This window comes from Podarcis tiliguerta (genome assembly GCF_965153285.1).
Source record: "Podarcis tiliguerta genome assembly, chromosome: 12".
NCBI lineage: Eukaryota > Metazoa > Chordata > Lepidosauria > Squamata > Lacertidae > Podarcis > Podarcis tiliguerta.
This window is the reverse complement of record NC_139545.1, coordinates 51,018,667-51,303,324: the sequence shown is the minus strand read 5'-3', so window position 1 is coordinate 51,303,324 and position 284,658 is coordinate 51,018,667. Positions and strand designations below refer to the sequence as shown.

The following is a 284,658-nucleotide window of genomic DNA, read 5'->3' as shown; positions in this document are numbered from 1 at the left end:
TTAGTGAGCTATGTCCCATGTGTCCAGATTCTGCATGCAGATAATTCTGGATTCCGCAATGTCAATATCTTGAGCAAATCTACACGTCTCCTGTTAAGCGCAGCTCGTGAATGCTACTTCTGCTGGCAGTGGGAAGAGGTGAGTTAACACAAGGTTTTTAAAATCTGCCTTCTGAGTACAGTGGTACCTCGGGTTAAGTACTTAATTCGTTCCGGAGGTCCGTACTTAACCTGAAACTGTTCTTAACCTGAAGCACCACTTTAGTTAATGGGGCCTCCTGCTGCTGCCGCGCCGCTGGAGCACGATTTTTGTTCTCATCCTGAAGCAAAGTTCTTAACCTGAAGCACTATTTCTGGGTTAGTGGAGTCTGTAACCTGAAGCGTATGTAACCTGAAGCGTATGTAACCCGAGGTACCACTGTACTGCTCCTGTCTCGCTTCTTAGATCTCACCAGGCCATGGGTAGGCAAACTAAGGCCTGGGGGCCAGATGTGGCCCAATCGCCTTCTAAATCCAGCCTGTGGACGGTCCAGGAATTAGTGTGTTTTTACATGAGTAGAATGTGTGCTTTTATTTTAAATGCATCTCTGGGTTCTTTGTGGGGCCTGCCTGGTGTTTTTACATGAACAGAATGTGTGCTTTTATTTTAAATGCATCTCTGGGTTCTTTGTGGGGCATAGGAATTTGTTCATTTTTTCTCTCTTCAAAATATAGTCTGGCCCCCCACAAGGTCTGAGGGACAGTGGACTGGCCCGCTGCTGAAAAAGTTTGCTGACCCCTGCACTAGGCACTGCACATATTTTCAGTCAAACCTCTCCACAGGCCCAAGAGCTGGAAAGGAACTTTGTTTTTGTATGTGTTTTATGCTAAGGCCTCCACTAGGCTGTGGGTTTGTTTGTTTTTTGTACATGTATTCTGCAACATCTGATGCAATAAGAGTGCACCATCTACATCTCATTCCACTTTGTTGGCTGTTCTGCAAGACTCCCCTAAAGTCTGGAGGTACACTCTTGGATTCTAGTTTAGCAAAAACAGGAGAATCCAGAATATTTGTGGTATAAATGGATTTCAGCAGGAAAATATAGGACATGCACTGGTTGGAAACAAAGAAGTTTCTGCCCCTGAAAGTTTTGGAGCTGCAAATAGCAGGGAAAATCACACTTAACCACCCTGAGCACAAATAATCGTGAATCATTTCTATTTCAGCTCTAAGATCCTCAAGATGCAGTGAGGGGGAATGCAAAGGAATGAAAGACACGCGGCCTTGATTCTGGATGGTTAGTATTTAAATCCTGCAAAACAAAGACATTGCTCCAAAGAAAAGGGAGTGATGCTTGTCCTCCTTGACAGCCAAAGCTGCAGAGAGAAAGGACCTAAAACTCAGAAATGAAACTTAATCCTTCAGCGACACCTACTGGTGATTGCCTTTTGACAAAACTGAACCCGTAAAACACACTTTTTTGAGCCACTTCACGTATGAGGTTTTTTGCTGCCTCTGCATTTTGGGCTGCAGGTAGATGTATTGGGGAGCAGCTAAGAGGAATGTGTTGCCGAAGTATATTGTGGTTAAAATGGGCACATTCACCTTTTCCACACGCTGGCACACAACCAGGGCTGGCACACAACCAGAAGTGCCTTGTGTCCTTGAAGGAAGAACATAAATATTGTTGTTGTTTAGTCGTTTAGTTGCATCCAACTCTTCGTGACCCCATGGACCAGAGCACGCCAGGCACTCCTGTCTTCCACTGCCTCCCGCAGTTTGGTCAAAGTCATGCTGGTAGCTTCGAGAACGCTGTCCAACCATCTCGTCCTCTGCCGTCCCCTTCTCCTTGTGCCCTCCATCTTTCCTAACATCAGGGTCTTTTCCAGGGAGTCTTCTCTTCTCATGAGGGGACCAAAGTCTTGGAGCCCCAGCTTCAGGAACTGTCCTTCCAGTGAGCACTCAGGGCTGATTTCCTTCAGAATGGATAGGTTTGATCTTCTTGCAGTCCATGGGGCTCTCAAGAGTCTCCTCCAGCACCATAATTCAAAAGCATCAATTCTTCGACGATCAGCCTTCTTTATGGTCCAGCTCTCACTTCAATACATCACTGCTGGGAAAACCATAGCTTTAACTATACGGACCTTTGTTGGCAAGGTGATGTCTCTGCCTGGATGCAAAGATACCCAGGAGATCAAGGAAACCTTTGCCCATCTCTGACCTACAGAAAACATAACTCTTTACCCTTTTATATCATTATTTTCATTATTATTTTTTTTATGTTATAAAGGTAAAGGGACCCCTGACCACTAGGTCCAGTCATGGCCGTCTCTGGGGTTGTGGCGCTCATCTCGCTTTACTGGCTTCTGGGTCATGTGGCCAGCATGACTAAGCCGCATCTGGCAAACCAGAGCAGCGCACGGAAACGCCGTTTACCTTCCCGCCGGAGTGGTACCTATTTATCTACTTGCACTTTGAGGTGCTTTCGAACTGCTAGATTGGCAGGAGCAGGGACTGAGCAACGGGAGCTCACCCCATCGCGGGGATTTGAACCGCCGATCTTCTAATCAGCAAGTCCTAGGCTCTGTGGTTTAACCCACAGCGCCACCCACGTCCCTTTTTAAGTTATAGTTTTGTTCAATTTTCAGCGAGACAGGGGCGCTGTGGTCTAAACCACCAAGACCCTTGCGCTTGCCAATCAGAAGGTTGGCTGTTTGAATCCCCGCGACGAGGTGAGCTCCCATTGCTCTGTCCCAGCTCCTGCCAACCTAGCAGTTCAAAAGCACACCAGTGCAAGTAGATAAATAAGTACCACTGCGGCAGCATTTCCATGTGCTCTGGTTTCTGTCACAGTGTCCCATTGTGCCAGAAGCAGGTGTCTGTGGACAAACGCTGGCTCCCTTGGCCTGAAAGTGAGATGAGCGCCGCAACCCTAGAGTCATCTGCGACTGGACTTAACCATCCAGGGGTCCTTTACCTTTTCACCTTTACACAGTCACTATGGACATACACAAAGTGCAATTCTGAGTGCAATATTAAAGGAACGGGTTATTTGCCATGGGACCAAATTTATCTGTGAACTGCTTTTGTTCCTCAAAACATGGAAACAAAGACAACTAAGGCAATGGTACCCACCAAAAACACAGGAACTAATCTAAAATGACCAACCAGTTGTTGAATGCCCAAGGCCCAGAGTCTAAATGCAGACCTCGATGGTTTTTATATCTGGTCCTCAAAGCTGTACCCAGACCTCACTCAACCCCAGACCACCTCTCCTGCTTCGCACCCCAAGTGGGTTGAATTTGTCCTTAAACTCCGATGATGATGCCTCTTGCTAGTCTGGACGCAGAAGGAAGGTGTCTGTGCAGAAAAATAGCTTACTGTCCAACGGTAAAGTTTACCTTCAAGACCCCACCCACTTTTGCCTATGGCCCCGCCCACCAATGACTCTTAAAGAGCATGATTCTCTTCATCTCAGGGCTGTGGGTTCAAGCCCCACATTGGGCAAAAGATTTCTGCTCTTATGCGATCTCATAATCATAGAATTGGGATGAAAATGATGGACTATATAGAACTTGCCAAACTGACTGGGAGACTCCGAGACCAGAGAGAAGAGATGGTGGAAGAAGATTGGAAGAAGTTTAAAGAATATTTGAAAAAAATATGTTCATATTTAAATCTTAGAATAGCTTTGGAAGTGGATACAAGCTGTAGGGTTAGAAGCAGAAGATAGTGTATTTTAAAAGAGTATTATTTGTAAAGGATAAAATGTGAAGATTATTATCGTAAAAGTAAGTGTGATTTTTAAAAATGGCTAAAAATTATGATATATGTAAACTGCTAAAGATGAGGTAAAATGAAAATCAGATGGGGATTTGGGGAAGCTCACCTAACAATGTTAAGAAAAAATAAGGATAAGACAAGAATTTGTTTGTATTGTTTGTTTTTCTGTTTGTGTTGTTTATTTGTGTTATAAAATGAATAATTTTTTTTGGAAAAAAAACCTTAATTATAGAATTGTAGAGTTTTAAGGGACCCTGAGGAATACGCAGTTGTCCCATACGGGAATCAAACCTGCAGCCTTGGCATTATCAGCACCACGCAATCTCAGCAGAGAGGAGCATTTGTGAGCCTCCTTGGGCTAAAGTTCCCAAATCATGAGTTCAATGTCAGAGGTAATTGCCTCAATTTCCCCTGTGATTGTTGTCCAAATGAGCCGTCCTAGCCTTCCCACAATCTCACACGAAGTTACATTGCCCAAATCAGGCTGTTTTATGGTAAGTCATTACTTAAGCCACTTTACGTCAGACGTGAAAAGCGAGTGAACAAAGGCAGACTTTTAAGATGAGACGATTACCTCCCTGGTGAACAATACAAATATGGTAGAAGTGTTAAATATAGCTCCATTGCAAATAGGAAGTCGAATAAATCAACAGGGATAGAGGAAACATGAATAATTTTTGCTTTAAAAAAAGAATGCTTAAATCTACTTTGCAAGAGGGTGGATGTTCAGACCCACAAAAGAATGAGGACAATATCTAGGATTTAAACAATACCAAAAATTTGGTTAATGATTTGGCATTTGACATATCCATTCATGGCAAGAGATTTACGGTGAGCTTACACCAGTTTCCAGCAAGGCAGTTGTGATAGTCTTTAAGGTGCCATGAGACTGTTCCTTGTTTTTGCTGCAACAGACTGACACCTTTTATTATGGCGCAAGCTTTCCATATAATCATTGAATGTTACCATGAGTAGACCGGGGTATGAGGCAGTACTTCATTCCATTTTCTTTTTTAAAAAAATAATTTTTATTAATTTTCAACACAAGTATACGATCTTATCCAAATTTTCACAAATTTAACTCTGTTTGGACTTCCTTCAGCTCCTCTGACAATCATCCGTATTTACCTCTCAATTACACATTTCTTCTGTTTTTTATTGCCATTAGTCTTCGTTCGCACCATCAATTTCTTTTTAACAATATATCTCAACTTTCACAGCGCTTCTTTAAAACCCACTAGCGTTGTTTGCACATCACATATACTTTTCAGATATTCAACAAATTTCCCCCAGTCCTCGATGAACTTTTGGTCTCGAAGATATCTACTTTATTCCATTTTCATGACATCTCCTTCCTCAAATAATTTTCACATTTTATGTGATCTTTCACATGGCGGAAAGCCAATTCTGGAATCTAGCAGAATCTAGTGCACATTTCTGGGTTAACTGCTTCCCGAAAAAACCCCATTAACCCGGAAAATTGTGGGATGGAATTGGGGGCAGGATTCCAGAATGCAGCCCTTTCCTGCCTTCTTCGAGGGGAAAAAAAGAAGAAGCATGCATGTACTTGAGGGGCGGTGACATGCCGAACAACGGTCTACTGTTGCGTCACACCACAAACACTGCTGCAAACTTGGTGCAACTTGGTGGCACATTGATCAAAAAGCCACGTTCCCAAACACAAGTAACGCAGTACAAAAGAAACATGAGAAACTGCAGCAGAATTGCTAGCGGTATAACCAGCAAAACAATAATCCCAATGTCTGTATGCACTCTTGAGTGCGCAGTGTACACACAGACACATACACGTGTGTGAGTACCGGATACTGTAGATGAAAGGTAGCTCTGAGGTCGGAGGGGAAACAAAATACAGGCCATGATCATTGTGCTTAGATGTAGGTGATAGAATCAACACAGCTTTGTGCAATTATTGTCACACAAATGATGGGTCCTACTAGTAAACGTATACTGCATTTTTCCAGTCTGGAAAATAGTCTGCATTCTTTATTTTCCAAATATACTTTTTGAGAGAGGAACATCTTCCTGTTGGTCCATCAGGTAAGCTTATTCAAGCAGCTAAGTACAGTGGTACCTCGGGTTACATACGCTTCAGGTTACAGACTCTGCTAACCCAGAAATAGTACCTCAGGTGAAGAACTTTGCTTGAGGATGAGAACAGAAATCGTGCAGTGGGAGGCCCCATTAGCTAAAGTGGTGCTTCAGGTTAAGAACAATTTCAGGTTAAGAACAGACCTCCAGGACGAATTAAGTTCTTAACCAGAGGTACCACTGTATAGGAAAGCCCAGGTAAGCTTTTTTGAACAGATAATATAGGGAGGGCCCAGTTACTTAACTGGAGGGCTGAGTTACACAAAAGCTTCATACAGCTGTCAGGCTGCGTTAGTTTAGCTCCGCAGTGCAACCAACTCTGTAACATTGTCCATCACTGTAGGATAAAAGGGACAGCTGTCGCTTGATGGTAAATGCCAACGTGCATGTGAAAGTATCCGCATGGGACATTGTTTCCCATGTCCAAACATGACTAAATATAAAACTTCATTGTGCAACCATAGACTCTCGAGGCCGGCTTGAATGAATCAAATCAGCGTCTGACTAGATGGTGAGTCACATAGTTGCTCTGCACATTTTAATTATAGGAACAATGGAATGGAAATCAAGGAAGCTCTCGACTCCCAAAGGCTCTTTGAACTGCCATGCTTTGGATAGCTGAGACACAGCTCTCTTTAGCCCATTAAAAAGATTTCTTTGGGGAACGTGTGTGAGTGAATTATCTGCCTTGGTGGAGGCTGTTCTTTGTGTTTCAGGGAATCATGCAGAGTTGCAGCAAGCACCTGCTCCTGCAGGATGAGTAATCTCAGCTCACAGAAGTCTTTCCCTAATGGCAATTTATTTCCGGTGACAGCACACAATTTGAGAGGAAACCGTTCCGTAACTTATTTAAGTAACCCAGCTGCAATCACCGAAGCATCAGTCTGCATTCCAGTGAAGGCAGCATAAGTTACCCCTCTCCTTTGTGTTTACACTCTGGATGTGCAAACACAATCCCTGGAATCCTTTAATCCAGGAATGGGGAGCTAGATCTGGCCCTAACCCTTTTCTCCCACACTGGCCAAATGTGGGGGTCTTCAGATGGTTGTTGTTGTTTAGTCGTTTAATCGTGTCCGACTCTTTGTGACCCCATGGACCAGAGCACACCAGGCACTCCTGTCTTCCACTGCCTCCCGCAGTTTGGTCAAACTCATGCTGGTAGCTTCGAGAACACTGTCCAACCATCTTGTTCTCTGTCGTCCCCTTCTCCTTGTGCCCTCCATCTTTCCCAACATCAGGATCTTTTCCAGGGAGTCTTCTCTTCTCATGAGGTGGCCAAAGTCTTGGAGCCTCAGCTTCAGGATTTGTCTTTCCAGTGAGCACTCAGGGCTGATTTCCTTCAGAATGGAGAGGTTTGATCTTCTTGCAGTCCATGGGACTCTCAAGAGTCTCCGCAATGCACTAAATAAATGAGGGGCCAGAGGGGCCCCAGAAGTGACTTTAGTCCACCTTGCTTAACATTTTTGGGTCTGGTAAGCCTAATTTCATCATTATATGATGCATCATGCATGTATAAAATTCTCCCTAATTTTCAGCCACCCACCCTTAACTTGGAAAATATAAGGCATTGGAATTTCTTATTCACACCTGTTGACATGCGAGATAAACCAGCAGAGCAATTCTAATCAAATTACGAGATGCGGCTGATATTTTTAAAATGTGATGTGTCGTGGAACCCCGCTGAGGATAAAAGGAGTCCCCATAACAGCTCAAGCTTCAAGGCGCCCGAAATGTCCAAAAACGCACTCTTCCACTGTCTCCCAACGGATGCCAAGAAATGGGGCAAGTCATCCCTGCAGCATTTGGAGACCCTTCATGCTCATTCTGCTATGTGCGGGGGGGGGGGGCGGTCATAGACCTTTGCCCCGCAGTCCTTGCCCCGGAATAGACTCTTCACACAGCTCCGCTTTGGCCTCTGAACGCGCCAGGCGCGCGGCTAAAACACGCCACCCCACCACCCCGCGCCTCTCCAGGGAGTCCTGCAAAGGGTGCGCCGCGGAAAGAAGCCGGGTGCGGCTCCTCCCCTGTGGGCGGCGGGGCTTGAACACCTCCCGCCCCCTCGCAGTGCAAGGCCGGGGCGCTACAGCAGGCTCCGATCGCCCCCATGGCCGCGCTGAGGACAGCCCTGTGCGTTTTGCGGAACGACCTGCGCTACCACGATAACGAGGTACGGGCTCGGACGGTGCGCCCTGGGCGCAGCCAAGCGGCAGATCGCGGGGAAACCCCCCTTCAACAACGCCAGAACAAAGCAATTGGGAGAGACATGGGTTGTCTAGGAGGGGGACCTCGGTCCGGGGGAAGCAGGGAGGGACTGGCCCTCGGCGGCCTTCAGCGCGCCCCGCTGGGCTGGCCAGAGCAGGACCTCTCCAAGAGCCTCGCCGGTCCGGCTTTTGCGCTCCAGAAAGCGCGGCTCCGAAGTTTATGTAACTTTGCAGCTGGCGCTCGAAGCCCCGCCTCCCCCATGTGCTGCTTTTGAAGTGCCCGTGACGTCACGAGTTAAGTTATCAAACAGCGCGGGGGAGGGGACAGGGCGGGGCTTGTTATGAAGCGCAGGGACCAAGGAGGAGGAGGCTGCCCTGCCCTTCCACTGAGCAAAAGCATCTTTGAAGAAGAACTGGATAGGCTGGGTGTGTTCATCTGTGGAAGTCAGAAGCACCTTATCTAGCCCTTGGTCTAGCTAGCTGAGCAGTGTGGTGTAGTGGTTAGAGTGTCACACTAGGACCTAGGAGTTGTTGTTTAGTTGTTTAGTCTTGTCTGACTCTTCGTGACCCCATGGACCAGAGCACGTTGGTAGCTTTGAGAACACTGTCTAACCATCTTGTCCTCTGTTGTCCCCATCTCCTTGTGCCCTCCATCTTTCCCAACATCAGGGTCTTTTCCAGGGAGTCTTCTTTTCTCATGAGGTGGCCAAAGGTTTGGAGCCTCAGCTTCAGGATCTGTCCTTCTAGTGAGCACTCAGGGCTGATTTCCTTCAGAATGGAGAGGTTTGATCTTCTTGCAGTCCATGGGACTCTCAAGAATCTCCTCCAGCACCATAATTCAAAAGCATCAATTCATGCTGGAATGAAGTTATATGGTTTTAGCAGAAATGTAATAAAGACTTAAGTAAAAGTGGATTGATAACGGGATAAAATGAAAAATTTAAGGTTAGATTGTTAAGATAAATTATAGAACAAAAATTGAGTAAGATGGAAAGAATTTGCTGAAATAGTTAATTGAAATAGAATACAAAAAAGGGAGGTGTGAGGAGGTCGATGAACCAAGTTAATGAAAGGTAAAGATATGGAATATTGGATGTGTGTGTTTAATGTATTGTTTTTTTTCATTTCTCTCTCTCTCTTTTTTTCCCTTTCTCTCTTTTTTTGTATTGTTGTAGTGTTTTTTTATTGTAACTGTAGTGTATGTTTTGTTAAATTTATATTGTCTCCTTTTTTCTTTTTCTTTTTTCTGTAATTGCCAAACCTCTAATATATATATATATTTAAAAGCATCAATTCTTCGGCGATCAGCCTTCTTTATGGTCCAGCTCTCACTTCCATACATCACTACTGGGAACCTAGGAGACCAGGGTTCAAATCCCCACTTGGCCATGATGGTCACCGTGTACCCTTGGGCTAGCCACTGCTTTCCCACCATCCTAACCCTACCTCACAGGCTTGTTGCGGGGATTAAATGAGGAAGGCGAGAGCTGCTGCCAGTCTGTGTTGACAGTACTGAGCCAGATGGACCAATGGGCTTGAGTGTTCCTGTGTTTTTGACGCTAATCCCATCTGCCCCCGCAGGTTCTCCACTGGGCACACAGCAACGCAGACTTTGTCATTCCACTATACTGCTTTGATGCCCGGCACTACGCAGAAACCCATTGCTATCAGTTCCCCAAGACTGGCCCCTATCGCCTCAAGTTTCTGCTGGAGAGTGTGGAAGATCTCAGGGAGACGCTCAAGAAAAAGGGCAGGTGTGTGCAGCCTCATCAGTACTAGTTTCGAAACCCGTTTTTGTATACAGTGGTAAAGGTAAAGGGACCCCTGACCATTAGGCCCAGTTGTGACCAACTCTAGGGTTGTGGCGTTCATCTCACTTTATTGGCCGAGGGAGCCGGCGTACAGCTTCTGGGTCATGTTGCCAGCATGACTAAGCTGTTTACCTTCCTGCCGGAGCGGTACCTATTGATCTACTTGCACTTTGACGTGCTTTCGAACTGCTAGGTTGGCAGGAGCAGGGACCGAGCAACGGGAGCTCATCCCATCGCGGGGATTCGAACCACCGACCTTCTGATCGGCAAGTCCTAGGCTCTGTGGGTTAACCCACAGTGCCACCCGCATCCCAGTGTATACAGTGGTAAGGTAAAGGTAAAGGTACCCCTGCCCGTACGGGCCAGTCTTGCCAGACTCTAGGGTTGTGCGCTCATCTCACTCTAGAGGCCAGGAGCCAGCGCTGTCCGCAGACACTTCCGGGTCACATGGCCAGCGTGACAAGCTGCATCTGGCGAGCCAGCGCAGCACACGGAACACCGTTTACCTTCCCGTTAGTAAGCGGTCCCTATTTATCTACTTGCCCCCGGGGGTGCTTTCGAACTGCTAGGTTGGCAGGCGTATACAGTGGTACCTCAGTTTAAAAACAGCCCTGTTTATGAACTATTCAGTTTACGAACTCTGCAAAACCGGAAGTGGTTTCCCAGTTTGTGAACTTTACCTTGGTCTAATAACGGAAGCCGAATGGTGCAAGGGCACTGGTGGCGGGAGGCCTCATTAGGGAAAGCATGCCTCAGTTTAAGAACAGTTTCGGTTTAAGAACGGACCTCTGGAACGGGTTAAGTTTGTAAACCGAGGTACCACTGTATTTCGTTTGATGCAGTGGCGTAGCGTGGGGGTGCAGGGGGGGCCGGCCGCACCGGGCGCAACATCTGGGGGGGGCGCTCGCACTCGCAGCTCTCTGCCCCTACCTGGCTCACTCACTCTCTCTCACTGCAGTGCTGGCTGTGCAAATCCGATCCGAGCCGCCGGGTCGCCGCCCACTGTGGAGGGGGGGGTGCCAGGCGTGGGGTGCGGTGCGGAGAGAGAGTGAGGGACTATCTGGGGGAGGGACAGTGCAGCGGGGGGCGCAAATTACTTGCCTTGCCCCGGGTGCTGACAACCCACGCTACGCCACTGGTTTGATGCAGTTTGCCGTTCCAGACACAGCTGCACTTCATCCGCTAAATGCTGTTTCTAGTACAGTGGCCAGCAGACCAGAGAGCTAGGCAGCCTGATCCGCTCCTGCCCTCGCAACCGTAATTTGATCTGCCGGATTTAACTGATGAAGCTTTTCACAGCACGGAGGCATTTCTCTCCTGCTAATGTCTGCAGGTGAAGCTGCTGTGGTCTAACAATCAACCCTTCTTCCTAGGGAACTCTGGGTATTGTAGTTCTGTAGAGGAGTCAGGGTCTTCTGACTACTCTTAGAAGTGTCAGCAAACTACAGTTCCCAGAATTCCTTGGGGGAAGCCGTGGCTGTTTAAAGTGGTACTCTGCTGCATTCCATGTCTTAAGTGCAGATGTGGCCAAGTGGTTTCCGTGGGATCATGCTGCTGTTTAATTCTCTGCTGGTCGTACTTCCTCCGTAGTAATCTGGTGGTGCGAAAAGGGAAGCCAGAAGATGTTGTCTGCGATCTTATTGCCCAGGTCGGTTCCGTGGCTGCCGTGGTCTTCCACGAAGAGGTAAGGAAAGATCTCCCACGGTTTCAGAGCTTAAACCAGTGATGGGGTATCTCTGGCCCTCCAGATATCCTTGGGACTCCAACTCCCATCAGCCCCCAGCCAGAATAGCCAATACAGTGGTACCTTGGTTCTCAAACTTAATCCATCCAGGAAGTCTGTTCCAAAACCAAAGCGTTCCAAAACCAGGGCGCGCTTTACCATAGAAAGTAATGCAAAATGGATTAATCCGTTCCAGACTTGTAAAAAACAATCCCTAAAACACAATTTAACAGGAATTTTACTGTCTAACGAGACCATTGATCCATAAAATGAAAGCAATAATCAATGGACTATAATCCATGGTACTATAAAACAGTATTGTAGATGATAAAAATTAAAATTAATTTTTTTTCTTACCTGCACTGATGATAGTCACTGTTTGGATAGGGGGCTTTTATCCATTTCTGCAGTCACACAATCAATCAATCAATCAGTAGCTGAACTGGGATCCACACAGTCACGAAAACAAATTAACTGAAAATAGTTTTTACAGTTATATCAAAAATTGCCGATTTGGTTATACTATTAGAAATACATAGATAATTATGAAATTATTGGGAGGTTAACCGTTTATATTTGGACAACTATTCTGCTGTACTTTATTGGAAGGAGAAAAAGAATCATTTCCTTAATAACAACTTAAACAATTTATTTAACTAAATAACATTGTAGCATATGTATCCATGTTTGTTAACTGATGTGGTTAAACAATGAAAAAAGAAACCAGGCTGAGTTTCAGCACACATGAAAAACTTAAAACAAATCCTTATTTCCTCCAAGATGCACAGTGTGATTTATTGCTGGCTCGCTGTTGCAGTTGTTGCACAGATGGGAGAATGTCTCTCTCTTTTGCTTCCCTCTTACTCTAGGCGACAAAGGAAGAGCTGGATGTGGAGAAGGCGCTGCTGCAGGTGTGCTCTGAGCAGGGGGTGGTGGCCCAGAAGTTCTGGGGGTCAACACTCTATCACCGAGACGACCTGCCCTTCAAGCACATTTCCAGGTGAGCTGAGCCCTTAGCCCTGAGCTTATAGTAGTGACTGGGAACCTGTAGCCCTTGATATGTTAGTGGGACTCTGTTTTGCAGGTTGCCCGATGTGTACACCCAGTTCCGGAAAGCCGTGGAGTCCCAGGCGAAGGTCCGGCCTCTTCTGCAAATGGCCACTCAGCTGAAGCCGTTGCCTCCAGGGGTGGAAGAAGGGAACATCCCCAAACTGGAAGATTTCGGGATGCAAGGTAGGGATGGTTCCGCCCAGCATTTTCCACTGCACTGGGGTCCTCTTCCACCGGTGTTTATGGTGGAATTGGCACTGCTTATGCACATCATAAGGACGCGGGTGGTGCTGTGGGTTAAAGCCTCAGCGCCTAGGGCTTGCCGATCGAAAGGTCGGCGGTTCGAATCCCCGCAGCGGGGTGCGCTCCCGTTGTTCGGTCCCAGCGCCTGCCAACCTAGCAGTTTGAAAGCACTCCCGGGTGCAAGTGGATAAATAGGGACCGCTTACTGGTGGGAAGGTAAACGGCGTTTCCGTGTGCGGCTCTGGCGAGCCAGAGCAGCTTCGTCACGCTGGCCACGTGACCCGGAAGTGTCTTCGGACAGCGCTGGCCCTTGGCCTCTTGAGTGAGATGGGCGCACAACCCTAGAGTCTGTCAAGACTGGCCCGTACGGGCAGGGGTACCTTTACCTTTATGCACATCATATAGAATCATAGGGTCCTCTAGTCTCAGGGCCGTCTTTACCCTTGGTTCAAGGGGTGCGGGGCATCTCGGCGCCGAATTCTGGGGGGCGCCAGGTGGCTGGTGGGCATGCAGCTTCCCTCCCAAACCTCTGCGGGGATTGCTCTCCTCCTGCAGTGGCATGAGCTGCAAAAAAACTAAGCAATGGGCGGTTTTTTGCACCCCGGTGCCACATATGCTAAAGACAGCCCTGTTTAGTCTGACCCCCTCCAACGCAGGAATCACAGCTAAATCTCCCCATCCCCCACCCACCCCGGCAGCAGATGTTAGGATATTGATGTTCCGTTCCACCCTAAGACAGTAAGAGCTGTTTGACAGTGGAATTTGCTGCCAAGGAGTGTGGTGGAGTCTCCTTCTTTGGAGGTCTTTAAGCAGAGGCTTGACAACCATATGTCAGGAGTGCTCTGATGGTGTTTCCAGCTTGGCAGGGGGTTGGACTCGATGGCCCTTGTGGTCTCTTCCAACTCTATGATTCTATGATTCTAAGAGGAACAGATATGTGGATTGTTGTATGTTACATGTTGTGCTGGTCCTGAGGGTTAACCGTGCTGCGAGGTCCGAGTCCAGTCCGAGGTTGAGGGTGTGTTATGGAGGCTGTCCGTCAAAGCTGAAGCCGGGTCCAAGGCAGGGAGTCAGGTGAGGTCAGGAACTCTGGCAGAAGAGCAGGACAGGGTGCAGGCAGGAACAGGCTACCAACAATGTTGCTCCCGCAACCTGGGACTGGGGCTGGCTGGCTTTTATCTGCCCCGAAGCATAGGGCGGCCCCAGTCCACAGGTGACTCGCCCCTCCTGTCCTGGAGGCAAGCGCTCCTCCTGCGGGAACTTAGTTCCGTCCGCCTCTCTGCCCTGAGCCTCTGCAGCTCAGGAGAGGCTGGAGGGTTACCGGATCCAGAGGCAACCTCAGCTTCCCCTGACGGGTCTGAGAGTGGAGCACCTGCAGGCAATGGGTCCCCCATCACCTCAGGAGCCAGAGCAGACTCAGCTGGTGCCTGCACCTGAGGATCCAGCACAGGTGAGGACCCTTCAGGCTCAGGCCCCAGCCCCGGCTCAGCTAGTTCTGGAAGCGGGGACTCCTGTTCAGGCTGGGATTCCTCAGGTTCAGCCTCCGAGTCTGAATCCCAGGCATCCCATCACACATGTCTGTTTACATTCCAGCACAGCTTGCTGGGTACTTCTGTTTACGTATTGTTTTTGCTTCCTGCTTCCTGCTCTTGGACATGAAAGAGAGCAGACATGTTTTTCTTTGTCCTGAGCTATGCTGAATAAACTGCTTGTAAATTTGCTTTACCTATACCTCTGTTCACCACTTCTGTTGCGGGTTATTCACTCTGCTGGTTAAGGCGTGCTCAAGTTCTTGAAGGCTTCTGAAGCTGTGAGTCGCCGTTTGATGCTGTTCCAAAGGACCGGAGTTTGCCCGGCTGCCGGCCGGTGGGTTGGGGCCAGCTGGGGGCCTGCGAATTGCCGCCATTCCCTTGGACACATCTCGACAGCATCTCCATCTAAACGGGAGAACTGCGGCATTATGTTGCAAATCCTGCTTTGTTTGACTGGATAGCCAACCCCACCCCCAAATGCAGGATTTGGAGGGTGTTTTCAGGGCAGGAATCCCCCGCTTTTTGCTCAAGTTGATTCTTCCCCTTTCTTTGGCAGATCCGTTAGCCGATCCCCGCACTGCCTTCCCTTGCGGCGGAGGAGAGACACAGGCCTTAATGAGGCTGCAGCATTACTTCTGGGACACGGTAATTCATAGAATTGTAGAATTGGGAGGGGGCTTGTTTTGGTTTTGAGAGGAGGGCAGTGGAGAAGACAGTGCTTTGCGTTTGGGCAGGGGGGCAGCCTGGCTTAGCCCCCAATAAAGGTAAAGGGACCCCTGACCATTAGGTCCAGTCGTGGCCGACTCTGGGGTTGCGGCACTCATCTCGCTTTATTGGCCGAGGAAGCCGACGTACAGCTTCCGGGTCATGTGGCCAGAACGACTAAGCCACTTCTGGTGAACCAGAGCAGCGCACGGAAACGCCGTTTAGCTTCCCACCAGAGTGGTACCTATTTATCTACTTGCACTTTGACGTGCTTTTGAACTGCTAGGTTGGCAGGAGCAGGGACCGAGCAACAGGAGCTCACCCCGTTGTGTGGATTCAAACCACCAACCTTCTGATCGGCAAGCCCTAGGCTCTGTGGTTTAGACCACAGTGCCAACCGCGTCCCTAGCCTCCAATATCTCTAGCTAAAAAGTCTGTATTAGCAAGGTTGCAGAACAGTCCTGATCTGGAACCCTGGAAAGGGACTGCTGGCCTGTGCAGACAATCCTGGACTAGATGGAATAATTTTCTGACTCGGCGCAAGAGAGCTTTACCTGCTTGTCCGTCTGTCTGCTCTCTACACCGCCGGGGGGGGGGGGTGTACACATGCAAACATGGAGCATAACCTTTATTTGGGGATTGCTAATCCCCGTTTAGCTCAAGGGCCACATTCCCTTCTGGACGACCTTCTGAGGGCCAGAGGCAACAGAGGAAGACTAGCTTGAAAAGCAAGCCAGTTTCTATGCACACCTCTCTGTCCTTCATGTAGGCAAGCAAGAGGCACGATCCAAATTCATGGACACATTTCGGCGGGGCCAAAACTCTTCAGGCATGAGTTGGGGTCAGTGGAAGGTAGTGGTCAGGGGAGAGTTTTGAGGGCCAGATGGTGGCCTTCAGGGCCTCTCTATCCCCCCCTTCCCCCAGGCCTGACGTTCTTCACCTCTGATTTAGTGAATTGCGGTATTGTTTACTGGCAGCTTTTAGGGACCCTTGTTCTGCAATTGTTTTATTTGTTTTATTCTTGTCATTTTACTGTTGCAAATTCCCTTGGCATTTACCGTATTTTTCGCTCTATAAGACGCAGCAGACCACAAGACGCACCTAGTTTTTGGAGGAGGAAAACAAGAAAAAAAATATTCTGAATCCCAGAAGCCAGAACAGCAAGAGGGATTGCTGTGCAGTGAAAGCAGCAATCCCTCTTGCTGTTCTGGCTTCTGGGATAGCTGCGCAGCCTGCATTGGCTCCATAAGACGCACACACATTTCCCCTTACTTTTTAGGAGGGGAAAAGTGAGTCTTATAGAGCAAAAAATACGGTATTTTTAAAATGGAAAATGTCGCAGAGATTACCTGTTTAATCGTTGAGATCTTTGTATTGATTGAAAGTCACGCAACACCCCCCACCCCAATTAATCAGGCTGCAAATTCTGTATGTGTTAAAAATGAATTTTATTTAATAAGGGCAATATGGAAGTGCTTCCTTAGAAGCTTTCCATGAAATTGAAGTGTTGCTAATTCACTTGCACATTTCTGCAAATTTATTCGGTTAATTAGTTAGCTAACTGAAGACCTTATGGCTTGCTAAGGGTTCTTTATCTGCCGATCTCATTTACACAAACCTGCCTGCCCACCTCCATATAAATAATGGAATCCTCTTGCCCACTTATTCTGATTAGAGGGACCCATTTCACGGCTGCGTAACCCCTGATCCCAGCCACCAGAGGGCTCTCTTAGATGTGGAAATCTCTGTCTCAGAAGTTATGTTCATAAGCTCGATTTGTTCTACGCTGTGCAATTTGCAATCTCTGGCATTTATAGAAAAAGTGTTGCTGTTTTTAAAGCACTTTTCTGTTTCCTTGTAAATGCCTGACGTGTACGTCCTTTTTCACAGAACCTAGTCGCTTCGTACAAGGAGACACGGAACGGATTGATAGGAGTGGATTATTCGACCAAGTTTGCACCCTGGTAAATGTCTTCATGCGCTTAGGATCGGGCAATTCTGTTTCAGCGACATCCGCCTTCTCAGTGGGCGTCACTCAACGTGCATCCCAATGTGGCTTTGGACAAAGAGCAGCCCAATTGCCTATTGATATGCTTTTTTTGCCTGCATCCATTGCAATGTTGTACGAAAGCCCACGGTAAGGTTCGCTTTGCATAACCTCACAGCTCTGAGCCACGTGATATGCGAGTAATAGAATTCCAATTGTGGTTTTCAGTTCATTTAATTAAATATGAACTGGGATTTAATCAATATGAGTGGGTGGTGGTCATCGAGCGTGTTGTTATGCACTTAAGATGGGCTATGCCTCAAATTAAACAAACAGGGGATGTTCTGAGTTCTTGGTCCACCACCTAAATGATGGCATTCCACCCTCAGAGATCACTTTCTCTCATGACATCCTTGATTTGTCTTCTAGGCTGGCTCTGGGCTGCATCTCGCCCCGGTATATTTACGAGCAGATCCGGAAATACGAAAAAGAGAGGACAGCAAATCAGAGTACCTATTGGTAGGATATGAACGACATGGCCTGCTTTGGAAACATTAACATGGGAGAGAGAAAATTATCCTCTTGTTCACGTTCTGCCTGCCTCTCCCCCTCCCTCTCTTTCTTAGACACACACATACATCACTCTGCAGCCATTGGCTGGGTTTCTGTGATGTCACGGAATGACAGTGCGGAATGTGGATAGAGCAGGTTCAGAGAGGGAAGTGAAAAATCAGTTTTAAAGAAAACCCTCACACAAGATGCCCCCCAGATGTTTTAAAACAAAGGTTAAAAAATTTAAAGTTTATAATTTGTTGGAAGCTGCTCATAGTGGCTGGGCAACACAGTCAGATGGACATCATATAAAAATTATTAATATTATTATTATTATTATTATTATTATTATTATTATCATTATTTTTATTATCATTATTAGTTGGGTGGCTGTCTGTCAGGAATTATTTAGCTGAAATTCCTGCATTGCAGGAGGTTGTAATATATGTGTGTGTTTGTGTGTATTTTTTCTCTCCCAGGGTGCTTTTTGAACTGGTGTGGAGGGATTACTTCCGGTTTGTGGCTCTGAAATACGGCAGGAGGATTTTCTTTGTGAGAGGTAAGCGGGTGAATTGCCCTTTCCGGTCAAGATGGTGGAACGGAGCCAGGCTTCTTTCTTGCATGGATGAAAAACAAAAACCTCTGACTCGCAAATGGCTGACGCCTGCCACATCTGTGGCCACGCCCACTTTTGCTTGTGCCACGCCCACTTCCTGCAACTGGCCCCTCCCACCAGGGTCATGTGACCTCTCAGAAGGTTGGCCAAGAGGGAAAGCTACCTTCGGGAAGGAAGAGGTTTCTCATCCCTGATCCAAATACAAGGAAAGAATTCTTGCTTCCCGTTTATTCCTAGGCAAATTCGTTCAGATCTTATCAGTTAAAAGAGCAATTAAAACCCACATCTTTTTAACCCCCCAAGAAAATGCAAGGTTTGCAGTGCAGTGCCCTGGCTGCCTATGCATTTGTCTCCATTGGGTTTTACCACTCTGCTGTTGACTCAACAATATCAGTTATGTGTCGCCAAAAATGTAGTTTATTATCTGCACTGGGTCCTTAGCGCTGGAGAAGTTCCTCTTCACTTTTTTTTATTGAACTTGGGCAATAAAGTCCAGCCTGGGTGCAACTTGAAGAGAAATGTGTTTTTGTAGGGCTTGGAGGAAGCTGGGTCACATTTAGCAATTACCGTATTTTTTGCTCCATAAGACTCACTTTTTACCTCCTAAAAAGTAAGGGGGAAAGTGTGTGCGTCTTATGGAGCGAATGCAGGCTGCGCAGCTATCCCAGAAGCCAGAACAGCAAGAGGGATCGCTGCTTTCGCTGCACAACGATGCCTCTTGCTGTTCTGGCTTCTGAGATTCAGAATGTTTTTTTTTCTTGTTTCCCTCCTCCAAAAACTAGGTGCGTCTTGTGGTCTGGTGTGTCTTATAGAGTGAAAAATACGGTATATTCAAGACCCTGCCACCAGAAAGGAAAATAAAAATAAAAATTTGGATGAATATTCCCTAAATATATGCAGGAGAAAAATGTGAACCCTAGTCTGAGAAAAGTGCATCTGCATACATTGTACCTCTTGGTTTTGAATGGCAGCCTAAGTCTCAGTGCTGTGCCTGAACAGGGTTCTTTGAAGACCTGCAGTCTTGTATGGGAAATCCCACCTGCCACTTCTGCAATAGAAACCCCTTGTCACCAGGCAATGCCCCTAATGCCCTGCCAATCCTGTCTCCCCACGTAGGGCTCCAGGATAAAGCTGTTCCCTGGAAGAAGGACCCCAAACTGTTTGACTCTTGGAAAGGTCAGTAAACCAACGAGGGGCAAGAGATCTGCTGGCACATCCGTCATCGCCTGCTTCTCCTCCACGGTCGCCTACCCTGCTCATTCCAATGCTGACAATCACTTTCTCCTTTAATTCCCTCTCTCATCTCAACTGGCAGAGGGAGGTGCCGTTTTGTGGTTCGCCTCGGGTGCCAAAATGTTTTGGGCCAGCCCTGGCCAGCCCTACCATTAGGCAGAATGAAACCAGTGGAGTTTGGTCCATTAGAGGGTAGGTTGGTCAGAGTGAGACCAGTGGAGGCTGGTCCTCTGCCTGACCTCCAGCATCTTTCCCCACACCTGCCTGCCTTCTTGGGCCACAGACCCTCAGCTTCCTCCTCCTTATTCCATGTATGAAGAAAGGAAGGGAGGAAGATGGGAAAATCCACTTCTGGGAATGCAGAGGAAGCTAGGCGTTCATTTCCTTGTTGATTTGTTTCCTTTAAAACAGGCACAGGCAAACTCGGCCCTCCAGATGTTTTGGGACTACAACTCCCATCATCCCTGACTGCTGGGCCTGTTTGCTAGGGATGATGGGAGTTGTAGTCCCAAAACATCTGGAGGGCCGGGTTTGCCTATGCCTGCATTAAAAAGCCTGTTTGCAACCCCGTTAATTCAGGACGTTTGCGTTGCGATTCCGCATGATGGAATCTGAGGCGGCCTCCCATCATACGGTTATTTACTGCAGTTTACAATTTAACACGACGTGGTAGTATATCGATCAAAAGGCTGCATTTACATAGTGCAACAGGTACTGCAGTATAAACAGAACGTTAGAAAACAGTGTTATTACCAGTAAAATTGAGGCAATAAGCCTAGTGTTTATTGTAGCCTGAGTTGGCTCCGCCCACCGTTGGCTGTGGCTCCGCCCACCATTGGCCTCCTTATCTCCGGCCCTACCAGACCCTGGTGGCACCAGCCACCACAGAGTGAGACAACTGCCTTGGACTGCAGAACAGCAGGCAGGTGTCATTCGTGCCCCCATTTCTCCTGAGTCCCTTAAGCTAGGCTACCCTCCATCTCTCGAGCTAGCCTGCTATCCTCAGGTGACTAGTCCATCACCATCTTTCAAGTAAAATTTGAAGTGCTGATTCGTTCAGATTATGTAGGTGGAGAAACCAAAATGTTAAGAACCGGACTATAGCACGAAAGCCCTCTTTCCCACTTCTCTGTTTGCAGAATGAAGCAGTATCTCAGTATTTATACAGGCACTGTTGGTTAAACCGCAGAGCCTAGGACTTGCCGATCAGAAGGTCGGCGGTTCGAATCCCTGCGATGGGGTGAGCTCCCGTTGTTTGGTCCCTGTTCCTGCCAACCTAGCAGTTCGAAAGCACGTCAAAGTGCAAGTAGATAAATAGTACCGCTCTGGCGGGAAGGTAAAACGCTGTTTCCGTGTGCTGCTCTGGTTCGCCAGAAGCGGCTTAGTCATGCTGGCCACATGACCCGGAAGCTCTACACCGGCTCCCTCGGCCAATAAAGCGAGATGAGCACTGCAACCCCAGAGTCAGCCACGACTGGACCTAATGGTCAGGGGTCCCTTTACCTTTACCTTTACCTCGGGCTAAGAACTTAATTCATTCTGGAGGTTTGTTCTTAACCTGAAACTGTTCTTAACCTGAGGTACCACTTTAGCTAACGGGGCCTCCCGCTGCTGCCACCAGCGCATGATTTCTGTTCTCATCCTGAAGCAAAGTTCTCAACTCGAGGTACTATTTCTGGGTTAGCGCAGTCTGTAACCTGAAGCGTCTGTACCCAAGGTACCACTGTACAAAGGTGTGTGTGTGTGTGTGTCTGTGTGACTTCTTGCTCCCGCAGATGGAAAAACGGGGGTTCCTTTTGTCGACGCCAACATGCGTGAGCTGGCTGCCACGGGCTTCATGTCGAACAGAGGGCGCCAGAACGTGGCCAGTTTCTTGACCAAGGATTTGGGTTTGGACTGGAGGATGGGAGCGGAATGGTTTGAGTCCCTGCTGGTAAGATGGGAGCAACTTTGTTTATATCTTAAGGCCAGCTGGTTGCTGGAATTTGCCCTGGGTTTTGAGACGTATGCAGGGTTGGAATAAGTTCCCAGGAGTCGTAGAATGGTAGAGTTGGAAAAGGGACCCTGACAGTCATCTAGTCCAACCCGCTGCAATGCAGGAATAATGCAATACATGAGGAAGTATTGTAGAGTGTGCACAGCCTCACAGGCACTGTGGAGATATAGGTGTGTGGTGTATTTTATTATTTATCCATTAGAATATTATAAACGGCTTAATAAAGATAATAATCTCTAGCAGCAGCCACCCAACTGGGGTAAAGCCAGGGGCAGAGGATGTTTTCTTCAAAGAACTGAATTATTATTATTATTATTATTATTATTATTATTATTATTATTATTAAGACCCCACCCATCTAGCTGGGCTTCACCAGCCACTCTGGGCGGCTTCCAAAAAAATATTAAAATACTGTAATACATCAAACATTAAAAGCTTCCCGAAAGATAAAATGTATTTTCGGCTGTGCACCTCATGTCATGCGCAGCTGGGAGGTCAAGATACCTTCCCGAAATCCCTTGGAATCGTCAATGCACCTTTAGCAAATTGGGAGCCATCTCAGAAAAGGAAGAGGAATGCACTGAATATCTGATCAAGCCCCTTTTAACAAGTCATTGTGATATATATATATATATATGTATATGTGTGTATATATATATATATATATATATATGTATATGTATATGTGTATATATATATGTCTGTGTGTGTATATATATATATGTATGTGTGTATATATATATATATATGTGTGTGTGTATATATATATATATATATATATATGTATATACACACACACATACATACATACATACACACACACTTATACATATATGTGTTTCCTAAATTCAAGGTGGATTATGATGTCTGCAGCAACTATGGCAACTGGTTGTACAGCGCTGGAGTCGGCAACGATCCGAGGGAGAACCGGAAATTCAACATGATTAAACAAGGCTTGGATTACGACAGCAACGTAGGTTCTTGCTGGGAAACCCTGACGCCGAACACACACGTCATCCTGCTTCCTTTGTTGCATTAGGCTGAAACCCGGTTTTATGGGATGCCACCAGGTGTAATAGGGTGAATTTGGTATGGTCCACCGTTTTGCTTCATTAAAGTGTGTGAGAGGTGTGTTCTCTTAAATGGCCCAACAAAACTGGGGAGGGTCAGGAAGACCTCTGTGGCAAAGCATCTTTTTGGAAGTGCGTAAAGGCCTCAAGTCCAACCCCTCACATCTCTAAGTAAGACTGACAGCGATAAAGCCAGCATCTCAGGAAGAAGGCTAGGTTAAAACCCTGGAAGGCTAGCTTTCCATTTGCAAGGAAGTGCTTTGTTTTACGTAATGGGCAGAGTACTCAAATATGTGATTCCACTTTCCTAGCCAGTTTGCACTCCGGCACAGAACAATCCAGGAAAGTTTATACTGAATATTTTTCTCTGTATGGCTGCTCTCTGGTGGTAAGTACAGAGGAGCATAAAATAGAGCATCTCTGATAGCTGCCAATGTACTGGGGGCGGATAGCCTTGCTGGCTTTATAAGGAGCTAACATACTGTACTGGGACACGGGTGGCGCTGTGGGTAAAAGCCTCAGCGCTTAGGGCTTGCCGATCGAAAGGTTGGCGGTTCGAATCCTTGCGGCGGGGTGCGCTCCCGTTGTTCGGTCCCAGCGCCTGCCAACCTAGCAGTTCAAAAGCACTCTTGGGTGCAAGTAGATAAATAGGGACCGCTTACCAGCAGGAAGGTAAACGGCGTTTCCGTGTGCTGCGCTGGCTCGCCAGGTGCAGCTTGTCACGCTGGCCACGTGACCCGGAAGTGTCTCCGGACAGCGCTGGCCCCCGGCCTCTTGAGTGAGATGGGCGCACAACCCTAGAGTCTGTCAAGACTGGCCCGTACGGGCAGGGGTCCCTTTACCTAACATACTGTACATACTTGTAAGATACGGATTTGGTTTTTTTTTGTATGTTGGTTTTTGTGTATTGTTGTTTTTCGATGTTTTTTGTGTTGTTGTGTGGAAAATACTAATAAAATTTAAATTATTAATTAAAAAAAAAGAAAGACAGGCGCCAGAGATTGAACCAGCGATCTTCTGCCTTCCGAGCAGGTGTTCTGTCACTGAGCTGCAAGCCTTGCCTCACCAACAGGCAAGGACCAGACTGAATTGTTTGCCTCTGCAGGGAGACTACGTCCGACTGTGGGTTCCGGAATTGCAGGGCATAAAAGGAGGAGACGTACACACCCCCTGGGCCCTGAGCACCGCTGCCCTTTCTCAGGCTGGCGTGAGCCTCGGGGCCACCTATCCTCTGCCAGTCGTCATGGCCCAAGAGTGGAGCAGGCACATCAACCAGAAACCGGTATGTGCTAAGTCAGTCAACCTTACTTGCCTTGCCCTGTGCACCGCTAAAAACCGCCCTATGATCTTCTGATGAAGGGCAGTCTATAAACTTTTTAAGAGGTTTAATACCTTTTGGAGACCCACCCTGTTCTAGGGACTGCAATTTGTTTTACCTGGTTTTTTTAATATTTCTCACATTTGTATATCGCCTTTTCCTTCAAGGAGCACCAAGTGGTGTACAGTTTCTATCCATATGCGATTTGGGTTTTAAATGCAGTGTAAGGTAGTCTTTGGGACGTGGGTTAAACCACAGAGCCTAGGGCTTGCCGATCAGAAGGTTAGCGGATCAAATCCCCTTGACAGGGTGAGCTCCCGTAGCTCGGTCCCTGCTCCTGCCAACCTAGCAGTTCGAAAGCACGTCAAAGTGCAAGTAGATAAATAGGGACCGCTCCAGCGGGAAGGTAAACGGCGTTTCTGTGCGCCTGAAGCGGCTTAGTCATGCTGGCCACATGACCCGGAAGCTGTACGCCGGCTCCCTTGGCCAATAAAGTGAGATGAGCGCCACAACCCCAGAATCGGCCACGACTGAACCTAATGGTCAGGGGTCTGGGGTAGTTTTTTTCAATTTCGTTGTTCTGTATGGGACAATGACAATAAAGATTATCGTATCTGTTATGTACTGAAGTTCTCACCCTGGGCCAGCAGGGGGATACTGTAGATAGTTATGCAAATGAAGGATCGAAAAGTGACGTTCAGTGATTGGATAGTTTTAGAATGTTGCAACAGTTACAATTGTTCTGTGGCTCTATATAAGCAGGCTGACTGAGCTCCTCAGCCAGTTCTGTTCCAGCTTACAAAATAAAGAGCTGCTTTGGAGAAATCGCTGTGTCGTCTGCTATGTCAACCCACAACTTAACAGTATCGTGTACACGGTTCTGCCCTTTTATTCATAACGGTCCTGTGGGGTAGGTTACGCGGAGAGGCAGGGAATGGCCCAAGCTCTCAACCAGTGAGCTTTGTGGCTGAGTGGGGATTCGAACCCTGGTCTCCCAGGTCCTAGTCCAGTACTCTTAACCGCTTTACATTGCTGTAACATGCTCTGGGACTTTCTGGTGCAGGGCAGGTAAAAAACCGAATTAAATAATAATAATGGTAATAAATATAAGAATTCCTGACCATTTCCCTCTTTCTTGCAGAACAGCCAAGGTCCCGCTCTGAAGGGGAAGAAAGGTCCTTCGCACACCCCAAAGCAGCACAAAGATAGAGGAGTGGATTTTTATTTTTCTCGGAACAAAGACTTTTCCTGAGGAGAGTGGCTGTGGTTCCCTGGGAAAATGACCCAGAGGTGAAGGGTCCCAATATGCCTCTGCTACTGGGTATAGCTGGTAGCCTTTTTTGGCCCTTCAGGGGCTGGGAAACCTGTGGTGTGGTAGGCCACTTTTTGGGGCAAAGCTTTGTGTGTAACTTGAAGGCTTGCAGAGGCGAAAGCTACTCAAACTGAAAATTTGGCCTCCTCTGGAATCTTGCTATTCTGACAAACTTAATATGGCAGCCCCTTTGTAAAACAAACCGAGGGATTCCAGTGCATTCTGGGGGAATTCAGGGTTGCACAATTAAAGCAGATCAAAGTGCTCAGTCGTCCTTGTGCCACAAAGCGGCTTTAAGAAAGAAACAGGCTTTTGCAGTTAGGAAAGTGATAGGGAAATGCATTGAAAAATGTGGAGAGAAAAAGGATTAGCAGGAAGATGTACTAACACCCTGCAAGCAAATCAGAACAACTGCTCAACAAAGCCTGGATATATTCTAACCACTGCACAAACGTCGTGCAAGCGAATCAGTATGAATGATGGAAGAAAAAGGAATCCAAAGTTATCACTCACATAGGAGTTACAAATCAGTTGTGCTAAATGCTGTTCTATGTAGTCTTGTTTTTAGCTAGGTGTCTTACCTTTGGGGGAAAGCATGGAGTTCAGAAAATAGTTTTTGATATTAGCATGGGCTTTATTTTCTACCGCAGAAATGGTTTGGGCTATTAAAAAATGATCATGACAAATAAACTTGCTTTCGGCATCAAGATTTTCCTGAGTTTCTTTCCGTTTTCTTTTACCATCCATTGATCAACATTTTGCAAACGAAGCAATGAAGCTTGCTGGCAGGGCAGTCAGCCCCAGAGTTCAATGGGGTGGGGAAGTTTTTTCAATAGCTATGGATGGCTCTCTCCTCTATCAAATTTAATAAATAATAACTGTGTGTTGGAGGGAAGGGGGGTTATTGGTTTATCTTCGTTTTGTATTTTGTGTTCTATTTCCTTGTTGAAGTCTTTGGGCTAAGGCAGAGCTTTCCAAACTTTTCCTGATGGTGACATGCTATTTTTGCACGCATCATTTCACAACACAGTTATTCAGTTTTACTTGCAAATTGTCGGTTAAACTAACCCCGGGAGGAACGTGGGGAGCGTTCGCGCGACAAACCTACACACTGCAGCTGTAACGACACCGTTTGGAAAGCTCTGGGCTAAGGACAATACTCAAATTTTAATAACTAATAACAACAATTTTAGAGCCGTCTAGCTTGGCGTGGCCATACCTGCCTCTCGCGGGAGCGCGCGTCTCATAGCGTTAACCACTAGGCGCATCTATTCTGAATCTTCCAATCTGCTAGACGGATGCATCCCGCAGCTGAGCCGGCACCAAAAGCGAAACCGGTTTGGAGGCTCATCATCTCCTCCTCCTGTTCCGCCCCGTCGGGGAAGTTGCGAAAGCGGCCGCGGGGACAGGAAAGGGAAGGCGGCGAGGCGCGAGAGAGCCAGGCGAGCGATGGCGGAGGTCGCTGCTGTTGGCGCCGCTGGCGCGTCTCCGTCCTCCCCGTCGGAAGAAGACTCGGTGCCGCTGGTGGCGCTCAACTACTCGGTGCGCCGCCGCCTGGGGCTGTTCCTCAACCCGCGCGCCCCGGTGGCCTCCGACTGGACGGCGCTGGCCGAGGAGCTGGGCTACGACTACCTGGAGATCAAGCACTTCGAAGGCAAGGCCGACCCCACCGAGAGCCTCTTGGCCGACTGGCAGAAGCGCTGCCCCGGCGGCGCCACCGTGGGCCGCCTCCTGGGGCTGCTGCGCCATCTCGGCCGCCGAGACGTCTTGGCCGACCTGGGGACCAGCATCGGTGAGCAAACAGGACCCGGGGACGCCCCTGATTCTCGCCCTCCCCCCGTCCCGTCGATGCCCCCTCCGCCCCAGTCCAAGGGGGGACACCTCTCTCTCCCCGCGCTCCGTTTTACGCACGGCCTCTCCAGAATGAGCGCCCTGTTTTACGCACGGTCTCTCCTTTCTGTTGCGCCCCAATACCCAGTTCCCAACAGAGGAGGCATTGCGCCCATCCTCGGAGCGGCCGGGGCGTCGCCGGTTGGATTTCTGCCTGTAAGGTAACAGTTTCCCGGAGAGAGAGAGGAAATGGCCACTGATATTCTTCCTCCCTCTTCCTAACGTCTTGGTTTTGTTTCCTTCTTGACGCTTCCTCGTTGTTTAACACTCCTGTTTGAAGCTGTTTTGGTTCCGGGTGTGTTACTGCAATGCTGTTGCTTTTTGTTTGTTTGCTTTAACTTAAAAACATTTCATAGGATCATAGAATTATAAGGTTGGAAGGGGCACCCGGGGTCATCTAGTCCAACCCACTGCAGTTCAGGAATCCCAACTATTGACAGATGTCCATCCAGCCTCTGCTTCTAAACCTCCATTAAAGGAGAGGTAAAGGTAAAGGTACCCCTGCCCGTATGGGCCAGTCTTGACAGACTCTAGGGTTGTGCGCCCATCTCACTCAAGAGGCCGAGGGCCAGCGCTGTCCGGAGACACTTCCGGGTCACGTGGCCAGTGTGACAAAGCTGCTCTGGCGAGCCAGAGCCGCACACGGAAACGCCGTTTACCTTCCCGCCAGTAAGCGGTCCCTATTTATCTACTTGCACCCGGGGGTGCTTTCGAACTGCTAGGTTGGCAGGCGCTGGGACCGAACAACGGGAGCGCACCCCGCTGCGGGGATTCAAACTGCCGACCTTTTGATTGGCAAGCCCTAGGCACTGAGGCTTTTACCCACAGCGCCACCCACGTCCCCATTAAAGGAGAGTCCACTCCCAAACAGCTCTTACTGGAAGACCTTTCAGTGGGTGTTGGAGCTCTCTGCTCTTAGTATCAGAAAGTTCATTGTGCTGTTTAGCCAGAATCTCTTTTCTTGTACAGTGGCACCTCGGCTTACAGACACTTCGGGTTACAGACTCCGCTAACCCAGAAATAGTACCTCGGGTTAAGAACTTTGCTTCAGGATGAGTACAGAAATCGCGGCCTGGCGGCAGCGGGAGACCCCATTAGCTAAAGTGGTACCTCAAGTCAAGAACGGACCTCTGGAACGAATTAAGTTCTTAACCTGAGATACCACTGTAACTTGAATCCATTGGTTCCAGCCTTACCAGAAGAAAACACACTTGCTTCATCAAGAGAAAGCAAGTCTTTCTTTATTTATTTCTGTAGCTGAAGAGTTTTTAGGGAGCTGTACAGCTGAAGGGTCCCTGCTCCTGCCAACCTAGCAGTTCGAAAGCACGTCAAAGTGCATGTAGATAAATAGGTACCGCTCCAGTGGGAAGGTATACAGTGGTACCTCTGGTTAAGTACGTAATTCGTTCCAGAGGTCTGTACTTAACCTGAAACTGTTCTTAACCTGAAGCACCACTTTAGCTAATTTTTATTCATTTTAAAACATTGATTGTCATAAACACCACAAAATTTCACATCTTATACAATTTTCTGGACTTCCATCAGCACCTCTGATGATCCCCCATTTTTATGATTTCTTCTGCATTTCTTAAATTCATATTGCCTTTAATTATCTTAACTGACATCGTCCTTTTCATCCAATTATGCAATAATTCAAATTATTCACCTCACAAAACTTCCTGCAAACCTACAAATGTAATCTGATCATCACAATTACTTTTCAGATAGTCTGTAAATTTACGCCAGTCTTCTGTGAATCTCTGGTCCCGCCGGTTTCGAATTCTTCCCGTTAGTTTATCTGATCCTGTATAGTCCATCAATTTCATCCTCCAATCTTCTTTTGTCGGTAATTCTTCTTGCTTCCATTTTTGTGCCAGTAATATTCTTGCTGCCATCATTGCGTATAAAAACAGCTTACAATCATTTCTATTTATATCATCCCCTACAATGCCCAATACAAAAGCTTCTGGTTTTTAAATAAATGTATATTTCAACATTTTTTTTCATCTCATTGTATATCATTTCCCAGAAGTTTTTCACCTTTTTACATTCCCACCACATAACGGTTAAATGTTCCTTCTTTTTCTTTACATTTCCAACATTTATTGTTTACCTTGTACATTTTAGCCAATTTAACCGGTGTAGAGATTGAACTGATTCAGGGTTGGTTTGGGCTTGTGAGTCCCCATCATTGGCTTTAGGGTATTGGCCTAAAGAGAGATTTAACCTCCTCTTGCTCCCTCTAGTCCAGTGTTCCGCAACCTTGGGCCTCCAGCTGTTTTTAGACTACAACTCCCATCATCCCTCTCTAGCAAGACCAGTGGTCAAGGGTGATGGGAACTGTAGTCCAAAAACAGCTGGAGGCCCAAGGTTGGGGAACACTGCTCTAGTCCACGTTTCCTGTGTTTGTGGTTTAGCACTGAGCAGAGGAGGCTGTCGTGCGGACAGGCCCCGGACCGCAGACGAAGCATACCCAGAAACAGGCCTTATTATTATTATTGTTGTTGTTCTATGACTCTTTGCAGAAGAAGATTGCAAGAAGTACCTGCGGAGGAAAGAGCAAGAGGAGGCGGAGAGGCCTGTTCAGGTACCGGCGGTGGACAGCAGCATCGCACGGTCATCTGAACTGCAGGGCATCACTACGCGAGATGACCCCCTTGGTAAAAGAAAAGACCATAAGATTATTTGATTCAGAAAAGATTGTACAGTGGTGCCCCGCAAGACGAATGCCTTGCAAGACGGAAAACCCGCAAGACGAAAGGGTTTTCCGTTTTGGAGGCGCTTCGCAAGACAAATTTCCCTATGGGCTTGCTTCGCAAGACGAAAATGACGAAAATTTTTGAGGTTTTTTTTCCGCTCCCCAACCCCTTTTTCTGAAGCGCTAAGCTGCTAATAGCCTTTTAGCAGCTAAACCGCTAATCCCTTAAGCCTTAAAACGCCGTTAATAGCCCTTAAACTGCCAATAGCGCTAATAGCACTAATCCGCTAATGGGCTTGCTTCGCAAGACGAAAAAACCACTAGACGAAGAGACTCGCGGAACGGATTCTTTTCGTCTTGCGAGGCACCACTGTATGGGTGTGAAAGAGCAGTGTTTATGCAGCCACTGAAAGGAAGAGGAAATGAGATAACTTTCCCACCTTTTGTGGCTAGGGTTGATGGGCACCTAGTTTTCTGGCAGGGCTCCTGAACCTTTAACGGTTTTGCAGCACAAGCAGAAATTCAATAGTAGTAGTAGTAATAATAATAATAATAATAATTAATAATTTATTATTTGTACCCCGCCCATCTGGCTGGGTTTCCCCAGCCACTCTGGGCGGCTTCCATAGAAACCAAAAATACACTAAAATATCACACATTAAAAACTTCCCTGAACAGGGCTGCCGAGGTAAAGTTCCCGGCCTCGCACAAATTGCACCTCTTTGAAGCGCACCTGTTGAATTTGCTTGTTTTGCAGCTGTTCAAAAGCACCAGGTAAAATGCCGTATACAACGCTGACGTCTCATATTAAACGTAACTGACCTGCAGAAAAGACTTTATAACCTGAAAAAAGAGACTGATGCACATACTTTTGCAAACAGAGAAAATCTTTAATAAAAATTATTTTAAAAAGAAACAAACACTCTTAAAAAAAATAAAATAAAATCATGGTAGCTATTGGGAAATTAATAACACTATTGAAAAAAGAAACAGTTAAAATGCTGCATTTTGGGAAACCAGTGTAACCCTTGAGCACAGCAACACAGCGATAAACGTGCAGCTAAACTAAGAGGGAAGACATGTGCAAGCAAGTTTTTCTTTGACCTCGGTGTTACCGCCCATGGAGGCGCCTCCATAGCTCATCAGCCTGTCTAGAATTCTTCCTGGAGGAGGGTGCTCTGTAGAGCAATGTGTTAAATGGATTTCGAGCTACGTGTACCGTATTTTTCGCTCTATAGGACGCACCAGATGATAAGAGGCACCTAGTTTGGGGGGGGGAGGAAACAAGGGGGGGGGATTCTGAATCTCAGAAGCCAGAACAGCAAGAGGGGTCTGGCTTCTGGGATAGCCGCTGAAGCCTCTCCCGGGCAGCGGGATGAAGGCTCTCCCTGCCCGGAAGAGGCTGCGTGCAGGTAAGCTGCCCTCTGTACCTTCCCTTATCTCCTGCAAGAACTGAGCATTCTTTAAAGGGAGCGTGGTTCCTGGGGGCTTTTCTGGGAGGTGGGGGAAGGGACAGAGTCGCACGCTCTGTCCCTTCCTCTAAGAGCCACGCAAAGCCTCTGCAGGACAGCGGGGAGCCTTCGTCCTGCTGCCCTACGGAGGCTTCGCGGGGCTATCCAAAAGCCAGAATAGCTAGAGGGAGCACTGCACAGCGCTCCCTCTAGCTGTTCTAGCTTCATGTGAAAGCTCCGCAGGGCACGGGGAGCCTTCATCCCTGTGTCCTGCGGAGGCTTCTGGGACAGCCTACGAAGTCTCCGGAGAGCAGCGGGATGAAGCAGCTAAGCCTGAAGCTAGAACAGCAAGATGGAGCGCTGTGCAGCTGTTCTGGCTTCTGGCTTAGCCGCGCAGCCTGCATTCACTCCATAAGACGCACACACATTTTCCTTTACTTTTTAGGAGGGGAAAAGTGCGTCTTATAGAGCGAAAAGTACGGTAATTGCCAAGCATCTGTTACAACCGGGATAGTTTACATCCGGTTTGCAAGCAGCTACTTTCCTGCTCTCCTGTGGCGAGCGGTTACATCCTCCAGGTGACTAGCAGGGAAGGTATACAGCCATTTTCTTTTAAGTCTGAGGATGTTTCACAGCTCTATGTGAGCCGGTGGACGGTAATTTTTGAGAACGTGTGTGCAAGGCTGGCTCAGACGGGTAACATTTCCCTGCTCCCTCGATTCGCGCATGTGTGGTGTAGTGGTTAGTGCATTGGGCTAGGACCCGAGAGACCAGGGTTCGAATCCCCACTCTGCCATGAAGTTGACTGGGTGGCCTTGGGCCAGTCTCTGCCTCTTAGCCTCACCTACCTCACAGGGTTGTTGTGGGGTTTAAATGAGGAGGGGGGTGGTCCATGTTTGCCACCTTGAGAAAAAGGGGGCATATTAATGCAATGAAGGCATAAAAGGGACGTCCAACAGGGCGATCGTTATCTACTGGTGGTTCCCCACGAGGTTTTGTTAGATCGCGGTCGATCTCTGGCTCCCTTTTCTCCTGCCCCACCCCTTCGCCCTGCCCATTAACCCCCCCAAAAGGAACTCCCCCCCAAAAGGTTTAACCCCTAAAAAATTGGGCTTTCCTCCTCCCTAAAAAAGCTCAATTATTTTGAGCTGAACCCCCCCAAAAAGGGGGCAGATTACTGCCAGTTTTTAATTCTGAAAGTCGATCTCTTGAGAGCTGGCATAAATGAATGCATAATCTCATCTAGTGTTGTTTTCGTTGTTGTTTTAATTCAGGACAAACGGTAGAGATGTTTGATGCCTTCATCTGCTACTGCCCGAACGACCTTCACTTTGTGCAAGAGATGATCCAAGAGCTGGAACAGACAGAGCACAAGCTGAAGCTCTGTGTGTTCGACCGGGATGTCCTCCCCGGAACGTGTGTCTGGACCATCACCAGCGAACTTATAGAAACGCGGTGAGTTGAGGAATATGCACCCAGGGGGGCAGCAGTGGAAATATCCACCGTGCTTCCCGCAGCTCTCTTGGTTTGTTCCCAGTTACCGTCTTTTTCGCTCTATAGGACGCACTTTTCCCCCTCCAAAAATTAAGGGGAAATGTGTGTGTGTCCTATGGAGCGAATGCAGGCTTCTTGGCTTCAGCGATAGCAACGCGAAGCCTCCAAAGCGCAGAGGGAGTGCTCCCTCAGCGCTCTGGAGGCTTCAGGTTCTTTTCACTGAAGCCAGGAGAGTCTTGCACTCCCAGCTTCAGCAAAAGGAACTGGAAGCCTGCGGAGCGCAGCGGGAACTCGCGCTGCGCTCCGAAGGCTTCCGGGATCTTTGAGGCTGGCGGTGGGGGAAAGCAGCCAGGAGTGCCTGGCGTGCTCTGGTCCATGGGCCACGAAGAGTCGGACACGACTAAACGACTAAACAACAACAAGTGAACAGGCCTAGTTTTTAAAAACGTATTGCATTCCTTTCGTATTATTTTAAGGCTGGGGAAAAGTGGCTGTAATATTTATTTGCTTGAGGAACTTTTATGCTGCCCATGAACACTTATTTTATTCATTCATTCATTCATTCATTCATAATAGAATTTATAGCCCACCTTTTCCTCCAAGGAGCTCAAAGTGGCTTACATGTTTCTCTTCCTCAGTTAATCCCCACAAGTAGCAGGCAGAGATAATCCATTGCTGTGAGTTAGGTTAGGCTGAGGGGCAGTGAGCAGCCCAAGGTTACCCAGTATGTTTCATGACAGAGTGGGGATTCGAATTATGGTCTCCCAGGTCCTAGACTGACACTGTAACCACTACACCACACTGGCTGCCAAGGGCATTTCCACAATGTATTTTTATTATATCTACTTGTTTCTAAAGTTTGATTTTTTACTGGTGTTTTAAATATTTTGTGCTATTTTATGTGAATCGCCTAGAGTTTTCATTTCTTGTGGTCTATAAGTTTTGTTGAATAAAAATAAATAAAACACTATCTCTCAAAAAACTACACAGTAAAAATAGTAGTGATAAAAAAAGGAATTGGCAGCATAGAAGAGCCCAGAAAAAAATGAGAATTAAATCGGTGCTGAAAAGGTTGTAATTTAATGGATTTTATCATTATCTATTCAGTCCAGCATCCTATTCTCACAGCGGCCAACCAGATTCCTGTTATTTATTTATTTTGTTTATGAATTGCTTCCAGTGAGGCATCCCAAAGCAATTTAGGATATGAATTAAGTAAAACAGTTACATTTTTTTTAAAAAAAAAAAACCCCACCTGCATGTGTCATATAGAAAATTAATTGTAAGGCTGTTGTCATGCTGCAGTTCACATGGCTGCCTGTTGGTGGCTGTAGCAACTCCAGCATGACGACAAAATGGCAGGCAGGCAAGTCAGCCAGCAATGTGGGTGGAACATAAAACCAATGAAATACAATAGACATACCAATTGGAATGAAGATCTCCATTTAGAAGCCTTCCTATGGCAAGCCCACTAGCAGGACCTGAGCACAACAGCACACACACACACACACCCCTGCAATTTACAGCAATTGATTCCTTACTGTATGCCATTCCCAGGCGCCACCTGGATATCGGGAGAATGTGGTCCATGCATTTTTAAATAAATGAATGGTCTTCAAAGCCCAGTGATGTTTAAGAGGGAGCAGCTTTTCCTAAGACTGTGTAAACAGTAAGCCAGAGATTTGGGATCCATATCTACCTCTGCAACTGGTCCCATCACCTCCTGGCAAACAGAAGGGGAAGAAATGGAGGCAGTGAGAGATTTTACTTTCTTGGGCTCCATGATCACTGCAGATGGTGACAGCAGTCACGAAATTAAAAGACGCCTGCTTCTTGGGAGAAAAGCAATGACAAACCTAGACAGCATCTTAAAAAGTAGAGACATCACCTTGCCAACAAAGGTCTGTATAGTAAAAGCTATGGTTTTCCCAGTAGTGATGTATGGAAGTGAGAGCTGGACCATAAAGAAGGCTGATTGTTGAAGAATTGATGCTTTTGAATTAGGGTGCTGGAGGAGACTCTTGAGAGTCCCATGGACTACAAGAAGCTCAAACCTCTCTGTTCTGAAGGAAATCAGCCCAGAGTGCTCACTGGAAGGACAGATCCTGAAGCTGAGGCTCCAATACTTTGGCCACCTCATAAGAAGAGAAGACTCCCTGGAAAAGACCCTGATGCTGGAAAAGATGGAGGGCACAAGGAGAAGGGGACGACAGAGGACGAGATGGTTGGACAGTGTTCTCGAAGCTACCAGCATGAGTTTGACCAAACTGCGGGAGGCAGTGGAAGACAGAAGTGCCTGGTGTGCTCTGGTCCAGGGGGTCATGAAGAGTCGGACACGACTAAATGATTAAAGCACAACAACATCTACCTTTGCATATGGTCACAGAGAAGAAGAGGAGGAGAGGCTGACAAATACTTTACAGTCAATATTTGTATAGTCAGGCTCTGCTTTGCGGTTTGGGTCAGATGCAGTTTTGGGGCTATATTAAGATGTTTATTGCCACTTTAAAGTATTGGGACTAGGCAGATGCAGAAAGGGAAGGCAGATGTGTGGGGACTTAAGAGAAGATGTGCATATGGTGGGGAGGAAATGGAGTGCCTTGTGGCCTTTGACCCACACATCTTCCAGGCTCCTTGTTACCCACTAGGCCAGAGGTCCTTAATCTTTTTTCTCTGGGCCACACTTTCAGAGTAAAAGTTTGCTGGCACCGCACCAAATATTTTATCAACAAGAAATACAGTGGTACCTCAGGTTAAGTACTTAATTCGTTCCGGAGGTCCGTTCTTAACCAGAAACTGTTCTTAACCTGAAGCACCACTTTAGCTAATGGGGCCTCCTGTTGTTGCCATGCCGCCGGAGCACGATTTCTGTTCTCACCCTGAAGCAAAGTTCTTAACCTGAAGCACTATTTCTGGGTTAGCGGAGTCTGTAACCTGAAGCGTATGTAACCTGAGGTACCACTGTACACTGGGAAACAAAAAGAAACAACTTGATTTAAAACATACAACACAACCGCTTTATAATGTGATCACGGGACATCCAGGAAGTATAAAACAATGCAGCTACAGAAGAACAGGAGTCATTCTCAAAATAGAATATTGATTGTCCTTCAATCTTCCTGCCGTTCTTGCCATTCTCTCCTTTGAGGACCACTGCACTAGGCCGCATCTAGAGCTCCAAAAACGCCCCGTTCCCTGTTGGTCAGAATGCTCCCAGGTGCCTAGGCTCCATCTTCCCTGTTGTCCACTCACTTTTCACAAACGTGTTTTCTCTGTTCTGTTTTTTTTTTTTTTTAACTTCAGGTGCCGGAAAATGGTGGTAGTGATTTCGGATGACTACCTCGATAGCGAAGCCTGCGACTTCCAGACCAAGTTCGCCCTCAGCCTCTCCCCAGGTAAACACCTGCATGGCCTACCTGATCCATATTGTTGCTGCTTGTTTGTTAAATTTATTATCCGCTTCCTGTGAGGCACCCTGGAGCCTGTGTGTGTGTGTGCGGGGGGATGGAGTATAGGTAACGGGACCCCTGACCATTAGGTCCAGTCGTGAACGACTCTGGGGTTGCGACGTTCATCTCGCTTTACTGGCCGAGGGAGCCAGCATATGGCTTCCGGGTCACGTGGCCAGCATGACTAAGCCGCTTCTGGAGAACCAGAGCAGCGCACGGAAACACTGTTTACCTTCCCACCAGAATGGTACCTATTTATCTACTTGCACTTTTGGCGTCCTTTCAAACTGCTAGGTTGGCAGGAGCAGGGACCGAGCTACGGGAGCTCACCCCGTCGCGGGGATTCGAACTGCCGACCTTCTGATCGGCATGTCCTAGGCTCTGTGGCTTAACCCACAGCGCCACCCGCATCCCTAATGGGGGGATGGAGAGGAAGGGGTAAAAGGGAAATTCTCAGAAAAAGGTTTTCTGAGAAATTCTGACTCGGCTCTGATGCAGAGCCTCGTTGGAGCTCGGAAAGGAAAATGGGGGCAGCTGTTTCCTGCCTCTCTGCGAAAGAGCGAGGAAGAAGGTCCTCAGGCCATGTCTTGTTATGTCACATTCCCATGTCGGCTTCCTCTTTCAGGAGCTCGCCTCAAGCGCCTCATTCCAGTTAAGTGCAAAAACATGAAGAAGGAGTTCCCGAGCATCCTCAGGTTCATCACGGTTTGCGACTACACCAACCCCTGCACCAAGAAATGGTTCTGGATGCGGCTGGCAAAGTCCCTGTTGCTCCCATGATGCAAAGCCCTGAGGCCGAGTGTCTTGCGTCGTGACTTGAACTGCGTCTTGAGGAAGGGAAGTTTTGGGGGGGCGGCTAAATCTTTATTAGCCTTTGCCCACTTGTGCTAAACCCTTGCCTCACCCAGTCTCCGAAACAGCCCCATGCCTCGGAAGCCAGTCCGTTTTAAAAAGGAGGGCTAGAAGGTACTGAGAACTGCAGCTGCTCCTGAGGTTTTGGGTCGGCGTTTCCTGATTTCAGCTGATTTCCTCCTTGCGAAACAGGGGAATTGAGAAAGAATGAACACGAGCGGGAGAAAGCTTTCAACAGCTGCGGTTCGCAAAATGGCGGTGATCTTCTGCAAAGTGTTCAGCGGCCTCTCTTTCTGACAACTCAACAACCTTTTTTTTTACTAGCAAAACCAACAAATGGACTAACGCCCCCCTTCCCCAGTATCCCGTTTCTGACAAGCCTGAGTTCCTGGTGCCTTAAAAAATAGAGATGGATCACTGGTCTCCCAGATCCACAACTTAAACCTGCTATTGTACAGAAGGATAACCAGATTCTGCAACTCTCACTGCCTGCCATTTGCCGTGGGGTGGAGAATTATTTTATGTGTATGTGGTGGGCATTCCTAAGGAGGGGTTTAAGTTTGAGGTGGGCGTTCCTGAAGGATCTTAGGCAGCTGCCAAGGTGTGTTTGATCCCACCCTCACCCCAACTGCATGCCTAGAATTGGACCAACAGCCTGTCAATCCATTCCATTATCACTTTAATCAAAGCACTGCCTGAATCTGGGTGCCACAAGACTTCTCAACATTTTATAATGGCCAGTGGGGAAGTGGGTTGAAACTGTGGCCTCTGTTTTCTTTCAAGCTTTCTGCTTCCTAAACCTTGCCCAAGCACTTTTAAAAGCACGTTGGGATTTTCTGCTCTTTGGGTCCGTCGAGTTTCCCAAAAATCTGTCTGCTTGCCTGCGAAGCTGTGGATAGGAAAGAACCCCTACAATTCAAACAATATGTTTGCACTGCAATATGTTGGCAATGGTCATTTGCATTCTTTGCATGTTGTTGTTTAGTCATTTAGTCGTGTCCAACTCTTTGTGATCCCATGGACCAGAGCACGCCAGGCACTCCTGTCTTCCACTCCCTCCCACAGTTTGGTCAGACTCGTGTTTGTAGCTTCGAGAACAGTATCCAACCATCTCGTCCTCTGTCGTCCCCTTCTCCTTGTGCCCTCAATCTTTCCCATCATCAGGGTCTTTTCCAGATAGTCTTCTCTTCTCATGAGGTGGCCAAAGTATTGGAGCCTCAGCTTCAGGATCTGTCCTTCCAGTGAGCACTCAGGGCTGATTTCCTTCAGAATGGATAGGTTTGATCTTCTTGCAGTCCATGGGACTCTCAAGAGTCTCCTCCAGCACCATAATTCAAAAGCATCAAAAGCATTCTTTGCATAGCAGGCCTTAATTTGAGGAATTGCCGTCTGACGGTGCTAATCAGCACTGGGGCGCTCGTCCTTTTTAGATATCGCACTTTGTTTTACAGTGTTTTGCAATCCTCATGGAAAGGCAGAAAGACTAGCAGTTGTCTGACACAACCTATTCTCCATGCTCAGAAATGCACTCATCCTGTCTGGTGGCAGAAGAGAATTTTGCTCAGTCCACGTTTTAAAGCGACATGGCCTGATTTCACAGTCCCTGACCTATGTGGACTGTAATGCAGTTACCAGTCAGATTGTTCACTTATCTGAACTTTGCAATGTGGTTTCAGTTTTTTTAAAAAATGCATTTCCAGACACATTTTCTTTTAAAGGAGGCAGGGAACTGCGTGGAAAAGCGTAACGTACATAATTTGGAGGGAAGCGCAAAACGTGTATTTTGTGAGGAATAGGTAAAGGTAAAGGTACCCCTGCCCGTACGGGCCAGTCTTGCCAGACTCTAGGGTTGTGCGCTCATCTCACTCTACAGGCCGGGAGCCAGCGCTGTCCGGAGACACTTCCGGGTCACGTGGCCAGTGTGACAAGCTGCATCTGGCGAGCCAGCGCAGCACACGGAAACGCCGTTTACCTTCCCGCTAGTAAGCGGTCCCTATTTATCTACTTGCACCCGGGAGTGCTTTTGAACTGCTAGGTTGGCAGACGCTGGCACCAAACGACAGGAACGCACCCCGCCGCGGGGATTCGAACCGCCGACCTTTTAATCAGCAAGTCCTAGGTGCTGAGGCTTTAACCCACAGCGCCACCCACAGCCAAAAAGCAAGCCCATAGGACAGGATAGATGTAGGACGGTGTGTGTGAAATTGGCACAGACCTAGAACTGGCTCATCCATCCATAATTTGTTCCTTCCGCCCCCATCCATGTTTGCCATCTGGACCACTCTGCCACAGTAAGTTGCAATTGCTTCCCTTGTACACATGGGGGTGTTGAGACTTTCAGGAAGCAACCTCACCCCCCCCCCCCGAATGAGTCCATGGCAGAAGTGAGACTTTTAGGTCTTCTCTAGATCCATTAATCTACCAGCAGTGGTGAGGACATTCTTCCCCCATAGGCTAAGTAGGGGGTGGGAGGAATGCTACATATATTGCATACTCCTTAGTGCTTCATTGGTAGCTGGTGCAATCAATCAGCCCTGAGTGCTCACTGGAAGGACAGATCATGAAGCTGAGGCTCCAGTATTTTGGCCACCTCATGAGAAGAGAAGACTCCCTGGAAAAGACCCTGATGTTGGGAAGATGGAGGGCACAAGGAGAAGGGGATGACAGAGGATGAGATGGTTGGACGGTGTTCTTGAGGCTACCAGCATGAGTTTGACCAAGCTGCGGGAGGCGGTGGAGGACAGGGGTGCCTGGCGTGTTCTGGTCCATGGGGTCATGAAAAGTCGGACATGATTAAACAACAACAGTCAATCACAGTTAACAGCACACCATGGTTTGGTGTTACATGTTTGAGCCTTGGCTCCCAAGCTACTTCTCCATTCTCCCCCCATGTACTCTGCTTAATTAGTTTATTCCTGGTTTGCAACTAACCATAATTCGCCATTGCATCTGGACCAGCAAACTATGGCTTGTCCTTGTTCTGCAAAACTAGAGCTCAAGCGATGGTTTGCAGGGGAAGCACAAGCTATAGTTTATGGAATCATAGAGTTGAAGGGAAGCAAGAGGGTCATCGGTCCAACCCCCTGCAATGCAGGAATCTCAACTGAAACATCCCTGACAGATGGCCATCCAGGTTTGCTGCAAGCCAGGAAGTAACTGAGTAACTGGATCTTGCGAGGGGAGGAATGAGTGTACGAGCGCTGAGTTGAGGACCAGGGGTTAGCCAGTCTTCTACTATTATAAAAGCACAAAAAGAGATCTCATAGATGTGTCCCATGCTGTGCCAAACATTTCCATGAGTTCTAGCCCAGATAGCAATATTGACAATAGCTCGATAGGAATAAGGGCATTTTCAGAGAAGATAAATTGTGGATATTATAAGGAAAACAAGTGGGTTGTACAACAAAAAGTCACATTCTGGAATGCTGCTGTTCAGGATTGCTCTGTTTCTTCTCCCTCTGTCCAACAACCAGCATTTTTTTGTGATGGAATATGCTTAGCCCCCTTCAGGCCTTTTATTTTTAAGGCTAATCCTCTCTTTCCCTTACACATTTTTTGGTACTTCTGCAAACTTTGGGGTCTCCACAAGCCTTCCTTCCTTGTGCGCGCGATGCCATTTTGGCACACATGCTTAGGCAGACACAGGCTGAACATCAACAACAGAGGGAACCATTCTCTCCAAATAATGTGGCAAGTCAAAATAAAAGTGCCTTAGTTTCGTTGGGGCAAATTGAGTTAGAGAACAGTTCTGCTGCATTTCCTGGTAGACGTGTCTCAAGTTTGCATCTGGGAGGCTGCCCTCAGGAGACAATAGGAGAGCCAGTGTGGTGTAGTGGTGAAGAGCAGTGGACTCATAATCTGGGGAACCGGGTTCGATTCCCCGCTCCTCCACATGCAGCTGCTGCGTGACCTTGTGCCAGTCACACTTCTTTGAAGTCTCTCAGCCTCACTCACTTCACAGAGTGTTTGTTGTGGGAGAGGAAGGGAAAGGAGAATGTTAGCCGCTTTGAGACTCCTTCGGGTAGTGATAAAGCGGGATATCAAATCCACTCTTCAATGATTAGAGTTCATTGAGGCTCTTTTTTATTAAAAAAAATCCTGATTGATCTACCTCTCCTTGCGTGTGTTTACACAGGCTGGATTTGGCAGGGTATTCTAACCGCACCCTGTTGCTCACCATTTCCAGTTCAAATCGGCCCACTTCGTGCTTGCTTTCAAATTTTTTGAACTCCACTCAACCCTGCCACCCCGAAAACGTTTTCCCTGTGACCTCCAGAAATGAAAGACGTGGGGGAATGGGTGCTCGGTTAATCCTTGGATTTTTCTCTGGGTGTGCATTCCGTATCTATGTACGGAGACATATCCGAGAATGAGGATATATTATGTGCCCAAACAGAATAATTCTAAGCCACGATAGCTGATTGGAACCTCCATAGAGAGGGGCACTGTACCTCTGCTTACCAAATACTGTGCGAAACAAGAAGGGCAGGCTGGCCCTGGAGTTGCTTGTGGTATTCAGGCTATTTGTGGTGGTTTGCAAATAATAATAATATAATAATAATAGTAATAATAATAATAATAATAAATATACCCCCACCCATCTGGCTGGGTTTCCCCAGCCACTCAGGGCAGCTCCCAACAGAATATTAAAAACATGATAAAACATTAAAAACTCTAAACGGCTACTTTCAGATGTCTTCTAAAATTCAGATACAGTAGACGCTCAGGTTGCGAATGTGATCTGTGCGGGATGCACATTTGCAACCCGCAGTGGTGTGTCTGCGCGTGCACGGGTTGCAAGTTGGTGCTTATGCGCATGCGCAAAGCGCGATTTAGCGCTTCTGCGCATGCACGACCACTGAAACCTGGAAGTAACCCATTCCAGTACTTCTGGGTTTTGGTGGGTCCGTAACCCAAAAAAACTCAACCTGAAGTGTCTGTAGCCTAAGGCATGACTATAGTTGTTTATTTCCTTGACATCTGATGGGAGGGCGTTCCACAAGGTGGGTGCCGCTACCGGGAAGGCCCTGTGTCTGGTTCCCTGTAGCTTTACTTATCGCGGTAAGGGAACCGCCAGAAGGCCCTTGGAGCTGGACCTCAGTGTCCAGCTCTGCTACTGGTATACCTTCCAGGGAAAGGTGAATCTTAAGATAAACGCAAGCTCTTTACAAAATGGCGGCTCTCGGCATTCCGAAGAAGTGGGCTGCAGCGCAATTATTCCTAGGCAGGGAATAATTCCCAATGTGATGTCTGTAAACTAAATTGGTGCATTGTCTGTTGTCCTTGTGTTGTATTACATTCCTGAATGTTGCAGAGACCTTCCTTCAGATCCCATGCACTTTGAAATAGTTCCTATCATTATATGTGAACGAGAGAGACGGCGGCAGCTACTTAGAAAACAGGGAACTGTGTTTTCAAAGAAAATAATGATTGAAAACTGGGTATGCACTTAAACCACTTAACTCAGTGGAACTAACTTCACAGTCATCCCCTCCCCTCATGATTGCATGGTTCAGTTCTGCAATCCCAAAATGGTTTATAACCTTTCCCCCACTTCTTCACATGTTAAACTGTGGATCTTACAAGGTGTAAGGATGGCCACTAAAAATACATGGAGGACAAGGCTATGAATGGCTGCCCACCATGATGGCTGTGTTCTTGGAAACCATGTGCTGGGAATCACAGGTGGGCAAAATGTTTTGCATTCATCTCCTTGCGAGCTTCCCCTAAAGCATGGGTAGGCAAACTAAGGCCCGGGGGCGGAATCCAGCCCAATCGCCTTCTCAATCCGGCCCATGGATGGTCCGGGAATCAGCATGTTTTTACATGAGTAGAATGTGTGCTTTTACAGTGGTACCTCGGGTTAAGTACTTAATTCGTTCTGGAGGTCCGTTCTTAACCTGAAACTGTTCTTAACCTGAAGCACCACTTTAGCTAATGGGGCCTCCTGCTGCCGCTGTGCCGCCGGAGCGGAGCACGATTTCTGGTCTCATCCTGAAGCAAAGTTCTTAACCTAAAGCACTATTTCTGGGTTAGTTGAGTCTGTAACCTGAACCGTATGTAACCCGAGGTACCACTGTATTTAAAATGCATCTCTGGGTTATTTGTGGGGCATAGGAATTCGTTCATATTATTTTTCAAAATATAGTCCAGCCCACCACAAGGTCTGAGGGACAGTGGACCAGCCCCCTGCTGAAAAAGTTTGCTGACCCCTGGCCTAAAGCAACTGGAAGAACAGGACGTTGGAGATGAGCCTTTGGTCTGATTCTTGTTCCTAAATCACTGCTGAATTTCTGAATGTTGAAGCACTTTCTTGTGTATTTACCTTTGTGCATACATTTAAATAATCCAGTCCCGGGTTGATCTATTGTTGGCAGAGTTCTGCCTTTGAGGAATTCAGGTTCAAATGTAGGTCCAGGGTGGCCCTGGGCAAGCTGCTTGCTCTTGTGTTTATCTCGGCTTAAACCAACCACCCAGGTTTGCGATGTGAGGACCCAGGACTATTCTGAGCTCTTTTAAGAAAAAAGAGATGTACAGTGGTACCTCAGATTAAGTACTTAATTGGTTTAGGAGGTCCGTTCTTAACCTGAAACTGTTCTTAACCTGAAGCACCACTTTAGCTATTGGGGCCTTCCGCCGCCACCACGCAATTTCTGCTCTCATCCTGAAGCAAAGTTCTTAACCCGAGGTACTATTTCTGGGTTAGCAAAGTCTGTAACCTGAAGTGTATGTAACCTGAAGCGTATGTAACCCGAGGTACCACTGTAAATGTATTTTTAACATTAAGGTCAAGGAGAATGCTTTGTATTAAAACCTTGGTTTAGCCACTTCGAAAACACTGGTAATAAACTGGTTTGGTTTAGTTGTTTGCCTTTGGGGGAGAACTGCTTGTGGTTTAGAAAATGCTTACTAGCAATTGTAAGATGGGTGCAGAGTTGCACATACTTTATAGCAGCCCTCGGTAGCCATATTTTGGGGGGAAACAATGGCTCATTCTGGCTGCTGCTGATGGGAGTTGTAATCCAGAGCATCTAGAGGACACAGAAATGAAAAACCAGTGTTGGAATTGTGCTCCGAAATGAACCAGAAGCCAGCGTGGCTGTTTTAAAATGGGCAAGGTAAGTCTCCGTACCCAGCAATCTAGCTGCAACATTCAACAGCCTCAACTGTTTCTAGTAAAGGGCAGCCCTGTATATAATTCAATGTAGTAGCTCAAACAAGAGGTTACCAAAACATGTCCTCAAAAAGAACGCACTAGACTTGGAAAGGGTTTGGGAAAGTGCAAACGCAATGATAAAGGGAATGCAGCGATTCCCTGGTAAGAAAAAGTTGCAGCATTTAGAACCTCGTAGTTGGGATGCAGGTGGCGCTGTGGGTTAAACCACAGAGGCTAGGACTTGCCAATCAGAAGGTTGACGGTTCAAATCCCTGTGACGATGTGAGCTCCCGTTGCTTGGTCCCTGCTCCTGCCAACCTAGCAGTTCGAAAGCACATCAAAGTGCAAGTAGATAAATAGGTACCGCTCCAGCGGGAAGGTAAATGGCGTTTCTGTGCACTGCTCTGGTTCGCCAGAAGCGGCTTAGTCATGCTGGCCACATGACCCGGAAGCTGTACGCCGGCTCCCTCGGCCAATAAAGCGAGATGAGCGCCACAACCCCAGAGTCGGCCACGACTGGACCTAATGGTCAGGGGGCCCCTTACCTTTACCTTAGTTTAGAGCAGGGTTTCCCAAACTTGGGTCTCCACTGTTTTGGGACTACAATTCCCATTATCCCTGACCACTGTTCCGGTTATCTAGAGATGATGGGAGTTGTAGCCCCCAAACAGCTGGAGACCAAAGTTTGGGAAACCCTGGTTTAGAGTGAAGGCAAGTTTATAAACTAGGACTTGCCGATCAGAAGGTTGGCGGTTCGAATCCCTGAGACGGGGTGAGCTCCCGTTGCTTGGTCCCTGCTCCTGCCAACCTAGCAGTTTGAAAGCATGTCAAAGTGCAAGTAGATAAATAGGTACCACTCCGGCGGGAAGGTAAAAGGCATTTCCGTGCGCTGCTCTGGTTTGCCAGAAGCTGCTTAGTCATGCTGGCCACATGACCTGGAAGCTGTACGCCGGCTCCCTCGGCCAATAAAGCGAGATGAGCATCGCAACCCCAGAGTCGGTCACAACTGGACCTAATGGTCAGGGGCCCCTTTACCTTTACCTTAAGTTTATAAAATTATGTATGCCATGGGGGAAATGGATACAAAAATGTTTTCCTCCCTTTTCGGGATTCGTGGACACCCAGTGAAGCGGAATACTGGGAGATTCAGGACAGATAAAATAAAATACTTGACTCACTAAGAACTTTGCTCCTACAGGAGGCAGTGTTGGATCACAGCTTGGATGGTTTCAAAAGAAGTGGACACCTCCCCGGAGGATAAGGCTATCCGTGGCTACTAGTCATGATGGCTATGTTCTGTTTCCACCGTTAATATACTAATAAAACAACTTTTATTTATACCCTGCCCTCCCAAGCCAAGACCAGGCTCAGGGCGGCTAACACCAAATATAAAAACAATTTATTGAAATACAGCTTTAAAAACAAGATTAAAGTACAACATTAAAATGCATCAGATCAAAACCTTTTTTTGGGATAAAAATGTCAAGTCTTCACCAAGGCTAACTATTCAGACTGGTCCTACATGGGTCAGAAAAAAGCCAGGGAAGTCCCCAAATAGGAGTTCCAACACAGAAGGAGAAAGGAAAAAAGAAAGAGGGGGAGGGAATCAAATTGATTTCAAGCCAAAGGCCAGGCGGAACAACTCTGTCTTACAGGCCCTGCGGAAATAAATCAGATCCTGCAGGGCCCTGGACTCATGAGACAGAGTGTTCCACCAGGCTGGAGCCAGTGCTGAAAAGGCCCTGGCTCTGGTTGAGGCTAATCTGACTTCCTTAGGGCCCGGGACCTCTAGGGTGTTGCTATTTATGGACCTTAAGGTCCTCCAAGGGGCATATCGGGAGAGGCGGTCCCGTAGGTAGGAGGGAATGAGACAGAATGCTTCTGAAACCACCTTTTGCTCGGAATAACAGGTGGGGAGAGTTGTGTTTCAATCCTGATCTGGCCATAGGATGCTTGGACTAGATGGCCCACTGGCCTGATCTTGCAGGGCTGTTCTTATAACAAGCTCACATTTTGTCATATAGCAACTGTTGGCCGATCTCTTATTACACGGGCCTTAATCATTTGGCTGTTTCGTCTTGCTTCTCTTGGGGTAAAGCCAGGCCTAGTTGGGTGTAGCCCGCATGCTCATACAACATGCTCAGAAAGGCATAAACGTTGACTACAATAGCCGAGAGGTACGCATTCTTGGATGTATCGGGAGCAGCCTCGACCTTATTGGAGGACGAGATCCCTTTCTTCCTAATATAGTCATTCGTTTTGAAACCTCAGCTGCTGTGAAGCTCTTCCATAACTATCCAGAGGTTGGTTCCGTCCTCAGCCTGGGGGAGTAGGTTTTGCACCCAGCCCTGAAAGGGGGCTGCAGTGTGGGGATGGAGGGGGGGGAATAAATTCAGTTTGCGTTTAAAGGCAAACTGACTTAATGTGCGCTTTCCAAAACAGCATGCAAAGAGAAAGACAGCCATCTTTCGAGATTTATCCAAAATCTGGCGGTGCAGTTCTCCGGCTGAGCAGTGTGTAGAAGAATGTGTATGCTAAAGAATAGAATGCAGGTATTAGTAGCGATATACAAAAATACATTATAGCATATAGATGGAAACGGCTATGTATAGTGAATACCGTATTTTTTGCCCCATAGGGCGCACTTTTTCCCCTCCAAAAATGAAGGGGAAATGTGTGTGCGTCCTATGGGGCAAATGCAGGCTTTCGCTGAAGCCTGGAGAGCGAGAGGGGTCGGTGCGCACCGACCCCTCTTGCTCTTCAGGCTTTGCACAGCTCTCCGCAAGGCGCGGGAGCCCGGCGCTGGGCTCCTGCGCCTTGCGGAGAGTTGCCTGCATGCCTGTTCTGGGGGCTGGGGTTGGGGGAAGCTTGGGCTTCTCCCGCTCCAGCCCCGTGCCTGGGGGGGGGGAAAGAATTCCCCCCCTTTATTCCCCCCCCCCCAAATTAGGTGCGCCTTATGGGGTGGAGCGTCCTATAGGGCGAAAAATACGGTACTTATCTCCTTTTAAAAATTTTCACCTATGATTCTTTTCTTTTACTTCTTTATTTTTTCTTTTTTCTTTTTTCTGATATCTATTTCATTTCACTCCTTTATTGTGAATAGCATTTTATAGAGGTATAAATAACTGTAAATAAGAAAAGAGACAAAATATTCTCTAATTTTTTTCCTTGGTTATATGTATTTTCTTTTTCTTTTGTATTTTCTTTTGTTGTAAATATGTATGTTTTCTAATTTATACTTAATAAAAAATATATACAAAAAATACAAAAATACATTATAGCAGGGGGAGTTGCAGAATTGCATATATTAGGCAAACTTGCATGTTAGGAGAAACGTGAAGTTAAAGGGTGAGGAATTTTCAGGCAAAGTTTTTTTTAAAATGAATAAATCACAAAGTAGTCGTAGTAGGAGTAGTATCAGACCAATCACTGACCCATAACGGCGCTAGATATGATTTAAAAGCCAACACAACAATTTCATAGAATCATAGAATCATAGAGTTGGAAGAGACCACAAGGGCCTTCGAGTCCAACCCCCTGCCAAGCAGGAACCACCATCAGAGCACTCCTGACATATGGTTGTCAAGCCTCTGCTTAAAGACCTCCAAAGAAGGAGACTCCACCACACTCCTTGGCAGCAAATTCCACTGTCGAACAGCTCTTACTGTCAGGAAGTTCTTCCTAATGTTTAGGTGGAATCTTCTTTCTTGTAGTTTGAATCCATTGCTCCGTGTCCGCTTCTCTGGAGCAGCAGAAAACAACCTTTCTCCCTCTTCTATGTGACATCCTTTTATATATTTGAACATGGCTATCATATCACCCCTTAACCTCCTCTTCTCCAGGCTAAACATGCCCAGCTCCCTTAGCCGTTCCTCATAAGGCATCGTTTCCAGGGCTTTGACCATTTTGGTTGCCCTCCTCTGGACACGTTCCAGTTTGTCAGTGTCCTTCTTGAACTGTGGTGCCCAGAACTGGACACAGTACTCCAGGTGAGGTCTGACCAGAGCAGAATACATTGGCACTATTACTTCCCTTGATCTAGATGCTATACTCCTATTGATGCAGCCCAGAATTGCATTGGCTTTTTTAGCTGCCTCGTCACACTGTTGGCTCATGTCAAGTTTGTGGTCAACCAAGACTCCTAGATCCTTTTCACATGTACTGCTCTCAAGCCAGGTGTCACCCATCTTGTATTTGTGCCTCTCATTTTTTTTGCCCAAGTGCAATACTTTACATTTCTCCCTGTTAAAATTCATCTTGTTTGTTTTGGCACAGTTCTCTAATCTGTCAAGGTCATTTTGAAGTGTGATCCTGTCCTCTGGGGTGTTAGCCACCCCTCCCAGTTTGGTGTCATCTGCAAATTTGATCAGGATGCCCTTGAGTCCATCATCCAAGTCGTTGATAAAGATGTTGAATAAGGCCCAAGACAGAACCCTGTGGCACCCCACTAGTCACTCTTCTCCAGGATGAAGAGGAACCATTGATGAGCACCCTTTGGGTCCGGTCAGTCAGCCAGTTACAAATCCACTGAGTGGTAGCATAGTCAACACCACATTTTACCAGCTTCTTTACAAGAATATCCCAAAGCTATTATAATTGGGGGCAGGGGGAAGCCTGTAGCTCTCCCAATGCTGTTAGACTGTGACTTCTATGAGCCCCTTCCACCGTGGCCATTGGTCAGGAACGATGGGAGCTGTAGCCCAGCAACATCCTTAGGCCCAGAGGGTCTCCTCTCCTCTTGCAGTCCAAAACATCTGGGACAGAAACGGGGCTGAAGTGAGAAGATGCCATCTTTTATTATATGACAAAGGCTTTTGGAGGGGGATAGGGCCATGCAGTCAGAATTCCCTTATTGCCGTTAATGAAATACAGTGGCACCTCGGGTTACAGACGCTTCAGGTTACAAACTCTGCTAACCCAGAAATAGTACCTCAGGTTAAGAACTTTGCTTCAGGATGAGAACAGAAATCACACGGCGGCGGCGGCAGCAGGAGGCCCCATTAGCTAAAGTGGTACCTCAGGTTAAGAACAGTTTCAGGTTAAGAACGGACTTTCGGAAACAATTAAGTTCTTAACCAGAGGTACCACTGTACACGTTCTACAGTCTCCATCCTACTGCTCACCTTTCAGGCGCAACTGTAAAAAATTAAGTAATTTTTAAACGGGTGGTTTTTCTTTTCTTTTTTTCCTCCCCTCCCCCCAACACACTCTGTAGTAGAAAGCCTTCTAATAGGTGGGTTGTCCTTGTTTTGCTTTTTTGGCAATGCTCCCAAATTTCATTATTGGCCCTTATTTCCTGCTTCTCTCCTGCATACCGGGTCTCTCTCTCTCCCCCTCCCTTTCCCCCCATGTGTTCGATTCTGATCCTTCCTCGGTTTTTCTATACACAGAAATGCGACTATTTTTAGCAGCCGTCACTCAGCTCAGTGACATTGTCCTTGGCCTTTAAGCAACAGCCACATCATAAGGAGGGGAGGGGGAAAAAAGCTTTTTGCAGTGTGCAAATTTGCTGAGAAGGCACTAAGAGAGGAGACCCTCCAACAAACCCGTATGAATTGATGAGATGAAAGCGAGATCGCTACTCCCGTGGGGAAGGCTGAAGATCAACCAGAGGTCAAGGAGAAGCTTGGAGGTTTTTTTTACCAATCTCTCAGGGATATTGTCCCATCATCCAGAAAATAGTCTCCTTTATTTAGATCCAGGAAGTTGGGGAGGGGCTACTATATGACCTTCCAGGTGAAGCTGGAACTGCAAGCACCACCATCGCTGACCATTGGTGATGCTGGCTGAGGCTAATGGGAGTTTGGGGGGGCACAGGTTAGCCACCCGGATTTAGGTTTCCAAGCTCCCCTAGCTTCAGAGTTGTCAGCCTGTGGCTTAAAATATATCTGGTCTGTGGACAGAACCAATGGAGAAGTCAAGACAGAGACTCCTTTTTCTTTGGCATTGGAGGTTTCTGTTGGGAGCAAGCCAGCAACAAACCACAGAATAAGCGAAGCGAACTCTTTATTAGAAGAAACAGGATTTCTACACAGGTGTGCCAGGTATAATGAGCACAGCAACTCTTCTTAGTAGATCGTGCCCCATGAAGAAGTTGTGGAGACTGAAGGTCCCCAACTTTCCTAAGTCTCCTCCTCTTGTGAGTCTTTCCCAAGCAATCTGAGATTATGTCTGCCTTTGTTCCTACCACTTCATACCTCTCCTGGTCCTGGGAGATGAGGAGGGAAGGGATTTCGTTGCAGCAGGAGGGGGAGACACCCTTGCTTCTTCTGCAGCCTGAATCATCTCTGCCCCTTGGCCTCCCTCCTCTCCTGTGTCTGATTCCAAACTTCTCTCTGCCACAGACTCTCCCCGCTCACTAAGCCCTGTTACCTCTTCATCTTCCGGCACCGCCTCCTCCCAGTCTGCTCTCAATGACCTCTCGTTGTCCCATCACCACTCCCTGGGCTCTGAACCTTCTTCCCTTGGGGGTTCCCCAGTTGCCTCCTACCATTCCTCTGTGTCCAGCTAGTCTATGACAGCTGCCACACACACACACACCCTTGGGACCCTCCAGCTCAGTATTTTTGGCATCCTAGGGACTGAACAGAACATTCTGCCTGCAAACAGATGCTCTACCACCAAACAGTGGCAACCAGGAGATCACGCAGTTGGTTAGAGTATGGTGCCGACAACAGCAAGGTTGCAGGTTCGATCCCTGCATGGGACAGCTGCATTTTCCTACCTGGAAGGGGTTGGACTAGATCCTTAGGATCCCTTCCTATTCTAAAATTCTATGCTTCTATAAGTACAAGAAGTGCCAGGGTTGCAATTGGCACCAGACCTTTACTAGGGCATGGACATTGGGAGAGTTGCTGCCGCACTCTTCCTTAAAAATAAAAAAGTGCCAACGTTCAGGATAAAAGCACACACAAATAAAATATGTCTTTGTGCATAACAGCCGGTGTGCATTATGCATTTGGGGGCTGTGGGGTTAGGTGGCGTTAGGAAAGGCCTGCGAGAAATGAATGGGAAAATAACCTGGCAGGCTAACAGAGCAGTCGGCCTGAAGGGCTCGGCATTACAGAGAATAATTGGTGCAGGAAACCTCCTTGGCAGAGATTATGCTCAGCGTTGGCTCCCGTTTTGGAAGCCTTGCCCTGCGAGCCGATGGCTGAGCAAAACCCCATCGAGAGTCAAGGGAGAACTCAAAGGCTCTGCTCCGAACACTGAGGTGGGGCTTTATAGAGAGTGTTTTACTGTTTCATTAAGCACAGAGCGGGGTGGGAAGCAAAACAAAAACCATCAGAGTCCACCAGCTCCTTGCAGGATTCATTGGGCTGCGAACGGAGACGGAGCTCTCTTGTTTAACAAGCCTGTAAATGTCCCCTTCAATGGAAACCAGGAGGCCCAGCGACAAGGTCAGGCATCCCGCTTGCCAAAAGCCGCTTGCTCTTTTTGTGTGAGCGGAATAACAGGGCAGGCATTGTTCACTGGGGAAAGAGTGGCTGCCACAGCCAGCGCCTTAAGCCCACAAACTGAAGGTTGCTAAGTTCAAATCCCGAGCGTGTTCCAGAAACTTTAAGGGTTATCTGAGGAGGGAAAATACCATCTAGAGCAGCTTCTCCTTCTTCATTTGGTCAGTGATCCTAGGAGCATGGGGCACAGGGGAGGAGAGCAAACTGGTCCTGTTCACTTGCACACTCCAGCATGGAGATTGATGCGCACACAAGCAGTGTCTCAGAATAATGCGCCCTGGAAGATGCTACCAGCCACTGCTTCATATTTTACTTAGTAGTTCTATTGGGGCAGTTGCCTCATGTGACGAGGTGGGGGACCTTCAGGCCTTCATTGCTGGACTACAATTCCCATCATCTCTGGTCACCAACCACACTGATGGGGGTGGCGTCCGGGAGAGCCACAGGCTTCCCCATCACTGCTCTTGGTGATGGATGATACATTATAAAACAAACATTAAACATATCGGCGTGCGAGCAAAATACAAACAATTCAAAATACCGTATTTTTCGATCTATAAGACTCACTTTTTCCCTCCTAAAAAGGGGAAATGTGTGTGCGTCCTATGGAGCGAATGCAGGCTGCGCAGCTATCCCAGAAGCCAGAATAGCAAGAGGGATTGCTGCTTTCACTGCACAGCGATCCCTCTTGCTGTTCTGGCTTCTGAGATGCAGAATATTTTTTTTCTTGTTTTCCTCCTCCAAAAACTAGGTGCATCTTGTGGTCTGGTGCGTCTTATAGAGCGGAAAATACGGTGGCCCAGTCAGCCGATGAGTAAAAAGCAAACATGCACACAACTTGCAAGATCCGCTCCGCTGCGTTGGCATTTCTCAAACCGTTTCACCTTCCAGTTTTGGCAACTGGCCCAAAGGATAAAATTGTGGACAATCCAGCACATTTCCGGTTGGGAAGCAAGCGGAACTAGCATGCCACACACAAACAATCGTGCAAGCAGATTAAGCAACGTGAGTGCCAGGGTGCGACTACGCGTACATATGGTGGTTTCTTTCCACTTCTCCTTTTCCGTACTGAAGGTTCTTGAATCCGAGGTCTGCTATTTATTTTATAACGGTGAATTGCACCTGTCCTCTAGAGTTCAGGGTCCCATGTTATCTCTCCATTTTTATCCTCAATAAAATGTGGCGAGGCAAGTTGTTTCTGCAGGTGTATTCTGCAGCATGCTCTCAGTGGATTGCCGTTCCGATCTCCCCCAGATAACCTATTTATTCAGCATTTTTCCTGATTTGTTTCCACCAAGAGACAGTTCAGCTATGTCCGGTGGGTTGTTGTTTTTAGCATTTGTCCTGAATTGTTCGCAGGAAGGTTATGTGACAACAAGCCTTCATCTGCATTTGTCTGTGGGCTGCTTTACACGTCTTGCTGTTTTCCACCCGCCCTACACTTTTCAATGCGTTTCCCTGTTATTTTCCAAACCTCAAAATGTTGTTGGTTTTTAAAAATGTGAATCTGCTGTGCTAGGATAAGAGAGAGAGCTTTAACTACCTAAAATTCAGATACGTGCTTGACTCCCTCCTGAAAAATGCAGAGTCTGGGCGCCCCCAAAGACTCTCCGACTACCTGAAGGTGAATCCAACTATTTCTATAACTAATAGAGAGAGAGAAAACATTTGAGACTGAGGGAAACAGGGAGAAAGAACCAAGAAAACAGTATTTGCTTTCCAGCCAGTGATAACTCAAAACCAGTGGTAACTGGTCCTCTCTGCCAGACTAGCTGGTCTTTCCAGCTATTCTGGTGTGACATAAACAATCGCAAGTCTTGAAACAAATGCAATCAGGACAGATCAGGTTTGGGACTCTTGCAGCCCAGCAATGATTACAAGGCTCTTTCTTAAGGAACCTGCATACTTCTATTGTGTTTGTATTGTTATAGGGTTTTCTGGAGGAGGGGGGACTCCCCTAAATCCTAGAAATTAATAAATGGTAAGATTTTGATTATTTGGGATGTGAAGGGAGAAATACAAGCTGAAGAGCCAATACAAAAAACAACAACCCACAAAACCCTGACCTGGCCAATCTAGGGCCATTAAGAAACAATTTAGGGCCATTTGCAAGAACAGGGGTATTTAAGGCAGAGCAGGTTGCCTTGTGGTGGCGCTGTGGGTTAAACCACAGAGCCTAGGATTTGCCGATCAGAAGGTCGGTGGTTCGAATCCCTGCGACGGGGTGAGCTCCTGTTGCTCGGTCCCTGCTCCTGCCAACCTAGCAGTTCGAAAGCACGTCAAAGTGCAAGTAGATAAATAGGTACCGCTTTATAGCGGGAAGGTAAACGGTGTTTCCTTGCACTGCTCTGGTTCGCCAGAAGCGGCTTAGTCATGCTGGCCACATGACCCGGAAGCTGTACGCCGGCTCCCTCGGCCAATAAAGCAAGATGAGTGCCGCAACCCCAGAGTCGGCCACGACTAGACCTAATGGTCACGGGTCCCTTTATCTTTACTAGGTTGCCTTGATAGCTGGCCTAGCAGGAGCAAGCCCACTTTAGTCTAGCCAGGTCTAGGACCGAGGCAATATATCAATTTATTTGTATACAGTTACACACACACACACACACACACACACACACACACTGGCATTAGTACAGTTCAAGGATCCTAACATAAAATCCCAAAGTTGGCCAGGAATCTGCCCAAAATATTTGGTCAAAGACAATACAAATATTTTACAGGTGAGGAAAACGTGAGGCATATGTGAGGTATTACCGCAAGGCAGGCCGAGTCAGAGAATTGTTCATTGTGCTATTGGTAAACTATTGTGAGTCAAAAATCCTTGCCTGCCTACTGTGGATCACCCAAAGATACCAGTAGATCCAGATCTACTTCCTGTCTACCCAGGTACAGAGTGATTTATTTATTTAGATGATTTCTATGCTACCATTTGTACTGGCCACAGGGTGCTTTGCAAGAAAAACAAGCAGGCAAGAATACATAAAATCCGCAAGAATAGTACAGCCCATTAAGAAACACACAACTATTCACTGAATGATAGTTACTAGTAGCAGCAGTTGCTCCTCCCCCATAAGCATCTCTTGACCAACCACATGAAGCGATAAAGAGATGAAACGAGACACACCTCAGTAGGGAGAGATTTCCATATGTAAGGAGCCACCACTGAAAAGGCCCTTCTCTGCTTGCTGATCATTGACCGTATTAAAGATATTTGATTTTGGCCCTTCTCTGGGCACTTACATCATCACCATTATTGGTTGCATATATTTGTTTGCTTACTACAAAAAAAATAGTTTCAAAGTGACTTATAATAATTAAAAAACACCAAAATCTCAAAATACATTATTGATTATAAGAGCTCATCCTGCAATAACATAAAAAGGATAAATGGATAAATAAAAACATATTCACCCAGCACCTAGAGGTTGACTGTGATGGTGCCAGGCACATCTCACTGGGGAGAGCATTCCATAATCTGGAAGCCACCACCAAGAGGGCCAGATCTTGTCTTGGCACCCTCTCCATTTTCCTCAAAGGGGATCATGTACCTCCTCCTACCTAGGGATCACTAGGAAAGCCTCTTTAATTTAAAGCAAGGGCAGGCTTTAAAGGTTATCTTACAGATATTTGGGTCCTGAGCTGTGACATGAATAATGTTATTATGTAAAACACTTAAGAGAGTTTTCTGACTAAGCAGCCTATCCATTCATCTAAATAACTATAGTAGGTACAAAAATAAATACGAATACCAGCACACTAAACATCACAATCTGGCCAGATCATACATATGGACAGTGGAGGTTTTCATCACTCCCTTAGACCTAATTTGCACTGTACATTTAAAACTGTATCCTATCACCTTGTACAGTCCTGGCTTCCCCCCAAAAATCCTGGGAAATGTAGTTCTTTGAGGGGAACAAGGCTCTCCTAAAAATTATCAGCACCCTTAACAAACTACATTTCCCAGAAGTCTTTGGGGGGAAAGTCATGACTGTGTAAAGTACAATGATACTGCTTTAAGACTGGTCTTTTTGAGAAATGGCACAAGCCCTACTAGGGCCTTGTTTATTTCTATTTTAATTTAAAGAAATATTTATAAACAGCTGATATAAAATACCAAAGTAGCGTACAGCAACATATTGCGAGTGAAAATAATAATGTGTCAGAAAAACGGTACAATAATAATCATTTTTTAAATGGCTGGCTTATCTGAACAGGCCTCTTGGCATGAAGAGACACCTGAAAACTAGGCTTGTGCCAAACGCCAGACTTTTAATGGAAGTCTTAGCAGATGTTGTTCAAAGCTTTGCAAGTTATTTTCTGCACACAATGAAGTTTTCACGGAGAAAAGGAGATAGAAAATAAGGTTGCAACACAACAGGGTTGCCAATCGCAGGGAGAAGCTATGCACATTCAACAGGCTTCCCTTTTACAGAGATTTTTTTAAAAAAGGAGAAAAGCACTCTGTGCATGCTCAGAGACACCTTTGCCCAAGTGGCAGCATTTGAAATACTGAGCAAAAATCTCCCGAGCTACAGTTCCTAGCTTGGCAAATGCTTTGCATTCCTACCCAACCCAGCTCAACTCTTCCTCCTTCCCAGCAAAAGGCAACATGAAGCCAAGCCCTCCTCTGTTCATCTCAGTCCTCCTCCCCAGCAACCAAGTCCTGCCAAGGGACAAAGGCGGGAACGAAGCGTGACGGACACCCAAGCAAGCCAATGCCCGGCAGGGTATCCATCCCCACCTCGCCCACTCACCAATCAGCGCCGCCCAGCCCCACAGGAGCGTGGTTCCTTCCCGGCTCGTTCGAGACGAGCGAAGACGAAGAATGCGCCTTCCGCCATCTTGGGTGCGGCGCCCATCGCCTCAGCCTCCTTTCCGCACTCGTGGTACAACCCGGCGCCGGGCGGGAGAACGGGAGTAGGTGGGCCCGTTCGTGGAGTATATACATATATTTATATATATTAGAAAAAAAACCTCACACCACCCGAAGTCATGCCCTTGTTTCATAATATACTGTAAGCGACAAGTCAAGCGGACGCCACGCTCAAGATGGCGTCGGCGTCCTCCCCACCTCGTGCGGAAGACGCGCGCCGTGCGGGGTGACGTCACCGCGCGCTTCTGGGCATGGGCAGGTGGGAAGAGCAGGCTAAGTTTGGCCCCTGTTAGGAGGAGGGAAGCGGGAGCAGGAGGCAGGCTGCTGTGCGTGGGAAAACTCAAGGCAGGCTCCGGTCTCATTCTTCTCCCTCCCCCCTTCTCTCCCCACTTCCCTGCCTTTGGGGGCCAGGCCTGCCAGCCTTCCCTTTTTCCTTTTTTGCCTGTGCTGGGGGAAGCAGCTGCTGGTGCCATGGCTGCTGAAGACTCCAGCTCCCTGCCCTGGTCCATCAACAAGGATGATTACGAGCTGCAGGAGGTGATTGGTGAGTGGGGCCGGGCACTTGGGGGGTGGGAAGGACGAGGAGGCCGGGGGTGCTGCTGCTCCCTCCCCACATCTCTCCAGCTAGGCCTGGCGTGGCCAAAATGCAAGGAAGAGGAGGTTGGATCTTGCATTTTCTAGGGGGGCTGCACTTTTGCACCGTGTGTGTGTGGAGTTGCTCTCCTCCCTCTCCCTCGCTTTCTGTGTGTTGGGACTCCCGTGTGCAGCATTTAATCCTGCCTTTCAGCTGGAGGAGAGGAGCACAAGGGGGTGTGACTCTCTGCCTGGCATTTTCGCGTGTGCACTTGGGAGTGCGTAGGTCTGCGAAGGGCTGGCCTCTCCAGGTCTGTGTCAGGGCATCTGACACTTTCTCTTTCCCCAGAAATCTGGGGCCAAAGGGCCCAGATGGGTTTACAGTGACTGTTTTGTGTCGACAGGGTGGCCTCCCTTGTGAAACGGAGTCCTCTGCCCCTGGGGAGGAAACACTTCTGAGCCAAGCATTGTGGGCACCTTATATGTCGTGCTTGCGGAGTGGAAATCATATATGTGATGTGTCTGTGTGTATGTATATGTGTGTGTATATATATATGTGTATACACACACACACATATATATATATACGTGTGTGTATGTGTATAAATATATGTATGGCACACCTTGACCCTGATCTTAAATGTCCTTTTCTGGCTGCAAGTCTTGCTGAGGTCAAAGAGGTTGTGAATAGTGCTCTGGATTGCAGCCCGGAAAGAACCAAAATTAATGTAGGGAATTGCGTGTGTCATGTTCATGCAACGAAAAGGACAGAGTGGGCATTGTGTGCTTACGGGCGTGTGCAGGTTGTGCATATATGTGAGGATGTGTGCCCGGCAGCTCTTAATGGTGACAGGCAAGCCTCTTTCCTGGAGCTGTGTGGGGGGTGGTGCTGGGTGGCGGTGCTTTGGAGGTGGGGGCTTTGCATGCGTTGCGCCTGCCGCACGTGTGCTTTGGTGCTGGCGGGTGACCCAGTTCCGGAAATAATAGTTTTTCTGGATGCCTTTTTTTCATTCATCTGGAGGACCATGTGTGTCTCCCGGGAGCTCATGGTCTATGTCAGTTGCGTCTGGGGAAAGGTTTTGCATTGGCATTCTTGCTTTTCAAAATACTGTGGAGCTTGCTGCTTCTTAGCTAGGTGGGAGAGTCATGCTTTCTCATGCGAAGTCGGGGCTAAGGTGTTAGTGCATGTGTGAACATGTGTGCCCTGAGCTGCTTGGCTGTGGTAAATGTATGAGATTCTGTGGAATTTGGAGTGTGCTGAAGTGATTACCGTGGACCTGAGAAATCAGGGCTTAAATCCCTACTCAGCCTTGAAGCTCACTGGCTAACCCTGGGCCAGTCACCATCTCTTAGCCTAACCCACCTCACAGGGTTGTTGTGAATATAAAAGGGGGAGAGCAGAACCATATATGACTCCTTGGGTTCTTTGGTGGAAAGGTGGGATATGAACGTAATAAATAAACCTGTGCCTGATTTGGAGGTGAAGGAGCACTTGAGTGTTCTCATGCATGATAGAATTGTATGCACCCCCATTTTGTACACAGTTAAAAGACCTGGATCTTATCTTGCAGGCACACAGCTATAGTTACATGCTACCAGTTCAGTACGCCTACTCCTGGATGTGTGTGTTCCTGTACGAAGCTCTACAGATGATATCTCTTGGCGTTAGCACTGTAGGCTTTTGTGGGATCTCTGTCTTCTCCCAGGGGAATGGTGTGTTGCGACTTTGTACTGGGTTGTAGGTATCTGCAGGCCTGCAGCTACTCTCCCTGTTAATGATGCTCGAGGGATGAGGTGCTTTGAATACCTGTGGTTTGAAAGCTCTGGGGGTGTGGCTCTGCTATCATTTAAGGTTTTTGTAACTGGATCCTTGCTCTCCGACAAACTTTCTCTTCCTGGAGCTGTGGAGATACAAGGTGCACAATAGAATTTTCATTTTTTATATTTCCTCTTTGCATCTTTAGTTTGCTGTAACAGATGCTCTCGCATTTCAGTTCTCGGAGGGGCATCTGTAAAGCTCAGGAAGAGGTCAAAACTCTTGAGGAGGTGTTAGCTGCTGGAGATTTGGGGGTCTGTTCATTGTGGAAGTCATTGTGGGCTTGCAAAGCAAGCATTTTAGTGTTGGTGCAGCCTTGCAAATTTATAATGTATTGCTGATACAGTGTTTGCCGCCCTTCATCCTGACACCTACCCTTGTGTGGTGACTCCTCTCCCCCGCCTTGGGGTGTGAGTTCATTGGGAGGACATCAGCATTTGTGACCTTGGAATGGATAGTGGGTCCATAGAGTTGGTGCCCAAAGCTAAAGGAAGCCCTAGTCCCAAGTCCAAGGAAGTTTGCTATGTATTTGTGATACCTCTGTACCGCTCATCAACCAAGTCCTCTGGTTTTATCAAAATCAGCAGAGTCAGTCTAAAAAAGTGTTTGGACACAAAGCGATCTAAATTTTTTTTATAAAAGCATCCTGAAGCCCAGCATGGATTAGTGCCAATGATCTGAAATGTCCCCTCATCAAAACTATATAATTAAAAGTTATGGGATTTTTTTAAAAAACCAAAAAACAGATGTTTAGTTGGCACTGGAAAGACCATAACAGAAGTATCGGATGAGCCTCTCTAAGAAAAATAATATGCAACTGGGGTGCCAACACTGCAAAAGGCCCTCCTCCTGGTGACCTCTCACCTTGACTCATTAGGATGGAAACCTGGAGAAGCACCTCCGCTGAAGATCTATTCTTAAGGGATACCTGACTGGAAGTGATCCAAGCTAGTCACAAGCTGTTGAGGCCTTTAAGGGTGCTTTGGATTGGGCTTGGAAATCAGGGCTGTGGGTTTTCCAGAAAGCTGTGAATTGTAAATTTCTCCTGTGAATTTTTATCAACGTTTTCAGTTTGCATTGGAAAATGCAGATCACTCCCACAGGAGTGATCTGATTCAGCGTTTTCGTTCCACTCGCGTTGTTTTAAAAAGCCGAACTTTTCTGAAACTGCCCTGCTTGCCTAATTTTTTTATTACCGTTGGCATCTCTTCTTCGTTTCAAACGAACATATAAGATGGAATTTCCCCCGTGAGATTTTTCCGTCCCATATCCCTGGCTGGAAACCAGTGCAGGTCACCGAGCCTGGTGTGATGTGATCATACCTGCCAGCCCCAGTTACGATAACCCTGGTGCCCCACACTCTAGGCCTGTTGAAGTTTCCAGCCCCATGCATATCACTGTGTTGCTGTAATAACCTCACTAGGAGGTTACCAGAACCTCATTAACCGTTGTAAGGCTATCTCTGCCCAACTAAAGTTGTAGTTGGCCTGTCTGCCAAAGCTGATGAAAGTGACTGTGCTGAATCAAATAGCACCCCCAGTTGTCAAACCTCCTTCTTTGGATGGATGGAGCAGAATGTGAACCATTAAATGAGCAGATGAACCACCCACTAGTTCCGCTTCTTGAGATCAACTTGGCAAAGGCTGCACTAACAGCTCCTCTGCCTTGCCGGGATTGAGGCTCCATTCACGGGCTGTCATTCATTCCATTTCCATGCCAAAGCTGTGGTTCAGAACACCCACTGAGTTACCTGGATTAGATGAAAAGGAGATAAAGAGCTGGGTGTCACCCGCATATTGGTGACACACCAGCCCCCACCCCTCCGTGACCTCTCCCAGTGGTTTCATGTAGGTGTTAGATAGCCCGGGGGATAAAATGGAGCCCTGTTGAACCCCATGGCATAACTGAGATAGGTCAGGGCAATAACCCCCCAGAGTAATAATTCCTTGAATCAACCATCCAAGTGAGAGCACCATCGTTGCCGTGTAGGTCCTCTGGGCCCCAAACCAGGCAACAAGTAACCAGACAGATACTGTGATTGATGGTATCAAAAGCCGCTGAGAGGTCCAAGGGAATCAACAGGCACTTTGGTGAGATATCTGGGAAAGATGCAGCAGGGTGAAGTATGGGGATGGTAGCTGATTACAGGACCAGAAGGGAATAGACAGGCTGATGGTGATGAATGGTGCTGCAAGAGGGTGCATGCAAAAATCCAGTAGAATGTGAAGGCAGGGGAGATGGGAAGTGAAGGCAATGGAAGGCCCATGAGAGCAGTGTGTAGTAAGCGCATTAGGCTCGTGAGCATGAGTAGCCAAAATAGTGCTCTCCAGATATTGTTGGACTGCAGCTCATAATTCCTGGCCATTGCAGGCTGAGGTTGATGGGAGTTGGAGTCTTTCAACATCTGGGGAGTATTCTGTTGACTATCCTTGTCCTAGAAGATGGCTTTCCAGGAAAGGCCAGGGATGGAACCACCCTCGTTGCGAGAGTCTTAATCCATGGTAGTGTTGGAGGTCTTCACATTTCTTGGAGCTATCTTGAGGACAGATGGGGCATTCCAAGCCCACCTATTGGTTTGTTGGACTGTGGTAGCTGCTGTTATGCATCATAGCTGTGGAAGAACTGCCTCTTGGAAAATACTGGTGACACGGTCTCTCCTTTGAAGACTTCTGATTTCTGAACCAATATTGTTGGTTGGTTCCTCAGTAGGCTGTCCCACGGCACTCCCTTTTGTCTCTTTCCCCTGCAAAATTGTGAGTGACTCCAAACCCTCTCCTGGCTGCCATGTTTATGTGATCAATACCTTAGAGATAAGGAATTGTGTCACATTCAGTTGGGCTAGTAGTTTGACAAGTTAACTGTCCCGTTTTCATCATTCAGAAAAAGCTCCCATGCGCATCGTGGCTGAGCGTTGGGGTGTCAGCCCTGGCAGGCTCTCATAAGCAAATGAGTCACTTAAAGGTCAAACTCCACCACTGAGACCGTTGCTCTGCTATCTGTCTGTCCTGTTCCTCAGGTGATGGTCTGGAGTTTGCATGTGTGTGCCTGCTGTCCAATCCATGCTGTTTATTTTTAGTGAAGGCAGCAGCAGGTGAATAGGGCTGGTGCCCTTTGTCTGGCTTCTACAGCAATCACAAGTAACATGACTCATTTAAGAGGTGTGTGGGGAGGAAGAGGAAAAAGAACCTATCGGTTCAAATTTTAGAAGAAGGGAAAAGAGCACTTAAATGTTCCTTTTCCAGCAGCTTTCAAACGCCTTCGTTCCCAGATCTGCGTTGGACAGCTGTACCATGTCTGTGAGTTAGGTTGAGAAAACGTGGAGCCAGACAAGACAAGATACTGCTCTTCTGGAAATTGCTTTGGATCAAATGCTGTCCGTACTGTAATAGGGAAGTAGAAGCACAAACCTGCTAAAGAGGTCTGCTTCTGTTTAAGCATACTTGGTCTCTGACATGAATGTTGCAGGCTTGCACAGACAGCTTCACAGTATGAAAAGGGACCAAGTCCCCTGGAGCCAGTGTCTGATGCAAAGATGCTGAGCTTTATGATGCCATCACTGGTTAGGAAAGGCGTACAGATGCCAATGCTCTGCTTCTCCGCTGCCTGCAAGGGGGGGTCAAATGAAGTGGAGCGGGAGGCAGGGAAACCCTGATTGAGATTGGATGGCTTGGCTGCTTCAGCTAAGTTCTACTGAAGATGCCTTGGCTGGTGGTAGCTTGCATGTCCCATGTAATGTGTAGTTTGGTTGTAAGTGGTTGCTGCTAAGTTGGGTCCTATTTCCTTTAGTTTCCTTTAGTTTTATTTGTGTAGCTGAAGCCATTACAAAACAAGATGCGCAAAACAAAGCAAAATGTACTATTACCCAGTTAAAATTGTGATTAAAACTGGGCATTCTGTCAAATAGAAAATTGTTCCACTGAAGAATTTGACTTGTCGTCCCCACAAACTTCCCTCCTTAAAAATGCTGCTCTGGTAAAGAACTTCTGGGAAATGATTTATAACGAGATGAAAAAGATGTTGAAATATACATTTTTTAAAAAACCAGAATCATTTTTACTTGGTATTACAGGTCAGGATATTAATAGGCAGGATGTCAAATTGTTTTTATATGCAACAACAGGGGCAAGAGTATTGTTAGCCCAGAAACGGAAGCAAGAAGAAATTCTGATGAAAGAAGAATGGCAGATAAAATTAATGGACTACGTAGAATTGGATAAAATGACAGGAAGGATTCCAAACCTGCGGGACCAGAGATTTACAGAAGATTGGAAGAAGTATATGAACTATTCGAAGAGCAATTGTAATCAACAAATTACGCTAGTAGGACTACAAGAAGTTTTGTAAAGAGAAATATATGAAATGTTACAAAATAGGAAAAGAATAGAGATATTAGTTATGAGATTTAAATGTAATATATATAAAATGCTGCTCTGAAGGCAAAGCAGGTCGCCTTTTCAGAAGTGCCCCCCCCCCAAGAAAAGTTAATCAAGTGCCCTGTAAGTCTTTCAGCTGATAGATTTAAATCTTTGGACAAGGCTGCTCTTAGGTCCTCATAAATGGGTCAGACAAATAAGTAGCTAGGTAAATTTTCAGGCATACCCCCCCCCCCATGGACAAGCTCTGTCCCCATACAGAATCCAGCGATGGCGTCCTTCAGCTATAGCAAAGTGCATAGGTTGGAATTGCAGAGATGTAGAAACGTTTGTCTATTTAAACATTTGTCATGTTGGGACACAGGTGGCGCTCTGGGTTAAACCACAGAGCCTAGGACTTGCCGATCAGAAGGTCAGCATTTTGAATCCCCGCGATGGGGTGAGCTCCCGTTGCTCGGTCCCTGCTCCTGCCAACCTAGCAGTTCGAAAGCACATCAAAGTGCAAGTAGATAAATAGGTACCGCTCCGGCGGGAAGGTAAACGGCGTTTCCGTGCGCTGCTCTGGTTCGCCAGAAGCGGCTTAGTCATGCTAGCCACATGACCCGGAAGCTGTATGCCAGCTCCCTCGGCCAATAAAGCGAGATGATTGGCGCAACCCCAGAGTGGGTCACGACTGGACCTAATGGTCAGTGGTTCCTTTACCTTTACATGTTGGTTACATAGTAGGGATAAGGAGTCTGAATCAGAACTGATTATTTTGGTGTGTGTTTGCTCTTTTTTATATAATGAAGGGTAATAAAATAATTAGTAGGGGAAGAATCATATTAATTTATTTTTCCTGTAGACTATCTCCCTTGCAACTGGCTGCTGGTCTTCAAAGATTGCTTCAGGATTTTGGACTGCGTGTTAAAACACATGTTGACAATTGGTCAAGAAGAATGGGCTTGTTCTTATTTTCGTCCTTCTTACCTTCTCCCCCTCCTCTCTTGACCCTCAAATTCCTGAAAGCACTGAAATACTCAACCGTTGCAGGCTGTGACTAAAAGCTCTGCAAAGAACTCGTGTAATTCATAGGAGGAAAGGTGAGAGGTCATGGATCTTGCGGGATAGGGCAGAAAAATTCCCAGGTCTTTTTCCATTTTGTAAATTTGTTAGTAACAATGAATGGATGCTAATTGGAAATATTACGCAAGCTTGGCAGTTCCAAATGGTTTTGCTTTGACAAGTAAAATAACCTGGCTGAATTGGATAACACTCTAAGGCAAGTGGTTCTCAAAGGGTGTGGTAGGAGACAGTGTTAGAAACTCAGATTTTTTGTTTTCCAATGTATTTCTTATCAATAAAAAACTCAGTGTGGCACAAGCAATCTTTTGTTCTGAAGCTCAATGGCTTGAGAACCACAGTTCTAGAAATTACCAGTTTTGCCGTTCAGAATTTTCTAGGAAACCCACATTCCTGGGTGTTGTGTTTATTTTCCCCTCCACTGTCTTTTTGTTATGCTCAGTTATTTATTTTTTTGGGGGGGGGAGAAAACCACTTTCACTCTACCCACTCACCACTTCCCGCCCCCTTCCCACCCATGTCCTGTAGCTTGTACAGTATATCTAACCGCCAATAGTTTCTTTTGGGGGGGGGGCTCTTTGAGTTGTCATATTGGAGTTCTTGGTGCAAGGCCTTAAACCTTGCACCAGTATGCGAATGGAGAAACGGCTATCTTTAAGTTGGCAAACTGCTAATGTTGCTGCTCCGAATCACATTGATACAAAACACTATTACTAGGAAACTACTTTGTGGTTTCTTCCCTCCCCTCCTTTTTTTGTGTTAAAAAAACACTTCCTCATGCTGATTCTTTGCCTGAAAACCACCCACGAAAAACTCTTGAGTTACTCCAGTGGGCATTGTGCCATCTTGCCACCGCTGTTTGCTGAATGCTTTAAAGAGAGAGAGAGAGGAAATCCCCTTGTGAAATGTCCTTGCTTTATCTAGGGCCCAAAAGAGGAAAAAATCTATTACTCAGCACGGGTCTGATTCATTCCATTTACAAGGTATGCATTATATCTGTGTCATGATCTGGGATTAGCCTGGAGTGACTAACAGCTGCAGCGTCTCTGTGGACTTAGATCGGAGATCCTCTGCATGTGAAGACAGCAGCTGTTGGTGGAGGCAAAGATTATAGCCTGGGTTGTGTCTATTCCTTTCCCTGTATGGTTTAGTGCAGGGGGTCAGCAAACCTTTTCAGCAGGGGGCCGGTCCACTGTCCCTCAGACCTTGTGGGGGGCCAGACTATATTTTTTTTTTGGGGGGGGGGGGGAGGAATGAATTCCTATGCCCCACAGATAACCCAGAGATGCATTTTAAATAAAAGGGCACATTCTACTACTACTACTACTACTACTACTACTACTATTACTAATTTATTATTTATACCCCACCCATCTGGCTGGGTTTCCCCAGCCACTCTGGGCGGCTTCCACAAAGACTGAAAATACACTAAGATGTCACACATTAAAAACTTCCCTGAACAGGGCTGTCTTCAGATGTCTTCTGAATGTCAGGTAGTTGTTTATCTCTTTGACATCTGATGGGAGGGCGTTCCACAGGGTGGGCGCCACTACTGAGAAGGCCCTCTGTCTGGTTCCCTGAACTTGGCCTCGCACAGTGAGGGAACCACCAGAAGGCTCTCGGGGCTGGACCTCAGTGTCTGGGCAGAATGATGGGGGTGGAGACGCTCCTTCAGGTATACTGGGCCAAGGCCATTTAGGGCTTTAAAGGTCAACACCAACACTTTGAATTGTGCTCGGAAACGTACTGGGGGCCAATGTAGGTTTTTCAAGGCCGGTGTCATGTAAAAACACACTGATTCCCGGACCATCCGCCGGCCAGATTTAGAAGACGATTGGGCCGGATCCAGCCCCCAGGCCTTAATTTGCCAGCCATGGTTTAGTGAATGCATTTGGGCAGTGTGCAACACACACACACACACACACGAGTCAGTGAGTGCAGAATGTAATATTGGACTCAAATGATGATGATGATGATGATGATTTTTACTGTTGACCAGGTGGAAACATACATGATTTCGTTCAGCCAGTGTTAGAAACTCAAATATATAAGTTAGGCTCCAAATGGCTCCTTAAAGCAAGGTTGCAGTTGCCAGAACAGAATGTCTAGTTGCCATTTTGGACAAGGCAGCTCTTGGACTAGTCGTATTTTTCAAATGGTGCGCTGACTGTGATTGATGATCAGTTTAACATCTGGCTAGTTCAGAGGACAACTTTGAGAACTTCAAAAGAAAAGTCACTTGATCCAGGGACAGTCTGCATATATACAGTGGTACCTCGCAAGACGAATGCCTTGCAAGACGAAAAACTCGCAAGATGAAAGAGTTTTTTGTTTTTTGAGTTGCTTCGCAAGACGAATTTCCCTATGGGCTTGCTTCGAAAGATGAAAACGTCTTGCGCCTTTTTCTTAAAACCGCCAATGCATTCCTATGGGAAACCGTCAATGCATTTCCTATGGGAAACCGTGCTTCGCAAGACGAAAAATTCACAAGACGAGAAAACTCGCAGAACGAATTAATTTCGTCTTGCAAGGCACCACTGTATTTGCCTATTCTGACCTGCTTTTCTTAATGGTGACACAGACCATTCATAACGTAAGAATATCCTTCACAATATATTGGAGAATATGAGCAGGGCAGTGGGGTAAGTGGAGACAAGCTACAATTAACTATAACATGGTTTACTCCTCCTGCTCAGGCTGCACAGAAAAAGCGTTTTGATCCCTAAAGTTCATTCCACAGATACAATATAGCTGATAGAATTCTGCAGGACGTGATATTAGTGTGTGAAAACAGTCAAGATCCAATGATTGCCAGGCATGCACTGCCAGATGGCGGAGATGTCAAGTCGCAAGTGGACGATAGGTGCAAAGTGCGCCTGGGTAATTTTGAACACTGCCTACAGCCCATTTTACTTTTACTGTAGCGCTATGGGGTAGATTAGGTTCATTGGCCTAAGGTCACCCAATGAATCTTCGAAGTTGAGGCAGGATTCAAATCTTGATCTCCCTGTACACCCCCTTTTTCTAAGGCACTAAGCTGCTAATAGCCTTTTAGCAGCTAATCCGCTAATCCCTTAAGTCTTTAATAGCTGCTAATAGCTGCTAAACCGCTAATAGCGCTAATCCGCTAATAGGGTTGCTTCGCAAGACAAAAAAACCGCTAGACGAAGAGACTCGCGGAACGGATTCTTTTCGTCTTGCAAGGCACCACTGTACTTTCATGATAACAAACTGAGCAAGGACAATGTCTGATACGGGGAGAAAATAATTTTGCCTTTTTTAGGTCAGGTGCCTTCAGAACCACTTAACCCTTTACTGAATGGCCTGGCTGTTGCACTTGAGTAGCAGCATGGAGTGATACCAGCTTTGACGACTTTAGAAAGTTATTGTTTGTGCAGATCAAAGACCTGAATTTTTAACTTCCTTAAAAAACAATAGCAGCAAGAAGTTGTTAAAATTCTGCATATTTCTTTGACCTTTACAAAGAAATAGCAAGGCAGAAATGCACAAAATAATTGAGAATGTAGAATGCATTATAATAAATTTGCAGGATTTAAGTTTACATCACAGGTAGAATCATTACTTTGCTTTAGCACTTGAAACTTGTGAGCGCAGCTCTGGATATGTAACACTGCATTTTAGTTGGGTTCATATTTCTCCTTTGTGGTGAAGTTAGGGCTGCTTTGCTTTAAGGTTTCCAGAATCAGGGCTGAATGAAGCCTTGCAAGGGAGGGAAGCAAGGTGCCTGAGCTGCTCTGGTGCAAGCCAGAATAGCCAGACCAGCTGTAGCCTGAGGTGGAACTGTCTTGCCTGGGAGTGGAGCTGGGAGGGACCTTTTTAGCTAGTGCACCACCTCAACCATATTGATGCTTTGCCTATGGAGTGCCTTGCAGTCGAGCAGCAAAGGATGCCAGTTGCTGGAGCAGCAGAGACTTTCCATGCTTTATCCCCAAGAAAATTGCAAGGATTTTATGATCTGGCATTCTTTTGTTTGCTTTCTTGAAATCAAGACAGCTATTCGTGCCAATTAAAAGGACATAAAACATTAACATTATTTTTTTAAAGTGCAGTGACTAACAATGTTCAGCTACTGTCATGAGATTTGTGGCTTTGTGTTGCTTAATCTTATTTGATCAAGGCTTGTTTCCTTCAGTTACTCAACAATAAGAGTTGCCTCTTGATGTAGCAGCTTAAATACCAGATGTGTGCGTTCTGTGTTCTGCATCTCTAACTGGATGATCTGTGCATATGCATTTCAGCATTCTCCATGTAGTCATTTCCCTTCTTTCAATGTCCTTACAGCAAATATCTGCTGTAAATGGACACAAGAATGTCAATTTGCAGCAGCCTTCTGTTCCTCACGGTGGCCGGTGAGGTGCATCGGGGAAGCCCACAACCAGGATATGAAAGCAATAACCTCCCCAGCTCCCAGTATTTAAGAGATACACTGCTTTTGAGCCAGGAGGTTTTGCCTTCCGTTAAGAGTTTGGGTGTAATCCTTGATGCCTCCCTTTCCATGGAGGCGCAGGTTACAGCAACAGCCAAGGCAACATTTTTCCACCTTCGCCGCATCAAGCAGTTGGTCCCTTACCTTTCCTGTCCCAACCTGGCCACAGTGATCCATGCGACGGTCACTTCCAGGCTTGACTACTGTAATTTGCTCTACGCGGGGCTGCCCTTGAAGCTGTCCCAGAAACTCCAGCGGGTGCAGAATGTTGCAGCGAGGCTCCTCACAGGGTCTCTGCCATGGGAGCATATTCACCCAGTGCTTTTCCAGCTGCACTGGCTCCCGGTGGAGTACAGGGTCAGATTTAAGGTGCTGGTTTTGACCTTTAAAGCCCTTCATGGCCTAGGACCCTCGTACCTATGGGACCGCCTCTCCCGGTATGCCCCACAGAGAGCCTCAAGGTCCATAAATAGCAACACCCTAGTGGTCCCGGGCCCTAAGGAAGCTAGATTAGCTTCAACCAAAGCCAGGGCCTTTTCAACACTGGCTCCGGCCTGGTGGAAAGCTCTGCCTCATGAGACCAGGGCCCTGCAGGATCTGATTTCTTTCTGCAGGGCCTGTAAGACAGAGTTGTTTCGCCTGACCTTTGGCTTGGAGCCAATTTGATTCCCTCCCTCTCTTTTTTTTCTCTTTTCCTTCTCCTCCTGTGATGAGGCTACATTTTAATATTTTAATGTTTCAATATTTTAATTTGTATTTTAATTTTGTTTTTAAGTTGTATGCATTCAACTTGTTTTTATTATTGCTTGTTAGCCACCCTGAGCCTGGCCTCGGCTGGGGAGGGCGGGGTATAAATAAAAATTATTATTATTATTAATCATCATGGCCAGTAGCTACTGTGCTCCCATGTATGTTTTCGTCTTCTTCTTTTCTCGCCACAAAGTACCTTTTTTGTTTTGTTTTTTTAGGAACAGTTTGTTAAGGCTTTCCATATCAAAGAAATACAGACAACAAAAACCTGGAGCATATACACATATACACTTGGTTGCAGCAAACGTAAGACCAAAACAAGCAGACAGCAGAAAATCTCCCGCAAATATACAATACGCAAACACATGAACAAATAAGCACCCAGTGAAGCAATAAAAGGAGCTGTCTTTTATGTAATTAACTAGCCAAGCATAACAAGAAGGGAAAATAATTAACTCAGCCAGCCTGTAATAATAAAGCAGTATGAGTTGATGGAGGAAGCCAATCACCCTCTTTGACCGAAAAATATTTAATAAAACAGAACCATTTCACAGAAGACTTTTCCCCTCCGTGGACTCTTCCTTTCCCTCAGTTGACAAGTTTTTACATAAGGGCCACCAACTAAATATGAGAATACCACTCCTGTATCAAATTTGCTGTTACTAATCTCAAATATTGTGCTACCACTATACAGGCTGCAATTACAAAGGGAAATGATAATAAAAGTAAAGACGGAAACAAATAAACCAATAAACCCTTATCACCACATAGTTGAGAAGGTTTCCCTCCCTATATGCTAACAGAAGCCGCGCTGTCTGCTGAGTGACACTGTTGGACGCAGCCCCACGTGGATGATGCTTACCAGATTGCCCCTGCCTACGTATTTCACACTCTCACAGAATTCTTCCTTGTCATACTGTTGCTGCTTTTGTATTAATGGATTTTGAATTGAGTTGGTGCGGTTGGCATGCATAGTCCCTACCAAGAATCAAGGCACACTCATTCATGTTTTGTACAGCATATCAGATTGGCCGCCATGTTTGGTTGAGATGCTCACTCATCAGCTTATGTCAAAAATATAAGAAGCCTTACTCTATAGCTAAAATCAGCAGGCTTATGCTTTCAAGTCCAAGAGTCCATTGTAATTGCTTACATTTATATGCTGTCTCCCTTTTGCCATGGGACCAAATATGACATGGGGTTCCCAGGTAGTCAGTCAACAAGGTGCTGGCAAAACGCAGGCTTTAATGTGGCCATTGCTTCATGTTCCTTTAGAGTTTAGACTGTACCCTTAGACTGACCGAGAACCCTGCTAGACCAGTCTAGAGGCTGATCTAGTCCAATATCCTGTCCGTACAGTGGCCTATGGGATGCCCATGAGCTAAATACACATTTTTTAACCTTTAAGGTGCTACAGGGCCTTGCTTTCGGCCAAAATGCAATGATACTCTTGTTGATCACTCCCACAAAATGACCTTTTTTGCCCCAGTGGTCCTGTCCCACTTTTGTGTAGAGCATTGTGTGAAAACCCAATGTATGTGAGCCTGAACAGCAGATTGATATCTGGGAATCATCCTGGGCCTGCGCATGGTGGATTTTGTATGTCCTATTGATATATTAAAAAGGGATGCGGGTGGCGCTGTGGGTAAAACCTCAGCGCCTAGGACTTGCCGATCGCATGGTCGGCGGTTCGAATCCCCGCAGCAGGGTGCGCTCTCGTCGTTCGGTCCCAGCGCCTGCCAACCTAGCAGTTTGAAAACACCCCCGGGTGCAAGTAGATAACTAGGGACCGCTTACCAGTGGGAAGGTAAACGGCGTTCCGTGTTCTGCGCTGGCTCGCCAGATGCAGCTTGTCACGCTGGCCACATGACCCGGAAGTGTCTGCGGACAGCGCTGGCTCCCGGCCTATAGAGTGAGATGAGCGCACAACCCTAGAGTCTGGCAAGACTGGCCCGTACGGGCAGGGGTACCTTTACCTTTTACCTTATTGATACATTAAGCCTGTAGCATCGTGGTGGAGCAGCATGTTGGGTAGTTGGGAAGCAGAGGGAGGGTACATAAGTCTTAGGCATGTGGAAAAGGGAGGTGGGTATGTTTAGCCTGGAGAAGAGAAGACTGAAAGGTGATATCGTAGCCACCTTCAAATGTCTAAAGGGCTGTCACATGGGAAATGGAGCAAGTTTGTTTTCTGCTGCTCCAGAGGTAGGACCTGAAGCAATGGATTCAAATTACAAGAAAGGGGGTTCCAACTACAGTGGTACCTTGGCTCTCAAACGCCTTGGTTCTCAAACGCCTTGGTACTCAAAACAAGTTGGAACCCAAACACTGCAAACCTGGAAGTAAGTGTTCCAGTTTGCGAACGTTTTTTGGAAGCTGAACATGCTCCGTTTTGAGTGTTACACTTCCAATTTGAGTGTCACACTACCGTTTTGGCTGCCTATTTTTTCCATTTATTTTGCGTTTTTGTGGCTCTTTTGTTTTTGTGACTGTGCGGAACCCAGTTCAGCTACTGATTGATTGATTGTGTGACTGCGGTACATTGTTTATTGCTTTCATTTTATGGACCAGTGGTCTTGTTAGATAGTAAAATTCATGTTAAGTTGCTGTTTTAGGGGTTGTTTTTAAAAGTCTGGAATGGATTAATCCATTTTGCATTACTTTCTATGGGAAAGCATGCTTTGGTTTTGGAACGCTTTGGTTTTGGAATGGACTTCAGGAACGGATTAAGTTTGAGAATTAGGGTACCACTGTACAGAACTTTCTGACAATAGGAGCTGCTCTATGGTGGAACAGACTCCCTCGGAAGGCCATGGACCCTCCTTCCTTTTAGGTTTCCAAGTAGAGGTTTGATTGCCATCTGTCAGGGATTATTTAGCTGTGATTCCTGCATTGGAGGGGATGGATCTTTGGGTCTCTTCTGACTCTACAATTCTGTTATTCTATTATTCATTTTCTCTTGCTGTGGGGGAGCCATCGGGTAAGAGCATCATTTGAATCAGGCCTAAATTGCTGCAGACTAGCACAGCTATCTCTCTGGAATTCAAGGAGCAATTGGTAGATGTGAAGAGGAAATGGTTCAGCTCTCTGATCAATTAATCAAATTGAGGCTATTGCACAAGGGAATACAGAGAAGAACTTCATTGACTGATACTTCAGAAACCTGCACATTAGAGGCGGGAGTAAGTGAGTAAGCTTGAACTAATATATTACCCCTTTCCTTCTGCTTGTTCTTATTTGATGTAAAGTGAAATCTATATTAATATTTTTAATGTATGCTATGCAGTGTAAGGGTTTGCAACCTTTGGAGACTTGTGGAGACAATTCTATGAATTGCCTTCCCTCCATGCAAGTCTTTGCATATATGTTTCTATATGCAATATGTTGTCCATTCAGGAAATAGGGTAGTTATTATATCTGGTGGGTTTATTTAATCTCTCCCCTTCCTTAACCTGCTAGGTCATTAATACTTCAACTGGTGGTTTAATTTATGTGAAACATGACCAAAATCATTAGGTGTAATTGCATTTTTTAAAAAAGTTATCAGGCATGTGGTTGTGTTTTTTAAAAAAACGAAATAGGTTGGAAGCAAGGTACTACTTAGGGAGGCAGTGCTGAGGAAATTCAGGGTGTCTTTGAGTTTGGAAAGAAGACAAGTAAAGCAGGGGACATGATAGAGGTGTAAAAAATGATGCATGGTGGTGGAGAAAGCAGATAGGGTATAATTTTCCTCTTCCTCTTATAATACTAGAACTCAGGGCATTCAGCGAAGTTGAATCTAACAGAGCTGCTCTTATTTTCCTACAGCAATGTATTTGACTAGTCGGAAGAACCGGGAAAACTAGCATTGTGTGGAAGAGAAGAATCGCTAATGAAAAAAATAACAGGATTGATGTATAACAGCTGAATCTAGTAAAGGAAATTAGGCACTAGAACTCTTGCATCATATTTTGAAATACTTGTGTACTAAACCCAAACATTTTGCAGCTTGTGACGGGCCAGGAAAATTATTAGCTCATATGCTGGCAAATTGCTTTTGGAAAGAGTCGGTTTCCCCCCGTCAAGAAAAGTACATAATGCACTGGCTATGAGCAATAAAGAAAACTGCGCAATATATGCTGGCATATTAATAACACCCCACAAAGGTGCCATTAGAATAGCCATATTATTTCATAAGCTTTTTATTCTGCTTTTCACGTGGACCTTACAATGAGGTTTATTGATGGTCGTTGTTACAAGAATGTCAAATAGAAAAGACAAATGTTTTTGTTTTTAAAGGAAGCCGGTATCTGTTTCTTCTATTCCCTCAGGGCAAAGAGAGCTCTTCAAAAGCTTCTGTGGTGGAAATTGGGGAAGGCAGGAGCCACTCTTGGGAGCTGCATGATGGCAGCTCACCAAGAGGCTTCTGCTTTTTCTCTGTGCTCCTCAGGGCGAGGTGATTTCTATTTTAAAAGGCAGCCATATTAACAGTTTCTTAGGCTGCCTACACACCACACATTTAAGGCAGTTAAAGCGCACCGCCCTCAAAGAGCCCTGGGAACTGTAGTTAAGAGGGTGCTGGGAATTGTAGATCTGTGAGGGGTTCCCAAGATCCTTTGAGGAGGTCTGTAAAGACATGTATCGTGTTTACACATCTTAAATAACATGGCTTCAATAACCCATAATTAAGAGTGGACTGTCGAAGAGCTTATGGAATCCATTCAGCAAAAATAAAGCAATTTTGTATTAAAAATACTTCAAGGCTTCTGGCCCTGATGGTTTTAAACTATGGCTACCATGAAGTGTGCGTGTGGTATTTTGAAACTCCACTTAATGGAAGTGGGTGAGCATAGGAGGAAATGCGAAGGGAAACTTCTAGAAGAGAGCCTTCCTCAACATGGCGCCGTTTGGACGTTGTTGGACTCCAACCCCCCTCAGCCCCAGCCAGCATGGGAATTATAGTTCGACAACCAGGGTGCCAGGTTGGGGAAGCCTGGCCTAGAATCATGGACAGGAATTTGAGTAATACCGACAGCGAAGCTAGGGAAAGAGAGGGGTGCTAGGGAAAGAGAGAGTGGCGTTTTATTGTCCTCTTTTTCTGAAGTCATGGCTATAAAATGGCGGCAGCCATCTTGGATGGGGCGGAAGGGCCTTCAGCCCGAGAGATGAAATAAAGAATTAAGTAAAAACTGATTGTTAATGGGCTAAAGTGGAAAATTTAAAGTTAGATTGTGTTAAGATAAATTATAGAACAAAAAATTGAGAAAGATGGAAAGGATTTGCTGAAATAGCTAAATTGAACTAGAATACAAAAAAGGGAGGTGTGAGGAGGTAGATGAAACAAGTAAATGAAAGGTTGAGATATGGAAATACTGGATGTGTTTTTAAATGTTTTTGTTTTTTCTTGTTGTTTCGATGTACTGTTTTTTTGTTTTCTTTCTATTTTTGATGTTAAATTTTTTATTGTTTCCTTTTTTTTCTGTAACTATTAAACTTCTAATAAATATTATTTTTTAAAAAAAGAGAGATGAAATTTCCGCCCTTTCAAAAATTAAGGGCAGAGGGCTAAATGAGGATTGTAGAGAAGCGGGGAGTGAGTTGAAGGCCAGTCCTGGAAAACATTTACAGAGAAGCATTTTCTCTTCTGCGCATACGGAAAGCAACTCATTGAGAGAACGAAGGGTTGAGAAATTTCTTCAGGAATTCCTTTCCGCCCCCAACACAAATCAGTGTGCGATTCTTCCAGTCACATACTGTTAAGAAATAATTCGACTCATATTATTTCTTAACAGTGTGGCACAATGACGCATATGTTGTGACAAGACAGAGGGAGAGATTTGTGTCACAGTCTGTCAGCTGAAATATGGAAACTTTACAAGAGGCTTGCAGTTCTCAGGACCAAAGTTGAGGAGAAATTGACATAAAATAACACCCCAGTGTCGTTTGACTCCTTGAAAAGTCCACACAGTGTGAAATACTGATAGTGAAAATGGTTGCTTTGGGGGCGGGGGGGGGAGTTGGGAAAGGATTTTATCCTACATCTAAGGAAAAGTATGAGAGATTGGAGAGCCTTGGCAAAATGGCGCAAATCTGATTAACCTGCTCTTGTATCTTCAGAATGACATAAAACTTGAAATCCCTGAAGGATATGCTGGGTTTCTGTGGCATTTAGAAACACAATAAGCAGAGTCCTAGTATGTTAACATATTAGAATCTGTATGAGGTCCGTCATTAAAAAATGAAAACTATCTTAATTTCAGTTGAAAGATACTTTCTCGGTGATACGTCTTGATACGTTGCCATGGTCAAAAATGATGAAATGGTTACGGACTTCAAACCAGTTTTGGACGATATATCACCCAGCCCTATTGGATATATGTAGCCACGGTACAAGTATGTGGAAGGAGGTCTTCTACAATCTTATTTGGGAATTAGCTTTATCTCATGGTTTGCCCTGAAGTTGCAGGCTTATGATTTTATAAGGTAACCCTCCGAAAAAGTAGATTGAATGACTCCCAGCTGCTTAAATCTGTTTATTGAAAAGAGACGTTGGCTCTTTAACCATTGCTTTCGACTAACCCCTCTGCCCACCTGCTACGCTGCAAGGAACAGCATTTATTGTTTTGATAGCATTTTCTAGAAGGCAAAAAGAGTCTTTATTATTTTTCTCTCTTAGCCCAATGAGATATGGTCACAAGTTCCTGTTTTACTAATCTTCATCCAGTCCTGACCACTACAAATGTGGTGCAGGTTTGTCAGCTCATTGCCTGGACATCTTTTGGCAATTGAGAAGTGTGACACAGTTTTGAAAACCGCTGGGGTAGTAACCCACTAGCCAATTAAAATATTATTTATAACTGGCCACTAATATTTTGAGAAGGGGCAGTTCAGAGGCAAAGGAAGAATGGGGATCCCATTTTGACTACAGCAGTTCCTGTTTAATAATAAAAATAATAAAAAAGCATTGAGCCGCAGTAAGATGAGAAGTGGATACAGTGATCGTAGCGTTTATTATGGCATCTTCCATCAAGACAGCTGCAGGCGATTAAGGAGGAATGGTGTACCATTCTGATCTGGTCGCTGTGTGCTGGAAATGGGACGGCAGAATTGCTTTCCCTCCATCCCAGGGAATTAACGCTGAATAGTTTAGGTGCCCTTTAAATTGGCCCAGGAGGGAGCCTGGCCGAAGGGAAAGGAAGGAATATAATTGCTCGTTTTCAAATGGCAAATCTAATTTGAACATGTTAATAGTGCTGCGAGTAAATAAACACACGTGGCAAACGGCATACGGCTCGTCACTCTCGCTGCTTTCCAGAGCTGTCAGTAGCAAGGGGGCACATGTTATGTTGTGGGGTGTGTGTGTGTGTATACCTAGGTCATCTCTCAGATACTAGAGTTCTTAATAGGCACTGATAAAAACAGCTTTAAAGCCAGTGCAGCCACTCTCAGTCCTGTGTCCAGAGTAAAAATGAGCAAAATAACTGAATAGTTTTCAAGACCTGAGGTTGTGCAAATGATATAAAGGTGACCTGGAAGTGTTTTGGGGTGGAGAGGGGAATACAGTAGCAGAAAGTTCAAGAGGGAGAGAAATATTTTGATGGTTGGGATGAGGAACATGAAAGGACTGTAGCTAGGGGTTTTCTGACTTAAGTTTCTGGACTTTGTGTTTGCTTCAGTCCTGAGAGCTAGGAACCCCACTCCGGTTCTGAGGACGCCAAATCTTATGTTAGTTTGCATTGGGAGATTTGCGTATTTCATTTCCTCAGTGTTGGTCTCCTTTGCTAAAGTGCCTTGATGGGTGACCATCTGGGAAGTATATAAAAGTCAGGACTGGTTAGCTTCAGCAGCAAAATTGTTGTCAAAGTCAGCTTGGCCTTGTAAAGGGTGAGAGAGAAGACTTTGGGAAGCTTTGCCTCCCCTTTCAAAAAACTGTTCCTTGCCTCACAACAGCTTCCTCGTTGTCTCCTCATTGTAACCTTTCACTCTTCTTGCTATTAGCTTCGTGGTTTTGGTATGCTGTGTCTGTAGTGATACCTTCAGACTTGTTCTGCCTCTCTTGAGGAATGTTACAATTTAAATTCCATAGCAGCTCAGCCATCCCAGGAATTGCAGCTATGCCTTTATTAACGTTTTTCTTAAGACAGCCTGGCGATCCGCCTTAAGTTTGGTCTGGAAAATCCATGGTGTGCCACAGTCGCTGCCAAAGTGAGAATTCACATGTGTGTCTTGTTGCATTATTTTTTAAAAATACTTTGCAGAAAGTCATCCCTAGCAAGTCTCCTTGTTTGCTCTGCAACCTAATAGTTGGGGGGGGGGGATATGAACAGATGTAGTGGGGAGCAAGTGAGATATGGAGCCTTGCACATAAATCCGGCATGGGCAAACTCAGCCCTCCAGGTGTTTTGGGACTACAACTCCCATCATCTCTAGCTAACAGGACCAGTGGTCAGGGATGATGGGAATTGTAGTCCCAAACCATCCAGAGGGCTGAGTTTGCTCATGCCTGATTTAAATTCTGGCCTGGTAGCCATAGCTGAAAAAGCAATTGCATACTGACATTTGAGCTGGCCACTGGAGAAGAAATGGAGCGCCCATCAGAGAAGTGCAACTGGCTTCTACAAGAGGGGTGGAGTTACTGGCAGGCTAGTAATTTATCTTTCTTTTTTTAAGGCAGGACTATAGGTTTTCTGTAAGTTTGCGGGCAGAATATGCAATTTGAACATGCCAACAGTGTTCAAAAGCAGCACTATTTGTGAATGTATTTAAACAAAGAAAACCAGTGTGGTTTACTGGCTAAGAGCGTTGGACCAAGACCTGGAAGGGCAGGGTTCTAATCCCCACTCTGTCATGAAAACCTCAGCCTGACCTACCTCACAGGGTTGTTGTGAGGATAAATTGTGGGGAGGAAGAAGCACGCACACCACCTTAGCTCCTTGGAAGAAAGAAGGGCCCATAAATGAAATAAATAAATAGAATTCAAAAATGTAGTTGTCAATATTTCAGACCTCTCCTTGCAAAGAGATGCTACTCAGCAGCATCCTTAGCAGCTTCTTCCTAACTTTGTATTTTTCTGTGTTTTCTCTGCCAGGCAGTGGAGCAACAGCCGTGGTGCAAGCAGCCTATTGTAGTCCGAAGAAAGAAAAGGTGGCAATCAAGCGGATCAACCTTGAGAAATGCCAGACCAGCATGGATGAGCTTCTGGTACAAAAATCCCATCCATCTTCTTCCACAATTCATTTTAGGGTCTATAAATCACTGTTGCTCTATGATGGTGGAGGAGTTCCCCCCTGTGCAGGCAATTTATTAGACTCCCGGTGACTGTGCTGGGTTTTTGTGGTTTTTGGTTTTTGTTTTAAGGAAAAAGTTGAAGACCTCATGACTGTAAGCAGCATTTGAAAAAGTGTTAAAATCTTGTGGCTGCGCTCTCTCTCTGTGTGTTTAGGTTTCCTGGATTTGTGGGTAGGATTTCACCCTTGGATTGCATAAGAGAATGTTGTACAATTGCGGGAAACAAAAAGATGGAGCAGGGGACGACTTGATCAGTGGTAGGAAACCATTTTCACGTTGAGGGCCGCTTTCCATCATGAGCAGCTTTATGTTGGCTGTGTAGCATGGGGGTGAGTGGCCAGAGGCAAACACTGGCATGGCCTCGGCCCAGGATTACCTGAAGGAGCGTCTCCACCTCCATCGTTCTGCCTGGACACTGAGGGCCAGCGCCGAGGGCCTTCTGGTGGTTCCCTCGCTGCGAGAAGCCAAGTTACAGGGAACCAGGCAGAGGGCCTTCCCGGTAGTGGTGCCCGCCCTGTGGAATGCCCTCCCACCAGATGTCAAAGAGAAAAATAGCTACCAAACTTTTAGAAGACATCTGAAGGCAGCCCTGTTTAGGGAAGCTTTTAATGTTTAATAGGTTATTGTATTTTAGTGTTTTGTTGGAAGCCACACAGAGTGGCTGGGGAAACCCAGCCAGATGGGTGGGGTATAAATAATAAATTATGATGATGGTGATGATGGCAGGGGATGTGGCTCTTACATCCATACTAGGGCTGCGCGATACCAGGTTTTCAGCATCACAATACAGTCATACCTTGGTTCTCGAACGTAATCTGTTCCGGAAGTCTGTTCGACTTCTGAAACATTTGAAAACCAAGGCGTGGCTTCCGATTGGCACAGGCAACCCGGAAACAATAGCCGACAGCCACATCGGACGTTTGGCTTCCGAAAAATGTACGAAAACCAGAACACTTCCGGGTTTTCAGCATTCGGGAGCCAAAATGTATGAGTACAAGGCCTTTGAGAACCAAGGTATGACTGTATAACACCAGCTAAACATTGCATTATACTGATATATCACAAAGTCTGAAATAAAGATGAAACTATATAGAGGTGAACAGGAGTGCTGGGCGATATCTGGTTTTCAACATTGTGATATATCACCAGCTAAACATTACAATATACTGATCTTTCACAATGTCTGAAGTAAGGGTGGAGCTATGTAGAGGTGTTGGCTGGCTTCACGGTTTTTCCCTGCATCGTGATTTTTGCGTAGCGCACACACGCAAACCATGATTTGCCATATATTTCCCGGACAAAAAATTATGAAACTGCTATCATGATATGGATTTCAAACTGCTTTCGGGCGATATATAGGTATGTCGCCCAGCCTTAATCCTAGCAACGGAAAAGAATTCTGCACCCCTGCCCCATCTTAGCAAGTAAGGAACATTATCACAATTCACGGAGACATTGCAGCTTGAAAAAGCACTTGAGAGTATGGAGCAGGGCCTGTGAAAGGTTGCAAGGCCAAATGGAGGGGCCCGGAGAGACACATTCCTTCTCCCAGACTGTGAAGTGTTTCCTCTTGCTCTCAGGGAGTCAGACCACTCAGTTTTGTGGGCTTTAGTTCCACTGCAACTGTGAAGTAAGTTGTTACGGGGCAGATCTGGTTCAGGTGTATACAGGTTTGGGAAGTGATTCGATCCCTTAAAGATGAATCACATTTGCGGTACCCGTAGGGGGGGCCCCCACGATGCCACCGATGGAGAGGCTGCTGAGAGCAGCTTGCCCAGAGCCACGCCGCCCCCACCCAGCCACCCAAAACCTAGAGGCTGAGCCTGTGTATCTGAATGCCTTTTGCATCCGTTGTACCACTCGGCCCCATCCCCTCCTCTCTTTAGTCCCTTCCTGCTAAAGTAGTCACACATACTGTTGGAACTTGGGCACTTGCCAGCTCAGGGCTCAAAGAACCATTCAGAAAGCTCTGCAGCAGAAAACACAGATAAAACTCCTAATTAAATAATTTAATCTCCAGCTGACCCAGTCCTCCATAACAGCCCCCTATTTCATTGGCTAATGAATGGGGCAGCAATGAATTGCTTCATTTTCTTCTCAAGAGGTCCCAATTAGGTGACCTGATGGGCAGTTGCGTTTTGTTTACCGGGCTTTTCGTTGGGGGAAGGAGCCTCGTGCTTTTCTTCCCCTAGTGACTTAAACATAACAAACAAACTTTTAATATTGCATCCGAGCTGCACCCTGTCAGGATCAGGAAGATGGGAATTTTCCACCTTCAATAGTTTCTTGACCAGCCAGCCATTCCTCCTTCTGATAATGGATGATAGTGGTGAAATAATCAAGACAAACGCAGATTTTTTAAAAAAAGATCTGCCCAGTTTTCTTTCTCCAGCAGTGGCTGGATAGATGCCTCCAAGAAATCCAGATCTGGCAATCGTGGTGGTGCAGAACGCTTGTTGCAGGACTTAGTTTGAGCTGGGGCTAAGCCTGATCCCCAGCACATGTGAATGAAAATTGGTGCCACCATCTTGAGCATGTGCAGAGTATTTTTATTGTTGAGCTGTGATGTATTTGGCAAAGAATGGACAAAGTTTCCACACTACAGCTTAACTGCTTCTGCTTTTTAGTATTCCTATTTAACAGCCTTCCCCAAAGCCACTTGGTTTGCTGTGAGTGTATTTAAACATATCTCTTCTAAACACACCGCTCTTGCCAGCTGGGCCAGAGAAACTGCCCTGCATGATGGAATGGTTAATTAGCCTCCAGTGTTGTGGGTTTTCCAGGAAACTTTCCTTATTATATTAGAGTAATTTGCATTGGAAATTTTTGAGTTTTAATTAAAAACAACAACAACATTCTGATGCCCTGTGTTTACTAAACAAGGCTTAAAACTTTGAAACTGCCTGGCTTGCCTAATTTTTACTTGCAGCTGACATCCTTTCATAATTATTAATGAATTTATGGAGTGGAACATTTTCCATGGGAAAATAAAGTGCTGGAAAATTTTCCACTGCAGCATTTAATTGCCTGGTTACACTGATTAAAAATAGTTTGCTTGGAAACGTTTGCATAATTGATTGAGCAATGGATCTTAGAGTTTTTAAAAAACACACACGCAGGTACTACTTAACTACTACAGGTGGTCAGTGCTCTTGATTAAACACACGAGCAGGAATGATTCTTCTAACGTGGTGCGGACTTCAATTTAACTCGTGTGCAGATTTAAGCAGGTGACTCACTTCGTCACCCAAGGTTTCTTTAATCAAGTGACTGCCCTAATGCATTCTAAAGACGTTGTTTTTGGGAAATCATTGCCCTGAAGAAACATCAACTTAATAGAGCAATCCAGTTAACTCTGGAGAGAGAGAAAGAGCGAGCGATGAATTGAGAGGGGTCGAATTGGTGCCTCTTCCACAGCCCAGCCATTCTTGCGCACTCTGAGTGCTGCTCTCCTTGCTTATTCTGCTGATTGAGGGGGGAATCCAAGCCCAGTTGCCAGCTTGCAACACATTCCATCCAGTTTCTAGGCAACACAATCCTAGCTTTTGTGCCACATCAAAAGCCCTGGCCTTTCCACCTTGGTGGTGCTGGGGGGTGGGGTGGGGGTGGAGCAGAGAATAATGTATTGGGGAGGTCAAATAGACCAAAAGGTGTGTGTGGGGGGGAAACCATAGGCAGATTTTGTGTTGGGGTGTGTTAAGTCTTGTTGTGGGTGGAGGCGCAAGAGGCGCAAAAGCTTTGATCCCCTCCATCTCTCTCCCCAGGCAGCTGGGAAGCTAAGGCCCCCTTACTATTACTAGCTGCCCCAAGTTAATGCAACCACAGCAGGCATGGCTCCCTTCAGTTTCGACTTTGCTTGATCTTCTGGCACTTTGTACATTTCCCCCTAACTTTCTTAAGAACTCTGCCCCCTAACTGGGTTTGTTTGGGCTGCACTTCCATCCAGAATTTGTGGGGTGCAAGGAAGGATAGGTAGATAGCTGCAGTTTCTCACCACTGTTGCAAGGCAGGCATAGATTTGAAACTATAAAAAAATACTTGCTTATAACCAAATTAACTGATGGGTTAGGCCTTGGGGGTGTTGATGGTGCTGCAAGTATGATGCGGAATAGGGGTCTTTTTTTGAGGGGTGAGTTAACGTTAGATAGAAACTGAGTTTGAAAAGGCATCCTCCTTCAAATTGCTTGGAACAGCTTTCCTTAGAAGACCTATATGTCAGCAAGAGTTGTTTGACAGTGGGACAGGCTAATTCGGAAGGTGGTGGGCTTCTAAAACAGGTTGGTTGGCCAGAAGTCCAGGATCCTTTAGCTGTGATTCCTGCGTTGCAGGGGGTTGGACTAGATGACACTCAGGGTCCCTTCCAACTCTACAGTTCTCAGATTCATCCCAGGGCACTTCAAATGTTGCTGGACTCCAAATTCCCCATCATCTCTGACCGTTGGCCATGGTGGCTTGGTCTGATAGGAGTTTCAGCTCATAATCCCTTCGGGGGCACCAGGTTGTAAAAGCCTGCCTTGGAATGATAATTTCCACCCCACTCCCCCTCAGAAAAGAGCTTGCTGGGCATTCTTGGAAGCACTTAACTTGCCGTCAAAAGTCTCAAAATATACTCAAGGGGCTACGCGGCCTCCTGTGACCCTCACACCTTGTTGTCATGTGGCGGTTTGCGACGGCGACGCGTTTATAATTAACAGGCGTGCATTTCTAGATGAATGCCATCTTCATACACAGTGACAGTGTTTTAAATTTAGAAAGCTGGGGCTTGCCCACACCAGGGATTAGCGTGGGGGATTTAGTATGGAAATATGCACGCAGTAACTCAAGGACACCTTGGCTGTCAGGCAGAGCAAGGGGAAAAAGGGAAGAAGAAGAAGAAAAGATCATTGAGGTGTAGGCACGATCTTCCACAAAATGGCGGGGGTGGAGGGAACCGTGGCAGACACTTGTGGAATATAGTAGACAGGATGTGAAGCTACGGATTGCAGGTGGGCAGGGTAGTTGAGTGCACCCCTCTTGCAAGAGTGGCATTCAGGCTGATGTTGGGAATGCGCATAATTCTTAGGAGCCAGAACACAGGAAGCTTCCTTATACTGAATCAAGACTGTTGATCCATCTAGCTCAATATTGTCGACACTGACTGGCAGGGTTTCAGGCTGGATCATGTCCAGTGTCCAAAAAAGAGCATTGGAAAAGGGAGCTTTTGACTTGTATTTCTAGAGCAGCAGCTCCTCCACCCTGATGTCTTATGCTATAAATGAAGGCTCAGGGGCCGGATGCGGCCCAGTCGCCTTCTCAATCCGGCCTGCGGACGGTCCGGGAATCAGCGTGTTTTTACATGAGTAGAATGTGTCCTTTTATGCATCTCTGGGTTATATGTGGGGCATAGGAATTTGTTCATTCCCCTCCCCCCAATATAGTCTGGTCCCCCACAAGGTCTGAGGGACAGTGGACCGGCCCCCTGCTGAAAAAGGTTGCTGACCCCTGCTATATAGCAATGGTTCCCAAAAAAGCCAAGCCATGGACCACTTACTTTTGAAAAAGGTGTGGTAGTTTTTGTTGTGTGAATGGTGCCACCATACCTTCCAGCAAGTCCCAGTGCAGATCTGGGATGTGCAACTTTCCAGCTGCACCCTTGCATGAGTCGTGGCCCCCCAAAATGGGACGTCCTGGACAGTTGATGGGTATTAGACCCCCAGTTGGGAACCATTGCCATATAGCAGTGAAAGGGCTTTTAAAATGCAATGTTTGATGTGGCATTGGGGTCTGATATTCAAAGGGGAGAAAACCCTGCTCGATTATTCCCAGGCGCACCTGAAGCAGAAGATTGGATCTTTGTAAGGACAGCTGAGATTATGTACTAATGTGTATAAAAAGTGGTCCAGCTGTTGGTCTCTTTGGGGCGGTTGGGGGGGGGGGAAGTATTCAGCAAATGCTTTTAGATTGCGCAGCTTTTCCTACGAAAGAGCTGAAATTCCTAGAAAGAGTTCCTCATCCCTGTCCGGCGGACGTGGGCGACTTGTGCATCCCTGAGCACAACAGTAGATTCCATGTTGCTTTTTCATTTCGGAGGAGCTGTTACATTTGGGGCCTCTGGAGATGGAAAGGTAGAAACCCCGAGATCCCTTGCGTGCAACTCTGCAGAGAGATTCCTCGGGATTCGAGTCTGCCGAAGCTTATGGCTGAGCAGTCTTAATTACTCTGCGGGTTGATGTCTGCTCTTATTATAGCTCAGCCTCGACATCTGGGCTGGAGGAAAAGCCCCGACCGCTGCAAGGAAGCGGCGTTCTACATTTGCCTCTTCCTTCTGTCCGAAAGGAGCAGGTCCTGCCAGGTTGTGTGGGAGGCAGGCAGTAGGACCCAGGGAGCTGCCATATATGAATCAGTATATCAATCCACCTGAATCCGTATTGTCTTTATTGATGGCGTCTTTCCAGCGTTCCAGGCAGGGGCCATTCACAGCCTTGCTTGGAGATGATGGGGATTGAACCCGGAACCTTCTGTGTGCAAATCAGATTCTCTACTTCTGAGCAGCAGCCCTTCAGATTAGTCAGCCGATGACAGCAATTATATTAGCTGATGGACTGATAGCAAATTTTTGTGCCAGTAAAAACAATAAGCTTTTGTGGTACAGGTGTGGTGTAAAAGGCACGCTCCTAAGAGGCCTTCTCCTTCTTTCTCATGCACAAGGTGATGTCTCTTCCAAGATAGTCCTTGCAATCCGAAGCCTTTTAATTGTGCAAATTTTTATTAAGCTAATGCTCAGTTAATCAGGACACCTTTCCCCAGTACGTCAAAAGTTTTAGGTGTGTGTTGTTGTTTTAAAAAAAATCTATTTACCTGATTGATTTTTAAAAGATGCAACCCTCTATGCATTAAGAAGTATGCTTGAGATTTTGATTATCTGAAGCATCATTCTGGCTGGTTAAGAAGAGTGAATATAACCCATGGTGCAGTGCAACTCACCAGTGTTTGTGGTAGCTGTGTTCTAGGACCATTCTAGGAGCAGGAACCTTATCTGCCTTCAAGAGTTGGCTGTTTGAGGAAAGCTGTTTTCGGAGACTCTCGCCTCGCTAGGTTTGCTGTGATAAGTTACAGCCTGAAATAGACGAGGCAGCATTCACACGCTTTCCCGATTCTCGTTGTTTGAGGGGGTCAGAAGAATGGTTAGTTCTGGAGCCCACAATTTCTCCCCCTGACTGCTGCCCTTCTGCTAATAGATGACGGGAATTGTCATCCAGCGACATCTGGGGACCCAAGGTTGAGGAAGCCTGCTTTATGTGATCCTTGGGACCCTTGCAAGATTTGTAACTTTCATGAGGGGAGATGGAAGGAATTGAGAGTTGTGAAAGCTTTGCCCCGTGTGTTCAGCTTCTGTCAGTCTTGCAGAAATAAAGGAAGGCAGCATCCTTTCCATTAATAATTCATATCTTTACTTCTCCATTTTACAGATCTTTTTTTTTTAATCCTCTGCCTTCCATTATTGAATCAGCCTTATTGCAGATGGCTAAGTGCCTCTTCCTTCCTAATAGCCGCAGTGCTTCCCCCACTTCTTCTGTCAACCTAGCTGTGATCTTGAAATCTGGAGAAGACTGTCAATTATTCAAGGTTGTTTCATCTCTTGCCTTTCTATCGAGAAGCTTGTGCCGGAGTATGTGGTCATCCCTCCCACCGTAGAAGAAATCAGGCCTGAAAGGAGCAAATAGGTTGTGGTGTGTGCTTGGTTGAGGGGCGCATGCGTGGCACCCACAACAGCGCCTCTGGTTTACAAACATGCCCATGGGCCCAAAAATGTTGGTGACCGTGGGATCATGGGAAGTGTAGTTTGTTAAAGTTGAAGAGATTTGTGCATCTGAAGGCAGCCCTGTTTAGGGAAGCTTTTAATGTTTAATAGATTATTGTATCTTAATGTTCTATTGGAAGCTGCCCAGAGTGGCTGGGGAAACCCAGCCAGATGGGCGGGGTATAAATAATAAAATTATTATTATTATTATTATTATTATTATTATTATTATTAGGAGACTCCCCTAATCCCCTCACAGAGCTACAATTCTCAGAGGGGTTTAAGAGCCTGAGAATTGTTCCCAGGGAATTCTGGGAACTGTAGCCCTGTGAGGGGAATGGGGGAGTTAACTCCCCAACTCTCAGCACCTTGAGCAAACTACACTTCCCAGAATCCTTTGGGTGAAGCGATGCGTGTTTTAACTTGCGTTATACTGCTTTAAAGGTACAGGCCAGGTGGGGCCCAGGGGGTCCCTGGTTGCAGCTCATCACCAACTTCTCTGAAAAGAGATAGTGTTGGTAGTTGTAGACCAGATGTCTCACTGGCTGGTTAAAAGCTCACCTGTTCACATGGGTGTTCCCAGCCACTTGACCCTTAGTATAAATCCTTGGTGGGAAATTGTTCTGTGTATATTATTATTTTTATCATTATTTTATCGTATTGGTTTTGTTTTGTAAACAACCTTGCTTGTTTTGTTTTAAATTCCGCTTCTTCTAAGTTCTTTGTACCTCAAAGGAAGATTGAATAAAAACAGTAAAAAGAAAACCAATAGAAGAGAAGAATATCGCAAAGCAACCAAGCACCATACATCATATATGTTAACAGCAACCTTAGTTCTTGGCAGGCGCTTCTCTTTATGTAGCCAAAATGGCACCATTTTTGCACATGACAGAGGTATTGGCATGTGAGGAGATGGGAAGGCGAGATTAGTAGAAGTATATACTTAGTGGGGGGGGGATTTAACGTGGGGGGAGGGGGAAATAGTTGTGCTCATAATGGGATATGAATGAAATGGGAAACTGGAAGGGGGAGATGGGGAAATGCAATGGAGTATTTGGGTAACAGGCCGGCCTCTTGCACAGCAGCACTGGACACTGCAACACTTTGTTGCAGCCGCACACACCCTGCAGAAAACATTTCCAAATGAGCAGAATTTAAATATGCATAATCTGGGCACCATATTTCTAGAATTCTGTCTCTGTTCTTCTCGACTTGCATTCTTCATCCAGATTTCTCCACCTTCAAAGACTCAGATGAATTTTCTCCCTCAGTTTATATAATAGGGTTGCCATACATCTGGAATTTCCCAGACACGGCTGGGATTCGACCGCCAGTGTCCAGGTGTGTCGCATTTCTTGCAATTTTGCCAAGAAGCTCAACAACTTTGTCCAAAAAAAGGCTCAACAACTTTTCTGTCCGGATTTTTGCTTTTTGAAATATGGCAACCCTACCCTAGGAGTTGGCGCCTATGCTTCTTAATATACTAGTTTTTCTACATCCGGGGATCCTTTTTTAAAACACTGTTGAGCCTTCAGACATGCAGCAGCCTACCTGCAACCTGGAGCACTAGAGCAGGGTTTCCCAAACTTGGGTCTCCCAGCTGTTTTGCGGCTGCAGTTCCCATTATCCCTGACGACTGGTTCTGCTAGCTAGGGATGATGGGAGTTGTTCAAGTTTGGAGACAACCCTGCACTGGAGTGTAGCAAGGGTTGTGTCTTGTGTTTTGTGCTGACTCAGCTCTTATGGCCCGTTCCTGACCCCTTCACTTGCTTGCAATGACTGGGTTCATCTTACACACGTCTTAAGCACTCTGCCCAGTTCTCCACTACTTCTGCATAGAGTACTCAGCACATGGTTTTTTTTAAAAAAAACACACACGCACAATAGTAACAGCAGTTTTCTCTTTCTCCCCCACCCCCTTCTTTAGAAAGAAATTCAAGCCATGAGTCAGTGCCATCATCCGAACATCGTATCTTACTATACTTCCTTCGTAGTGAAAGATGAACTCTGGTTAGTGATGAAGCTTCTCAGTGGAGGTAAGTATAAGGTTATTAGGTGTGTCTGTGTGTGCTCTCAGGTTGTTTTGGTTCTAGTCTAGTAAAAGGGACTTTCAAAACATTGAAAGAGGTATTTTTGTTTCTAACACTGGGTAGCAATTTTCACTTTTTTAAAATAAAACATATCCTACCCTTTTCCAAAAAGGCATCTAAATAGAGCTTTAAAAGATAATCTGATAACTTTATTTGTCAGATTTTATTTATTTTAACCTGAGTGATTCCCAAATACACTTGCTTGACTTGCATTTAATGGCAAAGCCATAGCTAGGGTTGGACGATACCTGCTTTTCAACATCGCAATATATCACTAGCTAAACATCATGTTATACTGATATTTCAGACAGGATGGAGCTATGTAGAGGCATTGGCTGGCTTCACAGTTTTTCCTGCATTGTCATTTTTGCATAGCGCACAAACACATCATGATTCACAACATATTGCCAGGTCAAAAGTTGTGAAACTGATATCACAAGACAGACTTCAAACCGGCTTTGGACGATATATCGACATAACACCCAGCCCTAGTCATAGCTTGGGTATCCTCGAAAGATTTCATCAATGGTGTCTCCGGAAAATTTTACACATCACTTGGGAAGACAGGCAAACTAATATCAGTTTACTGGAAGAAGCAAAGATCACCAGTGTTGAAGCAATGACTCTTCAACATCAACTTAATTGGACTGGTCATGTTGTGTGGATGCCTGGTTATCGACTTCCAAAGCAACTACTCTATTCCGAACTTAAAAATGGAAAGCATAATGCTGGTGGTCAACAAAAAAAGGTTTATAGGCTCTCTCAAGGCAAATCTTTAAAAAAGGTAGTATGAACACTGCCAACTGGAAAACACTGGCCTGCGAGCGCTCCAGTTGGAACACAGCCTTTACCAAAGGTGTCATGGGCTTTGAAGACACTCAAACTCAGGACGCAAGGGAGAAACGTGCTAAGAGGAAGGCACGCTTGGCAAATCCACACCGTGATCAACTCCTGCCCAGAAACCAATGTCCCCACTGTGGAAGGACGTGTGGATCCAGAATAGGCCTCCACGGTCACTTACGGACTCATTGTTAAAACTGTGTTTATGGAAGACAATCTTACTTGGCTCCGAGGGATCACCAAAGAAGAAGAAAGATCATGATTATTATGCCTGAGGCCTGCAAACTTCCCACGTGACTTGGAGGTTCCCTCACTTCCTGGTTTGGCACACTATAGTTTGTGTTGACATCCATAATGGACAAATTGTAGCTTGCCTACTAACTAGAATTAGAAACAAACTATGGGTTGCGCCAAAGTTTGACCTATTTGGATGTCATAAAGTATGGTTTACCTTAACCAGGAAGTGATTTGGAAATGCATGGCCACAGCTACATGGTACGAGGACCCCTTATTTGAGCAGAGCTTCTGTTCTTGCTCCTCCCACCCACCCCTGACACTAGCAGCCCTGTAACCCTCAGGAATGGATCTTGGCAGAGGAGGGAGCAGTTGGTTCTAGCAGGAAAATGGAGAGGTTGCAAAGCCCTGTTTGAACACAACTTCTCCAGATGCTCTTTGGATCTAGGCCAATTACCTTAATTTTTTTGGTAGAAATTAAAAGGATGGCTTGTGTTCACTTGCAGACATTAATAATACCCTAGCTAAACCTACCCACTTATCCCTGCCAGAAACATCTTGTGAAAATAGCAGGAATATTAATGGATTACTTGATAATCCAGGAAAGCTTGAGGGAAGGTGACTGAGGAGGGAGAATCTGTTTCACCTGGTTGGGATGAGGGGACCTGATGCTCTTTCAGACCTGACTTTTCTTCACATCTTTAAAGGATGAAGAAAGCAGAGTAGGAGATTTCAAGAACCACTTTTTAATTTTGGCCGACTACCTGTTTCCTGGTATGCATTTAAACTTGATTTGTTAAAAGGCACAAGTTTAGTTGGCGAAAACGGCCTCAATCAGTTGGCATCCCTATTCTTGGACCCTCTTTCTTTCTTTCTTTCTTTCTTTCTTTCTTTCTTTCTTTCTTTCTTTTGTTGCTGCTTTGGTGTTCAGACCTGTTTACTTGGGATCCTCGGTGTAGCTGCAATTTGTCAAGATTCCCACGAGGTTGAGCTGGCAGCCTCCCCGCATGCAGCAACTTCAGATTCTATCTCCCTTTTCTGAGGAACGTTGCTTCCTGTCTTCGGCGAGAGTGCAGTTCTTAGTTACGCACGCAAGGCTCTTCCAGCATGTGTCATAAATCAGCTCTTTATTGACCTTTTCCTCTCCCTTAATTATCTCGTTAAGTCTCTTTTACCTGGCATTTGAAGAGGGAGGGGTAAAAGAAGGGAAGGGAAAGGTTCTTGAGTGATGACTGTGTGTCTTTCATTTCTCTCTCTTTCTCTGCCTCTCTCTCTCTCTCTCTCTGTTTCTCCCTCCTGCTGCAAAACTCTAATGCCTAGCAATGAGGAACACCAGTTGATTCCTTTAGAGTTTGTGTTCAAGCTGGTCATTTCCATCTCACCCTACTCTGCATTGACTTGTCTGCTTTGGAACCTTTGTCCATGACAGACAACTTCTTGATGGTAGGGCAGTCTGACAATGGACTGATTAACCTGATAGGGTCGGTAGTCTTTCCCTTCCTGGTGGTCTTCAAGCAAAGGCTAGACAGCCAGCTGTTGGAGATGCTCAAGCTGTGGACCTCCTGCATCGAGCAAAGGGGTTGGGGAATGTGGCTTGCAAGCCATCCCCTCAACTCAGATTCTAACCTAGATATCCTTGAATATTAGTTCCTTCAGATCAGCTACTTAAAACTCGGCACATTTCCTGGTTTAAAAGTGATCTGTGTAGGAAATAGTGTGTAACTGGTGTGCAGGTTGAAGTGCAGTGGTCTACACATACTACATATTGCATCAAAGTGCCTTCTGTGTAGGATTTTTGCTACGTGTGAAGCAGCCTTCAGCAAAGTGCTTGAGGAAGGGAGTTGTCTTGGGGTTTCCAAAGCTTTGGAGCTGAATCCCTCTTGAGTTTTATAAGCAGGTTAGTTTTCCAGAATAGCTTTCACGACGGAGATTCTTCTGCCAGTTGAGGAAAGCTTCTACAAGTCTATGATTCTATGAAACTTCCAAGTCAATGGATGACTTCATAACCAAGGAGGAAGTCACTGAAGGCCAAAGCAGTGTTTCGCTCTCAGTCTGCAGACTGTCTAATAACTTTCTCTAAATCACATTTCTTTCCCCGTGTGTCTTGTTAACTGCGATCATCTCTTTCCCACAAGGGAGTTCAGGGTGTGTCACTTCCTCTCCTTGGAAAAGAATTTTAACTACTCCGTAAAACTCCCTCTCTCTAGGGAAGGAAAAGTGAAGCCTCTCTGGATTAATATATGGAGAAGTTAAAGAATGGCTCAACAAAATGAAGTTGAAGTATGTCTTGAGCTGGGGTGCGATAGGTTCTGCTTTATGATAAACCTGCTGGATAGGCCTGTTCTTTGAGCCTCATAGCTTAATTTGTACTTATATCCCCATTACGTTTTCACTTTTTGGAAATGCCACTCCATTCTGTTCTGGAAGAAGTTTTAACATATAAATAAATGAATGCAATTCATGAGGACCAGAAACTTGATGTCATTGCTGCTGGTTGGCTTTAGAAGGGAGAAACCCATTTCAAGCACAGCTTTGCACAGATTAATAGCATTGAAGTGCCTATAATTGGACCACTGAAAATGAACAACCTTTCAGGGAGCATTATTGAGGGGGCTGAAGGGGGCTTGATGAAGTTCATCAAGAGAAGATGAGAAGAGCTTTTGAGAATGAGTCTTGGTGCGGCTACATAATGTCTAGACGCACCTTTTAAACTGGGCAGGTTGCCTTAGTGAAAAGCAGGTATGGAAGTCAGGATCCTGATCGATCATTCATTCATTCATTCATTCAGTGCCTGTTGCATCTATGGCTGTGTCTCCACATTTGCACATCCTAATCCAAACAGTTCTTTTTTTCTTTTCCTTTTTGGGGGGGAGCTGGGAGTCTCCAGCCTCTCCCATTTATTTCTCTTTCTGCTCACGACTTGCTTTCCTGCTGAGTGGCCCATGAATACCCACTTAGGTCTACACACACACACACACACACACACACACACTCCCCCTTCTCGCTGCCTCTTGCCCTATTTTTATTTCCAACATATGTCTGCAACCGGAGGCTAACTAGCAATTTCAGTGATGCATGAGGCAGCATAAATACGCCTTTTCAGATGTTATTGTGGGTCCTGGAGGCATAAACATTTATCTCTTGGTGATTCACATGGCATTTGCCATGGCAAGGAGGTGGCTTTTTTTGAAATTCCATTATCTTGTCAGCTTCCCCAAAACAGTGAAGAACATGTCAGAGGCTTTTGCTTGTGCCTTTGAATCTTTTTTCTAAGGAGCACTCTTGCCGATGCTTCCATTACTTCTTCAGCATCTTAACCTTGAACCTGGATGCTCCCAAACACCTAGGAGAGGCTGGGTTTGGTACCAGCGCTGCATCTCATGGCCTGTTATTTTCCTTGGATGCCCTGGTTATCTTCCCCTTCAATCTATATTTGTGTCTTCCCTTTAAAATGCTTTTAATGATGCCTGCTTTATTTGCTTCTTGCAAGATTGAGGCATTGCCATCTTTGGAAGCTACTGTTTTTGAAGGGCGGATGGGCTGAGGAGTTCCAGTGTGGTGTAGTGGTTAAGAGTGGTAGTCTTGTAATCTGGGAAACCGGGTTCGCGTCTCCGCTCCTCCACATGCAGCTGCTGGGTGACCTTGGGCTAGTCACACTTCTTTGAAGTCTCTCAGCCCCACTCACCTCACAGAGTGTTTGTTGTGGGGGAGGAAGGGAAAGGAGAATGTTAGCCGCTTTGAGACTCCTTAAAGGGAGTGAAAGGCGGGATATCAAATCCAAACTCTTCTTCTTCTTCTTCCACTATGGTTTATTTCAAACCAGGAACACAAGAGGCTGCCTTGTAACGAATAATAATAATAATAATAATAATAATAAAATTTATTTATATCCTGCCCTCCCCTTCCTGAAGCCGGGCTCAGGGCGGCTAACAACAATCAAATAATCCAACATTCCAAAAACATTTCATTATAAAAATTAATTAAAATCAAATTGATGGCAACCGTTAAGCAAAATTCTGTGCAGATTGCTGTGCGAATTAGCTATTGTTCCTTCCAGCTAAGAATTATGTACATAGTGCCCTCCAGATGCTGTAGGACTACAACTCCCATTATCCTTGACCATTGGGCAGTGCTGGCTGGTGCTTATGGGAGTCGTAGTCCTACATTTGTTGGCTGCCCTTGATCTACACAGGCAGAGCGGCTTAAGACGTTTTGTAGAGTTGCTAAAGAGTCAGAAAAAGCGCAGCCAAAACAATCAAGAGCATAGCCAACAAGACTGATGGGAGTTGTAGTCCTACAGCACCTGGAGGGCATTGGATTGGGGACAACTAGTGCAGTGGATAGTGGTGCACTTGAACCCTCTTCCTCCTTCAGGAAGTTTAACGTGGCACACGTGGGGATTATCCCACATTTATCCTCTCGACCATCCTGGGAGGCAGGTTGGGCTTAGAAGTAGTGACTTAGCTCAGTGCCCCCTGCTGACTTTCATGATTGGGCAAGAATTTGTACCCAGATCTTGCTGCTCCACACCCAGCATAGTTCATTATACCAGGCTTGCTCCTAGCTCAAGAGCTGTTGGTCATTCTAAGTATGGGGTGATTTCAGAGCCTTCTCCCAAGCAAGGCATTAGCTGGAGCTTTCCTGCTTAAATACAATGTTCTCCCATATATCCCTGTTCCCCCGGCTGGAGGAAGGGAATATCTTTTCCAAGAAGAAAGTGTAGGAAGGGAGAGGATATGGTTTGTTTGTGTTACTACTAGCTATGTCTAAGAATACAGTAATCAGCCCAGAAACTGGTTGTTGGATTAACACATAAGTATTGCAAATAAAGGGGACGCGGGTGGCGCTGTGGGTTAAACCACAGAGCCTAGGACTTGCCGATCAGAAGCTCGGCGGTTCGAATCCCCGCGACGGGGTAAGCTCCCGTTGCTCGGTCCCTGCTCCTGCCCACCTAGCAGTTTGAAAGCACTTCAGAGTGCAAATAGATAAATAGGTACCGCTCCGGCGGGAAGGTAAACGGCATTTCCGTGCTCTGCTCTGGTTCGCCAGAAGCGGCTTAGTCATGCTGGCCACATGACCCGGAAGCTGTACTCCGGCTCCCTCGGCCAATAAAGCAAGATGAGCGCCGCAACCCCAGAGTCGGCCACGACTGGACCTAATGGTCAGTGGTCCCTTTACCTTTACCTTTATTGCAAATAAAATTAAGGAATAAAATAGGTCTGGACAATCGGCAGAAACAAACACCCCCATTTGTGTTTTTTAAAGGTGGTTTCCTGCTGTTTCAGCTCACTGATTTTAAAACATTCCACAAAGTGAAAAGCACAGGAGCAAGTCAGGCAGTTTTCTTGGGTCAGTTGGCAGCACCGTGTGGTAGTCTTGCCACAGTCCTGAGCCACTGAGGAACGCTTGGGGGGGTGCTGGTCAAGGGTGTGTGTGGATGCTTATGTGAAAGCACTAAGGCAGTCTTGTCTGTGCCATACCTTTGACACACGTTTCCTCACACCCAAATAATTTGGGGCACTGTAGTTTGTTAAGAGTTGCTGGGAATTATAGTTGCTGTGAGGGGCAAACTACAGTGCCCAGAATTCTGGGATGTGCTTCAGATGTGTTTTAAAAGGGTTACTTCCGGGTTTCGCCGCTCGCGCATGTGCAGATGTGCAAAATGACGTCACGCGCAGAAGCGGGGAATCGCGACCTGCACGTGCGCAGATGCGGGTTGCGTTCCTTTCAGGTTGCGAATGATGCTCCGGGACGGATCCCGCTCGCAACCAGAGGTACCACTGTAATGCTGTGTGGTGCTCTGGGTTTTGGTTGACGATATGCAGGAATTCCTCAGCAGTCAAAAGGAGGTAGGAAAAAATCACCTCAAGGTAGAAAGTTTAGTAGGAGGCCGGGTTGGTTCCAGACTGAGCCACCTCCCCTTCCTGCATACATGTTTATTGGGTCTTAGTGGTGCTAACTGTCATTCTGGATTAATCGGCAATCCAAAATAAATACTGTTTAAACTTAATTTTCAATGGGGGTAAGTCTTAAGGATTCTAGGCTTTTGAAACTCCCCGAAACAAGCCTGGGCAGGCAGTCTCCCCCACCGTGAAACGTTAATCCCCAGGCTAAGCACAATGAACTCTCTGTAACTTTTATTCCAAATTAAATTGCTGCTGCAGTATCTGAGGCCTATAAGCACCCTAAGGTTTTTTATTGACCTTTTTAAATATATATATTTTAAAAGCTAGATTCGAACCAGCTCTTGGCACACTTTGGGAATGGCGGCTGGATTTCCTAAATCCTTTCCACAAATTACTGTTGCCGACACTTTGATTTAGTAGCATCGTCACATAAGTTGCATTCAAGTGAGAGAGTGAGAGGGAGAGAGAGAGAGAGAGAGAGAGAGAGAGAGAGAGAGAGAGAGATGGGAGGTGCTGGGCAGAACTGGTAGCTCAGCCCTAATTCTACCTGCTTAAATGTCTCACGCAAGATATTTTATTTCAAGGGCTACATAACTGGTGCTTCTGCAGGTATTCTGCAGGTATTGTGGGATAGCCAGTTCCAAAAATAGGTTCAGCTGATGGGAGATGAGAATCCCACATTAGCTGGAGAGCCACAAGTTCCCCACCCCTGCTTTCCTTTCTAACAGCCTTTCCTTGCTCCTTTTACTCTTTCGATAGTGTGGTCCAGCCACTACAGTCCAAGGGAAAGCTAAGCTATGGTTTAGCATTATGTCCAAACCATAGTTTAATATCCTTGCTCTCACACTTGGGTGTGCGCGCACACCTGTGCTGGGATCATGCTTAGAAGGCTAAGCCATAGTTAAACTCAAATATCCAAATGCAGGCAATGCAAAAATATAGCAAGCAGTAGTTTGTATGCTCCCATTGTTCAGCACCCAAACCTTGGTTTGAGCACATATAACAAGCAGATCATGGTTTGGAGCTGCTTGTTTGCCTTTCTTCTCAGCCATTTCTGCATTCAATAATTGGGAGGCAGGGCCATGGCAGGAACACAGGCTTGGCAGAATGTTTGAACAGAACAAATGACACTTGGCACAGGCCAGTTTGCCAGCCTACATGGTTTCTGAATCTGGCTTCCCAGCTAACTGCAAGCTGTTCATCTGTTCAGAAATTACACCAAACTGCAGGTAAAGCTTCCTTGAACTATGGTTTCGCTGATGTTCTGGAACTGAGCCATGACACAAGTAACTTATCAGGACTTGCCAATGCAAACTGGCAGCTGTGCAGGAACTAGGTTCCCTGGGGGCTTTCTGTGTCTGTGTGCTGGGGACAAAGAGGTAAGCCCATCGAAAGGCATTCAAGAGCATTCATTGAGTGAGGTGCAAATATCATTAGGTGGCTTACGAGTGACCCATTCCCTATCAACCGCATGAAGCTGGACGCAAACGAGAGGGTGAATGTCTTGAGATAACTGGTGGTATAATCAAGCTCTGCCCCCAATTTTACTAACACGTTTCTTCCCTTCCATATAGGGTCTGTTCTGGATGTTATTAAGCACATTGTGTCAAAAGGAGAACACAAGAGCGGAGTGCTGGATGAACCCGTGATAGCCACGATCCTGAAGGAGGTGCTGGAAGGACTGGAATACCTGCATAAAAACGGACAAATCCACAGGTGGATCTCTTACTGCATTTATAACTTGCTGTCTTATATCGTGCTTCTTGTGGGATCAACGTGCCTCCCAGTCTGTTCCTTTTGTGTGTGTGAGGCAGGTCACATTTGTTTTCATCTCACATGTTAAGATTTGTGGCAGCGGCAAACTTGATACACACACACACACACACACACTTTCTCTAGAACCGCCTTGCAAGCCTGAGTCGGGATTTGAATTAAGGACCCAGTGTTTGGGAGTGCCCCTGTGCATTTCACCCACTTTAGCACTTCTGACACATTTTGCGTTTGCTTGTTGTTGGTCTGGAATTAATATCCAGCCATTTACTGCGCTCATACACTTCTCATACAAGAGCCAGTGTGGTGTAGTGGTTAAGAGCGGTAGACTTGTAATCTGGGGAACCGGGTTCGTGTCTCCGCTCCTCCACATGCAGCTGCTGGGTGACCTTGGGCCAGTCACACTTCTCTGAAGTCTCTCAGCCCCACTCACCACACAGAGTGTTTGTTGTGGGGGAGGAAGGGAAAGGAGAATTTTAGCCGCTTTGAGACTCTTTCGGGTAGTGATAAAGCGGGATATCAAATCCAAACTCCTCCTCTTCTTCTTTCCTCCTGAAGTTTGAAGGCTTCTTTTTATTAATATTGTCTCTGCTTTTAAAAAATAAAATAAAATGCTGAACTGGTCCATGAAGCTCAACACTGTCTACTGGCAGTGGCTGTCCACTGAACAACAGCCTTTTCCGCCATTGACTACAACCTGCATTGCAAAATACCGGCAATTCTATGAAATAATGCATTTCTGAAACTTGAAGATGTTTCCACCCTCTCATTTTCCACTGGTCAGGCCATTCTTTTGATCATTTCTGGATTCCCCCTCTCCCAGCTTTTTGCATGCTGAGAAGTACTGCCAATTGCATTCACGATTGCCAGGTTTATGTGTTAAGTTTTCAATGCACGGGTGTCTCCAAAGACAGCTGTCACCGCATAGAGACTTTTTTTTCTTGCGGACCAGCTCCAAAAAGACGTTGTTCTTGGGGTGCGTCTGCTTGCCTGCTTAGAGGTGGAGCTGAATCGGAAGAGGAGTTTCAAGACTTTGTGGAAGAAATAAGCTCCAAGCAGCTTATCCAAGTTAGCACAATAAAACGATTGTTCGGGGCCTGTGCAGCGGAAGGCCTGAGTCATAGCTCACACCTTTAGTAGAAAAGCAGCCCAGTACCATCAGAGCCATGGCGTGGAGACAGGACGAATGCCTTTAGTACATCTGACCAAATTTGGCACCCAGCTTATTGGCGGAGTGAGAAGGGAGTGTCTTTCTGGAGTGGAGCCTGCCTTCCCCCTTAGTTATCGTATGTTTTGAGAGGAGACGGTGGGAAGAACAGGTCAAGCTGTTAAAGTAGTGCATCGGCAGGGACCTGACGTGTTTGTGTGAGAGAGGGAGGGACAGAGAGAGACATTAAGACCCTGCAGATGAGTGTTAATTTAAACACACTCCTTTCTTTTAAAATATAAGTTTATGGAGTAAATGGCTACATGTGGCTTTCTTGTCTTAACATTTTCAAAGATTAAGCCACGTTTCTTTTTTGTTTTGTTTTTACCCTTAAAAAATGTACTGGTTTCACTACCCTCCCTCAAGCCTTCAAGGGCAGGAGAAGTTCTACCTACTACAAGCTTAAAGGTGTAGGTGTGTAGGACCCCAGTACACTTTATAGCATCTTGCATTAGCTAGTTACTTGCTGGGCCTCCTACAGGAGTTCAGGGTATTAAAAAAAAAGGGGGGGGAGGAATTTAGGTATTTGTTTGCTGTCTTTGAGGGCTATTTGGCCTTCTCAAGGCGGTTCACGTCACAAAGAATAGCATATGACTTTCACAATAAAAGTAATTCAATTTAAAAGAGAGCAACAACAAAAACTGCAGCAGCAAATGAAATAATGCGTAAAAGTTCAGAGCGGCCTCAACTTTAATCAGTTAAATCTTGCTGGGCCTGTGGGTGTAATTAGGCCTAGTCTGGGTCCAACTAGTCCACCAGCTTGTTTTCCCCAAACCGTGGCCCCCTGCCCCTAACCCAACAACAGATTCTGAGCAGGCAAGGACAAAGGAACGACTAGGAGCTTAAAGCAAGCACCCAATCGTTCCTTTGCAAGCTCGCTGTCAGTTGCAGCCAGCTGATTGACGCTGTCAGCAAGTGCATCAGGGGCATCTTTAAGGGGGATCACTGTGAGCTCCTTTGAAGTTCACTTTCAGGTGCAGTTTGGATTCTAGCCACACCTGCAATTGGAGCCTTCAAAAAGGCTTGCAGTTGCTGCCATTCAACTGCCAAATTGGCCTTCGGTGGGTGGGTGAATCAGAGACCTGGCCAATTGGTCCAGTTCAGTTCCCCATATCTGAGATAAAGTAGGGCTGGGCGATACCTGGTTTTCAACATTGCGATATATCAGCAGCTAAACACTGCAGTATATGGATATGTTGCAATGTCTGAAATAAGGATGGAGCTATGTAAAAGCATTGGCTGGCTTCACCGTTTCCCCCACATTGTGATTTTTGCAGAGCACACCCACACACCCACACCCACACACCATGATTCACACTATATTGTCCAGTCAAAAATTATGAAACCAATATCATGATATGGACTTGAAACTGGTTTTTGGACGATATATCGCCCAGCCCCAAACACATCATGATTCATGATATATTGCCAGGTCAAAAACTATGAAATCGATCACAAATATGGACTTCAAACCGGTTTTGGATGATATATTGATGTATTGCCGAGCCCTAAACAGGATAAGGGAGAATTACCCACCATCTGATGCAAGTGACTTCTCTCTTCCTTAACACTGGGCTTCTTGCCATGAGCAACATTTCCCCCAAGCTTCTTTGGCAAGGGTTTAGGGGAGATTTGGCTTGGGAACTTTTGTTTGCTGTGGAAGACAGTCCAGTTGGGAAGCCGCCATTCATGCAGGAAGTTCTAGGTTCAATCCCCCGTATTTCCGGGTAGGACTGGGAAAAACTCACTGCTTGAAAGCCCAAAGAGCTGCCGCCAGCCAGTGTAAGCAGTCCTGACCTAGTTGGTCCAAAGGTCTGACTCAGATGAAGGCAGCACCCTATATTCCTGTGTAAAGTGCTGCAGGTGAGCAATCCCTGTTGAGCATCCAGGTAATGCACTCTGTACCACCTGCAAACTCCTCCACGGTCTTCAAAGGTTGCCCTGGTGTGCCAGAGGTGTGTTGCACTGCAGTTAATCCCAGAGACTTTGAAGGCCACGGAGTGTGTTCTGTGACTAAGGAGGCGAAAAAGGAGACCCACTCCCAGGCCTGAGTGACAAGAGGCAGTTGATGTGTTAAATATTTTGCACCACTCCCAATTCTGGACACTTGACTTGCCTTTGCATTTGTTCATGGATTAGCATGTGTCCAGTTGCTTGATGGATGATCCTCTATAATCTGTAACCAAAGCAAATGGGAGAGCTGCTGGGAAGTTACTGGGCAGAGTTTGAAACTTAAGCCCTTTCAGGTGGTGCTGCTTTTTCTTTTTTTAAATAGCTTTCTGACAAGCCAGTCATGGTTAGCTTAACTGGATGGAAGTTCTTGTTCTCTCTCTCTCTCTCTCTCTCTCTCTCTCTCTCTCTCTCTCTCTTGGATTCCTTTGAGCTTATGATCAGCCCTTGTGTAACCGAATATTTTGACAAGCTTGGAGAGGAAGCAATAATACTATGTGTGTTGTTGTTTTTGTTTTTCAAAAAATCTTAGCTTCGGGAGGTTTTCCTTTTTGGTATGCCGGATTGTTGGGGCTACACACAGGTGCTCTCTAAAGTCGGTCGACATGGCTGAAATATAAAGGTTTGCTTGGGACATTCTGAAAGCTGACCTGGGTACCATTGAAAGTGAGCAAACGTAGACTCAGGGCCTAAATCTCTTGCAGCAGAGGAGGGGGATCCTGTGGCTGCTCCAGATGTTGTTGGACTCCTGGTGTGGTTGGACTCAGGCTCCCATCAGTTCCATGCAGCATGGCCAGTGTCCAGGCACGGCAGAAGCTGTAGCCCAACAACACAGCCACAGCTCCCCCACCTTGTCCTACAACTGTTTTGGTAGCTTGGATCCAGCTGTGCTTGGCGGTGAAACAGCCTCTCCGCTCTAGAAATGGCTCACATGGAGGGACAGTTTCACACATTCCTTGGTGGTGCACCCAGTGTTTGAAATTCGCTACGTTTCAAGCGCATTTTGCACCTGGCTATCAGCCACTTGCAACCAAGTGAACATGGCTAGGATGGCGCTGGATGTCTCCATCACCTGGAGGTGCATGTCTGGGGATCCTTGGATCTCGCCTGTTTTCACACACCAGCAACAAACCCTGTCGAATTCAGTATGGTGTAGTGGTTAAGAGCGGTAGTCACGTAATCTGGTGAACCGGGTTCGCATCTCCGCTCCTCCACATGCAGCTGCTGGGTGACCTTGGGCCAGTCACACTTCTTTGAAGTCTCTCAGCCCCGCTCACCTCACAGAGTGTTTGTTGTGGGGGAGGAAGGGAAAGGAGAATGTTAGCCGCTTTGAGACTCCTTAAAGGGAGTGAAAGGCGGGATATCAAATCCAAACTCCTCCTCCTCTTCTTCTTCTTCTTCTTCTTCTTCTTCTTCTTCTTCTTCTTCTTCTTCTTCTTTCTGTGGTATTTTATCTGCACAATCAGAACAAATCTCAGGAACCAAAAATTTGTATTGAAAAATATGACTTTCAAGCCGCCTGGCCCCAAAATGGCAACTAGGCATTCCATTTTGGTGACTGTAAAAGGTAAAGGTAAAGGTACCCCTGACCATTCGGTTCAGTCATGGACGACTCTGGGGTTGCGCGCTCATCTTGCTCTACAGGCCAAGGGAGCTGGCGTTTGTCCGCAGACAGCTTCCAGGTTAGGTGGCCAGCATGACTAATCCGCTTCTGGCGAACCAGAGCAGCGCACGGAAACGCTGTTTACCTTCCCACTGGAGCAGTACGTATTTATCTATTTGCACTTTGACGTGCTTTCGAACTGCTAGGTGGGCAGGAACTGGGACCGAGCAATAGGAGCTCACCCTGTTGCAGGGATTCAAACCACCTACCATCTGATTGGCAAGTCTTAGGCTTTGTGGTTTAGACCACAGCGCCACCCATGCCCCTTGGTGACTGTAACCCTGGTTTAATGAGCCATTCGGCACCTATCAAGAGTTTCTATCACTGGGCACTCCCAGCCCTGGCAATGGGAGATGTAGCCCACCATCAACATGTGTGGCTGTAGGAGACGCACGTCTGCAAGCTTGTGTTTTTCTTGCTTTTGCGTTCTTCATAAGGCATGGCATTGATCACCAGCTCATATGCTACGTTGGAAAGAATTGGGACTAGGTACGGTTGCTTGTGCCATGTTTGGACAGAGACAGCATATTTCTGCCTAATGGGTGGTGAAGACCTTAGGGATGGCTGCTTCCACCTTGCTCTGCTTTGCAGATTCCCAGAGTCAGACCAGTTGGCCAGGCCAGCTCAGCAGCTTTGCAGGTTTTGGGGCAGAGAGCATTCCCAGCCCTGTGTGCTTGCCTGTGTTCTGATCTCACAGGGCTGCTTTTCTGTTTTATATTTTCCCTAAGTCTGGCTATCCCTGGTGATCCCAGGGCAGACAGAGGAAAACTTTTCCTGACTTCATACATACACCTCCCAAGAACATTGTTTTCAGAATCTGGGTAATTCAAGACATCGCGATTCTCGCTCCATTCTGCTCTTTGAAGTTTCCTGTCGTCGTAAAGTGTTGACATTTATGCATACTATTTTAATTGTTTGGTTTTTTTAAAAAAACAAATCCTTCCCTTTCCCCCCAAAAGCCCTGCAGGGATATATATTTTCCCACTGCTTAAATGCGCTCCTTTCTCCAGTCTCTCCTCCTTGCATGTCAGAAATTCCAAATCCGAGCTGCGCAAAATTGGGAAAAATGTCAGCTGTAATATTTGATTCCTCAAAAGATTGGTCAAGGCCCCCGGAAGCATAGGAACAGAACGCGGCTCTTCCCCTGTTGGATGCCGACTCATATTTCTGGGATCCTGAGTAATGCTTTGACAAGATTGCTCACAGATGCTGCAGTTGGGAGTGTGTGTGTTTTTAATTATGAAGAAGAGGAAAATCCATTCTCCACAGAATTGGAGACTATCAAGGACTGCAACTCTTGTGTTAACCATTGTCTCCTGTGCAATTCTTTTCTTTTCCCCATCCTCTTTCCGGCATCAGATGGTTTTTGCTTCAGGGGAGTTGTAAGAGGAGAAATCCGGTGGGAACAAGGAGGTCAGGAGAAAAGATTAGTGGGGAGGTTGGCATGAGGATGTGGAACCTGGTCTCTCCTCTCCTCTTGGTCTCCTGGGCCTCAAGGAGATTAGACTGGCTTTGACCAGGGCCAAGGCCTTTTCAGCTGTGGCCCCGGCCTGGTGGAATACTCTGTCACAAGAGACCAGGGCCCTGCGGGATCTGACATCTTTTCGCATGGCCTGTAAGATGGAGCTGTTCTGCATGGCCTTTGGCCGGGGTCCAGTCTGGCTCCCCCTCTCTCCTTATAAGAACTTGCATGAAAGTGGCACCCCAACTTTTTCTCATATAAGATCAGTATAAGATCAGCTGCGCTGGCTCCCGGTGGAGTACAGGGTCAGATTTAAGGTGCTGCTTTTGACCTTTAAAGCCCTTCACGGCCTAGGACCCTCGTACCTATGGGACCGCCTCTCCTGGTATGCCCCACGGAAGACCTTAAGGTCCATAAATAGCAACACCCTAGAGGTCCCGGGCCCTAAGGAAGTTAGATTGGCTTCAACCAGAGCCAGGGGTTTTTCAACACTGGCTCTGGCCTGGTGGAACGCTCTGTCTCATGAGACCAGGGCCCTGCAGGTTCTGATTTCTTTCCGCAGGGCCTATAAGACAGAGTTGTTCCGCCTGGGCTTTGGCTTGGAGCCAATTTGATTCCCTCCCTCCCTTTCTTTTTTCTTTTCCTTCTCCTCCTACAATGAGGCTACATTTTAATATTTTAATGTTCCATTATTTTAATGTTGTATTTTAATTTTGTTTTTAAGTTGTAATCATTCAACTTGCTTTTATTATTGCTTGTAAGCCGCTCTGAGCCCGGCCTTGGCTGGGGAGGGCGGGGTATAAATAAAAATTATTATTATTATTATTATTATTATTATTAACAACAGTTAGGCCTGGTGAGCATTTAAGGTCCCCATCTCTAATTTGCGGGTTGCCATCTGATTAGATTTCACTTTGATTCTGATTTGATTTTAGGATGTATTTTAATTGATTGCTTGATTTTATGGTAATATGTTATATATTTGATGTTAGCCGCTCTGAGCCCAGTTTTGGCTGGGGAGGGCAGGGTATAAATAAAATTTATTATTGTTATTATTATTAGTAGTAGTAGTAGTGTTGCTTCAAGGCCTCCACAGCTTAAAATTGATTGAAACTTGTTGCTGGTTAACAGCCTTACTCTTGCCCTTGTGAAATGTAGGGGCTGCTGCAAGCACACGCTGCTAACCACGATGAAGGGATTTAAGGGTTCATGGGGTTATTTGATTCTAGCCCCCTCTTGTCTTTGGGAGTGGATTTCCACCCTCCCCTTGGCCTTAACCTCACAGATAAGGGCTTCATTGGCACCCACCTTAACTATGGATAAGGCTAACCAAGTTTGCTCTTCGACTGTGGAAAGACCATAGCTCAGAGCATAGCTGTCAACCTTCCCTCCCCCCCCCCCGGGAAATTCCCTTATTCCAGCTCCATTTCCTGCTGCTATCCCGGATTGTTAGATATCCCGTAGACTGTCCCCGGGACAGGTGAGGCTGCTGATCCCTTATTTTCAAATCTGTAAGTTGACAGCTATGGCTCAGAGTGAGAGCAGTTCATAGAATCATAGAGTTGGAAGAGACCACAAGGGCCATCGAGTCCAACTCCCTGCCAAGCAGGAAACACCATCAGAGCACTCCTGACATATGGTTGTCAAGCCTCTGCTTAAAGACCTCCAAAGAAGGAGACTCCACCACACTCCTTGGCAGCAAATTCCACTGTCGAACAGCTCTTACTGTCAGGAAGTTCTTCCTAATGTTTAGGTGGAATCTTCTTTCTTGTAGTTTGGATCCATTGCTCCGTGTCCGCTTCTCTGGAGCAGCAGAAAACAACCTTTCTCCCTCCTCTAGGTGACATCCTTTTATATATTTGAACATGGCTATCATATCACCCCTCAACCTCCTCTTCTCCAGGCTAAGCATGCCCAGCTCCCTTAGCCGTTCCTCATAAGGCATCGTTTCCAGGCCTTTGACCATTTTGGTTGCCCTCCTCTGGACACGTTCCAGTTTGTTAGTGTCCTTCTGTTCATTCAGAAGGTTGCAGGTTCAGTCCCTGGCACTTCCAGTTGCAATGGCAGGTGATGTGAAAGCCATCTGCTGAGACCCCCAGCGCAAGGTTCGCTCATGTGGTTTCCTCTAGATCAGTGGTGTCCAAGCTTTTTTCAAAGAGGGCCAGATTTGATGAAGTGAAGGGCTGTGAGGGCTGACCAAAGGGCCAACCAAAGTTGTTAACCTTTTTTTAGGACTGAAATTGTTCAGCTTTTTTATGATTTTACCCCAAAGTTGTTGAGCTTTTTTGAAGTTGTTGAGGGTTTTTTTAGTATTTTATCCCAGGAAATAAGGTGCCTCAGGGGCCAGATTAAACCGACCGGCGGGGCGGATCAGGCCCCCAAACTGGACTTTGGACATGCCTGCTCTAGATATAATAAAAAAATTATTATTAGTTTTATTATTTGTACCCTGCCCACCTGATTTGGTTTCCCCAGCCACTCTGGACTCTGTCTCCCATCAGTGTGGTGAAGAGTTAGTTGCTCTTGGGCTGGATATGCGCAGGTGCAAAGGATGTCCGGCATGGAAGCCAACGTTCAGTTGGATGGTTGGCCCCACTGTAACACTGCCCCAGTTGTAGCTCTTTCCTGTTGCTCATGGGAATAAATGGCTGCCATTCATTTACGTGGGGGGAAGCGAAAGGGTGCGCATGCAGGCGTCATTGGGGTGATGGGGGGGTGGCAGGGCTGCTCCTGCCACTAGTGACCCCAGCCGTCGAGAATCACATCTGCTTCTGGGGTGGCGAAATTGACATGCTTAATAAGAGAAAAGTCATTGGTAACATTTACTAAAGGTTAGAAACCTCTCATAGACTGAAAAAGAAATACAGTGGTGCCTCGCAAGACGAAATTAATTCGTTCTGCGAGTTTTTTCGTCTTGTGAATTTTTTCGTCTTGCGAAGCACCACTGTGTATTGATGGTTTCCCATAGGAATGCATTGGCGGTTTTAAAAAAAAGGCGCAAGACGTTTTCGTCTTGCGAAGCAAGCCCATAGGGAAATCCGTCTTGCGAAGCAACTCAGAAAATGAAAAACTCTTTCGTCTTGCGAGTTTTTCATCTTACGAGGCATTCGTCTTGCGAGGTACCACTGTAGAGACATTTGGATTTGAGAATTGAAGATAATTGTTTATAGAAAGTGGCTTTATTAGGTGTCATACTGAAGTGGATGACGTGGATATGGTTTATATATAGTGGACAGATGAAGAATCGGAAGTTCTATACTTAACTTAACTCTCATTTTTCTCTCTTTTTCTCTCTTTTCCATTTTCTTTCTTTTAATTCCTTTGCAATTCCTTTTTCTTTATCTCTTCCTCTTTCTTTTTTGTTTTCCCCCTCTCTCTGTTTTGCCTCTGGATTGTTTTAGTTTGAACAACAACAACAAATACTTGGCAGTAATCTTTTGCATTTTTCTTTATAAACTCTAATAAAAATTATATTAAAAATTTATCAAGTCTGCTCCAATGTCCATCCAGAGTTCTCTCCATCCAGAGAAGTGCAACCGGATATTCTGATAGTCAGCCCAGCATGTTAGGAGCTGGTTTTAGCATGCTCTCTCTCTCACACAACGGTAATTAACGTGTGTTTCTGTGTATAGATTCTTGGCATCGTTTCCTCTGGCCAAATTAAAAGCTAGGCCATTGGAAATTTATAGTTTACAGTTCAGATACATTAGCCATTATGCCCAGATGACTCTAGCCCACTTTGACAGCCGCGCATTTGTACTAAGCGCTCAGACAGTGCACAGGAAAGATGGATGGCGCATGTCTAGGTTTACTGTAATTGGAAAGAGCCTAACAAGCTTTTGCTACTTTGGCAGTAATGTTTGGAGTTGGAGGGGGCCAATTACTCAGCCATTAAGAATGCAGCGGAACATATTATCTCTCCTTGGTCTATAAATAGCATTAAATAGAAAAGGAAAAAACTGACGTCCTGCATTTGTGTTGTGCTTTTGGTGAATCTAAGTGCACTCTCCCTGTTTCCCCCCCAAGATTAGAGGAGAAAACAAGTAAATGGGTTTTATTGGAAGTGTGGAGTGGGTTGGTTGCAGTCTGATTTGGGTATGGCTATAGCTGAATACATGGGTTTTGCCGGAAACCGCAGGAGGGGAGCGTGTTCTTGTGCTTAGGCCCTGCTTGCAGACATCTTCACTTACACATCCGATTGACCGCTGTGAAAACAGGATCCTGGACTAAATTGCCTGCTGGCCTGATCCAGCACACTCTTCTTATGTCGAAATATATAAAAAAATTCTCCAGTAGCACCTTAGAGACCAACTAAGTTTGTTCTGGGTGTGCACGCACACAAAAGCTTATACCCAGAACAAACTTAGGTAAAGGTAAAGGGACCCCTGACCATTAGGTCCAGTCGTGACCGACTCTGGGGTTGTGGCGCTCATCTCGCTTTACTGGCCAAGGGAGCCGGCGTACAGCTTCTGGGTCGTGTGGCCAGCAGGACTAAGCTGATTCTGGTGAACCAGAGCAGCACACAGAAACGCCATTTACCTTCCCGCCGGAGCGGTACCTATTTATCTACTTGCACTTTGACGTGCTTTCAAACTGCTAGGTTGGCAGGAGCAGGGACCGAGCAACGGGAGCTCACCCCGTTGCGGGGATTCGAACCGCCGACCTTCTGATCAGTAAGTCCTAGGGTCCGTGGTTTAACCCACAGCGCCACCCGCATCCCTAGAACAAACTTAGTTGGTCTCTAAGATGCATTTTTAAAATTTTTTTTATATATTTTTAAATTTTTTTATATATTTCAACTGTGTCAGACCAACACGGCTACCTTCCTGACTCATCTTATGTCTTAGGGAAATGCTAAAGGAGTGAAAGAGACAGTGCTTTGTGACTCCTGGTCTCATATTCTGGAGCTCAAACAAAGCCATTAGTTAGGGTCCGGCTCTATTTCCTCATTAAAATATTTGCACACCGTCTCTCATACTCTAAGCGTCGTTTACACATCATGAAAAGCAAAACAAAACCCATCTGCAATAAGAAGCACCAAAAGTTTGTTACAAGGCAGGGAAACAAGAAATAAACTGTTAGAAATAATAACAATGAAGTGAAACAGCAGAGCAGATGATAACAGTCAACACGCCATTAAGCAACGTTTAAAAATGGTTCTGATAAATTGTACTAGTAATTAAAAACAACCCCTGCAGCCAGTATGCCATGCTGGGAAAAATGCGAATAGTGGTTCCAGAATTTTGAAGATGGGTGTCTTCACCTCTTAGGGAAGATTTGTGGTGAGCTGGGACATCACTGGTGCTCCCTCAAGAATTCTGAAGCGTTCAATGGAAATTCCCTTTTGTTCTGGAGAGGAACCAAGCTCTCCCCCTCTCCCTGGGTTATGAAACAAAATGAAAACAAATAATAGAGCCATTATTCTGAGGACAAAAGCTTTTGCTACTCTTTGGCGCTTGCTGGAAGTAAATAGATGGGCCGCGGACAAAGAGATACAATGAAGTTTCCTTCTGTGTAATATTAAGCAAGCTGGTTCATGTGTTTTTTATTTAAAAAAAGCTCGTTTGAGTGTGGTTTGCGCCGTTTAATTTGTACACAGTGAGTTTTGCTGCAAGTTCTGGAAGCTCTTTTGGCGTTACGTTGGCCATAAATGCTTCTTTAAACCTATGGTGGGAAGGCTGGGCATTTCATCGCATCCAAATGAGCAAGAAGGCATTTTGGGATCCCGGGATCAGTGTTAGAAACTCAGATGTAAAAGCTAGGTGCCAAATGGCTCCTTAAACCAGGGTTATAGTCACTAAAACGGAATGCCTAGTTGCGATTTGGGGGCCAGGTGGCTTGAAAGTTGTATTTTTCAATATGACTTTTTACTCCTGCAACTCATTATGATTGCATAGATTAAATATAATGACCAGAATGTGTTGCTTTTCAAGATCCAATAATTCCAAGGCAGGCACCTCCAGATGGTGGAGACTATGGGTAGGCAAACTAAGGCCCGGGGTCCAGATCTGACTCCCAATCGGGGTCCAGATCCGACCAACAACCTCCAGGGACCCAAAGTTGAGAAAGGCTGGCCTCTGGAGCACGGTTTTCAACTGAGGGTTTCTGATGCAGCTATCCAGGTGATGAAAGTTTGGAAGGTGGTTAAAGTTTGGAAGGAGGCATATTTCCTTGCCCCCGAAGGGGCTGCAGACCTACAGGGGGCTGGGGAACTGGGGCTCAGTGGTTTTATGCCTATAGGGCAGGGGGGCGACCTTATTTCATATAAATCAGGTGAGCAGTACAGTGGTACCTCGGGTTACAGACTATCCTAACCCAGAAATAGTACCTCGGGTTAAGAACTTTGCTTCAGGATGAGAACAGAAATTGTGTGGCGGCGGTGTAGCAGCAGCGAGAGGCTCCATTAGCTAATGTGGTACCTCAGGTTAAGAACAGTTTCAGGTTAAGAACGGACCTCCAGAACGAATTAAGTTCTTAACCTGAGGTACCACTGTATTTGCTGAGCTATAAGCAGAACAGACCTTATCAGATAAGTAAACTTGTTGCATGTGCTTTCCATAATTTTTGCAGGATTGCCAAATTTAGGTCTCTCTCCCTCCCTCTCTCTCTCTCTCTCTCTCTCTCTCTCTGCGGGTGGAACTTTAATTTGAGTATTTACAGCCTCAGCAGTGGCCTTTTGCATTGAGAAGATCATGTTTGGATCATGAAGCAGAGTGTGGCAGGAGAGAATGGAGGGGCACTTCACAGCTTGTACTCACTGTGTATATCTTTTTGTTTTGTCTCTTCCTCTTCTCAAAAGGGACGTGAAAGCTGGAAACATCCTTCTAGGAGAAGATGGCTCGGTCCAGATTGCAGGTGAACCTTTTTATTATTATCATCATTATAATTGCCATTGTTGTTATTATTTGCCGTGTAGCTTGTTCTCTGTTTCCATGCCAGAGAGAGGACCCTGAGGACAACCATCTTTCAATATCACATGGAAGAGGGAACAAGCTTCTTTTCTCTTGCTCTGGAGGGCAGGACACGAACCAATGGCTTAAAGTTACAAAAAAGGAGATTCCAACTAAACATCAGGAATAACTTTCTGACAGTAAGAGCAGTTAGATAGTGGAACAGTCTCCCTTGGGAGGTTGTGGACTCTCCTTCCTTGGGAGGTTTTTAAGCAGAGGTTGGATGGCCATCTGTCATGGATACTTTAGCTGAGATTCCTGCATTGCAGGGGGTTGGACTAGATGGCTCTCGGGGTCCCTTCCAACTCTTAACTTGTAGCTCCACTATAATTAATTGGTTGTTAATCACCTTCCACGTATGTCCCAATGTGATGTACAAAATATAATAAGAACAGCTTAAAAACCCTTGGGGTCCCTTCCAGCTCTATGATTCTATGACCCTGAAGACCGTGGCATGGGATGGAAGGGGGAAACAATGTGCCACAGGTGTCTGGTTCTCCCTCCAACACGGGGACTCAGTGGTGTATGTGTACACATCATGCCCAACCCTAAAGGGCATTGCATAAGCCCTTCCCACCCCAAGAGTTGGTTGTGAAGGGTGGGTGTGGAGCAGATTTGTTAGGGTGAACCAGGGGTGTGGAGCCTCTAGACCTGGAGTCTGAATGTGGCCCTCCATCCCCTCTATCTGGATATGTCTGTTTGAATAAGGTGTGAGCCTGTGACCTGGCCCAGGAAATAAGTATTTTACCACTACAAAAGAATGGCCAGGCTCCCCAAGAAATCCAATCAAGTAACTTGCCAGACAGGAGATAAACTGTGACAGGAGAAAAACAACATTTAAATTTCTGTGATGTAGGTGGGATGTATCTGAGGGGTGGTCTTAGGTTACACCCCTTCTGTGATGAATGTATGATGTTTCTGGGGGTGGTCTTGATCTACAGGATGGGAATTTCAAAAGTCTTTATAAGGCTTTGCACACCACTTTTCTGGGTCCTCTTCCTCTCCTGCGTGTGAGGGGAGTACCCTGCTGCAACAGATCAATAAAGATCAGGCTTACTAGCTGCTTTGCTTCTCAATATTCTCTGGTTGGCCTCTGTTATTTTCTCCTACCAATAGGGAACCTATGTAAGGACTCTATATGGGCTCTTGGATACCCCATAAGGGAAAAGGGCATATTTTTATTTACAACAGCTTCACACCTCAAATCTTTTTCCCGGCTGGAATGTGTCCTTGAACTTCAGTATTGCCCCTTACTCTCCTGGATGAATGGTACAGAGAGGTGTGTTGAGTGTATCTAGAAACTAGCCTACCGTGTAAGGGTTTGCTGCTCCACCCACTTTTCCCATAACCCTGCCCACCACTGGGATGTGACCCCCGGAAGGCTCCACGGGAGGCAGTGTGGCCCTTGGACTGAAAACGTTTTCCCACTCTTGCTGTGCCGTCACACCCTCGAACTGCAAAATCTGAAGTGGCTTCCTTGCTGTCCGATTCTGCTGTTGTCTAGGAAGCCTTGTCGAGAGCAGTTTGGGTCCGTCCAGTTTTGTCAGGCGAAGACCCTTGCTGCCAGCCTTCCCTTGCTCTGTCCACGCTGCCTGTGTCAGATGTCTCCCTCCTCGGGTTCCCCCTTTGCTCACCTTGTCTGGCAAGAGTTTTCTTTGTGTTCTTGCCAGTAAACATTGGCTTGGAAGACAAGATAGTGAGGCAAGGAGAAGAGAAATAAAAAAGGAGCCGGTCCAAAAACTTTCTTGCATTGCCTGGTTTCCAATGTTGAGAAGGCTCCTGTCATTGCAGGGATTTTGGGGGGTGGGTATGAACCAAGGCTTTGTCTTGCACCTCTTTGATCCCCCAATCTATGGACCTTCTGTGGTTTATTACAACAGAGCTCTTTCAAGGATTCTTCTGAATGGGGGCGTTTTGCTCCGCCCGCCTTTTATCTGCAGAGGTTTATCAATTTACACTCAGTGGGCACTGGCTGCAGTATAAATTAAGGCTGCCTGCCTCTTTGTTTCATCCTCTTCCAGAATCACTTAGCCGTGTGAGATCATCTCAATATCAAAATGATTGTACAAGCAACTAGATTTGCCTTTTAAGCAACCTCCTGAATCCTTAATGATGCTTTGACCGGAAATCTATTGCCTATGCCCTAGAAGGGTCTTTGTGTTGAGAGTTAATAACCCTGTCCTTACCCGCGTTCTTTGATAATCTTATCTAAAACAGTCATGTGCCCCATTCATGTTGTATTTGGATAAAGGCGGAACCTACTGAAGGGTCTGTTTGTGTTGGATTAAACAGCTGTGCGAGTGCCACAATAGAGCCTAAGCTCAGAAAAGCCACAGAATTCAGTCCTGATTATTTTTCTCCTTTTCTCCCCCATTTTTGAATTATTTATTTATTTACATTTCATGGCTGCAAAGATAATGTATGTCAGTAGTAAAAAAAAAAAAAGAGTAAAGAGTATGGACATTTTTTCATACTGGATGCAAAATTCATTTAGCACGAATTGTGTTTCTGTCTGAATACACAAAACTATGGAACTAAGTATAGTTATAGGCTTGTTCACACAAAGGGCAGGTGAGGGGGTTAGTGTAGGATTATGGAATCATAGAATTGGAGAATTGGAAGGGACCCCAAGGGTCATCTAGTCTGACCCCCTGCAATGGAGGAATCTCAGCTGAAGCATCAATGATAGATAGCCATCCAACCTCTGCAGACCTCCAGAGGTTGTTAGGGCTCCAACTCCCATCATCCCAGCAAACATAGCCAATAAACAGGGGTGATGAGGCAACCTCGGGAGAGCCAGAGGTTCCCCATTCCTAGTTTAGAGCATCCTTCAGTTTAAAGATGTGAATGTGGCAGGCATCATACTGCATGTGTCTCTGCAGAGGCTTTGAACACAACTTTTGGGTTTTCCAAAGTTACTGTTTGTGATGGGACATTTTAATTCAGAGCGAAGCCTCTTGGCTACATACCTGGGAGTCTAAAGGAGTGGTAGGCTGAAGATAGGTTAGCTGTAGAACGTAGAATGCAGCCGTAGAACGTAAGCTAAGCTCTCCTTCGTGGGGTAATGGACTCTGGTCTGCAACTTGATTTCCCATCCCTTGGCAAAATGCTTAGGACACAGATCATAAGATGCTGGTATCTTGCTACTGCCTTCAAGACCCACAGCCTGTGAATTCCCATTGACTATCATGGTTTTGAAAGACATCTGTGGATCCCCAGAAATAAAGAATGCACAAGATTCCACTACTGGCAGGCCCTCCGAGAGGGGCTACATAAACGTAGAAGGCTGCCTTGTGCAAAGACGGCACCAGGCAACTTCAACAGAAAAAAAGCATCCGACGATGTAAAATATGACTTCTACTCTTGGAACTGCCCAATCTTCTACAGATTGAGTTTCTTCAGCTCTTTTTCCAAGGATATATTGCTTTTGCAACAGATTTTCCTTCTCGGTGGCAATTCAAAAGCCAGTATACCCAAGGTAAGGATGGGAATGTCTGCTTCCTGAAACCCTGGAGAGGTATAGCCTGTCAGTGTAGATGGCCCTGATCTGGATGGGCCAATAGTCTGACTCTGTGTAAGTTAGCTTTCTTTGTTCCTGTGAGTTACTGGATTGACATGCTGTCTCAGGCATTCGAGATGAACAGTTTTTAATTGTATGTTTCCTCCCCCTGGAATAAAAGTTGATTACTTGTGCTGTCAAAGTGATCTTACGTTTAGACAGTTTAAATGTGCAAATATTAGGAAACTCTTCTGCATTGAAGACATCCCTGTAAATGCAAGTGAGTTAATTATTTCCTATAAAAAGACTTCTTGCATAATACTTAATTGAGGGGGGATTCTCTGCAAAGCATCGACTTCTCCCCTTGACAGTTTTGCATGTAGCACCCGCAACAGCAAATCCGTTCATTGTGGTGAGACGTCTGCTAAACGACAAGAACTTTGTATGGTAGATTTGGGAGTGGGCATCTAGAGAGCTGAGTAGCTGCAAATGTTACTGGTGAACCTCTGGCATTTTCCTTTTTTTTTTTTTTTTTAACATTACAATGATGGGCTTCTAGTCCTTGTGGATGATATTGTGATGTTTACCATTGTATCTCCAAACACGGAAGGCTGAAGTTCTCCTGGGGGAGTGAACAGAAATGTGGAACCCCAATTAGGGATTCCTAATGTAGTGTGCTAGGGACGCAGGTGGCGCTGTGGGTTAAACCACAGAGCCTAGGACTTGCCAATCAGAAGGTCGGCGGTTCAAATCCCTGCGATGGGGTGAGCTCCCATTGCTTGGTCCCTGCTCCTGCCACCTAGCAGTTCGAAAGCACTTCGAAGTGCAAGTAGATAAATAGGTACCGCTCTGGCAGGAAGGTAAACGGCGTTTCCGTGAGCTGCTCTGGTTTGCCAGAAGCGGCTTAGTCATGCTGGCCACATGACCCGGAAGCTGTACGCTGGCTCCCTCAGCCAATAAAGCTGCAACCCCAGAATCATCTGTGACTGGACCTAATGGTCAGGGGTCCCTTTACCTTTACCTTAATGTAGTGTGTTAGCTTTTTAGCGGCTCAGGCAGAACTTGGCCTGAATCAGAGAGAGAATCTGCCTAGCGAGGTCAAGGGGAAAGGCCTGACTCTGGCCACCTGCTTTTCCATGCACGCAGGAAGTCCCCGCATCGCCAGCCAGGGCTGAGAGGACCCACTTCCAGGGTTACACCCTCTCCTTTGCGGCTGAAGGTGACACCGCAGTATTCCGCCGCATTTCCCCTTGGTTTGGAAATACTTTGTAAAACTTGCCCTCTCTTTCATCCTGCAACTGGCTGTAAAGAAGTATGACAGGATAATTAGTATGCTGCAGTTGTGATGTGTGGCTGCTTAAAATGCATGCATTCCAGGCAAGGCAGATTTGTCTCGGAACAAGATATCTGACTCCTCCCCCTCTCCTTGTTCTTAGAAACAATAGAAGCTTCATAAATCTGTGCGTAATCAGAGGAGCAACAGTGCAGAAATCTTGTGACCGGATGATGTGGGGTTTCTGGGGTGACACTAAGGGGTGGGATCTGAGGTTCTGTAGGGTCCTGGCATTATTGCCATGGCTGCTGGTACTATGTGCCCCAAACTCAAGTTTTAACATCCTACTTTCACCGAGTAAAAGCGTTGAATTTTTGCCACCTCTGCAAACATGCAAGCTCGCAAACTCCCCCCCCCCTTACTGCTTCCGATAGGGATTTCAGAATCATGAGATGGGGGTGCAACAAAATGTTGCAGTGCGAAATGCTCCTGGTTCAGGATTCCAGCTGCTCTGTTCTGATTTCTGCCCCCCTCACTCCAACCATTCAGTCATCATTACCTGAATGGGGTAACTGTGCCCGTGAAGGACCAGGTACGCAGCCTGGGAGTCATTCTGGACTCACAGATGTCCATGGAGGCACAGGTTAATTCTTTGTCCAGGGCGGCTGTCTACCAGCTCCACCTGCTACGCAGGCTAAGACCCTACCTGCCCGCGGACTGTCTTGCCGGAGTGGTGCATGCTCTGATTATCTCCTGCTTGGACTACTGCAATGCGCTCTACGTGGGGCTACCTTTGAAGAGGACCTGGAAACTGCAATTAATCCAGAATGCGGCAGCTAGATTGGTGACTGGGAGTGGCCGCCGGGACCACATAATACCGGTCCTGAGAGATCTGCATTGGTTCCCAGTACGTTTTTGAACACAATTCAAAGTGTTGGTGCTGACCTTTAAAGCCCTAAACGGCCTCAGTCCTGTATATGTAAGACAGAGTTGTTCCGCCTGGCCTTTGGCTTGGAGCCAATTTGATTCCCTCTCTCTCTCTCTTTTTTCTTTTCCTTCTCCTGCGAGGAGGCTACATTTTAATGTTTTAATGTTTCAATATTTTAATGTTGTATTTTAATTTTGTTTTTAAGTTGTAATCATTCAACTTGTTTTTATTATTGCTTGTAAGCCGCTCTGAGCCCGGCCTTGGCTGGGGAGGGCGGGGTATAAATAAAAATTATTATTATTATTATACCTGAAGGAGCGTCTCCACCCCCATCGTTCAGCCCAGACACTGAGATCCAGCGCAAAGGGCCTTCTGGTGGTTCCATCGCTGCGAGAAGTGAGGTTACAGGGAACCAGACAGAGGGCCTTCTCGGTAGTGGCGCCCACCCTGTGGAACACCCTCCCTTCAGATGTGAAGGAAATAAGCAGCTATCCTATCTTTAAAAGACATCTGAAGGCAGCCCTGTTCAGGGAAGTTTTTAATATCTAATGCTGTACTGTTTTCAGCACTTGATTGGGAGCCGCCCAGAGTGGCTGGGGAAGCTCAGCCAGATGGTCGGGGTATAAATAATTATTATTATTATTATTATTATTATTATTATCATCATCATCATCATCATACTGTGGCCGCTGTGCACGGCCAGTTCTCATTAGGCTGCTTTGTGGAGCTCCAAGTATGTTTTTGTACTTCTGAAGATCTTGGCCTATTGATGCCTCCTTTGTGTGGATGAGTGTGTGGTGAGTGTTTGTGCGCGCACACTATTACGTAAGCAGCGGCACGCATGGAATTGTAGCATTGGAAGGGACCCCCAGGGGTCATCCAGTCCAACCCCCTGAAATGCAGGAATCTCAACTAAAGAACCCATGACAGATGGCCATCCAACCTCTGCTTAAACCCCTCTAGTGAAGGAGAGTTCACTCAGCAACTTATCAGAATCAGTGGGAATGCTCTGGCATACTTGCATTCCAGTTGTTCATTGGGTGAGGCAAGTAGCTGTGCTGGGTTCTGAAATCCAATCCCTGTCCACTGGAAAGCATTTACAGCAAGCCCTTCAGCTCTTGATAATTCATTCAGGCATTGTCAGTATATTTCCAATCCTGTTTTCCTTTTTAAAAACAAAACCTTTGTTGACAAAGCTGAATTCTCCTGAACTCACAAATGGTGGGCTTCCCTCCATCTCACACTGACACTCAGTTTAATGATTTGCCACTCTTGTGTTTTTTCTTGCAACTGATAATGATTCGCATGGCCTGATCCAGTAAGGGTTCTTCTTAAGTTCTTGACATCTGATATGTTTTAAAATGCTTGCTTGGTTCACAGATCTTGGCCACCTTAAAATTGGTAAAAGTGCATCCTGTCTGTCTCCTAAATCTGTTGGTGGCTTGTTTATTCTATGGTACTTCTTTAGATGGGCGCCAGTGCAATCAAAGAGGTTGCTTGTTTGTTTTGGCTTCCTACATCTTTATCATAGGTGTGCAAGTTGCCATGTTTCACTTCAGACCAGAGTACAGTGGTGCCTCGCAAGACGAAAAGAATCCGTTCCGTGAGTCTCTTCGTCTAGCGGTTTTTTCGTCTTGCGAAGCAACCCCATTAGCGGTTTAGTGGCTATTAGCGGCTATTAAAGGCGTAAGGGATTAGCGGATTAGCTGCTAAAAGGCTATTAGCAGCTTAGTGCCTTAGAAAAAGGGGGTGGGGAGCGAAAAAAAACCCCCAGGAATCGCAAGACATTTTCGTCTTGCGAAGCAAGCCCATAGAGAAATTCGTCCTGCGAAGCACCTCCAAAACGGAAAACCCTTTTGTCTAGCGGGTTTTCCGTCTTGTGAGGCATTCGTCTTGCGGGGCACCACTGTACTTCCTGAGAGCAGATAGCAATACTATGCGGCTAAAGCAAAGACATGAATTTGTTCCCTGGCCCAGCCACACTTGGCTTGACAAACTTAACAACTGGGTAACTTCTCAGCACTTGTGATTTTCTTCTGCCCCGTTCGCAGATCAAGCAGAGCGATGGCTGGGAAGCACGCAGTCCAAATGGCCAAGGGGTGTCGTGTGTCATTCAGAAACTCCTCCTTAAAATGTAATTCTTTTTCAACATTTCAGATTTTGGTGTTAGTGCTTTTTTAGCCACTGGCGGCGACATCACCCGCAACAAAGTGAGGAAAACCTTCGTGGGCACCCCTTGCTGGATGGCACCTGAAGTCATGGAGCAGGTAGGGAAGAAAAGGGAAAAGCCTTGTTCAGAATGATTGACCTGCAACTTCTGCTTAAGGACTTTTGGCAGACAAGTGGATAGCTCAGTTGGCTGGAGCGTGGTGCTGAAAACACCAAGGTTACAGGTTCGTTCCCTATATGGGGCAACTGTATGTTCCTGCATTGTAGGGGGTCGAACTAGATCAGTGTTTCCCAGACTTGGGTTTCCAAATGCTTTTGGACTACAATTCTCATCATCCCTGACCACTGCTCTTGCTAGCTAGGAGAATAAAGGAAATAAAGATGATAAAGTGCATACAATACGTTTCCTAGCCCAATTCAAAGTGTTGGTGCTGACCTTTAAAGCCCTAAATGGCCTCAGTGCTGTATATCTGAAGGAGCGTCTCCACCCCCATCGTTCTGCCTGGACACTGAGGTCCAGCGCTGAGGGCCTTCTGGTGGTTCCCTCTCTGCAAGAAGCAAAGTCACAGGTAACCAGGCAGAGGGCCTTCTCTGTAGTAGTGCCTGCCCTGTAGAACACCCTCCCATCAGATGTCAAAGAAATTAACAACTATCCGACTTTTAGAAGGCAGCCCTGTTTAGGGAAGTTTTTAATATCTGATGAATTATTGTGTTTTAGTGTTTTGTTGGAAGCCGCCCAGAGTGGCTGGGAAAACCCATCCGGATGGGTGGGGTATAAATAATAAATTATTATTATTATACGAAGCTCATTGAAGGTGCTGCGTTAATATTTCTTCAGAAAAATGTGGGATCGTTTCTGTATATTTGGGTCAGTTCTCTCTCTCCCCTCCCTCCCCCCCCCCACCTGCCCGTTCCAGCTGCATAGTACAATATGAAGCCACCACTCTTTTAGTGGAAGAAATAGCTTTCTCCTTCCAGAGCAACACTAAATTAGTGAAGCAACACACTCCTATGGCATTTGCAAAGATGTCAATTTTTCGACGAGTCCAGGGGCAGTTAATTCCTCCCGTTTGGCCCAAACTCTTGCAGTGTAGAGAATACGCAGAGTCTTTTCTCTGCCGTTGGGAGAGAAACTCAGTGTTCTGGATAAGATGCCTGGCAATAACTCATTGCCAGAAAAGAAATGGCTTTCTTGGGATATGGATTATCTCTGCTTGGTGATAGTGAGCAGAGCAGAGCTTCTAGGTATGATTCCAATCTATCGTTAGCATGGAGTTGGATCAGTTTTGTGACCAAGAATGCAGGAAAAGCCTGGAGGCCTATGTAGATTAACTGGAAAGAAATGCCTTGTTAACCGTCTCTTCACTTTCTAGGTGAGAGGTTATGATTTCAAGGCGGACATCTGGAGTTTTGGAATCACGGCAATCGAGTTCGCGACAGGGGCAGCTCCTTACCACAAATACCCACCCATGAAGGTGAGTCACTGATTGACTAGTTCAAATAACTGTGTTGGTTCCTAGGAATCACCTGTGTTCCCCACCAACCCCACACCCAAAAAACCCCAGCATCCTAGAACGTGCTGCTTCTGGAAGTAAGCGATAACCCGAAGGGGTGGCAGTGGGGAGAGCTTCGGAAGCCTGGGTTTTGTCAATGAGGAAGGAAGTTGGCAAGCACGAAGCAAAACTATATTATCAGAATGCAGAGCGAGCGTCACGGCATACATAGGTTGGAACTGTGCTTTACCAACAGGAAACCCCGAGGCTTCCCAGAAACTAATCTGGGGTCCCTCAGTGAGAAGATTTGTGATGGTGGGTCAAATTCCTGAAAAAATTGCCTGCCTGCTGCTGATCTTCTCTTCTTGAAAGACCTACATTGGCTCCCAGTACATTTCCGAGCACAATTCAAAGTGTTGGTGCTGACCTTTAAAGCCCTAAACGGCCTCGGCCCAGTATACCTGAAGGAGCGTCTCCACCCACACCCTTCTGCCCGGACACTGAGGTCCAGTGCTGAGGGCCTTCTGGCGGTTCCCTCACTGCGAGAAGCCAGGTTACAGGGATCCAGGCAGAGGGTCTTCTTGGTGGTGGCGCCCGCCCTGTGGAATGCCCTCCCACCAGATGTCAAGGAAATAAACAACTATCTGACTTTTAGAAGACATCTGAAGGCAGCCCTCTTTAGGGAAGCTTTTAATGTTTAACAGACCACTGTATTTTAATACTTGATTGGAAGCCGCCCAGAGTGGCTGGGGAAACCCAGCCAGATGGGCGGGGTATAAGTAATAATAATAATAATAATAATAATAATAATATCACTTGCTTTTGAGACACTCAGCAGCTCAACCCTTCTGAATCTACTCCCCATGCCAAGCAAGCCCTTGATTCCTCACTGGATTCCCGTGTAGACTCTTCCGCCACCCCTCCCTCTTTCCTTTTCTTGAAACATTCCTCCTTTTATCCAGCATCTCCAAATGGCCCCTCCCAGGCTGCATCTAGAATTCTTGCCTCAATAATTAATGCAATCATTAATATTTCAATTTATACGCTGCTTTTTGACCTTCAGGAAACCCTTAAAGCAGCGAGCTTGAGGAACGATACAGCCCTATTCACAATTAAGAGAAAACTATAAAATCAAACAATTTAAAAGCAGGAGGTGACCTAGCTTTTACGCCAAAAGCATGCAGTAGTCCTCAAACCCTCGACCAACTGAGGCTTTTGACCAAACTAAGAAGGCAAAACAAAGTGGACTACAGTAACGTTAGCAGGAGCACCCCCTAATTCCATCACTGATGTTTGATGTTGTGGTTTCACCTGGCTGAACTGATTTCCCCCATTTTCCCCATCCTTAACACTTTGTGTGTTTTTCCCCTATGTCTTTTTTTTCTTTCCAAAAGCATAATTCCTATAAAAAAAGCGGGGGGGGGGGGGGAAGCTTTAATCCCAAACATGTCTTCATCTAATTGCATCTTATTTTTAAGTTGCCGGGCATTTTGAGCTGGGACCTTCTCTTTTTGGAAACTACCAGATAGGCGTTTTGGGTGCTAAATTGTAAATTAAGGCAGTCATTCCTGCTACTCACTCCAGTGTTCAGAGTCAGATGGTGGAGTTGAGGAGGGCAGTTGCTTTCAAGCCTCCCTGGAGTTTTCCAAAATAACCTCTCAGTGGTTTGGGAATTAGGATGCTGAACTAGACATCACCCCAGTAGAATCCAGCAAGTCTTTTTTTAAAAAAAATATAATGTACAGTGGTGCCCCGCAAGACGAATGCCTCGCAAGACGGAAAACCCGCTAGACGAAAGGGTTTTCCGTTTTGGAGGTGCTTTGCAGGACGAATTTCTCTATGGGCTTGCTTCGCAAGACGAAAACGTCTTGCGATTCCTGGGTTTTTCCCCCCGCTCCCCACCCCCTTTTTCTAAGGCACTAAGCTGCTAATAGCCTTTTAGCAGTTAATCCGCTAATCCCTTAAGCCTTTAATAGCCGCTAATAGCTGCTAAACTGCTAATAGCGCTAATCCGCTAATGGGCTTGCTTTGCAAGACGAAAAAAACGCTAGACGAAGAGACTCACGGAACGGATTCTTTTCGTCTTGCGAGGCACCACTGTACCTATTGTTCTTCCACAACCTTTCGCTTACCTTGCTTGTCTGCTATAAGCTACTTGCCACCTTCCTTTTGCTCAAAGAGGCCATGGCATCTTTTTCAAAGGGACAGCGCCTGCTTAATGAACTTGAGGTTTGTCTTGGTGCTTCTAACGGGTGCAATTGTTTCAGGTCTTAATGTTGACGCTACAGAACGACCCGCCCTCGCTGGAGACAGGTGTGCAGGATAAGGAGATGCTGAAGAAGTATGGAAAGTCTTTTAGGAAGATGATTTCACTGTGCTTGCAGAAAGACCCCGAGAAAAGGTACGCAGCAAACCGTCTTGTTTCCACCCATTGTGAACCAGCGTTGCTTGATGAAAGCTTATTGTGAGAGTGGAAGACTTAAGTACTTAATTCGTTCTGGAGGTCCGTTCTTAATCTGAAACTGTTCTTAACCTGAAGCACCACTTTAGCTAATAGGGACTCCCGCTGCTGCTGCTGCGCTGCCGGAGCACGATTTCTGTTCTCATCCTGAAGCAAAGTTCTTAACCCGAGGTACTATTTCTGGGTTAGTGGAGTCTGTAACCTGAAGCGTATGTAACCCGAGGTACCACTGTAATGCAAAGAATGCAGAAAAGCAATTTTCTACACTACTTCTAATTTTTAATGCACATTTTCCTTCTTACTTTTAATTCGGCCACTGCAGACTTGTTCATGGTCACTGGGTTCCAGTTACATACCCATCCCCTTAGCAAATCTCACTGAGTCCAGATCTTAGGAGCTTCTGTTAATATTGTCAACATCTGAACTAAGATGGCAGGAAACAGCAGTCTCTGCCATAATCCAGTTTGGCCTCTTCTATCAGAGATGGCGCCCAGCTCTTTAAAGATTCCTGCAATCTTGTTTTGGCGCAGCAAGAAAAAGCAACTCTTGTGACGTCTTCTAATGACACCCTCCTTTTCTTTTCTTTTCTTTTTAATAGACCAACAGCTGCTGAACTTCTAAGGCACAAATTTTTCCAGAAAGCAAAGGTAGGAACTTAGCTTGACCTTTTAAATAAATGAACAAATGATCAATAAATAATATATTTGAAGAGAGGAACAGTTTACTGGTGTGCAGGTAATAAGAGCTCATTGCAGCAGAGATTCCTCCCTGGTTTTATTCACCAGTGGAATTTTGTCTGCCTTAAGATCTTCCGGGACTCACTGCTGAGTTGTGGCCTGATCTAAAGTGGGTCAAACCAGCAGCACTAGCACCATAAAAATAAATTGGGGGATGGGAGAAATGGGACCCCAAATGAATGTTTAAGATAAGTTTGAAATGTTGAAGACTTCTGCATTAGGCCTTTCCTGGTGCGGATGTCAGAATGCCTTGATTATGAAACTACTGAGCTGGAATCTGCTGGCAAATCTGGCTGAGTTTCTTTTGGCTTTGATTGAGACTTAACACTCAAGGCAATTTACACTTATTCAAAATGAAGTAACCCAAATAGGAATATCAAAACAGTTACCAGGTCTGTTCCTGTACAACATAGAAAAATGTATGAAGTCAACAGTGCAGAATTTAGAAATGGGGGAAGTATTTTCACCTGAAGGCTAGTAACGATGTGAGGCAGAATGGGCTATTTGGAAATTGTGGTGTCGGGGCAGAGAAGACTTTGCCCCAGGCCTCACGAGGTTTTGCTTCACATACAGAAGCAAGCATTCTCCCACAGTTTGCGAAGAGCTAGGACAGGGGTCAGCAACCTTTTTCAGCCATGGGCTGGTCCACCATCCCTCAGACCATGCAGTGGGCCGGATTATATTTTTTTTGCAGGGGGGGGTAGGGAATGGACAAATTCCTATGCCCCACAAATAACCCAGAGATGCATTTTAAATAAAAGCACACATTCTACTCATGTTAAAATGCCGGGCAGGCCCCACAAATAACCCAGAGGTGCATTTTAAATAAAAGCACACATTCTACTCATGTAAAAACACCATGCAGGCCCCACAAATAACCCAGAGATGCATATTAAATGGACACATTCTACTCATGTAAAAACATGCTGATTCTCGGACCGTCCGTGGGCCGGATTGAGAAGGCGATTGGGCCGGATCCGGCCCCCGGGCCTTAGTTTGCCTACTCCTGAGCTAGGAGGTTTATGTCAGAGCAAATGTTCCTGCAGACAAGACACAATGAGCTCAGGGATTTTAAGTCAGGGGGAGGCCTGCAGTCTCCTGGCAGCTGTGTATGGATTTTGAAAACACTTGTGGTGAAGTTTACGTGCACTCCTCTCTGCAACCACCTCAGGATAATTTCTAAGGAGTGTGGCACGGACTACTCTTAGGAAGAATCTAATGTGTTGGCTTTCCAACACTTGTATCAAAGGACCCTCTTGTTCCCTTTCAAGTAACTCGAGAGCTTATCTCTCTCACACACACATAAGCGATGACGCTTGAGCCAAACGGTGGCCTTTGAGGAGTCGCAAAGCGTCGATTTGATTCCCCTCCCTTTCTTTTCCAGAATAAAGAATTTTTGCAAGAAAAAATGCTGCAGAGAGCCCCAACCATCACGGAAAGAGCCAAAAAGGTACTAGTTAAAACAGTTTGAAGTGGGAACGTGCACACCGCGCTTCTTAAATTTTCCATCAACCAGCTCTCCGGTTGCTCTAGAAAGGGCACGCTAGAATTCTCTGTATGAAATTCTGCCGGTGACTTTAATGGTGGCTTTGTTGAAATACAGGTCCGAAGAGTCCCAGGCTCCAGCGGGCGCCTTCATAAGACGGAAGATGGCGACTGGGAGTGGAGTGACGATGAGCTTGATGAAGAGAGCGAAGAAGGCAAAGCGGCAATTTCACAGCTCAGAGTGAGCACCAAGAGTCACCATTTGCCTCTTAAAATTAGCCCCAGAAAGACAGTCTCTGTTGTGAAAGCTGTTTTAAGGGTGCAGTTAATGCATTGATAGGATTGCAAGAGGGTTTCTCAGTAAAAAATACAAATACCGCATCTTTCACTCTATAAGACTCCCAAGACCACAAGCTGCACTTAGTTTTTGGAGAAGGAAAACAAGAAAAAAAATATTCTGAATCTCAGAAGCCAGAACAGCAAGAGGGATCCCTGCGCAGTGAAAGCAGGAATCCCTCTTGCTGTTCTGGCTTCTGAGATAGCTGCGCAGCCTGCATTCGCTCCATAAGACACACACACACATTTCCCCTTACTTTTTAGGAGGGAAAAAGTGAGTCTTATAGAGCAAAAAATACGGCAAATAAAAATTATTTATTTATTTGGTTTTTCAATTTAAAATTTTACAGAGGTATATCTTACATAAATCATAACAAAACAAGGAATCTCCATATTTCCCATCAGTCCTGACTGTTCTGCACACTGACTGTGGCTATCAGAAGATGAACTCTGGCAACATGGGGAGACACACACCACCTCTCTAAGGACAGGAGAATCTCTCTCTTCGAAAGAGCGCTTCTCTTCCATTTCAGTCTTCATAGCCATTGCCAATGCTTTGCAGGAGAAAGGCTGTTGAGTAAGCATTTCGAACAGGATGAACTCCTGTTATTTATTAAAAACAAATGGTAAACCATTTTGACACCCCTGCTGCAACACCCTCACCAGCTTAAGACCTCTGAGCTCCTCTGTTTCAAAGATCTTCTGGGATTTAAGAATTACTGCCCACAGTTAGACTTGGAACACATTAAAATGAAATTGTGCCAAAAGCTGCCGTTTTCACCGTGTCTCAAGGGCACGACATTCGGTGTGGCGTTGCATGCTAATTGCGCTTGTCTGTTTCTTCCCCTTTTAGTCGCCCAGAGTGAAAGAATCATCACAAAATTCCGAGGTGAGTTATTAACCAGTCATGCATCTTGAAGCACCGGCCTGTCTTCTGTTTTGAGAAGTGCCAAGTTCATTATACGCACACAAACAATAGTAACAATTAAGGTAATGTTTTAGCTCTCTGTTAACAGAGCGCTGACCTACAGACTGACTTCTGCTGGCTTAAAAAGTGGGGCGGCCACGTTTCAGGACAATAAAATAAGCGTTGCTAGCTTGAAGCAATTGCCCGGCAGCATTTTATATACAAAGATACGTGCAACAAATCTCGACTTTTAAGTAATGGAACGATAACTGCTGAAGCCAGTTAAAATATTGTCATTTTTAAATTATGGTTCGTAACAAAATTCAGAGCATGTTCTGAAAGTTCATGGAAAGCCACCAGCTTGTTGAAGCTGAAGCAGATCTGGGTGTAGGTGCCTGGATGTGTGAGTGCCAATGAACCACACCGCCTTGGGTCCCGTGACAGAGGAATGATGGGGTGTGAATGTAAGACAGTAATAAATTGTGGCACCTAATCCCACTGGCAAGTCTTCAGGGTGGGGGAGTGTGGCACAATGGACTGGCGAATGTATTTTTCCCTTCCAATGGGAGGACGGAAATCCTTTCTGGAAAAAAGGAGAAAGGCTCCTGAAAAAGGGAGACGAGGTAGATGGAAGCATCTTCTGCCCTGTAGGCATAAGCCCAAGAGGGCTGTGGATTTGGCCAGTATAGCATACTATGCGTTAAATGTAGGAATGTATGAATTGTTATAAGCGGCAGTGAGTTGATACATAAACAGCAAGGACTCGTAAAGAAACTTTAAATCAATTGTTCCTTGGGCTCGCAGTGTTCAAGCATTTTGGAATAATAATTGAGTTATCTTTGCTTCATTCGGTCACAAATTCATACCTGGTTTTTACCTTCATTGTGTTGAATTTATTTAATTTTATTTATTTATTGAATTTATACCCCACCTTTCTCTCCAAAGAACTCAAAGGCAGCACACGAGGTTTTTCTCATTCAATCCCCACAACAACAACCTTGTGAGGTAGGATGGCTGACAGGCAGTGGCCCAGTGAGCCTCATGGCCAAGTGGGGGCTCGAACCCTGGTCTCCCAGGTCCTAGTCTGACACTCTAACCACTACACCACCCCTGGCTCTTACTTACTTACATACTTACTTACACAATGCTCTTAGTTAATTGTTCACCGCTTAGGGACAATTGTAATTAGGCGGTAAAAGAAATTGCCTGAATAAGTCACAGTATTGGAAGACTCAACAGCTACCCACACTGGAAGAATGGCAGATGAAAGTTATTGACTATATGGAACTGGCAGAAATGACCGGCAGAATCAGAGACCAGGGAGAAGAGACGGTGAAGGAAGACTGGAGAAAATTTAAGGACTATTTACAGAAACATTATAAGATAATGAACGTTTGATGACATCGGATTGAGGGTGAATGGGTATTTGGGAAAAAGTGATTAGAGAAAGATTTAATATTTTGTCAGACTTAAGGAAATGCAACTATCTACTAGACTTTAAGAGTATCAGAAAATCAAAATATGATAGAGGGAAAGAATTTGCAGACAGAATATTTGATTTGGAATACAGAGAAGGAAGGTCTGGGGAAGTCGGAGAAATAAGTTAATGTAAAGAATACAAGGAGACAAAAATTGTTTTTAATATGTTTATTTTCTTTGTTGTATTTTGCTGTTTTGTGTTTGTGTGTTGTAGTATCTATTTTTCTGTTGTTTTTTCTTTTTTGTTGTGAGGTGTTTGTTTATTGTTGTTTTATGCTTTTTTGTAAAACTTAATAAAATATTATTCAAAAAAAATAATAATAAGTCAACAAACAAGCAGTTCATCGTTGGTATTTCTGACAGGTGGGCCCCCCTCATTCTCCCATACCCATCTCCCTTCCTTTCTGATTTGCAGCTCTTTCCGCCAGCGGAGCAGCCGGCAAGCCCTTTGCTCAACGTCCCGGCCCAGCCGCCTCAACTACCTCAGCCTGCAGGACAAGCACCCGCACAAACTTCTCCCGCTGTCCCTGCTCCAGCTTCTCAGGCACCTGCAGCAGGAGCTCCTCCACCTGCGCAGGTAAGACCCACCAGAAGCGGAAAGAGTTTGCTTTTGCATTTATATCCCACTTTTTCCTCTAAGGAACTCGAGGCGACACACAGGGCTCTCTTCCTTTGCAGTGTATCCCCACAGCAATGCTGAGAGCCAGTGGCTGGCCCAAGGTCACTGGCCCAGGGAGCTTCCTGGACAAGTGGAAATTTTAACCCTTGTCTCTCAGGTCCTACTTTGGCACTCTAACCCATGGGTAGGAATACTAAGGCCCGGGGGCCGGATCTGGCCCAGTTGCCATCTAAATCTGGGCCGCGGGCAGTCCGGGAATCAGCGTGTTTTTATATGAGTAGAATGTGTCCTTTTATTTAAAATGCATCTCTGGGTTATTTGTGGGGCATAAAAAGGTAAAGGTAAAGGGACCCCTGACCATTAGGTCCAGTCGTGACCGACTCTGGGGTTGCGGCGCTCGTCTTGCTTAATTGGCTGAGGGAGCCGGTGTACAGCTTCCAAGTCATGTGGTCAGCATGACTAAGCCGCTTCTAGCAAACCAGAGCTGCGCACGGAAACACCGTTTACCTTCCCGCCGGAGTGGTACCTATTTATCTACTTGCACTTTGATGTGCTTTTGAACTGCTAGGTTGGCAGCAGCAGGGACCCAACAACGGGAGCTCACCCCGTCACGGGGATTCAAACCGCGACCTTCTGATCAGCAAGCCCTAGGCTCTGTGGTTTAACCCACAGCACCACAAATGCCTTAATTTCCCCCCCAAAATGTAGTCCGGCCCCCCCACAAGGTCTGAGGGACAGTGGACCGGCCCCCTGCTGAAAGGTTTGCTGACCCCTGAGTCACTAAACCACACTGTAGGACCAGTGGGAAAAGGGGTTAAGCAACAGCTGGCCATGCAGCCTTCCCCAGACTGCTTTGGCTATAAAACAAGTGCATGCATTCTCTCTGGCGAAGAGGCCATGAATTGCAAAGTTCCTGGCCGAAATGTCCCTTCAGCCACGAGCAAAATAGGTGGTCTAGCTGTCCTCCCCCCCCCCCCCAGTCTCCTGGTCTGTGAGACAGGATCGAGAGCAGCTGGCCTACCCTATAGGGCTGATTGGAGACCTTTCTGCCGCAAAAACCATCACCACCCCAATGTCCTCTGCTTTTCAGGCGACGGAGTGCTTTAATGCAAGCCCTGCCTTTTGCAGAGGGTGTGGAACTCAGCAGAGGAGCAGCCAATGAGATGGCTTTCCTCACCCAGGGTGAACTCCTGCCAAAACCAGCCCGTTCTGGAGCGTGTCCCACTGCTTGCGGGTGCTCTGGAGGCAGCCGGACGGCGATTGCTCGTGTATTATAGCAAATAGCTGTCCTTGGAGCCGGGGTGAGGCCTGCAAGGCTGGAGGGGCGGGGGAAGCTTCCTCACCCCGTGATCCTAATAGGCCTGCTGGGAATGGTCCGGCGGTGATTTGTGGCCAGAGCAACACTCGAGGGCTTCAGCGTTTTTCCTAGAAGCGTTTTCATGGGTTTTTGGGAAGGAGGCTATATATAAACCCCTCTGCGCTCACAGGGCTCCTGTTCTCTCCCTGACAGCCCATTAATCTTGGGGAGACAAACCTTGGCGCCCTACGTTCCTGGATTCCAGCTGGCTGAAATTAAATAGGACGGACTTGGCTTAGGGTCTGCAGATGTTCTCTGTGTGAGCAGGCCCAGCAATTAAACGCTTGAGGGAGCCCCCGGCCTCCGCTTTGAAACAATCCCTCAATGTGCGTGGTTTTGCTTCTCTGCCACTTCCCAGCAGCTGGAAGGTACGGCAGCTGTGGCTTCGCTGACGTCAAGGGAGCGCGATGTGGCTCCCCAGCGCAGGATTTCAGGGAATCTCTTAATCTCACCCCCCTTGTGACCTAGGCGGCCATTTGTGGGCTGCGTCTGATCCGTGTCCTATCTTCTTCTACCCCCCCCCCCCAGCTCTATTTATGGCTCCTGTATATCAAGGAACCACTTCTAAGCTTGTAGGCACCTCTCCTCTTGTGGAACTAGGCTGGGCCAGTGGTTGTGGGACCATCCTGGGAGATTTTGAAGCATAGGAAGTTGCTTTACACCAGCTCAAAGTATTTGTCCCCTTGGCCTGCGTATTTAACTGTTCGCCATCCCTGAACTACATCAGCTGTTAAGCGAAGAGGGCTCTGATGCAATAACAAGCGCTTCAGGCCTATGTTGAAATGAATAAGAGTTGGCAGGTGCCTGAAAATCTGAATACCCACATTTCCTTGCAAACAGGGGCAGCCACCCATCAGCCCCTGCCCCAGTGCACAAAGCTGAACATACTCAATCCATATTAGAATATAGCACCTGCAGTAAGTATGTTCTCTGCGGAAAGTATTGCTTACTCATTGCGATTTTATTTTCCTTGGTGGGGCAAAGGATTTTTGTGCCGCTGCTTCTTTTTAAGAAGACTGTCTTGCTCTGGGTTGGATCAATGCTGTGCCGGATTTCTCTGTGCTTTAGTTCCTGAGAGAGCTGCAAACCATTGTGTGGAAAAATGGTTTAATAAAGGAAGAAACATTAAAAAAAAGATAAAAAACAGGTTCCTTCGGAGCAAATGATTAAAACAAACAAGTGAAGCCATGTACTGCAATAAGATGCCAAAATAATAAGTAGTCATAAATTAACCCCATCGGATCAGTAGCCAGTTTGACTCGGGGCACAAGAGGCCTGTGTTTTGGGAAGGGGCAGGGAGAGAGATCTGCTTTACGGAATATTGTTTGAGCTATTGCCAATTGTGAAACACTGAAGAAAATTCATCCAGCGAGTCGTCCCAAGGGAGGTTTTTTAAATCAGTTCCATCTCTGTGTCACCACATTTGTTTGCTCTCTGCCTCTCCAAAATTGTCTCATTTGCTGCCTGATCATCTTACAATGCTTTTGTGTGGTTTTTTAAAAACAAAACACACATTTATTTTTTTTAAAAAACACACAAATTTATTTATTCTTTAAAAAGTCGACCCTTCCTCTCCCCCCCCCCAAAAGGCACCTCCTGCAACAGCCCCAGCGCAAGAGGAAATGAAAGTCCCCATCAGCCTCGTTCTAAGGTTAAGGTAAGCATGTTCTCGCAAACGTCTTCAAGGCTTAAATCACCCGGCTCTTGTTCGACTCCCATCCTTGACAGGAGAGGCTTTTTGGGTGGGGTTTCCAAGATGGCAGCCTCCCTGCGTTGTTGCACTGCAACTCCCACCAGTCCCAACTAGCATTGCTGCTGGTTTAGGTTTGATGGGGAATTAGAGTTCATCAGCATCTTTCAAAGGCACCATGACATCCACCCTTGCTCTCTCTGTGGTCCACTGGGTGGGGCTTGACTTGGCCCCAAGGAGAGGAGGGTTCAGATCTCATGAACTTTCCATGGTCATGTATGCCCTAAATTCTCCTCACCTGTAAGTATATCATTGCTGTTAATATTTTCAATCTTGGGAGCTTTTCAGCACCCCACTCTAGGAAACGGGCTTAGTACCTGGGACCTCTTTGTTGGAGCACAATATTTCTTTTTCGAGATTTCACATCCAGAAAATCCAATTACCGTATTTTTCGCTCTATAGGACACACTTTCCCCCCTCCAAAAATTAAGGGGAAATGTGTGTGCGTCCTATGGAGCGAATGCAGGCTCCTTGGCTTCAGCGATAGCAACGTGAAGCCTCCAAAGTGCAGAGGGAGCGCTCCCTCCGCACTCCGGAGGCTTCGCATTGCTTTCACTGAAGCCTCGCTCTCCAGGCTTCAGGGATAGCCACCTGAAGCCTTTGGAGTGCAGCGTGAGTTCCCACTGCGTTCTGGAGGCTTCAGGTTCCTTTTGCTGAAGTCGGGAGAGCAAGGCTCTCCTGGCTTCAGCAGAGAGCGAGAGCTGCGCAGTGCCCCTACAGCCAAGCGGGAGGAGAAATGGAAGGGGCTCTGTTTCTCCTGCTGCTCCGCTGAAGGGGCGCTGAGCAGAGCGGGGGAGATTTTTTTTTTTCTTGTTCTCCCCCTCTAAAACAAGGTGCGTCCTATTGAGCGAAAAAATATGGTAAATTGGTAAGACTCTTTGGCTGAGGCTTAATTTTTGCATCAGAAAAGCACACAGTTCATTAAAGTAACTATACACAGAGAACCGAGGCGCCTGTCAACAGGCAGTGCCAACTGATGAACCCAGTAATAGAACAACATGGTCACGTACTTAAAGATGTGTCAAAGGCTTGAATGTATTTCGACCTCACGACTTCTGTGGGAAACAATGCGATTTAAAAACAAAACCACACCGTGGGAATGGTGGAAAAGTCGACTCAGTTTTGCATTTTTAAGCCAGCTGTGAGCGGATTTGCACCACCCAGACTAATACACAAGATCGGAACGTAAATATCCTTTTGGATTCTGTGCTTCTTCGAATTTTGCAATAACAGCCCTTTGCTCAAAAACTGTACTGAAATGTGTATAGAAATACAAAACACGTATTCTAGACTAAATACTGTTACGAATGTGTTTATTAAGGAAATATCTTACAGTTTTGTTTTTTTAAAAAATCAAATTAATGTAGAAATGGGATGGAGCAGACTTCTGAAAGAACACATGGAGAATTGACATGGGCTGCAAACAGATGGTCCATGCATAGCCACACCCACAGCCCAAAGAGTATAAATCCCTGTAATGTTTGTAGTGCTTAAAAAATGTATGGAAATATGTTCATTGTTCAGACCGCTCAAAAGTAATCCTTAGAACATTTCATCCTGAAATAGGTAATACTATCTAGAATAGGTTTCTGCTTCTTGTGTATGCCTGCGCCAAGACCCATTCCATCTATGCGCTGAACACATTAATGAAAAGTGCTCAGGCCCCATAATGTATTTGCTCTAACATTAAGGACTTCAGCTAAAGAGCATATGCACTCAGGTATATGATTCGCCAACAAATATTTGCATTTACGTGTGATGTGAAAAATCTGAAAGAGATGTAAAGTTCAATTGTGGGTCATCCTTGCAGGATGTAAAAACATCCTTCTACAGAAACAAAACTGTGGGCAGACCTCCTTTTTATCGTGCTTGGCTATAATTTGGCATAGCAATGCTAGGTCCAGATAAAATGTGCTTAGGAGCTGCAATCCAGGCTTTTCGTTCACCGTCCTTGCTTTCGTCTACAGAGTAAAAATAATAAATGGCTTTGTGTTTCATCTCTCTTCTCTTCCCCTCAACAGGAATTCAAAGAAAGAACTCAACGACATTCGATTCGAGTTCACCCCTGGGAGAGGTGAGACATGGGTACGGGAAAGAGAAACGTGCTGGAAGTTATTGAGTAACCGTGGGTGCAGAATGTTCTGGGTTGAATCTCCAGCATCGCCAAGCAGGAAAGATCCCTCACTCTGAAACCAAGGAGATCCAGTGGCAGTCAGAATAGCCCATATGAACTAGACACAGCCTCCCTTGGTATAAGGCGACTTCCTTTGTTGCAGCTGCAGACATGCTGCGGATGTTCCACTTGCACGGTTTTGTGTTTAACCTTATGGTAGTTGCTCAGAGGGACACGGGTGGCGCTGTGGGTTAAACCACAGAGCCTAGGACTTGCCGATCAGAAGGTCGGCGGTTCGAATCCCTGCGACGGGGTGAGCTCCCGTTGTTCAGTCCCTGCTCCTGTCAACCTAGCAGTTTGAAAGCACATCAAAGTGCAAGTAGATAAATAGGTACCGCTCCAGCGGGGAGGTAAATGGCGTTTCCATGCGCTGCTCTGGTTTGCCAGAAGCGGCTTAGTCATGCTGGCCACATAACCTGGAAGCTGTACACTGGCTCCCTCGGCCAATAAAGCGAGATGAGCGCCGCAACCCCAGAGTCGGCCACGACTGGACCTAATGGCCGGAGCGGTACCTATTTATCTACTTGCACTTTGATGTGCTTTCGAACTGCTAGGTTGGCAGGAGCTGGGACCGAGCAACGGGAGCTCACCCCGTTGCAGGGATTTGAACCGCCAACCTTCCGATCGGCAAGTCCTAGGCTCAGTGGTTGGGCTTAATCAGAGTTGGGGTTCAGACTCCTCTGAGCACACACAGAGCGCTTTTCCTTCCCAAATGAGAAATCCCAGCTTGATCCTATTAGTCTGGGATTAGGTAGAGTTGGATCCTTAGAAGCTCTGTTTTCAATTAAAGAAATTATTCTTTCCCACCTCTCTGCATACAATCCATTTGAGGCTTTTTAAGTAAAATATAATGCAGAACGATGCATAATATAAAACCAATCTAAAAAGAAGAAGAAAAAGGCAAATGCCTGCAAATTGTGAACTCTGAATTTGTTTTAAACCACTTGTGTGCAGATGTGATGGTCTCTTAATTACAATCTTTCCAGATACTGCGGATGGGGTATCCCAAGAACTCATCTCGGCTGGGCTTGTCGATGGCAGAGACTTAGTAATAGGTAATAGTGCGCATTTCATGTTCACCTTAATCCCATACTGGATTTGTGGATACAAGTTGCTGTATTTCTTCCCAGGACAGGGAGGGGAAAATTCCTTCATTGTTAACTAGGATGTCTTTTTCCAATATTTTAGGGAAGCTTGTTCAGAATGAAAATGCTTAAGTACTCCGTCTTTGAGTGTGTCCACCCTCTGTCGTTTCAGTTGCTGCCAACTTACAAAAAATTGTGGAAGAGCCCCAGACGAATCGATCTGTCACTTTCAAACTGGTATATTTACTATTTCCCCCCTTATTAACCTGGTCTGTGTTAAAAGGGTGTTTCTGCTCTAGGTGTTTCTTTGGGGCGTTGATTCTTCAACAGTAATCCCTGGACAATGGGTATCTAGTGGGGAACCCACACAGTCACAGCAGAAATAAGGCAGGGGGTCTACTTTCAGGGGCTTTGGGGATCAGTTGAGTTGCGATTAATCTTCGTAATTTAGATACACCCAGATCAAAAAGTGGGCTTAAAATGTTGTTTCCTCTGTGAATGATGCTTGGGGACATGTGCCAGTCCTTTTGTAGTCAGATTGGCACCATCCTTGCTCCAGGGTGGAAAGATCAGCTTGCCTAGGGGAATAGCCCAGAATAGCCCAATGAGGGCTTGGAATGCCTAGTGTCTCTTGAGAAGAAAATCTGGGGGAGAGGGTGTGTGATGAAATGGAGTGTCTGGAAGAGGGCATTGTTGGCTGGCTGGCTGGCTGGCTGGCAGGCAGGCAGGAACTCTGAACAGGAGCGTTCCATGCTTGCTTTGGAAAAACGCCTTTGAAAATTCAACCGGGACCTGGCACAAAATACTACAAATGCCAAATTGAACTACACTCTGCACAACGGCACAGTTTAATGTAATGTGGTGGCTTTAGACATGCTTAGTGGTGAGCATTTCTGATAAAGGCGGATTTGCTAACTTCGGAATGCTTCCTCCCCCCCCCCCCCATCTAGCCCTTTTCTCTGTGTCTCACATGCTCTCTTAAAGCTGCATTGGAATGCAGAAGGATGTGAGTTTTAATTTTGGTCTGCAGAGAACATAAAAAAAGGTATAAGTGTGGTCTGCCGTGACGAGAGTCTCTTTTGCTCTTTTAGCAAATGGCTTCCTTGTCCATATGCACCAGGGTTTGCACCCGTGACAGTCTCCTCATTCATGCTCCCCACACCTCTGTACTTCACAAGGTGACTGTGCAACAGAAGCGGACTGCGGCAGTCTCCGTCACTTTGGCGAAGTGCATGGGGAGGGGGCACGGAAATATTTCCCACACTTCTGATTTCTCACCGAGGCATCACTCGCACATATTCCAGCTGTTCTCTTTTTGCTTTGCTTTGTTTAAAAGCAAGGCTGCGGTCCTCATGTTTGCTCGAGGTAGTGGGTCTTTCCCCCCTCTTTCCCCCCTCGTTCTTTGTGGTCCCAGGCCACTCTTCTCTAAAACTTTGCCCCGCAAGTGGCCTATATTGGAAGGCATAGGGAAAACTGGCCACCTAACTTTGCCAAATGTTTTTGCAAGTTTGGTTTTTGTAATAGTATCTTCAGAGGAGCGCCTGGTTCAAATTCCATCTTATATGGAAGCTTGATTTGCTTCCGTTAGAAACTCACCTTTGATTCCCTGGGACTCTTCATATAAAGACTGTGTTCAGGTTGCCGTCGCTACCTTTCTGTAAAGATTTGTAGACTGGCTACTGCTGCTCTTTTTGATATATTTACCATTTTGCTACTATTTACCGTATTTTTCGCTCTATAAGACGCACCTAGTTTTTGGAGGAGGAAAACAAGAAAAAAAATATTCTGCATCTCAGAAGCCAGAACAGCAAGAGGGATCGCTGCGCAGTGAAAGCAGCAATCCCTCTTGCTGTTCTGGCTTCTGGGATAGCTGCGCAGCCTGCATTCGCTCCATAAGACGCACACACATTTCCCCTTACTTTTTAGAAGGGAAAAGGTGAGTCTTATAGTGCAAAAAATACGGTATATTTAAATATTTACAGGCCACACTTTTCACAAAGCTACTGCAGGGCTGGGTTACTTAGATTTGACTGTTTCCACTGATTCTTAATTTTCTCTTTGCCGTGGCTCTTTTCTTCTTTTGGCGAGGGTTGCTATTCTTGTTTAATCAACAGCAAACTGTATTGCAGGGGGTTGGACTAGACCTTCCAGCTTTGCACTTCTATGATTCTATGACCCACAACTGTCTGGCCCGGGTGGCAACTCTGCCTCGGCACTGCGAAATCCAGGCATTCTTCTTCCAGGGTGTTGGGTTTTCGTTGTGGTTGTTAATGGGTTGCGATTTTTGAAAACGGTTTATGGGAAGCTTCTCTCCTCCGTGACGCTTACCCCTGTTGGACTTCCCCGCCCCCTCTGTTCTCCAGGCATCTGGCGTCGAAGGCTCCGATATCCCCGACGACAGCAAGCTGATTGGGTTTGCCCAGCTCAGCATTAACTAAAACGACACTCCCAGACGATGGTCTCTCCCCCCCCCCCAACGGGTGCAGCCTTGAACGCTTCTGTCAGCCTGAAAAGCAAAACCACTACTGCCAAAGAACCAAACTACAGCTCCCTTTCTTAGAAGCTTTAACCTCGTTTGTTTCCCGAGTCGCATCGCGGCGCCTCCTCACCGACACCACCATTGCAGACAGCTGGCTTCTCGGCCACGTTTCCTTCATCCCAGATGTGCAGACCAAGCCTTCCATTGCCTGCATGTTTGTAGTTTTTTATGATTATTATTATTATTGCCTTAACTATTTAAAGTACAAAAAAAGAAAGGAAGAGAAGGAGCCAGAAATACTACTGAGAGTACGACGCGGGGCTTCCACTACTCTTAACAACTATCCCGGCGCGATTCGTGTGCCTGTCCGTTTCTTGATTCTGTGTCGAATCAGGTTTTTATCCCCCCCGTGTGGCTGTGTGGTTGTTGCTCCATTGCAAAAGGGGGGTTGCTTCACTTTTGGGTCCACTTTACCAGGCATTGGGGGGGGGGGGGAAATACTTAAAAAAACTACAGGAATGGCAAGCTATTCTAGCATGTCAGAAATCCGGATGGGCTCTTGCAAACCCAACAAAGTCTTAAGAGAGAGTCTTAAGCCTTAGGCTTAGCAATAAACCATTAAGGGATCTTATTTAATGGGTCTACGGCACGAAAGAAATGGATTAGCCTTAATTCCTCCTCGCCCCCTTCACGTTAATGCAAAATAGAGCATTTGGGAAGGGGAACTATCAGGGTATCGTTTTGTTGCTGCTGCTTTTTTCGTTACTTTTCACCACCCGCAATCTTGTCAGGCCACTTTCCAACGTGTTTGTCTCTAGAGGAGGGGTGGTGGACCTGTCGTTGCCCCCCCCCCCACCTCCCATCTGTCCTATCCAGCATGAGCAACAATCAGGGGGGATGGAAGTTGTGGTTCAAAAGCACCCAGAGGAGGGGGGCGGGCTTCCCATCCTTGCTCTAAAGCGCCAAGCCAGAATTGCGCTGAGTCAAACCTCTGCATACTTCTGCTGCTGTTTCCGCCATGCCCGAATCACCGTTGTCTGAAAAGCGTCGGCTGCTGGGAAGTTTGGGAAGGCTGGCCTTTGCAATCCCTGTTTTCCCATTGGGGGTGGTTTCCGTAACAACGTTTGTGATGGGCGTCCCTTGCTGAAAGGAGATTGGGTGGAGCAGTGGGACTGGATAGCCCTAAATATTGGGCTGCTTTGTAAGAAGAAGAAGAAGCTCTACCAACCCCAGGAATTTTGCCATGCTGTTATCAGGCTTGCTACATCCCCACAAATCCACACAGTCATTGGGTGGCAGCATTGGGTGAGTTTCAAACTTCCTGGCTTCGTAATCCTGGGAATTGTAGTTGTGTGGTTAGCAATGCATAGACCGGCCTCTTCTAATTTGTTAAGCCTCCAGTTGTTGCTAAACCACAACTCCCATCATCCTTGATCACTGTCCAGGGCTGAAGGGAGTTGGGAGTCCAATATTCCCTGGAGGTGAGCATCTTGGTCTCTCTGGCAGATGAGCATGTTGCCAAAAAAAAAAGGAAGGCAAGGGAAATCTCAGTTTGCTAAGCTGGCTGCAATTCCCAGAACTCTTTTGCAAAACTTGGGTTGCTTCTTCAAACGATACACATTTCCCCGTAATAAAAATCCGTGGGATTTTCTCTGCAACCGTTTTTGAGAAGGGAGCCCTTTGTAAGTAGACGACGTTGCTGGAGGTTGCAATTGCGCAAAGTTTGGCTGGGGTGGTTTAACTGTGCAAAGTCGTAGATGTGTGGTTTGACGCATTCATAAAACCAGATGTTCTCTGTACATGGTTGCTAAGAACAAAAGTTGACCATGCCTTCTGGCAGTTGGAAGCTCTGTATTTGTGTGTGTGTGTGTGTGTGTGTGTGTGTTTTTCAGCCGAAGCAAATCTTTCCTGTTCTTGTTCTCAGAATTTTCCTTTGGTGTGTTCAAGATAGAAAATGCATTCATCCTCTTTTTCTCCTTTTTCCTGCACAGACTGGTACATATGGAACCACCCCTATTCTGTTTTTACAGCAATAAGATAAATAAATAGATTGCCGGTAGATTCATACATGGCAAGATTAAGCTCTGGACAATTTTGTCCCTCTTGCTGCACTAATTGCTTGGAATTTGCAAAATTGATTTTTTTTTTTTATACTCTCCAGTGTGAGCATCAAGAGTTTGATCAAGATGATGTAACTGAAACCAATATAGCTTGCGTTTAGTATTTTTTAAAGAAATGAGTATCTGGTGGGGTGTGTGCGTGCGTGTGTATGTGTATGGTTTTTTTCATTTTTTTTGAATTTCTACATATAAATTATACTTTTTAGTTTGGAAAAAAGCAACACTTGTAATGCAATATGTGAATAATAAAATGGTGTAGATTCTTCCCTCTCCCACAGGTCTCCCCCCCCCCCACCTGAAACACAGTCCAGTTGGGCCTTTCATGTATCCCCGCTCTGCTTTTGAAGCACAGAGAAATTGTGGGCAGTCTGTGATGGGTGAATTTAAATCCCAGATAAAGGAATTGAGTTCTCGTTTCTCTCCCTACAGCCTTCCAATGTACTTGGAATTGGCCCAGTCGGCACATTGCAATGCCAACCTCTTAACCAGAGTTAAACTGTCTGGAGCTGGCTTACGGATTCCTTCCTTCCTTCTCGTTGACTCTCTTTCCAGGGCAAATTCCAGCCCTCCTTGTTTCTTTGGCTTTACCCGTGGTTCTGCTCCAGCTTTAACCGGAATTAACTTTCCAAGCACGCATCTGAAGCTGCTCTGTTAACTTGGGTTAAGGCAGATCCTGGTTAACGTTTCTGCAGAACCGTGGCTACGACCGAGAAGGAAGCTGGGGAAAGAGGATGGAGCTTGCAAGTTTTGCACCTCACATCTAACCTCTTAACTGGGATTTAAGGCACACACACACGCAACCTGGTGCCTTCAGGGGTTTGGGCCACAATTTCCATCTGCCCAGTTGTGATCCAAAACACTTGAGGGCACCAGGTTTGGGGGGGGGGGACTGATAGAAGAGACGTGTGCACTGGCCCACTCTGGTTGGGGGGTGGGTTTCAATTCAGTTAGGAATCTCTCGGGTTTCCCCCCATTTAACCAATTATATTTATATATTTTTCACTCTATCGGCAGTGACAGAAGCTTCCTTCACTCCCTCACACACAAGTTTTCGCCATGTTTGCTTTTAAAGAGAAAATAACAATTCCTAAAAACAAAACAACCCCCCCCCCCAAAAAAAAAACCCTGTAGTTTGATCGCTCTACCGGTAGGTCACGCGCAAAACTGCTACAAGCGTGGAGGCAAAACGAAGAAAGGATAGGAAAGGGCCACATCGCAGTGGTGTCAAAGAGGCAGAGTGTGAAACAAAAGAGCCCCATTCGAATTCTGAGTCTGTGTTAGAAAATCTAGTTCTGTCCGCCTCGCCCCCTCTGAGAGCACCACATTCACCCCCCCCCCAAAATCTCTTACTTTCTTTTAAAACCTGCATGGGTGGGGTGTAACACTAAGCAGTCCCGGGACTACTGTTTCCGAGGGGGTGTGTGTCTCTAACCCGGGGTGTGGGGGTCCCCACTTGATCGATGGGAGTGGCGGAGGCTCCGTCACAGTCTCGATTCCCTGAATCCTTTGCCTGCCTTTGGCCGGCGGCGCGTCCCTTCGGAGCCTGTGATGTCATGCCACTAAAGTGGGCAGGGCTTGCCTCAAGCCCCACCCCCTTGTAGGATGATTCTATGATTCAAAAAGGTGGGTGGAGCTTGTGGCTGAAATGGGCCTCAGGTGAGGAGCCAGGTGGGCGAAGCTTGGAGGGCAAGTAGAAGGCACCCCCACCCACCCACCCCCCACTCTTCCCACCCTGTCTTCAGCTATGAAGACCAAATTATTCTGGTACAGTATTACTTCACTTTTGCCTGCATGCCGTGCGAACCTTGTACTCTACACTGGGACGGGAGTCCAGCCCAATCCAGTGCAATGATGCAGTATCTATTTATTTGCTCCCACCTCTGTCTAACCCAAGTCTAGCGGACAAGAGTATCCATGCTGGCCGTTCTCCTTGTAATTTTATTTTATTCTGTCTTAATGAGCCTTCACTCCCCTTGCTATTAGAAATTTCTAGGCACGTGTCTCTTGGTAATAATAGTTTCCTTTTTTTCCTTTTGGTTTTTTTTTTGCCTGGGATACTAAAACGTGCTAGACGACTGTTTTGTTCTCGAGGTTCAAAGTGCCAATGATTTTATTATTTTATATTTTAATTTTTTTGGGGGGGGGGGTAAGGAATTATTTCTAACCTTTTTACCCTTAACGGATCAGAGGGGTTTTTTTAAATTTTTATTTTGGGTAAATTCTGAACTTGAACCTAGAAATCAGTTGGTATTTTTTTAAAAACTTAGTTGATACTCTTAGGGATGATGATGGTGTATTAATATAACAGGAACCTCTACACGATTTTGGTGTACTGTAGATTTTAATGAAAGATGTAAAATATTCAGCCTTTTCCCTCCCCCCTTTGACTTTGTATTTTACTGCATGTACTTCTCTAATTTTTAATCAATAAAAAAAATGTCCATTGCTTTTTGGAGTCGGTTTGTATTCTTATGATGCTGCTCTCAGTCTCTCTCTACCTCTCCTTGCAAATATCCCCAATACCTCATCACGGTTATGTTGTATGTTGTAAACAAAAATTGTCCTTTTCCCTTATGGGGTATCCAAGAGCCCATATAGAGTCCTTACGTAGGTTCCCTATTGGTAGGAGAAAATAACAGAGGCCAACCAGAGAATATTGAGAAGCAAAGCAGCTAGTAAGCTTGATCTTTAGTGATCTGTTGCAACAGGGTGCTCCCCTCACATGCAGGAAAGGAGGAGGAACCCAGAAAAAATGGCGCGCAAGGCCTTATAAAGAATTTTGAAATTGCCACCCTGTAGATCAAGACCACCCCCAGGAAAATCATACATACATCACAGAAGGGGTGTAACCTAAGACCACCCCTCGGATACATCATGCCTACATCACAAAAAAGGCGGTCTAAACAGAAATTTGAATGTTGTTTTTCTCCTGTCGTTGTTTATCTCCTGTCTGGCAGGTTACTTGATTGGATTGCCTGGATAGCCTGGCCAGTCTTTTGTAATGATAAATACTTAGTTCCAGGGCCAGGTCACAGGCTCACACCCTATTCAAACACAGACATACCCTTAAGCAGGATTTGTGAAGGAAAAGACAATGGGGAGGCTTTTCCATTTTCTTTTGACCTTGCAGAGAAAACATTTGGTCAGTTTGGGAATCAAAATGGTTCCAGGTCGGTCTTCCTGTGCTGATCTATGTATGTGCTTGGTTGGTACACTTATGAACATTTAACATATATCTAAGACCTCAAAATTCCTATCACACGTATGCTTACATACAAGAGAATATCCACACAACACACCAGCCTTTCTCAAGAGAAGTTCTGGACCACATTTGTAATCTCTCTGCCCAACTTTAATTCTTGGTTCTTCGTTCCCATCCCCCCATTATTTTTCAATATTTCCTTAGTTGGCATTTCCAACATTAGAATAAATAACAGTGGCGACAACCTTGTCTTGTCCCTTTTTCAATACGGCATTTTCCCATGATATTGCCATTTATTGTTGGCAGCCGGGTTAATGGGTTACAGAGTAGTGTTGCAGAAATGTGAGGCACCTCATGCTGTCAAAAGATCACAGTGGATAGCCATCCTTGTTGCCAAATCGCATCTAAACATTTATTTTGGGTTTAAACATTAATTCCGGAGGCTAGGTGAAAAAAGTCTTTGGGGGAGATTGCAGTCGCAGAAGGGAAGGGTACAAAGAAGCTAGCAATGTCTGACACTGGGGAAATCATCAAAGCTCTTGGAGACTTTGGGCGTTTCCAATGGCGGTTGTTGGTGCTCGTGACTCTAGCCTCGCCAAGCCTCGCCTTCCATATGTTTTCCCAGTTATTCATGGTCCTGGAAGAGCCCCATCATTGCAACACAAGCTGGTTCAACGCCATCGGCTTGAACCTGACTGAAGAGGAACGGCTGAACTTGACCCTTCCCAAAAAGCCCGATGGGACATTTGAAGAATGTCTCATGTACACTCCAGTGGACTGGGATCTCGATGCCATCCTGCAATATGGACTTAATTCTACCGAAAAGTGTCAGCGTGGGTGGGTTTATCCTTCAAACCGAGAGCCTTCCTTGCTCACACAGGTTTGGAAATTTTCTTTTACCCTTCTGAATCATTTGCTTGCATTTCCCCCTAATTAATTTATATACCAATTATATATGCCAAAATGGCTTCTAAGCAGTCTATATACCCGTCTCCTTCCCTTTGTGGATCCCAAGGCAACCTACATTTCTGTCCCACTGTGATGGGGTCTCCCATCCAGGCACTCGTCCAGGCCTGGATCTGCTTAGCTTCGACAAGGTGGTGGCCTCATGGGTCTTCAGACCGTATGGCAGGACCGCAGTCCAGCACTTTTCACCTGTGCAGGCAGCGCCTTGCAATGTCTCTTCGCAAGAAATGCAAGGAAGCAGACATTACGAAGTGTACATTCCTGAAGGTGATTTTTTGAACCGTTAGAAGTGACGGCAGCAGCCACTGATTTGGGTTTATTTCTTTATATAAGATTGGCCCAGCATGCGTCATGCTTCAGAGAAGCCTATTTAGCCATAAAGCAGTATATTAATGGCAGCGGCAATTTATTGCTAGAGGGTTGACAACCACACCTCCTGGTCGATAGTTTCCTTCGGTGTGTAAAACATCACTCTTGTCCTACTCCTCCAGCTCCTTTTGGGAAGAGTCCCTAATTGTGTGTCTAGACCCCGCATTCACCCCCTCGTAAAGAACTAAGACACCAGGACACAGATATTATGTTAATGTTATTGGGCAAATTCTGGCCACAACTTTATTGATTACAGACTGTGAGCAGTATTGGCTTAGGCATTGAATGAACCTGACTATATCTGACTCCTGCCCGTTGCGTAGGGAGTCCGGTAAGGGTAAACCACCAGAAAGGGGAGCCCCGTCGATGCAGAACAACTCGAGGTGCCCCAGATGTTCCCGTCGGGGTCGTGTCATGGCCCTAGCCCCGCCCTGGGCTTCGGACAAAATCCACACCCCCGGATTCCTTTAACGGAATACCCTTAAGCTTGGAGGGGCAGGTGATGGCCACACCTCCCTCATAAGAAGAAGAAGAAGAGTTTGGATTTGATATCCCGCTTTATCACTACCCAAAGGAGTCTGAAAGCGGCTAACATTCTCCTTTCCCTTCCTCCCCCACAACAAACACTCTGTGAGGTGAGTGGGGCTGAGAGACTTCAGAGAAGTGTGACTAGCCCAAGGTCGCCCAGCAGCTGCATGTGGAGGAGCGGAGACGCGAACCCGGTTCCCCAGATTATGAGTCTACCGCTCTTAACCACTACACCACACTGGCTCAGATCAGACAATGGTCAGGTCAGACAATGCCTAACCACAAAACCTTACAAAGTTGTTGCGATTGCTACGAGGTAGGCGAAAACCAAATGGCCCCTTGCCAGTTTTGCCAAGTGGAAAAATTCCTACCAGGCCCCTCCACGGCGACCAACCGAGGTCCATAGCAAGGCCAATGCAGAAAACCTGTAAAATAGGGAGGGAGGGAGTTTGAAGAAGCGAGCCAAGAGGAAGCCCTCCAGCTCACGCCCCAGCTTAAATGGTCCCGGCCACGCCCCCCAGCCACCCGATTGGCCAGCTGGACGATGACGTGGCCGGGATTCCCCAGGCAACACGGGACTTCGTCCCCCGCCCCCAGAGGAGAGTGGGTGGCCACGTGGTCCACTGCAACTCCTCCCCACAGTGAAGTGGAGCGGACTTCACAGCTTTTGAGACTTCCTTGCACGTCCACCTCTGGGCTTTTGATGCCAGCGCTACCAAATCCCTGTTCCTAGGAATATAGGAAGAGCGCTTTAGAATCAGGCTAAATAAAGTCTGCTCTTACAGTGGCTAACCACTGGAGGCAATCTTTTGCCATCATGATTAGTAGTCCGTGGTTGTCCTATTCTCCATTAGTTTGTCTAATCCCCTTTTCCACAGTTTAGCCACGCAAGCATTGTGTATGCTAGCAGGTACCTCATTTTGAGCACTGTGAAGTTTCAGGAGGTAGTGCCTGTTGCATTTCACAACCTCGCAATTCAGAGCCATTTCACTTCCACACCTGTAGCCATAGGCGCCGACTCCGGTTAAACATCTTATGAACCGCCCTGAGATCTTCGGACAGCAGGCAATATATAAATTTAATTAACAACAACAACTCCCAACCCCAGTGCCTGCCCCACGGATGATGCTAAATCACAATTTGGCAACCCTAAGTGTTTTTGCAAGCCAGGGAAAGTGTATTGCTTTGCATTCATTTCTTTCTCTTCCTGTCTATTTCCAGCTCCCTCCCACCAAATTATGAACTTTAAATTAAAACAGCAGCATCATTTTTCAGGCAAGTAAAAACGGTAAATGCAATGTCCGCTATCAAAAAAATATTTGTGTGTGCGCAAACACACACATAATTAAAATTAAAAGCAAATTGAATTTAAAAAATCACCCAAAGTTACACCACAAAAGGAACTTAATTCACATTCAATTCACTTGGAAATTATAGGTGCAATTCAGGTGTTTAATTCAGTGAATTAGTTAACCTGAATTAGTTCATTGCAAGATCTGGATGGACCTTGGTTGAAGAGCCCTGGTCTCCACTGACTGCTCCACAGGTTTTTTGGGTTTACTATCTGGGACGCGGGTGGCGCTGTGGGTAAAAGCCTCAGTGCCTAGGGCTTGCCGATCGAAAGGTCGGCAGTTCGAATCCCCGCGGCGGGGTGCGCTCCCGCTGTTCGGTCCCAGCGCCTGCCAGCCTAGCAGTTCGAAAGCACCCCTGGGTGCAAGTAGATAAATAGGGACCGCTTACTAGCGGGAAGGTAAACGGCGTTTCCGTGTGCGGCTCTGGCTCGCCAGAGCAGTGATGTCACGCTGGCCACGTGACCCGGAAGTGTCTCCGGACAGCGCTGGCCCTTGGCCTCTTTGAGTGAGATGGGCGCACAACCCTAGAGTCTGTCAAGACTGGCCCGTACGGGCAGGGGTACCTTTACCTTTACCTTTAATATGCTAACCCCTTGGTTGAAAACAGTTTCCTATGTACAAGCCTTGGCTACTGAAAAGATGTGCCCATTGTCAAGGTGGAAGTTTCATTCTTTCCCTCTCCTGATTCCCTTCAAGTAAAGTGGTTTTCCTTTTCTTTCCTTAAGTTTGACCTGGTATGTGACTGGGAAGATTTAAACGACATCTCTCAATCTATTTACATGCTGGGCCTTCTCGCTGGAGCGCTGGTGTCTGGTCTGTTAAGTGACCGGTAAGAGAGAAAATATAAGGGGCGGCAGGCTGGGAAAGTGTTGCCGTTTAGAAATGTGGTCAGCCAGCAGGAGATTTCTGCCCATCCCCAAAAACCAGCTTCAGAAGGATTTTACCCAGGACAGTAGCAGGGGAGGAATGGGTTAAATTCCCCGCTTCTTACCTCCCTGCTTGTAATTATTAGATTCCCCAAGCTAACGCAACTTGCATTTTTTAGAAACCTGCACCTTAGATGCAAAATAAATAAATGCATTTAACTTTGCATGTAGCTTGGTCCTTAGAGCGCAGTGGTGTTTTATAAATGGGTAAAAGTGATTGTGGCACTGCTGCCTGTGTCACCAGACTCGTAAAGTCTACCACAAGCACAAAACCAGAGACAGAGGACAGGTGTGGCCATGAAACTCAGGAGGTTCATTGGGTTTATGACATTTATCTACAAAGTTTAAAGCACGTGAGATAAACTATTCTCAGTAGTATAATTTGTGATAACATGGCCATCATTGCAAGGTTTAACACACATAGTAGGAGACACTATGTCTCAGTTAAGACCTCAATGGACAGAGTCAAATTTTATCACGAATGGTTACATCTGTAGTTTCGTGATGGGGTTTGGGGCGTGTCTTCAACAGCAACAAAACAACGGCTTCTAAGCCAGTACAGTGGTACCTCGGGTTAAGAATTTAATTCGTTCTGGAGGTCCGTTCTTAACCTAAAACTGTTCTTAACCTGAGAACCACTTTACATGGGGCCTCCTGCTGCCGCCACGCGATTTCTGTTCTTGTCCTGAAGCAAAGTTCTTAACCCGAGGTACTATTTCTGGGTTAGTGGAGTCCGTAACCTGAAGCATCTGTAACCCGAAGTACCACTGTAGAAGAAGTGAAATGACAATATCACAATAAATGCTAGTTTTTAAAGATACCACAATACAGTGGTACCTTGGGTTAAGTACTTAATTCGTTCCTGAGGTCCGTTCTTAACCTGAAACTGTTCTTAACCTGAAGCACCACTTTAGCTAATGGGGCCTCCTGCTGCCACTGCTCCGCCGCTGTACAATTTCTGTTCTCATCCTGAAGCAAAGTTCTTAACCTGAGGTACTATTTCTGGGTTAGTGGAGTCTGTAACCTGAAGCGTATGTAACCTGAAGGGTACGCAACCCAAGGTACCACTGTACTCTGATCCTTTCTGCCGCAGCAGACATAACAGGATGTTTCATAGATGAGCAAGCTCCTTCTGGCTTTTAGCAATGGCATATTGTCATTGTTGTCATGCATATAATAGGAAACTCAGGAGCAGAGTCATGGCTGCTCCATAGCTACTGAGAAAAAAGGGGAAGATGCAGGGAGACCGTAAGGTTCATAGAAGCAGGGGGGTAGATATAGGGGGACCTAAGGGGGCACCCCCACAAAAAAGTCCAGTGACGACTGAGCTTGCACAGTGGCCATACAATGTTGTATGATGGGGAAGACTGGGAGGAGGGAATGGAGTATCTTGAGAAAGGTATGACTGGCTGGTACCCTAAACACCAGTGATGTCTGTTTGCAGGTCCCACTTTTTGCAAATCCCAGTGTTGTAAACAAAATCTGCGCTTTTCCCATTATAGGGTATCCAAGAGCTCATATAGAGTCCTTACGTAGGTTCCCTATTGGTAGGAGAAAATAACAGAGGCCAACCAGAGAATATTGAGAAGCAAAGCAGCTAGTAAGCTTGATCTTTAGTGATCTGTTGCAACAGGGTGCTCCCCTCACATGCAGGAAAGGAGGAGGAACCCAGAACAATGGCGCGCAAGGCCTTATATAGACATTTTAAATTCCCTGCCCTGGAGCTCAAGACCACCCCTCCAAACATCATATCTACATCACAGAAAAGGTGTTGTTGTTTTCCTGTCAGCCAGGTTATCTGATTGCCTTTCCTGATAGTCTGTCACCCATTAAATTGCTGATTACTCAGTTCCTGAGACAATGGGAAGGCTCCCTGACCCCCCTCCCTCCTTGCAGAGAAAACATTTGGGAATCAAAAATGATTTCAGGTTGGTCTTCCTGTGCTGATCTATGTAAGTGCCTGGTTGGTACACTTAACATATATCTAAAACGCAGGTGTCACTGTGGGTTAAACCACAGAGCCTAGGACTTGCCGATCAGAAGGTTGGCAGTTCGAATCCCTGTGACGGGGTGAGCTCCCGTTGCTTGGTCCCTGCTTCTGCCAACCTAGCAGTTCAAAAAGCACGTCAAAGTGCAAGTAGATAAATAGGTATTGCTCCGGCGGGAAGGTAAACGGCGTTTCCATGCGCAGCTCTGGTTCGCCAGAAGCGGCGTAGTCATGCTGGCCACATGACCCGGAAGCTGTACGCCGGCTCCCTCGGCCAATAAAGCGAGATGAGCGCCGCAACCCCAGAGTCGGTCATGACTGGACCTAATGGTCAGGGGCCCCTTTACTTTTAAGACCTCAAAATTCCTATCACACCAGTATACAAGGCAAACATCTGGAAATCAGGAGTAACACTTGGGGGAGGTTGGGAGTATGTAAGTTACACCAGCCTCTGCCAATGTGGTGCTCCCATCATCCCTAATTGCCGGTCCTGCTGGCTGGGGCTTATGGGCTCCCAGAAGCACATGTCTTTTCATCCCTCTACTAAAGAGCGCAGCTGGAGACCAATGTCTTGTGCCCAGGGATTTTTGTGCCTGCCTCCTGTTTTCTGCTACTGTCTTAGGAAAGGGAAAGCCCCCCCCCCCAAGCAATGTGATGGCAAAATGCATTTTCCCCTTTCTCAGGTTTGGTCGGCGGCCAAGTCTTCTGTTGTCCATGCTCATCGAAGGTGTGCTTGGGGTTGCTACGGCCTTTGCTCCCAATTTCCACCTCTACATTGCGTTCCGATTTCTTGTGGGTGCTTCTGTTTCCGGAGTCGTGATAAGCAGTTTAGCTTTAGGTAAGATGTACACAAACGGCTTTACAAAATAGAAAGGGAAGCCTAGTCTCTGGGTGGTTCCTCTTTGGGCAAATGAGGCCCTCAGTACCATTCTACCTGGCCTTCGGAAATCTCTCCATGCCACCGCACTTGATGATTGTTCTTTGTGTGGTGTGTGGTTATTTTTATCATGTTTATTATGAATAGTCATTACTCGCTGCCTTGCGAGACATCCTCAGGGGATGAAAAGGCTATGGAGTAAATGCTACACAAATCTGGAGTGCAGTCCCTAAGACAGTTGGGTCGCAACTTCTGCAGCCAAGCTGGGGCCAAATGTATGGCTCTAGTTTCCTTTGGATCACATCAGCGAGGCCTTTATTTCGCTCTCTGACTGCATTTTTTAAAAGATCAAGAGTGGTATGGGAAACAGCCCTACTAGAAAAATTAACTAATAAACTGAAACTGACACAGGGACTAAACAGAAGAAGACGCCTTCACCCCGGTATGGCTCCCCTTTATCACATACACAGCCCAACAGGACAATGACAATAATCCACCAACAGCATACAAATCAATATGGCTAACCTGATCCAAAACACCCACCCACCCCACTCACACACGAAAACAAAGATCACCACAGCCAATCACAAGCAAACAATCACACCCTAGGCCAACCCCAACCTCTCTCACCACCAAAGGAACACAAGTGAACAGCACAAGCAACGCTGACACCAAACTCTACATACATTAAGCATAATAGAAACACCACCACCCGACCCCACCCCCATCCATCTTCCCTCTCTCCACCCCCCTTCTTTTTTCTTTTTTTTCCCTTCTCCCCCTAATGCCTCAACAAATGAAATGGATTTGTAAAAATGTTACATGGGAAAAACAAAACAAAACGAGGCATTACACTTACTTCTGTAAAACAAGAAAATCCTTAATAAAATATCAAGATGGACACACCTAATAAAAAAATAAAAAAATAAAATAAAATAAGCTTTCCTCCGACCAAAAAAAAAAAAAAAAAAGAGTGGTGTTTATGCTCCGAATAGCTTCACATTTCCGAGAGCACAGCATCCTGAGTCTTAAGTATGGCTTTTGAAGACAGATATATCAGACTCTCATGTGAGCAGAAGCTGTAGCTCAATGGTCAAGCCTTGTGCTTTGCATGTAGAAGATCCAAGATTCAGTTCCTGACATCTTCAGACAAAAGGACCAAATAGCAGGTGAAGGTGAAGATCCTTCTCTACCTGAGGCCCCTGGTTGCTGCTGCCTTTCGGAAGCCTGAAGCCCTCCAGAGGGACCAATAATCTGATCTTGCATCAAGCAGCTTCATTTGTTCCATTTGTGATGCACACTTGTTAGAACAAAAGACCTGGGCCCTGGGCCCTTCCAGGGTTGTTGGACTACAGCTCCCATCATTGGCCATTCTTGCTGGGGTTCATGGACATTGGAGTCCATCCATGTCTGGAGGGCACCATGTTGTTCAACCTTGACCTAGGTTCTTTGTAAGCCCTGGTGATCTTCCAATAGTTGAGGCTTTTTTGCACAGAGCTATGCAAAATAAACCCCAGACTGACAGCTGGCCAGCCCCAGCCCTTTGTCAACCTTGTCCCATTGGGGAGATAAGAAGCCGTCCAAGTTCAGTTGACCTAGGGCAGTGATGGCCAAACTTGGCCCTCCAGCTGTTTTGGGACTACAGTTCCCATCATCCCTGACCACTGGTCCTGTTAGCTAGGGATGATGGGAGTTGTAGTCCCAAAACAGCTGGAGAGCCAAGTTTGGCCATCACTGACCTAGGGCAAGGTATATGCTGCCCTGGGGACACAGGTGGCGCTGTGGGTTAAACCACAGAGCCTAGGACTTGCCGATCAGAAGGTCGGCAGTTCGAATCCCCGCGACGGGGTGAGCTTCTGTTGCTCGGTCCCTGCTCCTGCCCACCTAGCAGTTCGAAAGCACATCAAAGTGCAAGTAGATAAATAGGTACCGCTCAGGTGGGAAGGTAAACGGCGTTTCCGTGCACTGCTTTGGTTCGCCAGAAGCGGCTTAGTCATGCTGGCCACATGACCTGGAAGCTGTATGCCGGCTCCCTCAGCCTATAGAGCGAGATGAGCGCCGCAATCCCAGAGTCAGTCACGACTGGACCTAATGCTCAGGGGTCCCTTTACCTTTACCTATATGCTGCCCTAGGAATAGGTTTTTAATAGCTTTCCATCTGGAACAATATTTTAGTAAATCACAGCTGAATGTATGTGTGTGAACAATCACAGCTGCCCTACATAATAGCTGTGAATTCTCTTTGCACTACCAGCAGGAAAAATCAAGAGAGGGGTTTGTGGAACTGAATGCAACTTGAAACCAAAACTTTAAATTGTGAGACTGCCCTGTCAAAAGCTGTTTTTTTAAAAAACAATTAAAGCTTTATTCATATGATTAGTTTTTTGTTATGCTTTGAAATCAATTTCTCCTAACCACCTGTAGCTACAGAATGGGTTGGAATTGTCTACCGTCCGCATACGGTGATTATCAGCCATGCAGCCTTTTCCGTGGGGCAGATGATCCTGGCTGGCCTGGCTTATGCCTTTCGCGACTGGAGGGCGCTGCAGCTTGCTGGATCTGCTCCAGTTTTTGCCCTCTTCTTCTACCTGTGGTGAGTACTGGATCAGAATGTGACAAGTCCCAGAGACAAGCCCCCACCCACCCACCTATTTTTCATTTGAAGTGGTGTTTTGTTTTGTTTGAGAGCCAGTGTGGTGTAGTGGTTAAGAGCGGTAGACTCGTAATCTGGTGAACCGGGTTCGCTTCCCTGCTCCTCCACATGCAGCTGCTGGGTGACCTTGGGCTGGTCACACTTCTCCAAAGTCTCTCAGCCCCACTCACCTCACAGAGTGTTTGTTGTGGGGGAGGAAGGGAAAGGAGAATGTTAGCCGCTTTGAGACTCCTTAAAGGGAGTGAAAGGCGGGATATCAAATCCAAACTCCTCTTCTTCTTCTTCTTCTTCTTCTTCTTCTTCTTCTTCTTCTTCTTCTTCTTCTTCTTCTTCTTTTTACCCTGCCTTCCGCAAGAGCCCCAAGGTGGCTTACAATGAAAACAGGTACATTGCAGAGGGTTGGACTAGATGACTCATGGTGTCTCTGCCAACTCTACCATTCTATGAGTTGGACTTGCAGCAGTATCTCTCTCTCTCTCTCTCTCTCTCTCTCTCTCTATATATATATATATATATATACACACATTTTTATTGATTTTTTAACATATCAGTTCCAACAGTCACACAACATATCTTCTCATCTTATACAATATTTTAGACTTCCATCAACACCTCTGATGATTTTCCGTTCTTTATCACTTGTTCTGCACTTTTTAATTTCTATATTGCATTTAATTGTCCTTAACTAATCATTCTTTTCATAGTCTTTCTTGTAATATGTCAAATAATCCACCTTACAAAACTTCTTGCAAACCTACTAGCGTAATCCGTTCATCACAATTACTGGAGTTCATATATTTACTCCAGTCCTCTAAGAATCTCTGATCCCACTGGTTTCGAATCCTTCCTGTTAATTTATCTAATTCTGCATAGTCCGGACTTGCAGCAGTATATCAAGGGTTCCAGCCTGCTATGCTGTCTGCAAGGTCACCCAGTGGCGTAGCGTGGGTTGTCAGCACCCGGGGCAAGGCAAGTAATTTGCGCCCCCCCCCCCCCCGCTGCACTGTCCCTCCCCCAGATAGTCCCTCGCTCTCTCTCCGCACCGCACCGCACGCCTGGCAGCCTCCCCTCCACAGTGGGCGGCGACCCGGTGGCTCGGATCGGATTCGCACAGCCAGCACTGCAGTGAGAGAGAGTGAGTGAGCCAGGTAGGGGCAGAGAGCTGCGAGTGCGAGTGCCCCCCCCCAGATGTTGCGCCCGGTGCGGCCGGCCCCTCCTGCACCCCCAACACTACGCCACTGAGGTCACCGTACCATTCTTGTTTTGTTTTGTTTTTAGTAGGGATGTAATGGACTGCCCTGAATTTGCTTGCCTGTTGGAATATTTCTCAGGATCCTTCCTGAATCTGCTCGGTGGCTGGTGACCAAAGGAAAAACAGAAGAAGCCAAGAAGCTTCTCCAGAAGGCATCTTCTGTCAACAAGCGAGCCATCCCACTGAAGCTGTTAGATGAGGTAAGAAGCCGGGCGTTGTAGCCAGCTATTCTTTGCAAAAATATCATTTATTTCACCTAGTCCATATTGTTTTGTGCACCCCAATCTCAGAACGGTGAGAGATTTCAGGGGTGCCAGACATATCTTGGGCTAATTACTTGCACCCCTCCCCCCACAAAAAATAGCTAACTTCAGTTTTCAAAAGCAGATGCCTTGTACAAAAAATGAAAAGCACAGAATTTGAAACTGATAAATGTATTTTAAATTGCTGAAGTCGCCTACTTGTAGCATCAAAAAATTGGATCCTTAGGCATGGCCTGGGGAATGGAGCTCTATGGCTCTAGGATGAAGTCAGAGAGGCAAAGGTAGCTCAGTAGTATTTGCCATACAGCCTAGACTGTCTTTTCATCTAATCCAGTGGTTGGGAATTTGTTACACTCTAGATATTGGTTGGGCAACATCTCCCATTGGCTCTGACTGCTAGCCTTGCAGCCTGGGGCTAGCAGAGGGCCACAGAATCACCATTCCTGTCTTACCGTGTACTTAAGCTCAAAAGAAAAGAAACACAGTCGTACCTTGGTTTTCGAACAGCTTAGTTCATGAACAACTTGGAACTCGAACGCCGCAAACCCGGAAGTAGGTGTTCCGGTTTGCAAACTTTGCCTCGGAAGCAGAACGTCCGGCACGGCTTCCGCAGCTTCCGATTGGCTGCAGGACACTCCTGCACCCAATCAGAAGCCGCGCCTTGGTTTCCAAACGTTTCAGAAGTCGAACGGACTGCCGCAACACATTCTGTTTGAAAACCAAGGTACGATTGTGGATAACACTTTCCCCATGCTACAAGCAAATGAATCTAGCCAAGCCATCCCGACTCCTTAGCAGCCTCCATTTAGCAACTCTTCACATCTCCACTGCGCAAATCATGCTTACCCCTAACTCCCACAAAACTTTGTCCAGCTGAGAAGGTGAGTGGACAGGAACCATGGATGAGCTTGGCAGGAACTGTGCTTCGTTTTGGTCACCACAAAGCCCAACAGAATACCTGCCAAGTGCCCTGGGAAAAATGGGACACCTGGGGTTTTCTGTGAGAGATTGCGGTGGCCATTTTGGGTGTCACATGCTCTCACACTGTGTTCTCACCCCCAAAAGCGCTTGGGGGGGGGCAAGGGCAAGAAATGTGTCTCCAGAAGTTGGGCGGTGTGCTAAAGGGACACAGATATGGCCAACACTGTTTGGGTGGTCCATAACTATAGTTTGGTTTTGATGCAGAAACAACAACAACAACAAAAAGTGACCTGAGATGGGCTTTCCAGAAAGCAAGAGATTACAAATGAAGTTAACTAGGTTTCTCCACTCCGTCCTTTCTCTCTTTGTTTTCACTTTCATGTCTTGCAAAAGCTGAAACCTGAAAAGACCGTGTCTGCAGGCATTTGGGAACTGTTTAGAAACCCCCACATGGGGAAGGTGACTTTCGTCCTATCAGCAGTCTGGTAAGCCTGTTATCTATTGTTACCTTATTTGCAGTAGTACATTTGCAGGCCAAAGGTGCAAAGTTCCTGGCCTCTGCTCTGTATGCAGAAGGTTCCCTTGTCAAACTCCGCTATCTCCAGGTGTGGCTGGCAAGGACGCTACCTGAAACCCCAGAGTGTCACAGCCATTGTGTGGACAATACTGAGTCAGATGGACCAGATATCCAACTTGGCGTATTTCCTAGATCTGAGAATGGGATTGGGAAGACTACCTACCCGTGATGGGCAAAAGGGCCAATGATTTGATTACGCAGAAAGCATCTTCATACATTTTGTCTCCTTTTATATTATCCTATTCATACATCGGCCCACACTGAAAGATCAGCGTCTGTAATTTGCCCAAAATACATGCCCTTTTCCAAGTTGCATTTCCAAAACGATCTGCACTCCCATCCATGTGGGCTCCCTTAGACAAAAACAAAGACACCAACCAGGATAACCTGGAGCAAAACAGCAGCCTGTAGGTTTGGCCTTTATTGATCTGTTGCAACAGGGTTCTTCCCTCACCCGCAGGAGAGAGGAGGGACCCAGAAAAATGGTGTGCAAGGCCTTATAAAGACTTTTGAAATTGCCACCCTGTAGATCAAGCGGGACGCGGGTGGCGCTGTGGGTAAAAGCCTCAGTGCCTAGGGCTTGCCGATCGTAAGGTCGGCGGTTCGAATCCCCGTGGTGGGGTGCGCTCCCACTGTTCGGTCCCAGCGCCTGCCAACTTAGCAGTTCGAAAGCACTCCCAGGTGCAAGTAGATAAATAGGGACCGCTTACTAGCGGGAAGGTAAACGGCGTTTCCGTGTGCTGCGCTGGCTCGCCAGAGCAGCGATGTCACGCTGGCTACATGACCCGGAAGTGTCTTCGGACAGCACGGGCCCTCGGCCTCTTGAGTGAGATGGGCGCACAACCCTAGAGTCTGTCAAGACTGGCCTGTACGGGCAGGGGTACCTTTACCTTTACCTTTATTCATACATCGGCCCACACTGAAAGATCAGCGTCTGTAATTTGCCCCAAATACATGCCCTTTCCAAGTCGCATTTCCAAAACGATCTGCACTCCCATCCATGTGGGTTAGAAAATGTCAACGGAAAAATCCGAGGGCTCCCTTAGACAAAAACAAAGACACCAACCAGGATAACTTGGAGCAAAACAGCAGCCTGTAGGTTTGGCCTTTATTGATCTGTTGCAACAGGGTGCTCCCCTCACCCGCAGGAGAGAGGAGGGACCCAGAAAAATGGTGTGCAAGGCCTTATAAAGACTTTTGAAATGGCCACCCTGTAGATCAAGACCACCCCCAGAAACATCATACATACATCACAGAAGGGGTGTGACCTAAGACCACCCCTCAGATACATCATACCTACATCACAAAAAAGGCCGTCTAAACAGAAATTTGAATATTGTTTTTCTCCTGTCGTTGTTTATCTCCTGTCTGTCAGGTTACTTGATTGGATTGCCTGGGGAGCCTGGCCAGTCTTTTGTAATGATAAATACTTAGTTCCTGGGCCAGGTCACAGGCTCACACCCTATTCAAACACAGACATACCCTTAAGACAGGATTTGTGAAGGAAAAGACAATGCGGAGGCTTTTCCACTATGACCTTGCAGAGAAAACATTTGCTCAGTTTAGGAATCAAAATGGCTTCAGGTCGGTCTTCCTGTGCTGATCTATGTACGTGCGGTTATGAACATTGCCATATATCTAAGACCTCTAAATTCCTATCACAGAACCTTTTAAAGAAGTTAAAACGGGGTACTGTGAGGAATCGCAAAGGTGTGTTTTGGGAAGTGCTGTGTGTCCTTCCAGTTTAAAACTTGCCTTACTTTTAATCATGGATATGCTCTGTTCGTCTTTAGGTTTGTCAGCAGTTTGGCGTACTACGGGTTGAGCTTGAACGTGGGCAGTTTCGGTTTCGATATCTACCTGACGCAGGCTATCTTTGGGGCTGTTGAAATTCCAGGTCGCCTCTCCTGCATCTTCCTGGTGCAGTGGCTGGGCAGAAAGAAATGCCAATCTTCCGCCTTGCTCCTGGGGGGAGCCTGTTGCCTTCTCATCGCAGTCATCCCAAAAGGTGCATATCAACCGCTGAAGGGCTAGCATCCCCCAGGCTAACACTTGCCAAATGGGCTCTGTTTTAAACCAGTCTTCAAAAAAGGTTCAGATAAGTGAAGCCAGGCGATGCTCTGATTGGAATCTAGGCTTGCTCCAGCAAGCAGCTGACCCAGGCTGAGCATTCAATAGTGCTCCAGTTTCCTCTAAGCAGCAGTGCTGTCTTTGGTGAGGGACATCTCTACTCCTAAAGGGGCTTATCATTCTTCTTCTTATTATTATTATAATAATTTAATTCAATGCATATACCGGTACCTCTTAATGCTAAAATGAGCTGTTTACAAACCTGTTGTTTAGTCGTTTAGTTGTGTCCGACTCTTTGTGACCCCATGGACCAGAGCACGCCAGGCACTCCTGTCTTCCACTGCCTCCTGCAGTTTGGTCAAACTCATGCTGGTAGCTTCGAGAACACTGTCCAACCATCTCGTCCTCTGTTGTCCCCTTCTCCTTGTGCCCTCCATCTTTCCCAACATCAGGGTTACTTTTTCCAGGGAGTCTTCTCTTCTCATGAGGTGGCCAAAGTATTGGAGCCTCAGCTTCAGGATCTGTCCTTCCAGTGAGCACTCAGGGCTGATTTCCTTAAGAATGGATGTGTTCGATCTTCTTGCAGTCCGTGGGACTCTCAAGGACTGCAAGAAGATAAAACGCATCCATTCTTAAGGAAATCAGCCTGTCCATCTTGGGTGGCCCTGCACGGCATAGCTCATAGCTTCTCTGAGTTATTCAAGCCCCTTCGCCGCGGCAAGGCAGTGATCCATGAAGGGGGTTTACAAACTATAAAAACACAAAAAGTTAAAATATAAAGATCCCAGACTAAAATATGCAAGAAAACAATCCCATTTGAAACCACCCAGCAATTTAGGCAGGAGATTGAATTGAGAGATCAAGGCAACGCCTGTGGCAACAGATACATCTTATGAGGCTGGTGGCATGCCCATACAGATGGCGCCTCTCGTACCCATGGCCTCTTCCCCTGAGCATGGGTTGTTGAAGCCCTGGGTCGCATGACAACACACACACACACACACACACACACACACACACACACCCTGCTTTTGTTTTTGGGTTTTCTTTGACATACAATCTTTCTTCCCCCAGATCTGCCTATGCTACTAACGCTGTTTGCCACCACGGGGAAGTTTATCATGTCTGGTTCCTTATCTATATCATATGTGTATTCTGCAGAGCTGTTCCCAACTATTGTCCGGTGAGGCTTGCTATGTACTTTAAAAAATATTGTGTCTCAAAAACGGGGTGTATTTATGCAGCGGGCCTGAAATAGAGCTTTTTTTAAAAAATAAAGTTATATCAGATGTAAAGGTTGCATTTCCAGTTTTTAAATTGGATAATTCATGACCTTTTGCAGTGTTACATAATGGAAGTTGCCCATATGAGCAGACATAGCCATAGCGCCACCCTGTCTGCTCCTTTAAGTTAGCCAGCTGCTCTGTGTACTGTATTTTTTGCTCTATAAGACTCACTTTTTCCCTTCTAAAAAGTAAGGGGAAATGTGTGTGCGTCTTATGGAGCGAATGCAGACTGCGCAGCTATCACAGAAGCCAGAACAGCAAGAGGGATTGCTGCTTTCACTGCACAGCGATCCCTCTTGCTGTTCTGGCTTCTGAGATTCAGAATATTTTTTTTCTTGTTTTCCTCCTCCAAAAATTAGGTGCGTCTTGTGGTCTGGTGCGTCTTATAGAGCGAAAAATACGGTAATTCAAGCACTTGTAGACTGAAATGGGCTTTGATGACAAAATGGCAGAAACATGGGGGGGGGGAATGCTAGGTCTGGAGAACCAGGCTCTCTAGCAAAATTTGAGAAACATCACATGCTGTCAGGGCGTTTTTTCAGCTGGAGCTCCAACACCTCTCAGGTAGACATCATTGCCCTTCTAAAACAACAAGGAAGACGTTCATGATGACCTCTTTTTCTAGAAAAATAGAACTGCATGTTGTGTTTATAAACCAACCATACAATCAACAAACGATTGTAAGTTTAAACTCGCAGGCTGGGTGAATGGAGAAGGCTGACAGAAACAAGTGAAATCTCCACCCTCCACTCACTTTCCTACAGAGGTGCAAACTTCTAAAGAGGATTGCGAGTGCCCAGTGTCACAAGGAGCCAGGGGTAGAGCCGAACGCCCTCTGAACATTGAGGGGGCCTAAGAGTTTTAAGCCAGTGCTTATTCCTGCTTCCAAGGGGAGCTGGCTGTTCATAGTGCTTATTGGCTGTGCCTTGCGGCAATCCAAAAGCCACTTAGCCTATATCCAGGTTTCAGGAATCTCTAGGGAGAATGCCATTTGTGTGGGTTGCCTTTTTACATCCATGGGCCCCCTCTGGTTCACATGGAAGCAGTGCCATCTCCTGAGCCTGGGAACTACCATTTTGATTTCCTGCAGTGCCCCCAATGCGGCTCCCCTGCAGTGGATATATTGAATTTTATTATTTCGGTCACAGACTAGTTCCAGCCCACATACAATATCAAGGAAGTCATAAAACATGATAGGGATACATTTGAATTTGCAATTAGGTATAACAGGAACAATACAGATACAGCAACAGTTAAAAACTATATAAATTAAAACAGTCATTAACATATAACCTAAAATTATCATTTAAAACCTTAATCATTATGATAGCACAACTTTTCCCCCAAGTTTTATAGCAATTGCACAGAATTTGGCTACCCTTAACGTGATCTCAGGATCCTTGTCCTCTACCAGGGATTTTAGACATTGAAGTTCGGATTCATTTGGAGATTTTTGCATAGCAGGGGTGATAAATACTGAGTGTATATCCGTGTAGAAATGGCAGCGTAACAAGGCATGAGAGACAGTTTCTACCTCCATCAAGCCGCAAGGGCAGACTCGTTCAGCGTATGGTTTACCCTCAAATCTGCCCTGCAATAAGGCAGATGGCAGCAGGTTGAATCTAGCAAGGGTAAATGTCCCCAGAGGATTGTGGGAAAGACTCACCACCCATGTCTTCCTTCCTTCTCAGGCAGACTGGAGTGGGGTGGTGCCAGATGGCAGCCAGATTGGCAGGCATCCTCTCGCCTCTGATTGGTCTCTTGGACAAGTACCACCCCTCTATCCCCGTGGTGATATTTGGCAGTGCAGCCGTGGCTGGTGGACTCCTTGCTTGCTTGCTTCCGGAGACCTGCGGCAAGGAACTCCCGGATTGCATGGATGACATTGCACACTATCAGAGGCAAGTCTTGGGGTGGTTCTGCGTTTATTTATTCCCTTGACTTTTTTTTACATCCATGTGTTTGTGCTTGAGTTGTTGACCTGGCTGTGTGGAGTCCGCAAGGCAGCTAACCGCTTCCATTAAAACAATGCAGTGCTAAAGCAACAGTGTTGGGTGATTCAAAAACACTGTTTTGCGCTAAGCAATTGTTTACAGTCATTTATACATATAGTTAATTGAACTGGTTATCAGAAGAGAAGGTTGACTATTGAGATTTTTACTCTCACTTGGGAATCTCAGGGCTATGGATTGCTTGATTATTCTGCCTTTCGGGCTGCTTCACACATGCATTGCTGTTGCTCGAGGTCCACAATATTGAGGGTTTGCTTGCATGTGCAGATGAGCTGTCACAGACCTAATGCCACAAGCAGATCTCGTGTCTCAGCCGATCATGCAGTTTCCATGGCAGAAGGTCCACTTGTTTGCCTTCTATTAACTTACATGAATGTGTGCCTTGATGAATGGCAGGTGATCTTCAATAACTGTGGCTGAATCACACATGTTAGGCATCATCTGACATTGCAACTATCAGTGCTAATGTGGCGTCACCTGAATGGGCTGGGAAAGGCTGTGTCTGAAACCCCGGAAAACTGCTGCAAGTCAGAACAGACAATATTAACCTACATGGACCCAAAACCATGATGAGAGCCAGTGTGGTGTAGTGGTTAAGAGCGGTAGTCTTGCAATCTGGGGAACCGGGTTCGCGTCTCTGCTCCTCCACGTGCAGCTGCTGGGTGACCTTGGGCCAGTCACACTTCTCTGAAGTCTCTCAGCCTCACTCACCTCACAGAGTGTTTGTTGTGGGGGAGGAAGGGAAAGGAGAATGTTAGCCAGTTTGAGACTCCTTAGGGTAGTGATAAAGCGGGATATCAAATCCAAACTCTTCTTCTTCATGACTCTGTGTAAGGCAGCTTCTGTGAACCAATTCCTAGGTTTGCTTGATGCACCTGCCATTCAGAATCGTTTGGAGCAGAAAACGTATGCATGAATTTAATCATCTCCTTTTAACCTTCTTTCCCCTCCATAGGCCCAGCAAAAGAATCAACGGTAGTTTGGGAAATGCCTGTTTAAAACCGAATGAAAAGATTACTGAACGGATAGCAATAACTCGCCTTTAACCCACCGTGTGGATTGCTCCAAGCTGCCAAGAAGAATGTGTGAATTTCCTCCCCTCCCACTCTGAGCCCAGCAGATAAAAATAATTGGTTCAAATATTTTGTTTTTAAAAATGGTTTTTAAATGAAAATTAAAATAAAAAATCAATTCTATTACGTGCCCCTTAAAATAACTTGGTTTGAAAGATCTGAATGTAATATGAGCAGATTAAAAGCATACACTCGTGTTTAAAAGAACATTGATAATCTTAGGATAGATCTGGTTGTGCTTCTTACAGAATAGCTGCAGTGCAAATTTAGGGTGCAGTTCTATGCTCACACATATATGGGAGTAAATCCCTTTGGACTCAATGTAGGAAGTCTAGAAAACATCAGAATCAGCATTGTATCAAGCCAGACCTGGAGATGCTGGGGATTGATCCTGACACCTTCTGCATACACAGAGTCATAGAATTGTAGAGTGAATCATAGAATCATAGAATCATAGAGTTGGAAGAGACCACAAGGGTCATCGAGTCCAACCCCCTGCCAAGCAGGAAACACCATCAGAGCACTCCTGACATATGGTTGTCAAGCCTCTGCTTAAAGACCTCCAAAGAAGGAGACTCCACCACACTCCTTGGCAGCAAATTCCACTGTCGAACAGCTCTTACTGTCAGGAAGTTCTTCCTAATGTTTAGGTGGAATCTTCTTTCTTGAGTGGGAAGGGTCCCACGGGTCATCTAGTCCAACCCCCTTCAATGCAGCAATCTCACCTACAGCATTCATGACAGAGGGCTATCTAACCCCTCCTTAAAAACCATTGCACTCTCTCTTTTTCTTTTTTACAGCTGGTGGATTATTAGCTTTCAATTGTTTTATTGTTTCAAAATGCTGTACTTGTAGTGTCCGATGTTCTCTCCAGTATGAGAATTTGCTGGGATGGAATGTTTTAGGGTTGTAAAATACTCTTGTGAAATGAATATGTGAAATAGTTGAGCGTTTCTCTTATCAGGAGACCTCTGTAGCTTTGCAAGTCTGTGGGAAGTGATCTGCTGGTCTCAGCTTTACCCTTGTACTTGAAAGTTCCAGTGTACCTGAGTAAAACAGAGGTTTGCACGTACCTGTTTGTTTTGTACAGTTTCCATAGCTAAATGTCTGAAAAAGCTTTAGCTATAATGGGGGGGGGGGGGGGACAGGCAACTTTTTGAAACCTAAGAAACACAGGTCATAAGTTTTAACTGTCACATATTCAAGACACACCAATATAACATGTCTGTCCTGAGAAGTATTCAGGTACACTCCAGGCAAAAAACCGTTCCTCTATAACCAAACTTTCGGCTGATTAAACCGTCGATGGCCTTCTAATGGTGTTAGTAGAAGGAGGGGGAATATTCGTTTGCTGTTGTTGTTATGTTATGTATTTTGTGTTTCTGTTTTGTATTTTTGTGCTATAAACCAGCCTATGATGTTTGTATGAAAGGCAGTATCTGAATGAATCAAATAATTAAATGGATAATAGCTTGAGCCATTGGCATTGTGAATACATACTGGTGGAATACAGGGTTTTTAAAAAGCAGATGCCCCTTTAAAACCCAAAATGAACACAAAACATGCTTTGCCCCTTCTTTACATAGTATATTATGAGTGGTGGTTTCTCCATGAGAGTCAGCCATTCATTCCGTAACCAACAGGACAATCCAAGGTAACTTTCCAACTAAGTGACACTTCTGCAATGACCATTGGATGTCCCTGAAAGGTACCTAAGTGTAAATATTTTTATTGAAGAGTTTTCTGAACATATAAATAACAAATATCAACATAAGACAGGATCATAGTCCTTTTGCTGTTCACAGTGAAATCCAGTAGATTAAGCCATAGGTCTTCATGGGTTGATGGGGGTAATTATGGTAATGATTACATACGAAATAACTAAAAACAAAAAGGTGTCAGAGCCATCTGTTTTTACATTCCGGTTAATTTTTCAGCTAAATCAATTTGCCAAATGTTTGCGTGCCACCTGGATAATGTTAACCTGAGACCAGTTTTCAAGTGCTCGCTTATCAGCTAATGAGCCGCCACCATCAAAAATCTACTTAAGTCCTTGTAAGGAACATCAGCATTTTTGATTATAAAATAGGAGCAACGATGCTAGTTGAGGTGTACTCTGAAGCTTGCACCGTACTATGTTACTAGTCTCTTCAAATGGTGTTTGCCGGAACTGATATGTTATGGTGCGGTTCCACCACATATGATCCTTAAAGTAATCTATTTATTTCAGCTGCCTTGTCAAACTTGTGCTGCCAAAACTGGTACCTCTCTAACACTGGGTTTTTCCAGTTTTCAACAAGATTGCCTGGTAAGCACAACTTAGCTGGTCCATTTTACAAAACAAGGGCCTGCAGTGAGAGCCAGTGTGGTGTAGTGGTTAAGAGCGGTGGACTCGTAATCTGGTGAACTGGGTTCGATTCCCTGCTCCTCCACATGCAGCTGCTGGGTGACCTTGGGCCAGTCACACTTCTCTGAAGTCTCTCAGCCCCACTCACCCCACAGAGTGTTTGTTGTGGGAGAGGAAGGGAAAGGAGAATGTTAGCCGCTTTGAGACTCCTTCGGGTAGTGATAAAGCGGGATATCAAATCCAAACTCCTCCTCCTCCTCCTCCTGCAGTGCAGACATTCAGTCAGTATGGACTGCTGTTAGCTCGCAGGGGAAACGGGACAACTCCTGGCCACATGGCATTCTTTTGGGAGTGTTTATGGACTCAGGAGACTACATATGGAATTTATTAAAAAAGGAACTACAGTGGTAATTCTGTTAGAGAACTTAATTCATTCCGGAGGTCCGTTCTTAACCTGAAACTGTTCTTAACTGAAGCACCACTTTAGCTAATGGGGCCTCCTGTTTTTTTAAAATAATATTTATTAAAGGTTTTATAGTTACAGAAAAAAGAAAGAAAAAGACAGTAAAAAAAATAATTAAGAAACAATACATCAAAAATAAAAGAAAAAAAACAATACCTCAACACAACAAGAAAAAGCAAAAACATTTAAAAACACATCCATTTTCCATATCTTTATCTTTCATTGACTTATTTCCTCGACCTCCTCCCACCTCCCATTTTTGTATTCCAGTTAATAATTAAATCAGCAAATCCTTTCCATCTTTCACTGCTCTATCGTTTAGTTATCTTAATTTATTTTAACCTTATCTTACCATCAAAATCTTAAAATTTATCTATACTTAAATCCTTATCATATTTCTACTAAAGTCATATAATTTCATTCCACCATTTCCCAACATTCCTTAATTATGCAATATTACTCTGAATAAAATTTTAAATTTTTTCCCCAATCTTCTTCCACCGTCTCTTCTCCCTGGTCTCGGATTTTATCAGTCTTTTCTATCAGTTCCATATAGTCCATCAGCCTGGTGCTCTTGTATCCGAGGCTCTTAACTCTTCTCCCTGTCCTGTCTGCAGATTTCTTTTGATGCCAAAGATTAAGTCCCAAAGGGTTTCCATCTTAGCAGCTCCTTGATTCCATCTCGACAAGTTTACCCATACTCCATATTCGAAGCTGTAGTCCAAAAGATGTTCCAGAGCATACTCCAAAGACCCTTTGAGGCTAAAGGGCTCCACATCTCCAATCTCTCCCTCAGCTAATGGGGCCTCCTGATGCCGCCGCGCGATTTCTGTTCTTATCCTGAAGCAAAGTTCTTAACCCAAGGTACTATTTCTGGGTTAGTGGAGTCTGTAATCTGAAGCATCTGTAATCTGAAGCGTCTGTAACCCAAGGTACCACAATAAAAGCATTCATGTTCAGTGTCAGATGCAGACCTTGGTTTGTACCTGCCAGCAATGAACTCTCAAACAGCAGCAGTTCTCAGCCCTGGAGCGTTTATTCTTCTTGCTCAGCCCTGGTTCTGCTAAGCTCTTACGCTGATGATTCCCAACTACTAATGTGTCAGTTTAGAAAAATATAAAGGAACAGTCCCTGACTCTTTCCTCAGGGTCTTTAGGTTTCTTGTCCTTCCTTCTCCCAATCTTCCTCTCCTTTTATAGCAAGCTCAGATAGACTCCAGGTTGTCAGCTGCTAGGCTGAACAGACTGGACACCGGACCAAATAAAAACCAGAAAAAAAGACTTGAGGCCAACACCCCTCGCTCATTTTTGTCCTGCAGCAAACAATATTTAAATGGCCCCCTCTTGTTGCTATAACTCTTGTAAGGTTGCATACCTGCACACCATACATTTAAAGCACAGTTTCTCCCATCTCCCCATGATCCCTGGGTAATGTTGTTTGTTAAATGTGCTGGGGATTTTAGCATTATTAGGGGTAAACTACATTATTTGGGGTAAACTCTTAAAAAGCAGAGACATCACCCTGCCAACAAAGGTCTGTATAGTTAAAGCTATGGTTTTCCCAGTAGTGATGTATGGAAGTGAGAGCTGGACCATAAAGAAGGCTGATCGCCGAAGAATTGATGCTTTTGAATTATGGTGCTGGAAGAGACTCTTGAGAGTCCCATGGACTGCAAGAAGATCAAACCTCTCCATTCTGAAGGAAATCAGCCCTGAGTGCTCACTGGAAGGACAGATTGTGAAACTGAGGCTCCAGTACTTTGGCTACCTCATGAGAAGAGAAGACTCCCTGGAAAAGCCCCTGATGTTGGGAAAGATGGAGGGCACAAGGAGAAGGGGACGACAGAGGACGAGATGGTTGGACAGTGTTCTCGAAGCTACCAGCATGAGTTTGACTAAACTGCGGGAGGCAGTGGAAGACGGAAGTGCCTGGCGTGCTCTGGTCCATGGGGTCACGAAGAGTTGGACACAACTAAACGACTAAACAACAACAACAGTTCCCACGATCCTTTGCAGTGTTCTAAATGTTTGGTGTGGACGCAGCCATACATGTTAATAGCCTCGAGGCTATACTTTCTTTTTAATTGGAGGAAATACTAAAGTCAAAGGAACACCAGGACTGAATAAGAAGAGAACAATCAGAAAGAAAGTACAGCCTTGGCAGTAGCTGTGATAGCATATATTCCTTAAGTTTATCTGATGCCGAAGCCTGATTAATTATTCACTTAATCCATAGCCATGATTGTGTTTAAACATTAATTTCAGTCCCCAGGTGTGAGAACCATGCAGACCGGCTGCCAAAGATCCCAGAATGATCAGATTTGGAGACATCTTGAAGGTGATCGGAGAATTCGGCAGGTTTCAGAAATGGCTGGTGGTGCTGAACTGCATCCCCAATTTCCTAATTCCCTTTCATGTGTTCGGACAAGTCTTCATTGTCATGGATGTGCCTCACTACTGCAACACGAACTGGATCCTTAATATTACCCAAAACCTGACCCAAGAGCAGCAGCTGAACTTGACCATTCCCAGGAAACCAGACGGCTCTTTTGAGGAATGCTCCATGTTTACTCCTGTGGAAGGCAATATCGATTCAATCATAAAAGACGGACGAAATTCCACGGAAGCCTGCCGAGATGGTTGGGTCTACCCCACAGATCCAAAGCCGTCGTTGCTGACAGAGGTATTTTACAGCCCTTGTTAAAGAATTTGGTTCTGTCTAGTATTGATAACCATTGATAACCATACTAGAGTGATTTCATTGGTGCTGTCCCTACAACTAAAAACCTGGATGGGGGAACGGACAGGTCAGGCACTGCTTTTGAAAAAAGCCAGTGAAGTCGTTGGGTTTATAAAGAAGAGACTATTACAGTTTAAGGATTATGAAATTTATATTAATTCTCTATGTAAAGCGCGACTGGTGGTACTTTCACTATGGTTCATTTTGTCCTTTTTTGTTGTGTGTTGAGCAAACAAACAAACAAATGAATGAATGAAAAGAAAAAAAGCCAGTGAGCCTATGATAAAGTACCAAAATGTGGATAGATTAGTGGCATTCCTCTTCTTTTAATCCAGATGTTACATACCATGGGATAGTTATCCTGAAGTTTTTTGATGTTGAAGCCTTGTTGGATGATGTGCTTATTTAATTCCCATTCTTACTTTCCTAATCTGATTTCTGCAAGTATGAAACTTCATTGTCTGGGAGATAATAAATTATTATTATTATTATTATTATTATTATTATTATTATTATTATTAACAACCAGACTTTGAACCAGGGAGACAATTCAAGCAGTCCAGAGAGGGAGGGAGAGGAAAAGATGTCATATAGTCATTCCAGAACTTTACAGCAATGGATGTCAGTAGTCCATGTTTCTTAAAGACAATTGCTTGTTAATTGTCTAGGTCTCAGTTGATAACTTTTAAAGAAATTAATGGCTTCAGCCTGCATTCCTCAAGTAAACTTTGTAGTTGTAGGAATTCTCCCTGCTTCTGGTTTCCCTAGTTTCCATTTTGTGAGGGAAACTCAGCATTAATGAGGTAAAAAAAACAACAAGGCGCGAACATTTAAACCGCTGTGTGATCTTTTTTGGCTGGGATACAGTTTTTATACCATGGTAATAAGGGTTACCTTTAATAAGGAGATTATGCCAGATCGCACATTTACCAAATTTTAGGCCTTGTAGGTCATGAGGAAGTCCTCTAACCATTTTGACACCTCCGTGAAGTAACGAGAAAGTTTTATTAATTTTTCTCTAATTCCCACGTGAGATAAATTTGGAATATTATAGGCAGAAATGTCCCGTTTTCAGAGGCTCTCCTAAAAGCTACTAGCAAATGTTCATCTGTTTGTTTATGAAGATATTTCCACTTCACTTTTCATTTTTTTTCTTCCCCCCCCACCACAACATTTTATTTATTTATTAAAGTTCTTATGTTACATCGGTAAACATTATCATATTACATCACAAGGCTTAATACTATAATTTTCAACATGTATACAAAGTTTATATACTAAAAGAAAAACAAGGGGGGAAAAACAAGGACAAAGTAACTATTCCAAAATCATATATGTACCAACACTTTGGACTTCCTGTCTATCCCGTTATATATTCCTTTTTTACTCTTATTATTGTATATTTTTTTACATTTTATCTCATACATTCCTATATCAATATGTATCCTTGGTCTTATTTCTCAACTCAGTCTCCCTCCAGCGTCAATCGAATGCTAGCATAGATAGTGAACCTTTACTGTATTTTTGAACATATATCATATATCTATCCCACTTTTCCATAAATTTTTGTTTTGAGTTGCCTCTCAGGCCATTTGTCAACTGTCAGCAAATTCTTGTAGCTTGTTATGCCAATCCGTTATTGTCCATGTCACTTTTCAAGTGAGCCTCTCAAGGCAGTTTACATAAGAATATGCATACATTAGCACTCTGTTAAAAAACAGCAAAAAATTGGGAGACATTTTTAAAAATAGAAATCGCCTTCCCTCAGGGAGGATGATGTTTCAGTAGTCAGATTTGGTGGCAGTTAGGGGAGAGAGAGATCACCTGAGCTGGAACAAGATGGCGGCTCTTCTGTCTCTCCTCTCCATAGGGGACAATTCTTTTTGAGCATTCTGGAATTTCCCCCAAAGAGGGAATTAATAATAATAATAATAATAATAATAATAATACCATCTTTATTGTCATTGCCCCCTTCGGGGACAACGAAATTACTTGACTGCTCCATAAAAACACTAATTAAACAATACAGTATAGTACAGCAAGGGAGATTAGATGACTTTCAAAGTCCGGGCTTCCCATTCAGGGCCGAGATCGCTCTGGAGAAGAATTATATTATTATTATTATTATTATTATTATTATTATTATTATTATTATTATCTTGCCCTACTTCCCAAAGGAGCCCAGGATGGCAAATAACAACTCAATATTTTTTTTAAAAAGGGGAAAAAACCACACACACACCAAATACCCTCTCAAAGTTGCGAAAAACAATGCCTTTCCACCACCAAATGCCTGGAGCCAACGGGAATGTTTTAAAATTCTGCCTCATGGAAGACATTCCAAGATTATTTGGTTAAATATGTTAAGATAAATTAAATAGAACTACTTGCGAGTATCAGATTGGCCTAGGATATAAATATGTGATATTGTAGAATACTATGGGTATATGTCAAAATGAAAAGAAAGAAAGAGGTTAATGGACTAAGTAAATTTTATGTGAAAGTAGTCTTGGAAAACTGCTAGAATGATTTATATGGAAACTCAGCCAGGGGGATTCAAGGAAGTCACCCAACAATGATAACAAAAGTGGAATTTCTACAGTTAGGATATATGTTTGTTTGTTATTGTTTGTTTTTTAATGTCTTATTTTTATGTTTGTGATATGTCTGTTATAAATTTGGAAAACTAATAATTTTTTTTGGAAAAATAATAATAATTCTGCCTCAGCACTAATAATGAGGGTGAGGAGATTCACCTCACCAGGGAAAGTATTCTTGTAAGTGAGGGGACTTGACCAAAGTGGGGTAAAATTTGAGTCCACCCTTCAGCATAAGGCCCAGGGTGGGTTACAGCAATAAAATGGTATACATTATGAAAGCAAGTGAAACAGTTAACTTTTTTAAAAGAGCAGGCTAATACTATTTTCTTCTTTTTCTTTAGTTCAACTTGGTCTGTGACCGAAATAACTTAAAAGATGTCGCTCAGTCTATTTACATGGCGGGTGGCCTTGTGGGAGCCCTGGTCCTTGGCCCACTGAGTGACTTGTAAGTATAACTTTGAGATGTTGTGGAGAAGCTGAGAGAAAATGGCCACTCCATTTTCAGGAGGCGAAGGGGAGAGGCTTTTCTGCAATCCTCATCGGAGGGTCTTCTTCGTGTGCCTCCTCATTGAGAAGCCTGGAGGGTGGCAACACAAGAACGGGGCCTTTTCTGTGGTGGCCCCCTGTTTGTGGAAAGCACTCCCCAGGGAGGCTCACCTGGTGCCTTCATTATATATTTTAAGGCGCAAGGAAAAAACATTCCTCTTGAACCAGGCTGTTGGGAAGGGAACGGGCGGGTCATGGTTTTGATGTTTTGTTTTTAATCATTTACTTGTTTTTTATCCTGTATTTTATGCTGTGAACCACCCTGAGATCTTACGATATACAGTGGTACCTCGGGTTACATACGCTTCAGGTTACACACTCCGCTAACCCAGAAATAGTGCTTCAGGTTAAGAATTTTGCTTCAGGATAAGAACAGAAATTGGGTTCTAGCGGCGCAGCGGCAGCAGGAGGCCCCATTAGCTAAAGTGGTGCTTCAGGTTAAAAACAGTTTCAGGTTAAGTACGGACCTCCGGAACGAATTAAGTACTTAACCCGAGGTACCACTGTAAATCATCATCATCCCCACAATAACTCTGGGCTTATCCGCACTTCCTCTTGTCCCCCTGCTTTTTGTAGCACTCAGTCGGAGCAAACGGCAATTGGGGTTTCCCCTGAAGCACCATTTGTTCCAATCTGTGACTAAAGAGCGGTTTTTCCCTTGGAAAGGAGCAGGGCAAGGGGGAAACCGCTCAGACCTGTGGTTTCTAGGCACAGTATAAGCAGAAGTAAGGATAAGCCCCTCTGTGAGGTAATAATAATAAATAATAAATTTAGTAGGTTCCCTTTTGCAGATTGACCCATCTTGTATTGCATTTCCCTCCTCCAGGACTGGAAGTCACATGATGATCCTGCTCAGCCTCCTCCTCATGGGCTCCTTTGGTGTTGGGGCAGGATTTTCTCCAAATTTCTACGTCTACATCGCCCTGAGATTCATCGTGGGCGCCGCTTTTGCTGGGATCAGCATCAGCATGTCAGCTTTAAGTGAGACACTTCCACTTCTCTGGGGAGGTTTAGGCCTTGCTATCAAAAGAATCACACTCCATCTTTGATATCCTCCAGATGTTTTGCACTAAACACAGTTTTGCTGGTTGGGGGGCAGTGCAAGTTATAGCCCCAAACATCTGTAGGGCATCTGGTTGGGGGCACGGCCTTACTCTATCCAACCTGCCCAACTTGCTTTTTATGAATATTTTGCCCTCCCCAAATACAGTGGATGCTCAGGTTGCGAACGTGACCAGTGCAGGAGGCATGTTTGCAACCTGCAGCGCTGCGCCTGCGCGGGTCGCAATTTGGCGCTTCTGCGCATGCGCAAAGCGCGATTTAGTGATTCTGCGCTTGCGCGAGCGCCATAACCCAGAAGTAACCCGTTCCGGTATTTCCGGGTTGGGCTTGGTGCACAACCTGAAAACACGCAACCTGAAGCGTCTGTAACCCAAGATATGACTGTAGATATATTTTCTCTCAAGGTAACACTGTTTAAAGGTGAATGTTGAAGTACAGTGCTGGATTTACGTATAAGCTAAACAAGCTATAGCTTAGGGCCCCACTCTCTTGGGAGCCCTCAAAAAATTTAAAGGAAAAAGAACTGGATGTAGAAATGTACATTTCCAAAATATAAGATAAAAAACAAATAAAATAAAACCTACCTACAGCAACAGGGTTTTGTGTTGTGGAGGTTCCTATGATGTAAGTAATGGGCCCCGCCTGCTAGGCTGCTCCCTAAAATATCACTTGTTTGCTCATTTCTATATATAGGGGGCCTACAAATGGTTTTAGATAACTGTTAGGCTCATAAATTACCATTTAGCATATATTGAACACAAAAAAACAGCTACAATTTGTTGTTGACAAAGGATAGCTGGACATATAAAGGGCCCCATTACTTTCAGTAGCTTAGGGTCTTATCAAACCTAAATCTGGCCCTGTTGAGGTACGGCGTCATTGTTCTGCACAGAAGCATCCCAACCATGAAATGAGATGCAGAGGCGGCCCACTTGTTTGAGACACTTTAGGTGCCAATTTGCAAGGGGACTGAGGTAGGGTAAAGACTGTTTGGGAGACAGATGGAGCCTAGTGTGTCTGGTGGGTGGAAAGCACAACACCTGCCTAGTTAAGGAAAGAGCCAGGCTGTGCCAGGCACTTCAGGTGAAGTCTGATGGACATAGAATCATAGAATCATAGAGTTGGAAGAGACCACAAGGGCCATCGAGTCCAACCCCCTGCCAAGCAGGAAACACCATCAGAGCACTCCTGACATATGGTTGTCAAGCCTCTGCTTAAAGACCTCCAAAGAAGGAGACTCCACCACACTCCTTGGCAGCAAATTCCACTGTCGAACAGCTCTTACTGTCAGGAAGTTCTTCCTAATGTTTAGGTGGAATCTTCTTTCTTGTAGTTTGGATCCATTGCTCCGTGTCCGCTTCTCTGGAGCAGCAGAAAACAACCTTTCTCCCTCCTCTATGTGGCATGATTTGTGTGTTTGTGTAAATGTGTGTCCCAAACTGGGGACCCAATCCAAATAATCAGTAACTGCTGCAAGCGTTCTAGCCTCCTCCTTGACATCATCACATTAATCCACCATTATTTAATAATAATAATAATAATAATAATAATAATAATAATAATAATAATTTATTTATACCCCACCCATCTGGCTGGGTTTCCCCAGCCACTCTGGGCGGCTTCCAACAAAATACAATAACCTAATAATAAAGCCGGGCGGTTAAATGATATATATTTTTTTAATGTGAGTGATTGACAATGGCATGGTCTTTTCCCGATACTGATTGTAACTTGAACCCTTTTAGCTTCGGAGTGGGTTGGGCCTTCCTATCGCCCGCTTGCGATGATCATCAGCTACTGCTTCCAAGGCGTTGGGCAGATGGCCTTGGCTGGTTTGGCATACTCGGTCCGTGACTGGAGGAACTACCAGTTTGCTGGCTCTGCTCCAGCATTTGCCCTCTTTTTTTATATATGGTGAGTGTGCACAAGAACCAGAAATGAGCATAATGGGGCTGTGTGTAAATCAATACAGCATACTATATCATTAAGAGTAGCAGTAGCATAGGCTCATAACCACCCTGTCTTTTAAGATCTGTCATATTTTATGATCTGCCAGGGACCAAGATAAAGCTCTATTTATCTTGGGACCAAAATACTTGAAGGAGTACCTCTCACCCAAGCTGCCCCTGAGTTAAGATCTGAGAGAAAATATATGAATCCCTGTGGGAGACTGAACTCCCTGCATTAGGAATATAGGTTGTTATGCCATTTTTAATGTCTTTCAGCTGTACACAGCAGTTGACCTCTTCCTACCCCTCTTGCAATGAGCAGATCACACACTGTTAAGTAAGTTTTAAAATATTTACTGACAGATTCAAGGTCTCAGTCGTGCGTTGTTCCATACAGCAGCAAGGATAACACAGGCAAAATGCTCTTAGGTAGAAAATGCAGCATATAGTTCCAAACACATGCTGTAAGATTGGGAGCAAGCTTCCACACATATCCTCCTTCATTGGTTATATGATGCAGAGGCATCACTTCCTCTTTGGACTGAGACCTGAGTCTGTCTAGGAATATAACTCTATGGTCCTTAACCCCTTCATGTACTAACTAGCAGTTAGGGTCGACTGCGATCTCCCACAGGTTTATTGCGGGAATGCCTTTTGGTTGTACTGCAACTGAATGAGAACTGTTGTACCCAGGAGACTAGTTCATTAGGGCGAATGGGTCACATCCCCAGCAATCTCAATCTGCCCTCAGATGGCTCCCACTTAAGGCCTTCTTTCTTACAAGATGACACTGCCTGCCAGCTTCTTAGTCTCAGTGTTATCCCTTGTATAACTCATCAGGGAGGAGAATGAGGATACAGGACTCATCCAGACTTGTCCTTGCCCTGCTGTTTCCCCCCTGGGAAACTTGATCTTTCCACTGAATCAAAGCAAACATCAAGGGAGTTTTCTCCTGACTGACATTTGCTCCGATTTATTCCTAAAGAGCGGATTTTCCAAGGGGAAATAGCAGGACAAGGGCAGAGCTGCCTAGAAAGCATGGGACAAACAGGAAACTGCAAACAAGCCCACAACTAGAATTAGTTGGGCCTGCCCTGCCATTGGCTCTTGCTCCACCTACTGTTGGTTTCATTGACTCCCACCCATGCTTCACAAACTCTTGTCTTTTTCAGGGTTCTTCCCAAGTCTGCGCGATGGCTTCTGACAAAAGGGAAGGTTGAGGAAGCCAAAAAGGTTCTTCGAAAGGCCGCTTCCGTTAACAAACGAACCGTCTCAGAAGAACTACTCAACCAGGTAGCAAAGCCTGGGATTTCTATTGCTCCTTTTCTGGAAATGTCTGGGGAGGATATGGAGGGAAAGTGGCATAGAAACACAATAAAGGTAAAGGGTAAAGGGACCCCTGACCAATAGGTCCAGTCATGGCCGACTCTGGGGATGCTGCGCTCATCTTGCTTTATTGACTGAGGGAGCCGGCATACAGCTTCCGGGTCATGTGGCCAGCATGACTAAGCCGCTTTTGCCGAACCAGATCAGCGCACGGAAACGTCGTTTACCTTCCCGCCGGAATGGTACCTATTGATCTACTTGTACTTTGACATGCTTTCGAACTGCTAGGTTGGCAGGAGCAGGGACCGAGCAACGAACTGCCGACCTTCTGATGGGCAAGTCCTAGGCTCTGTGGTTTAACCTACAGCGCCACCCGCGTCCCCAGAAACACAATAGATCATATCAATCCAATACTCTAGTCTCTCATGCTGCATTAGATTTTTTTTTAAAAAAAATCTGTTGCATATCCACCTCAAGCATCCCTTATTAAGCTGTTAGCCTTTCCTTCCAAACCCATTTTGTTTTATTTACTACAAAATGTATATCCATTCCCAACCTTCTTCCAAGGAGGTCAGGAGGACAGCTTACACCGTGTGTGAAACGTTCTCCAGATGTTGTGCAACTGCAGCTCCCATCACCCTCAGTGAGCATAACCAAGGCTGGGGAATCCCATGAGTTACAGTTCAAAAACACCTGGAGGACCACAGGTCCCCTACATTTGGCTTACATCGTTCCCCATTCCCTGCTTTAGCCTCCTTATAGGCCTGTGAGATTGGGGCAGGGGGAGAGATGAGTCGAAGTACACCCAGTGAGTTTTGTGGCTGAGTGGAATCTCTCCAGTCTTAGTTCAACTTGCTAACCCACCTGGCACCCTGGTTGTTTTGAACTAAAACTCACATCAGGCCAAGCCAGCACAGCTGCCCTGGCAGATGGGTCTGATGGGAGTTGTAGTTCAAAGCCACTGGGGGGGCACCAGGTTGGGGAAAGCTGTCCTTTGATGTTCTGTGTCTGTCTTGCCTTGCACATTTTGAAGCTGGCTCCAGAAGAGAAGGTGAAATCTGGGAATATCCTGGATCTTTGCAAGAATCCGCGTCTAAGGATTTTGACTTTAATCATGGTCGTAGTCTGGTAAGAATTCTGAAGTACATTAATTCAGCAACCAATATATAATATGCAAGTGGCTTCAGTTTTGTGTGTGTTGTTTAAACTTCCTTGTTATTGTTTCTTCATGTATAAAATGAGCACAGCCAGCAACTTACGGCTAAACCTTTGACCTCTGTATGGTCCGCTGCAGGACTTTTCTCTTACCCTTGGTTGCTACACTGAGAATTAATTTTTATTAATTAAAATATTTTAATGTCACACTTCCAGGGTGGCTGACAATGAAAGCATAGCACACACGCTGCAAATATCACGAATTGTCAAATAAACATAAGGGCGGTAATTAGCAAGGGAAACATAAAAATCAGTGGGATGGGTGGAATGAAAACCATACCCACTTGTCAAACAAAGGTCTTTGCCAGGTGCCAAAATGACATCAGAGTTGCTGTCGTGCAGGCCTGCTTCTGGAGCGCGTGTTCTGCAAAGACGATGCCTCTGATGTGATCCTGTTTCAAGTCACCATCTTTGGAGGACGGTGGTCCAGGAAGAAGCACCTTGGCAAATGACTGCAAGGTTCAGGCAGGGCTGTCTGACAGAATGCAGCCATTGAGATCTACATCTAGGTAGCTGCACACACAGCTACTGGTCAAATAGAACAAAGGAATGTTTGGGGCAATGGGGAAAATGCTTTTGCTGTGCCCCAGATGGATAGTTTTTAGGCTGTTTTTATCCACCTTCATGACACACATTGACACCACCTGTTTTGCTGTTGTTTCGCTATAGTTTCCAAGAAGCAGCTGTTACTCCGAGGCAGCAAAAAACAGAAGAGTTGGTTTCTTCAGAGACTTCAAACGCTGCCTATAACGTTTCACAGTCATGAGGACTAGGATTTAAAATGATGATATAGACTCTGAGGAAGCTGAATTCTGCGTCCAGTTCTGGGGCATTGCAGAATTGCATCACATGCAGCACCCTGGTTCTAACCAGCATTGAAGTTTAGTGGTGGGCTTCTGTGAGCCAGGAATTAAAATGAACAATAGTAATAAATGCAGAATGAATGGTAATTACTTGCTTTGTTCTCAGGTTTGCAGACAGTCTTGTGTATTATGGAGTGAGCCACCAGGTTGGGGATTTTGGCTTGGACATCTACATGACCCAGCTTGTGTTTGGAGCTGTGGAAATACCATCTCGAGCCTCCTGTATCTTCCTCCTCCAGTGGATGGGAAGGAAAAAATGCCAGGCTGCTTGGCTTTTCCTAGGCGGAGTCATGTGCTTGATCATCCCTGCTATTCCAACAGGTAAAAAATACACTTGAGAGAGAAAACCTGAAAGGCAAGCTGCAAGGCAGACTAGGGAAACCTGCAGCCCTCCAGATGTTGCTGGATATCAACTCCTATCATCCCTGAGCATTGGCCATCTTGGCTTGGGGATGATGGGAGTTGAAGTTCAACATCTGGGGGGCCACAGGTTCCCCATCCCTAATCTAAGATGTGACCCACAGACCCCTGGCTATACAGAGCTGCTTCAGAAGGACACAGATGTGCCTGTATATTCTCAGAATTTGTCTTGTGTTTGTGCAGAGTGTTCCCCCTTTTGTCTCTTTCTTCATAGAGTGGACACAACAGGCAAGCACGGTTGGAGTTAAAGGGAGCTATAAGGCCTGAGCCCTGGGTCTTTTGCACTGGGGACCTGATCTTCTGCCCCTTGCTTCTTTTTTGAACCATTTTTTAATAATAATAAGGAAAAAAAACATGTTCCTTTCCCCATTTCTGTCCTCTCGCTTCCTCCTTTCCACTGAGATCCTCAAGCGACTAAGTTCTGAAAAACGAACAGGCCACAGGTTTGCATAATTACATCTGCCAGTATATAGGTATGCTTGCAAATCTAGAAGCAGTTACTAAAATTTAAATAGAAACCCATGCCCTCCAAAATTTCTCCAATGAAAATAGGAACATCCAGTGCCTTTTTTTTCTTTAAAAAAAATGTTCAGGGGTACTCTCATTTTCCTACTCATATTGAAATACTGCCCCTCAACGAGGCCAAAGTTAGATTCACAAAATATTTAGGGGTATGCATCCCCTTGCGTGCCCCGAGAAGAAAAGCATTGGGAACGTTCCAAGGAAAAGCATGACATTCCGGGATCAAAACAGAAACTGCGACGGCTTCTGTAAATCCGTGATTCCAGCCCCTGGAAAATAGCGACATTTGGAGGGTCTGGAAATCTTAGCAGGGGAAAGGAGGAAGCGAGAAAGTGTCCTGAAATGTGGACTATATACAGAAATAAAAATAAATAAATGATGGCTTAGCATTATGTGGCGACACAGCAATCTCTAGCCCAGTATTAGCAACTGATGGCATCTCTCCAGGTCACAGAAGAGGTTCTTCTGCATCACTTCCTACACCACTAGATTCTCCAAAATGGAGAATTTGAATCTGAGAGCTTCTGCAACCAAAGCAAGTGCTCTAATGCTGCCAGTCTTCTTCCCAAATGGGCCCCAGAAACCATTCTAGCTACCCATAGATTTGTGGTGACAATATTTCCGGATTTCTGTAGGACCACAGGTGACATTTCAGAACTGGATTAGACATTTTGCTAGGCCTGTGGTCCTTCAACAAAGCCTTACCTTGATTTTTTTGTGATCTAGTTTCTAACCTCCCTGCCTGTCTTTGCCCAGACTTCCCTGTGATTGTGACGGTGCTGGCTGTTATTGGCAAGTCTGCATTGGCTGCCTCCTTTTCAACCACCTACGTGTTTTCTGCTGAAATCTTTCCCACAGTTATCAGGTGAGGATCTCTTGGGTATAGGGGCTTAGAAAATGAATTTCCACTTTCAGCTTTACCTGGGCAGTTTTGTCCACAGGTATAATGACAACAAGGGACACGGGTGGCGCTGTGGGTAAAAGCCTCAGCGCCTAGGGCTTGCCGATTGAAAGGTCGGCGGTTCGAATCCCTGGGGCAGGGTGCGCTCCTGCTGTTCGGTCCCAGCGCCTGCCAACCTAGCAGTTCGAAAGCACCCCTGGGTGCAAGTAGATAAATAGGGACCGCTTACTAGCGGGAAGGTAAACGGCGTTTCCATGTGCGGCTCTGGCTCGCCAGAGCAGCGATGTCACGCTGGCCACGTAACCCGGAAGTGTCTTCGGACAGCGCTGGCCCTTGGCCTCTTTGAGTGAGATGGGCGCACAACCCTAGAGTCTGTCAAGACTGGCCCGTACGGGCAGGGGTACCTTTACCTTTTAACTTTATAATGACAACAAAGGGGGCTTTAATCTGTACATTTTGCATAAGAACTATCTTTTATTCTATGTAACAAAGAATTCTAGTAGATTTGACTGTGGTTTTACTGTATATGTAGTGGTTCTTGGTGTTTTTGGATGATGCCCATGGCCTTTTGGCTTGTGCAATAAAAAGTTTATGATGGTTATGACGATGGTATTGTTTAACTGGAGGTATAAGCAAAAGATTCAAGTGCCTGAACTCTGGGGTCTTCAGTGTACAAAGCATATTCTGAAAATTCTGAGATATGAATCCTCCACATATCGTGCTATAAATTAGTGCAGGACATTGGCAGTATATCTTGTCAACCTGTGTGTTGGACCTGATCCCTATGCTATTCTGAAGCAAAATAAAGGGGAGCATTGTGTTGTGCCCCAAGGGATGCCCTCAGGTTAGGGACCTCAGCCCAAGGAAGGTAAACCCTTTTACCAAAATGCTTGCCCAAGAGAGCAGTTAGCAGTGAAATGAATGAGCCCAACTTTAGACATGTTCATTGATTTCAGTGAGTCTGTTCTGAATAAAGCATAGCTGAACACCATCCAATGTACACAGCTACATATATTCATGAAAACAACATGTTTTAAATGCATTGCGTTTGGCAAAATTGATTGCAAAGATGGGTGCAATAGGCAAAATAGCATACAGTGGTACCTCGGGTTACATACGCTTCAGGTTGCATATGCTTCAGGTTACAGACTCTGCTAACCCAGAAATAGTGCTTCAGGTTAAGAACTTTGCTTCAGAATGAGAACAGAAATTGTGCTTTGGCGGCGTGGTGGCAGCAGGAGGCCCCATTATCCAAAGTGGTGCTTCAGGTTAAGAACAGTTTCAGGTTAAGAACGCACCTCCGGAACGAATTAAGTACTTAACCCGAGGTATACCACTGTACTTATAATGTGTGTGATAGTGCACTAAAATGACGAAATCATAAACTGCTGCAGAAATGTGGTGAACTGCATTTAAGACTGAAAAACCCTCAGAACATTAGAGATACCAAAACTGAGATATTTGTCCTTTCCTTCCTGTTGTGTAATTGTTTATTGCATGGTGTGGCTGATTTGCTTCTGGAAACTTGTCCCTGGCAGGTCACACCTGTCTGAGCCTCCTCTCAGGCATCACTCTCTGTGTTTTGCTACTTCCACCAGGCAAAGCAGTTTAGGCTTGTGCTCCATGGTTGGCAGAGTAGGGGGCATCCTTGCCCCGCTGGTTGTTCTCCTGAGCAAATACCACCCTGCTATTCCCATGGTGATACTTGGAGGCACAGCACTGTTTGCGGGAATCCTCTGCTTTTTTCTTCCTGAGACGCAGAACCAAGATCTTCAGGACGACATAGGAGACTCCCCAGCAAGCCAGAGGTGAGTTGCATGGGATTCTAGAAATATAGTAGGTATATAAGTTCACATTTTGTACATTGCATGCCCTTAGGCTGCTCCATTCTGCCCCTACCCCATTGTGTTAAGTCCTGGTAAAACACTGCCCCTCTTTTGGGGAGAAGTAAGTCCACTGAGGACTATGGGCTTTTCTCCAGAATATAAAGGTTTAACTACATATGACAACATTAATGATGAATGAGTTTTATGTTTTGAAAAATTTAGCACCAGGTTCCTGCCATAGTTGTTGCTGGGATTGCAGCTTAAGCTTCTCTTCCCAAGCCACAATCTTTGTGAAATTTGCCCCCCACTGAAAGCAAATTAGCTTTCAGAAAATGCTAGGGTGGCTTAAGTTAGCAATAGTGTTCAGGGGTTTGTGGGTAGGGAGGATTTGGTTGCCATAGAGAGGAAAATTTCATGGAGGCAGAGGAGAAAAAGCATTCCTCACTCCATGCACTCTGATCTTGATAACAGTCCCCTTCTGTGTCTCATACTTAGTTTAAAAACACACACAAATGTGATTGCTAATTGTGGGGTGACCAGTTTCATGTAACCAACATGCTTAAGTCCAAATATTGTATGAAGGGGTTAACACCATAGAGTAAGCTGTCCTGCCAGGCTTAGCTATGCCATCCCCATCAACATCCTGCTGATCAAAATTGGGATGCTTATCTTTTTGGTCTTGATCCAGAGCAAAAAACAAGTGCCTTTTGGTCCGGCGCTCTGGCACAAGACTGCTGATTTGTGCAAGAGCACAGGGCCAAAAAAACAGGACATTTTGGGATCCAATCAGAAGCCAGGATGGTTTCTGCTCACCCCCTGTAACCACAGATGGATGACAGCTTGGAAGTTGCCAAGGAAGAGATGACAGTGGTGGTGATGAGGCTAGTGGGCGATAGAGGGCTACTTTATGTCATGTTTATTTATATTCCCTTTCATTAGGTCCAACAAGGCTGTCAACAGTAGCTTTGAAAATGGACCTGTGCAGACAGAAGATGGCCAACTGAAAGAAGCCGCCATCACTACACGCTTCTAGCAGAAATAACACTTGGATCCAAAGGACATTTAGCAAAGATTTCAGGGATGAGTGAATTGGTCGTTTTAATTTCTCCCAGTTTCTCATCTCTCGAAACTCTAGTTCTTCACATTCCCTCACCAGTTTCTTCAGTCCTTGTGAAGATTTATCAGCACTTTAGTGCGAATTTCTCCTAATACGCACATTTTTGTACACACCTTTCTCTGATACAATGCATTTTGGTATGTTGTTTTCACTAATATATGCATTTCTATGCACACTTCAAAATATGCATGTTCAATCACTCCGCTTGGCTGGAGAACAGCATTTCAATATTTGGGGAAGTGCGAGTTACAAAGGACAGCATATTGTTTCAAAAAGAGCGAACGCTGCTGGTTTGTCTTTCAGTGCAGACTGAACTGCATTCCTCTGCTCACATTAGAGCACTCAGTTCAACTCCCTAAATAACCTCAGTGGTGGAGAAACACACGGGTTTTTTTTTCCTGCTCAGGGTCCCAGGTCCAATCACCAGGTTCTCCCATTAGGGAGCTTTCTGGATGAGGCATGTTCTGTGTGTGCACCAAGTCACCAGTGTGAAACTCTGGAGAGATGTGATTAGACATTAATGGGTTCATGGATGAGCCCATGAAGCAGCAATAAGGCAACTTTGTGCTCTCATAAGACACAAACGTGGCATCAGCAATATGGATTTGCTGGCCCAGGTGCAGTGAAGCCACGGGAAGTTGGAGCTAAGGCATGGTGAAGCTGCAATCATTTGGCGATAAAAAGGGCTACAACTTTCTTTATTACAGGTGTCAGCAGGTTTTGGCGCAGGCGTTGGGTGTGTGTTCAGCAGCTACTGGTTCACCAAGATGAAGAATTGTCCCATGGCATACATCAAATTAGGGATGCGGGTGGCGCTGTGGGTTAAAGCACAGAGCCTAGGATTTGCTGATCAGAAGGTTGGCGGTTCGAATCCCCGTGACGAGCTGAGCTCCCGTTGCTTGGTCCCTGCTCCTGCCAACCTAGCAGTTCGAAAGCACGTCGAAGTGCAAGTAGATAAATAGGTACTGCTCCGGTGGGAAGGTAAACGGTGTTTCCGTGCGCTGCTCTGGTTCGCCGGAAGCGGCTTAGTCATGCTGGCCACATGACCCGGAAGCTGTACGCCGGCTCCCTCGGCCAATAAAGCGAGATGAGAACGGCAACCCCAGAGTCGGTCACGACTGGACCTAATGGTCAGGGGTCCTTTACATCAAATTGGGGTGACTCTCTGTGAGCACCATCTTGGCCCACCAGCCCCTGTCTGGGCATTCAGACAGAAGCATCACCCCTGGATCTCCTTAACAGCATAGCATAGTTTTCAACCTTTTTCAATCCATATCTCCCTTGACCACCTGCATTCTTTCTGCAGCAGCCTTGTGGGGCTCCGGTGCCCAGTTATGTCACCCCTTGCCTGCAGAGCTAGCAGCCTCTCACCCTTTTTTTAACACCTTCCCTTGTGGAGTGTTCCCTCAGCCTCCTTTCCCCTTTCCTTGGGATTCCTTTGGGCAGCCGCTCCTGCCTTCCCTAGTCTCTGAGCTGCCCCTCACTTGCCCCAGAGAGAGGTGCCTCCTCACACTGCCCCACAGGGGCCTGGAAAGAGGATGCCCCCAGACTTGGTGGCCAAAGGTGAACATGAGGCCAGCACTTTACCATGGGAGGCAGCAGTGGGTGCAGCTGGGTCTGCTTAGCACTCAGCTCCCAGGCAGGCATTGCACACAGCAAGCACAAGAGAGCCAGTGTGCTGTAGTGGTTAAGAGCGGTAGTCTCGTAATCTGGGGAACCGGGTTCGCGTCTCCGCTCCTCCACATGCAGCTGCTGGGTGACCTTGGGCCAGTCACACTTCTCTGAAGTCTCTCAGCCCCACTCACCTCACAGAGTGTTTGTCGTGGGGGAGGAAGGGAAAGGAGAATGTTAGCCGCCTTGAGACTCCTTAAAGGGAGTGAAAGGCGGGATATCAAATCCAAACTCTTCTTCTCTTCTTCAGTGCAAGAAAGGCCTGCCCAGCCTCCCATTTGTCTGTCCATTCCCAACAGCAAGGGCTGGTGGGAACCCACTCAACCACTTGCTTGCTTATGCCAAGCTGCCTCAGCTACTGCCAACCAGCCCCCCCTGGCCAGCCCCAGAGGCACCATTCGCCTGGGGATCTTGTAGCCAGGGCTGCTGCAACAAACAGCTGTGCAAGCCTTTGGGAGGCAGAGATGCATGACCATCATTCAAGGTATCTCTGGTTGCCACGGCACACTGGCTGAAAACCACTCGCATAGCTGATTCCTTGGACCGGCGTGGGGCTCTCAACACCCCCATTGACTAAGGATCCAACCCAATGCCTTATCTGCCATCATGTTGTGACAATTTCTATGAGGTGGGCAAAACCCCGAGACAGGTCCAATATCATGTGAAGGCAAATTCCTCCTTGGCTCTGAATATGGCGACTGAAAATTTCCACAGCAAGCTCTCACGCAGGGCCTGCCCATTTGTCTGCCAGCTGACCTGCAGCGTAACGCTCAGGGTGGGAGGGCTGGGAAATCCGGCACTAGCTAAGGCAGAGAGCAAGGTGCAGCTGGCTTTTATTAAAGGCAGGTTTAGGGGAGTGCAACAGGTTTGCCCGCACTGGGCACTGAGCCAAGAGGGCACCACAACAGTGACTTAGAACAGAGAGGTGGCGCCAGTGTTTGGCATTGCATAGGGCGTGCTGAAACGTGAAAGCCTAAAGTTCACCGCTGCTTATATAGCCAGGGAGCAGACCAGAGGGAAGAAGTTCCCCTTCTGGTCTTCTCCAAGAGCTATGCCTGTGCTGGTGCCAGAGGTTTTCCTGGCACCATCGTGGCTATGCTGGTCTGCAACCGCCATGCAGTGGTAAGCGGTCTTTTTCTTTTCGCCGCACCAGCTTCCCATGCGATAAAGCCTTTGGCACCTATATCCCCCAGGTTCATATTCCTACCCATGGCTCAGAATTTAATGCATAACTTGCTAGGAGTGGACTTTATAAACTCGGGAGTCCAGAAGGGCAATCAGCTGCTGATGGGCTTTCTGCCAGGAGAGGCGATTTAAGAAGAAAACAACAATTCCACCCACCATCGTGTTGATTTTACTGTGAAGGGGTTAACTGCCGATCATAAGAGTGTTATCTTAATGGTATGTGACTTCAGCCTGGCAAGCAGGAATTTAGCAGGGGAAGATTCTCCCATCTCTTCTCTCTATTCTGTACCAGGCGTCTGTTAAAGGCAGAGGAGCAGGGCCAGTAAAAGAAGGTGGCAGTCTTTGGTGACAGTCGTTTCAAATAAAACCAAGCAACTATGATACTCAGAATGCAGTACCTATTTATCTACTTGCACTTTGACGTGCTTTCAAACTGCTAGGTTCACAGGAGCAGGGACAGAGCAACGGGAGCTCACCCTGTCGCGGGGATTCGAACCGCCGACCTGATTGGCAAGCCCTAGGCTCTGCGGTTTAACCCACAGCGCCACCCACTGTTGTATTAAGCAACTGTGACCTTTTGGATTGTTTATACAGCCATGGCACACAGTGGGCATGGTGTGGCACAACGGCGGATGCCATCGGACATGCTGCCAGCCTCTATAGGCATGTGTGCCCCTGTTTCCCCATGATTCCCCCATGAAAATAATAGAATTGTAGTGATGGAAGGGATCCGAGGGGTAATCCATTCCAACCCCCTGCAATGCAGGAATCTCTGCTAAACCATCCACGGCAGATAGTCATCCAACCTCTGCTTAAAAACCTCCAAGGGAAGAACTGCATATAGTGGAATACTGCCCCAGATTTCATCACGTGAATGGTGGTGGAATGATCCATGGAAAACACAGGAATAAGGGCTGCCTGAATGCAGCCAGAGAAGGAGTAAATCTGTGACTGCTTCCAGATTTGTGCTTGATTGCGGGTGTAGTGCGGAACCGCTAGCAGTGGGCGAAAACAATTGCAATGGTGAGATGGAGCAAACTTGACAAGACGACAATCTGGGATTAAAAATTGGCTGCATTTTTATTGATTGCACATGCAGACAGGCCTTTGCTCTGGCAACAGGTGTATAGCCACTATCAGCCTCCCGATTGGGGGCAGTGTTGGGATGCTGCTAAGGAATTGGGGGCAATTGGCAAGCCCCCAGCTGGCTCCAGCCCACCGGCTGATGTGCTGATCGAACTCCAGTCCTTGGTGCAGAATGAATCTGCGACCCTGAGCTTCAGAAGCTGGGCACGCAACTCAATCTGCGACCCTGAGCTTCAGAAGCTGGGCACGCAACGCACAAGAGAAGTGGCAGGGAGAGGCTGTGTAAAGCATATTTACAAGCAGTTTATACAGCGAACATCAGGACGGAAGGAAGAACATGTCTTCTCCCTTTCATGTCCAAGCAAGCAGCTTAAGCAAAAGCTATGCACAGACGGAAGTTCCCAGCAAGCTGTGCTGTGCTGGAGTGTAAACAGACATATGACATACAACAACCCACACATCTGTTCTTAAGGTGGAATGGAATATTCTAACAGGCAGAAGCATAAAGGTCATGCCTGGGGTATGGACTACACCAAGATGCAAGTCAACTGAGTTGGCCTTCCCTGGCTGCTGCTGGTAGCTGTGTGGTCCATATGCCCTACACTTGGCTTCTGGGCACTTAGAAAAGTTGTGACATTTGCCACGAGAAAGGCTAAACCTCCAGACAGGCCCAATTTGTCTGGAGGCAAATTCAACCAACATCATTTGTTTATTGAGTTATCATACAGTACAGTACAACCTAACCTGGGAGCACAGGAACGACATACAAATTTTCTCACTCAGTGCAAAATTAAAACGAAGATTCGCAAATCTTTAGGGAAGCCATACTTCACGAAGCGTTTCATTTCTAAGGAAACATGTCGTTGCTTTGCTGACACAACAAGGCTCCGCAAGTGTGGTCTCCCCAAACGAAACTTCCCCAGTCTTGAGGAATCACGAGCAGAAAATGCTAATGCTTTGCATACAAAAAGGATGGCTAACAGAGTACCAAAAACATGTTCTCTGAGCCCAGGCTGCCTTTTGTTGTTACTGGTTCCTTGAGATGCAATCCTGGGCAAGGGAAATATAATTAATCTTCACCCCCTCCCACCTTGCGATGTTTCATTTTAGGCAGAGAGAGAGAGGAGGAAACGCATTTTCTGCCTCCTCCCACCGGGGGTTAGAGAGAGCAATTTCCTTTCCGCAGAGCAATGCTCATTAAGGATTTTTCTTCTCGGAGTAAGACAATTGGGAGTGTCCCAGATTGGTTGTTCCCTCCAATTTGTTAGCAGGCTTGGGGGTCGTTGTAATGAGGAGGTGGTGGAGGCAAAGGGAAGCCGGGTGCAGAGGGTATCAGATAATATATTATGGTTTTCTAAGGATACAGAACTCTGGAAGGCAAAATGTCTTTTAGAAGACATCTGAAGGCAGCCCTGTTTAGGGAAGCTTTTAATGTTTGGTGTATTTTAATATTTTCTTGGAAGCCACCCAGAGTGGCTGGGGAAGCCCAGCCAGATGGGCAGGGTATAAATAATAAATTATTATTATTATTATTATTATTATTATTATTATTATTATTAAACATTCAGGAGTACTGTTAACTAGATGCTCTGGTTTCCATCAGGCAAGCTCTTCCTCTTCTTATCTGCACACATCCTGATGGTGTTGGGTGATACCCTGTTCTGCTGGTTGTGGTTCTCACTCCCAGCCCCTTCAGCAACTTCTATTTTTTTATATATATATTTTTTATTGAGTTTTACAGTAAGTGAACAAAAAATAGAACACAATACAACAAACCAAAAAAAAAGAGAGCAAAAAAAGAAAAGAAAATACAACAACATACAAACACCAAACAACAGAAGAGATAATAAAGAAATAAAATAAAAATATTAAAAACAATTTTTGTCTCCTTATATTCTTTGCATTAACTTTCTGCGACTTCCCCAGACCTCCCTTCTCTGTATTCCAAGTCATATATTCTGTCAGCAAATTCCTTCCCTCTGTCATATTTTAAATTTCATCATTATCTTAATGTCCTAGTATAATTACATTTCCATATATCTTAAAACATTAATCTTTCTTAATCTTTAAATTTTTTACTAATAACCTTTTGCATTCGATCTGGTGTCATCAAACATTCATTATCTTATAGTGTTTCTGTAAATAGTCTTTAAACTTTCTCCAATCTTCCTTCACCGTCTCTTCTCCCTGGTCTCTGATTCTGCCAGTCATCTCTGCCGATTCCATATAGTCGATTCCTTCAGCAGCTTCTATTTCCATTCCAGATGCTGCATTAGTTTCCCACACAGAGCTTGAATTGGGTCCTCACTATTCTGATGGGACATCCATTTGAACCAATGGCCACTTGCTTTGTAAATCTTTGACACTTAAGATGTTTTTTCTTGTGGCAATACCATTGGCTAGGTGGGTGCCTGAAATATACTCTAAGTCATGTAGTGATTTCATGCTCTTTAATGCAGCTCATAAAACAGTGAATGAATTTCCTCCCAAACCTCAGGCTTTATATACATTATTTACACAATACGCTCCATCCGATTGGCTGATTCTGCTTCCCTCCTGGAGCCTGATTGGGCTGCTACTGGAAGCCAATCAGTTGTTGCATTCCAGGATCCTATCAGCCTAATAGGCTGATTAACTTCCTCCTGGGGCCTGATTGGGCTGCTCCTGCAAGCCAATCAGGTTGTTGCATTCTAGGATCTTTCCTGCCTATTGTTCTAGGATCCAAGCTTAGTACATAACAGCGCCAGAGATAGGGACCGTCTTTTCAGATGTGCAGCTTTTGTGTTTTCCATTTTCAGACCCAGCCTAATCTCAGTTTGGGATTATGTCACCAGTTTGGTAAACCTGTTGTCTATTGTATTGCTACCCAGGCATGGCCTGAGACACTTTCTGGCAATGGGTTGAAGTCAAAGGCTGGAGCTATTGCTTTATTGCCTTTGACCCCCGCTATTTGTTTTGGGCCCCACCCATCAAGCAGGCCACACGCTGGATCTGATCTTTGGGGCTGGCATAGATGTGATCATGCTCCCCACTGTGGAAGTGCCATGGTCTGATCACTACGCTCTGAAAGCCAAGATTGACTTCCCGCTCCTCCCTGGCTCGGGTGGCGAACCTATTTGGGCTCGTCCGCGAAAACTGATGGATCCTGATAGATTCCGACAAGCCTTGCGGAACCCTGCTCCTCCTGGCGACTCATTAGATGACCTTGTTGAGGACTGGAATAACCGGCTCTTGGCAGCCATTGCTGAGATCGCGCCTAAGCGCCCTCTGCGACCCCGTCGAAACCGGGCACCTTGGTTTACTGAGGAGCTCCGGAAAATGAAGTGGGATCTCAGACGGCTAGAGCGAGTATGGCGACGGACTCGTGACGGAGCCTCAAGAACATCTTATAGGACGCTTATGAAAGCCTATGAGATGGCTATGAAAGCTGCAAAAAAATCTTACTTTGCAGCTTCCATTGCATCCGCTAGCTCTCGCCCGGCACAACTTTTTAGATTAATTAGGTCATTAACGTCCTTAGGAGGACAACCAAATTTAAGCACAAATTCGACCCACAGCTGTGAGGCATTCGCGAGCTTTTTTGCGGAGAAAGTCCTGTTGCTCCGCCGTGACCTCCCTGCCAATTTAGATACAGTGACTGAACTGGAGGCCCCTCGACTGACTTCGGGTCCAGTGTTGGACCATTTCGATCGGATACTCCCTACTGATGTAGATAGATTCCTCCAAGTTAGTAGGCCCACCACCTGCCTCCTTGATCCGTGCCCGTCTTGGCTGATTAGGGAGTGTCCAGATGTTGTGCGGACCCCCCTGGCTGAAATTATCAATTTGTCCCTTGACACGGGGACATTCCCAGAGGAACTGAAGGAAGCAGTGGTGTGTCCACTCTTAAAGAAAACTTCATTAGATCCCTTAGACCTATCCAATTACCGCCCAGTTTCAAATCTTCCATACCTGGGTAAGGTAATTGAGAGAGCGGTTGCTGAACAGCTTGGTAGGTTTCTGGAGGAAACATCGGCATTAGATCCATTTCAGTCCGGTTTTCGTCCTGGTTTTGGGACGGAGACGGCTCTGGTTGCCCTAACAGATGATCTCCGTAGACAACTAGATCGAGGTGGGTCAGGACTGCTGATCCTTTTAGATTTGTCAGCAGCCTTTGACATGGTCGATCATGATCTTCTGGACCACCGCCTCGCAGACGTGGGGATACAGGGCATAGCCCGTAACTGGTTGTGCTCTTTTATCTCTGGTCGGGGACAGAGGGTGGCACTAGGGAGGGAAATGTCGTCGCGCCACTCCTTGGTGTGTGGAGTGCCGCAGGGCGCAATTCTCTCCCCGATGCTTTTTAACATCTTTATGCGCCCCCTTGCCCAGATTATCCGGAGCTTTGGGCTGGGCTGTCACCAATATGCTGATGACACTCAGCTCTATCTGTTAATGGATGGCCACACCGACTCGGCCCAGAACACACTGACCAGATGTTTGGAAGCTGTGGCTGGATGGTTTCGTGGGAGCCGATTGAAACTAAATCCTTCGAAGACAGAGGTCCTATGGCTAGGTCGGGATGGCATGGGGATGAGGGACCAACTCCCTTCTCTTGCGGGGGCCCAGTTAGTGCCATTGCCTTCCGTTAAGAGTTTGGGTGTAATCCTTGACGCCTCCCTTTCCATGGAGGCGCAAGTTACAGCAACAGCCAAGGCGACATTTTTCAACCTTCGCCCATCAAGCAGTTGGTCCCTTACCTTTCCCGCCCCAACCTGGCCACAGTGATCCATGCGACGGTCATCTCCAGGCTTGACTACTGTAATTCGCTCTACGCAGGGCTGCCCTTGAAGCTGTCCCAGAAACTCCAGCGGGTACAGAATGCTGCAGCGAGGCTCCTCACGGGGTCTCTGCCATGGGAGCATATTCACCCAATGCTTTTCAAGCTGCACTGGCTCCCGGTGGAGTACAGGGTCAGATTTAAGGTGCTGCTTTTGACCTTTAAAGCCCTTCATGGCCTAGGACCCTCGTACCTACGGGACCGCCTCCTGGTATGCCCCACGGAGAGCCTCAAGGTCCATAAATAACAACACCCTAGTGGTCCCAGGCCCTAAGGAAGTTAGATTTGCTTCAACCAGAGCCAGGGCCTTTTCAACTCTGGCTCCGGCATGGTGGAACGCTCTGCCTCATGAGACCAGGGCCCTGCAGGATCTGATTTCTTTCCGCAGGGCCTGTAAGACAGAGTTGTTCCGCCTGGCCTTTGGCTTGGAGCCAATTTGATTCCCTCCCTCCCTCTCTTTCTTTTTTCTTTTCCTTCTCCTCCTGCGATGAGGCTACATTTTAATATTTTAATGTTCCATTATTTTAATGTTGTATTTTACTTTTGTTTTTAAGTTGTAATCATTCATCTTGTTTTTATTATTGCTTGTAAGCCGCTCTGAGCCCGGCCTTGGCTGGGGAGGGCGGGGTATAAATAAAAAATTATTATTATTATTATTATTGACTTCTGGGAAATGATTTATAGAAGAAGAAGAAGAAGAAGAAGAAGAAGAAGAAGAAGAAGAAGAGGAGGAGGAGGAGGAGTTTGGATTTGATATCCTGCCTTTCACTCCCTTTAAGGAGTCTCAAAGCGGCTAACATTCTCCTTTCCCTTCCTCCCCCACAACAAACACTCTGTGAGGTGAGTGGGGCTGAGAGACTTCAGAGAAGTGTGACTGGCCCAAGGTCACCCAGCAGCTGCATGTGGAGGAGCAGGGATGCGAACCTGGTTCCCCAGATTACGAGACTACTGCTCTTAACCACTACACCACACTAATGAATTTGGGGGGCGGAATGTTGAAAATAACTTTAGTTTAAAAACCAGAAGCTTTTCTTTTAGGTATAACTGGGGAAGAGGTACCCAAAGATCAGGGAAAAAAACCTATTTATATATATAACCATGGCTGCCTGAATGGAATATGCCCAAAGATGGAAAGAAGAAGCAGTTCCAACGATTGAGACGATTGGCAATTAAAACTGCTGGAATGCACAGACATGGCGGAACTCACCAGAACAATAAGAGATCAAGATGAGAGACTTTTTAAAAAATAGAATGGGGAAAAGTTGTTGAATATATGAAGACAAATTGTAAACGATTAAAAACGTTCGCAGGATTGACATAAACACGAACAGTAAGAAATAACTTAAAGGGAGTTAAAAAGTTTAAAATTGTAAATAGTTTTGCAATAGTAAGATTACAATATAAAATGAGGAACTGCAGAGAGGGCGAGGAGGGAAGTTGAAGAAAATGTAGGTTGAATTTGTTTAGATTGAATTTTTTGTTGTTGAAATATTGTGAAATGGAAAAATGTAAAAAAAAAAAAAAAATGAAGTCAGAGGCAGGGTAGTTAAGTGGTATTTAGTGCCCTGGAATCAGTGCAAACCCTGTTCATTCACAAAACCCAAGTATGGGGCTCTGTGGTTTTCCAGATGTTGACTGGGCAACATCTTCCATCATCCATGATCATTAGCCATGCAAGAAGGGGCTGATGAGGGCCGCAGGTTCCCTATTCATGCCCTAACCTGTACTTAAGCTTAAACAATGGAAAAGAAGAAGAAGAAGAAGAGTTTGGATTTGATATCCCGCCTTTCACTCCCCTTCAGGAGTCTCAAAGCGGCTAACATTCTCCTTTCCCTTCCGCTCCCACAACAAACACTCTGTGAGGTGAGTGGGGCTGAGAGACTTCAGAGAAGTGTGACTGGCCCAAGGTCACCCAGCAGCTGCATGTGGAGGAGTGGAGAAGCGAACCCGGTTCACCAGATTACGAGACTACCATGCTTAACCACTACACCACACTGGCTCCTAGAAAAATGATAACACTTTCCCCATGCTTTTCCAGCAACTGATTCAAGAGTAAAACAAACCAATTTTAGCAGACTCCATTTGCCCCGCCCAAGTAAACCAAAGCCTGCCTGGTCTGCCAGCTTGTGCAAGACTTTAGCAACTCCTCCTGTCTCCATTGCTCAAACAATGCTTACCGCTAACTCCAACAAGATTTGGTCCTGTTGAGAAGGCGAGTGTGCTCCAGTGATACAGACAGGAACTGTGGATGAGCTGGGCAGGAACTGCACTTTGTCCTTCCCACCAGCAGGTGGCAGAGTCCAACAGGGATATATACATCTGGCCAACGCTATTCTGTTCTGGTCCATGATGAGCAAACAGTGTAGGTTGCTTTGGGTGCAGAAACAAAAACATGACGGACTGGGATGTACAGAAAGCAAGAGATTACAAATGAACTTATCTAGGTTTCCCCACTCTACCCTTTCTGTCTGTGTTTACACTTTCATGTCTTGTAAATGCTGAAACCTGAAAAAACCCACTTTTACAAACATTTTGGAATTTTTCAGAAAAACCCACTTGAGGGAGGTGACTTCTCTTACATCATCAGCGAGCGCTCCAGTTGGAGAACAGCTTTTACCAAAGGTGTCATGGACTTTGAAGACACTTCAACTCAGGATGAAAGGGAGAAACATGCTAAGAAGAAGGCACGCTTGGCAAATCCACACTGTGATCAGCTCCTACCCGGAAACCAATGTCCTCACTGTGGAAGGATGTGTGGATCCAGAATTGGCCTCCACAGTCATTTACAGACTCATTGTTAAAACCGTGTTCATGGAAGACAATCTTTCTCGGCTACGAGGTGTCACCAAAGAAGAAGAAGTCTGTTGTCTATTGCTACTTTATTAGCAATGCAGAATACCTGTTTTGAAGGCTCAATTGCCAGCAACTCCAAGTATGGCTAGGAATGTCCCCTGCCAGGATCCCTAGGCAGTCCCTTGAGGATCTCTTGAGGGTCATTGTTATCTACTAAGCTTGGACCCTAGAACAATAGGCAAGTAGGATCCTAGAATGCAACAACTGATTGGCCTGCAGGAAAAGACCAATCAGGCTCCAGGAGGGAAGCAGAATCAGCCAATCGGACGGGACTCATTGTGTAAATAATGTACAGTGGTACCCCGCAAGACGAATGCCTCGGAAGACGAAAAACCCGCAAGACGGAAGGGTTTTTTTGTTTTCTGAGGTGCTTCGCAAGACGGATTTTCCTAAGGGCTTGTTTCGCATAGACGAAATGGCCCTGCCTCTCGTGTCATGGCGATGGTCACTGCACGCACGCACGCTCGCTTCCCCGCTCCTCCAGCAACCTTCCACCTTCTAGCTGACGGTTAGTGCCTCGCGCCGCTGCCCACCTCCCTCGCGCGCTCCCCTCACAGAGCCGTTGCCGCCAGCACCTCTCTCTCCCTGGAGTCGCGCACCTGAGCCCCGCCACCCTCCAGCAGCCGCGTCGCACGGTGGCCACAACGCGTGGGTGAGTCTGAGGTACCGGCTGCAGCAGCTGTCCTGCTTCTCCCTGTCCCTCCCTGCCGTTGTCAGTGTTTAAATGTGTTTAAATGCTTCACAAGACGAAAAAACTCGCATAACGAAAAAACTCGCGGAACGAATTAATTTCGTCTTGCGAGGCACCACTGTATATAAAAGCCTGAGGTTTGGGGAACAATTCAATCACTGTTTTACAAGCTGCAATAAAAAGCATGAAATCACTACAGGACTCCGAGTATATTTCAGTCATTGTAGATAATACTGAATTAGATGATCTGGCTTGGTATCAGGGAGTTTCTGAAGATCTCAGGGGTGGGAAAAACTCCACCGAAGTTGGCTAGATGGACCAGTGTGTTGGTTTCCCGGCTGTGCAAAATGCTTGTTGGCTATCCCTTGCGACAATCACACAGGCACTTGACTGTATGCCGGTTTCAGGAATCTTTAGGAAAAGTGCCATTTGTTTGGGCCCCCTTCTTACATTGGTGTGCCTCTTCTGGCTTACCCGGTTGGCACAATGCCCCCACTGCAGTGTCACTCCAGAGCATTGTGGGAAAGACTTGTCAAATGTGCCTTCTGTGTCTCTCCTCCTTCTAGAATGGGTGTGTCCAGATGACAGTTAGGTTGACCAACCTCATCTGCTCCCCGATTGGCCTCTTCGACAAGTGTCGGCCCCCGTTTCCGTGGTGATATTTGGCAGCACAGCAGTGGTTGGTGGAATCCTTTCCCTCCCTCCCTTCCAGCAAGAACTTCCAGATCGTGGGGATGACGTTGCAGGCAGCCAGAGGCAAATCCTAGCAGTGGTTCCAAACATACTTTTTTTAAAGAAAGAAAAAATGCCTTTGCCACAGTCACACTACAAAGAACTCATAAGCCACCTGATCTCAGCAGCTAGGAGCATCATAACTAGACACTGGAGGGACCTGTCAGGAGTGAACGTGGACCACTGGTCCCAAACCACATGGGAAACAGCCCAGGGGCTGTTGGGATGCGTCTGGGGAGACGGGGGCATTTGGTAGACCCCCAGCTCGCTCCAGCCACCGGCTGGCAGCTAGGCGAAGTCCGGTTCCCCCTTGGAGCATCATCAATCAGCAACTCGAACCACAGAAGCCTTCAGAGACTGAGCATGCTCTAATCAGCAGGGAATAACTTTTCACAATGGAAGTGGCGGACAGAGGCATATGTAAGTATATTTACAGGCGTTTATTCAGCATCGGGACGCGGGAGGCGCTGTGGGTTAAACCACAGAGCCTAGGACTTGCTGATCAGAAGGTCGGTGGTTCAAATCCCCGCGATGGGGTGAGCTCCCATTGTTTGGTCCCTGCTCCTGCCAACCTAGCAGTTCAAAAGCATGTCAAAGTGCAAGTAGATAAATAGGTACCGCTCCGGCGGGAAGGTAAACGGCATTTCCGTGCGCTGCTCTGGTTTGTCAGAAGCGGCTTAGTCATGCTGGCCACATGACCCGGAAGCTGTATGCCGGCTCCCTTGGCCAATAAAACGAGATGAACACCGCAACCCCAGAGTCGGCCACGACTGGACCTAATGGTCAGGGGTCCCTTTACTTTATTCAGCATCAGGAGCAAAGGAAAACCATGTCTGCCTCCCTTCGTGTCCAAGCAAACAGCAGTATAGCAAAAGCTATATACAACAGAAGTTCCCAGCAAGCTGTGCTGGAATGTAAACAGACATGTGACATACAGCAGCTCTACATGCCTGTCCTAAAGGTGGAATGGAACTCTATCCTATCAGGGCCATGCAGTGAATTTTTTTCATAGGGGAACAGTTAGGGCCAGAGGCGCCAGCAAGGGGACGGGGTGTGTGTGTTATGTGTTATGTGTGTGTTATGCATGTGACATTGTGACACCCTGACATTGTATGTGTGAGCATCGCGCCTCCCTCCCTAAGCCAGGCAGAAGCTTCTCGGGCTTTGTGAAGGAGGTGCCAGGGCAGGATGCTGGAGTTGTCCTACCTCCTTCCAAAAGCCAGATGGGCTTTGGGAAGATGGCAGAATGGATCCATGACCCATCGGAGCCTCACACCTCCCTCCCTGAGCTGGGCAGAAGCTTCCCTTGCTTTGGGAAGGAGGCAGCAGGGGAACATTTAAGGGCTAGCCTAGTCCCCTGAGTCCAGTGACCGCATGCCACTGATACATCCCCTAACTAGAAAAGCTAGCCAACAAACTGAAACTGGCATGGGGACAAACAACAGAGGATCCTTCACCCCAGTGTGGCTCCCTTTATTACAGTGCTCTTTTTCTAGAAAAAGAGGTACCGGAACTCACCACAAACACCTCCCTCGTTCTCTTTGAATGGCAATAGCACCCACCTGAGCGGTGCCAGAACTGAGTTCCAGCTGAATAAAAGCCCTGCATAAAAAGGTAAAGGTAAAGGTCCCCTGACAGTTAAGTCCAGTCGCGAACGACTCTGGGGTTGCGGCGCTCATCTCGCTTTACTGGCTGAGGGAGCCGGCGTTTGTCCGCAGACAGTTTTTCTGGGTCATGTGGCCAGCATGACCAAGCCACTTCTGGCAAACCAGAGCAGGGCACAGAAATGCCGTTTACCTTCCCGCTGGAGTGGTACCTATTTATCTACTTGCACTTTGAGGTGCTTTCGAACTGCTAGGTTGGCAGGAGCAGGGACCGAGCAACGGGAGCTCACCCCGTCGCAGGGATCGAACCGCCGACCTTCTGATCTGCAAGTCCTAGGCTCAGTGGTTTACAACATCCCAAAAGTCCATTCCCCCATACATACAAAACTCATTGCAATCAACCGAATGCAACCAATCATGCCCCGGGCTCCCCAATCTCAGAGCCAACGAAAATTAATAAATGAACAGATGAAGAACTTACCCATATGATGCTGACACAAAACGCCACCCATACACCATGCAAAAGAAGGGAAATGATTGCACATCTTCTCTCTCCCAGCTCTTTCTCCCCACCCCTGTCAACCTCACAATGGCTTTGATAGCAATGTCTCACACCAGATGTAACTGACCTGCAGATAAGACTCTTATGAACTGAAAACAGAGATGTTATATGTACCGTTGTCATCCATGGGAATCTTTCAATAAAATCTTCTCTTTTTTTTGGCCTCCCATTAACCTTGGAAAGCAGAGCTACTTCAAGACCTTTTGCTGCCACACCCCTCGCCCCAAGCGAAAATGCGCAAGACCTAATGCCAAGTTATTTCTGGTCTGTGATGCAGAAAATCCCACAAGCACCTATCCTCTTCTCTGGTGCTAAAGATGCAAAAATAATTAACTAGCCATTTTTGCCATTTATTTACAAATAATGTCCTCCGCCCAAGGCATCTTCCTCCCTCTGCCCAGCGGCTTCAAGTTACATAAGGCCCTATTCACATCCAGGCTAGATGGCTGTACACTGGTACCTTGGTTGTTGAACGGCTTGGCTCTCAAATGCCACAAACCTGGAAGTGAGTGTTGCGGTTTGCGGAAGGTTTTGGGAAGCCAAACATCCGAGGCGGCTTCCACGGCTTCTGATTGGGTGCAAGAAGCTGCTGCAGCCAATCAGAAGTTGCACCTTGGTCTTCGAACAATTCCAGGAGTCAAATGGACTCCCAGAACGGATTAAGTTCGACAACCAAGGTACCACTGTGATGTGTTTTCTGTAGGGCCACCGTTAAAAAAACCATTCGGAACTTTTAGTCAGCATAAAATTCAGCCACCAAAATGCTTTGTTGTTGTTTAGTCGTTTAGTCGTGTCCAACTCTTCATGACCCCGTGGACCAGAGCACACCAGGCACTCCTGTCTTCCACTGCCTCCCACAGTTTGGTCAAACTTATTCTGGTAGCTTCGAGAACACTGTCCAACCATCTCGTCCTCTGTCGTCCCCTTCTCCTTGTGCCCTCCATCTTTCCCAGCATCAGGGTCTTTCCCAGGGAGTCTTCTCTTCTCATGAGGTGGCCAAAGTATTGGAGCCTCAGCTTCAGGATCTGTCCTTCTAGTGAGCACTCAGGGCTGATTTCTTTAAGAATGGATAGGTTTGATCTTCTTGCAGTCCATGGGACTCTCAAGAGTCTCCTCCAGCACCATAATTTAAAAGCATCCATTCTTTGGCCATCAGCCTTCTTTATGGTCCAGCTCTCACTTCCATACATCACTACTGGGAAAACCATAGTTTTAACTACCACCTTTGTTGGCAAGGTGATGTCTCTGCTTTTTAAGATGCTGTCTAGGTTTGTCATTGCTTTTCTCCCAAGAAGCAGGCGTCTTTTAATTTCGTGGCTGCTGTCACCATCTGCAGTGATCATGGAGCCCAAGAAAGTAAAATCTCCCACTGCCTCCATTTCTTCCCCTTCTATTTGCCAGGAGGTGATGGGACCAGTGGCCACGATCTTAGTTTTTTGATGTTGAGCTTCAGACCATATTTTGCACTCTCCTCTTTCACCCTCAATAAAAGGATCTTTAATTCCTCCTCACTTTCTGCCATCAAGGTTGTGTCATCTGCATATCTGAGGTTGTTGATATTTCTTCCGGCAATCTTAATTCCGGCTTGGGATTCATCCAGCCCAGCCTTTCGCATGATGAATTCTGCTTATGTGGCTAATAATAAGAATAACTTTATTATGTGTACCCTGCTCATCAGGGCTTTCTTTTCAGCCGGAACTTGTTGGAACTCGTTGGGTGCCATTGCCATTCTCAGAGAACAAGGCTGAGTTCCGGCACTTCTGCTTCTAGAAAAACATCACTGCCACTCATCCAATTGGGTTGCCCTGGGCACCAGCCACCACTGGTTGACTTTTCAGATCACCTGGAATTCTGCGATTCAAACAGGTTTGCCTCGCCTCTTCCTCTATATGTTGCTTTGAATGCAACAATATATTGCACAAGTTTACATTAACCGGCGAAGATGGTAATCTCTCTTGGAGGTGCCCAATTCAGGGTGTGTTGACCTCCTACTGATGTCTCAACCGCCTCAGTGTTGCTGGCTTTCCTTCACGGAATATTTTTTCCCTTAGACTTTCTTTTCTTTTTTTCCTTCTATGATGTGCAAGGGAAGGAGGTACGGCTGTTAAGAAGTAAGTAGCATTGGCAAAGGTTTATGTGTGTGTGTGTAGAGATAAAGGTGTGAAACAGGGTGCTTTTTTCCTGCATCCAAAGCTCAGGAATAGTGCTGGTGCCTAGATTCAGTGGCAAAGCATCCTCATAGAAAAGTTGCCTGACTCTGGGCAGTGAAGACTTTTATTCCAGAGCAGGGATGGGAGGATCTGATAATTTTGGTTCTTGCAGTTTCTCATTTTTCTGGTTTTTCATTTCTGCAATAATTTGCAATTATCACTATTCTTCTTCTTTAGCGATTGAGTAAGATTGTCTTCTATGAAAATGGTCTTAACAGAGAGTCCATAAGTGACTGGATCCACACATCCTTCCACAGTGGGGACATTAGTTTCCAGGCAGGAGTTGATCACGGTGAGGGTTTGCCAAACGTGCCTTCTTCTTAGCTCATTTCTCCCTTTTGTCCTGAGTTTGAGTGTCTTCAAAGCCCATGACGCCTTTGGTAAAGGCTGTTCTCCAACTGGAGCACTCGCAGGCCAGTGTCTCCCAGTTGTTGGTGTTTATACTGCATTTTTAAAGATTTGCCTTGAGAGCATCTTTAAACTTCTTTTGTTGTCCACAGGCACTACACTTTCCATTCTTAACTTTGGAATAGAGAAGTTGCTTTGTAAGACAATGATCAGGCATCCAAACAACATGACCAACATCCCCACCCCACAAGAATTCTGGGAATTCTAGTTAACAAAAGGGTGCTGGGAATTGTAGATTTGTCCGGTAAACTAAGGTTCCCAAGTTCTTTGTGAGAGAGGGGGGTCTGCTCTAAATGTCCTTTAAAAGTACGGTGTACACTTAGGATCACACACTGAAGCTCAATTCCTTTTTGGTTAGATGAAATCTATACTGAAATCAAAACAATATCAACACTGAATCAGAAAAAGGCAACAATAAGGAAGCGTTTGCAGGGAAGTATGTTTTTAATCTTGGCGCTTGCTGTGATAGGATAGATTCCTCAAGTTTATCAGAAGCCAAAGCCTGATTAATTATTCACCTTATCCATAGCCACAATTCAGTTTAAAGATTAATTTCAGTCCCCAGATGTGAGAACGATACAGACCTGCTGCCAAAGATCCCAGAATGATCAGATTTGGAGACATCTTGAAGGTGATCGGAGAATTCGGCAGGTTTCAGAAATGGCTGGTGCTGCTGATCTGCATCCCCAATTTCCTGACTCCCTTTCACATGTTCGGACAAGTCTTCATTGTTATGGACGTGCCTCACCATTGCAACACGAACTGGATCCTTAATATTACCCAAAACCTGACCCAAGAGCAGCAGCTGAACTTGACCGTTCCCAGGAAACCAGATGGCGCTTTTGAGGAATGCTCCATGTTTACTCCTGTGGAAGGCGATATCGATTCAATCATAAAAGACGGACGAAATTCCACAGAAGCCTGCCGAGATGGTTGGGTCTACCCCACAGATCCAAAGCCGTCGTTGCTGACAGAGGTGAGTATAGTATATTCCTTGTTAACAAAACATGGTCCTGTCTCTTCTGTGGTAGATGTGTTTGTGTGTGTGTCACATGCGATTCGTACTAGACTGCTTTAAAGCGATTTCAACATTGGTATTCACCTGCTATCCCTACAGTTAAAGATCTGGATAGCGAAACTGACAGGACAGGAAATGACTTGTGGATAGACTAGTGGCAATCACCTTCTTTAAGTCTTTTAGCTGCAAGATTGTATAAAAGATCAAGGTGGTGTACCACAATGTACTTATAAGCACTACAAAAAGTAAGAACAATACAAAATAATTATTGACATGAGTGGCCAGCCAAGGGGATAATTGTTTTGACATTCATTTTGACATGCAACTATCTCAAGAGGTACATTTTTTAAACTGCTGATTTTATTTTTTTCGGGAAAAATAGGCTAACTTCTTTTTAACATCTCATTTTTATTGGCAATTTTAATATATAATTTACATGTGTTGGAAACCGCTTAGAGGTTTTGATAATACAGTGGTAAAAGCTCCGCCTAATTAACTGGGCTACGACTTGCGATTCTTAACCAGGAGTTCCCAGGGTAGGTTACAACAATAAAATTGTAAACTTTATTTATTTATTTTTTAAAGTGAAACATTAAAAAAGATTTTAAAAACACAGGTTGGAACCATTCAGAACAAAACAGTGTACAGTGGTACCTCGGGTTACATACGCTTCAGGTTACATATGCTTCAGGTTACAGACTCAGATAACCCAGAAATAGTACCTCGGGTTAAGAACTTTGCTTCAGGATGAGAACAGAAATTGTGCTCTGGCGGCAGGGCAGCAGCCCCCATTAGTTAAAGTAGTGCTTCAGGTTAAGAACAGTTTCAGGTTAAGAACGGACCTCCGGAACGAATTAAGTATTTAACCCGAGATACCACTGTATAGTGGAGTAGAGACAGGTCTCCCGAGGCAAAACACCTGAGCGTCGAAGGCCAGGTGAACTGTACAGGGAACATGGGAGACACACCTTCTGTGGGGAGGGAGTTCCCCAGTTCTGCCACCTAGAATGACCTCTTCCAGGCTGTGGCTCCCTTGCTTTTGGGGGATGGTAGAGACATGGCGCTGTGGGTTAAACCACAGAGCCTAGGACTTGCCGATCAGAAGGTTGGCAGTAAGCACGTCAAAGTGCAAGTAGATAAATAGGTACCCCTCCGGTGGGACGGTAAACAGCGTTTCCGTGCGCTGCTCTGGTTCGCCAGAAGCGGCTTAGTCATGCTGGCCACATGACCTGGAAGCTGTACGCTGGCTCCCTCAGCCAATAAAGCGAGATGAGCGCCGCAACCCCAGAGTCGGTCACGACTGGACCTAATGGTCAGGGGTCCCTTTACCTTTACAAGACTCCAAGAGAACTCCCTCTGATGCTCAACACCTGAGAGGGTCCTTAGGGATGTCTGTATTCAGATTTTTCTGAGGACTGGAGTGTCTTGGACTATGGAGCGATTAAATGTCAGGGCTCCAGGACCCTAAGAAATTGAGGAGCGAAGTGGCTCTCCCCCAGCCTCTCTGATGTGTCTCCCATGGTCCTTTAGAAACACCCACCCTCAAATATTTTCTGCCCCCCAAACTGGGACATCAGGAGGGATGCACTCTGGCCATCATCAGCAGGGTCGTACCAGAGTGCTGGACCAAAAAACAGGACATTCCGGGATCCAGAGAGAAGCTGGGATTGGTTTCTGTGATTGGGGATGTCCTACTTAAAACAGGAAAAGGGACACGGATGGCGCTGTGGGTTAAACCACAGAGCCCAGGACTTGCCGATCAGAAGGTTGGCGGTTCAAATCCCCGCGACGGGGTGAGTTCCCGTTGCTCAGTCCCTGCTCCTGCCAACCTAGCAGTGTGAAAGCACGTCAAAGTGCAAGTAGATAAATAGGTACCATTCTGGCGGGAAGGTAAACTGCATTTCCGTGCACTGCTCTGGTTCGCCAGAAGCGGCTTAGTCATGCTGGCCACATGACCCAGAAGCTGTACGCCAGCTCCCTCAGCCAATAAAGCGAGATGAGCGCCGCAACCCCAGAGTTGGCCACGACTGGACCTAATGGTCAGGGGTCCCTTTACCTTTACCTTACTTAAAACAGGACACTTGGAGTATGGCAGATTTGTAGGGTGACTTCTAGAGTGCATTTTCAGGGTCACACAGCACGTCCAGCATGCCCTGAAGCAAGAGTCACCCACATTGTGCCCGTGGGCATAATGAAATCCTTCAGATCTGCCCTTGGCACCCATTAAGTTTATATTTGCCCCTCCCCCTTGCACATGAGATGGTGAGGGCTGTGTGTGTTACCTTTTCCTCCCTTGAAAAGTACATAAATCTGAATTAGGAAGTGTGGAGTTTTTTTCCTTCCTCCTCTGGAAATGCAAGATGTGTGTTTGCATACTTTCTCGCCTTCTGTCTTTCGGAGTGGGGGGTGTGATCTGGGGAAGAGAAGTGACCAGAGGGAGTGATGCTCACAGCACTCACTCAGAAATCCCAATGCGCACCCCCCCCCCTTGCCATACGTACGGGTTTTCCAGGACATTTTGCCAAATCGGCCAAAATCCGCCCGGATGCCATTCTGCCAATAATAATAATAATAATAATAATAATAATAATAATAATTTATTATTTATACCCCACCCATCTGGCTGGGTTTCCCCAGCCACTCTGGGCGGCTTCCAACCGAATATTAAAAACAATACAGCATCAGACATTAAAAACTTCCCTAAACAGGGCCGCCTTCAGTTGTCTTTTAAAAGTAAAATAGTTGCTTATTGCCTTGACATCTGCTGGGAGGGTGTTCCACAGGGCAGGTGCCACTACCAAGAAGGCCCTCTGCCTGGTTCCCTGTAACCTGGATTCTCGCAGTGAGGGAACCGCCAGAAGGCCATAGGTGCTGGACCTCAGTGTCTGGGCTGGATGATGGGGGTGGAGATGTTCCTTCAGGTATACAGGACAGAGGCTGTTTAGGGCTTTAAAGGTCAGTATGAACACTTTGAATTGTGCTTGGAAAAGTACTGGGAGCCAATGAAGATCTTTCAGGACCGGTGTTATATGGCCTCGGCGGCCGCCCCCAATTACCAGTCTAGCTGCCGCGTTCTGGATTAGTTGTAGTTTCCGGGTCACCTTCAAAGGTAGCCCCACGTAGAGTGCATTGCAGTAGTCCAAGCGGGAGATAACGAGAGCTGCCCGAATCCTGGTCGTGTCTGGGAAAATCTGGACATTTGGCAGCCCTAACCTAGTCCAATTCCCTACAATGCAAGAATATGCAGTTGTCCCATATAGGGCTTGAACCTACAACCTTGGTGTTATCAGCACCTCGCTCTAACCAACAGAGCTATCCAGTATTATTTTTCTCCTGAGCTTGGCTGATCTGGGTGACTTAAGGAAAACAGGTCAAATTTTGAGGAGCACGGATTATAATTTAAGAATCAGTCAAATTAAGTAAATACACCATGCAGTGCCGGGAGATGGAAGGAAAAGGCGTTTTCTTCTTCTTTTCCTTTAGTTCAACTTGGTCTGCGACCGAAAGGACTTAAAAGACATCTCTCAATCCATTTACATGTCAGGTCTTCTTGTGGGAGCCTTGGTCTTTGGCCCACTGAGCGACTGGTAAGCATAACTTTTGAGATTTCATGTTGCGGCTGAGAGAAAATGGCCACTCCATCTGCAGTTGGTAAACAGGGGAGGTATTTCAGTCATTTAGAGGGGAGGGGATTTGCCCACAACTTTGAGGCTGTTTACTTATTATATTTATTGAACAATTGTTTTGGATGCAGAAGGTCCCAGATCCAGACATCTAAAGCTGGTTGCTGACAATGCAGTATCCCATCTTTCACGTTTCCGTTTAATAACAACAACCAAGTTTCTGGTCTTCAAGGCTTTTCAAATGTATGGGCATTGCCTGCTGGAAGATTGGGTTGTTTTTGTTATGTATTTTGTGTTTTTATTTTGTTTTTGTGTGTGTTGTAACCACCCTGAGGCTTGTGACTATAGGGCGGTGTACCAATTTAATTTTAGGAAAAGATGGCGGAGAAGGAGTTTCAGTGCCCTGCTTAGCTCCTTGCACTTTCTATGTGCCTTTGCGGGGGAAAAACACATTTCCTGTTCTTCCAGTTGTACACTGGAACGCCCAGTCAGAGGAGTGTGGGCAGCGATTCTCAGGGTGTGCCTGAGAGGCAAAACATATTTCTAGAAGAAGCAAGGGCAGGACAGAACCCACTGCTGATACTTTATGAAGAAATGGATCCACTATGACCTTAGTGAACTGGCCCGTCAGTTTCGCTTAATTACCTCAGGTAGCTTTGGACAACAACTAAGGTAGCGCCATCAGCTAAGTGCCCTGCACTTCAAAATATAGTAAAGGTTGTGTTTTTGTGCTGGTGGGTTTAGCCTGATCAGGCTCCTGTTGTTGTTGTTAAAATTTATATACTGCCCCTCATCTGAGGATCAGGGAAGCGGGTGGCGCTGTGGGTTAAACCACAGAGCCTAGGGCTTGCTGATCAGAAGGTCGGCGGTTCGAATCCCCGTGACGGGTTGAGCTCCCGTTGCTCGGTCCCTGCTCCTGCCAACCTAGCAGTTCGAAAGCACGTCAAAGTGCAAGTAGATAAATAGGTACCATTCCGGCAGGAAGGTAAACGGCGTTTCCGTGCGCTGCTCTGGTTCGCCAGAAGCGGCTTAGTCATGCTGGCCACATGACCCAGAAGCTGTACGCCAGCTCCCTCGGCCAATAAAGCGAGATGAGCGGCACAACCCCAGAGTCGGCCACAACTGGACCTAATGGTCAGGGGTCCCTTTACCTTTACATCTGAGGATCACAGGGCAGTGTACAATATAAAAACACAAAAATATGAAACACAGTAACAAACAAAGAACAATAACCCCCATAGTTAATAAGATGGTTCAATTAGCCCAAGGCCTGGGTTCAGAGGAATGTTTTCACCCGGCGCCTAAAGGTGTATAATGAAGGCGCCAGGCGAGCCTCTCTGGAGAGAGCATTCTGGAAATGGGGAGCCACCACAGAAAAGGCCCTGTTCTCCTGTTGCCGCCCTGCAGACTTCTTGTGAAGGAGACACCTAAAGAAGGGCTTCAGATGATGATCTCAAGATAAGGGCGGGTCATATACAGAGAGTCCTTCTTGTGTTGCGTTCCTGAGCCATTTACGTCTTTATAGGTCAAAACAAGCACTTTGAGTTGGAAACTAATTGGCGGCCAGTGCAGTTGGGCCAGGATTGGCGTTATAGTTTCAAGCCATCTTACCCCGGTGAGCAACCTGGCCACCAAATTCTACGCCAGGTGAAGCTTCCAAACCATCTTCAGAGGCAGTCCGACATATAATGTATTGTGGTAATCTAACCCAGAGCATGGGCGACAGAAGTTAGCCTATCCCTGTCCAGATAGGGGCGCAGCTGACCCATGAGCCGAAGCTGAAGGAAGGCACTTCGCCACACCAAGGCCACCTGAATGCAGAAGTACCCAAAACTCGCATGCCTGCTTCTTGCAGTTTGAGCTGCTGCGTGGAGCTTCTCTCACTGTTTAGTTATGCTGCACTAAAATCAGGTTGTGTTTGAAGGCCTGGTTATCTGTTGTTTTCTCCCAGAATCTTAACAGAAGAAGAAACTGCACAACACATTTATATGCCTTGAATCTGAAAGGCTCTCAGGGGGTCCTGTGGCACACCTTAAATGAGGTAGAGTTTGCAGAGCTGGATTGAGATGTGCTGAGCTCCCCACCCCAGCTATGTCAGGTTCAGAGACCCTCAAAACCTTTTTAAAATATATATTTTTAATGTGTATAAGAACAGAAAGGACAACAAAATTAATAAAACTTCTTATTTTTTTAAAAAAAACAAATTTTTATTGTTTTTTAAACAAATACAATCAGCATTAAACACTTACCCAGCAGTACAGCTAATGGTGTTTGTTTTACCCATTGTCTCTAGACATACTAAAACTCCTTTATGTGCGTTATGTACCGAATCATAGGTGAGGAGGCAACTAAAAATGAGCAAAAGCATCTATCTTGCAATAAGCCGCTACGGATATAAAATATATTTTGAATGAAAATACCTTATGGGTTTTTCGTTTAGTAGATGGGAAAGCTTTTCATGCGCAGCAACACAAAAGGGCAGGATGAGACCCCTGTTTTAAATCTGTGGAGAGCCACTTGCGGTCAGCGTTGACGGCACTGAGCTACATGGCCCATGTTCATATAAGACAGATTCCTATGTTCCTGTGAGGTGCAAGTTCTCAGCTCCCTCTCGCAATTCATTTCCCTCCCTCAGGATCGGAAGCCAACGAATGATCTTGCTCACCCTCCTCCTCATGGGTGCCTTTGGTGTCGGGGCAGGCTTTGCGCCAAATTTCTACCTCTACATCGCCTTGAGATTCATCGTGGGCGCTGCTTTTGCCGGGATCAGTATCAGCATGGCAGCGTTAAGTAAGACACTTCAGCCTCTCTGGGGAAGTTCAGGCCTTGTCATCCAAAAATAAAAAATAAAAAATCAGCCTTCTCCAATTGGGGTCTTCCAGGTACTTTAGACTACAACAGTGATGTGAGCCAAAGTCCAAAACATCTGGATAAAGGTAAAGGTAAAGGGACCCCTGACCATTAAGTCCAGTTGCAGATGACTCTGGGGTTGCGGTGCTCATCTTGCTTTATTGACCGAGGGAGCCAGTGTACAGCTTCCGGGTCATGTGGCCAGCATGACTAAGCCACTTCTGGCAAACCAGAGCAGCGCACAGAAACGCCATTTACCTTCCCGCCCGAATGGTACCTATTTATCTACTTGCACTTTGACGTGCTTTCAAACTGCTAGGTGGGCAGGAGCAGGGACCGAGCAACGGGAGCTCACCCCATCGCGGGGATTCAAACCGCCGACCTTCTGATCGGCAAGTCCTAGACTCTGTGGTTTAACCCACAGCGCCACCCGTGTCCCTTAAAACATCTGGATAGCAAATGCCAATTCATCTAATCCAACCCCCTGTAATGCAGGAATCTTGCCCACAGCAGTCCTTGGCTGGACTCAAACCACCAAACTTCTGGTTAACAGCTGGACGCACTGAGCCATTGCGCCAGCTGACAAGTGTGTGCATAAGCCCTGAGTGAGCTTCAAGGCCGCGTGGGGATTTGAACCCTGGTCTCCAAGTTCTCAGTCCAACATGCTAACCCTGGCTCTCTTAGCTAGGGAAGAAATAACCTCAGAGTACAAGTCCATGTTGGGACGCGGGTGGTGCTGTGGGTTAAACCACAGAGCCTAGGACTTGCCGATCAGAAGGTCGGCGATTTGAATCCCCGCAACGGGATGAGCTCATGTTGCTTGGTCCCTGCTCCTGACAACCTAGCAGTTCGAAAGCATGAAGTGCAAGTAGATAAATAGGTACCACTCTGGCGGGAAGGTAAACGGCGTTTCCGTGCGCTGCTCTGGTTCGCCAGAAGCGGCTTAGTCATTCTGGCCACATGACCTGGCTCCGTCGGTCAGTAAAGCAAGATGAGCGCCACAACCCCAGAGTTGGCCACGACTGGACCTAATGGTCAGGGGTCCCTTTACCTTTACCTTACAAGTCCATGCTGCAGGAGTTATGGCCACACAGTTGATGTGTTTCTGGAAGAAATGCAAAACTCAGTCTCAATTTGCATGTGTCAAAATGCTCCTCTGCTTGCTACCAATGTAGCCTCTTCTATGTGGCTGCATGAATGGCGCTGGGGGGACAAGGGGGGGGGCAAACAAGGAGTTTCCCCCACATTTCTGAACATTTAAAAAATGCAAGCGATTGTCAATGGCAGGGTCTTTTAATTTTCAGCTACTGACTGTAACTTGAACCCTTTTAGCTTCGGAGTGGGTCGGGCCTTCCTATCGCCCGCTTGCGATGATCATCAGCCACTGCAGCAACGCTCTTGGGCAGATGGCCTTGGCTGGCTTGGCGTACGCCATTCGTGACTGGAGACTCTACCAGATTGCTGGCTCTGCTCCAGCATTTGCCCTCTTTTTTTACATATGGTGAGTGTGCAAAAGGACCAGAAATGAGACAGGAGCGAGCCGGCTGTAAATCACACTGAGCAAGTTGGAATTAACTCTTTACAGTCACACGTCGTGTTGCGTTTACTTCAGGTTGAGCATTTTCAGATTGCGTCCCGCGGCGACCTGGAAGTACTGGAAAGGGTTACCGTATTTTTTGCTCTATAAGACTCACTTTTTTCCTCCTAAAATGTAAGGGGAAATGTGTGCGCGTCTTGTGGAGTGAATGCAGGCTGCGCAGCTATCCCAGAAGCCAGAACAGCAAGAGGGGTTGCTGCTTTCACTGCGCAGCGATCCCTCTTGCTGTTCTGGCTTCTGAGATTCAGAATATTTTTTTTCTTGTTTTCCTCCTCCAAAAACTAGGTGTGTCTTGTGGTCTGGTGAGTCTTATAGAGTGAAAAATACGGTACTTCCAGGTTTCACCGCTCATGCATGCACAGAGCCTTAAAATGACATCACACACATGAGCAGAAGCGGCAAATCGCGACCTGCGCACACGCAGACGCGGGTTGCATTCTGCTCATGTTGCAAACGGGGCTCCGGAACGGATCCTGTTCGTAACCAGAGATACCACTGTATTAGCAAAAACAGGATCTGCACAGGAATGTTGGATCTACTGAGCACAGTGACTCATCTCCAGTAGTTCTTGCCCCTATGAAGCAGTGGAGACTGAAGGTCCCCGCCTTCCCAGAGCTGCTTAAGGCCCTTCCTCTCCGGGGCTTTCCCCAAGCAATCAGAGACTGTGCCCATGTGCAACCAACCTCTCCTCCGCCCCTTTCACGCCTCTCTTGGTTCTTGGAGACCAGGGAGGAGGGGATCTTGTCACAACAGGAGGGGGAGATACCCATGTCTCTTCACCAGCGAGACTCACCTCTGCCTCTTGGCCCCCCTCCTCTCCAGCCTTGTCTTCTGCCTCTGCTTCTGGTCTGTTCTCTGTCACAGTCTCTTCCTGCTCACTAAACCCAGTTACTTTTTCAGCTTCCGAAATCTCCACCTCCCAGTTTCCTCCCTCTTCTCCCTCTAATCACTAGGAGTTAAATGGCACCTTAAACCTAGGCTATGGGTGCAACAACGGAATGTCTAGGCTTTTTTATAACAAGAATACAAAGCAGAAAATGAATGAACTGCAGCTAAAATATTATGTTCATTTTTCACATGGTCTAGTCCTTCCCCTGCCCAACCCCCAATATTCTTAAGAGGGACACTTCTCCAGAGAGAAGCTGGAAGTGTGGAGGCAGAAAAAGGCCCTCCTTTCCTTCCCCTCTGCAGTTTTAATCTGAAATCTTAGGCAGAACACTGTGCCCAGAGCTCAGAAACTGCTTGTGCTAATGATATTCCTTGTCGCAAAATGAGCCTAGAACAATGGGAGTTTCAAACACTGTGTCCAACAAAGGCCATGACAGTTGGACTGCATGGAAAAATATACAGCGTGCAACGATTGAGTGAAATGGTGACATCAACTCCTATCTACCCTGTGTTTTAAGATTTACTAGGGACCTAGATAGGGATGCAGGTGGCGCTGTGGGTTAAACCACAGAGCCTAGGGCTTGCCGATCAGAAGGTCGGCGGTTCGAATCCCCGTGACGGGGTGAGCTCCCGTTGCTCGGTCCCTGCTCCTGCCAACCTAGCAGTTCGAAAGCACGTCAAAGTGCAAGTAGATAAATAGGTACCGCTCCGGCGGGAAGGTAAACGGCGTTTCCGTGTGCTGCTCTGGTTCACCAGAAACGGCTCAGTCATGCTGGCCACATGACCCGGAAGCTGTACGCCGGCTCCCTTGGCCAATAAAGTGAGATGAGCGCCGCAACCCCAGAGTCGGCCATGACTGGACCTAATGGTCAGGGGTCCCTTTACCCTTTACCTTTTAGGGACCTAGATAAAATAAACAGCCTTCTTCATGCATATTCTTCAAAGGCTTTTTTGTCTCTTTTAATGGCCGAAATCTAATTTTGGCACCTGGTCGCATCATTATAACTGCGATTTTGTTCTGGCCTGTTAATGTTTACTGAAGTTCTCTTTGCAGTGCTATGGAGCCCCAAGGGTTCTGATGCAGCCTTGCCCCAATCTGGTGTCCATCAGCACCCATCATCCCCATCCATCAGGGCCAATGGCCAGGGATGAAAGGAGCAACATCCAGCAACAACTGGAGGGCACAGTTTGAGGAAGGCTGCCTTCTGGGCTCTACTAGCACCAGATTTCGGGTGGTGCAGGCGTTTCCCCTGCACAGGGCAGCGAGAGAGTGCAAAATGGAGAAGATCCATAATTGAGAAGCTCCATTTGGAGGCGCCAAGTTTTGGCCTCGCTGAGGGTGCCATATAAACAAAGTCTGCCCCTGTTTCTACCAGACCAGAGCACAGCAGACTACTACCCACCTCAGCTCCTTTCCAGGTTAATGCACTTGCCGTGCTTCACAATCTCTTGTCTTCTTCAGGGTTCTTCCCAAGTCTGCACGATGGCTTGCGACAAAAGGGAAGGTCGAGGAAGCCAAAAAAGAGCTTCGAAAAGCCGCTTCCATTAACAAACGAACCGTCTCAGAAGAACTACTCAACCAGGTAACCTGGGATTTCTATTGCTCCTTTTCTGAAGGAAGGATATGGGGAGGATATGGAAAAAGCAAACGGTGTGATGGGGAAAGGGAAAACAAGACCGTTGAAAAAAGAGAGATCCCTGCCCTGCGATATTTGAGTCCCTCATCAAACTGCATGTTGTTGGGATATTGCCGGGAAGACGGGGGCATCAGGCAGGCATCAGGCAGGCCCCCAGGTGGCTCCAGCCGGCAGCCAGTCTCCCTTGGAGCAGCATCAAACAGCGACATGAGCCTCAGATACGTTTAGAGACCCGTGCACGCTCTGTCAGCAGAGTGTGTAAATCATCTCACAGCAGAAGAGGTGGACAGAGAGATGTGCAAGCATAATGTACAGCATTTTATTCAGCTTAGTTCAGGAACAAAGGAAAACATGTCTGCTTCCCTTCGTCTCCAGTAAAACAGCAGAGATGCAAAAGCTATATACAAACGGAAGTTCCCAGCAAGTGCTGGAAGTAAACAGGCATGTGACACACAACAGCCTGTTCCCTTTTAAGGTGGAACGGAGCTATATCCTAACACATTTGACTTAAAAAATAAATAAATGTTTATCCACTTTGAGTATCTACTATTTAGCTGTCCACCTGCCCCTCCAAACCACCGCTGCCTTCTCATTTTATTTAATTTACTACATATATATATACCACATATATATATATACCATATATATACTATATATACCACCCATTCTCCAAGGAGGTATGGAGGACAGCTTACATTAAGTCTGGGGAACATCCATAAGATGTTGTGAAACTACAACTCCCATCAGCCTCAGCATGGTTGGTGATGATGGGAGTTGCATTTCAACAACACCTGGAGGGCCAATGGTCCCCCCGATCGGTCTTGCATGGCTCCCTAATTCCTCATAGGCCTGTGAGATTTGGGCTGGGGGTGGGAGACGAGTCCAAGTACACCCTGTCAATTTTGTGGCTGAGTGGAATCTCTCCAGTCTCGACTCAACTTGCTAACCCACCTGGCACTCCAGCTGTTTTGGACTAAAATTCCCATTGGCCCAAGCCAGCACAGCTGCCCTGGCAGATGGGTCTGATGGGAATTGTAGTCCAACCAGTTTGGGAACAGCCATCCTTGATTCTGGCTGATGTTCTGTGTCTGTCTCGTCTTGCACATTTTGAAGCTTACTCCAGAAGAGAAGGTGAAATCTGGGAATATCCTGGATATTTTCAAGAAGCCGCATCTAAGGATTTTGACTTTAATCATGGTCATAGTCTGGTAAGTATTCCAAACTATATCAATTCAGTACAGTATTTTATTTTATTTTAAAAATCCAATGTCTACATGGAAAGGCATCACCAGCTGAAGCTTCCTTGTTATTCGTTCTCTGTTGTTGTTTAGTCGTTTAGTCGTGTCCGACTCTTTGTGACCCCCTGGACCAGAGCACACCAGACACTTCTGTCTTCCACTGCCTCCCGCAGTTTGGTCAAACTCATGCTGGTACCTTCAAGAACACTGTCCAACCATCTCGTCCTCTGCCGTCCCCTTCTCCTTGTGCCCTCCATCTTTCCCAACATCAGGGTCTTTTCCAGGGGGTCTTCTCTTCTCATGAGGTGGCCAAAGTATTGGAGCCTCAGCTTCACAATCTGTCCTTCCAGTGAGCACTCAGAGCTGATTTCCTTCAGAATGGAGAGGTTTGTTCTTCTTGCAGTCCATGGGACTCTCAAGAGTTTCCTCCAGCACCATAATTCAAAAGCATCAATTCTTCGGCGATCAGCCTTCTTTATGGTCCAGCTCTCACTTCCATACATCACTACTGGGAAAACCATAGCTTTGACTATACAGGCCTTTGTTGGCAAGGTGATGTCTCTGTTTTTTAGGATGCTGTCGTTCTCCAGGTATACAATAATCAGTGGCTTATAGAAAAACCTTTGACTTCTATCCGATGAGGCTCTGTTTGGTCTAAGGCCAGAGTTTTCTCTTGCCCCGTGAATGGCTTGGCTGCTTTACTGAGAATTAACTTTCGTTGGTTGAAATATTTCAAGGCCACTCTTAGTAAAACCTGTAGGGTGGGTGGCAATGAAAGCGTAGATAACGCGCTCCAGAAAACGATTCTTAAATATCAAGTACAGTCGAATAAACGAAAGGGCAGCAAGCTGTAAAGGAAGCATGAAAATCAGTGGAATGTGCGGAACGAAAACTTTGCCAACCTTACTGTAGTGGTTCTTGGGGTTGCTCGTGCGTAAGCTTGTCCCAACGTCTGGCTGGGTTGCCTGAGTGAACCTTGCCTGTCCAGGCAGCCACTTGCCCGTGACCGTCTCAATCGCTGGCAGGCATCCGTCAGTGGGCGTTTCTTAAACTTCTTCCAGCAAAGAAGTTCTTTGACGCCAAGTCTTCTCCTACTCTCCCTGCGCAGAAGCCTTCTGCGCAAGGAGGGCGTGGGCAGCGGAGGACCCCTTCTCTCCCCGCTGGTCCCCGGCAAGGAGTCATGGGATCGCCTCGCCGATTCCCCCATCTCCCCCCCTTCTCCACTGGAGCTACGCTGGTTCTCTCCCCCAGAAGATGGGCTGCCCCTCCCACTCCTGGGATGCTCTCTGGGATCCCTTCAGAGCTTGCTCTCTCCCTCGGACACTGATGACAGTTCCCTGACACTCACAGATAAGAGGTTGTGTCAAATATGACAGTAGAGTTGGTGCCAAGCAGGCCTCCTTGGAGAGCGTGTTCTGCAAAGAGGGTACCCCTAAGGTGGTCCTCTTTCAACTCACTGCTCACCTTACTTTGGATGGGAAAGGATGGGAGAAAGCCTTTGGCAGTGTCTGCAAAGTTCAGGGAGAAGCATGTGATAGAAAGCAGCCATTGGCATCTGCATGCATATCTCTCCATCAAATAGAACAAATGCATACCATCCAAGTGTCCCGATTTTCCAGGGACAGTCCTGGAATTACAAAAGGTAGAGGGCAGGGAAGAAACAGGGAGCAGAGTGGAGCATAAGGAGTCCCGATTTTCTTTCTATTTCAATGCTTTGTGTGGATGCGTCTAATCTTGCCCCTTTCTAAAATTTGTTCATTGGCGTGTGCTTTTCTTTTTGTGAATCTACCAATGAATAAAACAAAACCAAACCGGGATTAAGGGGTTTTCTCATGATGGTGGAGGGTGTGTGTGTTTAGCGTCCCATTGGTGGAGGTGGAAATGCTTGGGGGTCGGGGGACAAAAAAAATGGGGGGGTCGAGGAGGGTCAGTTGTGGGGGAGTCAGAAATGTCCCTATTTTCATCTGAGGAATGTTGGAGGCAGCAAACCTTTTCTGCAAGGGGCCGGTCCACTGTCCCTCAGACCTTGTGGGGGGCTGGACTATATATTTTTTTGGGGGGGGGAATGAACAAATTCCTATGCCCCACAAATAACCCAGAGATGCATTTTAAATAAAAGGACATGTTCTACTCATGTAAAAACACGCTGATTCCTGGACCGTCCGCGGGCTCGATTTAGAAGGTGATTGGGCCGGATCCGGCCCCCGGGCCTTAGTTTGCCTACCCATGTTGGAGGGTATGCAAAGGAATGTTTTTGGGAATGGCCAAAATGTGTATGCTGTGTCCCAGATGTAGAAACAAAATAACGGCATACACTACAGGCAGAGTTTTTAGGCTGTTTTTATCTATCTTGAATGAGACCTTCTGGTTTGTTGTTGTTTCCAGAAAGGCAGCTGGGCTAGTCTCCGGCAGCAAAAATAGAGTCAGTTTCAGCAGTTCTAAACACTGCCTGTCATGGCCTGGAGGGCTAGGAATGCGCTCTTCCATTGAAAATGAAAAACTAGAGTCTGAAGAAACTGAATTCTTCACCCAAGGCTGCTTTATTGCAGTCTTTTGTGGAACTGCATCTCAATGCTGTGCCCTTATTCTAACTAGCACTGAAGTTTAGTGGTGGGCTTGTGTGAGCCAGGAATTAAAATGAACAATAATAAATCCAGAATGAACAGTAATTTCTTGCTTTGTCCTCAGGTTTGCAGACAGTCTTGTGTATTACGGAGTGAGCCTTCACGTTGGGGATTTTGGCTTGGACATCTACATGACCCAGCTTGTGTTTGGAGCTGTAGAAATACCATCTCGAGCCTCCTGCATCTTCCTCCTCCAGTGGATGGGGAGGAAAAAATGCCAGGCCGTTTGGCTTCTCCTGAGCGGAGTCGTGTGTTTGCTCATCCCTGCTATTCCAAAAGGTACAAAAAGCCGCTTGAGAGAGAAAACCTGGAAGGCAAACTGCAAGGGGAACCTGCAGCTGCCCAGATGTTCCCGACTTCAACTCCCATGATCCCTGAGCATTGGCCATCTTGGCTGGGGGATGATGGGAGATGGAGTTCAACACCCCTCATTGTAAGGTCTGATCCACAGTCCCTTGACTGTTTCAGAAGTGTCTCTCTGTGTTCAGGAATCCCCTGAGGTATGTGAAGAGGACACAGCAGCCAAGCACTGGTAGAGTTATTATGGGGTGCCACAAGGCTCTGGGTCTATTGCACTGGGGACCTGATGTTCTGCCCCATGCCTCCTAATTTATTTATTTTTAAGAGTTGCTTACAAGGAGGTTGGACGCTCTATAAAGTGCGCCCACCCACCCTGTTATTTGCCACAGGCAAATTTGGAGCCTGAACATCAGGACTTTTAGGAAGCTAGCAATGCCCTTGCAGGCATGGCTTGGGTAACCAGCTGCTTCTCTCTTCAACTTTGCTTTCTTACACTTAGTGTCCTTCCACTCTTCCATCCATTTCCTCCTTTCCCTGTTTCTTCCCTCCCATTCCTTTCTTTGCACCAAGACTCTTGAGCGACTAACTTCTGAAAAAAACAAAACAGGGCACACTGGTTTGCGTGACAATTACGTGTGCTAGTTTATACATAAAGATGCAAATTTTAGAAGCAGTTAAAGGTAAAGGGACCCCTGACTGTTAAGTCCAGTCACGGATGACTCTGGGGTTGCAGCACTCATCTAGCTTTACTGGCCGAAGGAGCCGGCGTACAGCTTCCAGGTCATGTGGCCAGCATGACTAAGCAGCTTCTGGCGAACCAGAACAGTGCACAGAAACGCCGTTTACCTTCCCGCCGGAGCGGTACCTATTTAACTATTTCAAGCCGAGGGAGCCGGCATTTGTCCGTAGACAGCTTCCGGGTCATGTGACCAGCATGACTAAGCAGCTTCTGGCGAACCAGAGCAGTGCACGGAAATGCCGTTTACCTTCCCGCCAGAGCGGTACCCATTTATCTACTTGCACTGGCGTGCTTTCATACTGCTAGGTTGGCAGCAGCTGGGACCGAGCAATGGGAGCTCATCCCGTCACAGGGATTCGAACCGCTGACCTTCTGATCGGCAAGCCCAAGAAGCTCAGTGGTTTAGACCACTGCACCACCCGCGCCCCTTAGAAATTTGATGGCATTTCTCCAGGGGCTTGGGTAGAGCGCCATTTCCTACACCACGAGATTCTCCTAAATGGAGAGGTTGAACCCAGGATCTTCTACAAGCAAAGTCTCTGCTCTACCACTGAACCAGAGTCTTTCTGCAAATGGGCACCAGAATACCTTTCAACTACCCATACATTCCTGGGTTAGAGTAGCTCTGGATATCCCTAGGACCACAGGCGACATTTCAGAACTGGATTAGACGTTTTGCTAGGCCTGTGGTCTTTCAACAAAGCCTTACCTTCATTTTTTTGTGATCTAGTTTCTAACCTCCCTGCCTGTCTTTGCCCAGACTTCCCTGTGATTGTGACGGTGCTGGCTGTTATTGGCAAGTCTGCATTGGCTGCCTCCTTTTCAACCACCTACGTGTTTTCTGCGGAGGTCTTTCCCACTGTTGTCAGGTGAGGGTCTATTACACAAAGCACACTGTATTCTAAAAAGCATCCTCTACATATTTTGCTCAAATAAGGTGAAAACAGTGGCGGTGCATCTCGCCAGCGTTTGGGTTGGACGTGACCCCGACGGTGAAGATAACATTTAAAAAAATACAGGTAGGTAGCCATGTTGGTCTGCCGTAGTTGAAAACAAAATTAAAAAATTCCTTCCTGCAGCACCTTAGAGACCAACTAAGTGTGTTATTGGTATGAGCTTTCGTGTGCATCTGAAGAAGTGTGCATGCACAGGAAAGCTCATACCAATAACAAACTTTATTGGTCTCTAAGGTGCTACTAGGGATGCGGGTGGCACTGTGGGTTAAACCACAGAGCCTAGGACATGCTGATCAGAAGGTCGGTGGTTTGAATCCCCACGACGGGGTGAGCTCCTGTTGCTCAGTTCCTGCTCCTGCCAACTGAGCAGTTCGAAAGCACGTCAAAGTGCAAGTAGATAAATAGCAGGAAGGTAATTGGCGTTTCCATGCGCTGCTCTGGTTCGCCAGAAGCGGCTTAGTCATGCTGGCCACATGACCCAGAAGCCAATAAAGCGAGATGAGCGCCGCAACCCCAGAGTCGGTCACGACTGGACCTAATGGTTAGGGGTCCCTTTACCTTTATCTTAAGGTGCTACTGGAAGGATTTTTTATTATTTTTAAAAATGATAAAATAGCTGGCAAAACATTGTATACTGGGCAAAATTGCATGCAATGAAGTGAAAAAGTGCACAAAAATTACAAAATCTTAAACTGGTGCAGCATTGCGGTGAAGTGAATTTGAGATTGAAGAAAATGAGAAGGTCAGAGATACCAAAACAGATGTGTTTGTTGACCCTTATGCACGGGCAGTTTCTTTACTTCTGGAAAGTTGTCCCTGGCTGGGCGCACCTGTCTGCGTCTTCTCTCAGGTATCGCTCTCTGTGTTTTGCTACTTCCACCAGGCAAAGCAGTTTAGGCTTGTGCTCCATGGCTGCCAGAATAGGGGGCATCCTTGCTCCGCTTGTGGGTCTCCTGGACAAGTTCCACCCTGCGATTCCCATGGTGATCTTTGGGGGCATAGCACTGGCTGCGGGAATCCTCTGCTTCTTCCTTCCTGAGACACGGAACCAAGATCTCCAGGACGACACTGGCAAATCCCCAGCCAGTCAGAGGTGAGTTGCAGGGGATTCTAGAATGGCTCTGTATAAGTTAAGAGGCTGACATTTTTTGCAGGTTGCATACACTAAGTCTGCTCCATTCTCGCCTCCTCCACACCTGCCTCTGTGCTCCCCCTCTCTTTCTTTTTAAATTGACTTAAGAAAATTATACAGACAGCAAAACGACGAAGTCTAAGTTAACATTGCCTTCTACCAATAAGAAATAATAATAACTATTACAATAATGAAAATACTAAAAATACATTTACTTTTCCTTTTGAACTTCTATTCTTGTTACAATATATTACTATTCTATAAGAATCTATTATATCCTTTGCTGTCCCATATTTTATTTTATTTCCCAAATTCAACCTAACCCTCCCCTCCTCCCCACCGCCTCCTTTCACCTGTGTGAGATCTTCCCAACATAATCTTTTTTCCTAGTTGCTTCAACAGAATAAAATAACATGAAAACTAATAAATTATAATTACTTCTTTTGTCCTTACACGCTTAACAATTAAGCGTGCTGTCTCTTTTTTCGGTTAAGTCCACTGAGTAAAATGGGTTTTCCCCCCAAGACCTGAGTCCATGTGACAGGGTTAATGGTGGATGAGTTCAGTGTTTTAAGAAATAAAATATTAGGTGGTCCCCCCCCCCAATATAATTGCTATTGAGATTGCAGTTTAAGCTTTTCTTCCCGACCAGCAATGTTTGTGAAATTTGCCATGCATACCCCACACATAGCATTTTAAAAAATGCTAGGAGAGCTTAAATTCAGGAGGGCCAACTTGAATAAAATATTAGTGGGGGAGGAAAGCTCCTCCATGCATAATCAACCACATGATGTAGTGCGCACACATCATCGGAATAGCGATGCCCATCAACTTGGGGGGCGGGTCCCTCAAATATTGTATTGGGGAGAAGAGCCAGTGTGGTGTAGTGGTTAAGAGCGGTAGTCTCGTAATCTGGGGAACCGGGTTCGCGTCTCTGCTCCTCCACATGCAGCTGCTGGGTGACCTTGGGCTAGTCACACTTCTTTGAAGTCTCTCAGCCCCACTCACCTCACAGAGTGTTTGTTGTGGGGGAGGAAGGGAAAGGAGAATGTTAGCCGCTTTGAGACTCCTTAAAGGGAGTGAAAGGCGGGATATCAAATCCAAACTCTTCTTCTTCTTCTTCAAATATTGTATTGGGGAGGGGGCTGAAGATCCCTCGGCCTCTAGCAGTTAGCCCCTATGCTTAAGTTTGTATTAACATGCAGGGGGGCGAGTGGAATGGAGGAAGAATTTCATGGAGATTGTGGCAGAAGTGAGAAAGTTTGAAATCCCCTCTCTACACGCTGGGGAAACCAGTGGCTGGCGAAACCCAGCCAGATGGGTGGGGTATAAATGATAAAATTATTATTATTATTATTACACTGTGATCTTGATAACAATCCCCACCCCTGTGCAACAGGTAATTTTAAAAACAACAACTCCCAATGTGATTACTAATTATGCTGTCAATCACCTGTAACTAAGCCCTAAGCGTGCCTATGATTGATGGGTGGGACTTGAATAAATGAAATCACTGTTAGGCTAGGAACCAGCTTGTTGTTGTTGTTTAGTCATTTAGTCGTGTCTGACTCTTCGTGACCCCATGGACCAGAGCACACCAGGCATTCCTGTCTTCCACTGCCTCCCACAGTTTGGTCAAACTCATGCTGGTAGCTTCGAGAACACTGTCCCACCATCTCGTCCTCTGCTGTCCCCTTCTCCTTGCGCCCTCCATCTTTCCCAACATCAGGGTCTTTTCCAGGGAGTCTTCTCTTCTCATGAGGTGGCCAAAGTATTGGAGCCTCAGCTTCAGGATCTGTCCTTCCAGTGAGCACTCAGGGCTGATTTCCTTAAGAATGGATGCGTTTGATCTTCTTGCAGTCCATGGGACTCTCAAGAGTCTCCTCCAGCACCATAATTCAAAAGCATCCATTCTTCGGCGATCAGCCTTCTTTATGGTCCAGCTCTCACTTCCAGTGAGAGGAACCAGCTTACCAAACTGTAAGAAAAGGAAAGGTGAAAGAGGCAAGTTTATTTTGGCTTGCCAATCTCGCTTGGTGATTATTTCTGCTCACCCCAGGTGACCACAGAAGAGTGACAGCTTGGAAGTCTCCACGGAAGAGATGGCAATGGGTGGGGATGAGGATAGGGGGGCAATTGGGGGCTGCTGTACGTGATGTTTATTTGTGTTCCTTTCCATTAGGTCCAAAAACGCTCTTGGGGAAAAACCCGTGCAGAAAGAAGCTGGCGAAACAAAAGAACATATCAGCAGCACATACCTCTAGCAGAAACATCACATCTCCTTGCAGTCCAAAGGAATGGTGGGACATCTGCGGAAGATTTTAGCAGGCAAATGATCTGGGCGTACCTCTCGATTGTTCACCCGCCGTGCTCAGGTTGCCTAGGAAAACATGCAGCCCTGCAAGTCCCAATGATCCAGATGTGTACCTAGGGAACGCAGGTGTCGTGCCCCTTTAAAACAACCTCCCAGTCACAGCAGTCAGGATTGCCATTCCTTTTCATCCAGCAGGGATGAGGAACCAGTCGCCCTCTGGATATTATTGGACTTCGATTCCCATCATCCCTGCCAAGGGTCATGCTGGCTGAGGCTGATGGGAAATGATGTCCAGCAATCTCTGGAGAGCCACAGATTCCCCATCCCTGTTAAATAAAGTCTCTCTTTCTGACTGGTTCAGGCTGGTATATTTCATGTGTCTTGGAACATCTGTGTGTGGCTATCCATTTGCCCAATTCAAGCAGCTGTTCATAAAGCCATAAATAGCCTGAAGGGTGACCATCTCAAGGAGAATAGTCTTTCAAAAGAAACAGCCCAACCTTTAATATCTATCCTACTTGAAATTCCATCTTGTATCAAGGTGAGGTTGAATACCCCCACCCCTCAAAAAAGAACAGGGGCTTATCTGTTGTAGCCCCAGAACTAGGGAATGTTCTCCCTCAGATTGCTCATACAGCTTCTATCCACCTGGTCCTCTTGAATGCAGATTAAGACCTTTATGTTACACAGCACTTTTGGTAAAATGGAAGCTTTTTCCAGCTTCACTGTTTTAATTTTGTGGCTGCTCTTCTTTATCTGTGTCCCTGGTTTTTAATTAATTTTAACATATTATGATCTCTCTCTCTCTTTCTTTTTTGTACGCTCTTTTGAGACACTTCTGCCCAAAGACCGGTCTAAAAATATTGTAAATAAAAATAAGTGAAGGATAGGTGAAGATACTGGCAAAGATTTGAAAGGACCCCTGACAGAATGGACCTTGTGAACAGTACTGTTGATTATAGGGGTACATAGACGATGGGGGCTTCCAAACAAGTTTGACCCACTACTATTACTGCTTTCCACCATTTTTTAAAATAAATTAGCCACAAACTGTTGATGAGAAAGCAGTTTCAGACATGGTAGAAGCAGGTGACAAGATGGAGAGGGGCCACAGAGTTTCATGCCAGGTAAGGATAGGCAAGATGGTCAGTTTTGATTTCTCTCTGTTTCTCATTTTTCCAGGTTCGGTTATCCACATTTTCCCCACAGCAATGTGCAATTCTGCTTTCTAAGTCCTCGTGAACATTCACCAGCATTTTAGTGTAAATTTCTCCTAATATACACAAATTATTATTATTATTTTGCATGCAGCATTCTCCAGCACAATTCATTTTTGCATGTTGTTCTCACTAATATATACACACATTAGAAATGTGTTTCAGAATTTGGAGAAGTGCAAGTGTTGAAGGTGGGGACGCGGGTGGCGCTGTGGGTAAAACCTCAGCACCTAGGACTTGCCGATCGTCAGGTCAGCGGTTCGAATCCCCGCGGCGGGGTGAGCTCCCGTCATTCGGTCCCAGCTCCTGCCCACCTAGCAGTTCGAAAGCACCCTTAAGTGCAAGTAGATAAATAGGGACCGCTTACTGGCGGGAAGGTAAACGGCGTTCCGTGTGCTGCGCTGGCTCGCCAGACGCAGCTTGTCACGCTGGCCACGTGACCCGGAAGTGTCTGCGGACAGCGCTGGCTCCCGGCCTATAGAGTGAGATGAGCGCACAACCCTAGAGTCTGGCAAGACTGGCCCGAACGGGCAGGGGTACCTTTACCTTTTACTTTAAGTGTTGAAGGATGAATGTGTCTTGGTTTGAATGTTTCAGAAAGCGCAATATTCACTTTGAATGCGAACTGAATTGCATTTCCCCCTCACGTCTAGTGTTGAAGTGCGTGCAAATACTTTCCCACCAGTTCAACTCCCCAAGAAATCTCAGTAGTGGAGAAACATTTGTTTGCAGTGCTTCAAGTTCCAGGCTCAGTTACCAGGTTTTGCAATTAGAAAGCTCTTTGGGTGACATGTTTCCGGACATCTGCCAAGTTCCTTTTTCAACCTTCAGGTTATTTAAAAAAAATAAAAATAAAGTTTTGCTGCAGTTCTGGGAGAGAGCCTTTGAAACTCTAGAGAGGTGTGGTTTGTCAGATTCTATAGACATTACTGGGCTGGTAGATGTGCCCATCATCTGGCACGGAAGCAGCGATAAGGCAGCTTTGTGCATTCATAAAAGGGACGCGGGTGGCGCTGTGGGTTAAACCACAGAGCCTAGGGCTTGCCGATCAGAAGGTCAGTGGTTCGAATCCCCGCGATGGGGTGAGCTCCCGTTGCTCGGTCCCTGCTCCTGCCAACCTAGCAGTTTGAAAGCACGTCAAAGTGCAAGTAGATAAATAGGTACCGGTCTGGCGGGAAGGTAAACGGAGTTTCCATGCGCTGCTCTGGTTCTCCAGAAGTGGTTTAATCATGCTGGCCACATGACCGGAAGCTGTACGCCGGCTCCCTCGGCCAATAAAGTGAGATGAGCGCCGCAACCCCAGAGTCGGTCAGGACTGGACATAATGGTCAGGGGTCCCTTTACCTTTACCTTTACCTTACCTTTAAGACATAAATGTGGCAAAAGCAATATGGATGGTTGTCATGCTACCTTCACTTGCTGCACAGGCAATTGCACAGCACTCTCTGTGTCCTTATTTATGCCCATGGCTCTGAAGTTAATGCACAACTTGCTAAGAGAGGAACGATAAACTTCGGAGTCCAAAGGGGCAATCAAATTGCTGATGGGCTTTCTGCCAAGAGAGGCGATTTAAGAAGAAAACAACAATTCCACCCACCATCCTGTTGATTTTACTGTGAAGGGGCTTAATGGCTGATCCTAGGAGGGCTGGCTTTGCTCCTGTGACTTTAACCGCATGCGGCTTCAACCTGGCGCACAGCAATTTATCAGGGGAAGCTTTCCCTGAGACTTATCTCTACTCCTGAAAGAGTACGGTAAAGGTAAAGAGAACCCTGACCATTAGGTCCAGTCATGGCCGACTCTGGGGTTGTGGCACTCATCTCGCTTATTGGCCGAGGGAGCCGGCGTACAGCTTCCAGGTCACGTGGCCAGCATGACTAAGCCGCTTCTGGCGAACCAGAGCAGCGCACAGAAACGCCGTTTACCTTCCCGCTGGAGTTGTACCTATTTATCTACTTGCACTTTGATGTGCTTTCGAATTGCTAGGTTGGCAGGAGCAGGGACTGAGCAATGGGAGCTCACCCCATTGCGGGGATTTGAACCGCCAACCTTTTGATCGGCAAGTCCTAGGCTCTGTGGTTTAACCCACAGGGCCACCCGCATCCCCTGAAAGAGTAGCTTGCTCCATTTCTCTGCCTCAGACTTCGGATAAAGGTGCAGGAGCAGGGCCAGTAAAAGATGGTGGCAACCTTAGGTGGCCATCTATTTCAAATAAGAACAATCAACTTTGAGACCAAAGATGTGGAAGTTCTAGAGCAGGAGTAGGCAACCTAAGGCCCGGGGCATTAGGACATGCCTGTGACACAAACGATGAGGTCATTGTTGGCGGCGTTCAGGAGAGATGAAGAGTCAGCAAAGTTTCCTTTGGATCCAGAATTTTAATCCGCAGCAGCCAGAACAATCGGCTGGCTCAGAACACCTTGGAAGCTCTCTGCACAAATAAACACTCCATGATGTGCACTTTTCATTGAGTGATTGCTTGAATTTAGAAGGTGAAAGAATATGTTAAATAAAGTTCTTATTTTCTGATGTTCTGTGTTTCAATTTCTCCCTCCTCCCCATATCTTCACGCTAACCCTGTGAGGTAGGCCAGGCTGAGAGAGAGTGACTAGCCTAAGGCCTTCCATGGATGAGTGGTGATTTGAACCCTGGTCTAGTTTGACCTTCTAACCATCACACACCACTGACTCTGGAAATCTGGCAGGAACCCTTGAAAAGAAGGAACAAGGTGGTTTTGCTTATGCCCAGAAAGTTGTAAGAAATTCATCATAGCTATAGAACAGGGGTAGGCAACCTAAGGCTCGGGGGCCGGATGCGGCCCAATTGCCTTCTAAATGGAATCAGCGTGTTTTTACATGAGTAGAATGTGTGCTTTTATTTAAAATGCATCTCTGGGTTATTTGTGGGGCCTGCCTGGTGTATTTACATGAGTAGAACGTATGCTTTTATCTAAAATGCATCTCTGGGTTATTTGTGGGGCATAGGAATTCGTTCATTTTATTTCCCCCCCAAAATATAGTCCAGCCCACCACATGGTCTGAGGGACGGTAGACCGGGCCCCCTGCTGAAAAAGGTTGCTGACCCCTGTTCTAGAGGAGGCGAAGTAGCAGCAATGTTGATCCCACAGAATGGGGAAAATGATGCAAAAGGTGCTTCTCATTTAAAATGTGCGGTTCCAATTCAGCTCTCCATTGCCTGCGAAGTGATAGCCAAGTTGGAGCCTTTCCAATTCAAGAGTCTTGAATGGAGCCCCTCCATTGAAGTGAATGGGAAAGGCAACATGCTGAACTCTGCCTGACTGCGGGATGGCGCATGTACTCCTTGAATGGCTGCGCAAGCATTTAACTTGTGTGGGTTTTCCCCCTAGCGTCAAACACATTGTTACGTATTTCTTGTCTTTATTGCCATCAAGCAGGGAGGTCAGGGAGATACAAATTTTCTCAGTCAATGCAAGCCATACTCCATGCATTGACGAAGCATTTCCTTTGTAAGGAAAAAATAGGTCGTTGCTTTGCTGACACAACGAGACTCCAAGTGTGGTTCCCCCCAAATGAAACTTCCTCAGTCTTAAGGAAAAGGGAGCAGAAAATGCTATTCCTTTACTTTGAAAAAAACCGACGGCTAACGTGGTACCCAAAAACAGATGCTAAGCGTGTTTTCGACTGCCTGGTGTTGTTACTAATTCCTTGGGATTCAATCCCAGGCAAAGGGAAATCTAATTATTCCTCAGACCTCCTATCTTGCAATGAGTTATTTTAGGAACAGGGAAAGAGGAGGAAACGAATTTTTCACCTCCCTCCGGGGTCGGAGAGAGCAATTTCCTTTTCGCAGAGTGATGCTCATTAAGGGTTTTTTTTCTTTCCAGAGTAGGAGGGGAGACAATTGGGAACGCACTAAATTGGTTGTTTGTGAGTTTGGGGCTGATTGAACGAACGATGGTGGAGTAGAGGGGAAGGAGAACGTGGAGATAATCAGATAATGTGTTCTTTTATGGTTTCCTAGAGTCACAGAGCCGTGAAGTGTAAAAAACCCCAGCCTTCTTCCACCCCTTGAACTCCCGACTCCCATATTTTCTCACCTTTGGTCAGGCTGGCAGGGGCTGATGGGAGTTGTAGGCCAAAGGTAATTGGATTGCACCTTTGACCTTGGGGGGGGGGCTCTCTTGGGTTGCCAGCCCCTAACCTGGGAAATTATAGGCAGTCAAGCCAGTTAGCACCCCAGAGAGCGGACTTTGCTGGTTGCTGCTGTTAGCCACAGACTCACCTCTGCTAGGACTTTGCCCCCATATATGAGAGAGTGCTGGGGGGGGGGATAGTTAAATAGGTTGCACAGACAGGACCCAGGGGGGTGGAGTCAGTGGGTCTATAAAACTAGTTCTGGGAGGAGTTTGTTAGGAGTTGAGGGCGGGGAGTTGGTTGGATTTCGTGGGTTGGCTGGTTGGGAAAGGCAGATGGTAATTGAGAGACAGTTAGGGCCGTGGGTTCTTGAGTGTGGGGAGGTAGAAGAGATAGAGAGAGGAAAATAGACTAAGAAAGTAAAGAGCAACAACGTTTGGAATGCTGTAAAAGTTTGGTTTGTGTCTGAAATAAAATGCACTCTTTATTAATTCAAAAGCTGACTGAGACTGAAGTGATTTTACCAGGGAGGACCCGGTTGGTGGCAGCGGATTAGTGGTGTGCGGGTCAATAGTCCGTGAGACGACCGGGGGGCCCGTACGAACGCCACACTCATAACCTTGCCTTGTGAGTAGAACACACTGCATTTCAAGTTGCATTACAGAAGGCTTCCTGATGACCCATCACTCTTCTCTGCTGACATCATCTCTTCCAGGGATTGTTCTATTGCAGCTGTAGTTCCCTCAGTGTTACGCTGAATGGTATCTCTAAGGAGCTCTGGAATATGCTGGAGAGATCCAAGCAATGAAGGGATGTCCGCTTTTCCAGCGGAGTAACCATCAGCAGTGGCTTTTTCAACATGGAGTCCGAGGAGAACATCTCCACTCAGCTCAAGGCAGGATTGTGGGTTCTGAAACATCTCAGAATTTCCAGTTCCTGGAGTGTCGTTGTTATCAAGAGTGATTGCTCTAATGGGCTCAGATTTTGAAAACTGGTGAAGGTTGCTCACCTCTGAGATGTGTTCTGAAGCGCTTAAACCGGAGCAAGCTTCGTTTTTTACTTTCATGCTCCCTGTGTCCAGATCAAGAGAGATGGACTGCAGGCCACTTCCATCCATGTTTGCTGATCTGTCTACCCCCATAGAAAACAGAAGCATGTCAGGAACTTGATAGTCACACTGAGCCTTGTCTTCTCTTGAAGGGCCCAATAAAGAAACATTTTCAGCCTTTATTTCTAAATACGGAGCATCCATGGCAGCCTGGTTAGGGAAGTTTTGTAGCTCTTGATTGTAGGGGTCACCTCTAGAGGTGATTTCTGTCTTTGCTTCCATCAAGGAGCTCGTAGAACATTGCAACGGGTTCTCTGTAGGAGTTGCCAGAGAGTCCTGAAAGCTGGAAAATAGTGAGGACTTGTTGTGGTCCGAGAGCACTGTTTCCATTTGCAAATTGGGTTGTTTGGGAGCTTCAAGACCCTTCATTCCAGACACCACTTCAATGCTACTTGAAATCAGCTCTATAGGAAGCGCATCACCACTGAAGGCTTTGGCGCTGTCCAAGGATGGAGAACTTTCTCTCTGCCCATCCCTTGTGTGGCTTCCATAATTCTCCTCTGGATCCTGAAGGCCTGCTTCTGAACCTTTTGCTTGAATAAGACCTAAGGTCTCACTTTCCTTGCAGGTGCCAAACTTTGGTAAGTTTGAGAAACACACAAGTGATAATCCTTCTTCACTGCTGGTTTTCATTGTGGGTTTAGTCTTTGGGATCTTGTCTTTCTCCAAAGAATATCCGAACAGTGTGGCCAAGGCAGATTGAGTCTTAAGTGCTTTCTTAGTCACTGCTGGTTCTTCCTGCTTGCATGCTCTGCCTTGAGTTTTGGAAGCAAAAAGTCGAGCCAAAGGGTTCCTTTCCTTTTGCTTTCTAGCCGACTCTTTGGCGGTCTCCTTACTGCTGATCTCCTGTGCACCTGAGCCATCTTTGCTCTGAGGTTTCATAGCCACCTTTGTCCTTCCCATCACTTGCTTTTCAGTCAAATGTGGGACCTCACAGGAGCTGAATGTTTCTTGGTCTTTGACCTGAAGTTTGGAAGCCTGAAGGATGGTCCTTCTGACAGTTTCTTCCTCAAGCTGGATATTATTGCCACTGCTAGCCTTTCCTGGTATCTCTTCATTTGTGTTGGCTGTTTCTGCAAGTAGGTTACTTGGTTCCAGGTTTTCACGAGTGAATGGTGCTGTGTTGGACGTCAAAGTGGAGTCTTGTGAGTTATTTCTTGTTTTTTGAGCATCTTCTGCTTGTGAGCTGGACGCTGAATGACCTTCTATTTCTGCTTCCTCGTCTGAATTGGTGGCTCTTTCCTCAGGTTTGCTATTTTGGGAGACCTCTTGAAGAATGCCATTTTGTGTCTCAGTGCTGTCTAAATCTCCTCCTGCCTGCATTCCTTTCTCCCTTCTATTCTCTGCCTCCTTACTGTTGTGGGTTTCAGGATAAATTTGGTTTTCTGGCCTTTGCAAGCTTGTTGGGTCTATCACCCCTTGCATTTCTCTCTCGGGGAACTCAATCCTGACTTCCCATGAATGCTCACTTACCTGGTCAACCACCAGGCATGTCTCCACTGAATCAAGAGAAGAACCCAACATCTCCTCATCATTGCTTTGCTCACCTTTGTGCTCAGGTAGATATACTGAGGATTCAGCCTTCGCCTGGGAGGGCTTGTGGTCCTCTGTTGGTTTAGCACTGATGTGACTGAGTTGTCCAGCCTCTTCGCATGCCGGAGTGATTGACATGTTACCTTTGCTGGCTTCTGGAAGCTTCTGCCTGCTGTCTGCTGGTGCCAAAGCAGGCAGTGGAACCCTGGCTTTAGGAAGACGCTCAGCTCTTAGCAAAATCTGCTCTGCACGTCTTTCATCGGATACACCTGTGCTGGAGGAAGATCCACTACTAGGCCTCTTGCCCTCAAGAGAACCTTTTGCAAGACTAGAAGCTTCAGCTACAGTAACTCCTGAAGCGGCAAAACAAGCTGCCTTAGTAGTTCTGAGTGCTTCTGAACGGGAGGGCAGTGAACCAAAAGAAGGAGACTCCAGAGGGGTTGATGTTAAAGGTGAAACTACAGGAACGCTCCTCTTCGTTTTGAGCGGGTTGCCTTGGAACTTCACAGCCCTTTCTGCTATGCTGAGTCCGTTCTTCCTTCCCTGAGCTCCTGGGATGCTTTCACCCGTGAACAACGGTCTCTTCCCCGATACTCTCAAGTCTCCGCTCCCACCTGCTGTTTTCATCCAGTGCGAACTGTGCTTTGGAAATGGGACTCTGGGTAATTGGCTTTGCTTCTTTTCCGCCCGAGCACTTTCTGCTATCGATTTGCCTCCCGGGGCCTCGCGGCGGCTCCCATCTGCTCCACTCCGGCATTGCAGAATCAATACGGCATCTTGCAATGGTCCAGGGCTGCCATATTTTCGACCTATTTCTTTCCCAGCCGCTTCCTTTAAAGGGGGCCAGCTAGTTCTGGGCTTGTTCTCTTGCCTGGCTTGCCTAGGCGGTCTCAGCTTAGCCTGAGAGTACAAACCAGGAAACGGCGGTTGCATTTTCTCTCTGGCGAGGAGCTGTCCTGGGCGATTATTTCTATTCTTGGACCCCAGTCCTGGACTTGGCTGCACGGCTATCTGCAGCTGCTGATCTCTTTGACGGACGCCGGCGTTTTCCTCTTGGCTCCTTTTTTTAACCCCAGCAAGCAGCTGGTGATGAGATTTGCAATAAAATGTGCCCTGGAAGGTGACATAGTTGGCTAAGCTGCAAGACATACAGAAGGGAAATGGTTACGGTTGTCACTGTATCATTTCCCAGAGTTCCACTGCGTCACGCAAGAACAAGCCAAGTGGTGATATGCAGATGAAGGGGGTGGGGCCATGCAGATGAAGGGGGTGGGGCCATGCAGATGAAGGGGTGGGGCTATGCAGATCAGAGCTGCCTGAATTATCCATAGCCCCCATTTAGTTCAGTGGGGCAAAATAAATGAGCTACAGTCTGAGGGACAATGGGGAAGAGGTGAAACAATGGAGTCACCAGAAGAAGGGAAAAGGCACATCTCCTGCTCTGCTGCTGCAGCTATGCTGGGTAGTTACTTGGATAGCTTTGAAATAAATTGAGATGCATCTAAGCTTTGAAATGGGACGGTAAGGTAAATGGTGTTTCCGTGCGCTGCTCTGGTTTGCCAGAAGCGGCTTAGTCATGCTGGCCACATGACCAGAAGCTGTACGCCGGCTCCCTCAGCCAATAAAGCGAGATGAGCACCGCAACCCCAGAGTCGGTCACAACAGAACCTAATGGTCAGGGGTCCATTTACCTTTACTTTAAGCTTTGAAATAAATCTAGACACATGTGCTATTGGTGGGTACCAGCAGTAATGGCTTTGTTTACCTCTGCTGTCAGAAGCAGTTGCTATTGGCATCCTTCTGTCTCAAAAGAAAATGGAGTACACCTTCAGGGGTGAAGTCAAATGGCTGTGTTTGCAGCATCAAAGTGACCTCCCTGAGGTGCAAGCCTGGGCAGTGTGTATGGAGGTCCTGGGCCACCCAGATGACAAGATCCCCCTCTTGGCCTGGCTAATGTGGTCCAAAGGAAAGCAGAGCAAGACGTTTGGCACCAGCTTGGCTGCAGGAGTTGCCGAAAGGAGGCATGCAAGGCGCCATCCAACCATCTTAGGGACTCCACTCTGGATTTGTGTAGGATTCACTCCTGAGCCTTTTGTTCCCCCTGAGATATCCCACAAGGCAGTGTAGGTTTAGGATCAGATATTTCCTTCTCCTAGATGGGCTCCCTTCCCAGGTGGACGAGCCCCATCTGCCTCTCACTTCCCTCTACAGCACCTGCAGAAACCCCCTTCTTGGCCGATGGACCCAATATTGGTCTCCTATGCTCAATCCACTGGAGCCTGTATTTGCACTGAGGGTTTGAGTCCCATCAGCTCCCCTCACCTGGTTTAGTTGACCAGTCAAAGCCATTCCCTGGGTGTGGCCGCTGTCTCGTGCTGACAGCTTCTAGGAGCCACATGGTGAGATCTGAGTGGGGACCAAAGGTGGACAAGCTACCCCAGAGGGAACATGACATGCCCCCACCAGAGGTACTACCCCTCTCCTAACACCCCATATTTGGATGCCAGGTGCTGAGTATCAGGTTCTAGGCGTCCCATAATGGGCATCTGGTTGGACTCAGGTTCTAGGCATCCCATAATGGGCAGCTGGTTGGATTCAGGTTCTAGGCTTCCCATAATGGGCATCTGGCTGGACTCGGGTTCTAGGCTTCCCACAATGGGCAGCTGGTTGGACTCAGGTTCTGGGCTTCCCATAATGGGCATCTGGTTGGACTCAGGTTCTGGGCTTCCCATAATGGGCATCTGGTTGGACTCAGGTTCTAGGCATCCCATAATGGGCGCCTGGTTGGATTCAGGTTCTAGGCTTCCCATAATGGGCATCTGGCTGGACTCAGGTTCTAGGCTTCCCATAATGGGCAGCTGATTGGACTCAGGTTCTGGGCTTCCCATAATGGGCATCTGGTTGGACTCAGGTTCTGGGCTTCCCATAATGGGCATCTGGTTGGAACAGGAAGTTAGGCTAGATGGGCCTTTGACCTGATACATCTTTGCATTCTTTGAGAGTGGCCTGTTACCCCGTGGTTTTCTCACTCGATTCTCATGTCTCACCTCAGCTTCCTTCCGCAGTGCTTACAGCAGAAACATGCGTGGTGCAGAGGAACGTTCTGGATTGCCATGCGCTCCGCTGTGTAGACAGGCTTGGAACATGATGCGCACACTTCCTTCACTCCAGCCTGAAATTACAAAGCATCAGCTAGCTAGTGCATTCAATCTGTTTGTCTTGCTTTTGTTGGCCTGTGAAGTCCGTCCAACAAGACGGTTCTTATGGGAAGAAATGGGACAGAAAAGGTGATTCTGGTGGTGTGAAACAACTCTTTGGATTTGTTCTTTAACAAAAAATTTATTTGGGCGGTTCACACGTGTCAGAGCTGGCTCCGGGTCCCAGCTCACCAAGGACCAACGCTAGCCGGTAGTACAGTATCAAAGTCTTTATTGAAGAATAGTGTCCATTTACAAGTCTCAGCGTCCCAGCTCTACGTCTGAGCTTTAGACCGGCGAAGCTCTATCTGGATCTCCGCCCCCTGTGCACCAGCTTAACACTCTAATCTTACTCCACCTCTTCCTTCTCTCTCTCTTCCTCTGGGTCTTACTACCCCCCGGTGTCTCTTCCCTCCTGGACTCTTCTGACGCAGAGCTTGACCCCTCTGACTCCTCCCCCTCTCTTCGGCGGGCTTTAGGACCTGGCTCCCTACCCGGGCTGCTCACCTTGCCGCCCTCCTGTACATTTGAACTTGGCGCGCGCGCGCGTTTAACTTTCCTGATGACCGTTTCCTCGCTCCCTGACGAGGGTGTGGCCACTCCTGCCTCACGTTCTCCCTCTGCCTGCGCGCTCCCTGATCCCGATGCCTTGGACTCCTCCCCCCTACTGCACTCTGGGGGGGAAGCTGGTCCGGATTTCCAGCTGTTACTCTCTGAGTCCCCTCTGGCCCCTTCTTCCCGAGGTGTCCCCCTTGCCCTGACCATGGGGGCCCCTTTCTGTGAATCCTCCGAGTCACTGGAGAGACTCAGAGACCTCGGACTACTGTAGTCGCTGACATTTCCTTCAGACTCCTCCCCCTCGCTCTCCGTTTCCTGCCTCTCCTGCGACTCTTCTCCTGAACCCCTGACAACACGTTTTAAATATTTGCATTAAATGAGCAATTCACAGCTTAAAACCAGAACGTCTGCCCAAAATGGGAAGGTTTCTCTTCTCTCCTGAAGGCAAGAGTGGAGGATGTCGAGCAGTTCTGAGAGTTATTGAGAGCCAGTGTGGTGTAGTGGTTAAGAGCGGTAGACTCATAATCTGGGGGACTGGGTTCGCGTCTCCGCTCCTCCACCTGCAGCTGCTGGGTGACCTTGGGCCAGTCATACTTCTTTGAAGTCTCTCAGCCCCACTCACCTCACAGAGTGTTTGTTGTGGGGGAGGAAGGGAAAGGAGAATGTTAACCGCTTTGAGGCTCCTTAAAGGGAGTGAAAGGTGGGATATCAAATCCAAACTCTTCTTCTGCCTTAGCAGGAACTCCCACACTCCCAAGAAGGCTCTAAACCAGGGACAGAGCAGTCCCCCTCTATCCAGCTGGGGTGGGGGAGAAATTAATTTCAGTTCCCATTCCCAAATTCTCCCTTTGAGAACATTATGTGAACCAAATCTGCCCTTATCCGGTTTCTGCAGCGCAGTTCTCCAGCCACGTAACGTGTGCAAAAATGCACACGCTGAGGTAAAGCGTGCAGAAAAATGCATATGTCAGTGAGCGTACTAAAGAAAACTGCATTGTATTCGGTAAAACGTGCTTTGCCAATAAATAAATAAATGTGTATATTAGGATTACGTGCGCTAAAAGGCTGATGGATTTTTGTGAGGATTTAAAAATAATAGCAGTCATGAACTGCCATGGAAAACTGAAGTTAAGGTTGGAAAAATGAGAAACGGAGAGAAACCAAAACAGCCTGGTTCACCCATCCCTATGTCCAGCCCATTTATTTTGGCAGCTGAGGCAGGAAAATCCCACAAGTGCCTCTCCTCTCCTTGGGGCCTCCTGGGGCCTCCGGAAGGCAAGATCTAGGTCTGTCAGGCTGTAGTGACTTTTCAATGCGCTACTGCACTTTAGACGATGGTTTCATCTGCAGTAGATAGACTGCTTCTATAAAATACACCGACACACTCGCTTTGCAGAAGTCACCCACAAACTGCAAACATCGCTTTCCTCTTCTGACTGGTAGCAATGGGCTCCTGGGATTTCCTCTGCCCCAACTCCCAGGCTGGCTTCTGGAGCTGCAATGGGGGCATCGCTTTGCCTTTTATTCCTGCATGTGTTTTCCCCCTCCCATTCCTGTTCACACTCTTCCTCTGTTTTGAAGAGTGAGAGAGCGTCTTTCTTACATTGCAGAGGTCTCCAACCTCTTGGGCCCAGAGGGGACAAAGTGCCGTGGGCGCCTGTCACAAAATGGCTGCAATGGGAGTGGCATAATGTCTAATAATAATAATAATAATAATAATAATAATAATAATATATTTATTTATGTTGGTTTCTGTTTATGCCACTGTGCAGTGCTTGAAGTCACAAGCTCTGTTTTGCACTCCAGAGATTCCAGGCTGTTGAAGTCTCACGGAAGACAGAAGATGGATGTGATGTTACTGGTTTCCTGTTCCTTTGTTTTTCTGTTGTTTCTCTGCTCTCGCAGAGAGAGGATGTTTCTTTTCTGTCTGCGTAGTTAGAAATAAAACTCTTTGCAATGTAGCGCATATTTCTCGTCCTTCCCTGCGTGCTGGATACTCTGCATAATGAGGGAACATGCCTGGAGCCTCATCAAAGGCTCAGGTCATTAATCACGTCAGAGGACTCAGGGAGCTCGGTCAAACGCAAGGTCTGACAATTTATACCCCATCTATCTGGCTGGGTTTCCCCAGCCACTCTGGGTGGCTCCCAACAGAATATTAAAAACATGATAAAACATCAGACATTAAAAAATTCCCTAAACAGGGCTGCCTTCAGATGTCTTCTAAAAGTCAGGTAGTTATTTATTTCCTTGACATCTGATGGGAGAGTGTTCCACGGGGGGGGGGGGGGGCACCACTGAGAAGGCCCTCTGCCTGGTTCCCTGTAGCCTCACTTCTCACAGGGAGGGAACCGCCAGAAGGCCCTCGGAGCTGGACCTCAGTGTCCGGGCAGAACGATGGGGGTGGAGACGCTCCTTCAGGTATGCAGGGCTTACACATCTCAAAGGGCAGAGAAAGAGATAGAATCACACTGTGGTTTGAGCACCCCAAATGATCAACTAATCCCATCCAATGGGAGGGAGGAAGGCACCTACATTAGCTACTTACTCACAGAGGGAAGCTCTTTACGGCTCTCCTTTGTTCAAAACAGGTGCACTAATGGCATCCGTCGAAATGCAGGAATTTTCACACTTCTGTTGTGTGATGCAGTGCAGTTGAGGGTGGGGTCAGGGTGGGAACGAAGATTATGGCAACCCACCCACCCACCCACCCTCCGCTTGAGAAAACTGGCTCTGTCTAAATACAGTGGTGCCTCGCAAGACGAAAAGAATCCGTTCCGCGAGTCTCTTCGTCTAGCGGTTTTTTCGTCTTGCGAAGCAACCCCATTAGCGGATTAGCGGATTAGCGGATTAGCGCTATTAGCGGTTTAGCGGCTATTAAAGGCTTAAGGGATTAGCGGATTAGCTGCTAAAAGTCTATTAGCAGCTTAGTGCCTTAGAAAAAGGGGGTGGGGAGCGGAAAAAAATCGCAGGAACTCGCAAGACATTTTCGTCTTGCGAAGCAAGCCCATAGGAAATTCGTTTTGCGAAGCACCTCCAAAACGGAAAACCCTTTCGTCTAGCGGGTTTTCCGTCTTGCGAGGCATTCGTCTTGCAGGGCACCACTGTAACTAGTTTGGCCATGGCTTGCTCTCGATGAGGCAGCACTCATGGGATAAGACTTTCTTGGGCATCACAGGCCTGCAAGGTGATGACTAAGCCAGAGACAGCAGCTACAGCATGTTCTCCAAGTGTCATGATTTTCCAGGGACAGTCTGAGAATTACAGAAGCCATCCTGGTTTCTGTTTTGATCCTGGAATGTCCCGGTTTTCCTTTTTCCTCCACGTCTCAGAGAGCAATTAAAAAGGAGTGTGTGTGTGTGTGTGCATGTGTAGGTGCAAAAACAGAGTCCTGTTTATACTGAAAATGAAATACCTTCACTTATGCCCTTTTACATTTCCCCCCTCGGGGAGTGTGTTATTGAGTTGTTTTTATTTTGATTGTGTATTTTGTGGTTCTGTGGTTTGATTTTGTTCTGTGAACCACCCTGAGATCTCCGGATATAGGGCAGTATATTATTATTATTATTATTGTTGTTGTTGTTGTTGTTGTTGTTGTTAATAATAATAATAATAATAATAATAATAATATAATGATAATAATAATAATAATATATGTAGGAAACGGTAAAGCTGGCACACAAAGGCCTTCCTACAATTTTGAAGTAAAATGTCACCAATCCACTTTAAATTCTTTCATTGCAACGTTTCCGCAGCCAGCCATTTCTTAGGAAATGTGTGGAGTGTTCATTCCTTTATTGTAAATAGAGCTTTACACTTGTCTACTCAGAAGTAAGTCCCACTGTGTTCAATGGAGCCTACTCCCAGCTAACTGGGTCAAGACTGTGAAGTCTTACACTGCAATCGTAAGCATTTGTACTCAGAACTAAGACTGGAAAAACAACAAGCCAAGAGAAATGGAAATTGATGGATTCTCCTACCCCACACAGCCAAGTATGATGGGAGGTTGGAGCCCAGGAATATTTGAAGGGCACCGGGTTGAGGAAGGCTGGACCAAACTGCTTTAATGTCCATGAGAACTGATGCCTACGATGCCCCATCATCTCTCTTGCTGGGAAATTATCTTGGGTAGTCTGGGAGGTTGTAGCAGCAGCTGCAGCAGGCAAGGAGCACTGCCATAGGAACATAAAGGTAAAGGTAAAGGGACCCCTGACCATTAGGTCCAGTCATGACCGACTCTGAGGTTGCAGTGCTCATCTCGCTTTATTGGTCAAGGAAACTGGCGTACAGCTTCCGGGTCATGTGGCCAGCATGACTAAGCCGCTTCTGGCGAACCAGAACAGTGCACGGAAACACCATTTACCTTCCTGCCGGAGCAGTACCTGTTTATCTACTTGCACTTTGACGTGCTTTTGAACTGCTAGGTGGGCAGGAGCAGGGACCGAGCAAGGGGAGCTCACCCCGGCGCGGGGATTTGAACCGCCGACCTTCTGATCGGCAAGTCCTAGGCTCTGTGGTTTAACCCACAGTGCCACCCGCGTCCCATGTGGAATAACATTTGCTTGATGTAATATTATGGGCCTATCTGCAATAAAGGGACACGGGTGGCGTTGTGGGTTAAACCACAAAGCCTAGGACTTGCCGATCGGAAGGTCGGCGGTTCGAATCCCCGCAACAGTGTGAGCTCCCATTGCTCGGTCCCTGTTCCTGCCAACCTAGCAGTTCGAAAGCATGTCAAAGTGCAAGTAGATAAATAGGTACGGCTCCGGTGGGAAGGTAAACGGCGTTTCCGTGTGCTGCTCTGGTTCACCAGAAGCGGCTTAGTCATGCTGGCCACATGACCCGGAAGTTGTACGCCGGCTCCCTTGGCCAATAAAGCGAGATGTGCGCCACAACCCCAGAGTCGGCCACGACTGGACCTAATGGTCAGGGGTCCCTTTACCTTTACCTTTATTTACAATAAAAACCTAAAGCAGTATCAAACAATTTTAAACAGTCACAGCTCCTCTCACAGAGTCCTGGGAACCGCAGCAATCAAAACAGGACGAATGTGCGATGAGCAGGTTTCAGAAAGTGACCATAGATTTGTAGAATTGGCAGAACTGAGAGTGCCACGCAGAGCTGGACTCCCTAACCTGGCTATTTAGAGGATTAACTTTAGTGTTAATCCACTTTAGAGGATTAACACAAACACCCCATAATATGATTTGCTTTCTGAAATGATATTCTAGAATGGTTGGATAAAGGCAACACTTCCACAAGGACTGTTTGGCGAGCCGGCAATTTAATTTATATCCTCCAAATTTTGCAACGCAACGCTTAAATTCCACAGCGAGAAAGCTTGCTGAAAAGGGAGGTGGCAAGAGTGTTTTTTTCTGCCCTTTCTTTGGTCTGGATTTGCATTTTGAGCAATTTCATTTCTTGCTCCACAAGAGCCACAAACTGGAGGCATCTTGTGGAGCCGGAGTAATCTGAGACGAGGTGAGTCAGTTCCCTGGATGAGACCGACTTCGCGAAAAGGATCACACATCTGCTATTATTTCACCTGCTATAAACAGCTTCCCCAGGGCATTAGGACATGCCTGTGACACAAATGATGAAGTCATTGTTGGCGACGTTCAGGAGAGATGAAGAGTCAGCAAAGTTTCCTTTGGATCCAGAATTTTAATCCGCAGCAGCCAGAACAATCAGCTGGCCCAGAACACCTTGGAAGCTCTCTGCACAAATAAACACTCCATGATGTGAACTTTCCATTGAGTGATTGCTTGAATTTATAAGTTAAAGAAAGTTCTTGTTTTCTGATGTTCTGTGTTTCAATTTCTCCCTCCTCCCCATTTCTTATCTTCACGCTAACCCTGTGAGGTAGGCCAGGCTGAGAGAGAGTGACTGGCCTAAGGCCTTCCATGGATGAGTGGTGATTTGAACCCTAGTCTAGTTTGACCTTCTAACCATCACACGCCACTGACTCTAGAAATCTGGCAGGAACCCTTGAAAAGGAGGAACAAAGTGGTTTTGCTTATGCCCAGAAAGTCATAAGAACTTCATCATAGCTATAGAACAGGGAGGGATGCGGGTGGTGCTGTGGGTTAAACCACAGAGCCTAGGACCTGCCGATCGGAAGGTTGGCGGTTCGAATCCCCGTGATGGGGTGAGCTCCCATTGCTAGGTCCCTGCTCCTGCCAACCTAGCAGTTCAAAAGCATGTCAAAGTGCAAGTAGATAAATAGGTACCGCTCTGGCGGAAAGGTAAACGGCATTTCCGTGTGCTGCCCTGGTTCACCAGAAGCGGCTTAGTCATGCTGGCCACATGACCCGGAAGCTGTACACTGGCTCCCTCGGCCAATAAAGTGAGATGAGCGCCACAACCCCAGAGTCTGCCACAACTGGACCTAAAGGTCAGGGGTCCCTTTATCTTTACCTTTTATAGAACAGGGGTAGGCAACCTAAGGACTGGGGACCGGATCCGGCCCAATTGCCTTCTCAATCCAGCCTGCGGACGGTCCAGGAATCAGTGTGTTTTTACATGAGTAGAACATGACCTTTTATTTAAAATGCATCTCTGGGTTATTTGTGGGGCATAGGAATTCGTTCATTCCCCCCCATATAGTCCAGCCCCCCACATGGTCTGAGGTACGGTGGACAGGCCCCCTGCTGAAAAAGGTTGCTGACCCCTGCTATAGAAGAATGACTGATAAAATTATTGGATCTGGCTGCGATGGCGAAGCTTGATTAGAGACGGGTTAGGGGAATCATTGAAGACAGGAGTGCCTGGCGTGCTCTGGTCCATGGGGTCACGAAGAGTCGGACACGACTGAACGACTAAACAACAACAACAACAGGGGAATCATTACTGACATTTGTTAAGGACTGGAAATTTCTTGTGGACTTTTTGAGTGAAATAGAAAATGAACTGGTAATATCAGGATTTGAATATTGGAATAATGCAGGTTTATAGAAGATAGAATGGTTGGGTTTTAAGGAATGAATATTATATGTAGCTGCAGGACAGGGAGCCGGAAGTCATAGAATCATAGAATTTTAAGAGTTGGAAGGGACCCCGAGGGTCATCTAGTCCAACCCCGTGAAAGGCAGGAATCTCAGCTAAAGAATCCATGAGAGATGGCCACCCAAACCTCTGCTTAAAAACCTCCATGGATGGAGATTCTGTTCCATTGTCAAACAGCTCTTACTGTCAGAAAGTTATTCCTGGTAAAGAATCTCCTTTATAATGAATTTCCTTTTTAGGGTTTGTATGGATGGTTTATATATATTTTTAAGTTCATTGAATCGATTTTGATGTCCTTAGAGCTTGTGCTTCTGTTTTATTCTGTTTTTGCCCTGTATACCATTTTGAAGGCTTTATGCCATGCAGAGGTCTATAAATTTGATTCATACATAAAAAGATATGTATTATCTTAATCCTCTTTTCTCTTAATAGCAGTCTGACATAAAGAAATGTAGGCAACCTTGAACAGGAATTAAGAATGTGGAAGTTTTCTCCCATCACTCAGCCTAGTAAAAGTGATTCTCTTTACTTTCTTAACTTCTGTACACCAGACTGCTGTTATTGGAAGAGAAATGAAAAAATGAAGGATGTCTGACTGGTGTTGAAATGGTCAGTTTAAATAAAATAACAAACAGGTCTTTGGCTAAGAAAAAAATACCCCCATCACACCACACTGTAAAAGTGTTCAGGAATTTCCATTGTTGTTTCATGGTCATTTAAAACCCCCTTGGCTCTTTCAATAGACAGATTTAACTACTTCATGAAGAGAAATGATCTGATGGGTGATTTCAAAGGAATTAACTCTTTTGGCTAAGCACACCCACGCAGACAAACAAACTGACTCAAGTTATTTTTCAGAAGTCAAATTTACCTTCAGAATGCAGATTTTTAAAAAAACAACCACAAAATACCTAAAATCTTCACTTGAGAATATACAAAACGTTGTAATAAAATTGCTCTTACATGGTTTCACAATTGATTTAAATACTGAACAGGTAAGAAAGCGAGGAGTCTAAGAATACAAGACATGTTAACAATGAATAATAAATTACAGTTCTATTTTTTTTTTAAAAAAAGAGGAAAGCAATAACCATCAATATGCAAAAAAATCCACCCTGGTATTTTCTAGAATCCCTCCCCCCATTTTCTCATTAAGAGGGAAAGACAATGATAGGAATTCTTAAATATGGGTTCATGTATTTCATCCTGATACGGATCTGTTGCTACATATGGATAGCTCTAAATATCCTGTTGGAAACGTAATTAAGCCAAAGCTATTGACAGCTGTGATAAAAACTGTTTCAATTTCTAGCTATAGAGAAGTCACGGGAGTGTCTGTGGGCAAATGGCATGGAGGGAAGTGAGAGTAAGGGGAGCAAATAGGTTGGGGGGCTTCTGTCAATCAAAATAAGAGGTGGGGGAAGGGCACCGCAGATTGAGAATGATCTTCTTCTTTGGCGATCTCTCGTAGCCGAGTAAGATTGTCTTCCATAAACACGGTTTTAACAATGAGTCCATAAGTGACTGTGGAGGCCAATTCTGGAACCAAACGTCCTTCCAAAGTGGGGACATTGGTTCCCGGGCGGGAGTTGATCACGGTGTAGATTTGCCAAACGTGCCTTCCTCTTAGCACGTTTCTCCCTTGTGTCCTGAGTTTGAGCGTCTTCAAAGCCCATGACACCTTTGGTAAAGGCTGTTCTCCAACTGGAGCACTCTCAGGCAAGTGTTTCCCAATTTTTGGTGTTTATACTACATTTTTAAAAGATTTGCCTTGAGACAGTCTTTGAACCTCTTTTGTTGACCACCAGCATTACGCTTTCCATTTCTAAGTTCAGAATAGAGAAGCTGCTTTGGAAGACGATCATCAGGCATCTGCATAACATGACCAGACCAAAGAAGTTGATGTTGAAGAATCGTTGCTTCAACACTGGTGATCCCCCCCAAAATATTGGCTCCCTGGTTCTTTAGTTGTGTCCAGTGTCTGTCTCTTTGACCTCTGCTTTGAACATCTGATTGTCTATTTTTTGGGGAAAGACTGTTTGGACCGTTGGCCTAGGACAGCAGGGCAAGCCTTAGAAGAAGTCTTAAACACAGGGCCCACTCTTAAAAGCAGTTGCCCCAATCTCTTTCTCTTCAGTTTGAAATCCAGGTCTGTATTGTGATGGCAGGAAGCCATCTTCTTCCAGAACCGGTTTGGAGTTCATCAGTCACAGTCTCACACAAACCCTAAGACTGTTCTGCAAAAGTTTTGCGAAGCTGAAGAGCATCTCCTGTCATGCAATTTCCATAATTTACAGTTCCTTTATCTTGAATGTGCTGGATTAAAGACATTTGGGTCCTATTAAAACCAGCTGGCTTAACCTTCAGCCCTGGAGTGAGGTTAGCTAGCTGGTAGACTACCCGCCATCACTGTTATCTGATTCATTTTTTGGCAGGCTTGGAGTTGCTGAAAGTGACATAGACCACCCCTGTTTCCTGGTTGCCTCCGTTTGAGTGGAAGTCTTCTGCTGGGCTGTTCAGGTACCTACGAAGGATTGGAGAGGCCGTCACTTCATATCTAGTAGGGCAGGAGACCATGTCGCATGTGGAGGAGGTCTGCGTCTCTGACTGTTTGGTGACGGTGGTGGAAGAAGTGATGATTTTGTTTCCAAACTGGTCCACCTCCTCATACTGTTCCGTTACGGTTCGAGTAGCCCCATAGAGCTTGGATCCATCGGAACTCGTCTGAAGTTCTAGTATGCTTTTCTGCCTTCTTGGATTTGATGGGCTTAAAGAGCTCAGGGGAGCTACTCCTCCTTGGGTCAAGCTTTGGGAGGTCTCCCGTTCCTGATCACCATTGCTGCTAAGGTGATGTTGGAGATGGTCGGGACTACGGAGATATTGCTGCTTAATTAAGCTCCCTCCTTTTCTCATCTTGATGAGCTCCTGCTCACCTTCACTGAAGGTCAAGTTGCAGCCGTCAGACCTCACCGAGTGACGTGGCAAGGAGCTAAAAATATCCTGAGCGAACGTGTCCCTTTCTGCTGCCCTGTCCAAGTAGTCTGAGGAAGAGGAACGCACCATTTTGGGGGATTCTGCGGTCCTCCGTGCAGCCGATTGAATGGAGATGTAAGAAGGGGAAGAAGGAGAAGTCACTCGTGGCTGAACAATGCAGGGGACCCCTAGCTCCACTTTGGGCACCTCGTGCCTCCTTTCCTCTTCCCCGGATGAGTTCTGCACCCCTCTTTCTTGTTTGGCTTTGCTGGAGACAATGCTGATCTTGCGGATGTTGTTGCCGGCTGCAAGGCCCTGGGAACTCCCAAGAGACTCCTTGAGAAGTCCGGAGAGCCCAGCTATGTCTGATTCGGATTTCAGGCTGGAAATAGAATACAGGGCTTTCCTGATGGTCTCTTCAATGTCTAGCAGCCTGCTCAGGGTCTGCTCCTTTAGATGAATGATCTCAGCACTGGCTCTCTCCAGATCTTCAAAGGCTAACTCCACCGACGAAACGCTGTCGGCATCTTCGCGTGCTTCCTTCATCTGCCCAGCCTTCTCCGCCTTGGGCTGTTTCGCCAGGTGAGCTTTGTGATACACCACCCACTCAGGGACGTTCTCGAAGAGGCTTCTCAAGGCTTTCACATCCACCTTGGAGGTTTCCTCCTCAAATTCCTTCACTCGGGTTAGGATTTCCTGGAGCTCCTCTTGCCTTCGCAGGTTCTCAAATATCTCCATGGCTTCCTTGACGTTCCCTTTCATGATCTCCTCCTTGTGAACAGACAGCCTCTTGCGACGTTCGTCTTCGGTTTCTCTGCACGCTTTCTCCCGCATGACCACGACTGGCTTTTCCTTTTCCGTCTCTTCTTCAGCCTTCGCTTCCGGTTCTCCTAACCCCCTGCTGCTCACAGACTGGTGCCCTTTAAAGAACTGCTTTGATGGTGAAGACATTGAACCACAAGTTCCTGGTGCCTCTTCTTGCGCCCTCGGGCTTGTTCTCTTTGTAGCAGAGCCTCCAATGACGGTTGCCTTTTCTATCTTCGATGAGGAGACATGGGCTGTGACGGTTCCTTTTCTCAGAATATTGGCCTCGCATGTTGCAGAGAGATATGGCTTCCTCTGACCTTCCAAGTTAGGAAGACCCATTTGACCTCCAAGAGGTGAGAGAGAGTCTTGCTTGCCAGGTAGCACACAACTCTTTTCTTGCTGGCACAACTCCAGAGATCCTTGGATTTGGGTAGTAGGCTGGCAGTTCCCTCCTCCGCAGGCAACCGACCCATTTTTAATCTCCTCTGATGAAGACGCTTCCACTTTGCTCTGCTCTCCCTTCTTTGCCTTATATTTCTCTTCCGCTACTTGCAGAGGGGTCTTGACAGTACTTTTCGTGGCCCTCTTCTCAAAAGCGACGTCCGTGACGACAGTCGGCACGGGGCAGCCCGTCAAATCATCTCCGCATGCAGATTTCTTCCCTGCATCAGCCTCCCCAGGTGCCCTGGTTTGCTTTGTAGGGGAAGCCATAGGTTTGTCCTGCTCAGTTGTGGCTGGAGCTTTGGGTGGGGAAAGGGGAGACACCACTTTCCCCGACTGCCCTTTCCTGCAGCAGGGAGGGTGGGGTGGTGCTTCCTTCGAAAGGAAGTCTGGTTTCGGAGGTGGGACGGGTTTCTTCCTTGGTGGGGCGAGAACGTCGGGCTTGGGGGGAAGTTGCGGCTTCTCTAAAGGACGCTGGTTGCTGGGCTTGGCAGGTGGAGGAGGGAGAGTCTGAGGAACATGGGGTGGGGTGGGGAGGCAATGCTCTACAGCCTCTGCTTCTCTCAGTTTGGTTGGGGCTGGCGAGCTCCCTTCGGCCATCACTGAAGCTGAAGCTGGAGGAGGAGGAGGAAAGTCGTTAAGAGCTTGCGAGCCTGAAGCCACTACAGCAGCTGCCTGACTACTAACAGACTCATGTTTCTTTTTACAACTGGAATGGGACAGCCCTGCATTCCTGTATATCATGGCCGCTTTAAAATCTCCTTTGGAGACATTAACGTTAGACTTCTCCAGGGACTCGAGCGCGGCTTTTAAGTTGCCACGGACAACGTCCTCTTTGTCTACTTTGTCTCTTTGTTCTGTGGCGGCACTCTGGAGGGCCCGGATAGCGGTCTTTACATCCCCTCTGATTATCGCCTCTTGCTCTCGTTCTTCTGGAACGGAAGAGTGCTCTTTGTAATCAGACTCGACAAATGGGTTTACATAGGACTTCACTGGCGTGGCAGTATACAGGCCATCCTTAATACTAAGACCTGCACTAGGCGCAGCTCGGCCGTCCGGGCAGGCTGCAATGGGCAGCGCGCCTCCCTGGACTTCCTCAGAAGCACTGACCTTTGCGTGGGACACCATGGTCTTCTGAGACATGGTCTTCTGGGACCTGGAGGCCTCCTGCACGCGGAGGAAAGTGACGTTGCTTGCTTGCTGCTGCTGCTGCTTGGTGGCCTCGCAGCCCTCTGGGTTTGCTGCAATGGATTGCACAGCCACCTGGGGCTGTGCGGGGCTCAGCTGAATCTCTTCAGTCGTCTTCTGCAGCTTGCTCTGGACTTGGTGCTGGAGGCTTTGGGCCTCTGCCGTGGCTAGCCGTAGGCTTTGCATCGCTGCTTGAAGGTCGCTCCCCAGAACCTGCGTTTTGGACTGTGCTGCCATCTGGCTGGCTTCCCCGACCGTGGAACAGTGGGTCACCCCAGCTGTATTATCCTTCTGATCTGCTACTTTGGTGGTGGCAGTGGTGCTGACGGCTGTGCCCTCCTTCCTGTTGCCCAAGATAATTTGTTCTTCTCTGGCTACCCTGTGGCTACCATTCTGTGCCTTTTGCACTGACTGCATGGGCAAATTAACACTCCCAGAAACAAGACCTTCTTTGACTATCACAGGGGGCGGGGTTTGCGCAGGGCAGTGCGCAGAGGAACCTAGATCACTTGCATGCATCGCCTTCCTTTCTAATGTACCTTCTTTGCTCTCACATAAGACCACTCGCTTAGCCCCACTGCTATTCCCCAGCACAATGTCTGCTGCCGCTGTCACATTTTTTTCCTCCTGCAGCTGGGCAGGAGATACTCTGACCTCTTCCACCGTTTTCAGGGACTCCTCTTTTGCTTGCGAGGAAACCAGGCCCTCTATCTCGGAATCCCTTTGGAGGTTCTTTAAGTAATCCAGGTCTCCCTTTTCGATGCAGCTGGTGTACAGCTGGACATTGCCCCTCTCATTGTCCTCTCGCCGGACGGTCGCAGTTGCCCTCTGCTCCTGGGCAGAAGCCAGCAGATTCCCAATCGTCAACTTGACATCCCCCTTGACAAACTGCTGCTGTTGAGCAACGTGGTGAAGGAGAGAGTAGATGGTCAAGTTTGCTGACCCCATTTGTGTCTCCTGCATAACGACCCCTTTCTTGCTTGAGGTGTCTTGGCTAAGAACTTCTTGGAGAGCCTTGGCCGCATTGCTGCTCAACTCCTCTTGGCTCTTTTCAGCCTTGCCAGACTCCAATAGCTGCACTGCACTGATTTTGATATCCCCAGTCTCTTTTTCCTGCACCAAAACCCCCTGGCTCTCCACGTTGGGCCTCTGAAGCAGCCGCATCAAGATCCTTTGCAGGTTGCCTCCCATGACCTCTTCCTTCTGGATTTCGGGGGCTCCTTGGCTGCCGAGTTGATACTTGGCCATCTTGACGCTCTCAATGTCGTTGGCTTCGATAAGGATGCCGTCGTGTTGGATCACTTGGTAGGAGAAGAGAACTTCCAAAGTGTCCTTTATGGTTCTCTCCCTAACTTCTGTTTCTGTGCAGTGTTGAGAAGCGCTGAGCTTGTCCAGAGGCGTGCTTTCAAACAACCACGTGGTGCTCTTCACGTCGGCCTGAGGGACCAGCTCTTGGGGCTCAGCACTTGCAGAAGCCTCTGTGTCTTTCAGGCTGTCCATGGGCTGAGTTTCAAACAGCCACGTGCAGCGTTTCACATCCCCTTTGGCAATGTCCTCCCTCTGTACCGTGTTCAGGCTGGAGGTGCTTTCAGATTCTCCTCTGAGGGAGTCAATAGGCTGGTTTTCAAAAAGCCAGGTGGATGTCCTCACATCTCCTTGCTGGACATCACTGACACTGACCATCCTCACGTACTTCTTTTGACTCACTTGCTCTGATTCAAAGAGTTGCTTGTTGGACTGGACGTCCCCCTTTGGCACGTCGTCAACAGTTTTCAAGACAGGCCTCTTCTCATCAGCGATGGAATCCAGAGGCTCTGTTTCAAACCTCCACCTGGCTGTTTGGACATCTCCCTTCTTGACGTCCTCTTGGGTAACAGCCCTGATCACAAACACCTCTTCGTCTTTCTTGATCTGGTCCAAGGGTTTGGTCTCAAACTGCCACCGGGCGCCTTTTACGTCCCCTTTCATGATTTCTTCCTTCTTCACAGATGTGACTTCATGGTATCCTCCGTCTCTGTCCTGGATGGCGTAAAGAGGCTGTGTTTCAAATAGCATTGTGCAAGACTTGACGCTGCTGTCTTTGTTCATGGTCTCCTCCTGGATTTTCTTGATTTGCATCTCGTTCTCTTTGTCGTGGATCTGATCCAGGGAGTAGGTTTCGAAGACGAATCTCTTGCCTCCGACATCTCCACCTCGGATGTCCTTTTCGGGGGGCACCTCTTGAATGCCCTCCGTGCTGCTTTTCAAGGTATCCATGGGGCAGTTTTCAAAGAGCCAGGTAAACTTGTGCACTGCCCCTGCCTCGATGTTCCCATCTGTTGGGATATCGATGGCCTTCATGACCGGGCTGGACTTACCAGCTGAATCTAAGGGCTTCGCTTCAAAAAACTCCTTCACCCTGGACACTTCACCAGACTGGATCTCCACACGGCTGGAGTACCGGATTATTTTCTTTGAATCGGCGTCACTAGTGACGTTATTGATTAAGGGTTCCGTCTCAAACAGGTGCCTGGCTGTTTTCACGTCCACCCCTTGCAATTCGTCCTGGCGATAGGTCTTGCTGACCTGCAGATATTGTTCCTCTTGGCCTTTCAGGGAATCCAAGGGCTGTGTTTCAAACATCCACGTGCAAGACTTGACATCTGCTCGTGGCACAGGCTCTTCTCCATCCTGCTTCTTCTTCTCCTCTTTCTCATACAGGGTGTCCATTGGGCGTGTCTCAAACAACCACCTACAGGTCTTCACGTCCCCCCCTTGGGAAGAGTCTCCTTTCTCAGAGACCTTCTGCTCTGCCTGGTTCATCTGACTGTGGATGACGTCGATGGTCTGTGTCTCAAAAAGCCACTTGGCTGTCTCCACGTTCCCGGCAACCACCTCCTGCTTAGTGATCCCCTTGATAAGGTCCACTTTTTGGATGCTGTCGTCAAACTGGTCCAAGGGCTTGGTCTCAAACATCCACTTGTAGTTCTTGACATCTCCGCCCACTACCTCCTCTTCTCTGCTCACAGAGGTGACTTTGTGGAAGTTCCCAAAGCTGTCCTTGATGGCGTACAGAGGCGTCGTCTCGAACAGAAGCTGATTCGCTTTGACGTTCCCTGGAACTATTTCCTCTCCTTCCTTGATAGCCTCCTCGGTGCTCGCTTGCCTGATGCTATCTAAGGGGAGGGTCTCAAAGAGGCTCTTGAAGGCCTTCACGTCGCCTTTCTCCACCTCTTGTACGCTGGTGGCCGAGGAGTCCTCAGGTGGAGATTTGGAGATGCTGCCCAAAGGACAGGTCTCGAAGACGTGCTTTGTTTGCCTCACCGCTCCTTTCTCCTCCTCTGAAAGCTCTACTTTCTTCAAATGACCCACTTCAAAGTCATCCTTCAGCCTCTCCATCGGCTGGGTTTCGAACAGCCAAAGAGTTGACTTCACGTCGCCTTTGATAACTTCCTCCTTGGCTGGGATGCTGTCGGAGGCTTCTCCTTTCAGGGCGTCAAGAGGCTGTGTCTCAAAAATGAGGCACTGTTTACTGACATCAGTCCCCTGGATAAGGTCTGGAGAAGCCTTGAAGTCTGCTTCTTCCACGGTAAATTCCCTTATGGCATCCAGGGGCTGCGTCTCGAACATCCATTTTGCTCCGCTGACGTTCCCCGGGGCCACCTCCTCCAGCGATATCCCTCGGATGACTTGCACTTTGGAGGTGTCCTTGTTGATCGTGTCCAGAGGCTGGGTCTCAAAGAGCCAGCGGGCCGTCTTCACGGCATTGCTCTGAATTTCCTCTCTGCAGACAGATTTGATTTCGTGCATGTTTCCTGTTTTGTCCCTGATGGCGCAGAGGGGCTCAGTTTGGAAGAGCTTGACGGTTTTCTGGACGTCGCCTTTGAGCTCTTGAATCTCCGACTTCAGCTGCAAGATGTTCTGCTCCTCCACCGAACTGCAGCGGCCCAAGGCGTCTAAGGAATGGGTTTCAAAGAGCCGGGCGGCCCCCTTCACATCCCCTCTCTGCACGGGCTCTTTGAGGACTGCCTCTTGCAAGTCGGTCTCATCCAAATACATTTTGTTCAAGGAGTCTAGCGGCTGGGTTTCAAACAACCACCGAGCCGTGTGTACATCCCCTTTGGCTTGTTCCTTCTCGGATGCCTGGGCTGAAGGGACCAGCTTGTCTCCGTTGAACGGCTGGCTTTCAAACCTCATGGACCTGTTCTTCACGTCTCCGCTTGGGATGCCTTCCTCCTCGGTCGGCTTCTTGGCGGCTTGACGTTCTCCAATGGAGTCCAGTGTCCAGTTCTCAAAGATCCAGCGCATGGATTGTACCTCTCCTGGAAGCACTGCATCTAGATTCACTATGGCCTGTGCGCCAGGGTCGTCGGTACTCAGCATCTCTGCCAGGTCCTCTGACACAGCCTCTTCCAGGTTTTTCCTCAGCTCTGGGTGCATATGGCGGTAAAGTCTCTTCAGCTCATTCACCTGACGCTGCTGGTAGAACCTGGAGAAGGACTCCTTGGGAGGAGGTGGAGGCAGAGGGTTAGTATCCTGAGTCGCGGGAGCGGAAGATGCGGCTGAGGCAGAATCCTGGGGAGGAGGAGGTGGGAGCAAATCCTCATCCGACTTGATGTTTGCCTTAGTAGACTTTTCGTTTTGAGCTTCTGCCATCTTTAAGGAAACAATTTTATTTTATTTTTAAGTCAGCATAATCCCTTCGTCAGTATACCAGTTTGTTAGTGAGAAAGGTCAAATCCATGCAGCAGCTTGGGTTAATATGCCTAGCTGCGTGTTCATTCCGTACCTGCAAAGCACAACAAGCGTCACACCACTGCAAACTCGCACAACCACCACAACTGGTTTCCGGTTAGTGGTGCTAAAGACACCTGTAACTCCAGTGAGAAGCTACAACACAAACTCTTCCCAGGTGCTTGTTTCTTCAGTCTTTAAGTCCTATGTTTCTATTTAGCTAGAAGAGGGGTTGCCAACCTTTTCACGCCCATGGGTGCATTTCGATTTTTGAGCAAGTGCAGGTGCCATGACTGTTGGTCACTTCTCTCCTCCCTTTCCAAGATCAGCTCCCCTGTGTTAAGTATAATTGTTTAATTCACACTGATATGGGAATGCCTGAGTATTGCTGAAAGGTTTAACACTGGAAAAGTCCACTGCTGTATTCTAAGAGACTCTGAGCTTTAACTGAGTTGACAGTTAACTATTGACGTTTTCTGCTAGCTAACACGTGAGTGTTTAACTTTAGATCACATGAGAGGCATTGAACTGCAAATTCGCCATCTTGGAAGGGTGGTGGCTAGAGGTTTTTGTTTGCAGGCTGTGAGAGTGAGGATGTAAATGAAGCTCTCCAGGAGCACACAGCCTCAGGCAGGAATGCAGGATGTGGGAAGAGACAGACCTCTGCTGGAATTATTTCATATTTTGTAAGGTGCTAAGCCTATGCTTTGGACTGAAATATGTCTTACGGAACTGTTTGGATGTATCATCTGATGTTTTTGTTATGTTTTGAATAAAGTTCTGCAAGTAAAGTTTGTAATTAAACTTATGGGTCTTGGTAATGTTCTATTTCCAAAATGAGTCTGTTTTTATGCACCCAACCACTGGAAGCTACACAATATTAATATCTACAATACCCTGCCAAAGAGGCAGAAAGAGAGAAAGGGGTGTATATGTGCTTTGCTTTTCCAAGAGATCTGAGCAAAGGCTGAATTTTGTAGATGAATCTGAGCCTTGGAAAGTGCATAGAGCTGAAAGAGGAAGTGGGAAGGAGTGTCAGTCTTCCCACTTCCTTCTTCAACTCTATGTACTTCCAGAGACAGGAAAAGAGAACTTCGCCACCTCATGACCGAGGGGGAAATGAGTGGTGGTTCAGAGGCTTCATGGGTAGCAAAGGAAGACCTTGAGGGTACCATTGCACCTGAGAGCACCATGTGGTTAGAGAATAACACGTTTTTCAAGTCTTGAATTCGGTTTGCCCCATTTTCACATACATTTGTGAATTTTTGCACCAGTATGCTACAGTTTGGGACTAGGACCTAGGAGACCAGGGTTCAAGTCCTAACATGGCTTCTCACTACTTCACAGGGTTGTTGTTGTGATTAAATGAGGAGAGGGAGGACCACGTACCCCACCTTGAGCTCCTTGGAGGAAAAGGCAGCACAACAATGCAATGCATAAATAATGTTTGCATGAGAATTCATACGCTTCTCCATGGATGTTGCTCCTCATAGACACTTTTTCTTGGCACACAGTTAATTAAATTTGGCAAGCAATTCCTCTCAATTCAATGCACTTTTGTACATTTTCAAAAATGCATTCTTTTAATGCATGCAGCTTTTGATAATATACACGTTTCGTATGCATTCATTGGTTGGGGAACCACATTGCAAAATTCAGAGGAGTTCCCTCCTGAAGAAGAGCTGAATTTCAATATGGAAAGTGTGGATTTTGGTATATTGCCCCTTCTGTGTTTGAACCTGATGCACAGAGAGGAATCCGACATCGCAGAGAATGCAATGGGTAGCTCAGAATTTAAACAGGTGAGTCCCACCTGCTTTTTGTACAGTATGAGTCCCTCAGTCAGATGCATAAGCATTTCCCGTAAACAAAAGTCTGGACAGCGTATTAGTAAACAACAGCAGCAACAACAGAAATCAGTACACTGCAAACCAAACTGCAAATCACTCCAGTTTCAATTGCCGTTTGGTGCTTTCCACCAGTTCTACATTAGTGAGGTTTAAAACACAAGGTGATGTTGAAGCTCAGCGTGAGACACAAAGCCTGCATTCATTGTTAGCATAAACCGCACAACCGCCTACAGATACTGGATTAGGCAACCACACCTATGTTTGTAGCATTTCCTACCTTATTTGCTTTCTGGTTATGCGGAGAATTACAAAGGGATCTGGTGTATGAAATTCTGAACGAAACACAGAAAGTAGATTTATACTTATATATATATATGCATACATATACACACACATCACTAAATACATATTGGTAGGCCTGTAAGCTACAAATATGGAAATACCAAATTCAATGTCAGTGTATAGGCGCATTTCTCTAAAGCTATTTTATCTTAATATTCTGATCTTTCAGTTTCACCATAGTGGAGGCGTATTTGTGCTGCATGCATAGACTGGTTTGACGAACCAGGGGTGGACCTTGGTAATCTGGCGCCCTGTGCAGGGCCAAAATTTGACACATGACCCTCCAGCCCAAAGCTGCCTGCCCAAAGCCGGGCAAGGGAGGAGCAGGTTTTGGGAAGGAGGCATGTGGCTCTGGCAGGATCCTAGAGCCCTCCTTCCTCCTTCCCAAAGCTGAGAAAGAGCTAACTAGGCTTTGGGAAGGAGACGAGAAGACCTCCTGCAGAGGAACTGATTGCACTGCCCCAAACCTGCCTCTGCCATTGGCCATGGAATTCTGGGAGTTGTAGTTCACTGTGGCAGCAGCATTGGATGGGATGGGGAGACTGGGATTCCCAAAAGAGAATCCTCTGCACTCTCACCAACTGTTATCCCCCAGGTTTTTGGCAGGGTGGGCACATGAAAAAGAGCAGGGGTCGTGCACTTTTGACAGCTGTGTAGAAGAGGGAATCCCAGCTGTTAAAATTCAGACAGTACATAGTGTTGGACACGCACTTGGATGGCTGTAACACGAATTAGAGGGTAAGGCAATCGATCTCTACCAGCCACGATGGTTATACAACTGCTTCCAGTGTCAGGGAAAGTTCACCTCTGGGTACCAGTTGCTCGGAATCACAGGTAGTCAGAATACTGATGTGCTCAGGCCTTCCTGAAGGGTTTCCATAAAAGACCTGCACTGGCTCCCAATACGTTTCCCAGCACAATTCAAAGTGTTGGTGCTGACCTTTAAAGCCCTAAACGGCCTCGGTCCAGTATACCTGAAGGAGCGTCTCCACTTCCATCATTCAACCCAAACACTGAGGTCCAGCACTGAGACCCTTCTGGCAGTTCCGTCATTGCGATCCCTCCCATCAGATGTCAAGGAAATAAACAACTATCTGACTTTTAGAAGACATCTGAAGACAATTCTGTTTAGGAAAGTTTTTAATGTTTGATGTTTTATCGTGTTTTTAGCCGCCCAGAGTGGCTGGGGAGGCCCAGCCAGATGGGCGGGATATAAGTAATAAATAAGTAATTATTATTATTATTATTATTATTATTATTATTATCCCTGTGGAACACCTGGTTGGCACCTGTGAGAAAATGATGCTAGGTGGCCATTTGGCCTCCTCTAGCAACCAGGCTCTTTCATAAAATCATAGAATTGTAGAGTTGGAAGAGAACCACAGTGGTCTTTTAGTCCAACCCCATGCAATCTCATGAATCTCAACACGCGGTCCCCTATCCAATTTGAAGCCACACTGAACCCTGCTTAGCTTTTTCAAATGTGCTAGCGGTTTTATTGCTGCACCCATAGAAGGGTCCTTTTCTATATGACTGTTAAATGTGCAGGAGCCCTGATCCGTTTTGCATCAAGAGCACTCTGGATTCATGTTGGGTTGGCTGTATTTTATCATTTTCAATTTCTGTCTCCTCATTTTTCCAGTAGTAAGTTGAGTTCATCAGCAGGCATTTTTTAAAAAAGCCATTAAAAAAATCACCAGCGTTTTAGTGCAAATTTCCCCTAATATATACATTTTTGTATTGCAAGCAAATTTTCCGTAATAAAATGCATATTTTTTGCTTTTGTTGTTTTCACTAACATATCCATTTCTACAGAGCCACCCCCCCCCCAATATATTTATTTTGCACACATGATTTGGTTGGAGACCTGCACTGCAAAATCAGAAGTACAAATTTTGAAGGAGAGCTGTGCTATGAGGAACGGCTAAGGGAGCTGGGCATGTTTAGCCTGGAGAAGAGGAGGTTAAGGGGTGATATGATAGCCATGTTCAAATATATAAAAGGATGTCACATAGAGGAGGGAGAAAGGTTGTTTTCTGCTGCTCCAGAGAAGCGGACACGGAACAATGGATCCAAACTACAAGAAAGAAGATTCCACCTAAACATTAGGAAGAACTTCCTGACAGTAAGAGCTGTTTGACAGTGGAATTTGCTGCCAAGGAGTGTGGTGGAGTCTCCTTCTTTGGAGGTCTTTAAGCAGAGGCTTGACAACCATATGTCAGGAGTGCTCTGATGGTGTTTCCTGCTTGGCAGGGGGTTGGACTCGATGGCCCTTGTGGTCTCTTCCAACTCTATGATTCTATGATTCTATGATTCTATTGTGTCGGAAATTCAAATTAGGATGGTTCATGCTGAAATGTGAACCAGATTGGATTTCTCCACTATTCCTAATTCATGCTAGTTATCATAGAATTGTAGAGCTAGGGTCATCTAGTCCAACCCCCAGAAATGCAGAAATATTCAATCCCATACGGGGATTGAACCTGCAACCTTAGCATTATCAGCGCCATGCTCTAACCAACTAAGCTATCGCATGCATATGCCCGGAAACAAGCTGATGCCAATCTGAACACAGTGTTTGCAATTATTTGAACTCTTAAAATTGCCCTACAACCATTTCAGATCCATGCATTGTATATTAGCTACTTGGACAGAGGGAGATGACCACAAAAACACACTCCCATAATAGCATTCACCCTCCCACCCTGTGCCCCAATTCTCCTCTACTCGACCATTTGCCGGAGGAAGGCATGGCTCAAATACTTCTTTTAGCTCAGAAAAATGGGAGGAATGTCAAGGCTGAGAAACTTACTGGTTCTGTCAGACCACCGGGGAGATCCGCAGCGGCAGCTGCTGCCTGAGACAGATAGAGAACGGACCGCTCCTTCACAGAGGGGAACGAGGCCGCCCTGTGTCCTTGGCGAAGTATGTGGCTTTTGTGGCCCGAGCTTTTTAAAACTCCCAGGGTCTTCTCATCTGCAACAGGGACAAAGATAGACACGCTAAGATGTGTGCCAGAGTTCCAGCACCAGTAGAAATGCTACTTCACAGAATCACAGAACTGTAGCGTCGGATGGGACCCGAGGGTCATCTAGTCCAACCCCATGAAATGCAGGAATCTTTTCCCCAACGAGGAGCTCGAACCCGCAACCCTGAGATTAAGAGGCTTGTGTTTTACCAGCTGAGCTATCCCAGCATTTGCCCATTTGTGGAGTGAAGCCTCACCCTCCTGCTAGGAAGCTTACTGCTTCAGGGTCCAGATAATGTATGATCCTGGTTAGCAACCGATGGCCACACTACTAAATCTGGCCTAAAGGTAAAGGTAAAGGGACCCCTGACCATTAGGTCCAGTCGTGGCTGACTCTGGGGTTGCGGCGCTCATCTCACTTTATTGGCCGAGGGTACAGCTTCCGGGTCATGTGGCCAGCATGACTAAGCCGCTTCTGGCAAACCAGAGCAGCGCACGGAAACGCTGTTTACCTTCCCGCCGGAGTGGTACCTATTTATCTACTTGCACTTTGATGTGTTTTCGAACTGCTAGGTTGGCAGAAGCTGGGACCGAACAACGGGAGCTCACCCCGTCGCGGGGATTCGAACCGCCGACCTTCTGATCGGCAAGTCCTAGGCTCTGTGGTTTAACCCACAGCGCCACCTGCGCATGGTACTAAAAACAAGCCCTGCGGTTGTTAACCCCGGAAGCAAAGGAACAGTGAGGGTGAGCCCTTGCAAAGAAGTCTGGCTGAACTCAACAGGGCTTAGTTTCTTTGCTAGACAGATATAAGATTTCACTCTTGATCTCCTGTTTTGGACCCCTCGCAGCCCCATTGCTTCCTGCTCAGCTAAACTCCCCACTCTGCTCTGCCTAAATTCAAACCTGCTTCAAGCAGTCTCTCTGACCACCTCCCCAACTCTGATGCATATGGCATTCCAAAGACGGGAGAGAGGCTTCCAGCAATTAGGGACTGTTAAACCCAGTCCCAAAATCCCCAAAGAAAACTGAAAGGGGGAAGAAAAAAGCACTGTGATACCTTTCACAAATAATCACAACGCTATCATTTGTTGCAGAGCTGTGACAGTGAGACTAAAGGGCAGATTTCTTCTCAAAACACCTTTTCCGAGATGAACTTTGGTACTCATAAAATCTCAGGTATGTTGCCTGATATTACCATTGTCACTTTTTTTTTAAAAAAAAGGCTTCATAGGAGCAAGTCACTTAAATCCCATTTTTATGAGTGCAACCATGCGCCATTTTGATGCCTCTAGCTCCGTGTCCTCTGGGGTTGCCAAAGTGAGTTGCAATTTAGAGGCGAAAGGTTTTCTGTGTAGGTTAATCTACTGCAACGCTCAATTCCCCTCGGCTTTATTGTGCTTGAAGCCACTGTTGGCTTATCAGCTCTTATAAAGCAACATTTCCGAGAAAAGGAGTTACAGACAGCAGCCTGAGTCATGTGCCTTGGTGACATTCGCCCCATACATTTAAAGCACATTTAATGCACGTGGTTTCCCCCAAAGAATCCTGGGAACTGTGGTTTGCTAAAGGCGCTGGGATAGCAGCTCCGTGCTGAGTAGATGGCAAAACACACAGCACAAAAGGAAAAGAGGAGGCGGATGGAAGAGGAAGAGAAGCAAACTCAAGCTCCAAATTCAATGAAAGTGGATATTTGAATAGGGCAGACTATACACATGCAGGAGTGGTCAGGAATGGTGTATTCTTCACCACTTTTAAAATACTTGGAAAGGGGGGAACCAGCACATGCCCAGTGCCCATTTTTGTGTGTTTTGAAGAGAAGTTGTGAAGAATACACCTGTGCACCCTCTTGCACCAGGAACATAGGGATCTGCCTTAAACTGAGTCAGATCATTGGTCCATCTGACTTAGTATTGTCTGCACTGACTGGCAGTGGCTATCCAGGGTTTTAGGCAGGATTTCTCCCAGCCCTACCTGGAGATGCTGGGTGTTATCTCACCCTGGGCCAGCAAGGGGGATACTGTAGATAGTTTTCACTCAGGTCCACATATGCAAATAAGGGATTGAAAGTGACGTTCAGTTATTGGATAGTTACAGAAAGTGGTTACAGTTGCGTTGTAGTGGAGCTCTAAATAAGCAGGCTGGCTGAACCCTTCAGTTCAGTTCTGTTCTGTTCTGTGAATAAACAAGAGCTGTTTGAAGAATTGCTGTGCCGTCTGATATGTTCACCCACAACTTAACACTGGGCTTTGAACCTGCGGCTTTCTTCATGCAAGGTGCCCTTCCCCCAGAGTACAGCGTCGGGTGAGAGACTGCTCCAGAGACCAATTTATGATGGGCCTTGACATTTAAACATCTCAAACAGCTGAAAATGCCATGCTGAACCACGGGGATGCCTTGCACTTATTATTCCAGTGCGTGACACATCTATCATGCACACAACTGATGCAACAGGCCGGCCAGGCATGGCGGCCCCAGCCAGTCTAGGCATTTGCCTCTCGCTGTGCAGATGCCCACAATACAGAGTTCGCATCTTTTACTGAGAAACATGCTTCTGTGAGGGGGTCTATTTTTATAACCTCCACTTCACATCCCAAGGCCACGCTTATGTAGGACGGATGAGTCTATTTCTGCCCTGCGTCAGATTCACATATGTTCATTCGCAAGCACCTTCTCATCCCCTCACCCGTCTTTTAAAAACCACCTTGGAAATTGGCATTAGTTTTGGATGTATCCTTTCAAACTGCATTTTATCTCTTCCCCATGCTAAAGATTCCCAACTGCTTCAATCTCCCCTCCTAGTCTTTCCCACCCTCCTCTGGCCTTAATCTCAGGGCACGGGTTCAATGCCCTATGTTGGCTGAAAGATTCCTGCATTTCAGGGGGCTGGACTAGATGATCCTTGCAGTCCCTTCCAGCTCTTCAGGTCTTTGATTCAAGGATATCCTTTCTAAACCGCAGTGCCCAGAAGTATGTACAGCATTCCCGCCAAAGTCTGTGTTAAGTCGTGGGTGAAGATATCAGGCGACACTCAATTCTTCAAACAGCTCTTGTTTATTCACAGGCCAGAACAGAACTGAACTGAATGGTTCGGCCAGGCTGCTTATATAGAGCTCCACTACAACGCAACTGTAACCACTTTCTGTAACTATCCAATCACTGAACGTCATTTTCAATCCCTTATTTGCATATGTGGACCTGAGTGAAAACTATGTACAGTATCCCCTTGCTGGCCCAGGGTGAGAACTTGAGTACATAACAGTCCGAACAAAGCAGAACACAACAATACCATAGGATGCTATGCTTCTGTTGAGGCAGCCTAGAATTGCATTCGGCATTTTTGCTGCTGCATCACACTGCAGACTCGTGTTTATCATATGGTCTGTCCTTAAACTTCAGTGTCCAGGTGTGGACACATTATTAGTAGCAAGCAACCAATTTCTGCTGTGGCTTGGCAACTTAATTAATGCTCTTCTGCGATATGTGGCATCCAAATTAGTAGTCAATCCAGACTCAGAATCAAACATTGTTCCAGATGTTCTGGGTGAGTCCCTGAAATTTCCCCAGCCCTGAGTTCCAAGTGGAGAAATGTGTTTCTTGGGAGGGATAATGGGAAGTTGTAGCAGAATCAAGCTCTGTCTCAGACAAGGCAAGGTCCCCATACCCACCAACATGCAGAGTCCCCAAACGGCGACATGGAACTTCCTGTCTGTGCTCCCTGCAAGTCATGTGACCTGCACGAGATCACAGAGCCCAAAAGACACACATGGGGGGGGGGCGTGCTGTCACCAAAAAGTGCACGTTTTGGAGTGCTGCACAAGATTGCGGCTCCAAAATACCGTATTTTTTGCTCTATAAGACTCACTTTTTCTCTCCTAAAAAGTAAGGGGAATTGTGTGTGCGTCTTATGGAGCGAATGCAGGTTGCGCAGCTATCCCAGAAGCCAGAACAGCAAGAGGGATTGCTGCTTTCACTGCGCAGCTATCGCTCTTGATGTTCTGGCTTCTGAGATTCAGAATTTTTTTTTTCTTGTTTTCCTCCTCCAAAAACTAGGTGTGTCTTGTGGTCTGGTGCGTCTTATAGAGCGAAAAATACGGTACGTGCTTTTTCAAGGTGAGATCTCAGTGCAAAACCATGCGAGATCACAGTGACCAGTGCTCTTGCAGGAAAAAGCAGGGTGTTCTGTTTTTTTCCAGGATGCTTGTGAGGTATGGGTCTACTGAAGTGTAAAACCAAGCAAGTGAGAGCAAACTTTTTGGGTAAGCCTGCAACTTGAGAGCAGGGAGAGATTGTCAGCAGCGAGAACCGAGAGTTATGACTATACAACAGAGTCAGGAAGCCACAGATCATAGGAAAGTGAGGTGGATGAAACGCAACAGAAGGTAATTTAGAAAGCGTTCAGGAGCATAGCTGTCAACGTTTCCCTTTTCTTGCGAGGAATCCTATTCAGAATAAGGGAATTTCCCTTTAAAAAGGGGAAACGTTGACAGCTATGTTCAGGAGTCTCCAGTTCCTCTGTGAGAAAGCAAAGCAAAGCATCGTGGCCATCAGAGTGGCGGGTTCTCAGCCTGGAAATGCCAGTGACAGGTTTTTTGAAGAAGAAATAATAATATTTTGATTGCATATAAGAACATAAGAGGAGCCAGCTAGATCAGACCAGATGCATGTCTTCAGCACAACAGCAGTCAGAAGGAGTGACCAGGCCTGCAAACTCCATGCACTTCTGGCGGAAAATGAAAAACAGACAGGCTATCCCTTTCTTCAAAAGAGGAGCGGGGTAACTCCAGCCCCGCAGACCTAATTTGACCCAGTAGTGTTTCCAATTTGGCTTGCAAGGCCATTTCTCTCAAGCCACGCCCACCCTCCCAACTCACGACATCCTATATAACCCATAGGCGTTGCCAGGGGGGCAAGGAGGGGGGCAGCTGCCCCTCCCCCAAATTAAGTAAATAAATAAAAATACTTAACTTACTGACCAGTTGTGTCGCAGACAACTCGGTTCTGCCCCCCCCAACATAAACCCTGCCCCCCCCCAATAAATCCTGGCTACGCCCATAATATGACTTGGCCATAATCATGCAAGTGGCTGCCTGGTGTTTTGTAAATAGCAGCCGTATGGGAGGGGCACTGATCCAAATTGGGATCATGGTTGAGGGAGGGCTTTAACCCTTTGCTTCCACCTCTGTTCCAATCTCTCTCTCTCTCTCTCTCTCTCTCTCACACACACACACACACACACACACACAGACCGTAACTGCTATTGCATCTGGAGGAAAGCTTCCCACTGGTGCTGAAAAACATAGTTAATGTCTAAATGTTAAGATGTATGGTATGAGCACAGCCTCACACCCAACAGTTGAAAGCTGGCAACCTCTCTGTGCGTGAGATCGGCTACTTTGGCCGGGTTGCCTTTTTCCTTCCTCGCTACAAATACCTCAAACTCTTGAGTAGTCAACAAAGCTCAGCTTGTGGCATCCGGTAAATCATTCTCCGCTGAACTGGCTGCCTTCCAGATGTTGTGGACTGTAACTCCCATCATCAGCAGGTAGTCCAAAAGATCTGGAGGCCATGAGGTCGGCAGAGGCTGTTTTACACTTGACTCGTTTTTTCTCTCCACTGTAGCCGTCATTACTAAAAATGCTCATGCAATACCCAGATTTGCTCCAAGACCCAGAATCTATAGTCAAATAGACAACTCCTTCTCCTCTCCCGCTACCTGCCCTGCCCAGTTTTGCCGCTACGTTAAAACCACGGCGAGTGTGTCGTCCGGCGGTGCCACCCACCTGTTAGAATCGATGGCTTCCTTCTCCGGACCGGCTGAGTGCCACCATCCACCCCTGGCTTGCCGCCGGACGCAACCGCCTATTAAAAAAAAGGCAAAGCTGCAAGCTCAGCGCCCAGCCTCTCCGCCGGAGGTGGCCAAGAGCGTGTCGTCAGCTTTGCTGCTGAATCCATCTGCCCCGGACAAAGAGGCCTGCTAAGCGAAAAAACCCTATTGTGTGTCGCGGCATAAGCCCTGCTGTGGCTGCCCCAAATGCCAGCAGGATTTTTCTCTCTCTGCAGGAGCAGAGAGGCACAGCACCCAGTCTAGCCTGGTGTGAGCTGTGTTCCATCGCAGCCTGCCTTTCTTCCTCAGGAGGAGTGTGATCCATGCACTGATCGCACCAAGCCTTGATTATTTTCATCAGCATTGCTGCCTTAACAGCATGCCACCCCACAACCAGGAGTTTCCCTACCCTTCCTGAAATCCTTTTGGCTTCCCTCAAAATTTCTCAGATGTTTCGCCTAAGGAGGAACTTGCAAACGCAGGGCCTGAATTTAACAGTGGGCAAGATATAGTGATGCCTTAGGAATGTAAAAAAAACAAACCACCCTGGCAAACATCACTGGATGTTGGCATAAGAATTCACCAGATCACTCTGGGTTGAGCTTGGCATCAGTTCCCCAGACCACATACTGCCTGAGAGTCCTTCCTAATTTGCTTGCACAAAACTCCTGCGGAGTTTCGATTTCGTTGGGTCTTTATTCAGCATTCATCCCAGTTGGGTTGCAGGTTATTTAGACAACTTCCCATTCACCTTTCAGACGTCCCGCGAATTTCAATGCCTTTCCGCGTCACTTTCCTAACTGCAACTATTTGGTTTCTCTTTTCAAGTGGGTGACAGGGCACATCCATTGCACCCACCTAAATTTTATCCCAGTATCTGCAAAAATGCTGACAAGTCTAGAGGTGCCCTATGTGGCTGAATGATTACGAGGAAGAGGAGAGAGATGTTTGCTGCAAAGCCCTGGAGCAAAAACCTGCTTTTCTCCTAACGGAGGAGTGTGAAAAGGATTTCTGGAATGGGTACCTTGTATTCTGCCCTGCAGCAGGAGTCTGGCATACTTCAGTTTTGGGGTTATATTGGGATTCCCAGCTTTCACACCCCATCTCCTTGGACCACGCCACTAAGTACTTGCCCCTTCCTGCTTCCTTTCCCCTCTTGCTGCCTGCTGGCCATTTCCAGCTCTCAAGCGCCAATAATAATAATAATAATAATAATAATAATAATAATAATAATTTTTTATTTGTATCTCACCCATCTGGCTGGGTCTCCCCAGCCACTCTGGGCGGCTTCCACAAAGACCAAAAATACACTAAGATGTCACACATTAAAAGCTTCCCTAAACAGGGCTGCCTTAAGATGTCTTCTGAATGTCAGGTAGTTGTTTATCTCTTTGACATCTGATGGGAGGGCGTTCCACAGGGCGGGCGCCACTACCGAGAAGGCCCTCTGCCTGGTTCCCTGTAGCTTTGCTTTCCGCAATGAGGGAACCGCCAGAAGGCCCTCGGCGCTGGACCTCAGTGTCCGGGCAGAACGACGGGGGTGGAGACGCTCCTTCAGGTATACTGGACCGAGGCCGTTTAGGGCTTTAAAGGTCAGCACCAACACTTTGAATTGTGCTTGGAAACGTACTGGGAGCCAATGTAAGTCTTTCAAGATCGGTGTTGTGTGGTCTCGGCAGCCACTCCCAGTCACCAGTCTAGTTGCCGCATTCTGGATTAGTTGTAGTTTCCGGGTCACCTTCAAAGGTAGCCCCACATAGAGCGCATTGCAGTAGTCCAAGCGGGAGATAACCAGAGCATGCAATACTACTTCTTCAACTTGCAAATACTTTGCTGCTCGCTCATTGCCTCACCTTGTGCTGGTGGCCTCTACATTACCCAGCATCCTAGGTTTACTTCTGAGCAGAAGAGAACCATGCCCCCTCACAGCCACACGACTCACTCCCCTGCTTCAGCCTGTCTGTCTGTTTGTCTGTCTCCAGCCTAAGGCTAAGCCTCCCTGCCCCCACTCCCTGCTTTCCATCCTGCTCAGTACTGGAATTACTGGGAGTGAGGCAAAGCAGGTGCTAGAAAAAACAGACTTCTTTCTTTCTTTCTTTCTTTCTTTCTTTCTTTCTTTCTTTCTTGTGGGTCACTTTGCCCCCATCTCTAATGAGAAGGGTCTGTACAGACCAACAACCCTGATAAGAGTTGATTTTAAGACTAGTTTCTGTTGCCAGCGCCAGATTTAGGGTGGTACGGGCAGTTCCCGTGCGCTGGGTGCTGAGCCGAGGGGGTGCAAATTTAGAAGCCCCATACAGTGGTACCTCAGGTTACATATGCTTCAGGTTACAGACTCCGCTAACCCAGAAATAGTACCTCGGGTTAAGAACTTTGGTTCAGGATGAGAACAGAAATCGCGCAGCAGCGGCGCAGTGGCAGCAGGAGGCCCCATTAGCTAAAGTGGTGCTTCAGGTTAAGAACAGTTTCAGGTTAAGAATGTACCTCCGGAACGAATTACGTTCTTAACCAGAGGTACTACTGTAATTGAGAAGATCAATTTTGGGGCGCAAAAATATGGCCTTGCACGGGGCGCCATATTACGAAGGATTACCAAAGTCCGCCCCTGATATTGCATTCAAACCCACCATGCAGTCATGCCATGGTAGAAATGTTCGCCTGGAATATACCCCAAGCCCTCATTGATGTGATTTGTGATTTCTTCACTGAATGTCATGGAATCTTAGGAATCCTAAACCGTCCTTGCAAGGGAAAAGCCAACAGGAGGAAGCAAGGAGAAGCCGGACACTGAGGTCCAGCTCCGAGGGCCTTCTGGCGGTTCCCTCGCTGCGAGAAGTGAGGTTACAGGGAACCAAGCAGAAGGCCTTCTCAGTAGTGGCACCTGCCCTGTGGAATGCCCTCCCAGCAGATGTCAAGGCAATAAACAACTATTTTACTTTTAAAAGACAACTGAAGCCGGCCCTGTTTAGGGAAGTTTTTAATGTTTGATGCTGTACTGTTTTTAATATTCGGTTGGAAGACACCCAGAGTGGCTGGGGAAACCCAGCCAGATGGGCAGGGTATAAATAAATTATTATTATTATTATTATTATTATTATTATTATTATTATTATTTAGTGCTGAACTGGAAGAACGTTAAGCTTTGAAAGCCGGTGAGGGGGGTTTAAGTAAAATGGGGAGGGGTGACGTTCCCTCAAAGTTTTGATTCCTTAGGAAGCAGTGGAAGTTCCTTTTTTAAGAAGAAGAATAAAAAAACCAACATTCTCACTGCCACATCAGCTCGTATAGCTCAGTCGGTAGAGAATGAGACCCTTATTTTCAGGGTTGTGGGTTCGAAACCCATGTTGGGGAAAAGTTTCCTTCAATGGCAGGCAGTTGGACCAGGTGACCCTCACGGTTTCTTGCAAACCTATGGTTCTGTGGGGCAGCAGTGATGATCACAGAGACCTTTCTGGTTGCAAAAAGGCCCTGAGTGCCATTTTCTCCCCATCTCCATGAATTCATGACATTTTGATGGAGTGTCATTCCAAGGGGATTTTTCCAGTGTTGCCCAATCACAAAATAAAAGCAGATCTGAATTCCTCACACCCCAAACCCTATTTCTTAAGACTTAATAAATTTGCCAAAATGGTAGAATGGCCCACCATCTATTCCTTCCGCTTGCACTCCATCTGTCTTTTCCCTGCCTGAGCTTCTACGGAGAGGCATCTTGGCCTGGACTGTGGACGTCAAGCATCCCAGCCCTGCCTTCCAACGGCCCGTGTATCTGTGGCTGGAAGTTAAGGAATTCACTCGCATGGCCTCTCCCCTAATCCCTCTCCCTTTTGCTCCGCTGCAAGATAATTCGGGCCTTGACAAAAGGCTTGCTAAGCGCCGGCGCCGCTCGTGCCCCCGGCCTCGGGGGATTCTCATAGATGGATAAGCAGCAATAATAGCCCCAGGGGTGGGGGGGTGGGAGCCAATGCATCCTTTTAACCGGAGGGTGATGGGTCCAGCTATATATGCAAGCCTGCAAGCCCCATTCAGGCAATGGGTAACGCTCAGCCCCCTGGCACCGCCCTGCTCCGCCCCCTTTTCGTCTTTGTGCTGGCAGGCCATTGTCCTGCTGCCAGGACCCTGATCCTGTCTGCATTCCTGATGGAGCAACACCATCCCAGCTCTCTCTCTCTCTCTCTCTCTCTCTCTCTCTCTGCAAGGCTTTTTCTGGTCCAGGAGTCTCAAAGCGGCTAACATTCTCCTTTCCCTTCCTCCCCCACAACAAACACTCTGTGAGGTGAGTGGGGCTGAGAGACTTCAGAGAAGTGTGACTGGCCCAAGGTCACCCAGCAGCTGCATGTGGAGGAGCGGGGAATCGAACCCGGTTCCCCAGATTACGAGACTACCGCTCTTAACCACTACACCACACTGGCTCTCTCACACTGGATGGAAATGGAAGGGGCAGCTTCAAAGATCTAGCACAGCCGCTGGAAATCATGCCCCGCCCTCACCTCAACCGCATGGTCTTTGGAATAGTGGAATCACAGAATTGTAGAGTTGGAAGGGACCCTGAAGTTCCTATAGTCTAACCCCCTGCAATGCAGGAATCTCAGCAAGATCATACGTGACAGGTGGCCATTCAACATCTGCTCAAAAACCTCCAAGGAAGGAGAGTCTACAAACAGGCACAGGCAAACTCGGCCCTCCAGATGTTTTCAGACTACAGCTCCCATCATCCCTAGCTAACAGGAGGACCAGTGGTCTGGAATGATGGGAGTTGTAGTCCCAAAACATCTGGAGGGCTGAGTTTGCCTATGCCTGGTCTACAACCTCCCGAGGGAAACCCTTCTGCTGACAAACAGCTCTTACTGTCACAAAGTTCTTCCTGATGTTTAGTTGGAATCTCCTTTCTTGAAGCCATGGGTCCTACCCTCCGGGCTTGCACCGTAATTCCGTGACACATGCAAGCCCATTTAGGCTGCAATCTTATCCCTCACTGAACTGTGTGGGGCTTACTTTTGAGCAGGCAAATACGATTGTCCACTGAATAGCTGATGGTGCAGAATTAACACGTTCCTTCTGCTGAACCTGGAGTTTTGACAGCTCGGAAGGGGCAGTCTCTCGCCCCCCACCCTCTTTCGCACACATTCCTTGCAAACGGCCCCTTGTTTGAGACAAAAGTCATTGTGCTTGTTACATTTGGCCGGAGAGAGAAACCAGGATTGGGGGTGGAGGGGGGGTGGGCAGGCAGGGGAGATAATCATGCTTGAAAGAATGCCGAGCTGCTATTCCTGGTTCAAAAATGCAAAGGCGAGTGACAACTGCCGGTGGCATTTTGGGATGTGGGGGCGAGAGGAGGTTTGCCTTCCAGCGGGCAGCTGGTGAGAGAAGCCCAGTTTCATTCCTCTGCAAAAGGCCCGGGGGTTGCAGGAGGGATCCTTTGGAATGTTAAAGAGCTTTCAGAAATACAATGCGTGAGCCGGTGGTATTGTTCGGAATTATCATTGCATTGCTGGCGCTGAACGGAGCGTAGTTGTCCAGACAGGCAGAGGGTGGTATTTTAAGGCTGCGCATTTTTTAAAACTAAAAATGAATGGGAAATGAAATGTAATGCACCCAGATTTGTTTTACAGATGCTGAAATGAATTGGTAGCTGCAGGGGGCAAGGAGGAATCAAAACAAACGTGAAAAGCAATTGCGGATCCATTTCCCTTTCGTTCTTCACCTTTGTTTTACGCAGGCTGCACCATGCATTTAAAGCGCTATCCTATTCCTTTAAACAGCCATGGGTCCCCCCCAAAGAATTCTGGGAGTTGTAGTTTTCCAAGGGTGCTGAGAGTTTGTAAAGGTAAAGGGACCCCTGACCATTAGGTCCAGTCGTGGCCGACTCTGGGGTTGCGGCGCTCATCTGGCTTTATTGGCCGAGGGAGCCGGCGTACAGCTTCCGGGTCATGTGGCCAGCATGACTAAGCCGCTTATGGCAAACCAGAGCAGTGCACGGAAATGCCGTTTACCTTCCCGCTGGTGCGGTACCTACTTATCTACTTGCACTTTGACGTGCTTTCAAACTGCTAGGTGGGCAGGAGCAGGGATCGAGCAATGGGAGCTCACCCCGTCATGGGGATTCGAACCGCCGACCTTCTGATCAGCAAGTCCTAGGCTCTGTGGTTTAACCCACAGCGCCACCCGCGTCCCTCTCTGAGAGTTCTTATGAAGCCCTATTTCCCTCACAGAACTGAAATCATCATTGTGGTTTAACACTCAGTCCATACCCTCCAACATTCCTCCCATGAAAATAGAGACATCCCCACCAACATTTATCTGATGAAAATAGGGACGTCTTAAGGAAAAGAGGGACACGGCAGGATCAAATCAGAAACCAGGACGGCTTCTGTAAATCTGTGACTGTCCCAGGAACATAGGGACACTTGGAGGGTCTGTCAGTCTCTCTTCTCAGGGAGCTCTGGGAACTGCGATTATATGAGGGGAATAGGGGGCCCGTTCCATAAAAATCACCCCCATGTCGCTGGGCACCAACTCTTTCATCTTGCTATGTGATATATTTCTGAAGCCAGCAACGAAAAGACTGTGTGATGCCCCAAGAGTAGAAAGTCTCTCCACGCCTTCCTCTCTTGTCTGTGGATAGTTCAGTTTGGCCCGGGTTGAGTTCTACTTTGACCCATGAAGCTGTTTCCCCCAAAACTTGATTGCAAGGCCAATCCCTGCAACATGCAGGCTTGAAGCACCTTCAAGGTGCTGCCTTGAAGATGGCTGGACCATGGCACTTCAAAGCACCATACAGCAGGGCCTTTCCAAGCCCTGGGCGGTGCTTTGAAGTCATGATGATCAGCACCTGAAGTCACCCAACCGCCAGATCAGGTTTCCACCCATTCGAGGTAAAACCATCCACTCTCTAAAGGTAATGGGTACCCCTGGTCGTTAGGTCCAGTTGTGACCGACTCTAGGGTTGCGGTGCTCATCTCGCTTTATTGGCCGAGGGAGCCGGCGTACAGCTTCTGGGTCATGTGGCCAGCATAACTAAGCCGCTTCTGGAGAACCAGAGCAGCGCACAGAAATGCCATTTACCTTCCCACCGGAGTGGTACCTATTTATCTACTTGCACTTTGACGTGCTTTCGAACTGCTAGGTTGGCAGGAGCAGGGACCAAACAACGGGAGCTCACCCCGTCACAGGGATTCGAACCACCGACCTTCTGATTGGCAAGTCCTAGGCTCTGTAGTTTAACCCACAGCGCCACCTTATCCACTCTCTAGACTAGACCAAATATTTGCAGGGAGTCTCCACGTGTAGCTGTTTCAGCTGGGACTGATGGGAGTTATAGTCTCCGGAGAATCTCTGGTTGGGGAAGAGTGGTCTAATGCAAGGTTCCTCAAACCTGGGTCTCCTGCTGTTTTTGGACTATAATTCCCATCATCCCTGACCACTGGTCCTGCTAGCTAGGGATGATGGGAGTTGTAGTCCAACAACAGCTGGAGACCCAAATTTGGGGAATCCTGGTCTAGGGTATACAGAGCTGCCCTTTGGATTTTTTAGCTGATTGTAGGGGGTTGGACTAGATGATCCTTGTGGTCCCTTCCCATTCTACAGTTCTTTGTTCTGATCACTCCATCACACAAGAGGTTTCGACTAGGCACCTTCCAAGATCCCCCATTCCCAACTCTAAAATTCCATGCCACCATTATTCAGGTAATTAAATCACAACAGCGACAATTAAAATAACACCCTAAAACCACAATATGAGATAAAACACAACGGAGGCAGGCGGGAAAGGTGTATGTCGGAAAGACCACCTGTCGCTTCAGGCTCTGAATGGCAGAAACCCCTCCAAGATCTCAGGAAGAGTCCAAATGTGTGTCTGGAGGGTGGGGTGGAAGGCCAAACGTTTGTGGAAATAACTGGCTTTATCCATTTTTCAGTGGATTTGCCCGAGACCTGAATCCAGGTCCACCCTTCGCGTCTAAGACCAGTTATGCCACATCAAAAGATAGACCAGCTTCCAAAAGCGTCAGGCTGCAATCTGGATGTGACCGTTCACCAGAACACGTGCCTGACTACAGAAAAATAACAATGACCACCATCCGGCAGAAGTTTTGGCTCAACGTAAAAAAACCAGGTACTTTAATCTGGCTTCGCTCAACGAGATATTTGACAATCCCTAACTCCCACCTAAATCTGCAGATTTAGCTTCCGTTAGCTTCCCCTTCCCTTTGAAATATCTCAAGAAATGACTTACTGAGAGTTCCTAGCAATCTGCAACGGCAAGTCCTGGCTTGGCGTCTTGGAAAGGCCTGGCTGTTGGAATATCCTAGGGAGGAGAGACCTGCTCCACGCTCCAATCCTGGCTCTGAGTGTCTCCAGCCGGCCCCTCGCAGCTGATTATATCTTGGAATCCTGAGCTATGTTGGGAGGGTGAAAAGGCTGGTCTATTTTTAGGGAGCAGGCGCTGCTATTCCATCAGGCTGAGTCAATCACGATTTCTTGTATGGGAGCAGTAGAAGGAGCCTCAGGACGTCCTACAAAATTCGCGGTGCCAAGAGGGCTGACTCAGTCCGCGAAGCCCCCACTGCCGCCTCCACCCTCGGTAAATCGTAATTCGGTAAGGGAACTAGGGACTAGGGATGCTTTGCTGAGTCATGCTCTGAGGTGTCGTGTCATGACGACAACGGCACCACGTCAAACGCACCTCGTGAGATCAGAAACTAATTTCAGACCATTAGCCCAGTCTAAAGCCCAGTTAAGCCCAAGGTCTTGACCTGCAGTGGTTTTGTTTGTTTGTTTGTTTGTTTTTTGCCCCCATCCAGCCCAGGCCATTGGGATGCAGGTGGTGCTGTGGGTTAAACCACAGAGCTTAGGACTTGCCGATCAGAAGGTTGGCGGTTCGAATCCCCGCAACTGGGTGAGCTCCCGTTGCTCGGTCCCAGCTCCTGTCAAACTAGCAGTTGGAAAGCCCGTCAAAGTGCAAGTAGATAAATAGGTACCACTCCAGCGGGAAGGTAAACGGCGTTTCTGTGTGCTGCTCTGCTTCACCAGAAGTGGCTTAGTCATGCTGGCTACATGACCCGGGAGCTGTATGCCTGCTCCCTCAGCCTATAGAGCGAGATGAGCGCCGCAACCCCAGAGTTGTCCGCGACTCGACCTTATGGTCAGGGGTACCTTTACCTTTACCTTTAGCCCAAGCCATGGGAGGTCTGTGTCTCATTTTCTCCTGACAAGGATCCCTCGAACTAATATAGGCTGTTAGACAGGAATGGGCAAGGTGCCTCTGAGTACGTCATGACCGGTGATCTCGCACCCCCTGACGGGACATGGCCCAAATCTGGGACACCATCTTCTGGGACCGAAATCCTCCACAAATCGCACGACCCACATGAGATTGTGGACCCAGAAAAAAAGCACTTTGGGGGGCATGGTGAGATCGTGGACCCGAAAAAGCACTTTTTTGGGCACAGTGCCCCAAAACACATATTTTGGGGGTGCTGTGTGAGACTGTGGATGTGAAAAGGCAAGAAAAGGCCTGAAATCATGCGAGAGCAAGGTGCCTCAAATGAGGTAGTTGACAGGTATGTGCTCTTTTCCTGGTGTGTATGTGACATGATAATAATAATAATAATAATAATAATAATAATAATAATAATAATATCTCTCCTTTTCCCCAGAGCTGGACTCAAGGTGAGTCCATACAAAGACTAAAGCAACACAGATAAAATACAAATAGCTAAAAATATAGAAAAGATCACCATTAATAATTAATTAAACTCTATCAGAATTAAAACAATATTACACAAACAAATTGATTAAAATACAAATAATAGAAATAGCACAGCACTGCTTCAAAAACGGTCAGTTCCCAAAGGCCTTTTGGAATGAACATCATCATCTGCCAGAGGAAGAACAAGGAGGGAGATAATTTGGCTTCTCTAGGGAGTGAATTCCAAAGTCTGGGAGCCACCACTGAGAAGGTCCTCTCCCACTTCCCCAACAAGCATTCCTGTGAGGGTGCGGGGACGAAGAGAAAGGTCTCCCCCAAAGATCTCAGGGCCAAGACAGGTATGGGAGAATATGGTCCTTCAGATGGCCTAGGCCAGTAATGTCCAAACATTTTTCAAAGAGGGCCAGATTTGATGCAGTGAAGGGCCGTGGGGGCTGGCCAAAGTTGTTGGGCTTTTTTGAAGTTGTTGAGGGTTTTTTTAGGATTTTACCCCAGAAAATAAACCGCCACAGCCGGATTAGGCCCCCAAAACAGACTTTGGACATGCCTGGCCTAGGCTGTCTGTTTTAATCTGATTTTATATCAACTCCTGATTTTAATTACCAACATGTTGATTTTTTTAAAATATCAGTTTTTAAACTTTGCCTTTTATCTATTTGTCCTTTATTACAATTTTCATGTTTGCTTTGTTGTATGTTTTGGAAAAGCTTGGTTTTGTTAATAAATAAATAAGCCTTGGGGAAATGAGAAAACAGAAGAGGCAGCAAAAACTAGCCGGTCCGCTCATCCCTACGCATCTCGTAGCTATGTCACAAATGTGTCTTGTGTCACCCGGGCTTGTGACAGCCGAGCTCTGGGTGACACTCGGGTGACCAAACATTTCAGGAGCATTTTTGGGAAAGGAATGGCTTTTCCCAGTGTCAGATGTCATCGCTGGCAAGCGCATTTAGAGGCCTGGGGGCAGGGAAATGGAGCTCCCCCAAGAACGGAAAGGGTGACCTCATGCTGGTGGATTCCCCTGCAGATTCATTCACCTTCACCCTGGACACTAAACAACAGCGCACAGAAATGCCTCCTTCATGACAATTAGCTTATTTATGGATGCGGTGCGTCTATCGCCTTTCTGCATAAAAGGTATGCCTCTGAGGCCATAGCCATCTTCCCTTCGCCTTCCATAACGCAGCTTAAATAAAGAGCCATGAATAAGCAGTCACCGCCCCCCCCCCCCAAGGGTGAGAGAGCCTGGGCCCGTCTCAGGTTATCAACATAAACTACAACAAAAGTCAAACTTTTGTCGTTAAAGACAGAGAATAACGGGAAACCAAAATATGGAGAAAGAAAAAAATCGAGAAATAGGGAGACAGAAAAGATAAAGAGAAGACGGTAGATAGAGATAGATAGATAGATAGATAGATAGATGATAGGTAGATAGATGATAGATAGATAGATAGATAGATAGATAGATAGATAGATAGATAGAGATAGATAGATAGATAGATAGATAGATAGATAGATAGATAGATAGATAGATAGATATAGATAGATAGATGATAGATAGATGATAGATAGATAGATAGATGATAGATAGATAGACAGAGATAGAAATAGATGATAGAGATAGATGATAGATAGAGAAAGAAAGAAAGAAAGAAAGATATAGAAATAGATGATAGAGATAGATAGATGACAGATGATGATAGATAGATAGATAGATAGATAGATAGATAGATAGATAGATAGATAGACAGATAGACAGATAGATAGATAGATGACAGATGATAGATAGATATAGATAGATAGATGATAGATAGATAAATCATCATCATCATCATCATAAATTATTTATACCCCCGCCCATCTGGCTGGGTTTCCCCAGCTACTCTGGGAGGCTCCCAACAGAATTAAAAGCGCAAAAGAACATCAAACATTAAAAACTTCCCTAAACAACATAATGTTAGACATAATTGTCTCATCCCCCCCCCCCCAATAGATGGCAATGTCTGTTACTTCACTATTACTTCAAAATATGAACCACCCTGAGATATTTTGATGAAGGGCGGTATATAAATTTAATAATAATAATAACAATAATTGCACTTCTTTGCTGTGTTTGGGGGCACTCCTGTTCACTCTGTTGCAGGACTGGCCCAAGACATTTTGGCGCCTGAGGCAAGCGACAAAATGGCGTCCCTCCCCTCCCTGACAGGTAAGAAGGGGTGAGGGAAAATCTACATCAGGAACAGGTGGGGAACTGGATAAATCTCTGCACTGGGATCTGCCGTCCCTGTGGGTCTTGCTGCCTGAGGCAGTCGTCTCACTTTGCCTCATGCGTGGGCCGGTCCTGCTCTGTTGCGTGGGGCCATGGACCTCTGCCCCAAAGTCCTGCCCTGATGGCATGGAAAGGAGCAGCAGAATCGTGCCCAACCTCCACACATTCCTCAGGAGCTGTGAACAGGGCAAACACACTTCCGATGAATGGATGCGTTTGGGAGGTACGATCTTCTTCCACGCTCATAGCCACAGAAGAGGTGGCCAAACATGGGAGAGCTATTGCCTTCATGGGCCTACTCAGGGATCATGGGAGTTGGAGTCCAACAATTTATGGAGGCCACAAGTTCTCCATTCCCGAATTAGGATTTCCAGGAAAAGCAAACAGCACATTCCCCACCAGGTGGCACTCTGAGCTTTCTCAATGGTGATTGCTCTAACGATATTTTAATAGAAACCCCGGCAATAAATTGGTGAGAATAGAACAGCACTTCATAAATGTCCTGTTGTCTTTTCTAGCAAGGTCTGTGGTTGTTGTGCAGTGTGGGGGAACACCATGATTTTCCTTTTCCCCCTCCCCACCGTGGTATTTTTATAAAACTCTTCAAGTGATGCAAAAGTAGAGAAGAGATTGAAGCAAAGGTGGCTTCTGTGGTCTAAACCACAGAGCCTAGGGCTTGCCGATCGGAAGGTCGGCGGTTCGAATCCCCACAACGGGATGAGCTCCCGTTGCTCGGTCCCTGCTCCTGCCAACCTAGCAGTTCGAAAGCACGTCAAAGTGCAAGTAGATAAATAGGTACCTCTCCGGCAGGAAGGTAAACGGCGTTTCCGTGCACTGCTCTGGTTCGCCAGAAGCGGCTTAGTCATGCTGGCCACATGACCCGGATGCTGTACGCCGGCTCCCTCGGCCAGTAAAGCAAGATGAGCACCGCAACCCCAGAGTCAGCCACGACTGGACCTAACGGTCAGGGGTCCCTTTACATTTACAGGTTCTTGAGGTGACACAATTGCTTGGGGACATGTCATTACAGTGGTACCTCTGGATGCGAACGGGATCCGTTCCGTTCACATCCTGAGTAAGACGTAAGACATGCGCGAGTCATGTTTTGCTGCTTCCGCGCATGCACGTGGCGTCATTTTGAGTGTCTGTGCATGCGCTCCGTTACTTCCGGGTTGCCGCGGAGCGTAACTTGAAAACGCTCAACCTGAAGTGCATCTAACCCGAGGTATGACTGTATGCCAAATCCTGACTGGATCATGGTTGGGAAAAGGAAGGATTCCCCCCCAGGGACCAAAACACATTAGTTCACTCACAGCTGTTGACTTTTCTTGAGGCGCAGGTAGCAGCTGCACCAAGCGTTGTCGAAGGCAGAGGAAATTCCTTCTTTCTCCTTGTGAGTAGCGCTTCCTGGATGGTGACAAAGTGACAAGACAAGGTGTGTTATGAGGCCAATGGGCATGGTGTGAAGTCACTTGCTGAAGTCTCGAGACCTCAGGAAGAAACAGAACACATGAAGCGGGGTGTGTTGATTTCAACAGGTCTAACATTTAGGAATACCGTCCATAGTAACCAAATTTGGACGATGGCTCGTGGGATCAGGGAGCAGGTCTCCGTCTCCGTTTGGATACAACTGGATGCCATTTTGAATCAAGATGGCTGACAAACCATTTAAAGCGGCCAGGGATTCACAGAATCATAGAAGTTGGATGGGACCATGTGGGTCATCTAGTCCAACCTGCTTCAATGCAGGAATCTTTGACCGAACATGGGACTCGAACCCACAACCCTGAGATTAAAGAGTCCCATGGTCTACCGGCTGAGCTATGATCAAAAATGGGACCTGGGAAGCTGCCTTAGTATAAGTTAGCCCATTGGGTCCACCTAGCTCAGTACTGTAAACACTAACTGGCCGTAGCTTTCCAAGATTTCAGAAAGGATTTATTATGTACTACGTTGAATAGGATCCAAAATGCAGCAGTCTGATTGGTCCTAAAACAATAGGATCCAAAATGCAGCAGTCTGATTGGTCCTAAAACAATAGGATTCAGAATGCAGCAGTCTGGTTGGTCCTAGAACAACAGGACCCAGAATGCAGTAGTCTGATTGGTCCTAGAACAATGCAACAGTATGATTGGTCTGCAGGAGCCACCCAATCCAGCTGCAGGTGGAAGTGAATCCACAACCTGATTGGCCTACATGAGAATCCCAGAATTAGCCAATCATGTGCGGCCCATTGTGTAAATAATGTATATAAAGCAGATATTTTTGGGAAACTTTCATTCCCTCGCTACTATGAGCTGAATAAGGTAAAGGGACCCCTGACCATTAGGTCCAGTCGTGACCAACTCTGGGGTTGTGGTGCTCATCTCGCTTTATTGGCCGAGGGAGCTGGCGTACAGCTTCCGGGTCATGTGGCCAGCATGACTAAGCCACTTCTGGCGAACCAGAGCAGTGCACAGGAACGCAGTTTACCTTCCCGCTGGAGTGGTACCTATTTATCTACTTGCACTTTGACGTGCTTTTGAACTGCTAGGTTGGCAGGAGCAGGGACCGAGCAACGGGAGCTCACCCCATCGTGGGGATTCGAACCGCCGACCTTCTGATCGGCAAGTCCTAGGCTCTGTGGTTTAACCCACAGCGCCACCCGCGTCCCTTATGAGCTGAATAAAGAGCATGAAATCCACGCTCGACTCCGAGTATCTTTCAGGATTCTTGCTCCTTCCTCATGCTCTTTGGAATAAGAAAGGGCACCTACCTCCCCGTCCGATTCGTTCTCTTGCAGGTGGGTGACGACGTGGCACTGCCCCTCTCTTCTGCTTTTTCCCTGGGGAAGGAGCAAGGAAGCAGGCTTTGACCCAGCGCTCGGCTGGTGGGTGGCTGCCATTTTGCGGGACTCAATCTGGCTCTTCCTAGGAAGGTCAGCAGCTGATGTTCTGGCAAGGAATTGGCCACGGCTTGGTGAGGATGCAGTTCTTCGTGAGTCCATGCTAGCCTGGGAATCAGAGCTCTTGTTCTTCACTTCTCTTGTTTGTCGGAGGGTGAAATTCTCCGCGGATCTGCTCCTGGGGGCTCTGCGGTCATTGGTTTGGGTGACGTCCGATTCGGGGCCAGACCCATCTGCTGGGGCCTTCTGCAGAAGCCTTCTCTCTAGGACCTGAAACCGTAAGAAAGAACGGACTTATCAGCTACAGCATATATCTATATATTCTGTTATTTTAGCACATGCCACTGGGGCAAATGGACTCGTCCGGCAATGTTTAACCTTCTCTCGCTTCGAACTTCACTCTCCAGTCAGGTGACCTGTTACACTTGAATGACTCTCCTTGCCATGATTATTCATGATCTGGACAGCTATTTTTAAAAAACAAACGCAATACCCATTTATTTTCAACATTATCCGTCCCCCTGAACTCCATATGTGGGTCAAGGTGTGCCAAAGGAATGTCGGTCCCCTCAATATTTGTTTAAAGGGTGTTGGGCCCCCACAATCTTGGGGGCAACCTGGTGCCTCTGTTCAGGTACCAGTGCCTTAAATAATAATAATAATAATAATAATAATAATAATAATAATAATAGTACCTCACCCATTGGCTTCCAATATACAGAAAAACATAATAAAACTTTAAACAGTTTTTTAAAAAACTGCCTTTCTATGTCTTCTAAATTCTGAAGCGAAACCCCTGCACCCATTGAATTTTGTGGAAGAGGAAGTTTTATTTAAATATATATTCTGCAAAAGAAGCAGAGTGTCAATAGGGAGGCAGAGTTTCAGTTGCAGTGTGGTTCGTCTGTGCGTGAGAGAACATTGCTGGGTCAGGATAGCCATATTGATTCGTACGCTGTTGAGGTGAGGGAGGAATAGGTCAGTTTATTAAATTTATATACCACCTTTCATCCAAAGATCTCAGGGAAGTTCACAGTCTAACTTAAACCTCTTCGGCCTTCTCGCTCACCTTTGGCTTCTCTTCAGTTGTGGAAGCATTTTCTGATATATTCTGATACCTGCAATAAGGAAAACAGACCTCAGGGAAACAAAAATGAACCAGCCATACCACCTCCCTGGGGAGCCCTTAGGACAGGACTGGCCGGCCTGTGGAACTCATGGCCACTTGGGGTGACATCTCCCATCACTTCTGACCAGTGCTGGCTGGGTTTTATGGGAGTTGGAGTCCAACAGCAGCCAAAGTTAAGGTTACCAGATTTTTTCCAATGAATCCGGGGACACTTTAATGAATTAATTAATCACTATGCGTTTGGGACGTTGTTGCTGCGATGGTGGTGGCTGAGGGGTGGCTACCGCCTTGAACTAAACCGCCATGTTTCCCCTTCCTCCGAGGCTTCTATCTCCTTTCTGCATGAGCCTGGGCAGCCCCTGAGTTGTTGGTTCTTCGGTGGTGGTGATGGGGAAGCGGTGTGCGGTGGGTCAGGCATGGAAGGGGAAGAAGGAGGGCCCGAGAGCGGAGGTGGCGGTGAGGTTCAGGCCTCCCTTCCCATCGGAGCAGCCCCAATCCCATTCCTACTTGTGTGCAAGCAGGAGGGGACGGGGATCCCTCAGCTGGGAAGGGAGGCTTCACACTGCCTTTCGGAGCAGCCCCATCCCAACTCCTACCTGCGTGCAAGCAGGAGGGGGCAGGGATCTCTCAGGCAGCGCGATGCCTCCCTTCCCAAAGGAGCAGCCCCAATCCGATTCCTACTTGCATGCAAGCAGGAGGCGACGGGGATCCCTCAGCTGGGAAGGGAGGCTTCCCATTGCCTGAGAGATCCCTGCCCCCTCCAGCTTGCACGCAAGTAGGAATGGGATCAGGGCTGCTCTGATAGGCAGGGTGAAGCCTCCCTTCACAGCTTAGTTGCTGGAGTCAGGGAAGGTGGAGGCAGCCCGGAAGCTGCATCTTAGAGCCCCTGCACCACCATCATATGGGGACTTCCAAGCAGCTCCTGAAGCCAGCCAGAGCCGACTGCTCTGGGCTGCTGAGACAGCCGCTGCTGCGTTTCCCGGGGACATGAGATGAAATCCAGGGACATTCTGGTGATGGAATTTCTCCAGGGAATTATTCGCAAATCTGGGGACTGTCCCCGGGAAACGGGGACATCTGGTCACCCTATCCAAAGTGCCACAGGTTCCCCACCCGTGCCTTATGAGAAGTACATCTCCCATACAGTGGTACCTCGGGTTAAGTACTTAATTCGTTCCGGAGGTCCGTTCTTAACCTGAAACTGTTCTTAACCGGAAGCACCACTTTAGCTAATGGGGCCTCCTGCTGCCGCCGCACCGCCGAAGCACAATTTCTGTTCTCATCCTGAAGCAAAGTTCTTAACCCGAGGTACTATTTCTGGGTTAGAGGAGTCTGTAACCTGAAGCGTCTGTAACCTGAAGGGTCTGTAACCCGAGGTACCACTGTATGTCCCTGCATCCTGGCATGCTATTAGCCAACACAAAGGGAAAGGGAGAAATGGAGACAATTGAACCCCACCTCCATCTCTCTCCCGCCATTTGTTGTTGCTGTTCCTGGACCGCCAGTAATTTAGTGGGAAGGGAAGGGAGAGGCTGTCTTTGGGATTGTGGAGGGACAGTTTGGGAGGTATGTGGATTATCTTTCACTTCTTAGAGGCTGTTTTTCCCATCAGCTGGAACCAGGATTAAAACAGAGTCTCCGCAAAGCATTTGGTTACTATCATGCTGTCTTATCCAGAAATTCCTTATCCCATGGCCAAGCTTCTCCAGTAATGCTGTTCAAAATAAGCAATGTTCAATTGGAAGACACAAGATCTACCCACCCGGGAAGAATGGCAGATGAAGCTGATGGACTACATGGAATTGGCGGAAATGACTGGCAGAATCCGAGACCAGGGAGAAGAGTCGGTGGAAGAAGATTGGAAAAAATTTAAAGTATATTTACAGAAATATTGCAAAATTAATGAATGTTAGAAGAATACTGGAATGAAGTTATATGGTTTTAGCAGAAATGTTATTAAGAATTATGCAAAAACTGATTGTTAATGGGCTAAAGTGGAAAATTTAAAGTTAGACTGTGTTAAGATAAATTATAGAACAAAAAATTGAGAAAGAGGGAAAGGATTTGCTGAATTAGCTAATTTGAACTAGAATACAAAAAGGGAGGTGTGAGGAAGACGAGGAAACAAGCAAATGAAAGATAAAGATATGAAATTTGGATGTGTTTTTAAATGTTTTTGTTTTTTCTTGGTGTTTTGTTGTACTGTTTTTTCTTTCTATTTTTGATGTATAGTTTGTTAAATTTTTTACTGTTTTTTTCCTTTTTTTCTGTAACTATTAAACCTCCAATAAATATTACTTTAAAAAAAAAGCAATGTTCAGCTGAGATCCCCTGCACAGTTAATTAAAATTTCCCTGCTTTTTCTTGCTGTTTGGAGGTGGCATGAGGGTTGTCGATGAATTACCCTTTATTGAGACCGTTTCTTGGGCTTTAGTGATTTTCATTTTCACTTTGCATTGCTTGTATAGCAAAATAACACTTTACCTATCAAAGAAAGCTAAGGGGGAAAAGCAACACCAGGAAATAAGTAATTAAAGCCACTCTAAAAACAACAACGCTAAAGGCATTCTCCTTACTGAACCACTAATTCCGAAACGGATTTTCTTCCCAGAGGTGCAGCTCCAAAATTCTGTTTTCTCCCCGGAAACTCCGAAGTATTAGACAATCTCTGGGAAGCCTGTGATCTCACACTGGGACTTCTGTCCATGTCAGCAAATCAGCATCATTGCATCCTCTCACCTGGTGGTACATTAAGAAGAAGCTTCTGAAGGTGCGAATTCAAGACATTCCAACAAACCAGACATTTTAGGAAGGTTGAAGGAGGTGCGTTAAAAGAAAGACGGGGAGAGATGTTCAAATGGATTTAAAACCAGTTTGCTCCAGCAAAAAGTACTGGCGGCCACCAACGTGGCTGGCTTTAGAAGAGGTTGAGACAAAAACCATGGACAAGAACATTATCAATCTCTTACCATTGGACATGCTGGCTAAGGTTGACCGGAGCTAGAGTGCAATAACATCTGTAGGAGTCTAGGCTGGCTACCCCTTGAGCTCAGATGAAGATCTGAGTTTGAATCCCCTTTCAGGCATGAAAGTTGCTTGGGGGCTGCAAGGCAACTGCCTCCCACAGCCTCCCTGATGGCTCTTTGAGGTTAATGTGGGAGCTTTGGAGGTCTGCTTTGAGTGCCTTGGAGGAAGTATGGCATAGACACAGGAGGAAGCGATTTATTTATTTGTTTAAGATGGTTAACAGACCATAGTACTTACCTGCCAACGGTTGGTTTCCTAGCCCACCCTGGAACACGGCAAAAGCATCCTGAAGACTTCTCCAGGTGGGGACTTCCAGCCTCTTGTCTTTTGTCTGGGCTGTTTAGCTGCAGCAACCAGGTGGGCAAAGTCCACTGGCTTTGGGATCAAATTAAACATTAAAAGTTAGGCCTCGAGAACGGCAATGGCAGAGCTTGAGAGGAGAGAGAAAAAGCTCGGGTTTTCTTGCGGGGGAGGGACTTTAGTCGGATCTGCAAACCCCACTACAGCGGTACCTCAGGTTAAGAAATTTATTCGTTCTGGAGGTCCGTTGTTAACCTGAAACTGTTCTTAACCTGAGGTACCACTTTAGCTAATGGGGCCTCCTGCTGCCGCTGCGCCGCACAGCACAATTTCTGTTCTCATCCTGAAGCAAAGTTCTTAACCCGAGGTACTATTTCTGGGTTAGCGGAGTCTGTAACCTGAAGCGTATGTAACCCGAGGTACCACTGTACTTGATAGGGATGGGAACTAAAACGGATTTACGTAATCTTGATCTAATCCTCTAATTTCTTTCTAATGTGGGGTACTTGGGCATAAGGCTTACTTGAGTTATCTTGGAGCTACTTCTTTGATAGTAAATTTGCCCTTGGCTTGTGCAGGTTGAGCTATTTGTGTGTGGAAACCATGTACAGTGGTACCTCGGGTTAAGTACTTAATTCGTTCCAAAGGTCCATTCTTAACCTGAAACTGTTCTTAACCTGAAGCACCAATTTAGCTAATGGGGCCTCCCACTGCCGCCGTGCTGCCGGAGCACGATTTCTGTTCTTATCCTGAAGCAAAGTTCTTAACCTGAAGCACTGTACAGTGATATCTCAGGTTACATACGGTTCAGGTTACATACACTTCAGGTTACAGACTCCGCTAACCCAGAAATAGTGCTTCAGGTTAAGAACTTTGCTTCAGGATGAGAACAGAAATCATGCTCTGGCGGCGTGGCTGCAGCAGGAGGCCCCAAAGTGGTGCTTCAGGTTAATAACAGTTTCAGGTTAAGTACAGACCTCCGGAACGAATTAAGTACTTAACCCGAGGTACCACTGTATAGCATTTCTCAAACTTGGGTCCCCAGCTGTTGATTGACTACAACTCCCATCACTCCTAACTAGCAGGACCAGCGGCTAGGGATGATGAGAGTTGTAGTCCAACAACAGCTGGGGACCCAAGTTTGAGAATTTAGTGGCCTCTGATGGAGGATTCTCATAACGCTAGGAATTTTATTTTATTTATTTTGGGTCTGTTCTCACTTTATGATTCTAAGAGCTTTGAGGCACAAATAGCTTATGTTAATATGTTAACAAGAGGGCCATTGGGGCACCAAAAGAATATCTTTGCTGGCTATTCATTGTCCAGAAATGTCCTTTGTTCAGGCTGTGGAAAGGGGAAGGAGGAAGAACTTTGACAACAGGATTGTGCTAGTAAGCAAAAACTCAAAAACTGAAGCTTAAAGCTCTTCCTGCTCCTAGCCAATGGTTTCCTTAACTTGGAAAGACTTTACTATAGTGGGAAATTGACGAAGAGGTGCAGCGCTCATTTCTAGGGTTAGGGGGCTGGATCCAGACACAGCCTTTTAGAAAATAATGAAGTTCAACACTCTGTTATAATTTGGGGAGGGGTGTAGGCCGCATGCCGAGACCCTTCTAATTCCTGGTTACAGTAAGTGTTAAAATCAAACAAGGATTCAAAATCCTGGAATAGCCAGGCTAGCTTTTGTCAGGAGCTCAGGCTACACTCGAGTAGGACCCTGGTAGAGACACATGCCTGACTGACATGTTCTCTCCCTCCTGGTCGATCGTTCGGGAGCTTCATAAGCTTTCTTCAGCCCGAACATCACAGCGACCGATGCCAACAGACATTGGCACCCTTAGGGATCCGCAGAGTTTGTGCAGCTTGCTTAACAGACCTCGGCAACTCAGCATTTTGGCTAATCTACTTTATTTACATATAAACACACACAGAGCACTGCAACATGGCTCCCTCTCTCTCTAGCATCAGACAGCAAAGAGAAAAAGAACAAAGGAGAATAGTCCCACTTCACGGAACACAGTAACACAAACATCCTGTCTCCGTCACTTCCCACTCTGTGGAGTCAAAACATATACTGTCATGTGAAAGACAACAATCCCATGACTGGAATTACAGAGCAGGAATTCTAACAGCTTCGTGGTGTGATAATGACCCTGTAAGTACAGATCATTAAGGTGACAAAGGAAGTGGCTCTGTGCCAGACGACAAATAGGTGGGCATCTCTCCCTTAACTGGCTGGTATTTAGGTAAAGGTAAAGAGACCCCTGACCATTAGGTCCAGTCATGGCCGACTCTGGGGTTGTGGTGCTCATCTTGCTTTATTGGCCGAGGGAGCCGGCGTACAGCTTCTGGATCATGTGGCCAGCATGACTAAGCCGCTTCTGGCGAACCAGAGCAGCGCATGGAAATGCCGTTTACCTTCCCGCCAGAGAGGTACCTATTTATCTACTTGCACTTTGACGTGCTTTCGAACTGCTAGGTTGGCGTAAGCTGGGACCGAACAACGGGAACTCACCCTATCACAGGGATTCAAACCGCCGACCTTCTGATCGGCAAGTCCTAGGCTCTGTGGTTTAACCCACAGTGCCACCCGCGTCCCGGCTGGTATGTACATATGTGTAAATAAACCGTATATCCTAAAGGCACCGCCATCTCTGCTGTACCTCGTTCCTAAGGAAACACGAACCCTGGGTTAACACCTGGGACAGCTGGAGTTGCACAAGTTTGGGGTGAGGTGCAGCAATGCCACTGCTGTTAAGGAGGATGACGGTTACAGGTGTCTAACCAAGAAGGGCGATGGGCTTGTTAGGAGACACAAATGGTTGGCGACTAAAGGAATCCGTGGAGGCTGGTACCCATTAGGGATGTTGGGATGGAAAGCCGAGAGGTCAGCAGCAGGTGGAGCCAGAGACAAAAGCAGGTGGAGGTTGAGGCAACTGACGCTAGTTTTCTCTGCTCCCTGATTACCGTATTTTTCGCTCCATAAGACGCACTTTTTTCCTCCTAAAAAGTAAGGGTCTGTGCGTCTTATGGAGCAAATGCACTGGGCAACAGAGGGATCCCTCGGCTACCGCTGCAGTTGCAAGCTGAGGGATCCCTCCACAGCCAGAGCCATGGCTCCCGTGCACCGCTCGCTGTGAAGCCAGCAGAGCAAGAGCCGCTGTGCAGCCACCGCTCTTGCTCTGCTGGCTTCAGAGAGAGCGATAGCTGCGCAGTTTGCTCTGCTGGCTTAACAGCGAAGCGGAAGGAGGGACGGATGGGAGCAAGCAATGTGAGAACGTGTCCAGAGGAGGGCAACCAAAATGGTCAAAGGCCTGGAAACGATGCCTTATGAGGAACAGCTAAGGGAGCTGGGCATGTTTAGCCTGGAGAAGAGGAGGTTAAGGGGTGATATGATAGCCATGTTCAAATATATAAAAGGATGTCACATAGAGGAGGGAGAAAGGTTGTTTTCTGCTGCTCCAGAGATGCGGACACGGAGCAATGGATCCAAACTACAAGAAAGAAGATTCCACCTAAACATTAGGAAGAACTTCCTGACAGTAAGAGCTGTTTGACAGTGGAATTTGCTGCCAAGGAGTGTGGTGGAGTCTCCTTCTTTGGAGGTCTTTAAGCAGAGGCTTGACAACCATATGTCAGGAGTGCTCTGATGGTGTTTCCTGCTTGGCAGGGGGTTGGACTCGATGGCCCTTGTGGTCTCTTCCAACCCTATGATTCTATGATTCTATGCTTACATGGCTTCTGTCCCACTTTATGCAGTTCTCACTTTGCTTGCCCATCCTTCCTCCCACCTCGCTGTAAAGCAAGCAAAGCACCTGTCCCGGTGTCTCCTCCTCCTCTTCTTGCTCCGGTGTCACCGCGCTTTACAGAGAGGCGGGAGGTGGGATGGGCAAGCCAAGTGAGAGTTGCGAAAAACGGGAGAGAAGCCATGTAAGCGGCTCTCGCTTGCCCATAAGCAAGAAAAGCGAGAGCTGCTTACATGCTCTGCGCAGAATATTTTTTTCTTGCTTTCCCCCTCTAAAAACTAGGTGCGTCTTATGGTCAGGTGTGTCTTATGGAGAGAAAAATGCAGTGCTTTGACGGGAGCAAGGCTGAGGTTAAGCAGCCAGGAAGCTGGCAGCCAGGCAAAGCACCTGAAGTGGTTGTAAGCAGGGAGACAGGCAGACATGGCAGGCTGAGGACAGAGTGAGGTTGGTGGGGAAGGGCCCCTCTCACCTTCCACAGTAAGGAATAACCACTGTTTTTGTTGTGGTGGCATTTGTTTGTTTTAAAAAAAACGGGTCCTGTTTTGACAGTAGCATTTCTAGTTTCGTTTACACAGTTTTGTTTGTGTTTGCAATCTGTTAAAAAATAAAATAATTAGTGATGTTTCCTGGCTTTATTCCCTGCTGCCACCCCACCCCCCAGTTTCATGGAGTTCCTGATTCTACACACACACACACACACACACACACACACACACACACACAGTAAGTACTTTTTTTAAAAAAACAACACCACAATATATAACACCGGTCTTGAAAGACCTACATTGGCTCCCAGTACGTTTCCGAGCACAATTCAAAGTGTTGGTGCTGACCTTTAAAGCCCTAAACGGCCTCGGTCCAGTAAATCTGAAGGAGCGTCTCCACCCCCATCGTTCTGCCCGGACACTGAGGTCCAGCTCCGAGGGCCTTCTGGTGGTTCCCTCACTGCGAGAGGCCAAGTTACAGGGAACCAGGCAAACGGCCTTCTCGGTAGTGGCACCCGCCTTGTGGAATGCCCTCCCTTCAGATGTCAAAGAGATAAACAACTACCTGACATTCAGAAGACATCTGAAGGCAGCCCTGTTCAGGGAAGTTTTTAATATGTGACATCTTAGTGTATTTTTCATCTTTGTTGGAAGCCGCCCAGAGTGGCTGGGGAAACCCAGCCAGATGGGCAGGGTACAAATAATAAATTATTATTATTATTATTATTATTATTATTATTATTATTATTATTACAATGTTTAGGGGGGACTCTCATTTTGACTCAAGAAAATCACCCTTTTATAGTTCAAATAGGGAAAAATAAATACAGTAAATGGACAAAAGTACAAAGATTCACAAAATGTTTAGGGGTATGCGTATCCTTGAATCCCCCCAGAAAAAGGAATCTGTGTGTGTGTGTGTGTGTGAGAGAGAGAGAGAGAGAGAGAGAGAGTGTGTACACACACACACACACACACACACACGGTTTGGCTTGTGGTGAGTGCAGGCCCAAATAAACATGTGTTCGCCTTGTGCAATGATACATATCTCTTTAATTTCAATTGCCTGCCACCAGTCTGAGACTTCAAACTCCATTTCCCCCGGTTTCGTGACGAAAGCTTGGCTCTCAGAGGTTGCTGCCAAAGAACGAGGGAGAGCGCCATCTGTTGAACGCTGCTTCTGAAATTTCCCATGTCTCCATCTGGGAAGGACAGAGAACTGTGTGCCCCCATTTAGACTGAAACACCCAGCTACTGAATGTTTTCTTGTCACAACCTACTACTGTGTTT

General features: G+C 46.6%; 8 protein-coding genes and 1 long non-coding RNA gene across 15 annotated transcripts; 7 read left to right on the top strand and 2 right to left on the bottom strand.

Annotated features, from left to right (window-relative positions):
* The first annotated feature begins 7,883 nt into the window (after positions 1–7,883).
* LOC310660956 (cryptochrome DASH-like) lies at positions 7,884–25,929 on the top strand. The gene is made up of 14 exons (XM_083406579.1): positions 7,884–8,038; positions 9,654–9,826; positions 11,474–11,567; positions 12,476–12,606; positions 12,691–12,839; positions 14,988–15,076; positions 17,027–17,100; positions 17,553–17,642; positions 18,155–18,234; positions 19,408–19,467; positions 21,300–21,457; positions 22,374–22,493; positions 23,696–23,872; positions 25,050–25,929. Exons 1-14 carry the CDS (start codon positions 7,976–7,978, stop codon positions 25,158–25,160), a joined length of 1,569 nt encoding a protein of 522 aa, XP_083262705.1. The 5' UTR covers positions 7,884–7,975; the 3' UTR covers positions 25,161–25,929.
* A 668-nt stretch (positions 25,930–26,597) lies between these two features.
* MYD88 (MYD88 innate immune signal transduction adaptor) lies at positions 26,598–37,994 on the top strand. Its single transcript, XM_083406757.1, has 5 exons — positions 26,598–27,012; positions 29,636–29,770; positions 32,534–32,714; positions 36,057–36,148; positions 36,828–37,994. The coding sequence occupies exons 1-5, from the start codon at positions 26,670–26,672 to the stop codon at positions 36,980–36,982; spliced, it is 906 nt and encodes a 301-aa protein (XP_083262883.1). The 5' UTR covers positions 26,598–26,669; the 3' UTR covers positions 36,983–37,994.
* Positions 37,995–38,415: 421 nt separating this feature from the next.
* LOC310661093 lies at positions 38,416–43,916 on the top strand. Its single transcript, XR_014503696.1, has 2 exons — positions 38,416–38,856; positions 39,208–43,916. It is a non-coding gene; the product is annotated as an uncharacterized lncRNA (long non-coding RNA).
* Positions 43,917–56,775: 12,859 nt separating this feature from the next.
* On the top strand, positions 56,776–141,480 carry OXSR1 (oxidative stress responsive kinase 1). Of its 4 annotated transcripts, none has more exons than XM_083406502.1 (18): positions 56,776–57,090; positions 78,632–78,744; positions 88,539–88,647; positions 97,256–97,397; positions 110,533–110,588; positions 118,541–118,650; positions 119,926–120,027; positions 122,313–122,446; positions 123,105–123,153; positions 124,628–124,693; positions 124,847–124,969; positions 125,918–125,953; positions 127,866–128,027; positions 131,016–131,083; positions 133,198–133,250; positions 134,336–134,404; positions 134,607–134,671; positions 136,798–141,480. In XM_083406502.1, exons 1-18 carry the CDS (start codon positions 57,018–57,020, stop codon positions 136,870–136,872), a joined length of 1,605 nt encoding a protein of 534 aa, XP_083262628.1. In that variant the 5' UTR covers positions 56,776–57,017; the 3' UTR covers positions 136,873–141,480. The 4 variants fall into 4 exon arrangements, with proteins under 4 accessions (XP_083262628.1, XP_083262626.1, XP_083262629.1 ...); XM_083406500.1 differs by lacking the exon at positions 56,776–57,090 and adding an exon at positions 73,891–73,999; XM_083406503.1 differs by lacking the exon at positions 56,776–57,090 and adding an exon at positions 74,437–74,599.
* Positions 141,481–141,799: 319 nt separating this feature from the next.
* Positions 141,800–162,823, top strand: LOC310660941 (solute carrier family 22 member 13-like). Of its 3 annotated transcripts, XM_083406537.1 has the most exons (11): positions 141,808–143,115; positions 146,176–146,279; positions 149,047–149,201; positions 151,665–151,833; positions 153,225–153,345; positions 154,723–154,814; positions 156,700–156,914; positions 158,051–158,159; positions 159,954–160,163; positions 161,230–161,772; positions 162,018–162,823. In XM_083406537.1, exons 1-10 carry the CDS (start codon positions 142,744–142,746, stop codon positions 161,318–161,320), a joined length of 1,638 nt encoding a protein of 545 aa, XP_083262663.1. In that variant the 5' UTR covers positions 141,808–142,743; the 3' UTR covers positions 161,321–161,772; positions 162,018–162,823. The 3 variants fall into 3 exon arrangements, with proteins under 3 accessions (XP_083262665.1, XP_083262664.1, XP_083262663.1); XM_083406538.1 differs by lacking the exon at positions 158,051–158,159 and having other exon boundaries at positions 141,805–143,115; positions 159,958–160,163; XM_083406539.1 differs by lacking the exons at positions 161,230–161,772; positions 162,018–162,823 and having other exon boundaries at positions 141,800–143,115; positions 159,958–160,149.
* Positions 162,824–163,162: 339 nt separating this feature from the next.
* LOC310660940 (solute carrier family 22 member 13-like) lies at positions 163,163–181,426 on the top strand. 2 transcript variants are annotated; one of them, XM_083406536.1, is made up of 11 exons: positions 163,163–163,655; positions 166,422–166,839; positions 169,838–169,941; positions 170,869–171,023; positions 172,850–173,018; positions 174,226–174,346; positions 175,413–175,507; positions 176,564–176,778; positions 178,156–178,264; positions 179,899–180,108; positions 181,066–181,426. In XM_083406536.1, the coding sequence occupies exons 2-11, from the start codon at positions 166,468–166,470 to the stop codon at positions 181,157–181,159; spliced, it is 1,644 nt and encodes a 547-aa protein (XP_083262662.1). In that variant the 5' UTR covers positions 163,163–163,655; positions 166,422–166,467; the 3' UTR covers positions 181,160–181,426. The 2 variants fall into 2 exon arrangements, with proteins under 2 accessions (XP_083262662.1, XP_083262661.1); XM_083406535.1 differs by lacking the exon at positions 163,163–163,655 and having other exon boundaries at positions 166,154–166,839.
* A 16,984-nt stretch (positions 181,427–198,410) lies between these two features.
* On the top strand, positions 198,411–223,726 carry LOC310660944 (solute carrier family 22 member 13-like). Its single transcript, XM_083406552.1, has 13 exons — positions 198,411–198,557; positions 199,623–200,040; positions 203,566–203,669; positions 206,341–206,495; positions 207,888–208,056; positions 210,503–210,623; positions 211,791–211,885; positions 214,604–214,818; positions 216,339–216,447; positions 217,418–217,627; positions 219,849–221,381; positions 221,757–222,181; positions 223,289–223,726. The coding sequence occupies exons 2-11, from the start codon at positions 199,669–199,671 to the stop codon at positions 219,928–219,930; spliced, it is 1,632 nt and encodes a 543-aa protein (XP_083262678.1). The 5' UTR covers positions 198,411–198,557; positions 199,623–199,668; the 3' UTR covers positions 219,931–221,381; positions 221,757–222,181; positions 223,289–223,726.
* A 15,837-nt stretch (positions 223,727–239,563) lies between these two features.
* On the bottom strand, positions 239,564–253,925 carry XIRP1 (xin actin binding repeat containing 1). Its single transcript, XM_083405884.1, has 3 exons — positions 253,840–253,925; positions 250,963–251,017; positions 239,564–248,757 (listed from the first exon to the last, which is right to left on the bottom strand). Exon 3 carries the CDS (start codon positions 248,755–248,757, stop codon positions 241,135–241,137), a length of 7,623 nt encoding a protein of 2,540 aa, XP_083262010.1. The 5' UTR covers positions 250,963–251,017; positions 253,840–253,925; the 3' UTR covers positions 239,564–241,134.
* Positions 253,926–273,102: 19,177 nt separating this feature from the next.
* LOC310661340 (uncharacterized protein) lies at positions 273,103–283,574 on the bottom strand (the record flags this gene model as incomplete). The annotated part of the gene is made up of 6 exons (XM_083407188.1): positions 283,353–283,574; positions 279,075–279,212; positions 278,387–278,549; positions 275,751–275,799; positions 274,553–274,951; positions 273,103–273,204 (listed from the first exon to the last, which is right to left on the bottom strand). Exons 3-6 carry the CDS (start codon positions 278,515–278,517, stop codon positions 273,103–273,105), a joined length of 681 nt encoding a protein of 226 aa, XP_083263314.1. The 5' UTR covers positions 278,518–278,549; positions 279,075–279,212; positions 283,353–283,574.
* Between the last annotated feature and the right edge of the window lie 1,084 nt (positions 283,575–284,658).

Coding starts and splice junctions, on each gene's coding strand:
- LOC310660956 (XM_083406579.1), top strand. CDS start 7,976: ATGGCCGCGCTGAGGACAGCCCTGTGCGTTTTGCGGAACGACCTGCGC. Junction 9,827..11,473: donor ACGCTCAAGAAAAAGGGCAG/GTGTGTGCAGCC, acceptor CTTCCTCCGTAG/TAATCTGGTGGTGCGAAAAG. Junction 12,840..14,987: donor GGAAGATTTCGGGATGCAAG/GTAGGGATGGTT, acceptor TTTCTTTGGCAG/ATCCGTTAGCCGATCCCCGC.
- MYD88 (XM_083406757.1), top strand. CDS start 26,670: ATGGCGGAGGTCGCTGCTGTTGGCGCCGCTGGCGCGTCTCCGTCCTCC. Junction 29,771..32,533: donor TACGCGAGATGACCCCCTTG/GTAAAAGAAAAG, acceptor GTTTTAATTCAG/GACAAACGGTAGAGATGTTT. Junction 36,149..36,827: donor CGCCCTCAGCCTCTCCCCAG/GTAAACACCTGC, acceptor TTCCTCTTTCAG/GAGCTCGCCTCAAGCGCCTC.
- OXSR1 (XM_083406501.1), top strand. CDS start 75,855: ATGATGAAATGGTTACGGACTTCAAACCAGTTTTGGACGATATATCAC. Junction 110,589..118,540: donor TGGCTCGGTCCAGATTGCAG/GTGAACCTTTTT, acceptor TCAACATTTCAG/ATTTTGGTGTTAGTGCTTTT. Junction 124,694..124,846: donor TCACGGAAAGAGCCAAAAAG/GTACTAGTTAAA, acceptor GTTGAAATACAG/GTCCGAAGAGTCCCAGGCTC.
- LOC310660941 (XM_083406537.1), top strand. CDS start 142,744: ATGTCTGACACTGGGGAAATCATCAAAGCTCTTGGAGACTTTGGGCGT. Junction 154,815..156,699: donor TTCGTCCTATCAGCAGTCTG/GTAAGCCTGTTA, acceptor GTTCGTCTTTAG/GTTTGTCAGCAGTTTGGCGT. Junction 160,164..161,229: donor GACATTGCACACTATCAGAG/GCAAGTCTTGGG, acceptor TCCCCTCCATAG/GCCCAGCAAAAGAATCAACG.
- LOC310660940 (XM_083406536.1), top strand. CDS start 166,468: ATGATCAGATTTGGAGACATCTTGAAGGTGATCGGAGAATTCGGCAGG. Junction 169,942..170,868: donor CTTGGCCCACTGAGTGACTT/GTAAGTATAACT, acceptor TCCCTCCTCCAG/GACTGGAAGTCACATGATGA. Junction 178,265..179,898: donor ATCTTTCCCACAGTTATCAG/GTGAGGATCTCT, acceptor TACTTCCACCAG/GCAAAGCAGTTTAGGCTTGT.
- LOC310660944 (XM_083406552.1), top strand. CDS start 199,669: ATGATCAGATTTGGAGACATCTTGAAGGTGATCGGAGAATTCGGCAGG. Junction 206,496..207,887: donor TATCAGCATGGCAGCGTTAA/GTAAGACACTTC, acceptor GAACCCTTTTAG/CTTCGGAGTGGGTCGGGCCT. Junction 208,057..210,502: donor GCCCTCTTTTTTTACATATG/GTGAGTGTGCAA, acceptor TGTCTTCTTCAG/GGTTCTTCCCAAGTCTGCAC.
- XIRP1 (XM_083405884.1), bottom strand. CDS start 248,757: ATGGCAGAAGCTCAAAACGAAAAGTCTACTAAGGCAAACATCAAGTCG.